Source organism: Dipodomys spectabilis, unplaced genomic scaffold (assembly GCF_019054845.1).
Source record: "Dipodomys spectabilis isolate Male_0828 unplaced genomic scaffold, ASM1905484v1 ptg000783l, whole genome shotgun sequence".
NCBI lineage: Eukaryota > Metazoa > Chordata > Mammalia > Rodentia > Heteromyidae > Dipodomys > Dipodomys spectabilis.
This window is the reverse complement of record NW_024871460.1, coordinates 5,262,602-5,509,615: the sequence shown is the minus strand read 5'-3', so window position 1 is coordinate 5,509,615 and position 247,014 is coordinate 5,262,602. Positions and strand designations below refer to the sequence as shown.

Sequence of the window (247,014 nt, the reverse complement as noted above, 5' to 3'; positions counted from 1 at the left end):
TGAAGGTAGGACAGTAGTGCCACTGACTGAGTACAGATTCTCAGGTACAGATCTTGTTCCATGGCAGAAAAATCCAGAAGATGCAGGAAGTGTAACAAGGGCAGTCGATTAAATGCTCTTGTCCTTTATCTGGTGGTCAAAAGTCTATGAAAATGGGCTGGGAATGTGGCTTAGTGCTGGAGTCCTTACCTAGCATGCATGAAGTCCTGAGTTCAGTTCCTCAGAACTACATAAACAGAAAAAGCCAGAAGTGGTGCTGTGGCTTAAGTGAAGAGTGTTAATGTTGAGCAAAAAGCTCAGGGACAGTACCTATGCCTCAAGTTCAAGCCCCAGGACTGGCAAAAAAAAAAAAAAAAAAAAGTCTATGAAAACACTGAGGAGGAGAGGAGTTTTTGAGAATAACCAATGTCTGTTGTTAGAGCCACACAGGTTATGTGGTAGCATTGGAAACTGTGGGAGAAGGTATTTGAATGAAAGGCCAAGGAGGGAGTCAGGACATCAGTCTGACTGAAAAAGCAATCACTGTGCCTTAGGAACAGAAGCGACAGGAGCTAGGAGAGCTTATGCTTCCCTTGTCCCTGTGTGTTTCTTATAATCTCAGGCTAAGATGCTCCTGGAATGAGAGCATGGAGTGAAACTAGCACTAGTCCTTCTGGAAGAATACATGTTGACTCTTTTGTGAGTATGGCTATAGTTCTTCATGCGGAGGGTGAGTTGGGAATTTGCTTATTGCCTGTCTCAGATGTTGTTTTAGGGTATGATGTCCTAGTCTACAGGAGTGTCTTGTGGGTCCTATGACCATTGGAGAGAGGTGAGGTCAAGGCTTTGTCTCTGCCCAGTGCCCTCTGCCAGGGCCATGCCTAAGAAGGAGAAGGTCCGGATGCAGTGTATTCTGTTTCTGTTTCTCAGATGTACTTATTTCCCATTCTTTAGTCACAACTCCCTTTCTTTCCCTTACTTGATTTCAAAGAGTTTCTGGGTAGTCTGAAACTCAAAAACATATTTGAAGACAAGAGCCAGACCCAAAGAAACACTGACTGAATGGCTTCCCTCATTTGTAGTAACTAGAACATGCCTATAACTCTACAGGTAAACCCAATGGATAGTAAAAAACAAATAACTACACCCGGACATGACTCACAGCAGTCTAAACATTCAAACAGTGAGAACAAAGGAGGATATTCTTAGAAGAGGATTGTAAGGGCTCAATATCTATGTGCATAGGATCATATAAAATGATGCTTATCAAAATGAACTCCAAGAAATGGAAGAGGTTTTTTTTATATTGTTTGTGGCTCTGGGGTTTTTTTTTTCTTCTTTACTTTTTTCTTCGGTTTATTGGTTTATTTCCTTCTGTCACTGTTTTTGATATCTGCACCCTTTGTCTTGTTTGTAAGTTTATTTGATTAGGGGAGGGGAAGAGGAAACACAAAAAGGGTGGGACAAAGGGAGAACCAATTCAGCAGTGAAACCCAACAGACACTGTTGGAAATGAACTATACAACTTTGAGGGGGAAGAGATGTCAGGAGGGGAAAACTGGGAGAGACTGAGGGAGGGCATGACACTGTTCAAGGGAAATGTACTCATTACCTGACTCTAAACTGTAACCCCTATGTGCCTCACCTTTATAATAAAATTTTTAAAATATTTGAAGAAGGAAAAACAAAAACCAGCAACAACAAAAAAACCAGCTGGACCATACCTCTAGTCCTAGCTACTTGGCTTCTTAGGCGGCAGAGAATGGCTCTGGCTTGAGGCCAGCCCAGGCAAAAGAAGTTGGTAAACCTAAATTTCAAACAATGTGCCAGGAGTGAGGCTCGTATCTCGTTCTCCAGTTATACAGGAAGTATAAATAAGAGGATCACAGTCCAACAAAGCCTGAAAAGGCAAGACTAAAATAACAAAAGCAGAAAAGACTGAATGTATGGCTTAAGTGGTAGAATACCTTCCTAGCAAGGCCAAGGCTCTGAGTTTAAACCTCAGTACAACAGAAAAAAAAAAGACAAAAAATTCCATCCAATAAAATCCATTCAAACTAAGTGGGGAGTGGAGGAGTGGGGTAGAAAGGAAGGAGAGAGGGAGAGAGACATGATGGCCAACTAAGTTCTAAGTTCAGTATGATATTTCACTGGATAATACATGTAATAGGCTACTTTTAAACACAAAATTGTATATAAAGATCACATTCAAAAAGGAAATCAACCCTTTTCTCACCTGCTTTATTTATGAAAAAGGGCAAACAATTGAGCCTCCTTCATCAACTCCTTCATCAGCACAAGGTAATTGTGAACAGTCCCCACTTAATCATAACATTTTCAGGACTAAATAGATAAATGCTATAGTGTCCGTTTAGAGCTTCCAGAAAGTAGATGCCAGGAAATCAATAGGGACCCTCCACACAGCAGAATGAATGGGCAGAGGATAGAGTGGAAATGCGTCAGCATCTAGAACAGCTGTGTCTAGGTTTGCTACCCAACTGGGGCCCTATTGAGAAATTCCTGGACATGAGTGTGTTTTACTTTATCCTTGGTAAATCATTGTGTTCATTCTGAATGTGCCCTGTTGGAGGAAGTAGGTTCCTGGGCTGTGCATTCAAAGTCTATACATTGTTCTCTCTCCCTTCCTGTCTCTGCTAGCTGGCTGCTGTAGTGAGCAGCTCTGCTCTGCCATAGCCTTCTACCAGGATGTTCCTGCTTTTCCACAGACTTAGCCATCCCTGGACTGAAACCTCTGAAACTAAACCAACACAAATCCTTGATTGGCTGGAGTATTTTGTCACAGAGATGACAAAACTAACTAAACAAGCTGGGAGTATATTTTGTTTTTTCATGTAGAGCATGGGTAATTGGTGCCCTCAGGAGAGTCCTGCATTGCTACAAAAGGACCAGCCTTTGCTAGTACGTTGGGTTCAAGAACTGCCTTTTTGGGGGCTGAATTTCACTTACTTCTGAGCTATAAAATTTACAGAGGACATAGTACCTCCCTCCAATAAGAACTATAAAGCAGAAAAAGTTGCAACTAATGAGGCATTATTAAAGATCTTTCTTGGATATTGGTGTTCATGGGAGGAAGTCAGTTTGTATTCTTCCAAATAACTATAAATAAAAGTTGCTGAAAATATAAATGGCTTTGTGTTTTGAGAGGAGCAAAGTTTTATTGTTATATTTATTCCCAGGCCTTGGCCCAGCCACAGTATGAACATCATAGTCTTTAGGCTAAGCCTGTTGGTTTTTGTCTCCATAGCGTTTCCTTATTTCCCACCACCACCCACTGCTGTGACCCTGGCTGAGCAATGCCATCCTGTGGAGCTTCTTATCTCTTTTAAAGGTCTTATTCATGACCAATGAGAAAAATGAACAGAATAAAAAGCCAACAAAATTTCCTCCAGCTTTTCTGACTATTCAGATGTCTTTCTGCACAAGGTTTAATCATTTTAATGAGGTATTAGATGTGCCGCCCCTACTGAAGTCAAATGTAATTTAAGGACCATGGATGGCATTGATTTCTAGTCACATCTTCTAATAGTTCTGTTACTCAACATTTTACATCAACAGATTAAATTAATTATTTTTCATGAAAAAGAATTTTTTAAAGGAGAGTTTTCAAACACATAATAAAGAAGTTCATGAAATATAGAAGGTTTTCAGGTCATATCCATCATCCCTGGACCCATTTCTCTGCAGTGATTGGTAATAGAAGCTTTTCCAGGTATTTTAAATGTATCCTTCCAGATACTTCAGATGTATGTGCTCATTATTTCTCCACTGATCTGACCCAAACACTCTTAGAAGAAATATGCTGAACACCCTTTGCCGTCATGAATAGTGATCTCGGTGCAAGAACACAAAACCTGAGGCAAGGATTAAGTACTGATGGTTTATTTAGGAGGCCCAACCAATCTCAGGCCACTGAGAGTGATGATAAAGGAAGAGGAAAAGACAAGGCAAGGTGATACAAGATCACAGGAAAGAGGAAGAGTAGAAGGGCGGGAGTGGGGGGGGGGGTGGGGAGGAGGAAGATCAGGGAGATGAGAGAGAAGGAGGAGGAGGGGAGGAAAAGGGATGAGGAGAAGGAAGAGGAGGGAGAAAGGAGGGAAGAATGAGGGGAGGCAGAAGAGGAAAAGGAAGTGGGGGAAGGGGAAGAAAAGGAGGGGAAGCAGAAGAGGGAAAGGAGGGGGGAGGGGAGGAAGATTACCTAACTGCTCAGTTTCTATTAACTATTTGGCCCCCCACAAAGATTTAAATCCCCTGCAGTTATGCATTGCTTAGGTTGTTACCTTTAACAGCTGGGCCCTATGGCTTTTATCTGCTTGGAATTGATGACAGAACCCAGAAATTTAAGTACATATCTTTCGCTGCTGGACAGCAGACTGGCTGCAGGAAGGAAGGCAGCATTTACAAGCTGTCAGCTGGTTTGATCTAAGTACCAGAAATACTTGCTTGGATCAAGTAGAACCAGCTATGGAGGTGCCCAAGCTTGAACAGTAGCTGGGAATTTAGGAGATGAGATGATACTAAAGGAATGTAAGGACTGTATATGTATATGCATATATACATCTACTGCCTACCTATATTGTATGTGTACAATGTGTCCAGTGCAGGGATACAACCTGCATATGGTAAAGAAGGTTTTCAAAGGAAAAGTAATGATAATAAAATAATATGCACTTCAGTATGGAAATGGCCATGGTACTCCTTATCCTAGAAGCTAAAAATAAATCCAGCATTTGACTTTTATCTAGGTTCCTCACGAATGAGGCATCAGTAAGTCAGACTGATTGTAACAATAAGTCCAGTATTGTATACAGACTTGCTTCTGGGAACTTGTCAGCCATGTTGAGCAATTTCCTGAGCAATCCTTTGTACACAAATCTTTCTTCCATATGTGTGATAGTTCCCATCTAGAAAATACAGAAGACATAGAATCAAAATATTTTCCCATAAAAATGAAGCCAAAGTCTAGATTCAGATCGTGTTTACAAGAATTTCACTTACATGACTTTAGAAGATATGAAACAAAATGTATAAGGACTGCTCTCGCTTGATAGACAATTGCCATCAGTATGTTATCTTACCACCCTAGCTTTTACTTATTGAAAACTCAACAGCAGGCTCCCTCCCTCCAGGCCCTGTGATACCAAACAACTCGTGGACAGGAGTCCAAAGAGGCCCTATTAGGAAGGGACAACACTTTGAGTCTTCTCAAAAACCATTTTAGAAGAAAACACAAAGGTGCTGGGCATCAGTGGCTCACGCCTGTAACCCTAGCTACTCAGGAAGCTGAGATTTGAGAATCATGGTTAGAAGCCAGCAGAGGCAGGAAAGTGTGTGAGACTCTTATCTTCAATTAATCACCCAAAAGCCAGAAGTGTAGCTGTAGCTCAAGTGGCAGAGCACTAGCCTTCAGCTGACAAGCTCAGGAATAGCTTCCAGGCCCTGAGTTCAAGCCCCCAAAGCAGTACATAAAAACAAACAAAACAAAAACAAGAATCTTACAGAACTGAGGCTAAGAGGTTTCCTCTATACTAGAACTTACACTCACAAACTATTCACCCATATTTGTGTACTGGGTTCTATATAGGTTATTTGACTTTTTAAGATTGTCATAAATGATGCTACAAAGATAATCCTTGTTGGGCTGGGAAGGTGGCTCAGTGGTAGAGCGCTTGCCTTGCATGCCTGAGGCCCTGGGTTCGATTCCTCAGCACCACATAAGCAAAAAGAAAAAAAGCTGGAAGTGGCGCTGTGCTCAAGTGGTAAAGTGCTAGCCTTGAGCTGAAGAGCTGAGAGACAGCGCCCAGGCCCAGAGTTCAGGCCCCATGACCGGACACCCCCCCTCCCCTAAAAAAAAAGATAATCCTTGTTAATTGTTTTGCACTTGTGTAACCATATTTCTGGAATCAATTCCCACGAGTCTAAAAGTACATATATGTCAATATTTGTATGGATGTCAAAAACTGCTCTCCAAATTATTCCCAAATATATACCTACTGGTGGCCTTATAAATGTTATTTTACCTCCCAGCATATTAGGTATTATGAAAGGTTTTCATCTTGGTTAACCGTTTTTCTTTTTAAACAAATGCAAATAAGGAATGTTAAATGTCCCATGTAAAGCCATTTTCTGTGCACTTTCCCTCTCATTGTTGCTCTCAGCCTTGACTTGCCTTTGTAGATAGGACATTCGAGTGGAAGAGAAATTGGACTTGCAGTGTTTTCTCAGGTAGACCCAGGGTCACGCTGAAGGTTAGACAGATGGGCGGTAAGAATGCAAGACCTTTCCAACAACTCCAGCCATCCAGCAATGGAGCGGGCCTGCCTGCTGAGATAAGGAATTCACTTCTGATAGCTGGAAATTTTTAATTTCAGGCTGGATGAACAACTTCAAAGATGTTCAGGAAGAAATGCCAGAGTTTCGTGGCATAGTATTCAAGGTCAATGTTTCCTAAAACGTGGCAGCTGGACCATAGTGGACACTTGGGAAGACTTTGGGTGGTACAAACTTTAAACACTTAAAAAATGTCAATGCATGGTTGTATATTCTTTTTTTCTACATACTGCATTGCTATAGCAAATCAGATGCCTTAATATATGCGACTGTAGTTCTGCTTAACATATAAGCAGACTTTGGGCATAAATGTGCTCAATGACGTCGAAGCACATTTCAAAATGCAATACAGCTGAAGTAGCAGTAAAAATACTTCTAGATCCCAGCCTGTTACAATTATTACAAGTAATTAAAAAATAAAAATTGTGGTATGCTAGAGAATTTGAGTATTTGGACTTTGGTAAACAGGTAAAATTAAAAAATAAGAGCTGGAGGTCCTAGGTGAAAAAAAAAAAAAACCCATCCTAAAACTATATTTGGGAATGTAGGAGAAAACCTATCCTGAAACTAATTTGTAAACAATATGAATATTTTATATGGAGTCAGTCAGGGTTTGCTGGAATACCATAAAAATTGTATAATGATTTCAGAGAAAAAAGAGAGAATACATACACACACACACACACACACACACACACACACACACACAATTACTAGTGGCAGCCCTTTTACCCATGAGCATTTCCATGGCCAATCTTGGTGGAAGAGAACAGCAGGATTTGTTTTTGTACTTCCATGATCCTGTCTGCCTATCATGAAACCCATATGCAATTCACCATATTTGGAGCTAACATAAGCTCTGCACTAGAAATTAGGTGTGAATATTCATGTAATACGTGTGTGTGTGTGTGTGTGTGTGTGTGTGTGTGTGTTTAAGTTGTACAAGGATGGTAAAGGTGTTTTAAGTACATTAAACCAAAACACCTCAAGGTACATCCAAAAACGTCTCTGACTCCCTCAATATGGAATATTTAATATTTGCAAAATAGGCTAGAAAGACCCTGCATATGAATTATGAGAGTCATTCTAACCCTGAAGGGCCTTTCTTCCTGACTTGAACCAAGCAGGATCAACAAGCTTTTGGATGAAGAAAATGTGTTTTCAGGATATTAATTCTATCAACTAATAGAATTAATTAAATACCTCTGCCTGGGTATTTTATAATAAGCTTACAGTTTTATTTCTATTTAGTTTAAATCAGTAAAAAGTGGTATATTCCTATTGGCCTTTAAAAAATACCTGTAAGATGGCTTGCAGAGATTTGTCACATCAGAAAAGTCACCTTTTTATACTGACAAATGAATGAATGTCCAAAAAATATAGATTAAAAATAGTACATCTGTGTTGGTTTTTATTTAGGGATAAGCATGTGATTTTAATAATAAACAGAACTGAGTATGGAACAATGTTGGATAAAACAATTTCCCCAAATGGCCAGGCGTAGTACAGACTTATGAGTTTGTGTTATACATACTAACACACATCAAGACAAGATGAAAGTATATAAAGTTACTGTAACTTTTTAAAAACTTCAAACTGAGACATCTTGGTCTGGAGATGTACTTTCTCAAGAGGTAGAGTGCCTGCCCATCAAGGGCTATACCCTATATTCAGTCCCCAGTATTACACACACACACACACACACACACACACACACACTCTTCAACATGAAAAAAATTGAACATTTGAAATTAATTCATCATAGCCATTCTGATATGGTACACTTTAATTGGGAAGAAAAAAAATGATTCATAAACACAATTTTCTTAGTAAAAGTTTCTATTTCTTGCTAATAACACATTTTAGTTTACTTCAGAAAATGCATCAGTTTTATTCAAATATATTTTCCCTAAAATATAAATATTTTAAATTAAAATTTTATAAATGTAGAGGATATAATTTCTGTTGACCCTTGCACACATATGAATCAGTCCAAAACATAAGTGGTGAAGAAATAATATTTGTAATTATGGTCATTTTAATCTGTCTATAAATATATAATAGGCTCTTTGCAACTTAATTATGAGTATTTAACTCATACTTCATGTAGTACCGAGCACCTTGGATTACATATTGTTGAATTAAACTATTGGCATTAATATATGCATCTTAATATGTTATTTACAATACACAAGTATAATTCTCTTGTATAACAACATTCCAGTGATTTTTTGAAAATATATAGTGAAAGAGTGCAATATAATTTACATCAATACTTTCCTACATTATTTAAGCTATGACTTTACTCTTCAGCATTTGAAAATCAGAAACAGATAGAAAGTTAACAGTCTAAAGCTGTGTTTTCTAAAGCACTGTTGCAGAAAACACAGCTTCACAAGATGCTCTTTTAGAAAGGAGTTCCATAGGTAAATGTGAGGAATGGCCACACCTCACCCCTTCTTGAACAATGACGATGCACATAGAGCTTTCAAGGAAGCTAGCAATGGTGGCCTCTGTGTAGCCTTTCCAGAACTCCGTATTCAGCAACGTTTTTCTTATCAAAAGTCCTATTCCACTCCCAAGCTAAAACACCACTCAATCAACGCACCTTGAAGCTACTAGCATATGATGCATATTTTGGGGAAAATAAAAGTGCAACTCAATAGATATAAATGGAGCAAACTCACACTTCTGTCAAGAGTTTCACTTGTGAAAGCTCTTTGCATAGGTATTTACTAACACAGGACTCATGAAACACACAGATCTAATGCAGACCACAGGTCTAGGTAAGCCTCAGGGAAGAAATAAACACAAGTTCTAATTCTGATTGAGCTTTGAGGAAAATGACTCCAAAATCATGGGTGAATTAATCTTCAAACATAAAAGCCAAAGTGTTAAGTCAGTAGTGTGCTCTATACTGTGTCAATGTATTCTTGTAGAAAAATATCAGATGGTTGTCTTATTTTTCTGGAATTCTAGTAGAGCTGCAGATGGTAGCAGTAGATCTGATTACAGTGCAGGGTTCATATGTAAAACCCAGCATCATCTAGAATTAAATGAGCAGCTTCTCCATTACATGTTTGAAAATGCATGCCCACATACATGTGTTGTGGTAAAACAGGATTAAAAAATATGAGGCTCTTACCACACATAGCAGCATGTAACACTTCAGTTTTCTAGACTTAGCATTGAAATGACTGATTGGATGTTTAACTGTAAAGAAGTGAGTTAAATCCATTGAAGGGAATTTATTTTTATGAAGGATGAATGGAGTAAGATTCCCAAGCTCATTAAAAATATTAGTGGCAAGAAAAAGAAAAGAATGAAAGAAAACGCGTGTGTAGGAAATGAATTGGTAGGAAAACAGGTCATCAGCTGCTCCGAACTTTCACTATCACGAAATGGAAACAACTAGTTCACTTCAACCATGGAAATTTACATGCCCCAGAGGCATGATTTGTTTGTTTGTTTGTTTAGCCCATAAAGATTTTAGTCTTGGGTTTAAGAGACCATATTTTGGTGTGTGTACGTTATCCTACAGTGAATTATCGGTTTTGTAGACTATTCTTCCACAAAGCTTCACAATGCAAGCACTCTGTCTCAGCTCTGATTCTACCAACTTACAGCTCGGATCTGGATCTGACACTTTGTGTAATTTCTGCACCATGTAAGTGGATGACAGCACTTTGGAATCATTCTACACCACCAACAGATACTTGGTTAAGAAAATAAATGCAACAGCTGCTTCATACTCCAATAAGAAGTAGGTTTTCATTGGAAGTATTTATCTTCCCCTACCAGTGAAAGTCATCTCAACTAGAATGAAGAAATCACGATAAAACGGGGGGATAACCGTTCCTGGGGCTAGGTGGTGGGGATGGGGGGAGTAGATGAAAATATCCATATCTCATCTATTCGGCCTTGGCTTACTTGGGTGAACCAGTTGCTTAGAGACTGGTATGATTAAGATCTGCGCATGCTATTCTTAATGGCCATGTCCTTGCTTGTCATTATTTAGAAGCCAGGCTATGTGTATTCCACTGGTTTTCACTGCTTTAACCTTGCTCTGTGCTAAGAAGATTTATTTCTGATATCCCTCATGGTAATTTCTTAGGGTTCCCCTGGTGTTGCTGCACCTGACAGAGGAGCCTGAGACAAAACTCGCACTCCTGAACCCTACAGCTGACTGTGGAGGGCTACATCCACTGCCCTGCTCACTATGGGTGGTGTCTGATGTCGCCCCCTTGTGGCCTCACGCTTCTCCTTTCCCAAGGCAAGTCGCCCCTCTCCGTTCAGGCCACCAAGCCCAGTCTTGTAATCTTAGCCGACAGGAAGGAATGAATGATGAAAACAATTGGCTTGGGGCAGGAATGAAGATCCAGTTGCTGAAATTTAAAAAAAGAAGAGGCCGTGAGAGGTTTTTTAAATTAATGCTTGATACCAAACAGTGATTTACACATCAAACGAATCTATACGCACTTCCAGCCTTTCAGTGTTAACTGGAGCAATTATGTTTTAAAATCATGGCCCCCCAATGAGATGAAGGAATCACTCTTTGAACTGGTTCCTTACATCTCACATAGGTTTTTTTTTTTTTATTTCCTGAAATAGCTTCCGTGAAATTTATCTATAGCAACTCCATAAATATGGATGCTCCCCTTCTTGACCGTCTAAACAATTTATTTTGGATTCCACAATAGTGATATTTATGTTGGGTTTATTATAGCATGAAGCAGTACTAAATCTCCCATCTGAAGATGGTGAGTCTGGGTTCTGACACCTTGTAGATGTGGAATCTTGGCCAAGTCACTTAGCAGTTTTCAGTTCTAGTAAGGGACAGGTCTAAGGTGCAGGTAAGTATTAACTAAGTTATACCACATAAAAATCCCTTGTCAACGATGACCCCAGAGCCCACATCCAACAGCTGTGTCCCCATTGTCCTCTGTTCTTATCCTTGTCAGCATGTATGTCCTATGTCTACGGAGGTGACCCCTAAAGCTCTGTCTTCTTGGTAGGGCTCCTGCAGAACCTAGCATATGTAGGCAGGGTCAAAGTGTGAAGGTCTTTTAGAAGCTGAGTTTTACCAGGTGATCGAATTTATGAAAACTGGGGGAGCTATTGTCTTCTCTTCTGCTGCCCCCAGTTTTGTGATGATAATGATGACACTATTGGGAAAGAAGAATCACAACCCAAGCACACACAAACATCTACCAAAGCAGAGGCTGTATTGATTAGTGTTCAGATACTATCCTACCCAGGATCTTGTTAGATTTTTCTCCCACAAAATGTCTATGAAGCAGCACCTTGTTCCTATCTTCATCTTTACGTAATAAAGCTCAGACTGAGACAAGTTGTAAAGCTTTCTGGAATCACAGCTCTTGCAGTCAACGGCAGGTGTGAACGCACACACACAAGTCTCTCTGGTAGACCATGACATTCAATGTCACTAACACAGGAGCAACGTTTCCAAAGGAACATTCTCACCTGCCCACTTCTCTCTCTTGTAGTTTATGAATGGGGAGACTCACACCCAGAGAAATAAAACAACTTGGCCAAGACAACGGGTGAGTTGTTTTCAATTTCAGAAAGAAAATTCTGGGAAAAAAAACCCTGATTCTCAGCCTCTTACGTTTGCTACAGCTCATCCCTGCCCTCCTCTCACCCGCTGAAGGGTTCAAGGCCTCCCTGCTGCTCTTGTGTACCGTGCACTGGGACCTGAGCTCATCAACCTAACGTACCTGCAGTTTAAAAGAAAGCTTTCTTTAAAATTTCCCAGTCAGGTTGTAATTACAGTCAGAAAGGCTGAAATTTAGACATAAGTGATTTTCCTCATGGGTAAAGACAGCCTTGAATTTTTAAGCTACAGCTAACATAGGGGATTGATTGGTGTTCTTTTCCACGTTGCTAGTGTGTTGTTTACCTTTAGGAAAAAGTATGGAGTTGGATGATTGGTAGAGTAGCAAAGTATTCTTAGGAAAATGGACTTTGTCTCAAATCACTATTTCCAAACAGATCCTTCAGTCTATACTTAAAATATTGAATCTCTCTCTCTCTCTCTTCCCCTCTCCTCTCTCTCCCTCTCCCCCTCTCTCTCTCCTCTCTCTCTCTCTCTCTCTCTCTCTCTTTCTCTTTCTCTCTCTCTCTCTCTCTCTCTCACACGCACACACACACACACACACACACACACACACACACACACACACACACACACATTCCAGTGGTGTTTTGTGGATTTGTTGTAAAAGTTAGAAAGGTGGTTGGTTGGGAAAAGTTCTCCAAAAGTGAATGAATACTGTTAGGTAATGGTCTGGCATAGTGGGCAGCCTTGTCTAGGTTAGTAGTGCCACCATGTAGAACAGTGGTGTAAAATTTGGAATTAAATGTCCCTTATACTCTGTGCCTTTTCCTCCAGTTAGCCCCTGGTAGAAAATTCCTGATGGTTTCCAGAAAGTTATCAAGAAATTCACACAAGAAGTACTACTGAAGAGATGTGAGTAGGGGAACCAGAAGGCCCATAGAAATAACTAGATTTTATAAATGGAAGTTTATTTCTGTTTTAGAAGTTCCCCATCCCTCTTATCAATGGGAAATCAATGAATGCTTGTTGTTGACTAACCTGGTCACCAGGGAAAATCTGAACCAAGAGAAGTTACTGCAAAATTAAGGGCTTAAATGAGAAGCTATGTCTTTTTGAGAAATGCCAAGAACTATACTTGCTGGCGAGAGGAAATGTGTTTGGTTCTCATCTTCTATGGAGCTGAAGTCAGATACTTTTTCATTAGGCTGCAGTGATCATGGGAGAATTATTTAAATATCTGGGCTGTTCATATAAGGAATAGAAATGCTATCTTAACTGATCAAGCTAATTTTGTTAGATGTTATTTGATATTAGCCCCAAACTTCTGTACTCTGCTCTGGTCTTTTTCTACTGAAGTAAAGTTGACTGGGTTTTTTTCCTTTTTTCCCCACCTTTCTACTTTGCTTCTTATTAAGTGTATCCTGCTTCTTCTTGTCCTCTCTACTCTTTTTTTTTTTTTTTTTGGTCGGTTCTGGGGCTTGAACTCTAGGCCTGGGCATTGTCCTTTAGCTCTTCAGCTCAAGGCTAGCACTGTACCACTTGAGCCACAGGGACACTTCTGGTAGTTTGGTGGTTAATTGGAGATAAGAGTCTCATAGACTTTCCTGCCTGGGTTGGCTTTGAACCAGTATCCTCAGATCTCAGCCTCCTGACTAGTCAGGATTACAGGCATGAGCCACCAGCGCCTGGCCTGTCCTTTCTGCTCTTTAGAGACCTCCTTAATGGGTAAAGATTGCTTGGCTTATTTCACTGCCTCACTAACATCCAGGATAATGCTTGATATATTTAAAAAGCAACTGTAATTTTTTTTAAGATGCTGAGACCCCATTTGATAAGAATTTAATGCTAACCTTATAAAGGATTCTTCCCTTTGATTCAACTATTTATGATTTCTTCTAATAAAAAAGAGACCAAAGAAAAGACCTTTGAAAGAATTGAAAACCATTTGATATAAATGAATCCAATCTTTGTATTTCAAGGATCAAATAAAACATAGGCCTATAGGTACTGTGTTAACAGTCAAATGCTTAATGGAATTGAAGCAGCATTAGGGTGTCCAAGTCATTTTAGCTATGTTGAAGAATGGATATATGAAATCACATTGTCAAAAGAAAGCACACTTACAATCTCTCCTTCTTTGCCTCCGAAGTCTAAGTAGAGCATCCTGATTCCGTCATCGGAAGACATTTTGAGCTTCTCGTAAGGGGATTGGATGATTGTCTTAGGAAAGGCACCCTCCTGTGGTTCAGTAGAAATAGAAAATCCATTCTCATAGTGTATGGTCAAACGGCACTCCTGGTTTCTGTAGGTGCAAGCTGGGGTATTGGAGGGAGAAAGAGAAAAATATAAATGGTGGAAATCATTCATCAATCCATTTACCCAGACACTTAATACTTCTAGTCTGAAGGACTAGGCACAGGACTGGGCACAGATTTCTTACTAAAGTTAAAAGCAACAAAACAGTCAGTGTTCACAAAATATTGTCCTTGGATTGATTTTTTTAAATGCCATTCCTAGGGCTTGAACACAAGGTCTGAGTGCTGTCCCTGAGCTTTCTTGCTCAAGGCTAGCACTCTATTACTTGAGCCACAGGTTCACTTTGGCTTTTCTTTGGTGGGGGGAGGGAGGTAATTTATTGGCAATAAGAATCTCACAGACTTTTCTGCCTGGGCTGGCTTTGAACCCAGATCTTCAGAACTCAGCTTCCTGAGTAGCTAGGATTACAGGCGTGAGCCACCAGTGCCAGGCTTTGGATTGATTTTGATATTGTAGTTTAACTAGCCTCATAGAACTGAGGGCTATAAAGGGAGAGAATTCCTTTTATGAATATTTTCTGGACTTAATCCTTACAAATAGATTATACTTTCTAATGATTAGATATACCTTGCCTCGGCTTAAGCCAGAAACAATAGAGAGTAAATCTGAATAAAGCAAATCACCTCTGAATCGTCATTATCATCACCATCATCATCATCTTCATTACCATCACCATCATCATCATACACTCTTACACACAGTGTTATAACGGCAGTAGGAAAAGAGTGAAATTCCCTTACTATGTGTAACACACTTATGAATATAACATACTTGAGAGGTCAAGAGGGAGTAGTTTAAAAATAATCTAAATTTTAATTTTAAAAGAAAGTTGCACAAAAGTCCTTTTAGAAATGTAAGATGAGATCTTTTAATTTCCCAGATGACCTTGAGCCCAGGAAATGCTGTTGCAGACACCTCTCCTACTTGGCACCTTTGGTGAAGAATGTTATTTCCTGCCCTGGCCTATGGGCCACCAGGAGCCTGGAGGGTGGAGCTATCCACGGGGTCTCCTCCAAATCAAAGGAACCAAAGGAAAGCCTTCAGCGCAGGCCAGATGCCAGTTTTCATCTGAGAGTCTTACTGGGTTTAGGAAAAGAGTCCAGGTCTTTTAAAAGTCTGCGAGCTAGACAGAGAGGGGAAAAGCCACCAGCATCCTATTTCCTATTTAGGAAGAACTGTGAATATATCATTTAAAATCCTTCCTCAAAGAGTTCTGAGAAAGATTAGAAAGCATCCAATTGGGCATTTATTTTTCCCTCAGGAAACACTACATTTCATAGACTCAGGAAGGTCAATTGGCTCAGGCTTTGATCTACATCTAACTGAGTTGCTTTTTAAAGGAAAAAAGCCAAACAGGACATTTTCTTCGCTAGTAAAACACAATTGATTGAAGCTTACTCTATGCCATCATTAGCTTTGCTCAGCTTTCTACAAACATGCTGAGCTGAACATTACCACAAGCTTTTGAAGCAGGAATGTTACTCCAATACTGTGAGTTTCAAAAGAAAACAAACAACAAACCTAAAGCCTGAAGAGGTCAATCCCATAAGTTTGGCTTTCCAAACTTAAGCTCTCTTGACTCTGTGGCCATACCCTGGCGCCTGACAGATGGAGGGATATGGGGTAGGGCCTTGATAAGATCTCTCAGCTTTTCTCCTCCATTCAGAGAGAGGAGATCTTCAGAGTTGGGAGGATGAAATAGGACTTCTATGGCTTGCAGAATGCAGTAGCTTTCACTTGGCACTATGATGAAAACATGGATAGTCTCCCCAGATGGTGTGGCATTTCTCAACTTGTACTTAGGGCAAATCTCTTCCACGGGTGTGCTCTTTAACAGGCCTGAGTCTTTCTGGGCTGAAACCATGAGCTCTATCCTCAGTCACTCCTCCAGTTCAAGGAAAGACAGTGACATAGATTTAGTGATGGCTACCCATGTTAACTCACTTTTGCTTTTATTATTATTATTATTAAATAATAAACCCTACTTGGTCACACCTCAAAGTCCCCTCCCTTTAAGAAAATACTCCGGGTTACAGGTAGGAGAATGATGATTGACTATCCAAGCTCCCAATTTTTCTTGAATGAAGATGATATAATAAAAACCCTCGATGCTATTTTAGTTGGGAAGAATTTAGGTGTATCTCCGACATCTCAAGTGCCTCAAAAGGTAATGGAAACTGCCTTGGGACCAGCATAGAGGAAGTGTCCTTTCTGTTCGTGATATTGGTAGCTTGTATCCTGTAGTACTCACCGGTGGTAACTTCAGTGATGAGCTCCGCTGAGTTGTGACACCCCTGTACTATGCTCCTGGTCCAATGGGAGAGGTCTCTGCTGATCTCTGCCCTGAAGAGATGCGTTTCAATTCCTTGCTTGGTACCAGTTCGTGTTGCAAATGACAGATCCATACCAGCCTGAGGTGATCCCTTCCCTGGACCTGAGTGGACCAGCCTGGAAAGAGAAAGAGAGAGAGAGAGAAAGAGAGAAAGAGAGAGAGAGAGAGAGAGAGAGAGAGAGAGAGAGACAGAGAGAGAGAGAGAGAGAGACAGAGACAGAGACAGAGACAGAGAGACAGAGAGACAGAGACAGAGAGACAGAGACAGAGAGACAGAGAGAGATAGAGAGACAGGGACAGAGACAGAGAGAGACAGAGACAGAGACAGACAGACAGACAGAGGGAGACAGACATAGAGACAGACACAGAGAGATAGACATAGAGACATACACAGAGAGACAGACCCAGAGAGCAAAAGAGAGAGAGGGAGGCAGGTAGAGAGAGAGAATCATCAAGATGGGTTTTATTTTATCTGTGGTCTGTCTAGTAAAAGCTTCAAATGGTGATCTCATTTCTTTAGTCACAAACCAAGGGGTCCACTGTGCTTAATGTTTCCTTTCTGCCATCTTCTCTCCAATAGCAGAATGAGACTAAGAAGCATCCAACGATGGTGCATTTGATTAAGTATGCAGGAGGGGTTGAACAATAATGAGATATTAACTTGTGTAAATACAACACTACTCAGCTAATGAAGAAGAAAAAGAAACAGAGAGAAAAGCATTTACATTTTGTCTGAGCTTGTCTCCACTTGTCCATTCTTGAGCATGAAACTATGCCAGCTTGAGCATGAGAGACAACTGGATCTATTCCATGGACCCAGTGGGAGACTTGAGTTTCCCCTGTCTCTTGTGGTTCAGAGGATGTGACTATATTGAGTGTACTTTTGGGCATACATTTGTGGTATGCAATTTAGACTTGAAACGAATGCAAACAAATAACTTGGGGCACAAGTAAAACAATAACGATCCATTCACTCTGTTTAAAAGCCAAAACACAATTGGTAGTGCTAGTCTTCTTGAGAGATGATAGAAAACGACACTTTTTGTTGAGATTTTCGCATTGACTTTAGAAATCACCCTCCCTCCCCCAGTATTAATTATGGTTTGCGTGGTCCATAATTTTCTGAAAGGTCAGACTTACAGCCTGAAAGACCGAAGTGCTGAACACACCACCTTCTGAGCAGGTGCTGGCTGGCATGTCACCTTGAAGTACTCATGTTCTCTCCTGCTTGATATCTCAACCTACTTCTAGGAGAGACTTTCATATCTATCATTTTCAGGGCTGCCTAAGTATAATTTGTAAATGCGACTTCTCTCCAGGGAACTTGCATTTTCATCCTTATCTTTTAATACAGAAAAGCAGCACTTCACCATTTGCTATAGAAATGCCAGGTGTCTATCGACGTGGTGGATGGGAGAGCTATTTCCTTGGCAAAGAGCTTGTTACCTCTAGATTGAAAATTACCCAGAAGAAATTCAAAAGCTTATTTTTCTCCTGTAAGCCTAAATAATGTAGAACAAAACTATCGATGGAATGAAGCACATTACAGACTGCTGAGTTTCTAGTAACAAGCTTGTTGTGTAATTCTGAAGAGCTTTCTCTCACATCCCAAATTGGGATTTGGTGGAGAGAGATAGTTTGCCTTGCCAATTCAAATAGAAAAGACTATTTGAGTAGCCTGTTAGCGTTAAGGTTTATTAAAGAGATGAGAAGGGAGATGGCTGCAACTTTGAGTATCTACAGATAGGAACTTGGTGTGTACACAGGCTGAGAGCAATCAGCTCAGAAGGGAGAAGGGTACTTTAGAATGGAAAGGAAGAAAGAGTTACTTAGAAGCTGCTAGCAGACATATAGTGAACACAGTATATGTCTCTAAAGCCTATTTTAGGTGGAAGGAATTGAGAACTGGGTAAATTTTATCAGGAATAAGTATCTGCACATACCTTCCTGCAGGAACTAAGAAAGGAATTGCGATCACTTGTTATTCATGAGTGTTTTTCGCTCAAAGGTGTTTTAATCTTTGTTTTTAAATTTCTTTTTCGTTGGACTGGGGTTTGAGATCAGGAACTCACACTTACTTGGCTGGTACTCTAACACTTGAATATCCCGAGTAGTGAGGATTATACGCATCAGTCACCAGCATCCAGATAAATTTTATTTGTTTAAGAAACCATTTTCACCTTTCCCTTTGAAAATCTTCACGTCTCTATTATAAGCTGGGCATAGGTATTGGGCTGCATGTTAAAATGAATAGCGACAATGGAAAACTCCATTTGAACTCCATTCATTCTACCTGCCATGTGTTAAATTTTTAAAAAGTATTACCTCAGAAGGTGGTGCTGTGAAGGTTAAATTAAATGATCCATGTGCTTTAAGTAGCACAGAAACCAGCATGAGGCTTAAACTCAATTAATATTTCTATACCTTACACCTTCTTTCAGCCTTCTTGTTTTACAAAGATAATTCCTAACCCATAGGTTAGGCTTTTACGTGTAATAAAATATAGGAAGCACTGAATTATCATAGTCCACACTCAACAAAAATTAGTTTTCTTATAATTGTTTTTTCATGTTCTCTTAAATTTCCATCCAGATGAACTCAACTCTGTCACAAACCAGGGACAGCATATATTGCACAGGCAGGAACAAAGTTAGACAAAATGTACACAGATACCATAGACATTGAGTGTGAAGGTTGGTGCACCCACAACATGTAGGAAGTTTCCACCGATATTTATTTTTCTCAAGACAACTATGAAACTATTACTGGAAATGTAAGTTGTTAGAAAATTCAATTTCATATTTTGGAGGAGGGGAAATTGAGTCACTTACAGAATATAATCATGTATGAGAGAAAGTCCTGAATCTAGTTGAGCCAATTGATGGAGAAGATGCCCATTTTGGTGCAGAGAGAAATAATAACAGAAGACCTTGGATAATGGGGTTATTGACTGATGGAATGCATGAACCATTAGTGATTGATTAACCCTAAATGGATGACTGGGGTTCTTTGTTCATCTCATCACTAAATTCTCATTAATTGAAATGACAAAAGAAGAGGAAAAATAGATTTGACAACTTATCAATTATGAATTAATTAATGTTTATATTATTTGGTTTGTCATCTAAGGAATAACAGACATGCTGAATTCTGGGTTCTTTTGAATATACCAATATTGTTACTGAACTATACATAATGTCTGAGAGAAAAGTGAATTGTTGTTTCTGCTACCTATGTGTATATTGGTAACAACAAGATACTTAATCCAGATTGAAATTAAGTGACTTGTAGACATGTAGATTTATAATTTAAAAAATTTTTTGTATTGCCTTGTGCCTGTAACTCATATCTGTCATCCTAGCTACCCAGGAGATGAAAATCTGAGGATAACAGTTTGAAGCCAGCCCAGCAGAAAAGTCTATGTGAGATTCTTGTGTCCAATTAGCCAACAAAAAGCCAGAAGTAAAGCGTGGCTCAAGCGGTAGAGCAGCAACTTTGAGAAGAAAAAGGTTGAGGGACAATGCTTAGTTAAAGCCCCAGTATGGTGCAAAATATTATTTCATAACTTACTATGTGAAGAATGAATACGAATCTAGAGTAGACTTCTGAATAGGTAACTTAACTATGTAAAAGAAGAGCTTGGGAACAAAACCATTAAAATGTTGAGCAATTTCATAGATGATTTAATTTTTTTCACTTTTCAATTAAACTTTTGTTGAAGAAACATGTATTACAAAACTTAAATGTTACCTTTAAACTGAAAGAAAGAGAGAGAGAGAGAGAGAGAGAGAGAGAAAGAGAGAGAGAGAGAGAGAGAGAGAGAGAGAGAGAGAGAGAGAGAACTGACTGAAATAGCACTAAACCCAAACCTTTCCATTTTTAAAATCAGGTCTTCTGGGCTGGGAATGTGGCATAGTGGTAGATTGTTGCCTAGCATGCATGAAGCCCTGGGTTCAATTCCTCAGTACAGAAAGCCGGAAGTGGCACTGTGGCTCAAGTGGTAGAGTGCTAGCCTTAAGCAAAAACAAAACAAAACAAAACAAAAAACAACTTAGGGACAGTGCCCAGGCCCTGAGTTCAAGCCTTGGGACTGGCAAAAACAAAACAAAACAAAACAGGACTTCCACTGCACTGAAATCATGCATGTTGTGACCCAACACATCCTGAGTGTTTCATCTGTTGTTTGTTTTAATCTGAACGGGGATTCATATTGGAGTAGCAAGCTGTTCTTCTATACTTTCCTGCATTTATTCGTGTCTGGGTTGTTCTAAACTGTCCATGTCCAGGGAAGGACACAGCAGCGGTAGTCTGTGGCAATGGAGCAGCCCAGCTCCAAGTGAACTGATCCATACAAAACGAAACCCACACCAGTGCCCCCATTAATCCTTTGTACTAACCTTCTATTCTCCAGTACGGAAGACATGAGAGGCACTGTGACCTGTGGGATACAGTGGTAGGATCCTGTTGGATATGGGAGTGTTCTGAAGAGCCACAGAGGAGCTCCCTGCCCTGTTTGAGCCCCTCTCCCTCCCTTCCAGGTGAACACTCCCGAGTGACAGACTCACTTATTCCACCAGTCAATAAAGAAATGCGCCACCCACCAGCTGATATTTCTCACCAATATTTTGGAACTTAATAAAGGCTATGGATGGAACAATATCCCTCTCCAATGCATATATTGGAAGCTATTTTTACCCAATAACAATATGTTTGGAAATAAGGCCTACCAGAAAGTAGAAATCGTTTCTCTCTCTCTCTGACTACTCACAACTAACATGGATCTTGAGCTAACAGTGAGACTTACTTGAATTTGAGTAACGTACAAGGAAGTCCAGAAGAAAGTGACATTTCTAGATGAGCCCTGGGCTGCTTCAAACGAATTAAGCCCTTACCTAGAAGGACTTACATATTGTACAAGGATACTCAGTGGGCTTCAGGGAAACCAGGGAGATTAAGAGAGGTCAGAAGATTAGAAAAGTGGACTTTATATTCAAATTTTTAAAACACTGAATAAAATAGATTTCCTAACCTATTTCATAGCCAAGAATCTGCAATGAATTTCTTTTTAAATGTTCATTTTTGGTTTTGGAAAAGAAGAAATAGTAATTCACGGAAGGCTGTATGGTTTACTCGTTTTAAATGACTTCAGTCAGAAACAAGATTACTAGAAAATCTTGATCATTCAGAAAGAATATATTGAACAACATTTCCTTCAATATCCATATTGGACTTCTAAAAAAGGAAGTATTGGTGCAAAGTTTACTTTGCTAAATGACTACAGACTTCATAGTTTAATTTATTTAAGGATAGGGGCAGATTGATGTCCCCATGCCTGTCCTGCTAAACATTTTAGTGACTTTTAAGAAGTTATCGAGGACATAGACATCTAATCTGTAGTTGTCCCACAGTGAGAAGAATATGCAAGGTAGTTAAGCACTGCAGCTAACAAACAACAATAAAATAATAATAAGGGAGATATGGTAGAAAAGCACCACTGGAAATTTAGTCAATGGCTAACTCAACCCCAAGGTGCCAACAACTCTAATGTAAATACAGGTACATTACTACAATTAAGCAGGTGGTCATCCTGTGTTCACTGCACCGATCAGATCGCACCTGAAATACAACATCTGATCCCTGGTACCACACTTTAAGCAAGGGCTTTTTAATTATTTTGGGCCCCTCTGACTAATGTTTTCCAATGCATTAAGCCTTTACAAAGGCAAATGCTGAGATTGGGAATACAGTTCTGCACAAAAGCAATGTGAGATGACAATGGCCAAAACAGCAAAGTACTCAAAATTACTTCAGGAGGAGCATCCTTTGGAGATATTTTGTCTGGAAAGGAAAAGAATCTGTGTGAGGAATGGAGGTACCTGTGGAAGTGCTGAAGCAGAGGCTGGATGAGGTAGGAACACCTCTAGCACAGTTGAAAGTGCCCCAGCCGTGGCCGGCAGGTGTAGAACACTCACTTTGTAAGGGGCGTTGACCATGAGCCCAAGATGGCAGCTGCTGGATGAGAAAACTGGGGGGAAAATAATCTTGTTGACCAGAATCTGAGCTCACATAGAGTTGAGAAACTAACCATATCACCATCTTAGGTTTAAGATCCTCCTTTGGGTCCCCAAGTGTCTTTATTAATCTCTTTATCCACTGTTTCATAATGACTCCTGCTTTAGATCACTCTCTCCTTCAAGGTACACCTTGATCATCTCTATGACAGATTCCCTCTTCTCTAGCACTCTACCTGACACCTGGTAGGTGTTCCATAAATGTTGGTGGTAGAACTGTACAGGTGCAGGCTTTTTCCAAATTCTTTTACATTTTCAAGCTTGATTTTTACTAAGGAAATTACACATAGACCACAATGGTGTTATGTTGCATTGCTTCAAAATTTTGGAGCAATGGAAGGGCTTCCTAATGAGCTCTGCATTTGTAGATCACATTTGGGAACAAGGCAGCCCAGTGTATGTCAGTGGACATTAAGATCTTGCAAATCATCACGGTGGACATTTAAAAAAGGTAGAGCTAAAATCTCTGCCTGGGATATTTCCCTCCCTCCCCCATTCTATCAGAAACAGCCTTTTTACATTCCTCCGGAGATTCTTCCCAAAGATATGTACTGAGTTGTGGTCTCAGGGGGATTCTGAAATAGCTATTATTTATCTTTCGATTATTTTTACATTTTAAGCTATTTGTGTATCCATTAAAATATGACCATCTGTCTCTTATGTGTCACAGGAGCTAAACCACAGCAACTAAGAAAATACTGTCTCCCAAAGGAAGACAACTTCTTTACTGAGCCATGGAAAAAATATTGGCACCCTGGGACACACTTTCAAGCCACCATTTATACCCAGTTTCCAAGTTCTATCTGAAACTGCTGAAGAAACCCAACGACATGCTTTGTTCCTTGGTTACTAAATGCAAAATGCAGTTGTACATTCTCATGGTTGCAAGCAAAGCCAAAAGCACTAGCAACATTTGACATTTCCTAATGGCTAAGAGTGTGAATAAGTGAAAAACATGAATGGGGTCACATCATGGTTGAGAGTGGGCCAAGAGTGTGGAGCCACTGGTATAAAGAGGTAGAGAAGACAGTGTGACACCTGGATTCAAATCCCAGCTCCGCTTCTCACTAACTTGGTGACTTTGGCATGTTTCTAAAACACCCCATAGCTCAGTTTCCTTAACTCCAAACAGAGGATAATAATAATCTGCCTACCTCGTGACACTGTGAGAATTAAATAAAGTAATACTAGAACATTGCACAGAATAGTGGTGAACACAGGATAGATTACAATATAACCATTTGCACACAGTGGCACTCAGCAAACAGTTGTTACATGAATGGGCAAATGAGGAGCTAGAATACAAAGAGGAGGACTGTATAAGAAGCTTGTGATTAGTGATTGATTACTCCTCTCTCTCCCTCAGCCCCTCAACCACACAAAGCATAGAAGCTGATAGCAATGTAAAGACTTGGCGTTTATAGCCAATGACTACTAATTTCCAGATTAGTCCAAAAAAAAGTAATTTTGTTTTCTTCAGAACTCAGAGACTCATGCAAGCAAGCATTCTAACTCTGGATCCATGTCTCCAGCCATTTTAAAAAAGGTGACCTTAAAAGGTAACCAGACATGGTGCTGGTATCTCATGCCTGTAATCCTAGCTACTTAGAAGGCCAAGATCATGGCTCAAAGACAGTCCAGGCAGGAGAGTCCATGAGACTCTAACCTCTAATTCACTACCAGAAAACCAGAAGTGGCGCTGTGGCTCAAGTGGTAGAGCACTAGCCTTGAGTGAAAGAGCTCAGGGACAGTGCCCAGACCCTGAATTCAAGCCCCATGACTGAGAAAAAGCAAAAACAAAAATTGGTAACTAGGATAAACCAAGTACCACTGGTTTACGCCTACAATTCTAGCTGCACAGGAGGCTGAGATTTGAGGATTGAGGCAAAAAAGTCCATGAGACTCTTATCCCAAATTAACTAGCAAAATCCTAGAAGTGAAGGTGTAGCTCAAGTGATAGAGTGCCAGCCTGGGGCAGAAAAAGTCAAGCCAGTGCACAAAGGAGTTCAAGCCTCAGTGCCAGTACAAAAAAGAAAAGTAGCTAGGGTGAAAATATTTCATGGGAACAGCCCAACCACCATTTGCTGCTTCTTCCTGTAAATATACAGGTTTGTAGTACTAACTCACTGCTTAAACTTTTTGTGGGGGAGGGGACAGATGTTGACTTTTCTGAGAAAAGTGGAAGTCATTACAATTTCACTTTCAATGGGTGGATTCAGAGATGCATAGAAATGGGTTTCTATGTAGATAAAAAGGAAGGATAAAATGTCTTAAAGTTACTTCAATGCCCCCAGTGGTGAAGTCCATGAAGCTCATACTGTTTGCAAGGCTATTTCAAGTTCCAGACTTAGATTAACTTGTAATAGAGACATATTCTTACAGTAAGCCAAGACAATTGTTTCTCTCTCTACCCAACAACTGACATACTGAACTGGATGTTTCTGGGGGTCTCAGATATGGATTCTAGCTAACCTGATTGCTTTTTGGAAAAACAAACAAACCAAAAAAAATCTTGCCTCACAAGGGATTCTTATGTACTAATTTAATTCTAGATAGGTGTTAAGAGAATATTGCATAAAATGTTGCATACAAAACATTATTATTAATATCCTTAATTAAAGCAACAACAGTTGCAGTACACAGATCCAGCCAAATTAGGAAAATCACATATTAGGTAACTGGGTTGCTAAGCAATATTACATCCTCATTTTACTTAATTGCTGTAATTAGCATCTCTCAGCAGATGCTACAGTAGAAACACAGAAAGAAAGGAAAAAGAAAGGGGAGGAGGGAGGTGAGGGAGAGAAAAGAAAGGAAATAGGAAAAGAAAAGAGAGGAGAGAGGAAAAGCACTAGTTGCATGCTTTAAATGGTCTGATGATCTCAAATGCTTTTATCTACTTGCTACTCAATAGAGCCCAGCAGTAAGTAGACACTCCAGGAAAGAATGGAAGGACAAAGAATCAATAAAAGTACCAAACAGTGAGATGGAAGGACCTGTTTAAGGACTGCTCTTCCCAATAGCTGATCAATTGTCTCATGTCTAGCTTTTAAATGTCTTTCCCTGAATAGAGAGGTGAGAGTCAAGTAAAGCCCCATCCTTCAGAAAGTTGTCATTCTTGAAGGATATTGACTATAACAAAGACCAAGTTCATACAAAAAAGTAAGCAGCCCGAAGACATAGACCTGTGTGTGTGTGTGTGCACGCGCGCGCACACATGCTTGTAAAGGGGTTTCACCTCAAGACCAGGGCACTGCCCTTTAGCTTTATTACTCAAGACTAGTTCTCTATCACTTGAGACACAGCTCCACTTCTAGAGTTTTGGTGATTAATTGCAAGTAAGAGTTTAAAACTTCCCTGCCCAGGCTGGTTTTGAACTGTGATCCTCAGATCACAGCTTCTTAAGTATATAGAATTACAGACGCAAGCCACCAGAGCCCAGCTTTAGAGCTCATTCTTGACAAGTGGATGGTGAATACAAGTGACTGTCCTTTACTCCTTTACCCATAATCTCATGACCATCCACAGCCAGCTGCCAGCAGTAGGGCAATAAGAGGAAGAGGGTGGTTGTTCTCCTAGTGAAAGCTGCATACACGTATTCTCCTGGTCTCGGTGACTGGAAATAGTATTCAGAGCTCCACTGAAAAATGAATCCATGGTTTAATGTAGTATACTAGCTGCCCAGCATAGCACAAAGTTCAGAATTTGAGCCCAGATTAATATACCTGCAGAGTCCAAAGTTCCTCTATCACACTAGATGGGGGTCACACTCCAGGTCATTGGGTAGAGAGGGATAAGATAAGGGACAGGAAAAGTAAAGTGTTGACTGTGGGTCAGTCATAGGATTCTTTATCTGCTCTTCTTTCCTCTTCTCCAGAGCTAAATGAGATGAGAAATCTAATGGATATTTTCATCTCATGATAATTCAAAGTCTTGGGAAATTTTATCTTTCAAGTTAACTATTTTTTATGCTCTATAGCACTGCTATAATTATACAATTATTTTGCATGGGAGTTGGGACTGGGATTTGAACTCAAGGCCTTGTGATCATTTGGCATTTTCACTCAAGGTTGTTGCTCTACGACTTGTGCTACACCTCCATCCTCTTTCAGGGGTTTCTGCTGGTTAATTGGAGATAAGGGCCTCAATGACTTTTCTGCGTAGACTGGCTTTGATCCACTGTCTTTAGATCTCAGCCTCCCCAGTAGCTAGCATGAACCACAGGTGCCTGGCTAAGAGCTGTAAATCTAAAATACATTCTGTGGAACTTCTGATTATCTTCCACACATCCTCTTGTCCCATGTATGCTTTAATTTGGTGCCATGGAGTGTACAGAACACATAGTACAGCAACCTTTGTCAACATCTCCATGGAAGGTAGTAATTATTAAAGCAAAGTCTGCTTTACTGTTATGAATGATGTAAGTGCTTGACATGGGCACCTGAGAGGATGAAACATGAGTGAGTAACCTGAACAACGAATTCTTCCACTAAGCTGGTTTTCTGTCTCTCCTACCTTTTGCTTTCTAAAAGAATTCTCCGCCACTGGAACACAATTTCTGTCCACAACACTGTTGGGGTTAATGGCAGACTCTCAATGTCTCTCTTGTATGGTCTTCCCCCTATGGTATATCCCCTGCTGTCACTGTACTTGATTTTGGTACCCTGCCTCTTGTATATACATTTATTTAATTTGGGGGCCTGGGGAAGGGGAATAACAAAACACTGAAACAAGGACACAGGATGACCCATTGCAACAACGATACATTATGTTGGAAATGCACTTCACATTTTTGGGGGGGGGGAGTGAAAGGGTTGGGGGAGAGAAAGAATAGTGGGAGAACAACAAAGTAGGGGTAACCATGCTCGACAAGAAATGTACTCATTGCCTTACTCATGTAACTGTAACCCCATTGTATGGCATTTCTACAATAAAATAAAAGTTAAGAATTCTATCTTAAATGGAACTAAGCATGCTTGCCTGAAGGAAGAAGCCACTCACAGGCCACCTATCTGCTGTGCAAGTGACATTAGTGTTAGTTTTGTTCTGCTAATGAAGGTATCTGTCTCCCTGACTACATTCCCCTCTCCTTCCACACTGCCCAACAACTCTCCTTCGGTTATTTTACCTCAGAGACCTTGAAACATCAGACCTCTTGGAGGAAATGAAGTGTTTCCTCTAGAGTCAACTATGTCACATTATCAGTCATTCATATTTTGACTTCAATTATTTCCTCTGATCTGAAAATGGATAACATCTACCAATCACTTAATTTAGTATGACTCATTCTTATGCTTAACATTCTTCTATTGTTTCAACCAATGCTATCAATGATAAGAAACTATACGAAGTAGAACCTACCAAAAATTGTCTCATCATTCAAGTGCAGAGACTTGGATTATGAGAGAATGAAATTTTGCCCAAGATCATGTTGTACATAGAGCTCTCAAATTCAATGCCTGGTTTACCAGAATTTCAAAGTCCATGGATCTCCCCATTTGGATTATTTCTTATGTATAATCAGAGAGTTTACAGAAGTAGAGGAGGATAGATGTGATACCCAATCAGCACACTAGGTACAAATGGCACAATGTATAAATGGGTTGGCTGAGAGAGGAGACTGCAACTGCTATTAGCATTATAAACAGGTTAGTGCCTTAGGCACTAAAGATTATCTAGAGGCTGGGAAGGTGGCTCAGTGGTAGAGTGCTTGCCTTGCATGCCTGAGGCCCTGGGTTCGATTCCTCAGCACCCCATAAGCAAAAAGAAAAAAGCTGGAAGTGGTGCTGTGGCTCAAGTGGTAGAGCGCTAGCCTTGGGCTGAAGAGCGGAGGGACAGCGCCCAGGCCCACAGCTCAGGCCCCAGGACCCGACCCCCCCCCCCCCAAAAAAAAGATTATCTAACCTATTCGGTAGCAAATCGATGTCCTTGGCTCCCAGGTGGAAGGAAAATAAAGAAGTGCATATTCATTAGTTTTCTTTTCAGTTACAGGCACCCTTTGACTCCCCATTTTTTGGAGGCCAGAAAACCAGGAGAAGCTTCATTCTCTTTGCAAGCTCTGAATTCTGGAAGTTTTGGCCAAATACCAGGGCCAGAGACAAATAGGACTGAGCATTTAGAATTTATGAGTTCAACCCTCTCTAGAATTCCACAAATATTATGACCTTAATCCTCACTCTCTGTAGGCCCATTGAAAGTCCCAGTTATGACAGTAATGACAAAGAAAATCCCAATACCCTTTCTCCAAATGGGCAAGTGAACCTTTTGTTGTTGTTATTGCTTAAAAGATGTTCAGTAATACCAAATAAACTTTGGCTAAGCAAAATATGTTTTCCCAAGGACTCATAAAAAGCTGAGACTATCTAAAATACCAGCATATTTGCAAACTTCTTGAGTGTGCTGTTAGGAATTGTAGTACCAATGAACAGAGGCACCCTTGAAGTGTATCAGCAGGAGAGATGACTGGTTGCAAACTTATCCGCATGGCGTTCAGTGCCAAGAACATGTTGTAAGTGTTTCTGGTACCACTGCTATGAAACCCAATCAAATTTTCATCTTCCAGAAAAACAGAAATTAGAGGTTCCTGGGCCTTGAATAAAAACCTAAACAAACAATTCAACCACAAACTGCCTATGGAAATAATTCAAGTTAGAAGAAACCTGTTTCCTACTGGCTTTAGTCCCAGCCAATCTCTCTTGTGTGAAGGAAGAGATTGACTTTGACATTCCAAACTAAGCTTCTCAGCAATGCTAAGGGAAGGAAAAAGTCTGGCTGTAGCCCTGTCCTGTGATGTGTCAGGCGTTATGCTAAAGAAAGCTGTATATATATCATTACTATGAGCAAGGCAAAATTGGGCTGAATGGGTTGTATCCCTATCCCAAATTCACATGTTGAAGACTTCACCCCAGTGTGACTATATTTGGAGACAGGGCTTCTAAGGATTTAGTGAAGGTAAACGTGGTCCTTAGAATGGGCCTCTAATTTCATAGGTTTAGTGCCCTCATATGAAGAGGTACCAGAGAACTTGTACTCTTTCCAGGAATGCACAAAAAGAAGCCAAGTGAAAGACACTGAAAGATGGAGGTGGTATACAACCAAGAGGGTTCCCATCAGCAACTGACCATATTGGCACCTTACCCTTTCAGACTTTACAATTAAACTTCTGTTGTCTAAGTCTGTAGTACAGATTCAGCATCCCTAATACCAACATCTAAAATCTGAAATGCTTCAAAATTCCAAATTCTTTGAGAACCTATATGACCACAAGTGAAAAAGAAACCTACATCATAAGGTTGTGTTGCTTGTACATCTTGGTCACTTTTCCCCTCTGCAAATGTATGTGTGTATGTGTGTGTATATATATATATATTTATATATATATTTTACATAGATAGATATGTACACATAAAAAGTCCACAATCTGAAAATTTTCTAGTCTTAAGCATTTTGGATAAGAGATATTCAGCCTCTGCTTTGTTTTGACTGACTGATACCGTGTTCATATTTTAATTTTCATTATTACCCTACCATAAGTGTTGAGTCAATTTTTTTTTTCAGGAGAGGAAAAGGAGATCAGGCAGTATGGACATATCATGGTCAGAAAGACTAGAAACCAGGCCTTGACTGAACAAAACATGAATGTACTTTTCTCCTTCCTCTCAGTAGATACGATGGTTTTCTATTATCCTGATTTTGCTAAGTGCTGGTTATCAAAAGATTTGTTAAAAGGCATGCTAATGACCATGTTTGGATTTTAGTTGATCCCAAGTTTAACACAGATGTTTAAAAAATACAGCAAATGTACTTACAAATTTCCAAATAGAGAAAAGGTTAAAAAGTAAGATTAATAGCAACTAAATTTATTTGGCCTTTATCATACGTCAATCACTACCCTAAGGACTAAACATAGTGTGATACTAATATCACGATCCAATCAGGAATTATCTGTATATTACATATGTGTGATCTGAGACAAAAAAAAATAAGCAAAATAAAAAAATGAGGCAAATAAAATTTGCCCCAGGTTCCAAAGCTGGTAAGAAGCAGAGGTGAAATTTAGAGCCAGGTGGTAAGTTTCTAGAACTTCTATCCTGGAAAGGGCATTGAGGCCATGAAATCCTATATAGCCATTACCATGAAACCATGGAAGAGTGCAAAATACCAAAAGATCATGTTAAATGAAAAGGAAGGGCAGGAAGATGCCACGTTCTAGAAGCTGCTGCTGATACTGAGGACCTAGAACCAAGTCATGCCCTCAGTATTTTGAGTTGAACCATCAGGGCCATCCCAGCTTGAGGTAAAACAGCACTCAAGAGCCTCAAGAAAAAAAGCAGAATGTCACCACAGGAATCCCCACATAGCCAAGGGTCCTGGGAGCAGGGAGACAGCAGGGCACAGGCTTCCAATCCAGCGGTTTCTGAACTACAGCCTGCTTCTGAAATATCTACAGGGCTTATTAAGTCATAGTGAGACTGGGCCTCGTTCCAAGAGTTCCTGGTTCTATTGGCTTGCTGTTAGGCTAGACATATATGCAATTAACAAATACCCATATTGAAAAGTTGAAGACCACACTTTGAGTGGTTACTCATTGAAGCCATGGGTAGGCACTTCCACTGCTGACACCAAACTCCCTCTGTCTCACCTCGTGGTGACACCTGGGGTAGCTGTGTTTTTTGACTGTTAAATGACAGGTGTGAGCAAAATTGCATGACTGAGTTCTAGTAAGAAGAGATTTATGATACATTTGCAAAATTCTTAAGAGTTATTTAAACTCTAAGAAGAAAGGACAGGTTCTTGAGGCTGCAAAGAATAGCAAAAGAGAAAACAGAAGTTGTAATCAGAATTTCCTAGCTGTCATTAGTATTATACAACTTGGTCTAAATGACTTAACTTCTTAGTTCCTCAGTTTACTTATTTGTGAAGCAGGAATAGAACCTCACATTCATCATGTAACTGTGAGTACATTAGTCTGATGCTTGTTGAAAACACTTCTGTCTCCTGAGTCTAGTCTACTTATCCAAAACAAGGCCAGGGCCTGAGAGCATGAATCTTAATAAACATTTGGTTGTTCTGAAACTGGGAACATTTTTATAACCCTCTAATAGAATCGACTTGACTTTGATCTAGGCCCCATAGGAGCTAGCCACTGGTTTATTGCCATCTTAGTCTTATTTTGCAAATGGTATTATCATGGCTTTCTTGATAATGTCACCCAGGATGGTTAATTAGTAGATAACCTATAATAAAACTTGAAACACATAGTTCCATATTTGTTAATAAAAATTAAGACATAGACAAGATTAGTACATATTATGATTTTTTAAATAACTTTTTAAACAAACAAAGCTTCACTTCTTTAGTAGTAAACAACAATTAAAAAAACCCTGAGTGGACAGCTTATATGTCCAAAGACACCTGTAAAAGAATATGACTGTATGGAGCACAGAGGAAGTAAATGTACTTGGATAAGAGATAGGGGAAACGGTTGAGGAAAGTGCTGGGGTAACCTCTGCTTTACTTCAGTTTCCCTTCTACCACTTCCAGAGTTAATCCTTTGATGGAAAGCAAGAGCCTCAGCCAGCCTTCTACCCCAGAGAGCCAGCTTTTCAAGAAAAGACCAAAGAGCTTCAATGTCAATTTGGGGGAGGGGACCTACTTTCCACAACTCATTTGGAAGCCCAGCTTGAAGTTGCTAATAGGAGCCATCTCATTGTAGCAGTGTTACATAGGAAGGAAGGAATCTTTTTTTTTTTTTTTCCTGGGTGGTACATCTTGAAAGAGCTGACCATGACCAATGAACCATAACACCCAACCTGAAAGGTCTATTAAAAACCTATTTCACCAAAGCACATTTTCTGTGGGCTTGGTAGACAACTAAGTGCACTTAACAGATGATGGCCCAGAAGGAGGGAGGGAGAGAGATTAGCCTGGGGTTAAGCATCATTCTAGTGAGAGAAAGAGTAGGGTGCGATCTCCTACCTCTAATGTTTCCAGGCTGCTGCTCAGGGAACAGGGAGCAAGTTACCTGCTAGCTGGAAGGGATGAAGTAAGAATGAATAGGTGACATCGGAACACTTTGTACATCCTCTGCTTCACAGCCTGCCAGCAAGGGTTCACAGTAATAACTATGGGCATAATTTTATCATTGGTTGTGGGGCTGGTATACATACATATACGACAAGTTCCATTTTGCAGTTCAGTGGCTAAGCTGGGTATTTTGAGAAGAAGGCAATGAGTTGAGGAAAGAGCTATTACAACTGGCTGTGATTTAGCTTTTGTGCCACATTGGTCTCTATGCTGAGTCTTCCATTTTGATGGACCACAGTTATGCCTTAAAGGGGTTTCCCTTTTCCATAGCCACATCAGATACAGGTATATAGTGCTGCACTATTTGTGTGCTTTGTTTGCAGTTCTAACCTGGCATATCTGTTGCCTCTGAGCCTGTAACAGATATTTTGAGTGCCTCATTCAAAGTTCTGAAGTAAGGGCCCATGTGTTGTTTCTGGAAATCCACCCTTCTCTCTTTCTGGAGACTTTGCTTTTAATGGCTGTGACTTGTTACTTTCTTTTATGTATGTATTTATTTATTTTTTGTGCCAGTACTGGGGTGTGAACTCAAGGCTTCACATTCTCATTTTTTTTCACTCAAGGATGGTGTTCTACCACTCTACTTCTGGTTTGCGCTGGTTAATTGGAGAGAAGAGTCTCATGGACTTTTCGGTCCAGGCTGGCTTTGATCCTTGATCTCAAGATGTCAACCTCGTAAGTATTTTGGATTATCAGCATGAACTATCAGTACCTGGCACTTAGTATTTTCTTTAGCTCTGTCCTTGAGCCACTGGAGCTGCTAAGCCTATTTGTGCAGACAACCTGACAGACTTCATGTTGACATTCATCTGGTGCCTTTAACATATGGAAGACTGCTATGCCCCGTAAAAACTCACTAACCTGCCTGAGTGGGGACAAATTCCAAAGTAGTCATTTATAAACCTACTCAGCTGAATGATTGAATTTTGTCTTGGATTTTGAAAATCCTTAAGGCTAGAAGTGCATTGAGTTTCCCTAACTTCTCAAATATCATAACTTAGCACACTGGACATCACAAGTAAGTCAAATTCTCCTGGCTGAATAGGAGCTACAGCTCACTGTCCAGAGGTCATCATGCCTACAGGAACAGTCCCAACTGGACATGTGTATATCACTCTTTATTATTTTAATGTGGATATCGGGGAACTAGCTATTTTTACCAGTTCCATCCAGGATCTGAGCTGTCCAAAATGGCAGCCACTAGGTATATACAACTAACAAACACTTGAAATGGAGTGAGTGGGGTGGAAAAACTGAATTGTTAATCTTACATATATTTTGTTCACTTAAGTATGGCTCTGATGTTAGGGAGCCCAGGTCTAGGAGGAACAATCTACTTAGTCCCTTGTTTTCATCCTTGCCCAGCCTTTCCCTCCAGCCTTTCAAGTTTGTGCTGGGAGCAAGAACTCCTGTCCATCCGAGTCCTCATGTCCTCTTTCATCTCTGCAGAACCCATGCCCTAGGTCTTTCTCAGGGTTCAAAGTCACACTGCTGAGATTTATGATACTATAGAATAACTGAGAAAAATGTAACTCCTAAGTGGCTCAAGTGGCTCACGCTTGTAATCTTAGCTACTCAAGAGGCTAAATTAGAGGATCACAGTTTGAAATTTTCCCAGGCACATAAATGGAGAGATTCATTTCTCCAATTAACTAGTAAGAAGCCAGGAGTGAAAGCATAGCTCAGTGGTAGAGTGTCAGCCATGACTAGCAAAAGTTGAAAAAGCTGAGTGAGATCATAAGGTTCTGAGTTCAAGCCTCAGTAGTGGTAATAAATATATAAATAAGGCACTCCTTCAGAACAACTGTTCCCTCCTGTATTTGAGTTCTTTGGGCAGTCACAGAAATCTGGCTTTATTCTTACCTGTTTTCTTTCTGACCATAAAATAATGATCATTCTCTGGACTCAGCCTGTGAGATTTTTGTTATTTTACTCCAAAGATAAATCATGTTCATGACTCTTAGCAACTCCCAAATCTCCTAATGTTCCTGCCTAGTTTAGCTTGTAAGGAGATAAAAGAGCATAATAGCAGAAAGCTTTCTCTCCATTCCTCATGCCACAGCAAAGCCCAGCTATGCAAGTCACCCCAGACTCAGAGCGACCAGCTATGCGACATGGGTCCATTTCTTAACTCTTCTAAACTTCAGGTTATGATTCTCTAAGGTCCCATACTAACATAGGCCTTGCAGAATAGATAAAAGAATTGTAGGAGGTAACTGTGTCAAGTGTGAAGTGTTTGGCTAACAACCAATCTATCTGACTTCAGCCTTTATGGCCGGATCTAGTGTTCTAACTGGGTGATACAGCATCACCTGAAGCAGGAGCTCTGTGTAGTTGTTTATCCTCTTCCTGCAAAGTTCATATTCCTCTCGAGGGGTAGAAGATGACAGCTAGGACCAGCGCCAACACTGTCAACAGGCTCACTGAGATGAATGAGGGAGGTAAGACGACTCAGGAATACATATGCAGAGATAGGGAGCCAATCACAAGATTCCCTTAGCACATGCTCACCCCTCAATCAATTGGAGTTGGGCACACTGTAAAGGAGAAGAGTAAAGGGACCTTATATAGAGCAGCCTTTAGGAAAGAGACCAAGGACACCCAGCTCCAGAACCCCTCCTATATTTTATTGTTTCTTCTACATTCTTTGCTTTCAAATAAACCTGTCTGACTTCTTTCTATGTCACATCCCTGTTACTCTAGTGTATTCCAACTGAGGCTTCAAACATTACTCCCACTGCAAGAAGACTCCTTAGCCCCTCTCAAAATGGAAGTTGCTAGTTTTTGTTGTCTTTGTTCCCATTGGTTCCTGGGATATCCTGCACAACAATACAATTTCTTCCAGAACAGTTTAACGTTGTAATGCTCAAGTTTGGAATTTTAATGCCTCTTTATCTCTTATCCAAGTTATACCTCCTGGTGCATCATATATGAGTTAGAAATGTTGAACAAAGAATTCATAAATGGGAAAGCAGTCTCTTTTGGTCTGCCTGTTCAGAAACTGGGAGGAGAAAGCTTTGGATGAACAGAGTTCATTTGATTTTCATGTTGACTAAGTACTACTTAGAAACATGACTTTATTTCAATTTTTATTCCTGAAAATTATTCCAGGAGGCATGAGTCCAATTGCCTTAGTTCTTAAAATATAGTGACTATGGGCTCATCTTTCTTTGGTTTTATTTGAGGGAAGTTTTTGGAATCTGGATATTAGTGATTATGGAGGAGAGCTGTGCATGAAACTTGCAGAAAGTCATACATGGGCTGAATTTGAATGAGCCCCAAAGCATAGCCTGATTCATGTGAATGTTTTCAGATGTTTAGATTCTGGCCATTGAGGGTTGGTTATAGTAATCATTGGGCTTAGTAAGTATTTTGAAGCTTGCTTAAAAGGCTCAAAAATTAAACTATTTTTAAAAAGCAATCTAGATCTGGCTCCTATACATTGTAAACCTATTTCATTCATCTTTAAGGCTAATAATTTTCCTCTTCAAGCCAACTTTGCTCAACTCCATCATCAATCATGACTTGTAGGGCAAAAGGATATTAAGGAATTTCAACTCTATTCACTGTTGCCATTTTAATTTCTGTTATCTCTTGTTCTTTTAGGTCTCATTCTTTTCACTGCAACTGCACCATTATTTTATGTCCTTGTAGGATGAGAACACTGTGTAGTTTGGGTATACTTCTTATTCAAGCAAATGCCCCAAACCTAAGTATACTCTGCTGTAAACACAGGGTAAATAAACACATAGTTTATTCCATGTTGTTCAGTGATTTCTTCAACAGATATCTAATGGCAATCTTGTTAGACACTATGCAAGAAGGACACAAATATTATGCTATCCTGTCTAGGATCTAAGTAAAGTCACAGTGACATACATGGAGTGAAGACAGTTACTGTCTTAAAGCACACAAAGAAAGAGCTGCTAAGAGAATCCAGGTCTTTAGCTGTCAGCAATTTGAAAGTAAGACTCAGTTTGATTCCATTTTTGTTTGATTCATTTTGTTTTCAGGCTTTCAATGAAGGGAACAAGAATCCAAGTCTTTATGACCACGTTACCTAACTTGGCTACTCTGAATAACACAGCAGTGATTATGAAAGTATAGATATATGTCTTTGGGAGTCTAATTGGACACCTTTGGATACAAGCCTAGAAGTGAGATTGCTAGCTCAGATAATAGTACTATTTTTCATTTTTTGGACAAATTTTCACACTGTTTTCCACAATAGTTGCACCATCTTACTTTCTCTACAGTAGTGTACAAGAGTTCTCTTTTCCTACACAATTTTTGCCAATGATTGTTATCTTTAATTTTTTTTTTTTGGTGCTGGTCCTGAGGCTTGAATTCAGTTCCTCAGCACTGTCACTGAGCTTTTGTGCTCAATGCTGTTGAAGTTGAGGTCTGTCTCAACTTCTGGCTTTCTGGTGATTAACTGGAGATAAGAGTCTCCTGGGCTTAACTGTTGGGTGTCGTGGCTGGCTTTGGACCATGATCCTTAGATCTCAGTCTCCTTAGAAGATTACAGGTGAGACCCTCGATGGCCCAGCTTTTGATAAAAGATAAAAGACAGTAACCAGATGATGGTGTTTATAGGGATCTGTTCCTGTAGTAGCATTACTTATCTATGTCGTTGTTCTGATATTCTGAAATTATGACAGTTGTTAACATCACAGCATCTCAACAGAACTAACCACTAACCTAATACTTAGTGGTCTGAAGAATACCTGATCCCAGATAAGCAAATGGTAACAGAATCTCAAAATGCTGGCTGGCTAATCAATCAAGAACCAGAACCTATTAGGGAGAATCTACTAGGAAGAATGCAGTCCCCTCCAAAAAAATTAATACTAAAAGGTTTTCCAAATGGGCAAAACAAACCATAGAATTACAAGATCAGTGGCAAGTCAAGGAAGCTTACTTCTCACAGAAGTAAGGCAATAGAGGAGATAATGTAGGATCTAGAAGATGCCTTAAAAACACTGCTGATAAATATGATTAATGAGAAAATAGAAAGCCCACCCAAGGCAGTTTGTGAGCATAGTGAGACTCATCAAAGACTCACAGAAGAATTCATGGAGTCTACAAACAGAAAGCTAAATGAATTCCAAGAGAAGAAAAGGGAGTTGAATGAAAAACTATGTGCCCAGCTAAAAGATTTGAGAGAAGAAACAGATAAACAGATCAAGAAAGTAAAGAGGTCCACACAAGACCTAAAAGAAAAATATCAATAAAAAGAAATAATTTTAAAAAGACCAATTAAAAGGCAGAGAAATATAAAACAAAGTAGAGGGTCTTGACAGAAGAATAGATGACTTAGAAGACAGATTACATATAATAAAGAGGAGATAATTATCTAGAACAATTTCAAGAAACAAGACATGAGCTTACAAAACTTCAGGACTTAAAAAGAAGACCTAATTTAAGACTGATAGTTCTTAAAGTACTACTGAAGGGCAACTAAAGGAAAAGGAACCACTTAACAAAATTCTAGCAGAGAACTTCCCAAATATCCAAAAAGATAGACCCATTGAGATATAAGAGACCTTTAGAATACCAAACAGACTAAACCAGAAAAGAATATCTCATCACCACACTGTAATCCACACAGGATCAATAGAGACTAAGGAAAGGCTCCTTAAAGCTGTCATAGAGAAAAGATTGATTACTTATAAAGGAAAACCAGTCAGAACAACTATAGATTTCTCAGCCAAGACCATGAAAGCAAGTGGAGCCTGAATTGGTGTATGCCACACCTTAAAGGAAAACAACTACCAACCAAGAATAATGTACCCAGAAAAGCTCTCCTCCACAACCAAAGGACAAATGAAAACTTTCCATAACACAAAAAAATTGAAACAGTTTCTCTCCACCAAACCAGCACTACAGAAAATACTTAAAGACAAACAAGATATTGTCATAGAAAATACCCCTCACCAAAGAACCTGGTAAATATAGTAAGAAAAGATGAAACTCAGCCTCTAAGCAGGTAGATAACATGGCAGGAGTTACCAAACACTTCTCAGTCATAACTCTCAGTATCAATGGACTTAATGCTCCAATTAAATAACATACATTTACTAGCTGGATCCAAAAGCAAGATGTATTCATCTCCTATCTAGAAGAGACACATCTCGCCAACAAAAACAAACACATTCTCAAAGTGAAAGGCTGGAATAAAATCTTTCAAGCAAATGGCTCTCATAAACAAGCCAGAGTAGCAATATTAATATTAGATAAAAAGACTTCAAATTAAAATTAGGGACATTACATAAATAATCAAGAGATCTCTATTACAGGAGGATATAACAATTCTAAATATGTATGCACCAAATGCTGGAGAACCCAACATAATAAAACAAATACCACTTAACCTAAAAGCAGACATATATCCAAACACATTGATTGTTAGTGACTCCTTTTTTTAGTGTTGGTAGTGGGGTTTGAACACAGAACCTTGTGGGTGTAGGCAAATATGCTGGTCCTTAGCCCTTTCTTGCTTTAGTTATTTTTCAGATAGAACTTCATACTTTTCCCCTGGGGTTAGCTTCCCATGTACCTGGCATTATAGGCTGTCCTACAACATTAGGTATATTTGTTGTTATTCGACCTATCTAACTTTTTATCTAGTTTGGCCTTAAGTCACAGTCCTCTAACTCTCTGACTCTGGGAGTTGGGATTACGAGTGTGAGCCACTACATCATGTCCATTTTTAAGTCAATCTGCTATTATTGATTTGCAAGGCATCATATGTTTTGGATATTAAACTTTATCAGATAGATGCAGATAGGTGTTTTGAAAATCTTATCTTATCTCCCCCTCCTCACCCCAGCCTGGGCTGTATTTTCATTTTGTCAATAGTTTCTTTCATGCAGAAGCTTTGATGCTATTTCAGTTATCTATTTTTACTTTTTTTTAATTGTAAAAATGTTCAGAGGGGTTATAGTTGCATGAGTAGGGTAATGAGCACATTTCATAGCGAGCATTGTTACCTCCTCCTTTATTTTGAAAATCTATTTTTACTTTTATTGTGTGCTTTTGTATATTTTTCAAGAGACTATTGCCAAGGCCAAAGTCAAATGCTTTGTCCCTGTGTTTTCTTCTAACAATTTTATGGTTTCAAGTTTTGTGTTTACACATGCCTTTAATCTATTTTGAGTTGACTTTTGTGTGTGGTTTAAGAGAAAAGTCTAATTTCATTCTTTTGCATACAGATATCTAATTTACCCAGCAACACTTAATGAAAGACCTATCCTTTCCCCATCTGTCTTCTGTTCTTGGCATCCTTGCTGTGTGTGTGTGTTGCTGTGTGTGTGTTGCTGTGTGTGTGTGTGTGTGTGTGTGTGTGAGAGAGAGAGAGAGAGAGAGAGAGAGAGAGGAAGAGAAGGAAGGTGAGGGGGGGTAAATGGGGGAGGGAGAGAGAGATGTTTTCCTACTTGGCCTGGCTTTGAAGCAGTATTCTCAGATCTCAGCCTACTGAACAACTAGAATAACAAGAATAAGCCAGTAAATGACTGGCTCTGTTTATTTTGTGATTGAGAGATTTGAAATCAGGACCTGGGCACTGTCTCTGATCTCTTGTCCTCAAGGGTAGTGTTCTATCACTTTGAGTCACATGTCCATGTTCAGTTTTTGAGTAGTTAATTGAAGATAAGAGTCTCATGGGAATGTTTCTGCCTGGGCTAGCTTCGAACCACAGTCCTCAGATCTCAGCCTCCTAAGTAGCTAGGATTACAGGGATGAGCCACCAGCTCCTGGCTGGCTCTGTTCTTAAGGAGCTTTTAGTTCCTGCTCTAATAGTAGGCCATAATACATAATATGTGGAAATGATTACAACGGATTCAAATAGTTTCCATGTGTAAACAAGGCATTCCCAAACACAAGGATATGGCTACCTGGTGGCAAGAAGAGGGTATGAGTGAACTGGACTGAACCAGGTTTCTTTTCTCCTCGGCATGCTGTCATAGATTAAGAGGTCTTTCTCAGTCAGAACAACCAGGGCTGGTTTCCATTGTTTCTCACTTTCGCCTGGCACCTGAAAACAGAAAGCAGAGAACAGTCAAACACCAGTCAGAGAACAGAGAGGTTTGAGAAGAGCAGTTGGCATCCCTCCACCAGAGGACCCCCATTATGAATATCTTTTGGACCAGGTTGCACTATCATCAAAATAGAAAGGGAAAAAGTCCAATTCTGATCAGTACAGTCAGTACAGCCAAGAAGCAGCCCAGCTGCCGCACATCTGTCTCTGGTTCTCACCTGCCAGTCAGCACTGAATTTCACCGTGGGAGGCAAATGCTTGGGGGAATCAAAACTCTCAGCTCATTCGCTAGTAGAGTACATTTTTAAATTATGAACATTTCTGAATAAATAACCAAAGGCACTTAAAAAATCTGCGGTGGAGACAAATGTCTCCATAGGTGTGAGACAATCACAGCCTCTTCATTCTTCTGCTTTTTAGTTGTCCCGGTGATACAGTCACCATCTCAGCATCTCTTGTTAGTATAAAAACAAAATTCTTCAGCTGAAATCCCCAAATGAACAAGCAGTCATGAGAAAAGCTGAGCAGTTGGATGATCAGACCTGATACACATTGACATGCCTTCCCATCTTGAGAATTGTGGAAATAAGCTTTTATCTTATGCTTCATCTTATTTCTCTAGTGTTGATCTTCCCGAGCTCCACAAATACTATTTCATCTAAGAAGGTCCCTGGCTTCCAGTTTGAACCCTGGGCATCCAGATTAATACTGAAGATTGGCTTGGAAAACCCAATGCTCTAACCCGGCTTCTCAGAAAATGGACAGAACACGGACCGTGTTCTAGTTTCATCAGTGTTATCTAGGGGACTGCTAGAAATGCAGCTTCTCAGGCCCATCCAGACCTGGTCCATTGGAATGTGCATTTTATCAGGATCTTTGGCTGATGCATGTGCTCATTAAAGATGAAGCATTGCTCTAGATGAAGTGAAGATAGTCTTTTCTGATGTGGGTACTTCATTCAATGAAAACAATCCTTCAATAACTAGCCACAACTCAATATCCATTCTGAATTAAACTAAATAGCAAGCTAAACACATAATGTAGGCAATTAAATCCTGTTTCTATTCTAATTCTCACATTGTAAGGGCAACAGTGGAATTTGTATTGAGGTAGAAGCATGTGTGTAATACAGCTTTTGTATAAAAAGCCATTACTATTATTTCCTGGTATGCCAATAAGTGGTTATGTGCTGGGTGCTTGGTAGCTCACAACTCTTATCCTAGCTGCTGAGGAGGCTAAGAATGAGAAGATCATAGTCTCAGGCCAGCTCAAATAGAAAAAGTTGTAAGATACTATCTCAAAAATAACCAGCAAAAATCCCCTCAAGGGTAGCAATGTGGTTCAAGGGGTAAGTGCTTAGTAAGAAAGAGGCCCTGAATTCAACCCCCAATACCTTCAAAATAATAATAATAATAATGATAAAATGAATGATCAAAGTAGAGATGTGCAGCCTAGTGCAGCCAAGGGAGGGTTTTGTAAGCTCTGCTTGAGTCTGAGAACCAGTCCTGCTGTTTCAGGTCTGGGTGAACTTGTTTTTCTCTGAGTTTGCATTTCCTCACTGGCAGCAGAGGTTGTGCTAGCTCTCTCTGGAACTCGAGTGCTTGAGCAGAAATCTCTGCTCCACACTTTCCTTTCTAGATTTTAGCAATAAGCTAAAATCCTTTGTATCTCAGTTTCTGTATCTGTAAAATGGGAAATGATAAGACTCATAGCAGCGGTGCTGCTGTGAAGATGAACTCAGTGAAAATCTGATAGAGGCTAGCCTAGTTTGGTACAAAATCCATGAGCACCTGCCCCCAAGCTCTATGGCAGGAGCTAAGTGTGACAGCATGTGTGAAGGACGTAGTAGCTCGTAGATGGGATTCTTTAGTAAAATGAGATGGGACCGTGAGGCAGAACTGCAAGATGTCCTTTGGAAATGTGTCAACATGACCAAGTACTGAGGAAAATTCTAAGGTTGAAGCTGACAATTACAGCATCTTCTCCACTTTTCCTTTCCCAAGTTCTCCCAGGAAGAACCCATTGCCTCATGATGATGTTTATTTTATAATGGCTCATTTTAAACAATTCTAAACATATGTGAGCACTTCCATACTGCCCAACTTATAGATTCATAGGCACATTATATCTGCCACAGCACATTGGTTTCTCTGGATCTGGCTTACTTCACTTAATACAACTTTTTCCAAGTCTAAGATGTTCTTTCTAATAGATCAGCAAAATTCTATTGCATTTACATATGTGTGCGTGTATGTGTGTGTGTGTGTGTGTGTGTGTGTGTGTATATCCACATCTAAGAGGGGATGGGAGGGCCAAGGAGAGAGGGGTAGATGGATGAAGTGGGGAAGGAGGGGAGAATGTAGTGAAGACTTCATTGTATACACCACACAATTAGGAGAAGTAAGGGAAGTAGTTGTTTGAAGGAGGGGGAGTGAAAATGTTCAAGGGGCGACACTGATCAAGGTGCATTGTATTCATAAACTGTTTTGTTCTGTATCACCTCCTTTTTACAACTATTTAAAAGTAATAAAAAATAAAATAGCAAATATAGAAAGAACAATATAATTATAAAAAAAAATCTTGAGGGCTGGGAAGGTGGCTCAGTGGTAGAGCACTTGCCTTGCATGAATGAGGCCCTGGGTTTGATTCCTCAGCACCACATAAGCAAAAAGAAAAAAGCCAGAAGTGGCACAGTGGCTTAAGTGGTAGAGCGCTAGCCTTGAGCTGAAGAGCTGAGGGACAGCAACCAGGCCCAGAGTTCAGGCCCCATGACTGGACCCCCCCCAAAAAAATTCTTGACACAGAATCCCTTTCTAAAGAAAGCATCCCCTGGCCTTCTATCCACCTTGCCAGCTGTGAAGTTGCTTATACTAGAATGTGCATGACTACTTAGATTACTTTTCCCTTAATGAGTTTTATGCATATCTTTTAAATCTAGCTTAAGCTTATTGTTTTTGTTAGAAATTTTTTTTTTCTGAAAAGAACAAGAACATTTCAGGAGATCAACATGGATTATTCAAGAAGGCAATGTGCCAGACCTTACAAGGTGAATAAGCTTTGGTCTCAAGGCATAAAATGTTTTTGGGGGGGTTTGAAATAATTTTTTTCCAGCTTCTACATTAAACTCAGTAAATTACTTTTCCAGCTCATTAAATAAGACTGGAGAAGCTTCAAATGATCCTCCCAAAGTGACTATCTTACTTACCTAGTCAGATCTGATCCATTAACTTTGACCGGAATCAGTCATTTAAATGTGAACATGACAAAGCTCTCTTCTGCAGAAATAGCAGTAAGTCTCCACAGTAAACACCAAGACTGAAAGACAGGCCTCTGGGGGGAGAGGGGCTGAGGGAGGAATCAAAACCTTAACCTTCCCCTCCTATCAAGTGGTATATGTAGCTGAATGATTTTCTACAGCCCTAAACATTCTGTGTTTTATTAAAGAGCCCGGTGTGCCTTTGTTGTACTCTGTTTGAGAATACTCCAGGGGGCATTTTGCACCAACCCTGTGTGGAAGCTGTCATTTAATGCTATGTAAATGACTGAAGAGAGAAGGTTGCTCCTGAGAACAACTGACTTTGTAAAAAAAAAAAATCAGGCTGAAGAACAGGGTTTCTAAAACCATGCCTTGTGCTATATAAGCCCCACACTTAAGCCCTGGAAGTACAATGTTGTTGAGCTCAAGAATGCATGCTCTTGTTTTAGTGAGGGCGTCCATTATAAATCCAGTTGTCCTGGCACCCAAAGATAATCCAGTGTGAATGCAACAGCTCTGCAGCTGTGTCAGCATTTCATGAAAAGGAGATGTAAGATACTTCCACTTCCATCCCCGCATCCTGCTCTGGAAGTTGCAGTTGTCATTCTCAAGAACGGATTGTGGTTCTAAGGAAAGAGGCAAAGGAAAGGAAATGGGAAGACATCAAGCGCTGAACAAAACCTCAGCAGCACAGCTGAGTCCTAGCTGAGTCCTGGGCACATGCTTGCTTCTGCTGCACCTGAGAGGGAAGACCTACAAAACAGCCCAAAGAATGTAGGGAGGACTGTAAGAAGCGAGTGGTAAGAAATGTGGGAAAGATTTTTGCTGTTCTAACTGGAGTGAGGTGATATCTCAATGTTGTTTTGATTTGCATTTCTTTTATGGCTAGGGATGTTGAACATTTCTTCATGTGTCTATTGGCCATCCTTCTTTCTTCTTCAGAGAAGCTTCTCTTTAAGTCTTTCGCCCACTTACTTATTGGGCAGTTGTTTCTTTGAGGATTTGTTGTTGGGTGGTTTAATTTTTTGAGTTCCAAGTATATTTTAGATATGAGACCCTTGTCCGTTGTATGGCTAGTAAAGATCTTCTCCCAGTCCGTGGGCTTTCTATTGATCTTGCTAGCTATGTCATTTGCCCTGCAGAAGCTCTGCAACCTTATACAATAGAACTCTAACAACAACAGATGCTGGAGGGGATGTGGACAGAAAGGAACCTTACTTCATTGTTGGTGGGAATGTAAACTTGTTCAACCACTTTGGAAAGCAGTATGGAGGTTCCTCAAAAGACTCCACATAGAGCTCCCCAATGACCCAGCAATCCCACTTTTGGGCATTTACCCAAATGATCACAAACAAGGCCACACTAAAGCTACCAGCACAACTATGTTTATTGCAGCATTATTTACCATAGCTAAGACATGGAACCAACCCAGATGCCCCTCAGTAGATGAATGGATCAAGAAGATGTGGTATATATACACAATGGAATTCTATGCCTCCATCAGAAAGAATGACATTGCCCCATTTGTTAGGAAATGGAAAGGCTTGGAAAAAATTATATTAAGTGAAGTAAGCCAGGCCCAAAGAAACATAGGTCCCATGGTTTCCCTTATTTGCAATATCTAGTATAGGTATGAGTCAAGCGGAAAAAGTCAGATAATGTGATGTTAGGAAAACGAAACCTCAAATATGTATTTTAATGTTTTTGTTTCTTTCATGCATGTGTTTCTAACGCATTTATAATATTATTTCTTTGTTGCTTTGTATGTCCCTCCCCCACAGTGTAACCCCCACTTTCACTATATTTGATGTCAGTATAACATGTGGAGGAGATGGGGACAAACAAGTCGTTTAAGGATTCAGGTGGACCTGTTGCAACAATGAGAAGTACAAAATGTCATGTCAAAACCAGCTTTACAATGTCGGGGGGGGGGGGAGGGGGGTATGATTGGGTGGGAGGGAGGGGGGAGGCTGGGAAGGGAGGTGAAGGGTAAACAAAGGAGGAGGCTGCAATGCTTGGTAAGAAATGTATGCATTATCCTGCCCATGTAATTGTAACCCCTCTGTACAGTATGTTCTCAAATAAAATAAAATTAAATTAAAAAAAAAAAAAAAAAGAAATGTGGGAAAGAGAGACCTGGGGTCTCCCATTTGAGGCAAGTCTCTGTTGTCTAATTAAATGGCTTCCAAACTCCTTAAATTCGATGAGTCCTCATCTGTTCTGATGAAATCACAAGTCAAAAACATTTGATAAAACCACTGGGAGTCAGTATGAGCTGTGTGTCCTGTTGGGGAATCTTGGCTCCTTGTGTGTCCTGTTGGGGAATCTTGGCTCCTTAGTGACTTTTCAGTCCATCTCACCACAGCCCATAGCTCTGAGAGGTTTGCTAGCCATCCACATATAACATCTTACAATTGTTTATTTCCCCTCCCTTAAAATGCATAAATTGGGCAAATTATATACAAAGGGGAAACAAAAACCCTTCAGTGTCATTTTTGGGGCAGTTATTACCTAAGAAAAGAATGATACTGTTGACTCTGTCAGAGTTGTAAGGATTAAATGAATTGGTATACTTAGAAGGCTTAGAAAACTGTCTTGCATTTGGTAAGTTAGAGCAATCAAACTTTAGTAAACACTATACATATATATTTTTTAATAAGAAAGGATAGTGAAAACCCAATTAAAGATGTGGAAAATTTGAGCAAGAATGATTTTCCTTTCCAGGGTCTAAATTATTTCAGCTGCTAAATGAGAAGGTAGGACTCAATGATTATTCTCCAACTTTAAAATCCAATTGTTCTGGGTTTTAAGTTTAAGGTTTGGACTCTCAGCTACTAGACTCAGAATGCTTCAGCCACTAATATTATTGGTAGCTATATTCTTTTTTAGAGGTCTCACTTTCTCCCTCATCCCAATGAATTCTTCCCAAAATACATTATTTCTACCTTCTACTTGAGCAGAGGTGGTCCAATGAGTTCATAAATATCCTGACAACTTTTTAACTTGTCTGGCTCACTTCTGCCTGAGATACTGAGAATAAAAGGTTAACATACCAGTATCGTAGTAATAATTAGCATTTATCAATTCCCAAATGATCTACAAACAGTACATGATGAATAACCAACTCTTAGGGATGTAGAACAGATCAGCTCCCTTAAGCAAATGTAGAGAAAGATTTTAAAAGCAGCCACAAGAATACAGCAGATGTGGTAAGCAAGGCTACTCACATCTCTCTCATCTAGTTTAGGCCAAATAAAACCCAAGACCCAGCAATCAGGAATCAGAAAACATCTACAGCGGAATGTAAAGGAGAATATAAAGGAAGAGAAGGTAAAATAAAAAAAAAAAAGAAGAAAAAAAACTAGAATAAGGTCCATAAAAGTGCTATCTGGAAGTCTTAGCTTTCTGGAGCAAATTCTTTTGCTTTCACCCAATTCTCAAGTTATTTGGTGTCTTGATCACCCACTGAATTCAAACATGGCAAAAAGATAGCTGATAGAGTGGTTCGCTTGTGTTCGATGTAAATTGCATGCTGTTGGATAACCATAATTCCGGCACTCAGGAGACGGAGACTGGAAGCACCAGCCTAGCAAGCAAGCCAAGGAAGTTCAAGAGCTCTGGTTAAAACAAACCAATGAAAAGCAAAGCCCTCTGACATCCAAATTTCACTGAAGAGCAACAACAACAAACACATTTTTATTTTCTCCCTAGTCCTGGAGCTTGAACTCAGGACCTGGATATTGTCCCTGAGCTTCTTTTCTCTGAAAGCTAGCACTCTACCACTGGAGTCGTAGCTCTACTTCCAGCTTTTTGGCCTTTAATTGAAGATAAGAGTCTTAAGGATTTTCTTCCTGCAGGCTGGCTTCAAACCACAATCCACAGACCTCAGCATCCTGAGTTGCTAGGATAACAGGCATGAGCCACCAGCACCTGGCAATAACTTTTAACAAACAAGAACACAATGAATTTTTATTTTTAGCTTTTGCTGGCTAATTGGAGAGAAGGTTCTTAGGGACTTAACTTTGCTTAATATAATTTTTTCCAAGTTCTTCCAGTTTCTTACAAATGGTTTTCAGCCCGGGCAGAAAACATTTTGTGCCTCCCATGTAGGAAATGTCAGTTAAAGACTCCTACTTATTTGACTTTTAACATGTTGTAATTAAAATGTGTTAAAGCAACACAGCTCCTCCTAAGGTAAGTGAGAAGAAAGATAACGATGAGAAGGGTCTGGTGTCTTACTGTTTAAACAATGTCACTATTAGGTCTGCTGGGGAGAAATGGCCCCTTCCCTTGGCTCTCCCCCCTGCACCCCAGAAGTCCTCCCCAGAACCTGTAACGCAGGCAACTGGCATGTCTGGGCACAAGGGGGGGGCTCCCCTCAAAATTCCTATGTGGTTCCTGAGAATTTTATCCTCACAACTTCCCAGTGAGAGGGTAGAAACGGGAAACAAATCATAATAAAATGGCCAGAACCTATGACATTTGCCATTAGTTTTCCAGTTTTCTTCATTTGTTCTGAAGGCTTACAGACACGAAGTGGATATTTTTGCAAATGATCTTCTTGGCTGCGTATGCAGAAGGTCAGAGGCTAATCTACTGAAGAGAGGCCTTTGATGACTCCATTGACAGTAATGTCTCGTTCTCCAGGAGTCCATAATGAAACCAATGTAGGGCAGCACGCACATCCATGACTTAAGTGCAACCTTGGTTTTAAATCTCTGTTCATGGCTGGGCATTACACACAGGGAGAGTGGTTTTGCAGTTGTTTGGTCTCATTTGCTTACTCCTATTGAGACAGCCCTCTGAAATGCCAGCACTCTCCAAACACATTCTAGTAAGTGACGCTCACATCTCTTCTTTGCTTTCAACAAAGGAGTTAGAAACAGGCATATACCTATAAGTTCAGCAACTTGGAAGGCAGAGGTAGAAAAGATTGTGAGCTGGAAGCCAGCCTAAGCAAAGTTACTAAGATGCTAGCTAATTGATTAATTAATCCATTAAAACAAAAACGGCTAGCGATGTGGCTCAAGAAGTACAATACTTGTATAATAGGGATCCAGGCTCTAAGTTCAAGTCCCAGTACTGGAAAAAAAAAAGAGAGGGGATGGATTCTTTCTCTCTATTTTACTGTGAAGTCAGGTTAAACATAATCAAGTTGAACAAATCAATTGGAAGACACACATGCCTGACACAGTGCCTCCTAAATGGAGGTTAAGTGTAGGATGATTGCTTATTTTATGTTCGTCCTTGCACTTTGAAAAGCAGAATGACACCCTTACTGAATATGTCCTACATGGAAGAAGGATGCTTCTACGTTCTTTCTGGCCTGCCATCTTCCTTAGTCTAACTTCTCTCCATGGAAAGAGATGTTATTAATCTTATTACTTAGATTTAAGAACTGTCTTTCTGTATTTTTTTGTCCTTTGATACTATTAGGCTTTGAACTCAGGGCTTTGTACTTGCTCTGCGAGCTAGCACTCTACCTACCACTTAAGCCAGGCCTCTAACCCAACATTTTCCTGGTTATTTTGGAGAAGGAGTCCTAGGGACTTTTTTTTGTCTGTCTGGCTTTGAACCACAATCTTCCAGATCTTGGCCTTTTGAGTAGCTAGAACTACAAGCATGAGCCAACAGTGTTCAGATCACCAGATTTCTTTGAGTGGCAGGTTTTGTCTTGTTCCTTTGTGGTAAGGTCCATGGTCACTACTGGTCACTTCAAATCACTAGGCTGATCCTAGTGCTAGCCTGGCAATTAACTCATCTTGTAGACCCCAACAAGAGTTGAGTGCACAAAAGGCTGAGCACATAGCTTAGGCCACATTACACCTAACCTTGCATCAAACAAGGTTTGGCATTAGTGTTCACCAATCAGGACTTGTTCTGGTATTAACAAGTACATCTCTTTTGCCATCCCCTCTGGAACCACCTCAAAGAGAGAGGGTAAATCATTACATTATCCAGATTCTACTGTGAAACCCAACCTTGGCATTCGGAGTGAAATCCTGGCCATAAATTAGAATGGCACACTGGATTCTGCCACATGTCTACCTTGCTACTCACACTTAAATCATTTTGTGCTCTTTTTTCCTGCCTACATGTTTTCAGATTGTTCTCTCCCATCTTTCCTCCTTCCAGAGAAGCCCTGGCCACATGACTAATTCGCTTCATCTCCCATACCCAGGTCCTTCATTGGACCCACCTGCCCTTCCAGGTCCTTCATCTCCTTCCTGATATCTCATTGCTGATGGCCTTCTTAGAGCCCATCTCACCAATCAAATAGGTACTTGTTATCCTCTCCCAGTACCTCGGCCCGACTGAGGACATCCTGAGTGTCCCATGGGACATGCCACTTCCTGTGAGCAGCTCAAGCACCAGCTGTGTGCAATGAACAACTGTGGAGCGTATCGGAATACATTCCTCCTAGTGCTTAATGATGTCTTTTTCTTAAATTTATAAACACTCTCGCTTTTAATCTTGTTTGCTTATTTGCTCAGCCCATCCTTTTCGAGAGTTCAAAAATAAATTTCATGTCCATGCCTTACTTGAATTATACAGTACTATATCAGAGTAAGAACAGAATTATTTGGAATGTGTTAAACCTTTGTGTCTCCTAAAAACTGTAGAAAATTAGAAGGACAAACTAGGAGAAAAGGTTTTGAGAGAGCTTGCCATATTCAATTGAGTTATTGAGTTCCCAAGATGAAATATTCCTCATGGCAGGCAAAGAATTCCAGTTAGCAAGGGAGAATAAGGCTGATGGAGTAAATATTCAAAAAAAAATCTGCTCCTGATGGGCCCTGGAATGGGATGGAATTGTGTTCTCTAGAACAAAAGTCCTCACTCAGATACTTCAGAATGTGACTTTATTTGAAAACAGGGCCATTGCAGATGTGGTTCTGTAAGTTAGGAGGCATTCATGCTGGAATCGGTTGGGCTCCTAATCCAATGTGCATAGTATACTCACAAAAGGGGAAATGAGCTGGGCACCAGTGGCTTATGCCTGGACTCCTAACTACTCAGGAGGCAGAGCTCTGAGGATTGTGGTTCAAAGCCAGCCCAGGCAGGAAAATCTGTGAGACTCGCATCTCAAATTAACCACCAGAAAATTGGAAGTGGCTCAAATGGTAGCGCTTGAGCTGAAGAGTTCAGGGACAGCGCCCAAGCCCCCATGACTGACAAAAAAAAATGGGGGGAGGGGAAGAACACAGAAACAAACACACACAGGAAAGAAGCCAGGTGGACGTTAAGTCCGAGACCAGGGTGATATCCTCTGCCAGCCAAGGAAAGTTGTCTATCTCTTGGGGATTGAAGCTAGTGGAGAGACAGGGAGCCTCTCCTAGCTCTCAGATAGAACCAACTCAGTCAGCATTTTGACCTCGGAATTGTTGCTTCCCTAACTGGAAGACAATAGCCTTGTGTCAGTAAACTACCTGGGTTGGTAAACCACCTGGATTATGGTACTATGTTACCGAAGGTCTGGCAAGCTAACACTAGGAACACCCCTTACCATTTGAGGAATATATTATTATCCTCATTTTACAGAAGAAGAAACTGTGGTTCTGAATGGTTATGTAGCAGCCAAGGCAATATGGATGGAATTACAACTTCAGTGATATATCTTTTGTTTTCCTTGCACTACTGAGGTTTGAACTTAAAACCCTATGCTTGTGAATCAGGTGCTCTACTTCTGAACTAGGCCTCTAGTCCCTTTTGGTGTTGGTTATTTTTCAGATGGGGTCTGTTTTCCTGGCCCAGTATTCTCCTGGATTCTGATCCTCCTATTCATAGACTCTGCTGTAGCTGGCATGACAGAAACACACGGCCACTCCCAATACTTTCCACTGAGATGGAGCAATTTTGTACATTTTTATGCCTTTCACCTATGTGAACATGATGGACATCCAATCTATTGAGGGCCCATATATTTTGGTTCAGAGAATTGAATCTTTGAGTCCCTCACATGCAAAGCATATGATCTACCAGTGATCAGCCCTCAGCCCACCTTTCCCATCTCTTTTCATGTTGTTTTTGTTTGCAAAGAAGATCTCAGTATGTATCCAAGGCTGGTTCTGATCTGATGTTCCTGCCTCGGCCTCCCCAGTGCTGGGATAACTGGCATGTGTCTTCTGGCCTGGCCTCTCTCAATTCTTGAGCAAGGACGCCCTTCTTCCCTCCGAGGTGGGCTCTAGGATTTGCACCAGCAGCTCCCTGGATCACAGGTCTTCTGAAGTCAGAGGAGCCTCACCAGCTTCCTGGTTGTCCAGCTTACAGACAGCAGCTTAGGACTTCATGGACTCAACAATTGTACCAGCCCATGTCCACAATTGATTTCCAGTTTGGTATCAGCATGAAGCCTTTGGCTCTGTTTCTCTGATGAACCCTGACCAACACAAGCACAATGCTAGTCAAATATTTAATAGGCAGGGTTCCAGTGAATTCCTAGTCTTCCTCAAAGGCCCCAGCACATGTGAAGGGTTAGTGTGGCCGGAGCTAGGAGGGCAGTGGCTGGCTGTTGCAGGAGACTGCAAATCAGTATTGCAGGGTCTTTCCTCATAGTGATGGAGCTAGTGTCTATCTTAAAGAACTCTCTTTGTCTTTGGATGGAAAATGGATACTAAACAGACAAAAAGGGATTTCTAACACTTGTAGGCAAGTAGAGATATTCAAGGAGATGTATACTGCTGATCTTTAAAAACTGACATTTTACAGGAGGAAAATTTTACATGGTGGCTTCCAGAGTGCAGGACCTCTTCATATACAGTTCTCATCAATGACAAAGGTCCTATAAAAATTCACTGGCTTTTATGGCTCTTCATGCCTGACCACTTTACCAATTGCTCCCAGCTTGTTCAAGGTCAATCCCAGTGAAAACACTGATATGAAAAATACTAGTAGCTGATGAATCTTATGCTCTTGATACTAGATGGCCCCTTGCTACCAGGAAAATAGTATTCCCAGTTGGGGAAGTTGTTGTGCAAGAGTTTAAACGAAAGCAAGATAACCAGAGGTCGAGATTTGTTACTTGGTCCTTTGCCATACAGTTTGGAAATTTCTGTAAAGTTAATTTTTGTTTTTGTTTATTTTCTCATAGAGCACCAATAAAGCCAAATGAAAAGGCAGTAAATAGTACAATGGTGTCAGCATTAGTGAACAGCCCTGGGGACAGGCCAGGGCTCTAGGCAAAGCTGGCACATTAAAAAAAATTATTGTAAAGATGATATACAGAGAAGTTACAGTTACCTAAGTCAGGCATTGAGTACATTTCTTTTTGAACAGAATCACCCCCTCCTTCCTTTTCTCCCAAGTTTTTCCCTCCCAACTCTCCTATCCCCAAGTTGTATAGTTCATTTCAAAGCCAATGCATTGTTAAGGTCAAATAATCCTACATTTTTAACATTTTCTTCTTTGAAAGAACTCTTGGTTTTTCTCTCTTGAAAAATGAATATAATGAGGAAGCAGACAAGAAAGTCTATAACAAACCTAGCCTTTCATCCTCGGAAAACAAAACAGGATATTGAAGCATACACTTTTTTTTTTCTTGAGGAGCCTGCTGCTTTTGGGCTTCGTGATAAAGACATGTCTTTCCAAAGATACCTTCTTAAAAAAAATTATGAATGTTTGGTGCACAGCATCCTTTTAAAGGGCATGTTTCCTGGGTGCTAAGGAAGCAAAGGCTGTAAGTCAAAGATAACTTGTTTACCCAACAGAGACTGTAATTGAAATGGCCCTTTGGAGTTAATGAAAGTATAAAATAGATTTCCCCACCAGACGGAAAAGAGTCTAATTTAATTATCCATGAGTGTCACAGATTAGAAGCAGCCTTTCATCCATTTCTGATAGCCAGTATAGATGGTTCACACCTAGCAAAGGAGAGAAGGGTTTGGAGCCTTAGGTAGATGCAGAATGTCCAATGAAAAACACACAGAATGCAGGCTTGTAAGGGCTTCACACTCTGCTGCTTGAAGACAGTGCACATAGTTACTGGAGGCCTAGGTATGACTTCAGCTATTTAGCATTTGACCAGAATCTGTGAGACACCATCTTATAGATGATATTTGGGCTACAGATGGTGTATCTGTATCCCACATATCATGCATGGATATTTAGTTGGGATTTTTATAAGAGGTCCTCCCATCTAACCCCTGAGTCTAGGGATTGCCAGCACTGAAAGCGCCTGGCCGTGAGTCCTATCTAGGAAGAGCCAGGTGATTGGTAACCTATCATAACCAGAGATTCAATTGTTCATCTCTATTTGCTCTCTGGTCCATTTATAACCTTTTACACCCTAAAAGTGTGATGATTGCTTCTCTGTGTCAGCTTAAAGAGAATGTTGACCGATTCAATTAAATATTTATTGAAGCATTACTGTGACAATATTTTGTCAATGAGGCAAACGCTTTCATCTGTTGGTATTAAGTAAGATTATCCTTATTAATCTGGGAAGTCCTTATCAAATCACTTGAAAGGCCTGAATGAGCTACTTTTCCTGGGTAAGAAGAAATTCCACGTGAGCAATCTAGCTTCAGTTCCTGCATGAGTTTCTAGCCTGTCCTTACCCAGTGAGATCCAGACTTGCCAGTTCCCACCATCATGTATGCCAATTCCTTGAACTAAATCCGTCCCTCTGCTTCTCTCTCCAGGAACAGAAGTGAATGCCTGCTTTTCCTGACTTTAAAGTCATCTGAAAAATAGCCTGTACATGGATATACACATCAGTGTGCTCTATATATCACTTGAGCTATATATCACTCTGTGTATCAACCAAGGACACATAGCCTTGCCTGGTAATTCGGAAAGGATAAAATATAAGAAAGAGTTATGGAGGATTTCAAAAGCAGAAATGGATGTAAACAGTCGAGTCAGAGAATATCAAGGGATTGAGCTCCTTACTAGTGGACAGATGAAGAGATTAAGGTTGTAGGAGATGTTATCAGAACCCATGAGCTCTAGTTCCCATCTAGTGGGAACTAGCACTATGCAGAAACCTGAAGAAAGAGATTAAACCAAGCAGGAAGGGAAAATCAAGTAAGAGATGGAATGAATTGAGGCAGAGCTATTCCTATAGATGTCCAAGGAAGAAGTTCCTTGGTTTCTCTTTGCTTCTGTCCTCCATTTTTCTGTCAGTATCCCACGCTGGTCTACAGTACCTATTTCATAGGATTAAGTGAGGTCACATACACAAAGTGGGAAGAAGCTGGTGTGCTGATGCATACCTATAATGTCATCTACATTTGAGACAAAGGTAGAAAGATTGCAAGTTCAGGGCCAGCTGGAACAAACGAAAGGGCTGGGGTTGTAGCTCAAGTGGTAGAGTGTAGAGTCAATAGATTTGACCCCTAGTACCAAACTGGCAAGTATGGTAAACATTACACAGAACCTGCAACATCCCCATGTTGTAAGAGAATACAATTATGAATAACTGTTCCTAGATCCCTCACACTCTTTGCTAGTCTTGAAAGGCCCATCACATAAGAAAGGATGCTGCCTTCACAGCATGTCCAGAATTGAATCATTGTCAATCACAAGTGTCAAACTTTCTCTACAGTGCTGTTTCCTGTTTCCAAGCAGGCATTAACTTTTTATATCAAGCACTTATAGAAGTAAGAAATGCACAAGAGGGCTGAGAAGGTGGCCCAGTGGTAGAGTGCTTGCCTTGCATGCATGAGGCCCTCGGTTCGATTCCTCAGTACCACATAAGCAGAAAAAGCCAGAAGTGGAGCGCTAGCCTTGAGCTGAAGAGCTGAGGGACAGCACCCAGGCCCAGAGGTCAGGCCCCACAACTGGCAAAATAAATAAATAAATAAAAAGAAATGCACAAGACACAGGCCATAACCAACCCAGGGAAACCAACCACACCAAAGTCTTCAAGAACAGGCCTCTTGTCTCTTTACCTTCTAACAACTTCCTTTACAGTATCTTCCTATGTGCTCTTCATTTACCAAACACAAATAGATTTCATGCACTTCATCTCTGTTTCTGTCCTACAAGACAAAGTGACCTTTCTCATCACAACCACTTCTTCCTTCTAGCCATGTTGAGAACTGAGGTTCAAAGGCTGAAGTACTCTTTTAGATAGACTTATCAGAGATACATAACAACCCTGGGTTCTCTTGCTTTCTGCTAGGACAGTGTCTAAGAATGACTCTGATTTTCTACTTCCTGATGGGAGGAGTATAAGGTTTGGGGCAGAAAATACAATATCTATGACAATATGATGGGTTGTAGCTGTACTGCAGCTGGTATCCATAATGTGCTATTTTCAGGACACTGCCAAGGTGTCATTTGCATCACTTCTAACATCTCTTCCTTCACCCTCATCCTAATCTCACCCTGATGAATTTTGAGGTCCTTCATAGCTCTTCTCTCCTGAGCATCCTATCCCATAAAAACGCAGTTTTTCTCTCCTCTTCCCAGTGTGCAAAGGATGATGTGATTTAGTATTAAAAAAGGCAATTTCCTTGATATTTAAACATTTTCATTTCAGTGGCTACAAAGATCCATTCTCATTAAATTAAATTGCAAAAGAGAGGGTTCAGTGGAAGATGGTAATATAACAAGTAAAAAGTAAACAGACTACTTCAGTTTAATTTTACTACTTTTGCAGAAAGGGATTAGAACAGCCAATCTCTTTCTAGTATTTCTATTACAATAGTCACTAATTATCTACAGTTGATCCTATTCTTGAGACGAGGTAAACCATCTATGGACATAGAATTTTTCAAAGAGTATGGAAAAGGACTGAAAGCTTTGATCGACAGCTGCTAGAACAACAACAAAAAATAAAATAGCAGTACAATTTCAAATGACTAAGCAGAAGAAAATTTAAAATCATTTATACAGTTAGAACAGCCCATTCCAATTAAACAAGAACATGACTTCCTCAGCCTGGTGCCAGTGGTTCATGCCTTTAATCCTAGCTACTCAAGAGGCTCAGATCTGAATATTGTGGTTCAAAGCCAGCCTGGGGAAACAAAACTGAGACTCTTTATCTGAAAGTGGAGGGTTGATTCAAGTAGTAGAGAGCCAGCCAAGCAAGAGTATATGGTCTTGAATTAAGTTCTAGTACTGGCATGTGTGTGGCATGCACACACGCATATTCCTTCATGCCACAAATACTCTTTTTGAGCACATACTATACATCACGTAGTGTGCTAAGCTGTGAGCATGGTGTGACAAGCGAAATCAGATAAGCACTTCCCAGATGGAATTTCCAGACTAGCAAAGAGGACAGGCTTTGCATTGGCCATCAATAAATAGCCTACGGTCACTGTTTTCATTCTTAAGGCTTACAGAGGAGCTCTATTGAGTCAAGTCCATTTTCTCGTACCCTGGAGACCTTGTTGCTCATATTTCTGAGATTCTGTTTGGCTACTGGAGCACGTGGTAACATGGTCATTGAGTTTGATACACACACCTGGAATAACAGGTGTTAATAATAACAGGCCTCTATAAATATTTCTGCAAACAGTACATTCCTTTGTATGTGATTTTTTTCCCTGCACACCCTGTTCCCATGGTCTATTTGCTCAAATGTTTATACAGCTGTTAAAAAGAAAATGGGGGAAGTAAAAAAAAAATCAATATTTAGGACTCAACATAAAAACAAAAGCAAAACCAGACACTCCTCCTTTGAGTTGATCTCCTACCTTCTCTTACTTAAACAAAACAAAACAAAACAACAAACAAATTAGGGAGTTTAGATTCACAGAGTAGAATATGGAGAGAACTGTGGAGTCAGAAAAGTTTAGTTGTGTCACCTGGGGATGTTCCAAGTATTTAACAAGTAGTAGCATAGACATGGGCTGATGCAATTGCCATGAGGAGACATATTCATCCCCGATGCAGGGCATAGCCACGGAAGAACCCCGCTGGAGGGTAGCCTCACTCCCTACCCCACATGTCTGCCTCCACCATGTCAGAGTGCCCATGGTCTCCTGTCACCCTCCCTTATTTCAGTGTCTTGCATCCAAGTGAATACTTTATGTAAGTATGTGCTGTCATCCATGCCAGAAATAGCTAACGGATAGAATAGAGGTGGACTCTGTCCTTATGGAATTGAAGTGGTAACAGAGGTTACAAAAAGTAAACAAATGATAAAGTGTGATAAACAATGAAAGAGTTGATAAGCTCAGGGAATCATACAATTTATTTAAATTGTATTTCAATAAACATATTCTTACAGGATTCTTAGGGCTTAAAGAATTGGTCTTTCAAGAGGTGTTTTTCTCTTAAGAAGTGAGAAACCATGAGGGCAAAGAAATGAACTGCTAATGATGGGGATTTTAGCCATAAAATGGTATAATGAGAATGTTATTTAGTAGACCTGGCACAACAAGTAGGGGTTTTCCTAATCCCATAAATCACCTTGTCTAGAAGCTGTTTGGGGATTCTATTTTTAGAGCTGGCCCCAACTCATAAATAGAAATTCCTTGGCTAAAAGAGGACATATAAACTGTTCTGAGTTTCCTTCTTAGATGGTATCGGGCAGGAGAGAAGAAGGACTTTTGTTGCCCATTTTACTACTTAATTCAGTATTGCTTGTGCCCATAATATTTTCTACAGATTGAACAAGGGAGGGCTGTCTCTGATAAAGAGTTTGTGTTAAACCTCAGCTGGGCACTGGTGGCTCACGCTTAGCTACTCAGAAGGCTGAGATCTCAGGATCACAGTTCAAAGCCGGCCAAGGCAGGAAAGTCTGTGAGACTCATCTCCAATAAACCACCAGAAAACCAGAAATAATGCAGTGGCTCAAATGGTAGAGTGCTAGCCTTGAGCTGAAGAACTGAGGGACAGTGCCCAGGCCCAGAGTTCACGCCCCACAACTGACAAAAAGAAATGGTGTAAACTTCAATTGATCTTGTTATTTCTAATATTTTTCCTTGATTTATTGAGACAGGGTTTTGCTATGCAGCCCCAACTGATCCTTCTGCCTTAGTTTTCTAAGTGCCAGGATTATGGGTGCACAGCAGCAAATCCAGCTCTGAACTTCTTTTCAAAACTTGAAGTTCCTATGTTCTTCTAATATTTCAACGGGATATGTCTACCTTCTTCTTCTTCTTTTTTTTCTTTGGTCAGTCGTGGGGCTTGATCTCTGGGCTTGGGCGCTATCCCTCAGCATTTCAGCTCAAGGCAGGTGCTCTACCATTTGAGCCATGGCACCATTTCTGGTTTTCTGGTGGTTTATTGGAGATAAGAGTCTCACGGACTTTCCTGCCCAGGCTGGCTTTGAAAGCGATCCTCAGATCTCAGCCTCCTGAGTAGCTAGGATTACAGACATGAGCCATCAGTGTCCGGCATGTCTACTTTCTTTATATGGGAGTTATTGTTTTGATAGTTATGGAGTTTAAGTTGGAGAAACCATGTGAGCATGGTGGTGTGACTGCAGCATAATGTGAAAGTACTTCATTTTATAGAGTTATCTTAATAATGAAGAAGATAAATTTCATCTTCACACAACAATTTTAAAAGTGGAGACAAGAGTTAAATAGAAGGTTCAGAGCCTGACAGAAGTAGGTCTTGACCTTAGATTTAACTGTCTTTGCTCCTTTCTTCAGTCTGATGGTTCAGGTACCTGAGTACATAAAAGGGCTTTGTTTTTGTTGTTGTTTGTTTAAAGGGAACTCACCTCCCATTCAAGATGTTAAGTTTTTTCTTTTCTACATGTATCTGCCATTTTCATATCCTAAATTGACGCTGCTGGGTTAAATGTACACTATCTGAAGTTTTCCCTTTCTCCCAAAGCTCTACAGATGGAATCCTTTCCTTTGTTGTTTTTTCTTTCTAGTTCCTAGACACATTCTTTTTTTTTGGGGGGGGGGGTCCAGTAGTGGGGCCTGAACTCTGGGCCTGGGCGCTGTCCCTCAGCTCTTCAGCTCAAGGCTAGCACTCTACCACTTGAGCCACGGCACCACTTCTGGCTTTTTTCTTTTTGCTTATGTGGTGCTGAGGAATCTAACCCAGGGCCTCAGGCATGCAAGGCAAGCACTCTACCACTGAGTCACTTTCCCAGCCCCCTAGAGATACATTCTTTACAGTCTTTCATCTTTAAAGTCAAAGGAATAGTGTCCTAACTCTGATTTCCATCCAATACTGCTTTCTCTTCTGTGTGAAGTGTCCTTCTGCCTCCCTCTTACTAAAATACCTATGGGCTCAAGAGGTATCTCCATGTTGTGAATATTTGTGTAACATGCAAATGGCCTTGGGTTCTATCCCAGAATCTCTCTTCCCCTTACAATAAAAATATTTGTCATTATCTTTAGAGCCTATTAAGAAAATTTAGGATTATCTCCTCTTCATCATAAGCTCTGTTATTTAATTGAATATATAAAGACTCATTTTCAATATAAGATATGATTCATACATTTTACGACTTACTAAATGTCTCTGTAGACTACCACTGGCACTAAGTAAAAGGCAGACTAGATGGAGGGAAAGAGTGAGGCCTCTATTTCAGGTGGCTAAGAACAATGTTATGGGGGAACTTTAAATCAAAATTTAAAGAGTGAGAATAAACCTTGGTCCTCTATTCTTCATCCATAACCATTTCAAAATACAAAATCGTACTAACAGCTATTCATACTAAAAGGTGCAAAATCCAATGTAAATAATTTATACTAATAGCTACACTACTGTGTGATATCTCTCTCTTAAAATACTGACACAGACGAAAACGAACTTTACAACTTTGGTGCGGGGGGGGGGGGTGGGGGGGGGAGAGGATTGAGTCGGGGGAGGGCGAGGGGAGGCTGGGAAGGGATGTGAAGGGTAAACAACGGAGGAGGCTGCAATGCTTGATAAGAAATGTACTCATTATCTTGCCCATGTAATTGTAACCCCTCTGTACAGTATGTTCACAAAAATAAAAAAAAAAATTAAAAATACTGAAACAGACAAAAATGACACTGTATCTCCATGCAGATTTTATGTGTGTTTCTAAAGCTATTGGCAGCTTGATGCTTTTGCTATAAGCACAGATTTTGTATTTATTTATGTCCTGCTTCAAAACAAATGTTCAGAATTGAATACTGCCTTGACAGTCATAAAAACTTTGGTAAAGATTTCAAAAATCCACCAATTCACCAAACACGTAGACTAGCCGTTTAGATGTTGAGAAAACACACTTCTATTTGTCAGGGATTATTGGTTATTAGCCAATTGAGACTTGAAATACGTAAAGAGTAAAGGTTTGCAGTTAATTGTTGTGTGTCAAAAATGTGTTTCAGTTATAAAAGATAGAAGAGTCATTTGGCTTGCTGTTCCTTTTTTAATGGCAGATATTTCTCTTTAAATATTAAATACTTTTCTCTTTGCACAAGGAATAGCTGGTGAAGATCTCCAGGGTGTAGCTAATGCTCTTTTTTTCTGGATGCTATGAACTGCTGGTTAAAAATCCATCAAGCTTCACTAGAGTATATGTATACTTAAGTTAAAAACTACATTTTTCAAAGTGACAGAAAAAGAGCCATTTATTGTTAGCAGCATCAGAAAACATAGGAAAATGACCAGAAGCACATAAAGATCTCCAATACCCATCTCTTCAAAATGTAGTTCAGCTTTTGCCATTCACCTATTTTTTTTCTGTTTATCTTTCTATGGTAGATTAAGATGGCCACAAATCTATCAAGAGGTAGAGCCCGCCTGGGCTGGTCTTGTGATATATGTTAACCAAGAGGAGGCAGCAGAATGGATGCTGTGTAGTTCTGAAGCAGGCTTTGATGGTATCGGGCAGCTTCTGTTTCTATGCACATGGGATTCTCCCAACTATGATCCAGCCACCATGATGAGAGAAAGAATCCCTCCAGCCATCTTGGATGCTGTAGCTCAGCTAAGCATCCAGATGATGACTGCCCTGGCTGATAACAGGTGGAACAGAAGATCTTTCCAGTGAACCTTAACCTACAGACTCATCGAGTTAAAAACATGGCTGTGGTTTTTTAAAACACCATCCACAATTTAAAAGCATTTGATGGAGACATTTAACAGCAGGAATTCCCTACGTACCAATATTGCTATCATTGTCATTTGATTTACCTATAATATGCGTTGGTCAATGAAGGGGGGACTTATTACAGATGCAAGGTAGTAAACTCAGATATCAGGCCATCTGAAAAATGTTGCAAAATAAGCCATCTTATAGCTACTTGGACTACATACCTGAGCCTGATCCCATTTTTTAATCCAGATGACAGTTTACATCATGTCCCTTGTGCTAAAACTCTGAAGATCCATAATCTCCAAGTACTTTACCAAACTAGACATTGTAAAGTGACGTGTATCATGGGCAGCTTCATGTACTTCTGTCTCCCTCTGTCTCCAATGGTCACTGGGTGCTAAGCTTTGGGATGGAGCAGGAGATCAGGACTGTTAGCTCTGCATGCAGCTGCGTAAGGAACCACAGTACTCTTATGTTTTGAAACAGCCACATCAACACAGTCTCCTCACAACGAACTGCTTGGTCGACTGCTAATGAAACAGAGAGGCTTGCTTAGGCTTAATCACCCTGATCTGTCTGCTAGATGTGTCTGCCAGCTTCCATGTGATCTCTACTTGGTTCAGTCATCCCAGGCTTGGCATTACAAGCCCGCAGACAGTCCCAAGCATATGGATGTCTGTAATAATAAAGGTGAATGCCAGACAGGGATCATGAAGCCTGGAACGTCTTTCTACTGGCTCTTTAAGTTGGCAAAGAAAAAATAATAGAGATTTAACTGGCTTCTATTTAGTGCCTGTTCAACTAAAATAATTAAAGCAGGGTTTCTGTTTCTTTTCTTTTTTTGTTTTATCCAAGAGTCATGTAATGAAAACATTTGAAACCAAGAGGCAGCTCCTGTAAAAGTACGACAGTGTGTATGCATGTGTGTAAATGGAAATGAAATTTCACAAACTGGTACGTTTACAAAGTGATGTTGAAGTTGATGTGTCAATCTGGCTAGCTTATGCTGCCTTACTGTTTAGTCCAACATCTATCTTGGTGTTGCTGTAAGTGTGTATTTTTACACGTGATTAATATTTAAGTCAGGAGACTTTGAGAAAAGATTATAATGTGAATGGTCCCCATCCAATCACTTGAAGGTCTTCAGAGAAAAGATAGAGGTCCTTCAACGAAGAAGGAATTCCACTTCTACTATCTTTGGACTCAAAATCCCAGCTTCAACTTTTACCTGAATTTCCAGCCTCCATTGTTCGTGAACCAATTTCTCTCTCTCTTTCTCTCTCTCTCTCTCTCTCTTCCATTTTCCCTTCCTTCCTTCCTTCCTTCCTTCTTTCCTTCCTTCCTTCCTTCCTTTCCTCCTTCCTTCCTCCCTCCCTCCCTCCTTCTCTCCCTCCCTCCCTCCTTCCTTCCCTCCTTCCTTCCTTCCTTCCCTCCCACCCTCCCTCCCTCCCTCCTTTCCTCTCTCTCTCTCCCTTCCTTTCTCTCTCCTTCTTGTCCTTCTTCTCTCCATTCATCTATGTCCTACTGCTTCTGTTTCTGTGGGGACTAATATACTATGCAAAACAATTCTGTTATTTTCTTCTATTCTATATAATTTAATTAAAAGACTAATATTGTTCTGCCTGATAATTTAATTTCCAGGACCCACTAATAAGTTATGACTATTAAAAAAGCTTTATTATAATTATCTAATTTATACAGCATGTTTTCCCACATAAAGCATACACTTTGGCAACTCTTATTTATATTTTTATAGTTTACGGAGCTATCACCATAATCTAATTTTAGAATCTTCCCATCATCCCCTGAAAGAAATCCTGTAGTCATTCTTGACTTTTCTCAATGTGTGATTTAGAACTACTATTATTGTTAAGGAAATGACCAAATGTAAAGTTTTGCATTCTGCAGATTCAGAATCAGAAATGCTTATAGTTTCCAGAAGTCTGAGATTAAATAAGTCTACCCTGCAAGCCTGATATATATAAAAGTTTCAGAGCCATGATCTACAGAGAACAGTGTGAAGCTCTCTGTGTCCATGTGAAGCCCGGATAAGAAGAGACATCCACTAAACAGTCTACGGAAATGAAGTTTCATTCGCAAATCATCTCAAAATATTCAGGCCTAAAAATTCACTTCGGTGACCAGTTAACTAGGAACAAAGCTCTTTCTAACAGAATTAGTTAAATGTTCCATTTTCATTCCCCTCATGATAGATTTTTGGCCAAAGATGAAAAAATGGCTAAAGTGGTGAGACAAGTTCAGGCTATGGCAGAGCTGTCCTGCTCCTGCAGGGTTCCATTGTACTCAGTGTCTGTGAGGGGATGGTTGTTTTGGTCCACATTCCCTGTGACCAACGTGGAAGAAAATGACCCCTAAAGAACCAAGTGAAGAGAGAAGTGTAAGGTGAGAAGGCAAAGAGGCCATGGAACCCACAGAGGAGGAGAGAAACAGGCAGGTTCCTAAGGGTTGGAATTCCATCAGCAGCAGAAACAGTAACTCGCTTATGTATCCTCTGCTTCTCCATATATACGATCATAGTCTCTGCACGTGAGTGTCCTCTGCTTTAGTCTCCATTCCTGTGGTCTTCCCAAGAACTAATTTTCTCTTCTTATGAGGTCACATCACAGGCCACTGATTAGCCTACCACAAGCAGGAGAATGATAACTTCAGCATCTTAAATTCATACATCTAATGATTCCTCATATGGAAGCATCAATTGCAAAGGCTGGACTGTACTGCAGAAACCATTTCTGGTAAGAAAAAATGTAATTGCAGATTCAAATCTGGACAATTGTCTCTGGTTAGAAGGGCTTAGGTTGAAGTCATAGCTGTACCAGTGACTAGGGGTACATACAGTATGCTTATCATTTATTGTCACTTCATGAACCAAAGGGGTTGAAATCTCACCAGGGGCAGCATCTTGAATTCCCATTTCTTTTTTTTTTAATTGTGAAAACACTGTACAGAGGAGTTACAATTACATGGGCAAGATAACGAGTACATTTCTTATTGAGCATTGTAGCCTCCTCCTTTGTTTCCCCTTCCCATCCCTTCCCATCTTCCCTCCGCCCCCCAATCAATCTTCGCCCCCACCACCAAAGTTGCAAAGTTCATTTTAGACATAATGTCTTGTACATCTCATTGTTGCAATGGGTCCACCTGTATCCCTATTTAAACAATTTGTTTTTCCCTTCCCCTCCACAAATTATACCAACACCAAATACAATGAAAGCAGGGGTTAAACCGTGGGGGAGGGGCATACAACGCAACAAAGAAATAATTTGAATTCCCATTTCTATTGTGTGTTTTAGTCTCTTCTTTTGCCAACAAACATGGTGTTGCATTGGCCATAACATATTCCCACACTTCCTGTGTAAAGAGTACAGATGTACAAAATTGAATAGATGAAGAAAATTCCTTCCATCTCTATATTCAATGGATTCAGAGAGCTGACCTAGAAGTTCCTTTCTTTGAAGCTTGAAGGAGGCAAGAGGAGCAAGAGAGACCGGTGAAGTCCTTTCCTTTGTTCTGATTCAGGAATCTATGTGTTCTCGGTGCCCCTCTCCCTTTCACAACTTGCTCTGAAGGGATTTTCACTTCCTCTAGGACCACAGAGACGACTACATGCCCAGAAGTAAGCTGGTTTCCCGTAGCTCTTCTTCACATTGCTCCATTCTACTTTATCAGAAATACAATGCTCGACAAGAAATGAACTCATTACCTTACTCATGTAACTGTAGCCCCTTGTACAGAATCTTTACAATAAAATAAATTAATAAAAAGAAATATGTGCACTTACAAGCCAATCCATGACAATTCTTGGCTAGAGTTGAAGTATCCATGCTAAATTATGCTTCTGTCCCTTTTTCTATCTTGTGCCATATTGGCAATCTCTGCTTGCAAAATGCTCAGTAGATGTTTGTTGCTGACAGTGATGAAAATGATAAATATCTCCAAATCAAGAGAAGTTCTGAAAAGACTCTGATACACACACACACACACACACACACACACACACACACACATACACACACACACAAAGCTGAGCTGAGGTAAAACCCCAGTATTGTACTAGTGTAGGACTGCTCTATAATCTCCATGTGCTTTAGGTGAGTAAACTTAGTCTATGGCGTGTGGTATAAGCCTTGTCAAGTTTTTAAGTGAATTACCAAAAAGACTCCCTCTGGGGAGACACATCCCTGAAAGTGTAACATATAAATTGTAAGCTTTGGGTAAAAGAAAAAGATCCCCCTTTTCTGCTGTGATCAGCCCTTGTCAGGTGCAAAGACTGGAAAAAAAATGGTCATTAAATTGCAACTGGGTATATTTTATGAATTGCACAAATCCCACAACCTTACACAATGGCCCTAAGTGTGTGCTAGTAACTGTGTAAATACAAACAGATCCAAACAGGACTTTGCAGTGCTTTATCCAAGCAACTTAAAACAACAGTGATTACTCCAAACATTTCCATCTGAGTCATTATACCACATTGTTGTTTTTCTCCCTTGCATTTTCATTAAAGGGAAGACAAGATTGGGAGTTTTAGTCAGAAACAAACATTATAAACAGATAGATATCATCATTTCATCTTGTATCCAAAGTGGATAAAACTTTCATGTGCAAGAACGATTGAAGGTCATTAGCCACTGTGGTAAAAATTTCATTAAGGTGGACATTTTCTGTCTCTCAAAATAAGATGATGCTGAGAATTGAGCATGATAATACCTGATGAAGTAGTTTAGATTTCTAAAAACCTGCATAAATATTCTTTTAATTTTTATTTATTGTTTTGGATTCTTTTCTGAACTTCAAATGGCTGTACAAAGGAGTTATTTTAACCTGCCCATTTATGTGTCCGTTACTTCTTTTTTTTATTGTGAAAATACTGTACAGAGGGGTTACACTTACATGGGCAAGATAATGAGTACATTTCTTATCAAGCATTGTAGCCTCCTCCTTTGTTTCCCCTTCCCATCCCTTCCCATCCTCCCCCTGCCCCCCCACCCAATCATCCCCGCTCTCCCCCTCCCCCTCCCCCCAAAGTTGTAAAGTTCATTTTCAACATAATGACTTGTACATATCATAGTTGCAATGGGTCCACCTGTATCCTATTTAAATGATTTGTTTTTCCCCTTCCCCTCCACAAATTATACCAACATCTAATACAGTGAAAGCAGGGGCTATACTGTGGGGGAGGGACATACAAAGCAACAAAGAAATAATCTTATAAATGTGTTAGAAACAATCGCATGAAAGAAAAAAAAACATTTGAATACATATCTTAGGGTGCTTCTTGATCAGAGTCTCCCACCATCCTCCCCCATCCCATCTCCCCCTTTGACTGGGACTCATTTCGCATTCCAACTTCCTTTATCACATATGCACATTGAGTACTCTGAGTGTAGTTGTCCCCTTTCCAATTTTACTTAGCAACCCCCTCCCCATCAAACTTGTTTCAAGTTTGATTCATTTTGTGAAACTGGTAGTTGTTCACAAGGTTTACTCCTTGGAGTTTCATCCCTGCATATACTATGCTTACGTCACCTTGCTTGTGCATGCATCCATATGCCTCTGTGTGTTTACCTGAAAGGCTGTATTTTGGGTCTCAGATACACACATGAGAGAAAACATGTGCCCTTTGTCTTTCGGGGCCTGCCTGACTTCCCTCAGGTACGATATTTTCCAGATCTATCCATTTCCCTGCAAATGATGTAATTTCATTTTTTCTCATAGCTGCAAAAATTCCATTGTATATAAATATAAATATATATGCTATTAAAAAAGTCCACTCATTCATTGCAGGGCATCTGAAATTTCTCCATGTTTTGGCTATTGTGATCTGTGTTGTAATGAACATGGCAGGGGGGTACAGGTGCTTTGTCATATCCTGTCCTGCAATATTTTTTGGATAAATGCCCAGCTGTGGTATAGCTGGATCATAAGGTAACTTTATGTCCCATTTTTGCTTTTGTTCTTTTTTGTGTGTGTAGAATCTCCATATTGACTTCACTAATTTACATTTCCACCAACAATGTATGAGGACAATGCTTATTCTTTTAATCTGCAAGTTAGGCTGTGTAACGCTTAACAAGAAATCAGGAGAAACATTCCTGTTTAAGTTAGGGAAATATTAGAATGCTCTCTATACACACTATTATATAATGTTGTTAAGGAAGAAGTTCCAATATACTAGGATAACTAAAATAGTGGTATAAAAATTGAAAGCTAGATGTGAAAGTATGGAATAATGGGGTATAGAAGCTTGTATACCTGAAAAACTAAAGAAACACAATTGAAAAATTGTCATAAACAACAAAAAGATTCCAAACTGGCTAGGCACAAAATTAACATATAGAAATCATGCCCTTTATACAGTTAACCTTTAAACAACAGCGAATAAAAGTTAAAATGTAAAAGATTCCAAGTATAATAGATAAAAGGAAATAAAAAGCAAAAGCTATAAATCCGTATACATTTTTTAACATCTAATGGAGGTTCCCCCTCAAAATCTAAACAAATTCCCAGTTTTGGAGAGAGCACGCTCATGTTGCTTAGTTCTAAATTTACCTATAAATTTAATGTTATCCCAGCAAATTCACCATTTAACATTTTATTCCAACAATGGAGGGTAAGCTAGCTAAAAAATGCCATGTGTTATAAATACCCCCAAAATATTGAATAAAATCCATTTTGTGTCTTTAAAGTAATTCCTAAAAACCACTGGAACTATAAAAGAAAGAGTGAATTAGAATGAAGTATTAAGTTAGTTCTATGTTGAGCTTGTGGTAGAAAGGCTGAAGGAGAATGAAGGAAAGGGTACTGGTATCTATAACTGAGGACAGGTTTTAGCATTACTTGGGAATAGTCAAGGGCTATGCAGTTCCATAGATGGCCATGTCTTTTGTGTAGAAAGTTCTAATTGATGTTCATATGTAATCAAGACACTTGAAGGGATATACAATTAACGACAGCATAAGTGACCTTTTTTCCCCCAACACCCTATGATTTGGATGGAATAAAAGGTCTCCTCTGATAATTTATAACCACAAGCTTATGTCTCACAAGGGTCTAGAGTTAGCATTTATACTGCCAACTGGAACTAGGATCCTCCACGCTGGGTAATTACTATGAACACTGCCCTGGTTCATGGAAACTCTGGCAGCCACCTGACAGAGCCTTCAGGATAAACCGCTCTGCTCTGTAGGCACACACGGCTTTGGCTGAATTCCTACAATTAAACACCTGGTGGAGATGAGCTCACAGTCCAAAATTTCAAAAGAGCTGAGATAAAAATTCACCTTTAGGATATGTTGGTAGGTATCTATCACATTAGACTAAATTTATGCTATGGGATGAATCCCCTCCCCCTAATTTATCTGTTTTCACCTTGAAGTGGTTTTTATGCACAGTGCCTTTAAAGAGATATTTAAGTTAAAATAAAGTTTTAAGGTTGGGCCTTAATCAAGTGTGACATCTTATCATTTCTACTTATAACTTCTTATAAGTATCCTTATAAGAAGAGAAACTTAGGACACAGATATTTTGGAAGGGGGAATATGTGCATGTGTGAGGAGGAGACAGTTATGGAGAGTCAAACTGTGAGAAAGCAAATTTATGTTGTTGTAATCCCCCTATTCTGAGCTATTTTGTTGTGATTGGCAACTGCTTAGCACCACTTACTGATACTTCAGTAAAGTACACGGAAAGAAGACCTGAAAGAAGATGCTGAACAGAAAACAGGAACTCTACTGGAAGTCTGTCCAAAATCAGTTCCTTCCTTCCTTCCCTCTTTCTCTTCTCTTTCTCCTCTCTCTCTTACTTTTCTTTTCCCGCTCTCTATCCTATGGCCTGAAATTAGGGCTTTGTTTTTGTTTTGTTTTCTTCAAGGCTCCACCACTTGAGAGCCACAGCTCCACATCTGACTTTTTAGTAGTTTATTGGAGATAAGAGTCTCATGGACCTTCTTTTCCTAGATGGCTTTGTACCAAGAGCCTAAGATCTCAGCCTCCTGAGTAGATAGTAGTGTAGGGATGAGCCACTGGTGCCTAACCAGAGTATTTCTTTTTAAAAAGTAGAGATGACATCTTGGATTAAATTTTTCTTATTTTATATAAAAAAGTAGGAACAGTAACACTAAATGAAGTATTTCAAGAAGAAGGAAGAGGAAGAGGAGGAGGAGGAGGAGAAGGAGGAGGAGGAGAAGGAAAGAAAAGAAGAAGAAAGAGGAGGAGGAGGAGCAGGAGCAGGAGGAGAAGCAGGAGGAGGAGCAGGAGGAGGAGGAGGAGGAGGAGAAGAGGAGGAGGAGGAGGAGGAAGTAGAGGAGGAAGTGGAGGAGGAGGAGGATGAGGAGCAGGAGGAGGAGAAAGAAAGTTTGGATTTCATGCAAATCATGGTTACTCTGGATAACTGCTAAAATCTAACAGCAGCTCTGGACAGTGTGCACGGGAGGGAAGTGATCAGATTTTATTGACTTCCCCCCTTTACACAGCAGTCCTCACCATAACAATACCAGTGGCTGTTACCGTGAATGGGAGGCAATTATATCCCATGTACTGATAAGCATGTTGCATATGTTGCATCCTTCAATCTTCATGAAAAAAAATCTGCCAAGTATAACCATTTCACGGATAAGAAAATGGGACCTTAGAAGTATCATAACAGCTTCCACACAACACCCAGTTAGCAAGTGATAAAACCAGGGGACTAAATGTAGTCCAGGTCTTTCTTCACTGTCGCCATCAGTGGTAATTTTTAAATTTCCATGTGCTTCAGAAGCTCATGGAACTGACTGCAAATCAGGGTTCCAGATTCTGGCGGTCATTGGGATTCAGGAAGGTTGGGGCAGGGCCTGTTGTCTGATGAGCATACTAACTAGCATATTGGCTGCCAAATCAACGATGATAAATGGGTAAATGCAAAGTAAGCATACGACATTCTTTGTTGCTCTCTCTAAAAGGATTTAGATGAAGAATTACAATAATGAGCATGACAGGCATCACTATGTCAAACACAAATATTTTCATTTTTCTGTTAGGGATCCTTAGAACCTTCACAGTGGTTTGCATAAAGCAAACTATAGCATGGTTTCCTGAAGTTATTTGATTCCAATGTTATTTGTCTTCATTCTTTTTCTCACGCAGATCCTACTTTAAATGGTAGTGACTGAGTTTGGAAAGTGCTGTCTTGGAAAATTAATAGCAATAGCTTACATTTTTTATGGGGCACTAAAGTTCATAGAGTGCACTCACGTGCGTTATTATGATCACTTATTTATAGAGGAAGGGTGTGGCTGTTCAGAGAAAAGTGTCAGTGGTTTGTCCTGGAAGCAACAGCTTAAAAGAGCAGAGAGTGTGGATGAGAATGGAGTCTTTCACATTTCCTGTCCACTGTTTAGCATGTGGTTACCCTTTGTCCCATAGGAGAAATAGTGCAGCACAGTGAAAAGTCACTCATAGTTTCTGAGTCTGGCTTTTCTCCACTGTAGTATGAGGTGGGTGGAACATATTTAAAAGATACTTAGTCCAAAGTCAAATCACTATATTATCCTTCATAGCATGACTGAGTTTACAAATACTTTTCTCAACTCCTTTAGCAGGTCAACTTGAATTAGGAGCCAAGAAGGGTGCACTGTCAAATTAGACACATTTCTTTCTCTGCCATATAAATCTCCCAGAATGTGCTGATAAAAATTTTGTCCTCAAGTACCTTTTGAAGAATTGCTGCAAAGGCCAAAGTAGCATGCCCTTTTGTGCCTTGGCTCTGCAGCATGCTCTTGAAGAAAAAAAAAACAACAGACAGCACAGCATGGCCTCGAAATGTCACCAATGTCCTTGTGGTCAGTGCCACATGGCTATGTCTGGAGGCTTTAAATCTACTGTTATTCAATAGCAGGGCTGGATGTCAGCTTCCTTTTGGTAATAAAAGCCATTACCTGACTCTAAACATTTCAACTTTTCCTCCCTATTTCACAGTTCATGAAGCACATCTCTGATGTGGAGAGATATTTTATTTAGAGAAAGTTATAAGACAGTGTGACTCCCCCCTCTTGATTGCTTATGACTTTTAAGAAGCTATGAAATAGCCATTCTGGATCCTAGCTCTTCTAAGTGCTCATGTCTATTAAGATGCCTGTGCACTGGGCATTCTGTGGCCCTGCCCCCATTTCCAACTCACTGCAAATGGCATCAGCAGTACCAGAGCCAGGGTTAGTACATCCACCATGCAGGTCATTAGCCACACATTAGTATAACAGCCAAGAGTGGACATGATGGATCGGATAATATGCGTGAGCTTGAATCAGAGTCTTAGCCGAGGGCTCGCAGAATGCAAAGGTCAGCAGCGTGGCCACAGCTCTTCAGCACACACTGGGCACATCGTGTCCTAAGTAGTCATGGGGGAAGATGAAGAATATGAGGTCTCATTAAAGACTTGGGGGAAAGAAGATCCCAGCACAGGACCTCGGGTTCTGACAGGTTATCCATTTGCCCTTTGGCTCACATGAAGAATTTATGAGGTTTAGTGCCAAAATAAGAGAGAGTTGAATATCCCAAATGGCATTATCCTGTTTCCAGGAACAAAATATCATTCATTAAGGATCTAAGTAAGTAGCCTCAGGGACAGGTTGAAAGTTTTAAAAACAAGTCTGTTTGGGTCCGAATGTTATTTTTGTCTTCTGAAGTCAACTTCTTTAAAGCTAATGGTGATAACATGATTAAGTATGTACCTCCCTCTTCCCCCTCCCTTCCCCTTCCCTCCCTTCCTTTCCTTTCCTCTCCTCCCCTCTCCTTCTTTCCCCTCCCTTCCCCTACTCTCCTCTCCCTTTCTCTGTCTATCCTCTCTTTCGTCTCCTTTCCTCTCCCTTCCCCTTTATGTCCCCTCTTTCTCTTCCCCTCCCCTCCACTCCCCTTCTGTCCCCTCCTTTTTCTGCTTCCTTATCTGGACATAATAACAAATAGGTCACACAGGCTTACAAGCTATCTGATCTTCTTTAAGTGGAGTCTCAAATCATCCTCTCTTAAGTCATCATTTGGCAAAAAAAAAAAAATAATGTTAACATTCCTACTATCACCATTTTTTTCAAATAACAAACTCCAGTAGGAGGGGAAATCTAGTAAGAGAAGAAAGATTTCCACATTTGAAGGTCTGTCATGATTCAAGGTAATTATTTAACAGTACATGAAGTGAAGACTATCAAATCACCTCTTCCTTTAAGAGTGAAATGAGGAGATATATACATCTAGCAGTTTGTGATTTTAGAGATGATTACCTAGGCCAACTCCAGAGTTTATCATTAGCTTGACTTTTGAGTCTTGGTTTGAAGAAGAAAAATGAACACGCAAACAGAAAAAGCACATGCTTAAAATGACAGAATTTGCACTGCTCAGTTTCACAAAATCACTTAGCAAAGGTCACATGAATTGCTTTACCACTGATGGTTAAGTTTTTGTCAACACAATTCAGAGGAGGGGTTTTTGTTTGGATGTTTGTTTTTTTGTGCCAGTGCTTGGGCATGGATTCTGGGCTTGGGTACGGTCCCTGAGTTTTTTGTTTTGTTTTGTTTTTGCTCAAGGCTGGTGTTCTACCAATTGAGCCACAGCTTTATTTCTAGCTACTCACAAAGAGGGTTACAGTTCAAAGCTAGTCTGGGCAGGAGAGTCTGTGAGATTTTTTCCTCCAATTAACCACCAAAAGCCAGAAGTAGAGATATGGCTGAAGTGGTAGAGCACTAGCTTTGAGCAAAATAGCTAAGGGCTGGTGTATAGGCCCCAACTTCAAGCCCTAGTATGGTCACAAAGGATTACTGGCCTGAGCCACCAGCCTTTGGTCAAATAGGAGTTTATATTCTCAGCAGTTTTGGGCAGTACCTCAATAATCTCTTCATACCATGACAGCCATGAGACACATAAAACATCTGTGATAATGTGTGCATTCCTCTTGAAGGAACTGTGAGTCCTGCAGAGGTGGGCAGCACAGACACAAGCTCACTTCCCGAGTGATCAGTGCTCTGGTAGTTAGCAGGTACAGAGTCAGCGAGATCCTAAAAGTGTTAAAGTAAGAGACTCACATGAAATCAGCCTACAGAGCACCAAGAAAACATCTAATTCAGCTGGGCACCAGTGGCTCACACCTGTAATTTCAGTTACTCAGGAGACTGAGATCTGAGGATTGTGGTTCAAAACCAGCCTGGGCAGGAACTTTTCTGAGACTGTAATCTCCAATGAATCAGTAAAAAGCCAGAAGTAGAAATATGGCTTACGTGGCAGAGCATTAACCTTGAGCAAAGTAATTAAGAAACAGAGGTTAGAGGCAAGGTTCAGGAGTGCCAGCCAAATGAGCAATGCATCAGATACCTAGTTTGACTCTCAGTATCAGAAAAAAAAGTCCTCAGGGAGAGGGTCCAGGACCTGAGTTCAAGGCCTAGTACAGGTACACATGAGCAGACACACACACACACACACACACACACACACACACGTGCGCACCACACACCCCCACTGAAATACTTAATTCTGTTTTTATAACATGTACAGTTTTTTTTGTTTTTATGACATGTAAGTTTTTTTGTGTTTTTTTTTTTTAACAATTAGACAGCCAGCAGAGTATTTCTGTAAAGTGAGATAATGGAATGCTCATTTCCAAATCTATTTTGGTGCTATCCATAAAGCCTTAGACTGTATGTCATAAGAAGTAATATGCTGCAGCTTTCTAACACAGAAGAACAGACTTAGTCTCCACATTCAGACACACTGGGCAGCGGCTGAGGCTAGCACTGTTCAGGAGAAGTAGTGGTCAAATAGTGCATCTTGATCTTTCCTACCAGTAGAGCCTCAGAAATACTGTGCAATGATTTTCGGCCGAGGAATTTAGTGGCATTCAGCGTCGGCATGCATTTAGGATGAAGTACTTTGCAGTCAGTCAGTCTTGGTTGGCACAGCATTGTGCTCAAACTCATTCCTATTCAAAAATGTCGTTTCACCTCCAGGTCCTTAACTCTGTAAATTTAGAGCTATTTTCTTAAAGGAGTGAGGATACTGGGGGCAGGGGCGGGGAGGGGGGGGAGAAAGGGGGAGAGAGAGAGGGAGGGATGGAGAGAGAGAAAGAGAGAATACTTTTGGAATAAAGGATGTCCATGTGACTCTAATATAGATTTTCCTACTCTGCTGAAGAACTGTCTTTGAAGATAAAAATGCAATACAACAGCAAACAAATGAAGGTGCAATTGCCTAAGGGGACTGCTAAGAAAGGCAGAATCAACTGTGTGTGCATGTACATGTGTGTATATATACATATATGTATATACGTACATAAATATATATATATATATTTGTTGCTCCAGCCACACAAGATTAATGTCTATTCTTAAATGAGGCCATGCATTTAGTCCTTAAGCTTTTGCATATGCTGTTCCTGCACTCAAGAATGTTTTTCCCCACCTGAGCTCTAAGATTCAGCTTAAAACCTATCTTACCCTTCCAGTCAAGTTAGGTGATTCTTCCTTTGAGCCCTCATGGATTTAATACAGACATTCATTATAGCATGCACCATTCTATATTTGAAGTTCCTAGCTTCTGTGTTTGTCCTTATTTGTGCACACATTCCTTGAGAAAGACTCATGACTTTATAACTTGCCATGACCATAGTAAACAGTTACCCAAATAATCAATTCCCTCCTTCCTCACCTTCACTTCATACCATTTTGCTGTCTTGTTTTCTTATAAGTGATCCACTTACCTGCTAGTGTGAAAGTTCTAATATTATAGCACACAAGCGTCTATACCCATCATTAGACTCCCAGTAGACTCCCTGGTACTGGGTCCCAGCCCAGTATCAATTACTGTATTCACTATTAGAATTGCTTGGTTTCAATCCCAATACTGAAGTTACTGTGTTCACCATTCCAAACACTGTTACTTGGTTCCAGTCCTAGTACAGAAGTTACTGTATTCACTATCCACATTGGAGTACTTAAAATTGCTTGGCATATTACATGTACTACCAATTTCCACTGAACAAATAAATTACAGTTGCATAATGTTTAGCAAAAGGATAGGTAAATAAATAACCATATATTTTTTGTTTTTAAAGATCTTGGTTATTATTTACAATCCAAAAGTTGTTTAGCCCCTAAAAGATGATAGATTAAAAGAAAAGATTATTAGAGTTCCAATTGGATCACATGGCTATTGAGCTCCAGATAAAAGTACCTTTTAACATAGTTATTATTAATAGGGCCTTGAAGCTCCAGTGCAGGACACAATGTAAAAACAGCAGATGGTAGAAAAAAATATCCTACAAAAGTTGCTTTCTCCATTTCTGATGTCTGCTTTCCAAGGCAACCTGGAAGCTTCCAGAACACTATGTTTCAAAAGTAGCAGAATAACTAGTAATTGTTTTTAAAGTTTTTATTTTTTAACAACAACAACAAAAACCATCTTCCAATAGAAAAATAAAACACAACAAAATACATACCCATGAATAATTTCTACAAAAGCCACCCAAAGCCCCATGTTCCTTGGATTCTTGTTCTTTCTGCTTTTGAACCCTTCCAGTGGAGAAAAAAAGCTAGGAATGATGAAGACATTGTTTCATGCCTTCCTTTAGAATTCATTGTTAGCTTTGGCATGGTGCCACATGCCTGCAATCCTAGCACTCAAGGGCTGATGCGGGAGGATTACGAGTTCAAGACCAGCATGGGCTATACAGTAAAACCATAAGACCATATCTTAAAAAAAAGCCAGGTACAAGTGGACTGTAATCCTTGCTACTCAGATGGCTGAGATCTAAGGATCACAGTTCGAAGCCAGCACGAGCAGAATCCATGAGATTCTTTACGTTTAATAAACTACCCAAAACCTAGAAGTGGAGCTGTGATTCAAATTGCAGCCTTGAGCAAAAGAAGTTCAGGGACAGCACCCAGACACTGAGTTCAAGTCCCAAGATGGACATGTACATGTGTAGACACACACACACACATACACACACACACACACACCCACACACAAATCATGTGGATACATTCAGTTATAATTGCCTTATTTAATCAACCTTTCATTTGTTGTTGTTTTGTGTATTTTGGTTTGGTTTATTTTCATGTAAGTGATTGAACTCTCCTCTGCTTTACTGTGCACTTCAGAAGCCACACTGGAACCACAGCTCTAGTCAGGAATTTTTCTGGTTATTTTGAAAGTGGAGTCTGGTGGTCATTTCTGCCTAAGGTGGATTTGAACCATGATCTCCAGATCTCAAGTCTCCTGAGTAGCTCGATTACAGACCCAGTACCCATGACTTACTCAAGTTTATATAAACCTCAGAAAGGACACTTTTATAATTTAGAGTTGATTAAATGGAGCCACTTCTCTAAGATTATTAACAAGTCTTGGTTTACAATTATATCTATGCCCATAGGAATTAAGCATCCTATTTGCAGGAAATTGGTACTTATTCACATAACTTTGACCTCTGATCTCTTTTCCATGCATGAAATGATCTGCAATTTGTTTAAGGCCTTTTGTGAACCTCATAGGACCAATTAAGCCTTTTCACACCTTTCCCCTTTTTGAAGATGAGCTCAAGTTTGAAAGGCTGTCCTTTGACCTTTCCCTGAAAGCCTGGGTCACATGATTCATTTTTCCTTTCTCATTTGGCAGCTCTATTGTTGCAGGATCTACTTGACATTTTGATTCCTTATTAAGTTCAGTTTTTACTCTACCATTTACAGGAGATCTTCTGCCTTTGTTGATTTAATACTGTTTTTATTATATGTGACTGTGAACAGAAATGACCTGTAGTAATTTAGAATTCTGCTAAGTGCTGCTTCTGAGAGACACTGGCTCTCAGGGCAGTGTGGCTGAGGACCGTGTATGGATACCACCCTAGGTCCCCAGTGCCCCTGTAGAAAGTAATTAAAGATACTCCACATGCACATGTACGATTGCTTCCTTTTCACAAAACAGTCCAAAGGTGCTAACTGCAGCTAGCTGTAATCCTAGCTACATGGGAGGTAGATAGGGGGATTGTAGTTTGAGCCAGCCCTAACAAAAAGAAGTTCTCAAGATTTCATCCCAACCAACAACTGGGTACAGTGGCATATGCCTGTCATCCTTACTGACACAAGTAACACAAGTAGCAGAATTGTAGCTGAGGCTTCTCTGGGCATAGAGTGAGAGTTCCCTCAAGAATAGCAAATAGAAAAAGTAGCCGGAAGTGTGGCTGAAATACACCTGCCTATGCAAGCAAAGGGCCTCTGAGTTCAACCCCTAGAACCAAAAGGAGAAAAAAGTCCTGAAACTATAAATATAAATGGTAGTATAGATGATGGAAGGCCTAGGCAAGTCATTTGTGCCAGAAAATAGAAGTTAGATTGGAATATTGAACTGGTAGCCACATGCTAAGTCTATATATTAATGAGCAAACTAGTATAAATCCTTTCTGTTTTACTTAATATAGATATTTAGTAGTATTTACATATGTGGGAGATTTTTTAGACAAATCCCACTACAAGAATATTCCTTTTGGGAGAGAGTAAGAAAAGGAGTTATACACATTGCCCCGAAAGAAATGTACTGGCTTATGTAACTGTAACTGCTCTGTATATCACCTTTATAATAACAACGAAAAAATAATATTTCTTATAAGTGTTACTTTTCACTTCATCTGCTGTGAAACATATATTAACTGCTATGTGGTAGCCCTGTGTCACACAGTGCATGTACATCATGTTTGTGCTACTTTGAGGGTTATTGTTTCCTTATCTTGAAACAGACACAAAAGCTGAAGATGGGCGACTTGAAGAGAAACCTGTTTGAAGTTACCTTAACAGTCACAAGGTGAGGATTATGACCTAGGTAGGTTTCCATTAGAAGCTCATACTCCTTATTATTGTATGCTATATTTAAAACTCCTATTGCATATCCAATCTCATATGCATGCATTCTTGCTGAATTTATGTAGTTCCAATGTTAATTTCTATGTGTCCCAAATTTATCTAAGCCCAAATGCTTGGTGCTTGAAATCAGCTGCTAAGCCATGGGTAGGTTAAATGTACAGCAAGTACACAAGCCCACTCACCCCCTCACCAGGAATATTCTGCCTCACTAGGAATATCTTTGTGCATTGTACATCAGCATTATTGACCTCAGACTATTTTAGTGTGTGTTGGGACATCTGGGCCTATAAAAGTGAATGGTGACCTGAAGACTTTGTGAAATATGGTGATAACTTCACAAATTATCATTACTGACACAATGCCTCCCCTCATACCTCTTCCCCCATCACTTCTGACAAAAATGCCATTGGGTGAATCAGTATTTCCTCTTGTTCACACCTATTAGTATAGGTACTACAAGTTAATAAAGCTACTGATGGATAACTAGCAAAGGAAAAGTGTATGTGGTAAAGACTCCAGACACACATCTTGGTTTGTTTGCAGTAGACCAAATATCACAAGAAATGGGGATTGAGGGCGGGGAGGTGGGACCAGAGAGTTACATGAAACCGTACATGAACCATACAGCCACATGAACCACACAGCAACATGCGTAGTGAGCTAAATAGAATAGTCTGGCAAACAAGCACATTAGTGCATGTTGCCAAGTGCTATTTTTCAAAGATTCATAGAATGCAAGTGTCAAAATTACTTAGGGGTAGAGAGAGAATTTGGTAAATGAGTCATTTTAACCAGAGACCAACATCTTCTTCCTCTCCCTGATGCTCCTCAAAGTTCTTCTTTCATTCTCTATTTCTTGTTGGCTCTTCTACTTTTTGACTCTTGCTTTTTAAAAGGTATCCTAATCTGAGTCTCTACCTTTAATCTCATAAAGTCCCAGGCCCCTCCCCCACTACCCAGATGTTTTTTCTCTCCAATGATAATACAGCAATGGTAAGATCATCACGAGTCCACATAATTCTGAAGAGTTCTGATAATGCTTTGTTTATTTATTTATTGATTTTTTTAAACTGTGAAAATACCATACAGAGGGTATTACATGAGCAAGGTAATGAGTACATTTCTTATCAAGCATCGTTGCCTCCTCCTTTGTTTCCCCTTACCATCCTTTCCCATCTCCCCCCCCTCCCCCCACCCTGTGCACGCCAAAGTTGTAAAGTTCATTTTTCGACATAACGTCTTGTATATCTCATTGTTGCAATGGGTCAACCTATATCCCTATTTAAACAATTTGTTTTTTCCCTTCCCCTCCACAAATTATAACAACATCAAATACAGTGAAAACAGGGGTTATACCGTGGGGGAGGGACATACAAAGAAACAAAGAAATCATCTTATAAATATGTTAGAAACAATAGCAAGAAAGAAAATCATTTGAATCCTTATCTTGGGGTTCATTTCACCTAACATCAACTTATCTGACCTTTTCTGCTTGTCTCAGACATATACTAGTTATTGCAAATAAGGGAAACTATGGGACCTATGTTTCTTTGGGCCTGGCTTACTTCACTTAATATAATTTTTTCCAAGTATTTCCATTTCCTAACACATGGGGCAATGTCCTTTCTGATGGAGGCATAGAATTCCATTGTGTATATATTCCATTGCATATATATATATATATATATATATATATATGCACATATATTCTTGATCCATTCATCTACTGAGGGGCATCTGGGTTGGCTCCATATCTTAGCTATGGTAAATACTGCTGCAATAAACATAGTCGTGCTGGTAGCTTCAGTGTGGTCTTGTTTGTGATCATTTGGGGAAATGCCCAAAAGTGTGATTGCTGGGTCATAGGGGAGCTCTATGTACAGTCTTTTGAGGAACCTCCATACTACTTTCCAAAATGGTTGAACAAGTTTACACTCCCACCAACAATGCAGTAAGGTTCCCTTCTGGCCACATCCCCTCCAGCATCTGTTGTTTAAGTTCTTGATTATAGCCATTCTGACTGGGGTGAGGTGGTATCTCAATGTTGTTTTGATTTGCATTTCTTTTATGGCCAGGGAGGTTGAGCATTTTTTCATGTGTCTATTGGCCATCCTTCTTTCCTCTTCAGAGAAGTTTCTCTGTAAGTCTTTAGCCCACTTATTTATTGGGCAGTTGTTTCTTTGAGGATTTGTTGTTGGGGGATTTAAACTTTTGAGTTCCAGGTATATTTTAGTTAAGAGACCCTTGTCCGTTGTATGGCTAGTGAAGATCTTTTCCCAATCTGTGGGCTTTCTATTGATCTTGCTAGCTATGTCCTTTGCCATACAGAAGCGCTGCAATTTCATGCAATCCCATTTGTCCAAACTTTCTTTGATTTGTTGTATTTCTGGGTTTATGCCAAGGAGACCTAAGGTATCTCCTATTCTGTCCTGTAATGTTTTCAGAGTGTCTGCTTTGAGTTCAAGGTCTTTGATCCATTTGGAGTTGATTCTGGTGCAGGGTGATATAAAGGATCTAGCTTTAGTTTTCTACAAGTGATTAACCAATTTTGCCAGCACGATTTACTGAAAAGGCTGTCTTTCTTCTGCTCTATTTTTTTAGCTCCCTTATTGAAGATTAGATGGCTATAGGTCTGTGGGTTCATTTCTGGGTTTTCAATTCTATTACATTGGTCCTGAGGTCTGTTTTTGTGCCAGTACCAAGCTGTTTTGATTACTATGGCTTAGTAGTAGAGCTTGAAATTTGGTATTGATATTCCTCCAGCACTGTTCTTTCTGTTAAGGATCATTTTTGCTATTCGGGGTCTTTTATTGTTCCCTATGAATTTTTGGATTGCCTCTTCTATTTCCTTGAAGAATGAGGTTGGAATATTGATAGGTATTGCATTGAATTTGTAGATAGCCTTGTGAAGTATTGCCATTTTCACGATGTTGATCCTTGATCCTTCCAATCCAGGAGCATGGGAGATTTTTTTCACTTTCTAAGTTCTGCTTTGATTTCCTTTTCTGGGTTTTTAAAGTTTTCATCATAGAGGTCCTTCACTTCTTTGGTTAAGTTAATTCCTAGGTATTTTATTTTTGTGGGGCTAGTACGAATGGAGTTGCTTTCCTGATTTCAGCCACGCTCTGATAATGCTTTATATGCACAGTGAAATAAAGAACAGCTATTCAAAATCATCATACCAGCATTGCACTCAAAGTGGAGAAACTCGACAGTGCAAGTAAAGGAAGCACCTAACAGTTTTTATATAAAGTTCCATGATTTGAGCATTTTCCTATGAAAGGACGATTGTTTAGAACAAAGAAATGAAGGTGTGTGTGTCAGGTGGTGGTGGTGGGGGGGGGGGGGAAGAAGTCCTATTCCTCTTCCTGCTAATCCCCAGCAAAGCCACTTTTCAAGATACAATGTAACTTGTATTTTATTTCTAGAGTAAAGTGTGCAACAGCATGTGCTGGTAACAGGAACTATGCTCCGGTTAGAACCCCTGGCTCACCGCCCACATTCCTCTGACAAGTAAGGGTCGACAATTCCCCCAGACACTCTCTAGGCACTGGAACTACAAACCTATATAGGGAAGAGCTGCTTTTTTTTCTGCAAGGTTGTAACCTGGGGGGTGAAAACAGATCAAGGAATATTTTAGGGACTCTCTGTGAGTCCTGATGACAGTCATGTGAGTGAGGCAATTCTGTCAATCCAGCCTGACCCCCAGTGAGCAGTCTAGCAGGCTTTACTTCCATGATGGGTACCGCCAAAAGCATTCAAGCAAGCCGATCATACCCTCTACAGGTGCCAGGGGCACCGCAAAGCCTGTTGCCATGGGTACTACTATTTCATAAGCTCCTATTGCAGGGTCCCCATGGCCCTGCTTGGTAGGTCCTCCTCCCTCTGTGACTAAGATACTGCTGTAAACGTCGGCTGTCCAGAGTGGAGTACTGGGTTCCCGGAAGCCTCCCTGTGTTTCCCCAGCAGGGTGAATCAGAGGTGATCAGAAAAATCAGAGAATGGAAACCAGTCAGAAACAGGGAGTAGCTCCGTAGTAGAGGGCGTGGTTAGTACATGCAAGACTCTGGGTTTCACTTTACTTAGTTACACAAAGTAAAAATAAGAAACATAATTCTTAAGAATGTTATGGCATCACTTGCAAAGTGATAGAAGGACCTGGATAAAAAAAGAAAACATGTTAAGTAAAGTAAGCCAAGCCAGGAAAGACAAAGGATGCGTATCTTCTCTCATATGTGGGAACTAAAATTAATCTAGAAATATCAAGGTATGCACTTTGCTGTGTATCCTTGGATACACAAGGCTGTTATCCCAAGTATGGTAGATACAGGGAGAACTCAAACAGCGTAATTCCTTAGAAAGGCTAACTCACAGTCCAACAAAATGAATATCAGGAATCTAGTACTCAGCGGTGATGGAATGGAATCAAGAGGAGGGAGGCAGATGAAGGAAGAAAGGAAAAGGAAAGAATGCAGCATAAAATGCATATTCTACAAAATTAAAAAAATCGAGGGATTGGCTGGGAAGGTGACTCAGTGGTAGAGTACTTATCTTGCACGAGTTCGATCCTTCAACATCACATACGCAGAAAAAGCTGGAAGTGGCAATGTGGCTCAAGTGGAAGAGTGTTAACCTTGAGTCAATGAGCTGAGGGACAGCGCCCAGACCCAGAGTTCAAACCCCATGACAGACATAAAAAAATTGAGGGTTGTGGGGATTGGGAGGGATGGAAAAGAATGACAAAATAGATGAGCCATTGATCAAGATTTATTGTATTTATGTATTACTTTATTGAATAGCAACTCCTTGGTACACAGCTTAAAGATAAAAAATAAAATTAAAAAAATCAGCTCTTTCTTCACTGTAGGGAGACAGCTTTCTGGAAACATCTATTTTATGAAGGAAGGATGATCTATGATGTCCAACAAGGTAAAATGAAGTTAAACAGGATCTTATAGCTAGATATCCAGGCACAAGGAGCTTCCTATCTTGAGTTCTGCCATCTTCTCTGAAGAGATTGAAGCAGGCCCAAATGTTGTGTGACTCAAGGAGTGGAGCATGCTCGAACTCATCTCTTTTTTTTTTTTTTTGGGTCCGGTCGTGGGGCCTGAACTCTGGGCCTGGGCGCTGTCCCTCAGCTCTTCAGCTCAAGGCTAGCGCTCTTGAGCCACAGGGCCACTTCCGGCTTTTTTTTCTTTTTGCTTATGTGGTGCTGAGGAATCGAACCCAGGGCCTCATGCATGCAAGGCAAGCGCTCTACCGCTGAGCCACCTTCCCAGCCCTTGAACTCATCTCTTATACCAGCAACTCTGAAGTTTCCACTGGGGCAGAAAGACTAACATCACCAAATCACACTGTGAAGTCATGTAGAAAAGTGGCCATATTTTTATATTTCCATGTGGCTGCCTCCCACCCACTCACCCATCCATCACCATGTTAAATTTCTGATGTTTTACTTGAGAGAATGGGAGGCGGGGACAAGTCAACTTAAATCCATATGGGCACATTTAGTTTAAACATGTATAGTCAATGTCTACTAGCAAGATACCCAAGTGGCTGGTAGGTTTTCCTGTCTTGTTCCCTCTCAGAAGTGATTCATTCAGGAACTCAAAGACTGCTTTTCAAATGAATACAACAGAGCTATTAGCCCTTAATTGCATTCCCAGTCTTGTTTCCTAGCATATCCAACAGTCTTGATTTAGGGCTGATGCAAGCTTTGGATAGCCAGAACAGGCATTTTTTTCTATCTCCCTCAGGTCAGGAACTAGTCTCTCCCTGGAAGAAGTGGTGGGAAATTCCGACTTAGGTGATTTTTTTTTTTAAGGCAGATGGTAAGGCTGATATATTTAGCAGCTCCAGAAATATCATTCCATTAATTACACTGTCAAGATCTTGATTACCAGCAGCCTGTTTTACTCAGGCGGAGAGTATTTTACATTTACACTTGAGATTCTTTTAATATAGCTAAGCAATGTAGCTGGGAAAATGAAATTACTTGGTTGATTGTAGTATTTGGGATTTGGGGGTGGAAGATAAGAAAACAAACATAGATGTATACATGTGTGATTACAGAGAGGGATGAATGGGAGTAATGGAATGGTAAGAAAGATTAGATAGATGACACATTAAAATGGACAGTAGATTGTAAGTAGACAGATAAACACACATACACAGAGACTGGAAAGAAGACAAGAAAGAAAGGAGGAGGTAGAAGAAGAGAGTGAACGCTTGAGAGGCAGTCTATTCTTGGCACAGTAATGTTGGTCTCAATAATCAGTTGGAAAAATTGTTCCATAACCTTTAAAATTTTAATAAAAAACATTACAAACTACTTTCCTGTCAGTTATAGACCTATAGGGCAACTGGAAATATAGTAAAATTAATGTTTGTTTGGCAAAAGCTGTCACTTAAGCATTAGAAAGATTAACAATTAAAGTGTTAGATTTTTTGTATAAAATTGTGTCAACTTGTACTTTGAACAGAGTTTGTTGCCTTCTTTGTCTTTAGATAACGTATGAAACAAGGCAAGTATCATTCCCATCCTTTGGCTAACTGTCATCCTCTAAGTTTGGATCAGACAGCAACATTGTATCTTTTGTACTTCCAATGATGTGCCATATCTCATGAGTTTCTCCAATAGGAAGTTTCTACAACAGTCATTTCTGGGGGAACTTTTATCCATTGATCACAACTTATCTTCATCTGTACTTTTAAATTTACCTTTGCCAAGTTCTGGCTGCACACCACCACGGGGTCCACATTGACAATCTCATGTTATTTCTTCTGTAATTGCCTTGATGTTTGATTTAAATTTCATTTCCATCATTATTTTATGTCTTTTTCTCCTCTCCTTTTATTCTTTTCTCTTCCTCCTCCCTATTCTTTATTATCATCATCATCATCATTAAACTTTTTAATCTTTATGGATAGCTTCCTCTTTTGATAATCCGTTCTTGTAAAATGTCATATAGATTTATAACTGGGGGACAAGGAAGGAGCATAAGAAATTTGTGGGCTAATAGCTGTGTGGTGACCAATCACTCACAGGCTTTTAAAAGAAGAAAGGTAATTGGTCACTGGTCAGGATGTACAACTGTTATCTACATAGTGATTTGCAAACAGTGCAGTTTGTTTTATATGAAGTGATTCACTTTAGACATGCATTGTGTGCATACACAGATTGTTCTATAACTTGTTCCATGAAAAGTGATTTCAGACTAAGATGGTTGTTTGCATTTCTGCAATGCAAAAATTAGGAAGAAAAGGAGACAGAAGAAGAATTATGATGTGGAAAACTAAAGACGGGGCCTGACTAGAGAGGTATAACTCATTGACATTGTCAAGAATGGGAAAGAAGGCAGAAAAGAGAGAAGCTCTTCTGGAATCTCTTTATAGAGTCAGAGAGAAATGAAATCAGCTGAACACATGGAGTGGTAAGGAAATGGAGAAGAGGAGGGTAGGCACTGGTGGCTCATGTCTGCAGCCCTAGCTATTCAGGATGATGAGCTCTGAGGATGACAGTTTAAAGCCAGCCTGGGCAGAAAAATCTGTGATTAACCAGCAAAATGCCAGCAGTCGAGCTGTGGCTCAAGAGGTAGAATGCCAGCCTTTAGGGTAGGGGAAAAACAAAGGAGGAGGCAACAATGCTTGATAAGAAATGTATTCATTACTTTGATCATGTAATTGTAACCCCTCTGTATGGTATTTTCACAATAAAAGACTTATTTAAAAAATGAAAAAGTAGGAGCTGGGAAGGTGGCTCAGTGGTAGAGCGCTTGCCTTGCATGCATGAGGCCCTGGGTTCTATTCCTCAGTACCACATAAACAAAAAGAAAAAGGCCAGAAGTGGCACTGTGGCTTAAGTGGTAGAGTGCTAGCCTTGAGCTGAAGAGCTGAGGGACAGCACCCAGGCCCAGAGCCCCACGACTGGACCAAAACAACAACAACAACAACAACAAAAGACAGGTGAAATGTGAAGTGATGACTTCAAGCCCCAGTACTGTCACATAATAGCTAAACAGAGGATCGGAACTATCTTGCTATGTCTCTTAATTTTGAAATGCTGCTTCTGATCTATGACAATGAGTTGAGAGTGAACACTAGGGAAGCCTTACTCAAATGGACAGGTGTTTCCTGTGCCCCAATATAAATAAATTGAGCTTAGTGGAATGTCTGGGCTCTGGTGCTGATGGAAACTCACATTCTAGCTGTGCCAGGTACTAGAGGGAACACTGCAGACTCTTTACCTCATAGTATTGTGATTATTATGCACATTGTCTGAGAAAGACTAAGCACATAATAAATATTAATTACTAATGCCCTTAATGCTAATAGCCACAGGGGAAGAGCAGCCATTTAAGTGTTTCCATTTGAAAGAAACTGAAATGAGAGCAAGTAAACCTGAGAGATGAACTTGTTATTCAGAGCTCCCAACTAGGTTTTTTGTTTTGCTGTGTGGTGTTTTTGCATTTTTAATCTGACAAGACATTGTTTACAAATGGAAACACTAAGGTAAAAACAAAGACAATCAATCACAAACTTGCACAATTCTGCCATGATCTTCTTTTTTTTTTTTTTTAATTGTATTTCTATGCAGCTTAGACAATCAGAACTTAGTTTGTTTTTCAAGTGCCTGAAATCAAACCATTGAAAACACCTCAATGCATAGATAATTAACTGAAAAAGACGTTTAAAAAATGATTCAAACAGATCTTTAGGGACTAGACTGTTCTACAATTCAAGGTAGGAATTGTGTTTATGCACTCTCCCAAGCTAGACAGATACTTGTAAGAGTTAAAAGATCTGAAGACCACTGAGTTCTGATGGCTTACAACTGTAATTCTAGCTACTTAGGAGGCTAAGATCTGAGGATCATGGTTCAAAGCAAGTCAAGGCAGGAAAGTCCATGAGACTCTTATTTCCAGTTAACTCCTCCCCCCAAACCCAGACAAACAAATAAGCAAAAAAGAAAACAAAAACAAAAACAAAAACAAAACCCTGAAGTAGAGCTGTGGCCCAAGTGGTAAAGTGATAGCCTTAAACAAATAAGCTCAGTTGACAGTGCCCAGACCCTGAGTTCAAGTCTCAGGATGGTACAGAAAAAAAAATCTCAGAATAACATTGATTTGCCTGCCCTAGTCAGGGGTTAAAGTACTCACGGAGGAGACCAAGGAAAAAAGGAAAAAGAGGCAACTCCAGGCTTGCAATGACCTTGGTATTGTATAGCCTAGAGAAAAGCTACTAGAGTTGAAGGATGGAACAAAGTAAATGCACTGAGCAGATTGTAATCTTTCAACCACTAAGTAAAAGAAATGATGATATCAGGAATACTTATTTCCATATCTTAATTTTGAATGACTTCAGATGAGACACCTTCCGTTTTCTGGGGCCCAGATTCTGTAGGAAGAAGAGGTTGGTTTAGATCATCTCTAAGCTCCCTGCTCTCTGAGTCTCTATATGAAGAAGCCTGCGTACTACCCATCAGATCACATTAAAGCATTGTGTCTGTCTTTCAAGACCTTTCATAACTGTGTCCCAGCCAAGGTACCGGATGTGCTCCTCCAGGAAGAACTCTCAATGTGGACTCATTTATGGCCTGCCCTCTGCTTAGCCATGAACAATAGGACCTGCTCTTTGTTCCTTTCTGCAAAAGCAGTAGGTAGGGTCTCCTCACTCACTGGAAGTGTGTTCATTTCTAAGGAGCCATTCTCAAAGAATAAAATGATGCTAATATTTTTTTTTTATTGTGCAGTGTCAAGAAAGTATTAGGATTTGCACCAAATAAGATTTTCAAAGGAAAGTTGATATTGTTTTACTTTGTTTGGGTTCCTATCAACAACATGTAAAAACTGGAAATTAAATGTAAGCTTGTATAAGCTTGTCACTGAGCTGCTGGTATTTATTACAAATCAAAGCTTAACAGTATAGAGAAAGACAAAGGACATCAATTTAAGGTAAATTACAGCTGAGTATATATAGGATCACATTTTATATCTTTACAAATACCAAGCACATTTGCTGATATTTGTGATAATACAAGGAAGGCCTAGTATGAAAGATTTGGCATTCATTGTAATATTTGGCTAAAAACGATTCATATTCTGCACACTAGGATTGGAGCTATCAAAAAAAGGCCCAGCTCCCATGGAGCTCCTTTGATAAGTTTTTTGGTATGTTTAAGAATAAAAGCAATATTACATTACAAAGTTACATTACTGCTCTTATAACCACATGGAATAATACACTTAAAAAGAAATCTGGCAGTTGTATCATAAGGATCAATATCAAAGCAGAAAGAGCTTTTTCTATGTCTTTATGATGTTTCACAAGAATGCTTACTAATGATACTACTGTTATTTACTTATTCTAGAAGTTAGAATAAGCAAAAAGCATAATAAAGAGTATAAGTGAAAACATGGAATTTTGGGAAATACTGTTAATGTCACTAAAAATGATATAATAGCAGTTCTCAACTATTCAAATGTCAATGTTAATTATTTTTTTCTTTTGGTGCTAGTCCTAGGGCTTGAACTCAGGGTCTGCCTGCTGCCTCTGAACTTGTTTTGTTCAAGGATAGTGCTGCATCCACTGGAGCCACAGAACCAGGTGTTTTCTGTGTCATTTATTGGAGATAAGAATCTCTAGCAGGGTGCTGGTGGCTCATGCCTGTAATCCTAGCTACTCAGGAGGCTGAGATCTGAGGATCACGGTTCAAAGCTGCCTGACCGGGCGGTCAGGAAAGTCCGTGAGAGTCTTATCTCCAATAAACCACTAGAAAACTGGAAGTGGCCCTGTGGCTCAAGCAGTAGGGTGCTCACCTTGAGGGATAGCGCCCAGGCCCAGAGTTCAAGCCTCACGTCCAAGAAAAAAAAAAGAAAAAAAAGAAAAAATAATCTCATGGATTTGTCTGCTGTTTTTGAACCAAGATCCTCAGATCTCGGTCTTCTAAGTAGCTAGGATTATAGGCATGAACCACCGGTGCCAGCCGGCAATGGTTTTAAATGTAATTTTTAAGGGGATGAGAGCAAGAGCTGAGATCACGTTGTATGTGGAAGGTTTAAGGCTGTGTGTGCAGCCAGGCCTCTGTGCCCCAGATCCAATCTCTACCCTTTCATTACCTGCTCTGTGCCCTGGAATGTCCCCTCACCTTAACAAAGTCATCCATCAGTGGGCTCCTTTGCCTTTGGCTTCCAGTTAGCCTCAGTCATTGGGAAATACCAACAGGAGATCAGTAGCCATTTTCTCCAAAAAACACAGTTGGGAGGGGGTAGCCCCTTCTACCACCGTGACATTTGCTAATTTTAGGCAACTTCTCTTTACCCCCACTTCTTAGGTCAAGTTGTGCCAGTGGCCTCCCAGGGGGAATTCGACATGGGTTACTTTTCTCATTTGTTTCCCTCACCATGGCGATGCCTTATAACTATCCCTACATCAAAAACATTGCTAGTCATCACTTAGGAATTTTCTAGACATCTCCTGCCAGGACCCTGAAGATGAGGAGCACCTCTAGCCAAAGGACTATGTAAGTCCATTCAGGACCTTACCCAGTGAGGACTTCTATCATCACAATCAACTTCTACCCTTGTGCTTCTATAAATGAATGCCTATTGCATTCACCCCTCTACAATCCATTCTCCCTTCTCAACACAAAATCTGAGAGGGGCTAATTGCAGCATTCAGTGAGATCTACCGATGACCCGGGTCACCGCTGGTCAATACTTGTGCTGAAAGGAGTAGGGCAAAGAGGCCTTTACTCATGAAGACACCCAGGTATAAGAGGAAAAAACACCTTGGAGCTGACAGGTAACAGAGAGCTTTCTTGAGAATAAACTGGGAAAGGAGGCATAGGAATAAACAGATGGAGAGACCACCAAGTAACTTTTGAATTCCTGGATCCCACCATGCATGGAGCTTGTTTTTACACATTGTAGTTACAGAAGCTCCTTTTTACTAAAGGGAAGTGGAGTCACTTCCCGTTCCTTAAAAAAAAATCACAAGCTCTCTAAGTAATCAATGTTCTCCTAATTAAAAAAAATGGAATTTGGAAAGACTAAAGAGTAGAGAATGTTCAGGATCCTTATTGATTTAAAATAATAGATCACTCATTCAGAAAGGTTACCCATGGTGGTTTGTGTAAATTATGATGGTGATCCTCCCAACACTGACACTCTGTCTTTAGTTCTCTGAAATCAATGGGAAATGGGACAATACCAAAGCAAACAATCCACTTTGCCTTGAACTTGGTGGCCAAGTCCCATACACGAACTGGTACAGACAAAGAACAATGGTGGAAAACAACCGAATGCTGTGATCAAGTATTATTTTCAAATGCCATTGGATGGGGCCTTCTCAGATGACATGGGTCCTTGGCAGGAAAGCTGTTATTGCAGCCATCATCATTCCTATTTACTGACTTTTTGAGGACATGAGTCAGTGAGAGGCCAAACTGTCCCCAAAGCCCAATGATCCTTAACAACTGAGGTCAAATTCAAGGGACTGCAGTCAGGTACAAGGCCAATGGTAAAAGCTCAATCTGTTGAAATGAAGAGAACGGGTAAGACCCAAGAGATAGTCACAAAGTACGCATGACTTTTATCCACACAGCACTACCATATACCTTGGAAAAAGAAATTAGAATGATGGTGTTAATATGACACAATCTTTTCCACAGGAACTTGTCCTCCCTGAGACAGAGACTAGGTCTTTAGTTGTTTTAAACAACTCTTCCCGCTCCTACCTATATGTCTCACATAAAGCAGGTTCTCCATAGTGATTATATGAGGCCCTACTGGGAGAGATCAGAAATAAAACAGAGCATAATAGAGGAACAAGTCGGTGCGTGGTAGTTGTTCTCCCAGAAATCTGGGCAGTTACCGTCATGGTTACCATTTGTAAGGGTACGATTGGGCACTCCTGAAAGATCTGTGTCATTAGTGAGCTGGCTTGTGACAAACCCTTCTTCCCATGACAGCTTCCTTGCTTCCCAAGGCGACAGCTCTGCTGTGTGCTTTAGGTTACCATCTGTCCCCTTCTACATGGCCAGGAAAATCAACCTTTTCATCAATTCTCTCACTCACTTCTTACTACTATAAAAGCCAATTGACTACATGTTGGATTGCATGTTGGGAGAATCATGGCCGATTAAGAGAAATTCTCTATGTAACTCAGAAAGTGCAGTAGTGCAGTAAGTGGAAACGAACAAGAACTGCAACTACAATGTGAAGGAGAGACCCAACCACTATGGAATGAGAGAACTTCCGTTGTTCCAAGTCCAGGGAGAACCTGGGGGACAAGGATGGAAGGAGAAGGTTTCCTTACCTTTTCTGCAAGCCAGCCGAAGTGCCTGATCTCTCGGCTGCCAGCAATGCCCGTTTTCCCCAGCTGCTCTCTGACTTCTGCCATCACTCGAGTCTGCAGGTCACTAACGTTGGAATGGATGGCACTGAACCAGGCCTGGGCAGTGGCTGAGTCCTTGCTTCTTAGGATCACCGTATGCTTAGCATCTGGAGAATGGATTTCAAGCTGCCTGGAAACAAAGAGAAAAGGGTTAGAAGCTTCCCCAGAAAGCCCTGACTTTAAGCCCTGCCTCACAATGGTGAATTGATTCTTTACTTTTTTAAGCTGGCATTTTCTCAGGCATTCCGTGAATGGTCCTATCACTCACTTATTTATACATTCGTTCATTCATCCAGAAATACTGGTCTATGTCCTGGGAATGTGGTTATATAACCACCAAATAATCTGAACTAAGTGTATCTTATTTGCTTGTTATTCGGTTGACTGGCTTGTTAGCATTATCATATCAAGACTTCTGTACTGTAAATTGAGCTGATTCAATCCACAGAGGATTTTAAGGGTACACTTGTATATCTGATGCTGCTGGCAGGAGTAGACTGCCAAGCCTTGCCACATGCTAACTCCTGCTGGGCAGCAACTGAGAATATTTTAGGATGAGAAATGATGGGATCTGGTATTCTTTAGAAGTCTGGTCAGTGGCATTTTCAAGTACTCGTTAAACACTGGACTCCTAGTGAGAAGGAGTGAAAGGCAGAGGAAACAATATGGAAAGATCTACATAGTCTTATATTTAAAATCCAATACCAAATTCATGTTGTCTCATCTGAGACACAAAACAAGAAATCCGCTTACTTTGAGGTAACTATAGATTGATAGGAGTTTTACAAACGATACAGAAGGCTCTGGTCCACCTTGCCGTCATTTTACCCTGAGTGTACAGTTGACATACAATAGAACAATAGCAAAACTATACGATGGCATGTACTTGGGTGGTCGAAGTAAGAGGATTTTGAGTTCAAGTCCATGCTAGACTACATAACCAGATCCTACTCAAAAACAAACACCCATGAGATTGCCATTGCCATTGATATGATGTGAGGGTGCAGTTCTATGCTATTTGATAAGGATATAAATTTGTGTAAAAACTACACCTATCCATTACCTCTCCAGAACATTCCATTACCAGAAAATTTCCCTCCACCTACCTTATAATCCATGTCCCAATTCCTCAGCAGCATTGCAAATCTCCACCTCTTGACCCATTACTATAATTTTTAGACATACCTTCTTAACATGAGAGAAAAAGTCTTATTAATTTGCTCATGTATACAAATACATAAATGCCATTTATTCATTCCTATTTATATTAGGAACATATATGGATTGAGAAATTAAAAACTAAATGAAATTATACATTTTCCTAGTTTTCTTTCATCCCTCAATAATTATACTACCGTCCATAAGAATCTACTACATTCCAGGCAAAGTTTAAAACTCTTACATAATCTTCAATATATACTCTTCACCTATAATTACTTATAATGTTCTTAAGAGCCCTATGACTGATATTATGAATTATATTTAACAAAAGGAAAAAAGTGAAGAGAGAAATAATGTCTCCAAGACCACACAGCTGAAGATTTTAGATTCAAAACCTCAAACTATAATGGAAATATTTTACACATAGAAATGATATACATAATGAAACCCATTTACAAAATTGTAAGAAAGTCAAGCCAGGAAGAAAAGGGTGGGAGAGGGTGATAAGAAAGAAGTTTGGCACTGGCGGTTCATGCCTGCAATTGTAACTACTCAGGGGACTGAGATGTGGAGACTGTAGTTCAAAGCCAGCTGGAGCAGGAAAGTCCATGAGACTCTCTTCTCCAATTAACCATTAAAAATCCAGAAGTGGCTTATAGGGTAGAAATACCCTAACTTATAGGGTAGTACACTAGCCGTAAGTGAAAAAGCTAAGGGACAACACCCAGGCTGTGAGTTCAAGCCCTTAGTACCAACCAGCACACATACACATACACGAAAGAAAGGGGTGTGAGAGGGAGAGAGAAGGAGAGAGAGAAAGAGAGAGAGAGAGAGAGAGAGAGAGAGAGAAATAATAAAAGGAAGGAAGAACTAAGGAAGAAAGAAAAATAGAGAATGGATGTGATCAAATAACCTCCTATCTTCTGAGCAGCCTGAAGATGGGAATTCGTAGTGGAGAACAAGACAAGAGAGTCCCATTTCCCTCTTGAGTTACAGAAGAACAGTTTTGTAGATCCTCAGCAAGTCAAGCCTTCCAGGGCAACCTCCTTCATATTAGAAATCAACCTTTGATAGCAAACCTTTCAAATCATAAACAGTAGAAAAGGAATGACTTGGAGCGTTGGGATGTCTCTGGAGGAATTTCAGTAATGATGAGCATTCTTTGTACAAACTTTGCAAAACAGATTTCCTTCATAAAACTCTGAAGTTTTTATGTGATAAATTAAGTGCTCGGTAGGTGACATTTGTCTTCACACAGTAGAAAAAAAATACCATGCCTCTGGTTTACTTTTCAAAGAAATGGCCAGTATGTGTAAAGTGGGTTTTCCTTCCCTCCCAAAGTTCCTACTCTTAGTAAGAACACAAACAGTGATGATTGAGTATTTTTAACGACAGTTCAATTTCCTTTTCAAATTATTCAATCAATATTCTAGAAATTTAAAGTATGCAGTCTTCATCTACATAATTTTTATGAAGACCTGAGCTTGTTTTTTGTTTTTTAAATAAAAATGACAACCACCTTTTGGGTATTTTTTTCTCTCTCTCTCGTCCTTTCTCTTCTCTCCTTTCTCTCTTCCTTCTCTCTCCCTCCCTCCCTTCCCTCTCTCTAGTATACACACACACACACACACACACACACACACACACACTCAGTGCCAGCAATGAAGAAAGTAAGGGGTGGGGAAGAAGGGAAGAAATGGGAAGAAAGGATAATTTGCTTGATAGGTTTTTAGGCAGATTTGAAAATAATAAAGGTGCAGGCTAGTGATGTGTGAACCTAATTCTTCCAGATTTCACAGTCTATTGTACTAACTTTAAGTCCGCTTCTTAACAGTATAACACAGAGATAGGAAAGATTGCTTTGTTGTTCTTTTTTCTGCCACCATAGTGGCTGACTTTGGTGCAGGCAAAGTAGATGAGTTTTGTTTTGTTTTTGGCAGTGTGCAGTTTGAACTCAGGGAATCTGTCATATGTACAAGGCTGGTATTCTTCCACTTGAGCCACACCTTCAGCCTCTATTTTTGCTGGTTAATTTTGAGACAGCATCTGACTAACTTTTCTGTCTAGTCTGTCTCTGAGCCATGATTCTCCTGATCTGTGTCTCCCATGCAGGTAAGAGATTCTGTTTCTTTTCATTTGCTGTTATGAAAAGTGTAAGAGCAATCCTGGAGGCCTTCTAAGGTAACCACTTCTTAGTAGGGTTATCCATGTGTGGTCACGGACCAGCAGCATTTGATTACTTGGGAACTTCGTAGAAATGCACATCATGGGGTTCCTCCCCAGCCCTATTTTCTTAGGAATCCTGGGGGTGGGGCCTAGCAGTCACTTGACATAAAAACCTGATGTAAATTTAATTTAAGAGCTGCTCCCTGGGTTCATAAGAAAACGCACTGACTGACGTTGTCTGTTTGCCACCTTTTTCATTGGTAAAAATGGACATACTGCATGTTAAATTGAAGTCCAACCAGGAGTATTCTTTAGAAACCCTTGAATTGGTTTCTTTTCAAAATTCACTTAAATACAGATGCTTGGAACCCATCCCAGATCTATTAAGTAAAACTCACCAGTGGTTGAAGCCTGGGTGTATGCTATAAATATTTTTCACGTTATATAGAGTACACAGCACCCTCTCCAAGCCCAGCTCACATCTAAAAAGCTGTGTCGTCTTCCTGTGCTTATGATCATATGAGCAACAGAACAGACAGCTCTTGGAGAACATGCTTGTTATCAATGAATTAACCTCAAGCCGAGTATCTTAGAATGCCAAAACATTTATTATCTCATGGCTTCTGTGGATTAGGAATAGGGAATGCTTTAGTTTAGCTGGGTCAGATAGAATTATAAATCTGAAGAATGCATTCCTGGTGGGAGTCTAAACTTGTTCAACCACTTTGGAAAGCAGTATGGAGGTTCCTCAAAAGACTCACATATACAATGCTTGATAAGAAATGTACTCATTATCTTGCCATGTAATTGTAACCCCTCTGTACAGTATTTTCACAATAAAAAAGACTCCACATAGAGCTCCCCTATGACCCAGAAATCCCACTTTTGGGCATTTACCCAAATGATCACAAACAAGACCATATGAAAGCTACCAGCATAACTATGTTTATTGCAGCATTATTTACCATAGCTAAGATATGGAATCAACCCAGATGCCCCTCAGTAGATGAATGGATCAAGAAAATGTGGTATATATATATACACAATGGAATTCTATGCCTCTATCAGAAAGAATAACATTGCCCCATTTGTTAGGAAATGGAAAGACTTGGAAAAAATTATATTAAGTGAAGTAAGCCAGGTCCCATAGTTTCCCTTATTTGCAATAACTAGTATATGTCTGAGATAAGCAGAAAAGGTCAGATAAGTTGATGATAGGTGTAATGAACCCCAAGATAAGGACTCAAATGTTTTTTGCTTTCTTGTGATTGTTTCTAACACATTTATATTTCTTTGTTGCTTTGTATGTCCCTCCCCCACGGTATAACCCCTGTTTTCATTGTATTTAATGTTTGCATAATTTGTGGAGAGGAAGGGAAAAAACAAATTGTTTAAGTAGGGATACAGGTGGACCCATTGCAACAATGAGATGTACAAGACATTATGTTGAAAAACAAACTTTACAACTTTGGTGGGGGGTGGGGGAGGGAGGGAGATAGGAAGGGATGGAAAGGGGAAACAAAGGAGGAGGCAACAATGCTTGGTAAGAAATGCACTCATTACCTTGCTCATGTAATTGTAACCCCTCTGTACAGTATTTTCACAATTAAAAAAAAAGCATTATGAATGTGAATGATGGTTATCTTGGCATTAAAGAGAGGAAGCATCTGAAGCAAACAGTGATGAGCGAGATCTGGATCGGGGCGTACCCCATGCTACATATCCTTGCACTCTATGTCTCCCTTTTCCCTTTAAGTTAGTTTGAGTATTATCCAGCACAGCTAAAATCATATTCAGACTACAAATGGGTCACTTACATTTTGAGAGCCTCAAATTGCTTCATCTCATTAAAAAAAGGAACAGAGGAATGGTGATGGTTGTGATTGAAGTGCGGATGACGATGACGAAGGAGATGATAATAACAACCCTCACAGAGCCACTAGAGAATCGAATGAGTCACCGTTGTGAAATCACTTTTTGTTCTGTAAATCCTGATGGTTTAGTCATTGTTATGTACGCTTTCAGATTTTGGGACTGGGGTTTAGTGACTGGGATAAAGAATGATGTTAGTGAAGATAATGCCTTTGTATTTTTGTACATAGTAACACATAAAACACATGAATTCTCCCTTAGCTTTACTTTCAGTAAGAGATAAGGTATGCCCTTTTTTGTTTCTTTTGTATGTTCTTCCTCCTATGGTATATCCCTTATTGTCACTGTATTTGATTTTGGTACCTTGCATCTTGTATATACATTTATCTAATTTCGGGAGGGGAAGGGCAATAACAAAATGTTGAAACAAGGACACAGGATGACCCATTGCAACAATGAGACTCCTAAGACACTACGGTGGAAATGAACTTTACAAATTCTGGGGGGGGAGGGAAGAGTGGGGATGATGGGAGAGGGAAGGGATAGTAGGAGAAAAACAAAGGAAGGGTAATAATACTCGACAAGAAATATACCCATTACCTTACTGATGCAACTATATTGCCTCTGTACAGCATCTTTACAATAAAATAAAGTTCAATAAAATAAAATAAAAATTCTGTAACATCGTACAATTCAAAATGAAGTTAGAAACATGCAATGATTTTTAGAACTTTCTTCTCTCTTTCATTCTCTCTCAGTTGCTGTCTCTCTGTGTCTTTATAACTCTCTGTGTCTCCTTCTCTATCTTTCTCTCCTATCTTTGACAGTCTTCTGTTACAAAATATGTAATATATTGGGTGTTATAAAAGCAAGTGCAACTATATAACCTCTGAAACAAACTGAAGTATAACAGACTCTGTGGAGAACTCAAATAGTATAACCTATTAGAAAGACTAGATCAAAGACCAACAAAATCAACACCAGGAAATAGGTACATTCAAGAAGGGGTGGGGCAGAGGAGAAAGGGGAAGATGAATGAAGAGGGAAAGAGAGAATGGGGAATACAGCCAAGAATCTATCATATGTAAGAAAAGTAAGGAAAGAAGTGGGTTGAAGGTGGGGGAGGTTGAAGGGGGACACTGACAAAGATGTATTCATAATCTGCTTTGTTAGATGGCACCACCTTTGTACAACTACTTAAAGACTTTTAAAAAAGGAATGAGTAGCTTCTTCCCCAAATTTAGGTCCAGGTAGACCCTCATGATTTACTTGGAAATGGGAACTTTTTAGTTATAATTAAAGTAAGGCTTGAGATGTGATTCTTTTGAGAACTATTAGCAATATTTCCCAGCATTCTTTTCCATCTCTTGATTAGAAACACAAGGCCTCCTAAGACAAAATTAATCTCTTATATCATGAATCCTCCTAATGGCTTAGTATGGGTCCTAAACCTAATGACAATGTCGTTATCAAACATATAACAGAAAAAGAAACACACACAGAAAAAAAGAAGGATGAGAAAATGGAGGCAGAGATTAAAAGAATAGAGTCACAAAATAAGGTTTTCCAGCATCTGGCTACCTGAAGTTCCGAGGCAGGCAGGATGTGGCATCTTCCTTAACAACCATGCCAATACTTAGATATCAGCCTTGTAGGTAAGCTGTGATTGCACCAATGCTTCCCATCTATGGATGCTTATAGGAATGCAAAACATCAGCCACCTAGAACTGTCACATCACATGGCCATCTCTACATACGTTGGAGTTCAAAAGTCTTCTTTTTGGGAAAAATCCTTCTTCTTTCCAACATTTCAGTTCTAAATTCTAGAAAGAAAACCAAGAGCCACAAAGAAAGTCCTGGAAGCATGCGTGCCCACAGCAGGCCTCTACTCAGTCTGTGAGCAGGCTCTTGACTTTCTCCTGAGGGTAAAATGTAGGCAACAACCTTGCAAGGTGATGAGCCCTACATTTCTGGAACTAGGGAAGAGGAGGGAGGAGGGAGTAGAGGAGCAATGAAGTCAGGATGGCTGATTGGAGCTATTTTCAGCAGACCAGTCTTTTATAACTCCTGTTTTGTTCCCCAGTTGAACTGACCACTGCTTGATGAATTGTGTTTATCTGTAGTTCAGCGATAAAGTTCTCTTTTAATTCCCCACTGAATAGAAATATTTAGGGCAATGCCACAGCTGTGTTTATTCTCACACTCCACCACAGTTATGTAAATACTGCCTATGGAACTATTTCTGATAAAGGCCCCATACCAACCCCAAGGAATTGTACGCTCACTCTAGATGTCTGCCAAGATGAGCAATTTTGATCCAGCTTGGCACAGCATATGAATGATATCACAGCCTCTCAGAGATCATTTGGCAAACCTCACAATAAAAGAGTAATTTTCTTCCCTTCTTGCTTTCTCCAAGGTTTCCACTGAGCCAAATAATATTTCTCAGAGTTCTCTCCTCCTCATGTTTAGAAACACAGGCTGGCATATAAAAATTGAGGCCTCCTAAGACAAAATTAATAAATAAAACAAAAGTGTAACCTGGCAACAGAGGTCTCAAGTGACCTTTCCCCTTCAATGTGAAGCTGGAGGAGAATTCAGATGAACCTCCGTGGGGGCTGTGGCCTCCTGACCTGAAGACACGGCAGGAATCAGGGGATGCAAACCACACAGTCACTGTGGTGGCTACCCGTTCCATGAATCTATAATTCCTAAGGCTCATTAAAAAAAAAAAAAAAAACAAAACAAAGCTTCCAAACAGAAAAACATATGGCACACTGTGAGCAATGGCTATTATCAATGAAGAGTGGGAATTTGGCCTATTTTTTTCCACCTTTCTGCTCTTCTACATTTCCCAATTTGTTTTGTAATGCAACCAGAAAAGGAATATAAACAAACCTCTTCAGAAAAATGAGCATTTATGCCAGGTGCTGGTGGCTCAGGCCTGTAATCTTAGCTACTCAAGAGTCTGAGATCTGCTTGAAGTTCAAAGCCAGCACAGGGAAGGAAAGTCCATGAGACTCTTTTTTTTTTTTTTTTTTTTAGTGAAAGCAGGGGTTATACTGTGGGGGAGGGACATACAAAGCAACAAAGAGATAATCTTATAAATGTGTTAGAAACACATGCATGAAAGAAAAAAAACATTAAAATACACATCTAAGGGTTCATTTTCCTGACATCACATTATCTGACCTTTTCCGCTTGACTCATACATATACTAGATATTACAAATAAGGGAAACCATGGGACCTACGTTTCTTTGGGCCTGGCTTACTTCACTTAATATAATTTTTTCCAAGTTTTTCCATTCCATGAGACTCTTATCTCCAATTAACTATCAGAAAACTGGACATGGAGCTGTGGCTCAAAGGGGTAGAGTGCTAGCCTTGAACAAAAGAGCTCAGGAACAATGCCTAGGCCTAGAGTTCAAACCCACAACTGAAAAAAAAAGAAAAGAAAAGAAAAGAAAAACAAGTGTTTGCAAAACTGAGCAATAATTTCAAGAATGAATCAATTCACTAAGAAAAACAATCTCAGGTGAAATAGGTAATACTAGGACAAAAGATTCTGTTTAAAATTCTAAATGAGTTGAGATGAAAAGACTTGGAAATGAAAAGAAAATCAGTCCTCAGGACATTCAGAAGGAATGTATTTGGCTCTGCTATGATTTGAATACGGTACTGCCTGCAAAGATGCACGAATGAAGTCTTGGGTGGTATTGCAGAGGTGGAGTTAGGAAGTTCTTGTTAAAAGGTCCTTAGTCATTGAGTGCACCCTTTGAAGAGAATTGTGGGACCTGAAGCTCTCGTTCTGTTTCCTGTCTGGTTATATGAGCAGTTGCTCTCACAGCGCCCCCCAGTGGTCTGCTCCCTTCACCAGATGCCCAGAACAGAGAGAACCGTCTCATCTTGGACTGAATTTGGGAGACAAATACATCTTTTCACTTTATAAGCTACTTGACCCTGGAGATCTGTGTTGCAGTAGTGAAGCCAATACATGCCCCATTTAGTACACCGTTTATAAAATGTGGTGTGCTGTTTAAAATAGAATGGAACATTTGTCATGCTGTTTGCTGCTCAATATCTTCTGAACTCCCTCCTTCTGTACTTGGGAAAAAAAAATTTTTTTTTCCAAATTGTAAGATGAATTTCCCCCAGGCACCCATCAGAATTCGAGCTTCTATTCCTTTGTTGCTGCTTAGGAACAAAGCCACTCACACAACATAGCACCGCTGAGGGAGGGAATGTGAAAACATTTGAGCGTGGCACCCATCTCTTGACAGGTATGGGGATGATCCAGCTCTCAGGGGGAGAGCTTTGCCAGTGTCCCGTGTCCATGGTGTAAGCTGAGACACTGACGTGAGTTCTGAGCTTGTTCAATGTGGTGGGAACTGTGGTATTGAGTATCCCATGCGTGTGGTTTGCTATTGTGCTTCTTAGTGTAGTTCTCTGAAATCTCTGGGAAATACATTGAGAACGCTAATGTTCTTAACCTGAGTTGGTTCTGCTGCACGAAACTACAATCCTCAGCGGGGATGGCAAGTTTTGGAAGCTTGTGGCAATGGTGAAAGCTAATAAGACCATCTGAAGAATGTGTCGCGTGTGGACAGTTAATGGAACAGAAGCCAGATTTTGTACTGTTGTTCAGAAAAAAATCCCATTTCTAAAACAGCTAGTGCATGACACAACGTTCTACTAAGCTGTGACACTATCTCTTACATGGGCTGCATTTCAGGCTTCTTCAGTACCATATAAATTTATAAATTATGTGAAGAATTTTCTTTCCTCGGCATGTTGACCTTTTCTTGGAGAATGATATCCTTATCCAAGTTCTAGAAGAGGAGTTAGCTAATGTCAGAAGTAGAGAAAATGTTTCGTTTTTCCCACTACACATTTCATCGGTACCTTACAACATATTCTATGGCTTGATTTTGCTCCACTAATTAAAGAAACACAATATCTACACAGATAAGAAGCAGGTATCGAGAATCTTGAAACTTTACACTGATAAACGATCGGTACCAGAGCCTAATCCAGACCACATAATTTGGAGTCTGAACGCCTGTCCTAACTTTTCTGAATTCAGTTATGTTGGGATAAGACAGTCAAATTTCCCAAATAATAACAGAGGATGTCCAGTGCAATCTGAATTTCAGATAAACATAATTTCTTAGTGCTGGAGATAGGTCCAGTGAAATAACCAGTGGCAGAGAGTCTGTAAAAAATACATGAATAAAAAGAATGTATGGAATTCTATGCTTCCATCAGAAAGAATGACCCTGTCCCATTTGTAAGGAAATGGAAAGCCTTGGAAAAAAACATATTACATGAAATAAGCCAGACCCCAAGAAATGTAGGTCCCATGGGTTCCCTTATTTGGGATAACTAGTATACATCTAGGATAATCTTAGCAGATTAGCAGAATAGCTCAACAGCTATGTACATATGTCCATATAAGAGGACATAAGAGAATGAACTCCAAGACATGGAAACAAGACGTTTTTCTTTGTTGTTGTTTTTAATGCACTATGTGACTTTTTTTTTGTTTCTTTTGTATGTTCTTCCCACTATGGTTTATCCCCTGTTGTCACTGTGTTTGATTTTGATGCCCTGGTATTATGTATACATTTATTTGAATTAGAAAAGGGAAGGAAACAACAGAATGGTGAGACAAAAGACAAGGTGGGAACCAATGCAACAGCGACATTCACAAGACAATATGTGGGAAATGATCTGTACAACTTGGGGGTAGGGGAGGGAGGAAGGGAAGGGAGGAGAAAAATGAGGGAAGGGGTATCAAGTTTGACAAGAAAATGTATGTATGACCTTATGTAACTGTAACCCCTCTGTACATCACCTTGACAATAAATTAAAATGATGCTAACTGAAACGAATGCCAAGATATGGGGAACATTTAAAAAAAAAAAAGAAATATAAAATGCATAGGACTTCATGATGCATGAAACTGTGAGCAAGGAAGCAGGCACAGCCACGATGTTCCTGTGGCTTCTAAGTTAGGCAAGCAGAGAGTGGCAGGGCCACGAACTACAATACAAAGCTGAAAAAGGGCAGATTTGGAGACAAACATTGTGTTTAGCTAAATATCGCCATAGTCAACATGTCCTGTTCCCATCTTAAACCCGTAATGTCTACAGACGCCGGCGAATCCTCCTGAGTCTGTTTATTACACTGTGGTTTTATTTTATTTTATTTATTTATTTATTTGTGTCGGTCGTGGGGCTTGAACTCTGGGCCTGGGCACTGTCCCTCAGCTTTTCAGCTCAAGGAGACCACTCTACCACTTGAGCTACAGCGCCACTTCTGGTTTTCTGGTGGTTTATTGGAGATAGGAGTCTCACGGTCTCTCCTGCCTGGGCTGGCTTTGAACCGCGAACCTCAGATCTCAGCCTCCTGAATAGCTAGGATTACAGGCGTGAGCCACCAGCGCCTGGCTTACACTGTGGTTTTATTAATGATATCACCCACTCTCAAAAAAATCCAGTTGGATGACTCAATTGTCCTTGAAATCTCCTGTTCTCTTGCCTGGCACCTAGTCTTCAAATTTATCAGCATTGCCTTGGTCTCCAAATGTTATCAATATTATCCCACTATTTTCTAAATAGTGCTCAAGACTTTAAGTAAATTACCAAGTGTTTTCAGAGTATCAGCAACAATTGCTTGTATAGGGTAGGATACAAATTTGATTTTCTAGGTCAACTTTGATTAAATGGTAGCAGCCTGAAACACTGTCTTGAAAAGGAGGTATGATTTCTCATTGTTGGCGCAACTGGAAAAAAGTGTTGTCATCATTTATCTGTGTTTGTGTTGGGCGTGGAAATGACACATATTTAGCACTTATGACACATATTTAGCATTTCTAGAATGCATTTTGGAATAGAGCTCTTCAGTAATGGGCCACTTTTGTCTCCTAATTACCCTACCCTTAAATAGTATGAACTGCTACTCATATTTGATCCTACCACGGTGTGTACTCTCACAGAAGCCCCAAACAAATGGGGCTGTCTTACCTTGAACTTAATTTTTTTGTGAACTAAATCTCTCTCTCTCTCTCTCTCTCTCTCTCTTTCTCTCCTTTTCTCTTTCTCTCTCTCTCTGTAGTTGTGGGGCTTGAACTCAAGGCCTAGGTGCTGTCCCTGTGCTCTTCTGCTCAAAACCAGTGCTCTATCATTTGAACCACAGAGTCACTTTCAGTTTTCTGGTGGCTAATTGGAGATAAGAGTCTCAAGGCTTTTCCTGCCTGGGTTGGCTTCCAACCGTGATCTTCAGAGTAGCTAGGATTACAGGCCTGAGCCACCAGCACCCAGCTAACCTTTACTCTTTATAAGTTAATCACCACAGCCATTCTGTGTTGTAGCAGTGAAGCTGACTAATACGGCTCCATTTAGTGGGATGCTTATAAAATGTGGTGTGCTGTTTAAAATAGAATGGAATACTTTTTCAAATGTTGTTTACTGCTCAATATCTTTTAAACACCCTGCTTCTGTGCTTGGAAAGTCTTCTAAATTATACCTTGAACTTTCCCAAGGTGCATGAGAGATTTCAAGTTTATGCCTTGCTTTGTTGCTCATGAACAGAGTCACTCACACAAAACAGCAACACTGAAGGAGGCAAAGTGAGGGTGTAGATGTTCATGGAATCCATTTCTTGGAAGGTATGGAGGTGGAGGTACCCAGTGCCCCATGGCAGAGCTTGTCCAGGATTATGTCATCTGTGCAAGTTGAGGCAAAATAGAGGTTTGGCTTTCAGTCAGCTGATTATTTGCTTATATATATATTTTTTTTTTCTTGTAGTTTATCTCCCTTACTAGATTGTAAATACAGGAGGGCATTACATGTATCAGAATTATCTTGCTATTATCCTATTTGCTGATACATGTTGTGTGTGTGTGTGTGTGTGTTCATAAGTATTTGCTGGGTAGGTGGATAGAAGGCTGTTTTTGCCATTACATCCCTTGTCCCATCAATACTGGTAGTGTCACTTTTAATCAAAGTTGACACAATTCTTTCTCTTTCCTGGAAGTTAGCACTTCAGTCCTAAAGTAACTTACTTAGGGAAAAATATTTTTCTGTTTCCTGAGGAGGTTAACTTCCACAGAATACATCTAGTATTAGTCAATTCCCAAATGGAACATTATGGTTTCCTAATATCATGGTTACCACCTAAGCTTTTCTTGGTCTACAGTGACCAATGTTTGATCTTATGAGCATTTATAAGATTAGAAGTAGAAGCAGACAGCCTTGAAAATGTGCAAGTCAGGACCAAAAGGTGACACAGAAATAAAACAACTAGGATTATGAATCCAAAAGTGCTGGTGTCTAAGAGATAGCAATATCAGTAGATATCATCGAACTCATTTATGGAAGAGTGTCAGTAAAATGATAAGATTCATCTGTTTGACCCAATTATAAAATTTTGAGAAAATACCATTTTATCAATTGGATTATTAATTTTTCTAAGTGACTAGTACCCATCATACATGGCATAAGGCGTGTAAAGAAATGGAGAATTCAATACAAACATTGTCGAAATAATCACTAAATTGACAATCCATCTGTCTGGGATGAGCAGATACTTCCTTAAATTCCCAAATAACATGAGAATTTCCTGATAGTAGATTATAATTTCTATTTGTCTTAGGAGAAGCGAATTTTTTTTCATACAAATCTCAAGAAATTACGATAAGCACACGATGTTGGCAGCTCCTGCTACATGTCCTAACAATAAAAATAAAACATTCCTTTTTAAAGTTGCCTTCCTCGGGCCTCTTGTCACAGTAGTGGCAAGCAGCATGAAGGTCATAAGATGGATGGTCCACTGGAGAACTGCAGGGAGTCTACAACATGAAAAGATCCCAGGGAATTTGGATTCCAGAAGTGAAAAAGACCACGTAGGGCCTAGGCAGAGAAAAAACCCCGAAACTAGAGTTGAGCTAGTTACAAGCTGGGGGGAAAAAGAACAATCAAATTCGTATTAATGATTTGGAAGGAGGGGGGTGGAGGGAGTGGAGGATGGAAAGGGATGGGGAGGGGAAACAAAGGAGGAGGCTACAATGCTTGATAAGAAATGTACTCATTATCTTGCCCATGTAATTGTAACCCCTCTGTACGGTATTTTCACAATAAAAATAAGAATTAAAAAAAATTAAAAAATAATTTGGAAGGAATCAGAGGTTGTTTAATCCAACCACTTCTTCCATATGTGAGAAGTCTACATTTTACAGACAAGGAATAGATCAAGGTGGAAATATGGACTCTAGAGTCAAGATTTCCTAACAATCAAATTTATACAACAACGAAGGTCAGAGAATGGAAGAATAGAAAACTTACAATGTTCTAAAGGCAAATTCCACCTTTAAGATTTTCCATAGGGGTGGTCCTGAATTTGGGACTAGTAACTTTTTTTTTTTAAGCAATAACTGCAGTTCTTTGTAGAACTGTCAAGGTCTTCATGAAATGACAGCTTCATAATTATTTTTTTTCTGTGGAAGCCTTTGCTCAAAGACATTCTGACCTCTTTTGTAGATAGCAATAATCATTTTCATTACCAGAAAGATTTAAACAAGCACAAACAAATAAATCAGCTACCCATAAAATTGCTATTTTTTTTTAAAAAATCTATATCTGAGTTATCTAGACAAGTTTTAAATTGCCATATATTTCTGTGCTGGTTGCAAGGGAAGGTGAAAATCAGAATAATGCAAATGTTCATCCCAAGTTTTGAAAGGTCACACTACACAGAATTCAATCTTCTTCAATTCTTCTAGTAAATGCCAAGGTGCCAGAAAAGAACGTCAGTCTCTCTGTGAGGCAGCAAAGCTAGGGGCTTAGATTTGTTCTATTTTGATTTCATTGGCTATTTTTCCTCCCTTTAAAATATGTGTGAAATCGTAGGACAGAAAGATTGTTACAGATGAAGGAAATGAACTCAGACTTCTACAAATTCTTGACATGAAATGCATGAAGAGGAGGGGACAGTACTACTGCTCTGTCTTGGCTGCCAGTGAGCCTTGAGCTCCTGGGCTGGTCACGTGCCTGCCATATGCCTCTGCCTCAAACATGTGTTCCCTCCAGATGTGTGAGTCAAGTGATTGAACTTTGTTTCCCACACTGTACCTCAGGGACTCCAAGTAAGAGCTGCTTATCAATTAGCATGGACTGCATTAATGCAAGACTTAAACAGGCCCTTTCTAAAAACACAATTGGAAAGAAGTAAGATATTGGGTTAAGTCCAGTACTGATAACCCTAATCACATTTGAATCATTCATTTAAAAATAGTTATTGAAGATCTTCCCCTTGTTAGGCAGCCTGCTAGCTGCTAGGGACACTGAGTCAGGCAGCATGGTACGAGCTACAAGGAGTTTATTGTCCACAGTTCCAGGGTCTGGGAGTAGACGAAGAACACTGTGACCACATGTGGCATAGTGGTTGTACCTGTGTGTGTGAGTGTGCCTGGTCTGTGTACTGGATGTGTGCGATACTGGTTTGAACAATGAAATTGACTTCTATCCATGTCAGTTTTGCATCTACAGATGGAAGTGGGCAAGAATGCAACTGTGATGTCCCTGTAGCTCAGTTTAGAAGGGTCAAGTGAGCTGTGCACTGATGGCTCACACCTGTAATCCTATCTAGTCAGCAGACTAGATCTGACGGTGGAAAGTGTGAGACTCTTCTCTCCAATAACTAACAAAAAGCCAAAAGAAGAGCTGAGGCTTAAGAGTTAGTAGAACAAAAAAAAAGCTAAGGGACAGCAAACTAGCCCTGAGTTTAAGACCCAGTACTGGCTCAAAAAAAGGGGAAAGAAGGGAGAAGAGAAGTTGACTAAACCACAAAGCAGAACTGGAGCGCACAAAAGGAGCATCCCAAAGTGTATAGTAGCCTTGGCCAGGGATGTAAGTATTAAATTCCACTGTACCTGTCAGGCCCAGTGTGGGGTTTCTGGAAGTGTGGGGAAAAGGTAAGCAGGGAAATGGAGTGAAACAGATGGGAAAGCCTGAAAATGACCATTGACAGGGCTATGCTAGCTGAGTGATGTAATCATGCATGTATTGTAGGTTATGTCTGGGAAGACAGGATAGAGAGGAGAGACCTAGAGGCAGAGAACTGAAGAATCTCTCTGCACTTACAGGGCAGCGAACAGCAGGGCAAACACAAAGGAGAGAATGCTTTCAATCAAAAAAGACCAGAAATAAGAAAACTCATATTAGATATGACTGTTTGCTTTCTGATTTCATCTTGGTATCTTTGGCAACCGTGTCTTCTAAATGTTGAATCAAAAATCTGCCCATCCATGAATGGACACTGGATTTGCTAGGCATGGGAGCAGGGCACAGAGAAAAGGCTGAATGTAGTCCAAGCTATTTATAGATCAGTGAGGGGGATGATACCAAAACAAACTCTAATGCATGGCAGACATGTGTGCCATTAAAAAATCCCAGGGTATCCAAGAAAGGAAAGGGAGGAATGTGGAATGAAAGGCTCAGGAAATCCTTCAGGAAGACAGAGATATTTGAGATGAGGCTCAAGGAATAGGAGGGTTGAGACAGTTGGAAAATGGATTGTGGGCAAGCTGTTGTGGGCACACTATGACCAGGACCAGAAAAGCAGGAAAGATGAGAGTACTGGAGAACAGCAAATAGTCCAGTTATCTGGAAAGTTTTTGCTTTCACTGTATTTAATTTTCAACAACTTTTTTGAGGACTGACATACAATACCTTGTACACAGTTCAGGTGTACAAGTTTAGAGAAGCATATGTTCCCCCAATGATCCTTTCTTCTCCTTGGACTCTTAGAAATACAGAGTATGAATTCTTTCAAGTGATATAATTATTTTGAGATTCATCCATGTTTTTGCAAGTGTCAGTATGATCATCCACAGTATGAATACATGATGGTTTAGCCACTATTTGATGGACATGTGGAATATTTCTAGTTTTGGTGCATAGTTCATGCCTATAATCCATACTATTCAAGAGGCTTGGATCTGAGGATCACAGTTTGAAGTGAGCTTGGATAGGAAAGTCCTTCATCTCTAATTAATCAGCAAAAGGCCAGAAATAGAGCTGTGGATCAATTGGTAGTGCACCATCCTTACACAAAAAAGACTAAGGGACAGCACCCAGGTGATGAGTTCAAGCTCCAGTATTAGCAAACACATGCAAAAGAATACTCTCACAAACATTTTGTTTAGATGAAAGCTTTTGATTTTCCTAGGTTAACAGCTTGGTGTGGATTGCTGGTTCATTTGATAAGTGTGTTTAACATTTTAAGGAATTTCCAAACTTATCAAAGTGGCAGTAGCATATTTCATTCTCAAACAGAAGTATGTGAAGGTTTGAATTCTTGTCCATCTTTGCTAACACAGTCTTCTTCCTTTTAGATCAACATGTGTGTAGTGGCGCCTTATTGTAGTTCTAGGTTGCATGTCTGTAGTGACTAAAATATAGAACACATTTTCATGTGTGTATTTGCTTTGCACTTGTTTTCTATGATGATGTACCTGCATAAATTTTCGCCTTTAAAAATTGCATTGTTCATTACTGAATATATATAAATATTATATATATTCATATATATACATATATATCCAAGTTATATATATGTGTTATAATATAATACATAGTATAATATATGCTTGGGAAGACAGGATAGAAAGGAAAGAAACTAGAGGCAGAGAAGTTCTAGGATATCTTTGTAATTATGAGGTAATGAATCATAGGGCAAACACAAAGGAGAGAATACTTTTTAATATATTATATAATATGTTATAGGTAAATGTGTGTATATAGATTCCATACACATATATACACATGTATTATACATGTATATACACATATATATTATGTATAAATGTATATACATATATTATCTATACTATATGATATACAATATATTATATAGTATATATAATATTACATATTATATAATATATAATATATATGTCTTATATCTACAAATATACATAGCATTATATATAGTGTATATAATATTATATATATAAAGACACATATAACATTCTATATAGTGACTTTGTATATATATAGTGACTATTATATATAGTGACTTTCACTCCTAGGGTTTGGGGGGAGCACAGATAGTCTTTCAGCATGACAGTCTCAATTGAGGTCAGTTCAAAAACGTTTATTGAGGAGCCACTATATACTTGGCAATGTCTATAAGGATGAATCAACTCCTAAGGGTCTCTGCTTTCCTAATAACAGTTTGCAGGTAGAAATAATTAAAAGAACCAATTACAGGATTTGCATATCTGCCATGCTTTTAAGACTCCCAACCGTCTTCTGGTGCCTGCCAACACCATCACTAATTTTCCATCAAGGACAGCTGGTGGAAACAAAAACTCAAACCCCAACGCTTTACTAACCATAAGCAGCCTTAGTAAAAAGATTTGGGGCAGAAGTTGAAACTCTAAGGGGAAGCAGTTTATGCAGATGGGCTGTTGGGTTCTGTTTCTTGCAATGATTCTACTCTCATAACCCTAATAGAAACATCAGAGAAGAGAAAATGAAGCTTATCAGGACTCAACCCTCTGACCTTATGGATCAAACAGGCTGGAGTAACGTTTCAAGACTGAGCACATCCTGAGATTGATTTACACAGAATGTTCTTCGTAGTGGTTCCACTTTGAAATGAACATTTGGAAAACTTTTTTGAAGCAGTTTGTTGATTTAAAAAAAAATATATTGCCGGCTTGTATCTGGGCCAGGGTGGGTGCTGTTTAAAGGAGAAATCAGTTTTCCCATCTGCACCAAAAGAATTGATTCTGATCACTTATTAAAGCTTTATTTCCACAGCACTGAGTGGATTTAATTAATTTTCCCACCACACACCCCCTTCTTAGTAAATCTCTCATTCACGTGGATTCACTAAGAAATTGGATTTTCTCTCTAAAAAAAAGACCCAAAGAGGACATTCAACTAAAGGCTGGGAGATTAGTTTGGTGAAAGTCTCTGATCTAGTCAAAATGAAAATGTCTGTCAAACTCTGAAAAGGCTAATTTTCATTTTTCACACATGGAGATTCTGCATTTCTTGAAAATCCTGGGTGATGGGGTACTGGGCATTTCCCTGTTGTATACTTTGAGTAAGAAGGAGCTAGAAAACGTAAGACATTGTTCACCATGCTGTGAAATCATTGCTGGACCCTGTGGCCACTTCTAATTGGTCCTCGGTATTCTAGTATAAAATATTCTCTCAGCATCAAAAATGTATGTTCTAGAAAGTGGAGTAGAGCTTCCCTGTTGCTCATGGAATTGTACATTTTATTTATGGCTATGTGTCAAGCACCTATTTTCTGTCCGGCACTCACTAGATAATTAAGGATGGAGTAAACCAAGGCCCTGTATCAAGAAATCAATTCAGAGAGAATCAAGCAATAAAAACGTGATGTCATGTGTGCTATAAAGCTGTTTAGAGACAAATCTGAAAGAAATGTTTTATTACTGGAGAGAGGGTATCACCATACCCTCTCTCATATCACTGTGGTATAAGAATTAGAATCTTTTTAACAAATGTTTCAATGGTAATTAGAATGGGCAAGTTCAGAGAGGTTAAGTTGTAGAAATAGAAAGCAAGTCACACATCATGATTGAGACAAAGTACATTATGTCATCCTCTTTTCTCATCATTTCTCCTGGCATCTCCTATTAGAAAGATGGTGGAGGTCCTGAATTGGTTTTCCAAGCTGGTTTCTTTCTCTTTTATTTCTGTCACTTAAAAATACTTTATTTTCTGAAAGTGCTTTTAATTTTATAGTTATCTCAATATTCTTGTCTTACGAATGCCACATTGTCTGCTGATTCCTGGAGACCATCAATTAGTTATGTTAGATTTTTTTTTTATTTGTGCTCTTGGACTTTATATTTACCTTTTGACTGTTTGTTTGTTTTGCCAGTCCTGGGGCTTGAAATCAGGGCCTGGGCGTTGTCCCTAAGGTGCTTTTGCTGAAGGCTAGTGCTCTATCACTTGAGCCACAGTGTCACTTCTATTTTGGTAACTCATTAGAGATAAAAGTCTCTCAGATTTTCCTGCCTGGGCTGGTTCTGAACCAGGGTTCTCAGATCTCAGCCTCCTAAATAGCTAGGATTACAGGCATGAGCCACTGGCACCTGGCTTTTCTGTTTATTTGGTAATTATATCTTTCCTGCTAGAAATTCGCTTCAAAAATCTTGACTCTTTATTGAGATCCAGAATAAGAAGCCCAGTACAATCTGTATATCAGAATGTAGCTTGTCTATTGATGAGAATTTGTGTAGAGTTACTGCTTGGAAATATTCTCTTATTAAGAATCCCTTCCAAACATCCATGTTCAGAAGTTTTCTATTCATTTACTTCGGAAAGAGTGAATCATCAGGTGTGGATGGGGTTGAAGAGTGGGTGAATTCTTGGCTGTGAACATTCTAAATGTCCAGACTTAGCATCATTGAATTTGAATATAGCCTTAGTTTAGGTCCTGTCTGTCTGCAGTCTCTGGGCCTCTTTAGGTTGTGTAGAGCCAAGGGCCTCAAACCTGTGGGGTTTTCTGACTCCACTCTGTAACAGTTACCTGGCCTCATTGCTGTCTGTCCTTCCAGGAAGAATTCAATAATTGTCTCCACTCTTCTCTTGTGAGTTAGACTTACTTTGCTGTTTTTTTTTTAAATGATATCTTAGAAGGGAAAGATGATTAACATGAATGGCTAGAACACACTGTGTTTTGCTCAATATGAATCCTTGCATAATTGGCATCTTTGTGTACAACAGAGTGCACAAAAGGTTCGTTTTTAATGAGCTTTTAAAAAACCCCACCATTTTATAGGCTTGTTATTTTGAAGAAAATCTATTTCCTTCATAAATAAACTTTAGCATCCATACTAATTATCATACATTTTTAATCAGTGGGGCATGAATTAGTAGGGTTTCTGTAGCAACAGTGAGCTAGTTAACAATTCCCTAGTTTACTTTGAGAAAAAGTTGAGAAGTCTCACCAAGCAAGTTGCCACGATTTCATCAGTATGCAGCTCCTTGAGTTTATTTTAGGCCTTTCCTGTCTCCCTTCACACCATTCCAGGAAAATTTCAGTTTCTCCTCTAAGAGCACTTAGAGAGTTTGAACTGGACCGTCTTAGTGCTGAAGCATTTTTACTAATGTTGATTCTCGAAATACAGGTCTTGATCCTTTGCTCTTGATACATTCTTTGAACTCCATTTGGCTTGCAAATAGCTGCCTTAGGGTTTTCCAGCTGAGAGAATGGTGCCTCTGAAAATAACCTCAATGCTATCAAGCAGACATCTGCTGTTCAAATAGGTATCACCTATATTAATGAACCTACAGCGTGAAGGGGTTCCCAGAGACACCCAGACTTCTTTTGACACAGGTGCAGGCTAAGGGCTTGGGTGCAGAGCATAATAGGTATACTTAGAATATACAAGGCTTATGTCTGTTGACAGATACTCTCTTTGCTCTTAAATAATACCAGAATAAGACATAGCTGATTCATTAAATATGATTGACATAATTTTGTTATATGAGACAAGGTCTCACTAGATAGCCCAGTCTATCTGCAAATTTTCAATTCTCCTGTCTCAGCTTCCCCAATTCTGGGATGAATGGCACATTCCAATTTGTATGTGCCATTAGTAGGACTTGAACTCAGGGTCTGGTCCCTGCTCCTGCTTCTACATCTTGGGCCACAGCTATACTAGCAGGCTTTTGGTTATTATTTGGAGATAAGAGTCTCACAGACTTTCCTGCGTGGTCTGGTTTCGAACGTGATCCTCATATCTCAGCTTCCTGAGTAACCAGGATGCTTCATCTTAAATTTCAAATTTTAGATAGTTTTGATCATCTAACCTCTGTGCTTGATGTCTTGTTTTTCTTTTGTATTTACAAGTCTTAGAATTATGCGTAGGAATCACTCCCTAATTCACAAGGTTATTTGTGATGATATCAATTCCAGTTCTGGCAAGACACAAGTTTTGTCCTTGAAGGACGAAGGAGAGGACATTTAAAGCAGGGACTTTTTACAGAGGAGGAGGCTAGATTAAACAAACCAACAAGAAACAAGGAAGAACCAGGGGGTTAGCAACAGTAGAATGCTATTACCACTCTTGGGTTAGATGAAAAGGGAATATGTTAGCATGACCTTGAAAATGATAGCTCCAGAAGGTCAGGGGGACCATTGGGGAGCAGACCAATAACCCTACTTTCTTTTCTCCTGCCCTGGAATGTCTGATGATGCTTTATCTTTGAGGATAGAGCAAGGAAAAGAAAGGCTGAAAACGAATCTGGAGGCAAAAATAGATAAACACCACAAAAGCATATTACATTCTGCAACTTTGAAAATAGATTCGATGTATAAAAGACAAGTGGTAACTAGTTGGAAGAAAATGTGGAAAACCCAAGCCCTTCATTTCCTGATCTTGTCTGATAAAAAAAATCTAGGACAGCTCCAAATCAATATATAGGCTCCTGTTTAATAAAAGGGAGGGGTCCCACCTCGAGTTTAGTAAGGATTTCTTTTGGCCCCAATGATGTAAGATGTGAGAGAAAAAATAGAGTTCATTTGAGTCAAGCTGGAAGGTGCAAGGGGCCAGGATAGCAGAGTAGTCAGGGTAGTTGAGCTCTGGAGGGTCTAGGGTTAGATAGTTGACCTTCTTGGGAAAGTGGAAGAAGTGTGGAGGAATTTTATCTTCCATTGTGAGAAAGCTGTAGGCTGGGGAAGACACAAGAACCTACGATACTGTCACCATACCAAGCCATCTCTGACAATGAAATGTACATAGGAAGGCACTGTGAAGACAGAAGCAGATGATGCAGAAGAAGCAGGATTCTGGGAGCAGTTATCATTCATCAGTGGGAACCAAAACATTAATTTGCTTTCATCTAAAATGCCAAATCGTTCACCCTTTGGGTGCTCATTTTCATCTGCAGTGTGGTAGGCTATTTTTTCCCACCTCAGATGAAACCCTCTCCATCATCTCTGTTATGAAACACACAGTAAACGCCAAGTCGTGCAATTTGTTTTCATTGCCAGAATTAGTAAACACTCAAGACAATTGGACGGTGTTTCTTCTTGTTACCTGGAAACTCAACACCAGATCCAAAAGTTAAAATTCATGAGTTTTTTTCCCTCAAATACTCTGGCAGTATTTTCGATTGCATGTATTATGCAGTCCCAAAAAGGTGATTGGCTTTCAGTGAAGGCTAGCCTGTGTTTGATAACTAGCTTTTCAATTTAGTACCTGGATGACTTTGGCTAATTAATGTCCTTGTTTTTTTAATATACAAAATAAGAGTGATAGTATCTCTATATGTGTACTGTCTACAGAATGAATATATTGACATTTGTCTAGAACCTGGGATCTAATAAGCATTTAGCAGAAATCACCTTTTTCTGTTCCCCTTTTTTTTGAAAAATATTCAGACCTTTACAAAGAGTATCAAAAGATTTCCAGTATCTTGAAGATATATTAAGAAGTTTTAAGATAGTTTTATTAAGGGGAGAGCTGCATAAGATATTGAACTGAAGAATATAAAAAATAGCCAGTTCAGTGGATGAAAATCATACCATAGTTTTGTAAGTTTCCATCTGAATCTACAGTAGTTTCCATCTGAATCTAGTAGCTTCAAGAACCAGGTCAGTTTGCAAATAGCATCTTTAGATTAATTTCTCCAGGAAACAGAGACAGGCATTGAATCACTAAAAGAGTATAGAACCTTACCAAGGCCATATACAATTTTGTAGAAATACTCCAATGAGTTTTAAGGGCATGGTTTTTTAGTCTGCTGTCAGATATGAAAAGTAGAGACAGTGACACATAAAGCAAAAGTATGAGCCAGAGTAGAAATTCCAACTGTAATATCCCTACCGCGAGCAGAGTAATCCCAGGATCCTGTTGGCTTCTATTTGCCTCATTTTTCCAGGCTTCCCACATCTACTCTCACTATACCGGGTACAAATCATGCTGTTCTTGAGCAATCAACAACATGGAACATGTTTGCAATCACTGTTGTCTAGTTCTGAAGGTATTTCTCTTGTTTTCTGTCCACCTGTTCTTTCTGAGTTCTTCATAGAGTGACAAGTACCTTATTTCGAGTCAGGTGTTTGGTGCTTCTGCTGTCAATGGAAATGAAAACAAGCAACCAGTACTGAGCTCAATGTACTAATAAAAAAAAGCCTCACTGTTTGTAGAGTTTGAGAACTATTTCTCTCTTCAAGTCTAAACACTGTAGAAGAAAGAACATAAGGTTTTAGAAACAGAAGGTTTGCCTCTTAGCTGTGTAATCTTGAATACTTCTTTAACCCCTAGTTCATCAATGAAGAAGATGGGCATAATAAGCATACTTTTCAGAATTGTCACACAGTAAGTGCCCCTCAAACTGCATTAGTGAGTGATATGGGTTTTACCAGGTAATATATAAAACCACTGAATGAAAAGGTTCACCTTTCAGAAATGTCAATTTTCTTCTGAGTTCTGGGAGAACCAAATCTATTATAGATTTTATTTATATGAATTCTAAAGCTAAAAATGAAACCTAAGTTCATGCTTATATAATTATGCTTAAAATGTATACTTATGTAATTATTTTACATTAAACATAAACTTGCAGAGATGCAAGTTTATGTAATTCTACAATTAAGAGTTCTTAGACAGAAATTACTTAGAAGCAATTACACAGAGAACAGTAATAGTAAATATTATCAGTCTAATTGTAGTGAAAGACATAGACACCTGTCTCTGAAATGTAAGCAGAAAGGGGTTCTATAGGGAAGTAGTTGCTTGGGAAGAGAGAGAGGAGAATGAAGAAAAAGAGGAAGAGAAAGAGAAAAGGGAGGAAGAAGAGAAAGAAGAGGAGAAATAGAAGCACAGGAGGAGGAAAAAAAGGAGAGGGAGGAGGAGGAGGAGGAGGAAAAGAGGGAAAGGTGGTGGAGGAGGAGAGACAGGCCTAGAAAAATCATTTTAGATAGGCCCAGGGTTTTCACTAATAACATACAGGGCTCCAAACAGTGATATGATCAAGAAAGCCTACAAATACTTAAAGATAATAATTTTTTAAATAAAGAAATCTTGTAACAATTAATTTGAAAGAGCATAAATTTGCTTGGAATAACTATTCACAATCAGTCACACAAGTTAGAGTAAAAATTCACAGACACAAGAAACCAAGATTACATGATTTTTCTCAAAGTGCATATTTAGCAGTAACTTAAGTATTGTAGAATAGTTGATTGTCTGAGAACCTTAAAATGTATTGTTTCTCCTGATGATGTGTGTTAGAACTTGACTCTTGAGCTTAATGGGAACTCTGCACCTTCATCAGGATTTGGGGAATTGAGGCAAAGACAACAATCGTGCAGGAGAAGTTTTGTTGAGTTCTGGAATCGAATATGGTTAACAGAGAGAATAAAGCTCATCAAATAGTCTGTTTCTCTTCATGCCCAGGCCTCCTTTTACTTATGCTGAGTCTTGTGAGTATTTCTGGTTAATGGAACATGAGTAGAACTGCTGTGCTGCTCCTTTTGGGGGTCAGGCGATGATGAGTATGTGTATACCCAGAAGTACGGTGTCAGAATGGTAGAACTTCTTTCAGCATGACTTTTCAAGTGACCTCATGGAACAGGGTGCTACCCCAGTGAGAGGAAATTTCTGGATGCACAGCATGCTATTTTTCACACTTGGATTATGCTGGGTGACTGAGATTTCAGGATAATTTGAGATCATAGCACATACCTATCCTAATCATTATGCAAATGCAAGTTCAGTCCAAGCTGATTAATATTAACTGAGAAATGCCAGTAATTCTCATGAAGTTAGGAAATCTTTAGTTAAAGAATTTTTTTCTTTTAATCATGCTACCACAGTTTTTTTTTTTAACACAGAGTTTTAAAAGTGCCACATTGCCCCCTTCTTATTTAGAGTCCTATCAGTGTAAGAGCGTGGCCCAAAGCTACCAGATGAAGACCACTGGACCTTTCCATACTTAAAATATGTGAAAAGAATCATTTGTGGTTATAATTATAGTGGTTGCTTTTAGAAATTGCTACTGTTTACAACTGAGCTTCTTGGCCTCTAAGCCTAGAGAATTCCATTATTGAAAAGAACCCATGCTTTTGTTCAGCTCAGAGAAACCAGATATAATATAACATGACCAAATTATGTCATAGCCAAAGTACTAGAATCTTCCTGAATAATTGTGGTACTTCTCTCCTGTCTTCTTTACTTTATAATTACTTGTATTTGAAGGCAATGAATTTGAAGATCACCGATGACTAATAATATTTTTTAAAAGACTCAAAGGCCCTTCACTCTTATTCAATCTCTCCCCTTAGCTTTCTCTCAGATTTTCATCTGAATTCGCTTCTATTACAATAACTGTCGAACTCTTTTGAACCCAAAATCTTTCCATTGCAATGCTGATATGGAAATCAAATGTGATAAAAATGTGAGGCTGTTACCAGGTGGCAGGTTTACATGTGTGACTTCATTTGATTGACGTCTGTTTCTCTCACTAAATCAGTGAACATAACAGTTAGGTTTGCTTTTGCTCATCTTTCAATCCCTTGGGACCCTTGGGATCCCTCTGACTGGCTCAGAGGAAGCAATGACCCTTCCTTGGATAAGCAGACTAAGGGAATGAATGAGCGAAAGGACAGAGATGAACTTCTTAACCTTCCATTTAGCATTGTTATGGTCTGAAAGTTACCATGAACAGGGCCAAACAGATGTTGAAAATTTCCTCAGCAGTGATATTTGCAGTACCCTGGAAGTTCCCCAAGACAGTCCTGGTCTCCAGATGGAAAAATTCTTCTTTGCAATGATTGTCTCAGTCAGCATTTTGTTTGCAAATAACATGAGGCCCCAGGTGTGAAAAAAAGTCTTATCCAACCATGACCATTGTGCAGCATATTCTATTTTGTTTTCCTCGGAAACGAGGACTGTAACTTTGTTGACCATTTCCTGAGAGGTGGATAGCTTTGAAACTGTCAAGATTAGCTTCCTTACTTCCCTGTGGTAGTGTGGAATTGCTTATCCTGAAGAGCCTTAAACTCTAGACCAGAGGAGCTGGTGGGGAGGAGATCTGGGGAGGGGCAGTGTTCCTGCCATTCCAAGAAATCTTAAAGCCAACCATTTGGAGTGAAGCTAACAGGCCCTGGTTACCGGCACTTCTGGGAATCTTGACAGAGCTGTGCTGCTCTAGATTGCCCATCTGTCCCTGTATAAGCCCTGAATAGCCTAGATGATAGCTTGGAAATACAAAACCATGAAGTCTAGTCTGCCAAGGGGTCTTAGTGTTCCATCACTGTGACAAAATACCTAAGATAATTAAGTGAAAAGAAGAAGATTAATTCTGGCACTTGGTTTCTGGTGTTTCAGTTGCTTGCTGCTTGGCCCTAACCTTCTGGGACTGTGGCAAGGTAGAATATCACTCTGGAAGTAGATAGCAGAGGAAAATGACTCACCTCATCCTGGCCAGTAAGCAAAAAGAGAAATGAAGAGGTCAGATCCCAATTTCTCCCCATCGAGGGCATACACCCAATGACCTAATTTCTTCCCATGGGCCTCCACTTTCTAAAAGTTCCCTCTAAGTTCCCAGTAGGCATCTCAGTTGGGGAACCAAGCTTTCAAACACACAAGCCTTTGGCAGCCGCTTAAGATCCAAATTCTAACAAAAGGCATTTCAGTCAAGGTCCAATTATGGGAAGAGAGTGGTGTGGGCATTTTAAACAGAGGAAAATTAAATGCAAGGAAGCTGGGCCACTGGTAGAGAAGACGCTGAAAAGTGAACTGGGAATTATGAGTTCAGAGGTAAGCAATAGCAGGAAGCCCCTAGCTTTCTTAGTCTCAAGGGCCAGTGTAAGGAGGGAGTTACTACCAGCATCTGGGTTATCAGATCACGCCACAAATGCTAGTATCATACCACAGCTGGAGCCATGGAGAATGTGTGGATGTTGCTTGAGATGTCTCATTAGAAGGACAAATAGGAAGCAAAGGTATGTCCTCCAGCACCGCCCCCCCAACACCATCCCTACCACCCCACGCTCCACTCCCCACCCCCACCTCACCCTACACCTCCTGTTGGCAGATGCCATGAGGAATTACCTTTCTTGAGATACTGAGCTAGGGCAGGGGAAGGAATGAGCTTGAAGGCAAACAGCCAGCCTTGACCAATCCCAGGAAGGCACCTGGCTCTTCTCTGTATCTACACGGCTGAACCTACATCGTGCCAAATAACATATAAGCAGGATTTCAATTAAAAGAAAAATTATCTTAAAAATTATTTGTCCATTTGATGCCAATAAATACTACATGTATATGGTTTGATATTCAACAGGTTCCAAGGACAACTAATGATTAGTAAATCTATTTATTTTGTGTCCAAAATACCTAATCTTGCCTCCACCCAGAAGCATCCATTGTTGTTACTCCCATTTATGTGTGGATTTAAGATAATTATTTTCCTGCAATCTACAGATGTATTTTGTAGATACATTGGTTTCTTTGGGCTGCCATAAGTTATCACAAACGAGGAGCAATTTGTTCTCTCAGCGTTCCAGAAGCCAGAAATTAAATACAAAAGCAACCAGTTAGCTGGGTCATGCTTCCTCCTAAGGCTCCAATATCCTTTCCTGCTTTTGCCAGGTTCTCTTGGCGTGGGCATCCCTTGGCTAGTAGTTATATATCACTCTGGTCTGTGCCTCTGCCTTCACTGGCCTTCTCGTTATGTGTGCATGTACTTAAGTGTTTTCTCCTCTCATTATAAGGACACCAATCATTGGATTTACATCCCACTTCATCTACCATGATCTCTATCACAGTTAAAACTCATTTCACTGATACCTTGGAAAAAATTCCTTTTTCCAAGTTAGGCCACATTCTGTACTAGGTGGGTGTGAATTTGGCATGGGGGGGGGGGTCCAGTGCATACCATGATGGGAGATAAGGGTGCTTCTCGAATTTCCCCATGAATAAGAATCTTATGAAGAACTGAGGATATCTATCTATCTGTCTGTCTGTCTGTCTGTCTATCAATCTTTCTCCACGTCTGTCTATCTTTCAATCAATCAATCAATCAATCAATCTATCTATCTATCTATCTATCTATCTATCTATCTATCTATCTATCTATCTATCTATCCATCTATTCATCCCTGGCCCCATTCCAAATCTACAGACTTATAACCTCAAGAAAAGGAGGTCTGGAGTTTACAACAAGTTTACCAAGAAAAGCCCAGTGGTTGAGTACAATGGAAATGAAAGTCCTATAGTATAGAACTTGGTCTGGTTGACCTGACATCAAATATGGCTCTGCCTTTAACTAAATAAAGTCCCTAGTTGTCCATCTCTCATCTGCTGAAGAACAATGCTATGCACATTGCAGAGTTGCTGGAAATGGAAAGAACACGGTGTCTATGACCTCTAGATGCTGCAGGCCTGCTGGGAGGCAGATCTACAACTTAGACGCAGAGCTTCAGAGTCTATGTCCATGGTGTGCTTCCCACTGAAACCTGACTTCTTTTATTGTTCATTTTTACGTCTAAGAGGAAATGACAACAGATATCTTTAAAGAAAAAATAGGTTCACCTGGGGAATTGTTAATTTTCTTGTGCTCACACAGCTATAATAAGATGCTCACTTATTAGAAATATTTTTTTTAAGAAAACAGAACAATGTGCTATTTGACACTTTAGCGATGTCATTTTGGAACTATGCACTCACTTATCTATCTTTCTATCAATCCCACAGATCTGTTTCCCAAGCCCCCAGAATTCACTAGTTGGAAAATTAGAAGTAAGGTCCTGCAAAAATCAGAAATCTCAGCAAATGGGCTGGGAAGGTGGCTCAGTGGTAGAGTGCTTGCCTTGCATGCCTGAGGCCCTGGGTTTGATTCCTCAGCACCCCATAAGCAAAAAGAAAAAAGCCAGAAGTGGCACTATGGCTCAAGTGGTAGAGTGCTAGCCTTGAGCTGAAGAGCTGAGGGACAGCGCCCAGGCCCAGAGTTCAGGCCCCATGCCCAGACCCAAAAAACAAAAACAAAAACAGAAATCTCAGCAATTTTAAAATCCTCTGTGGAAAAAAAATGTCTTAGGAAATAGTCTTTACTCAATAGTTTGGAAACACGAGCTATAAATTTCTCTCTCCTGGGCACTGAATAGAGGAAAAGAGAAAAAAAACCACATAAACTCTTTCCCTTGCTTTCAGTAAAGAGGAGTCACTGAAATGTATCAATATTTACACACCATTATTATCTCTTTGTGGGAATTAGAGGATGTCAACGTTAAGCTGTGGAATCATCACGACAATCCTACATGGTCAGAATTCTTCGCTAAATTTTACATCTAATCTATCAGTCTGCTTGAGCCGTCATAAAACACCTTTGACTGCTAAAGAAAAGTTAGTCACTTTTATGCCCTTACCTATCAGAAGCCAACCCCCCTTCTTTGAAGGAGGGCTTCTAGCTTCCTAGTGTAACATACTTCTGCAGGTTTACTCAATTCTTAGTCTAAGTCCTCATCATCTTCTAAAAGTGTTCAGAATCTAGAGACTTCTGAAGTCTCTATGCTCTTGCACTGATGTCATCCTCATTAAAGATCTTGGGACAAATGTCTTGCACAGTTTGTCCCTCCTTAGAGGAAAATTCATTTGCTAAGTCATTCATAGGAAAAAAAAAACCCTCCACTTAACACACTCTGCTTCAGAGAGGTGTGATCTGGTAATCCTGAAGGATACGTGGGCATGTTCCTATAGGTGCCTTCAATGATGTCACTGTAACCACCCCCTCCACCTCTGACCTCTCACCACCTAACTTTGCTATGGTGAATAGAAGCCTTTTGACCCAATGGATCAATGTTGACTGTGTTTCATTCCATTGTTAGTATGGTATAAAGTAAACAGTGTGGCATGGAGGATACAAACTAGAACATTGCACCTAAGAAGAAATAGATCTGAAAATGCTGAAAGACAGAGGAGATGGCCAGGAAGAAGCCAGTGGCTGTGACGGCAAAGAGCTGAATATGAAAAACAAGGGGCAGGCAATGCAAGAGGTAGGACTTAAAAAAAATGTTCTGATCGCTGACAGCCAGTAGCAGTGAAATTGTCTTGTGGATTTGGCGCCTGCTGAGTGACCTTTTCCATACAAAGAGTAGCAATCTTGCCCTGCTGTTCTGTGGCTGTTTCTATTTGAGAAACCGAACATTAGAAGTTTTCATGCAAACTATAAGCAGCTGTGTATCACTGACTGAGGGAATTAGCACCTAGATCAGTGGCCTTTGTCATCAGTTCTCAGGTTTGGGCACTGTCGACTCCTGCCTTCTAGTATGGGTGAGTTGTGCTGCCTTCCAGGTATGGAGGGTGTAAGCAACAGCGGTAATGATTCAGAATCCAGGCTTGGTGTCAGCCAGGTCTGGGTTGGAATCCCAGATCCACTGTTCACTTCAACTCCCAATTCTTAGCATAGTTCACTGTCTATAAAGTGAAGGCTAGAATATGTACTATCTAAGATTGTTATTTGAATTAAATAACATTCTTGCTTAAATTCATGAATGTAGTAGAATTAGGATTCCATCATGGTTGTAACTGATGTCACAGCAGCACTCTTTCCCTGTTCTACCTAACATATACATTGTTTTCATTTGTTTTGGTTTGTTTGTGCCAGTCCTGAAGCTTGGACTCAAGGCCTTGCATTCTTTTTTTTTTGCGGGGGGGTCCGGTTGTGGGGCCTGAACTCTGGGCCTGGGCGCTGTCCCTCAGCTCTTCAGCTCAAGGCTAGCGCTCCACCACTTGAGCCACAGCACCACTTCTGGCTTTTTTCTTTTTGCTTATGTGATGCTGAGGAAGCGAACCCAGGGCCTCATGCATGCAAGGCAAGCGCTCTACCACTGAGCCACATTCCCAGCCCAAGGCCTTGCATTCTTACTAGATTTTTCTGCTCAAGGCTGGTGCTCTACCACTTGAGCCACTCCTCCACTTTTTTATTTTCTGAGGTGATATGAGTCTTGGGTTTGTCTTGGAGATAAGGGTCTTGTCTACCTTGGTAGCTTCAAACTGTGATCCTCATAACTCAGCCTTCTGAGTAGCTGGGATTATAGGCATAAGCCACCAATGCTTGGTATTATTTATTTTTAGTATATAGTTTTTATTGTAAAGATACTATACAGAGGGGTTACAGTTCCATGAGTAAGGTAATGTGTACATTTCCTATTGAGTATTGTTACCTCCTCCTTTGTTTTTCCCCTACCATCCCTTCCCACCCCACCTCCCCAACTCCTCCCTCCCTCTCCCCTATAAGTTGTAAAGGTCGTTTTCAACATAATGTCCTGTACATCTCGTTGTTACAATGGGTCAACCTGTATCCTTATTTCAGCATTTTATTATTTCCTTTCCCCTCCCCAAATTAGAGAAATGTATAAACAAGATGCAGGGGACTGGAATCAAATATAGTGAAATAAGGTGAGATACCATGGAGGAAGACCATACAAATTGGTATTATTTTTTTAAAGATATGTTACAAGTTTAATCTTCCTTTAATAACCCAAGAGTTATTTTATGGAAAGTTTTTATACATTGATGAAGAAAGGCATTCTGTGGTTTTGCATTGCTACTTTCTTTGTAATTTGTAAATTTGTTAATGTATTTCAGTGCTCCACCATATATATTGGGGTGAGTATGTATACAGACCACTGTAATTTCTTCTTGTGGATCACTCCACTTTCTTTGTCTCTTCTTAATACTTTTAATGAATATTCTGTTTTATCAGATAACAGTATGGCGAATCCTGCTTTCTGGTAGGATGCATTTGCTTGAAAAAATGTTTCAATCTTTTCACTCAGAATCTATGTTTTTCTTTGACTATGAGATGTGTTTCTTGGAGATAACAAATGGTTAGATCTTTTTTTGTGTTTTTGTTTTTTAAATCTAGTCTGTTGTTCTATGTCTTTTGACTGGGAAATGAACCTGTTGATGTTTAATATTATTATGGAGAAATATGCTCATGTTTCCTACCATTTTATTGTTTTCCTGTAGTTTGCTTCATTAAAATAATCCTCTAGTGATTTTTATTCATTTCCATTCTTTTCCTTTTCCTTTGTTTGTCTTCTTCAGATAGTATACTTCCCTTTAGTATCTTTTGTAGTGTTGGTGGTTTGTGTCTATAAATTCTATTAGCTTTTGGTTATTATGGAAGATTTTAGTTTCCCCATCAATTGTGAAAATTAGCTTTGCTGGGTATACAATTTAGGTTGGTAATTGTTGCCAACCAGAGAATGAATTATACCACTCCAGGCTCTCCTGGCATTCAAAGTTTGTGTGACAAAATCTATAGTTATTCTAGTTTTCTTTCCACCGTGATAAAGTTCTCTATTTGATTTTACTACCTTTAAATTTAATTTTTTGATTTTAAATCCGGAGTTCTCACAATGTGTCTAGGAGTGTTTTCTCTCCAATCCTGTCTACAAGGTGCTCTGTATGCCTGTCAGGTGGGTGAGATCCACTTTCTTGAGCGTAGGGAGGCTTGCTGTTATTATTTTGTTGAATAATTCAAGGTTCTCAATGACTTCAGTTTTGAATTCTTCTCCCTTGCCTGTCTCAATTATGTGTAGATTTGATCATTTGGCTGAATGTTTAAGTTCCTGAGTGTCCCTTTGGTATGTGCTGAGTGATTTTTAATTTTCTTTCCAGTTGGATTCCTCTATCATCAAAGGATAGCATTTGTATTCCTTCTAACTTTTGTAATTTATTGGGTTTTCTCTGTGACCTAACCCATGATTAATTTTGTGTTTGTTTTCTGTGGATTTGAAACTAAAATGTATTCTTTACTATTAGGCTACAAGATTTGTGATGAATCCCGATTACCATATTAACGACTTTGTCTAGGGATCCTACTGCTTTGCCTTTTCTCCCCCATGTTCCCTGAGTTAAATTGAGAGTGGTAAGTGTCACATTACGTTTCTGTGTATTTCTTCTTGAATTATCAGCAGTTTCTGCTGTAAAGGTTGAAGCTGGGTAATTTGGGATGCCCTCATAACTACTGAATGCTTTTTTAAACTCTGGCTTTCAGTATAAATCAGTCCTTTTTCAACTTATATCAAGATTTTTAGCCTGAATTCTACCTTGTCTTACATCAAGATCAAAAGCAATACTTTTTGTTAGATTTTCTTTGCCTTATATGTTTTTTTTTTTGCCCGTCTCTATATAGTTCACCTTTCAAAATTACATTGTATTGGCCGTGTCTCTAGTGTTTGTGGTTTGAAGATTTTTACCTTTTGACTGGCATGCTATATATTCTGCCTAGCACATAACTAGAATTCCATAAAAATGTTTTTTCTTTTTTTTTTTTCTTCTTTTCTTTTCCTTCACCAGGGGCAATCTCCAGAATCTCAATTTCCTTGTTACCTGTTGTCTAGGACAAGTCTAGACCTGAAGTCTCCTTCTGAGCCATCTGGCTTAGTTGGATCCTCAGTTTCGATTATGCCCTGCTTGTTCTCATACCTTTTCCCAGGTGACAGACCCCGCAGATCTGCATCAGTGGTGGGAACGTTTAAACCCCATTCTCTACCGGCTTGACACTCAGTATGAACTTTCCAACATTCCAGTATTTCCAAAAATAGTCTTCAAAATATAGTTGAAAGGCAGAAAATAGGATTTTTATGTGAATTTTCCCAAGTACTCCATAAAGAAACTAATTTGAATTCTGTCAAATACTACTTAGACCATCACAAAAAAAAATCTATGGGGTGGATGTACCCGAGGCCTGCTCTTTTGCAGTCTCTGAACTAAATGTATTAGAATAAAGATGAGCACAGGATAAGCACTCGACCTATTGTGAATTCATCACGTCTAAGACCTTGACATCAAAGTCTTGGGGGGGGGGGGGAGACTGTCTTCATTTGGTAGGTAAGAGTCTGGGGAAGAGCAAACCAAGAGTAACCAGAGTAACCAAAACACCAAATACAGACTGAGGAAATTAGCAGGAATAGGATCATGGAAGGTTTCTGCATCCTCATTCTGCCTGCACTGATTCCTGTCTCTCTACTTGCCCACCATCAAATGAACAGCCAATCCCTGTGAAGATCTAACTCACACAGGAGGGAGGGAGGGATTGGGGAGCTAGGCAGTGAGATCCTACAGCTGACTGGAGCCGACAGGAAAGCCTAGCGACTTTCTTTGAATGAATGTATGGGGATCAGAACAACAAAAAGACAGTGAGCTAGGAGCCAGGAGTCAGCTTTCTCTCTGTCCCCTGTGTCTTTGGCTTTTCCCCATCAGTTACTCTGAACCTAGCCAAGTATTTCTTACTCAAGTGGGTTGCAGCTGTCCAACACATGTTCTAAATAAGAGCCAATAGAGCTGTTTCTATTTTTAACATTTTAATATGGATGCAAAGGTCACTAAGATTCCTTGTGTGCTGGTTCAGTTCTTCACTCTCTTGACTTCCTAGCTCTTATTTTTCTCCAAATTACATACATACATATATATGTATATATAATTGGTATCTACATATATGTGTACATTATATGTATGCAGACTGTATATGTGTATATGCATAATCACATGCACATGTGTGTGTGTGTTAAGATGAAGTAAAATGAGATATTTGGGTAAAAAAGGACCCTAATCATTTATTCCCTTTGGGCTAGTCTTTAACTGCTATGGATTGGACAATCTACCCATCCTATGATATGCAGTGACCTTGGGAAACTGCACTCCAGGCTTGGACTGAAGCCATTCCATTTATCTTTTAAGCATAGAGAAAGATTTGGAATAGCAAACTGCTTTAGAATTTCTCTCCTTTAATCCATCATGTTCACATCTGAGAGCCTTGAGGCTGAGACAGGCAGACTTGCTTTTTACTGATTCCCATGAATAATAAATACTGCTGTAGTATGTCTCCATAAGAGGTTCCACATGGATGTTGTATCTGATCCTCACAACCTCATAACTGTTTCAAGTATTCCCATCAAACAGATGGTAAGACTGAGGTATGGTATTTGAGACACCTGCCTGATGTCATTGATTGCCAAGACGGACACTGAGGAACTGACTGTAATTCTTCCACTCTTGCCAGACCTGTTGTCAGTATGCATATTCTTCAATCATAAACTCTCCCTTCCCTCTTTATGCTATGCTTTCGGAACCATGTAAGTGTGCAGAATGCAAGCACAACTGGGCAATAACCACCGTTAGCCTCAGAGGTCAGGAGCCACTGAGTGATATCGAGTTCTCTTGTTTCTTACCTGTTCTCAGGGTCAGCCAAGGTCATGCTCCGAGTGACATAGCACATTTTCAGGGGGATGTTTTTCCGGTCTCTATGGAAGGAGAATGGTTGGGATGACAGAGGGTCTGATGAGCCACCGCCTAGCCGAGGGGATTCCGGTGGAGGTGTTTCCCACCCAATCTCTGATACTGGGGATCCTTTCTTCACATAGGGTGTGGCTTCTCTCATGTACTTCACTGCAAACAAGAAGCACAATGAGAGGTATTTAAAAGCTGACTTTATGGAAAGTTTGAATGTATGTTTGACATAAACTTCTATTGGACAAACTCTTATTTTTTCTCTTGAACTCAGGCAGGGCCTGGGCACCGTCCCTGAGCCTGCCTGTACTCAAGACTAGCACTCTACCACTTGAGCCACAGTGCCAACTTCTGGGTTTTTCTGTTTATGTAGTACTAAAGCTTCAGATATGGTAGGCAAGCACTTTACCACTAAGCCACATTCCCAACCCTTGGACAAACTCTTTCTATTGAACTGCCTATTTCTGACCAAGATTGAGAATTTCTGTCCCCATCCGCATCATTATCCTAATTCTTAAATTATAGGTGCAGTTGGGTCTTAGAATTTTTTGGTACAATGTTCCGCAATTGAGAATTGCTCCTACCATTTTTTTTCCAATGGGGACAATGTCTATCTTTTCTTCCTCGAAATTAAAAAAAATAGGGGCTAGGAAGGTGGCTCAGTGGTAGAGCGCTTGCCTTGCATGCTTGAGGCCCTGGGTTCGATTCCTCAGCACCACACAAGCAGAAAAAAAAAAAGCTGGAGGTGGTGCTATGGCTTAAGTGGTAGAGTGCTAGCCTTGAGCCCAGGCCCAGAGTTCAGGCCCCATGACCGGACCCCCCCCAAAAAATATATATATATTTATCTTTAAGTAGTTATAGAAAGCACTTGTCATCCAATAGAGTAACATATGAATTCAGTACATCTTGATCAATATCTCCCCTTTCATCATTCTTCCCTACTGCTCACAATCCTTCCCCTTCCCTCAATTTTCTTAATTTTATAGCACATGCACTGTATTTTATGACCGCATTCCCCATCTCCTCTTGTCATTCATCTAACTCTCTCAATGTCTAGCTTTCTGATAATAAGTCACATTCTGAGAATAAAAGGCTGAACACAAAGAGGGAAAGAGTTAAAAGGCACAAATTTGGGCTATCAGTCTTATTATTTAATGTAGATGACAGGAATACGGGAGGCACATTCATGTCTGTAGTAGTGAAAAATTATAGTAGCAAAAATGTTTTTGAGGATTAACAACTAGAAAAATAGTGGGTTAAATAGTGCATAAGGCATATTTATAATCATTAAAAAGTGAGATGGATGTAGATGTGTCAGTGTAGACAGACCAGTAGGATCTGTTATTAGTAGAAATATAAAGTAGAAATCAGTATGTGACATGCCCAGGCATGTTTATCTACAATTACCTCTATGCAAACATACAAGAAAACAGACCTAAGTTGATCTATGTAGTAGAAATAAAAGCCCAGATAATAAAGAAATAGGCTTTGGTTACTTATTTGCTAGTCTAATATAGACTTTCCATATTTAGCCACATGTATCTTACTTTCATAAAATTAAAAAAAATTAACTTAAAAGACCAAGTATAACAGATTTTTGAAATGTTTGCCTTGGTATTAAGAAGTTATTTGTCCATTTTGAATCTGAGCATTTAGTACTTTGCGTTGGAATTAAAGAGGAGATTGATTCTTGCAACATGCAATATGAATTTAAAAGTCTTTGTCCACATCACACCCTGTTCCCTACCCCACTAGTTTGTATGTGAGGAACAAAGTCCTTCAGAAATCCATTACTATAAATGGCAGTGGGCTGGAATGAGAGCAAACTAGGGGGGCATTTCTTCCAGGTCTTCAATGAGTCAGTTCACAGCCTCTCCACTGTGTAAAACCTGGAATCAGGTAAAGGGAGACTATAGAGATGAACAATATTTAGTTTCCATATGCGGAACTTACAACACCAAGGATGATTGTAGTAGATGCTGCTGGTGTCTCTTCTGGATCCCCTGTCTTTTATATCCCAGCTGCTCTGTATTGACTGAGAATGGCCCATTTCTGCTCCCCTACCCTGTGGAGCTGATCTTGGCCCAACAGAGGCTACCAAACTTTGGAGGCTGCAGAATTGCTACCTGACCCTGCAGCAGAATCGCTGCTTCTAAGATATCCACATATGACGGAACGTAGGACTAGACCACAAACTATGGCAAAAAAAAGTAGAATGAGCTAAGTTTTATGGTAGGAATAGAGTACTTTGAAAGAACTCATGATAAATATAGGTCCAGGAGCATAAGTAGACAGATTAGTTCACAGTACATAATGAACAAGTCAGGTATGATCAGAGGCATATGATATCTATGTATATTATATTGGGCAACCCAATTACATAATATCAAAATCAGCCATATTGCTACAAGGCACAGAGAAGTTATTTAGCACTGACAGATACTTTCAAAGAGAATGTTAGATTCTAAGAGAATATAAGCACAATTAGGAGGATTGTATAGCTTTATTGTTGCCCCAAACCTGATAGCAAAGGTTACAGTTATATAAGGAGGAAGATGATTCACCATCTGTGAATCTTAAGGAAGGTTGTTATTTCTAGTTATGTAAAGAGTAGTATAGACAGACTTGAGAACAATGAAGAGAATTCAGTGGGACAGAATTAAGCTGTACAAAGACGAAATCAATAGGCCCCTTTTGAAGGGATTGATTTTTTTAAAAAAAATCTTCAAAACTGTGTCAGTAGAAACTAGAATACTGCTTAGCTTTGTATATTGTATTTACTGATGCATAGGAAATTTAAGCATCATCTGAGATTCATTTTTAGATTTTCCCTAAATTGCATTATTTATAACTCTGTGGCTGGAGTATGAGAGGCGTGTTTCAGGAGTGAGAATTAGGGACAATTCATGGCATAAGTGATCATAAAAATTTGGCTTTAAAGGGTAAATAGGACTTTACAAAGTAGGAATAAAAATGACAGGGCTGGGAAGGTGGCTCAGTGGTAGAGTGCTTGCCTTGTATGCATGAGGCCCTGGGTTCGAATCCTCAGTACCACATATAAGCAGAAAAAGCCAGAAGTGGTGCTGTGGCTCAAGTGGTAGAGTGCTAGCTTTTAGCCGAAGAGCTGAGGGACAGTGCTCAGACCCTGAGTTCAGACCCCCATGACCAACAACAGCAAAAAAGTAACAGCCTCTCTTTTATATATAGTTGTATTCTGATTACTAATTTTTTTTACTTTTATCTGCTATATTGTTGTATTAGTTTATTCATACACACATACAAAATACAGATATAACCATGTGTAGTATAAAGACCCAGTCAGTCTGCAAGAAAATATTTTAATAGGAATTCTGATTACTAATTTTGTTTGCAATTCCAAAGGAAAGAAAAAAACAGATGTCAAACTAGCAAGGAGATAAAGATATACTTCAAACATGTGCTAACTTAATTTTGAACCAAGGTCTTTAAATATGTCTTCACATATTTAAACTTCATAATTTTCACTGAAGGCCTTGCATTATATTGCATAAGAAAATTAAGGTCTAGAGAAGAAACTCCAACATAATTATCATTTCTTGTCTATATTCCCATAAATAAAAATAAGACTATGTTGTTACCCTTTTCAGAAAGGCCTTGTAAGGGCTGTTGTACTTTGGCCCAACACTATGGACTTTATAAAGTTGTTCCTTGGAGTTAGTATTATTGTACGCATGGTGCTAGCAAGTTTATCTTCTTTTTAATTGTGAAAATACTGTACAGAGGGGTTACAATTACATGAGCAAGGTGCACATTTATCTTACATGTACTTTCATGGATAGTTTGATCTGCCAGCAAAAGCTTGAGAGGATTTTCTATAGACTATTTTTTAAGAAGTGACCTAACATCTTGGCAAAACAAATAAACAAAAATCAGAGGATCTAGCAATAAAAACACAAGCAGAATTGAAATGTCGATAACATTTGATTCTATAGAAGAGATTAGTAAATTATAGGTTAGAAATGTATTACAACAATTCAAGATGATGGCAATTATGGAGTAGAGACAGAAAGATATGAATGATGCAAAGAGAAGGGTTTATATATGTTTATCTATAGACCTAGAAGAGTAGAGAGAATGGGAAACGCCTCAACATTCTCCTCAAGCAAACATACCAAGGAACTTTGGTTTTGCTGAACAATGCCTCTGAATTTCATCATCAAGACAAATAGAAATGTGTATTTTCTTATTTGTACTTTGAATAAGTTATAGAGTATATAGAACTTACGTTTCTTCTGAGATCTTTAACTATCACTATGGTTTTCAGTAGTGTTGTGGGGAAATCTCAGCAAAATCCCTAAATGAGTCTTGAGATTTCTTGCAGAGAAACAAGTTTTCCATTTCAAAGAAACAAAAAAGGCAAGGAGATGATCACTACAGTGCTTAAGAAAGACAGCCAGGGTCCTGGGACTTCTTTCCTATGTCTGTCTGGAGTAAGGATAAGTAACAACACAGCCCTGCTTAAGGCCCCTTTGTTCACGACTCTGCTTCCTTCTGATTGGTGGAGAAAATGGAGAAACTTGTTCTTGTGTATAACAAAGAGAAAGAAAATCACCATCAGATTTCTCTAAGGGTGTGTGATTTCTGGTCCTGAGGAAGTAATGAGATTATGACTGGCACATCCTGCTGGAAGAAACTCCACATAATTTCTGCAAGGCTTGGCTATCAGGTATAAGTGTAAGTCTGTGATCCAGCACTCTCAAGTCCTCTCTGACTCCTGATTAAAGCCAGAGGCTGAGTACCTTCAGTCAGAGAGCAAGGCTGAGTACCTTCAGTCAGAGAGCGAGATTGAGGCAGCCATGAATTGGAGTTGTAAAGCAGTGGCTTTTTTCTATTTTTTTCTTTTTTTAAAATTGTGGCTCATGGGGCTGGGAAGGTGGCTCAGTGGTAGAGCGCTTGCCTTGCATGCCTGAGGCCCTGAGTTCGATTCCTCAGCACCACATAAGCAAAAAGAAAAAGTCCGAAGTGGCACTATGGCTCAAGTGGTAGAGCGCTAGCCTTGAGCTGAAGAGCTGAGGGACAGCACCCAGACCCAGAGTTCAGGCCCCATGACTGGACCCAAAAAAAAAATTGTGGCTCATGAGGCCTGAACCCAGGGCCTGGGTGCTGTCCCTGAGTTTTTTTCACTCAAGGCTAGTGCTCTACCACTGTGAGCCACAGCCCCACTTCTGATTTTCTGGTGGTTAATTGGAGGTTAGAGTCTTACAGACTCTTATCTCTGGGCTGGTTTTGAACCATGATCTTTAGATCTCAACTTCCTGAGTAGCTAGGATCACAGGCATGAGCCACAGGCATGAGCCCTGCCTAGCCTTTCTTTTTTAAAAAATGATTTTTAATAATATTTATTCATTTATATGAAATAGTTGTACAAAGGTGTTTCAGTTCTGGCATTCAGGCTGTAAGTACAATGCATCTTGATCAATGTCTTTTCTACTCCTACCTTTCTTTCAGGCTACCATTTTTCAGAAATTGACACATTATTTCTGCTTACATTCCATTCATTGACCAGAACTTCATGGCCTATGTCCTTAGTCCCTTTTTTGGTGAGGAACTGGGGATTGAACTCAGGGTCTCTAGCTCTGTCACCTGAGTCATATACTACAGTTCTTTTGCTTTTAGTTTGTTTTTCAGATAAAGTATTGTGCTCTATTGCTAGGCAGGAATGGCCTTAGATTTAAATTCTCTTCCCTCTGTCTCCCAAGTAGCAGGATTATATACATGTACCATAATACCTCTCTAACTTTTGCCTAAACTGATCTTGAACTGTGATTCCCAAGTAGTTGGGATTACAAGCATGCATCACCATATTTGGTTCATATCCCTAATTCCTTCAGAGTTCCACTAGATTTTGTAATACATGACTACGAATGCATGTGTTTGAGCAACCAGTAAAGAAAAATTATGTTCTATTTATTTTGCTTAGTGTTTCTTATGCCTTAACTTATTTGAACCTCAACAGCCAATAGTACAAGTATTATGATAATCCATACCTTACCAAAAACATGGCAATGGGGAACTGATATGTTCCAAGTGTAGTTCTAGAAGTACAAGCAAAGACTTGAAGGAAACACAGATTGCTTCTAGAGTCCTTACTTGTAGCTGAAGTTACATGATTTCTTTCTCTTTTTTTTTTTTTTGGTCCAGTCATGGGGGCTGAACTCTGGGCCTGGGCGCTGTCCCTCAGCTCCTGAGCTCAAGGCTAGCGCTCTACCACTTGAGCCACAGCGCCATTTCTGGCTTTTTTCTTTTTGCTTATGTGGTGCTGAGGAATCGAACTCAGGGCCTCAGGCATGCAAGGCAAGCGCTCTACCATTGAACCACCTTCCCAGCCCCTATACGATTTCTTATACTTCTTTTTTCTTAAATTAATCATGTGCCTGTGTGTATGTGTGTGTGTTTGTATGTTTAGTCTTTTTCTGTATTGAGAGAAAACATCCAATTAAGAGGCAATTGCTTGAAACAGAAGAGCATGATTTTGTAAGCTGAACTATTAAACTATGGCATTTCAATAAACACCCTTTAAGACACCATAATATGCATTCATAACAGAGGGTTTAACCTGGCAGAGCTGAACAGCCGGTGTCTGCATAATTACACCTCCATGTGCTTACTGACAGTAATTTCAGAGAAAGAGTTGTTGAAACCAATCGAGAGGCTGCCAGGCCCAGTTCAGGGCACCTAGTAATCAGAACTAATTAATAAACCCTGGCCCTTTCTGAACATCACAAATTAAAAACTGGAATTGAGCAATTAAAATTCCGATCCACAGTTGCAACAAAAGAAAGAGGAAGGAGGGCTTGTAAGAAGCGGTCATCTCATCCCCAACGCTCAAGTCACTTTCGGTGCGTTCATAGTGTTTGTCTCTGAAGGACAGGCTGTTAGCTGTGAGACCTTCAAAAGAACATTGAGTAAAGCTCAAGTTTGCTGAGGCCTCTAGTTGCCACAATTAAATCTTTGTTGGGGCAGCCAGATGACATTTGAAAGGAAAAGCATACACAGGCTACTAATGAGGAAGTGCTCCAGGCAAACCCAATCAACTTTCCTACCAGGCTAGTTTCTGAAGAGCTAGAAAAATCCATCTGATAGGTTCATTTTCTTAAAAATAACAACAACAGAAAAGGGATTCAGGTTACAAGAAGGAGAGGAGGAATATTCCATTACTCTCAAGGTCATGAGCACAAGATGTGAACTTTGCAACATGATTAAGGAGAAGGAGAAGAAGCTGGTGGCTAGAAACATAGATGGTTACCCATTGGTGCATCACATAAACGGAGGGTGGGTTGTTCATAGTAGGGTTTGCTGACAAAAAAAAAAAAAAAAAAGAGCATCAGACCTTTCCTCAATGGTGGTTTTCTTAGGTTGCCTTAGAAAGGAAAGATGTGCAGGCAAGGGAGTCATTTTTATTTTCAACAAAGACCAAGAAATTAATGAGAGAAGTAATATGACTTTCCAAGAAACCACAGCTAATCTCTCAGATGGCTGATGGTGTGCTAGAAAGTGAATTGGCCCTGGGAATCGGGGACCTGGATTACAATTCCAACTCTGCCACAACTACCTCTTCAGCTCTGGGCAAGTTGCTGCACCTCCCCATCCCATTTCTATCACCTGTCAAGGGAAAGAAATTGGTCCCTACCTTTCAAACATGTTGTGACTCCTTAGGAAGCCGCTTTCATCAATAACACTTTTTAAAAAAAGTAAAGTACATAGCTTACTTCATCTTGTTATTTTGTCATCACCAACAAATAACCCTGTTACAATGTGTGCCAATTTCTAGACAAAGGGCTAGGACAGTTATCACTTCTGACCTGAAGAAATCCTACAGCCACATGGCACACAGGAAAAATAAGTCTCTGTGGAGATTGCATACTCAAGTTTCTTTTTCTTTGGTTTGGCAGCCTTGTGCAGGAGATTTACTGTTTTCATTCATGGACCAACATTTATTTCACTCCATTTTGTCAGGTGGATTTTTTAAAGGCGTTTGGATGACAGCAAAGAGGCTTCCCAAAGATCACGAGGTCAAGAAAGAATGAGGTTGAATTTTAGTGCAGGAAGTCAGGAGACAAGTAAAGAGAGTATGCCTTTGTTGAGTAATAATGTGGCTTCACACATACACGGATATCTCATAATTATCCTATTTGAGCAGTCACATATCCAATGCATAGCCTACAAAATTAAGAAGAGTGAGGGAAGGGGGGTTTGGGAGGGAGGGGTAAAACATTTAAAGGGATGAAATTTGACCAAAACCATGTTGCATTTATAAACTGCTTTGTTGAGGGGCAATTCCTTTGCATAACAGTTTGAAGACTCCTCTCTCTCTCTCTCTCTCTCTCTCTCTCTCTCTCTCTCTCTCTCTCTCTCTCTCTTTCTCTCTCTTTATCCCCCCCTACAAACACACACACACACACACATATTTAATTACCCTACTTGAGATAATTCATCCATCCAATGGGACCCACCTTGATTCTTCAACAAAGCAGGTCTATTGCTTCAGAGTAAGCCCATAGATGTAGGGAAACCATCCCTTTCTGTGGCTGGTCCTGCCACCACCCAGACTGTACTGATGAGTTCACTTATCAATTCACCAAACACATCCTGAGGTCTTGCTGTGGGTAGGTTCTGAGTTCAGGGAGGAAGACATAGACGAGTGGACTTGAAAATGAATGTGCCATTCCTCTGAAAGTGACACACCTCGAAAACTTAGAGCCGTCCCAGTCCACACACAGCTATCTGTCATCTCAGTCCACACACAGCTATCTGTCATCTGGCCACCACCTCCTTCTTGACTTGGTCCCCGCAATTTACACACAAACCATAGAGAAGTACTGTGTAATCCTCTTGACCTGTCAAAGTTTGCTTCTGTCTCTGTCCTTAATGCCTGCAGTTTCCTCTTTCTGGAAAACCTCATATATTCTCTAAGTCTCAGTTTAGAAACAACCACTTTTTGTGTGTGTACTGGTGCTGAGGCTTGGCCTCAGAACTTAGGGCCTGGCAAAGAAACATAGGTCCCATGGTTTTCCTTATTTGCAATAATTAGTATATATCTGAGACAAGCAGAAAAGGTCAGATAAGATGATGTTAAGCGAAATGAACCCCAAGATAAGGTGGTTTTTTCTTTCTTGCTATTGTTTCTAACGTATTTATAAGGGACCATGTGATTTTTTTTGTTGTTTTGTATGTCCCTCCCCCACGGTATAACCCTTGTTTTCACTGTATTTGATGTTGGTATAATTTGGGGAGTGAAAGGGAAAAAACAAATTGTTTAAATAGGGATACAGGTGGACCATTGCAACAATGAGAAGTACACGACGCTATGTCAAAAATGAACTTTACAATTTAGGCAGGGGGGGGTAGAGGGAGGGAGGGAGTGTGGTGGAGATGGGGGGAAGGGATGGTAGGGGAAAAACAAAGGAGGAGGCAACAATGCTTGATAAGAAATGTACTCATGACCTTGCTCATGTGATTGTAGCCCCTCTGTACAGTATTTTCACAATAAAAAACATTAAAAAAAAAAAAAAAAGAACTCAGGGCCTGGGCACGGTCTCTTAACTTTTCTGCTTAAGTCGGCTGCTCTACCCCTCACTTGAGCCACAGTTCCACTTCTGGCTTTTTGGTGGTTAATTGGAGATAAGAGTTTCATGGATTTTTTTTGCCTGGGTTGGATTCAGGCAAGTGTTTCAAATCTTAGCCTTTTGAGTAGCTAGGAGTACAGGAATACATTTCACATCACTATAACCACTTTTTTTTTGAAGTATAACCAACTCCTGCAGACTTAACTACTTTTAAACCAAATCGCGCTCTGTAGCAAACCCTATGGATATCCTCAGCATCAGCACCAGGACTCCCATGATATGACTTATTCGTTGCCAGGCACTATGATGATCAACTTACAAATATTTTTAAAGCTTGCAATTCTATGTGGTTACTTATTTGCACACACATCTCTCTAGTGGAACCAGAAGGTTCACAGTTGGGTGACTGAAACAGAAACAAAAACTCTAGACTCTGAATTCAGATGACACATATCCCAGCTCTGCCATCTGTCAACTGTGTGAACTTGGGGGAAATTTCCTTATTGTTTCAAACCCTCCATTTCTCCATCTGTAAAATGAGTGTACACAGTAGTGCCTACTTCCCAGCATTGTTACAAGGATTAAATGAGTTAACACACATGCAAAGGGCTCCAATAATGTGTTTGGGACACAGTAAGTAATCATTAGCGTTAGAAAAAAATAAAAACTCAGGCTTGCTTATTCACATCGATATGGCAGCAATTAGCACAGAAGTTATAACACATAGAATTATGGAGGAAATGAATGACAAATACGGTCTCCAAGATAGAATTTTTCACATAAGTTGTTCTTCAGGAGGAAGAGACAGAACTGGTCTTTTCTTCCAAATGAAGTAGCAGGGGTCAGATAGTGTCAATTACTCTTCCAAGGTCACAAGATCAAGGAATAACAAAGACCAGGATCTGATTTTATCCTATAGAATGGCGGGCTGGTGAGGTTTTTCTGAAAAGAACCACACAGAAATTTGTCTAGACTAGATGAGCCTTTCAGTTTTGGCCATAACCTCTCTCTACCCTGCCACTACAGAACAAAAGAGACCATATAGGACATGGAGATACAGGAGTGTGGCTGCATTCCAAGAAACACTTCATTGACAAACACAGGCACCATGCCAGATTGCTGTACTTTGCTATCTCTGGCTGATGCACAAAAACAATAGTGAGTGAGCAATGTATTGATTACTTTCCGTGTATTGGGCCATGCTCTAAACATGGTAAGGATACTAGTTCAAGAAGGGAAATCTCATAAGGTAAGAATGTTATTCTGCCCATGTCACAATCACAGAAAGTGTGGCAAAGAGAATAGAGTCACTTGAACACTGCCAACATGAACTCCTGGTGGTGCTGGGGTTTGAACTGATACGATCTAACACCACGGCTCCATTCCTCCTCATTCCATGTGTACTTGTCACCAAATAATTTTAGGATCCATGCTTTAAAAAAGATTTAGTCTCTTGGGGCTGGGAAGGTGGCTCAATGGTAGAGCGCTTGCCTTGCATGCATAAGGCCCTGGGTTCGATTCCTCAGCACCACATAAGCAGAAAAAAAAAAGCCCTAAGTGGCACTGTGGCTCAAGTGGTAGAGTGCTAGCCTTGAGCTGAAGAGCTGAGGGACAGCGCCCAAGCCCAGAGTTCAGGCCCCACGACCGGACCCAAAAAAACCCCCCCAAAAACAAAAAAGATTTAGTCTCCAATGTCTTTTCATCTTCTTAAATATGTATATATTCTATGTGTAATATGTTGTACTTATAATATATGTTATACTTATATATGTAATATATTACTAATTATATATTCTATAATATATAACTATGTATATAATTATATTATACATTACTTATTATATATTATAGATACTATATAATTATATGATGTATAAGTATATATTATTTCATATATAAATAATCTTTGCCTTTTACCTAAAGAAACAAATAAGCCAGGCTAAATGGAGGCTGTTGCTACTGGAATTGTGGTTAAAAGACTTCTGTTCTACCTCACTGCTGTGAGCTGCTAACTTCCCTAATGCTAGTGATGCTCAAGTAGAAACCAGACACCCTATCTCCCAGTCCTGATGCAGAAAAGAATTCTACTCTGTGGAAGAGTAGATTATTTCTCAAATCCTTTAAGCTGTCTGGGGCCATGCTGTAATTCCTTCTGGAATGTGGTTAATTAAGATTTCTAATCTGAAGACTCTGATAGTGTGAGGCCAGGTCAGTGCACAGTTGTAATGCTATCTACATTTATGCTAAATATTTCTTCATTATCATATGCTTACTAGGCTACATATTAGTTGCGTGACATCTGCGTTCATTTTAAGCTATTTGAGTCATGGCATCCTCATCTTTGTCTTAAACTTTGTCTTCCTTAGAAAGGCAATACAATGTAGTCTAACATATGAGCTCCAGAATCAGAGGATCTGGGTTGGAATGCCAAATCCGGGTTGGAATGCCGTTTACAAGCTGGATTTCTTGGATCAAGATATAGAAAATTAGGAATCCACGGAACATTCCTGAATACAATAAAGGCTGTATATAACGAACCTACAGCCAGCATAATACTCAATGGTGAAAAACTAAAGCCATTTCCTCTAAACTCAGGAACGACACAAGGATGTCCACTCTCCACTGCTCTTCAATCTAGTATTAGAATGCCTAGCTACAGCAATAAGACAAGATGCAAACATAAAGGGGATCCAATTAGGGAAAGAAGTAAAACTCTCCCTCTTTGCAGATGACATGATCTTGTATTTAAAGAATCCCACAGACTCCACTGCCAAATTACTCGAGGTGATTTAAAACTTTGGCAAAGTAGCAGGGTATAAAATTAACCCTCAAAAATCAATGGCTTTTCTGTATGCCAACAATGAGAAAAGTGTGGCTGAGATTAGGAAAGTAACTCCATTCGTAATAGCCCCACAAAAAATAAAATACCTAGGAATTAACTTATCCAAAGAAGTGAAGGATCTCTATGATGGAAACTTTTAAAACCTGAAAAAGGAAATCAAAACAGAACTTAGAAAGTGGCAAAAACTCCTATGCTCCTGGATTGGAAAGATCAACATCGTGAAAATGGCAATACTTCCCAAGGCTATCTACAAATTCAGTGCGATACCTATCAATATTCCAACCTCATTTCTTCAAAGAAATAGAAGAGCCAATCCAAAAATTCATATGGAACAATACAAGACCCCAAATAGCAAAAACGATCCTTAACAGAAAGAACAGTGCTGGAGGAATATCAATACCAAATTTGAAACTCTACTACAAAGCCATAGTAATCAAAACAGTGTGGTACTGGCAAAAGAACAGACCTCAGGACCAATGGAAAAGAATTGAAAGCCCAGAAACGAACCCACAGACCTATAGCCATCTAATCTTCGATAAGGGAGCTAACAAAATAGAATGGAAGAAAGACAGCCTCTTCAGTAAATAGTGCTGGCAAAATTGGTTAACTACTTGTAGAAAACTAAAACTATATCTTTATATGTCACCTTGCACCAGAATAACTCCAAATGGATCAAAGACCTCGGCGTCAAAGCAGACACGCTGAAAACATTACAGAATGGAATAGGAGAAACCCTAGGTCTGTTTGGCACAGGCAAAATTATCTTAATAGACACTCAGAAACACAACAAATCAAAGAAAGTTTGGACAAATGGGATTGCATGAAATTGCAGAGCTTCTGCATGGCAAAGGACATAGCTAGCAAGATCAATAGAAAGCCTACAGACTGGGAGAAGACCTTCACTAGCTATACCATGGACAAGGGTCTCATTTCTAAAATACACCTGGAACTCAAAAATTTAAATCCCCCAACACCAAATCCTCAAAGAAACAACTGCCAATAAATAAGTGGGCTAAAGACTTACAGAGAAACTTCTCTGAAGAGGAAATAAGAATGGCCAATAGACACATGAAGAAATGCTCAACCTCTCTAGCCATAAAAGGAATGCAAATCAAAACAACATTGTGATACTACCTCACCCCAGTTAGAATGGCAAAAATCAAGAACTCTAATAACAACAGATGCTGGAGGGGATGTGGACAGAAGGGAACCTTACTACATTGTTGGTGGGAGTGTAAACTTGTTCAACCACTTTGGAAAACAGTATGGAAGTTCCTCAAAAGACTCCACATAGAACTCCCCTATGACCCAGCAATCTCACTTTTGGGCATTTACCCAAATGATCACAAACAAGACCATACGAAAACTACCAGCACAACTATGTTTATTGCAGCATTATTTACTATAGCTAAGATATGGAACCAACCCAGATGCCCCTCAGTAGATGAATGGATCAAGAAAATGTGGTATATATACACAATGGAATGCTATGCCTCCATCAGAAAGAATGACATTGCCCCACTTGTTAGGAAATGGAAAGACTTAGAAAAAATTCTATTAAGTAAAGTAAGCCAGGCCCAAAGAAACAGAGGTCCCATGGTTTCCCTTATTTGCAATAACTAATATATGTCTGAGTCAGATAATTTGATGTTAGGGGAATGAACCCCAAGATAAGTATTCAAATGTTTTATTTTTCATTCATGCAATTGTTTCTAACATATTTATAAAATGATTTCTATGTTGCTTTGTATGTTCCTCCCCCACGGTATAACCCCTGCGTTCACTGTATTTGATGTTGGTATAATTTGTGGAGGGGAAGGGCAAAAACAAATTGTTTAACTAGGGATACAGGTGGACCCATTGCAACAATGAGATGTACAAGTCGTTATGTCGAAAAACGAACTTTATAACTTTGGTGTGTGTGGAGGGGGAGGATCGAGTGGGGGGAGGTGGGGGGAGTATGGGAAGGGATGAGAAGGGGAAACAAAGAGGAGGCAACAATGCTTCATAAGAAATGTACTCGTTATCTTGCCCACATACTTGTAACTCCTCTGTACGGTATTCTCACAATAAAACAAAAAAGACATCAAAGAATTCAATGTATATTTTACAAAAAAAAAGATATGGGTCTCTCTATCTCAGTTTCCTCATTTGATCGTAGCAGTGGATCTACTATCTTGCAGTGTCTTCATAGGATTAAACAAATTTTAAAATGTATACCAAACCCCCAGAACATACATAACAATGAAATATAAATATTATGATGTTAGTGTCATGATTGTTATGAGATTCTAGTGAGAAGCACACCAATTACAAAGATATTACCATCGCATTACAAAGACGCCAATCTTTCTTCTCCTGTGCTTGAAAACAATGCTCACTCATTCATTTGCCACACATAAATTAAGCTCCCGCCTTGTGCATTGTGTAGAATAGGCATGGCGGGGGAGTAACTCGGTTGGACATGCAAGTTCTTGCTTTGGAGTACTTTACAATCATCCAGAGAGAAAGCCATACAAATCTAAAATCTGAGAATGACTGCAGAATATTATTCAATCAAATAAAGTTTATTTCAGACATCAGTAAACACTGAGAACAGGCATTTTGACAACAGCTACAGACTTGATTCAGAATAATTTGCCAGTGGGCTGTCTACCATGACAAAAATTCATATATTTTCCTTGGGAAAATATAGGAACTATTTAAACAGCCATATCCTAATAATTGAAGAAAGAAAGTGGGTACCAGAGTGACAGGTAGTGAGTATGCAACTTCTATGTTTTTCACTCTTTGCTATATAGAGGATCACTTGTGAGTGGGACCGGAAGTGCCGCTCTCAACTGCCCTTTAAGGGTTTCTTTAGAAGATTAAACTGCTAGTCCAGGGCTGGGAAGGTGGCTCAGTGGTATGTGCTTGCCTCACATTCATGAGGCCCTGGGTTTGATTCCTCAGCACCACATAAGCAGAAAAAAGCAGGAAGTGGCGCTGTGATTGAAGTGGTAGGGTATTAGCCTTGAGCTGAAGAGCTAAGGGACAGGGCCTAGGCCCAGAGTTCAGCCCTCACAACCGATAGAAAAAGACTCAAACGACAACAACAATAACAAAAACAACACACACACACACACACACACACACACGCACAAACCTGCTATTCCAGGTGTAGTTGATAATAACATCCTGCAATTCACACACAAGACTCAATAAACTTATAGTTATTCTTCAATGGCAGAAGCCCAGAAACAAAGCTTTTCCAGAGAAAACCTCATAAGCAATCAAAGTATCATAACTTAAAAGAAACTTGAGCAAGGTCTAAGATTATTTTTTCTTCACCATAGCCTGGGATGTCGTTCAAAGTAATTGTGGAAGTGTCTGACTGTAAGGTGGATGGGTGAGGGCTTTGTTCAACAAAGTGATGAACACTAGCTACTTTTTAAAATACATTACACTACTCCATGTACAAAGTTCAATTGTATATTTTTATTATCCCCATCTGAAGCATGTAAGTTCAAAAGCTTTTTAGAATTTATGCACCTATTGCTTGAGACTATCATGATCTAGCAAATAAATTCTACCCAGTAAGTTCTATCTCTCCCCAAATCATGCATTACACACAATCACAGCTTGCTCTGCAAGCTCATGCATGCACGACTCACCAGAACTGACCTCCCATTGGGAATCTGCTCTCAGTTTTCTGTTAAAGGTTAAATTTGGCTGGGTCTTTCCTAATATTCTCTCAAGAGAGCAATCTTCAAGAATTAGATGAGGATGACCTAGAAGAGGCCCAAGCAACTTTCTTGGATTAGATGGAGAAACAGTGAAGAATAAGGTCACAGGAGCTTTATACTTCCAGAAACTTCACTACTTGATCCTGAACAGACAAGACTGAAGGGACCATTTCCCACTTAATTAGGGTAAGAAAGGGATAGTGGTGAGCGTCAGTGAATGGTTATGACCTCTTTAGAACTCATGTGAAAACTGGCAATTAAAAAGGTAAGCAAATTCAGGGGCTGGGAATGTGGCTTAGTGGTAGCATGCTTGCCTAGCATGCATGGAGCCCTGGGTTCGATTCCTTAGTACCACATAAACAGAAAAAGCTCAAGTGCACAAGAAAAAGCCTTGAGCACAGAGTGGCTTAGGGATAGAGCCCAGGACCCGAGTTCAAGCCCCAGGACCAGAAAACAAAAAGAAAGATAAGCAAATTTAAATAGCTTACCTTAAATAAGTAAACACCAGACAAAAAATTCAATCCCTCATCTTCTAAATCTAGTTTCAGAGTCCCCGTCACCATGACAAATACATGCAAAATTATTGTGACTAATAGTAATAAGTAACTGCTCAGATTGGGAAAAATCTATGGATAGTGGAGGGGATTTAATTAAAAAAACTTATCTTTTACTAATTAGATTAGAATCACCAACATATTCCATAGTTGTCAGAAAGGAAAAATATAAAGGTTATATTAGCAAAAGACTAAAAAGTAAATAGATATCTGTTACATTTAGTGGGATAAAATGGAAAATCAACTTTGTAAATGAAAGGAAAAATAACATCAGACATGATAGAGTATAAAAGAAAAAGTGATCTCTAAAAAGATGGAACATTTCTGACACAACATTCTGAAGGCACAATCTTTTAGGAAAAAAATAAATTAGCAAAACTGCTGTAAGTAGAAGTAGATAATACAGTTAACCATAAAATTTTCTTAATTTTTTAATTTAAACTTTCTTGTAAAGGTAACATACTGAGGGGTTACAGTTATATAAGTCAGATAAAGAATAGATTTCTTTTTGCACAGTGTTAGCCCCTCCTCATTTCTCCCGCTTTTCCCTCTCCCAGCTCCCTTCCCCTCCAAGTTGTAAAGTTCATTTCCAACCTAATGTCAAGTGAGTAACACTGTTGAATTGGTCTACCCTTTGTCTTGTCATTTATGTGATTCCCCTGCCTCTCCCCAAATCAGATTCTTACTTTTTTTTTTGAGGTAAGGTCTTTCCATGTAGCTCACGTGGCCTTGAACTCACAATCTGGATCCTCCTATCTCAGTTTTCTAAGTAGCCTCCTGTGTGCCCATCACCCTCAACAATTCTACAATTATTAAAGAGACTGGAATGCTGGTAAAAATTCTTCTTACGAAGAAAATATCAAAACTGGATTTATTAGAAAAATTTACCTTAGTTTCAAAGAATAATTTACTCAATCATAAATTGTTTCAGAGAACAAAGAAGGAAGCTTTCAATTTTATGTGTAAAATTAGTATTTGTATTTTTAAAACGTGGACAAGGAATATTTCAGAAAGGATGATTACTAATTCATTTCATTAGTAATTATAAATGCAGAAGCACTAAATAAAATATCAACACTTCAAATCTATATCTAATATAGCAGATTTGGAATATGTCAATAATGCAAGATGAGTTAAATATTAGAAAAATGTATAATTATGATTCAACATAAAAAGAAAATGTATGATTACTTAAAATGAGAAAAAAATTGACTTTATAAGCTCCATTTGGCGGTTATGATGAAATAAAAAAATAATTCTATAACCCCAAATAGAAGGTGTTTTTTTTGTAAATTTGATAAAGGTCCATTAAGGAAAATAAAAATCTGACAACAAACATTGAAAAGGGGCAATCCTACAAGCATCTCCTGAACAACAAGACTGAAGTGAAGACACCTTCCACACCTGTTCTCAGACACAGGTCAGGCTAAGAGACAAGAAGACGCACTTCAAGGTACGTACAAAGGATGACAGAAAGGTTTAAAGGAAACTAAGACATTGAATATATAGGTGAACAAGACAAAAAGAGAAAGGAAAAGATGGGGAAAAGTAATGAATAGGATAAAGCACCTATAAACTCATTATGCCTGAAGTTTAATCATGGCTGGGGTCCTAATTTTGGATGTATTCTTTAACAAATCACTTAACCCTCTAATGTGCTTAAGCTTCCTTACCTATAAAAGCAGACCTTTTTTTTTTTTTTTTTTTAGCTACCTTGGTTAATTCCATAGACAGTGATGCTACTCAAAGAAAACGGAAAATATAGGGGAAAGTACAAGATTGGCTGTGAGAATACACTGCCTCAACTTGAGAGTCAGAAGGTTTGAGATATGGACAGCACAGAATTATGAAAGGAGCTTTGTGAAGTGATCAGTTTCAGTGGAAAGAGCTGAAACAGAATAATCACAATGGTAAACACTAAGTACTCACTAAATCTGGGTTTTAGATAGAGGATGTCTTTTAATTCTAGGTCTCCTGTTATACATAGTTTACAGATGACAGAGCCAGAACCTTGCATAAGACTCCATCACCTCAAAGTCATGGTGCTTTACTGAAGCCTCAATGTGATTTCAAAGCCCTTCCTCTTCCCCGCTTGCTGCATGAATCTGCCTTTTAGAAGCAGCTCTGACTTAGCATCTCTGCTCTAAAGAGCTATGGAATGTTAAGCAAGTCGCAAAAGCTGTCTAAGCCTTAGACTGCTTCTATTTGAAAAGAAGAAAATAACATGAATGCCATGGGCTTGTATATATTAAACCACAGAAAGTGTCTGGCATATTGGAAAAGGGAAAGGCCATAAATTGTAATTCAATTTCTCTACCTAAGGCATACCCCCTAGAAACACAGAACACAGACAGAGAGCTGGCTGGTGTGTAACACCCTAGAGCCAGTTAAAGCATTGCAATTTTAGTGATGTTTTCTTATTTTCCAAATTATCTATTCCCACAACACACCCCCAATCTTCTCCAAAGACAACCCAGAGTCAACCAGATGGGCAAATCAAAGCTGGAAAGGGAAATGGGTGTTGAACTGAGTATATGTCTTAAACTTTTCCTCCTTTCCTAAAACAATATCTACGTTCTCTGATCTAATCTTGGAACAGCAACAAAGAAGGAGGTGGTCATGTGGGTGCTGAGAAAGGGAAAGCTCAAACTGAACAACAGGAAGCTTATTGGGTTACTCAAGAACCAGAAGTCTTGGTAAAACATTGCAGACACTGAAGCAGACCAAGATGGCTTATGCTCCTGGTAATATATTTTACTACTTTAAATTTTAAATAAATGTATTCCAAATAATATTTTGCTGTAAATATTACATTAGATAACAGCATAGATTTAGGAATGCCCTGAAAAGGTAGCTTTCCTTTGATGCTGATATGCATCAATATCATCAGAACGTGTTTTAGGATATGTCTGCCTGCGCTTGGAAGAATCCAAAATTAAAGTCTTGGCTTTTGCAAGGCTCATGCCAGTGCCTACAGTAGAATAGTGGAACCAAGATTTAATGGCACTGAACAAAACCAGAGTTTTGACAACCCCAGGCAAGCAGCCTGAATTGTCCTGGTTTTCAGATTCCGATGGTTGCTTATATACAAGTGCTAACATGGAGATTTGGTTCATTGATTCTATGAATAAAACATAGTTGAGAGAGGACTTGAAATTTCTAAGTGCATATAACCCTTTTAAATATTATATAACTTCAAAATCATTTGTTTTTCCTTTTTTTGGCCATTCCTGGGGCTTGAACTCAGAACCTGGACACTGTCCTTGGGCTTCTTTTGCTCAAGGCTAGTACTCTACCACTTTAGCCACAGCACCACTTGCAGCTTTTTCTGTTTATGTGGTACTGAGGCATCAAACCTAGGGCTTCATGCGTGAGAGGCAAGCACTCTACCACTGAGCTACCTTCCCAGCCCCAAAACCATTTCTAAGGATCTTCTACATGCTAAATATTATTGTCTTCCAGCAAAACACACCCAATACCAGGAAGACTCACACTGCCCTCAAATTGGGGATTAAAGGTTGCTAAATGGACAGTCTGCTTGTGAATTAGAGACTGGACACTCCTATCATCCACTGTCTTGGACCTTAACATTCTTTCTATGCAACCTGTCATGTGACCTGTCACACAACCTGTCATGTGCACTGTCATGTGACTAGTAGTTGTGGCTGTAGTTATCTCATGTGAACTCTTTTAGACAAAAGTTTAAAGTCTTTCTGCCTGGAAAATGTAAGTGCTTTCCTTTTAGCAGGTAAGGGGCCAGACTTTTCATTCTTTCTTATGTATTGTTCACCAGAAAATGCTTCTGTAAATAAATATATTGCCTAGCTAGATAAACTTACAAGTCATGTAGGATTTGTGACCTGAGCTGGCTCAAAAGGCTTCTGATAATCAGGTATTTATATTGTAATATGCCATCTATAATAATAGAGTTAAAACAAAACAACCTCACTTTTATCATCAAAACTATTTATCCTACCTTCACATATAAAAACAGATTATTCCCCTCTTTCTTTGTCTTCCTTAAATCATTGAATAATTCTTGCACAGTGTTTAAGCAGAATCTCTGCTTTGAGAAAACCCACCCACATTATACAATATAATATTTTAATTACTTCCAAGAAATGGTTCCTTCCAGATCTGTAATCATTTCCAAACAGTGAGATATACTTCAGTGAATCATTCTTGGAGTTCATGGAATTGTAACTTTCTAAGTGAATTACACTTGGAATAATTTTCTACTAGAACTTAGAATACATGACATTATTCATAGTGAATAAGGTACATGCAATCCTGAAATTGTCAACAATTCCTGATGTCAAGCAGGTCAAGGAGAGAGAAGAACTAGGGCTACTGAATCATCTATATACATTTCTTGAATCAGAAGATATTAATTACATAGTGATATAGAAAAGTACAACAGTAAAACAAAAAAAGATTTCACACTGTAAGACATCATAGTAACATAATACATGTGTTAAAACCACAGGACTTATTCTGCCTTTAATAAAAAAAAAACTGTGAAGAATGGTAACAGTAAACATCCAAAAAAAGCTCACAGGTGTGTTGACTGGTGATGAATGGTCTCATTATGCCTAACTATAATTTATTTTGCATTGAAGGAGCTGGTCACCTGCCAGACAGGGTAAGTATACAAGTTGTAGAGTGGGATGCTTACCCAGGGCTTTATGATGCATCATAATTAACTATTAACTTTACAATTACTGTGGACCCTCATCTTCTCCTATTCCTCTGCCCAGCATTCACTTAGGCAGTTTTAGAAACCCATCTCTATACTAGGAATTAAAGCAACTGTGAATGCATATCCCGCCCAGTATAGTAATAGAAATTATATTTGTATATAGAAATCCTGTATTCCTGTGTTAGTAATCTGATTGCTTGTTCTTCTCTTTTAACAGAAAGTAGATGGACAACTCAATCTTTCAAAAGATTAAATGTTTCCTTGTCTGTATATGCTCCCAGAAGGATAGTTTACATTTGGTGAATTACTGGAATGCTCACATTGCAAGGGTATCTTCTAGTCAGGTTAGAGGAATACATGTTAGGACATGGAAGATTTCTATCAGCAGAACCAATCAGTCCCAAAGACATTTCTCTCATCCTTCTTTCCTGTCGCCCCAACAGCCAAGACAGGCTTTCTGCTTTTTCTAGAATTTGGATTTGGAAAATTCCTCAACATATTCTTCTCTTGTATACATCTGGTTTCTTCTACTCAGTGTGTATTTTCAGGATTTACTCTAATATATTGTATAATAATAGTTAATTCTCAACAACAGCAACTTTATGAACACTTAAAGAGATAATGTAATTATTACACTTAAAGAGATAATGTAATTATTACCTTTATAAAGGGTTCTATAAAATTGCTATTATAATTAGTCAAAAAGAAGCAACCCAGAAACGGGACCATGCTAGAGCCAAGAGGGGGGAATATACAAATCTGTCACAGGATGGAGTAAATTTGGAGAAAGGAGTTTATTATTAGTGTCTCTCATATCACATTCTCATACCAGAATCAAGAAGGTTTAGCATTGTTGATATTGTTATTAAACTGAGTCGAATTTAGCCAGCAGACAAAATACTACTTGTGATGGCATTTGCATGGATGAGATATTACGGTGAAAACCCTTTGACCAATTAACACGCGCCTCAACAAAATTGAATATTAGGAAGTTGAAACATGTCAGGCGTGTAGATACAAGAGGAAGGGGTCTATGGATAAAGAGAACAAAGGAGGGCACATATAGTCAATATACTTTATGTGAATATGTGAAAATGGAACAAGGAAACTCTTGTTTGGGAAAGAGGACGGGGAAGGATAGATAATGATGACTAACCAAGATACATTGCATCCATAAATGGACACATTAAAAGGAAACTTCAGTGTTCAACTAACTACTTGATACTAATGCAATTAATAACTGAAACTAAAAATAAACGAGTTGAGTTCACATCAAAGAAACAACCATAGATGTAAATGGCATTTATTATTATAGCTAATAATTAAGATTGAGCAAATGGTGAGAATTCTTATTTAAATCGAATATAGAGATACATATCAAAGACACAACTGGAATTAAGTATTGTGCTAAAAACTGCTTTTGGCCACAATTGGGATATGAGAGAACAGAAACTTGTCACCTATGTCTGAGAAATGTACAGTAACCCTTTCAAAATTCTGACCTCTCCATGCATGCTATCTGATGATAGACCTTTATTATAAATGTCACAAGGCACTATGGAAGAGCCCCGACAAAGTGTTTTGATGTGATCTTTTCATATTTATCTCCGTTATTACTCAATGAAATCACATGCAAATACTCAAAACAAAAATCAAGGTTCTTAAACCTGTTTAGGAAGCAGTCGATATCCTCCCCCTCCCTGGGCAAATATCCTAATATTTAGTCTTAGCGAGTGACATAAATTCCATGTACTCAAGAATAAAGTACAAAAGCTTCTGAGAGTTAAACTCATAGGTGAGCTTCTGAAATGATTTCTTTTGTCCACATGGTAAGGATGATTCTCTTTTAAAAATACCATGAGCTATAAAGCTTATTATCATACCAAGGTGGGAATTTTCAAGTCTTATTAATGGCAAGGTATAGCAGGAAATCTCATGAAAGTTACTGTGAGACTGTGGGCCTACGTTTCCTTCCTGCTTCCTGCCAAAGCAACAGCTGTTCTTACATTCAGACCATATCAGACCTCTGATATTTATTGCAGTTGCTGAATGCTGAAAGGATCTGAAATGCTAAACCTCTTGATCTGTCAGCACTCCTGGATTTCTGTGAAAAGATGAGCCACATTATAGCACAAATTGGAGAAATTCCATGTATTTAAAAGACATAAATCCCCATGACAATTGAATTCTTTTTCAATACACAGCCATAGAAGTTATAAAATATATGCCCAAACTTTAACTTCCTTTTTAGTTCTTTTCACTTTTCCTCTGTGCCCATAGCTCTATTTCCTTCATGCCTATTGCTCTATTTCAAGGTCATTCAATCTCAGGTTTAACCCGTTCGCTTCTCCAAAATAAAATTAGCCTAAATGCCCAAAAGGTAACACAGGTGCATATTCAGTCTCATGGAGCTTAGAAAATACTTGTGGGAGAAGCAAAGACTTTGGTTCATTATCATGTTAATGAAGGACACTTTTTTAAAAAAAAAAGGTTAAGTGATATTTGCTTTTTATTTTTCATCAAATGTTCAAGTTTCTGGGTTTTCATCAAAAATTGAGACTGGTTCTTATAATAGCATCAAAAAACGAACAGAGAAACAAAGTTATCCTCACATGAAATGTGTATGAACACACAGAAATGTGGCTAAAAAGGAGACATACAGACAGGTTTCACAATTTGATGGTGTCTCTTTCATAGGAGTTAAAAAGAAAAGATAGAGTCAGGCACCGATTGCTTACACCTGTAATCCTATTTACTCAAGAGGCTGAGATCTGAGGATCACAGTTTAAAGACTCAAAGACTTACCTCCAATTAATCATCAAAAAAGCCAGAAGTGGTTGTGTGGCTCAAGTGACAGAGTGACAGCACCCAGGTTCTGGTTCAAGGCCCAGAACACCTAAAAAAAGATGGTGGCTATAAAATACATTACTCAAATTAGATGGATAAAACTCAATTAAATATCTATGGAAGATTTTATGTGGTGTCAGATCCTGGGGCAGAGTCCCTTGGAACACAGTAGAGAAGCTAACCACAAGAGGCTGAAATCACAGGTAAAAGAGGTGGCATTGTTCTCCTTTCTCCCTTCTTTGACTTATATATCTATTAAGTACTCCTTTTATGCATGGTATTGCCCTGTTTTACAGCAGCGGAGGAAATGTCTTGAGAAAGGAGCCATGAATCTGGGCTAGCAAAAAAGCCAAACCTACAACTCACCAAGCACCTGTAGAGTGAGGAGGAAGGAATAAGAGCTAGTGATCTGTGATAGTCCCCTGTACCTTGGGAAATTCCTTCTGATTTAATCCAAGTGCAAATACTCAGAGTCTGTTGCACTTAGGTTATCTTTCTCAGTGATTTTCTCTAAGAAATGGTTTACATCATCATCTTTCCCATTACTCTCTGAGCTCCTTCTTGAGCAAAGAAAGCCAGGCTTTTCATCTGGGGCTGAGTTCACAGTAGATACTAATAAATACTTGATGAATGTACAAATGTACAAGCACATCTGTCATAGACTGATTGCCTAGGGATAAAGAATATATAAGGTGCCGATTCTATTATTGTCTTGATTATTGACAATTTTCACTTAAAATATACCTCAAAGTGTTTTCACACGTTGGTAACTTTGACATTATATCTCTATTTAACTGAGCCACGTAATAAAATGTTATTTTCTCAGCACATTCACCTAGGAGCTAAACTCATTCCTTAGCCAAGATTCCAAACAAAAACTCTGCTTTGTGAAGGTCAGTGCTCAAAGTTTATCATTGGCTCTGGTAGCAATTGTACAGATGGGCATCCTCCAATTCTTGGAGAGAATTGTACTGGTTAAGTTACACATCTCAGGGTCCAGATAGATAATAATCAGGATTTTGATAAGTAATAAGAACTTGACATGCTCGGAAATGTTCAGAGTTATCAGCATTGAGTTCCCTCTTGTTGGAGGTTGCCTGTGGAGGCTAGAAACTACTGGCAGTACCTTACAGAGGAACTCAGCATGCCTTTGACTTTCTCTAGCACCTGAAATTCAAAGATATTACAATTTACTACAAGAAATAGAAGATTTTTTAAAGTACTATTAAATGGTCTAGGGACTGCTAAACAATTCATACAAGGATAAAGAGAAGAGGGCCAGAGACTGGCTATTTCTGAACAGTAACTTCCTTGCAGGTTTTCCAGGGTTTTAATATTTCAGCTATGTTAGTCAGCATTCTATCATTATAACAAAATACCACAGATAGCTAACTAAATAGTAAAACAGGTTTATTTTCACACACACACAGCTATAGAGTGACAGACCACAAATTAATTTGAACCATAGTGTGATGCCTATAACGAGGCAGTACATCACGGTGAGACCATGGGGCTGAGCCACACTGCTCTCTTCAGGGCCAGAAAGCAAAGAGGAAGTGACCAAGGTCCCCCAGTCCTGTTCGGGAGAATGCCTGCAAAATCTACAGACCTCTCACCAGTGCAACCATGAGGACCAAGGCCTTAACACACAAACCTTTGAGAGACAAGTCATCCACACCATTGTTCCAGCCAACAAAGCCAGTCTGTTCAGTGGAAATCTTTAGATTCCTTAGTGTTCATAATGTAGGCCCTTTACTAGACCATTGGACTTCTTTCTGGCTTATCACTCTTCAGGTTATGCTTATAGATCTCTGTTTCCCCTAAGTAGAGTAGATCAGGCTTCCTTTGCAAGCTAATCAGAGGCCTGTAGGAGGCTCCCCAGAAAAACATTAGGCAGACTGATTAGCATGCTATCACTCTGATCCTCAGGCCACGAAGGACCTCAGTGATAATGGAAAAGCAGTTTAATGTTCCTTCCAGTTCTGCTAGATGATATGAAATATCACCTGCTATCTGAGAGCCTGGGATGCAGCCCATTGAACCCCAGTCAAATGGGATGTTCTATATTAAGATGGTTCTACTGCACACGTTGAGAGCTCAAACATGGAGCCCTGGTAAAGAAGTGGCTCAACAGCAGGGAACTGAAGGGAACTCCTTATATGTTGCTTTTCTGGGGTCCAATTCAGACACAACATATCCTTTGCTTTCCATTTTACTGAGAGTCTTGGCTAGCAAATAATGCTAAGTCTCCAGAGCATGGAGTTGGCCTTCCTTCATCATAAGAAAGTGTCTGGCCTTGTGGCAGAAGCCAGCAGGAGAATGAAAAGCTGATTGGGATTGCTAGATAAGCCCTACCCCCAGCACAGATGATTAATGGCTAAGAATGTAGTGCACTGTGGATGGCAGCTAAGTTCTGATGGAATTTCCATCTTGGTGATCCAGACATAGACACAGGGTCAGAGTCTATTTTATCTATTCTATTCCCACACATTTAAAAGGAGGATTTGCAGAGATTTTCTTGACAAACAAAAAAATAACCTGGAAAACAAGCTTTCTTTTGCGAAGTGGCTTAAAGAGCATTTCAGCAGTGTCAAGGACAGGTTGAAAGTAGAAGGAGAGAGGAGCTGGATGCATCTTGTCCATAAGCCCTGATCAGGGACTGCCCTTGAACCAGGCAGGAGGGGCCTTACCCCCACTGCGTCCCTCCTCATGGTATAAATCATCTAGGTGAAGGGAATATGTTCAATTAGAGTGCATGTCTCTCTTCAGGACCCTATAGTTGCCTGCGCAATAGGCCCCAAGCCTATGTCCAAATTACGTGCATTTCTTTACTTCCTGCTTACTGTAGTAATGGTTATTGAGCCACAGGATGCCAATTTCTTGGCTCCAAGGGGCAAAGGAACAAGTTTATGAGGGCAGAATATTGTGGTTTGTGTGGGCTCAAGGGAAAACCTACGTGGAAACAAGGGGTGTTCTTCAGCCCGTGATAGGGAGTGAAGAGAGAAGAAGACACCACCCTAGGACTACTTCTCCTCATGGTTGCTCATGAGTGTTCCTTTCATCTGGCTCCAAAGAATGGAACAGAACCTCGAGGCACCTGACTATTCCTAATATGACTTTGCAAAGGAAGTTGATCCGTATGTTTTGTTCACATATTTGTAAGTGTGATTGATAAAGTTAACATCATTAGGCCTCAAGTACATGGATTTCCCAAACTGATATCCTCGGAATAGACCTAGATCTGATTACATTCCTTCCTAGTAACTGCTTCTGAAGGAGAAAAGGGGAGTAGTGCATACTTCTCCACTCACATTGGACAGTGGGAAATGAGGATCTCGTGGGCAAGGACAGAAACATTCTGCAGTTACCAGAATGATGAAAAAAATAAAAGGAATTAATCCATCAGGAAGAAACCAAATAGAGCGCTCTTCTCACTCCACCAATGAACCCCAAATGTTACACGCACAAGGCCAAAAGAATGCTAGTTCAATACCATAGAGGAAGGAAGGGAGAATATTCTCCTCTACCTTGACCACGTGACTCTAGTATAACTTTAATGCTGGGACCAGGAAAATACAATGAAAGTCAGATGAGAATCTTTGTTAAACCTCAACTCTCTCACCATCACAGAAGGAAACAGAAGGGTCAAAGAAGGGTTCATCCAGCCATAGAAAGATTGAACAGAGAAGCAGCTCAATAGCTTGGTAGCAAAAAGGTTTCCATGGCCAGGTTCTAGTCTATTTGTCCCAGCCCTCCTTTCCTACATGTTGCACAAGTGCTCTGCTCTAGCAGCTTGGATACATGGAAAACTGGCTCATTGAATTTCCTCTAATGTTTTTCTGGGATTCCGGCCTTATATCACCATACCATTCTCCTCCAACCTGTGACACACTCAGTTGAAGATGGTGTTCTCATTGTTGAGTTCACAATCTTACTTTGACTTCACCCAAAGCAGAGTCAAAGATAGGTAGTTGCATCTGGGTGGCTTACTTAAGGTGATACCAGGAAGCAAAAGCCAGGATGGAGGAATGAGAGAAACAAAAGGAAGAGAAACCCACATGGAGTTTTAGCATCTGTCGTATTCTCACTCACTAAGATTCTACCTTTGTTCCTGTCATTCTTCAAGCTGTGGGATGTACCCCTGACCCTTTTCTCTCTCTCCTGCAAAAATCTAACTACACAGGTTATGGGCAAGGCTCAGAAAACCAAAAGCTCTTGCCTTTTTATTTGTAAAAACAACTTCAAACTGTCTACATGTCTTCCTATTTTAATGGAAAGGTCATACTTACTTCGAGAATTAGAACATGGTTTCCAAATTCTTAGATGTCTGGGTTATCATAAAGCCTTCAGGCAATAGGTGAGGATATAAATAAGATGAACAAAGGCAGAAGGGGAAGAAGCAAAACAACAAAGACCACACCCTAAATTATATCACCCCGTGGTCTGTCATGTCAGCGCAGCCCCCACTAAGTTACAACTACAGGCAAATTCCCATACGCAACTTCCCGGCACAAAACGTAACAGACTTTTCCTGGGATTCAATCTCTGGATCTCTCTTCTCTTATCTCCAGTCCTTACTTGGCCCCAGAATCCTTCATGGTCCTTATGGTTTTCCTACATGGGCCAGAAGAGATACTTGAGATAGTCACGGCCAAGTTCTTTAACATTCTCACCTTGTGACCCATTTTTTTTTTTGTCAGTCATGGGGCTTGAATTCAGGGCTGAGGCACTGTCCCCTGAGCTCTTTTGTTCAAGGCTAGTGCTCTATCACTAATGTGGTAGTGTTAATTGGAGATGAGAGTTTCACAGACTTCCCTGCAAGGGATGGCTTTGAACCACAGTCCTCAGATCTCAGCTTCCTGAGTAGCTAGGATTACATCTGCAATCCTACACATTTTAATGGGAAGGTTATACTTATTACTAAAAATGAGAACATAGCTTCTAAATTCTTATAATGAGGTCTTTGCCTTATTCCTTAGATCTTCTATCCTCTCCTGCTTTTATCTGCTACAAATGAATCCAACTCTACAAACAACTACTGGATAGCCAATTACTGGCTCAGGCGGGCAGGTCAAATTACTGGCTTTTCCGTTCTGCTTGATCCACTCCAATCAACTCCATTCTTTTTATTTATTGTGAAAATACCATATAGAGGGGTTACAATTACATGGGCAAGATAATGAGTACATTTCTCATCAAGCATTGTTGCCTCCTCCTTTGTTTCCCCTTCCCACCCCTTCCCATCTCCCACCCCCTCATCCTCTGGCTAAAGTTGTAAAGTTTGTTTTTTGCCATAATGACTTGTACATCTCATTGTTGCAATGGGTCCACCTGTATCCCTATTTAAACCATTTGTTTTTTCTCTTCCCCTCCCCAAATTATACCAACATCAAATACAGTGAAAGCAGGGGTAATACCGTGGGGGAGGGATATACAAAGAAACCAAGAAACCATCCTGTGTTAGAAACAATCGCATGAAAGAAAAACATTTGAATCCTTATCTTGGGGTTCATTTCACCTAACATCAAATTATCTGAACTTTTCTGCTTGTTTCAGACATATACTAGTTATTGCAAATAAGGGAAACCATGGGACCTATGCTTCTTTGGGCCTGGCTTACTTCACTTAATAGAATTTTTTCTAAGTCTTTCCATTTCCTAACAAATGGGGCAATGTCATTCTTTCTGATGGAGTCACAGAATTCCATTGTGTATATATGCCACATTTTCTTGATCCATTCATCTACTGAGGAGCATCTCGGTTGGTTTCATATCTTAGCTATGGTAAATAATGCTGCAATAAACATAGTTGTGCTGGTAGCTTTACAATGGTCTTGTTTGTGATCATTTGGGTAAATGCCCAAAAGTGGGATTGCCGTGTCATAGGAGAGCTCTATGTTGAGTCTTTTGAGGAACCTCCATACTACTTTCCAAAGTGGTTGAACAAGTTTACACTCCCACCAACAATTTTATTTTTTAGTATCTTTTATTGTGAAATTACTGTACAGAGGGGTTACAGTTACATGAGTAAGGTAAGGAGTACATTTCTTTTCAAGTATTGTTGCCTTCTCCTTTTTTTTCTCCTACCATCTCTTCCCTCCCACCTCCACAACCATCCCCCTCTCCCCCCCCTGCCTAAACTCCATTCTATCCTCACTTATAAGAGGACATTACAAATCCACATATGTGCTATGGAAGAACATTACCTAATATCTTTCATAAACTGAAATTCTGGAAATACTTCATGCTAGAGGTTTTCTATGCATAGACTTAAAGAAGTCTTTGGGCTCACTGGAAAATGCCATTGCCTAAGTGTGATCACCACTCAGGGTGGGTGGAAGAATGTAGCATATTTATTTGGTGAGAATGGAGGGTGCCCAATTATCTTGCCTCAATTTTTCAGTCATCAAGGATTTTCCAAAAGCCTTCTACAGACTATGTTGAGCTCAGGCAAGGGCTTTAAAAGGCTTAAGTCAGACATGAGGAAGAATTTCTGACCTTAATTAGGGAATTTAATACTGAGGTGGTTTTCCTGAAACAGCCTTTGACAGTCTCCCTGTTTTGCAACCCTTAGAAATGTGTTAAGACTGTTTAGGAAAGCTAAGTCGCTAGTTTCTAGTGAATGCCAGAAAACCCTAGAGCATCATGGCATCTTAGATATTTTGTAAAAGGTGCTTGAAGGATTATACAAGTACTAAAGACTCTAGTTTTTAATGAAAATTTACTTTTGAACATTAAAAAAAAGGCAGTCAGAAGTGGTGCCCATGGATTTAAATGTGTCTCATGTGTTGACGCATTGGAACACCAAGGTTTTGGCTGTTCGCAGCAAGGTTGTTCATTCATTTTCATATTGCTCTTGAAATTAAGCTTTTTCCATGGCACACTGTTAGCTAATTGTTGTGATGTCTGTTGAATAATAAGGACTACTTACAAATAACTACCTGTGTGAACCAGGCTCTTACTATTTCTAGACTCTCCAAACAAGATGCTGAGACTCATGTAAAGCCTCAACTCTCATCCGTGATGTCCAATTAAAACTTGTGGTCTAACTGAAATAACCTTATTACTTTAATTGGCTGGCTTTTAAATAAGTGTGGCAAAGCTCTACTTATGAAATAAATTCATACAAAAACAGACCTAATGTTATTCTTGGTTAAGCTATTCACAGATGTTTAATATACATTTCTTTACTTCAAAAAGTGTTAAAAATATCTGTTATTTTTTTTAAAGTAAAAAATAACTTTGAGACCACTAGTTTAGATAAAGGTGGATGGTGATATCTAAACTCTCTTATATAACAACTCCTGTAGTAACAACATTTATTCTAACTGTATCATAAAAGTCATATTTCTGCATGGAACATATTCATGGTGTTATGTCATTATTAAATCAATAAAATAGGTTCATATGAAACACATACTATGAAGAATTAGTTCTAAAACCTATGTCTGTGGATGTCTAAGTCCCTTATGTAAAATAATATAGTATATGCAGAGAAGTTGTTTACATGTTCCTACGTTATTTAAGTCATCTCTACATTACTTATAATACCTAACACAACGTAAGTGCTATGTGAACATGTGTTATTGTGTTATATAGTGAATAATAACAGGAAAAATACTGCATATGCTCAGTACAGAAATAATTAAAAAATACTTTGACTCAATAATTAGTTGAATCCATGGGTTGTGAACCAAGGAGGTAGAAGATATGAAATAGCTACCCACTAACATATAAGAATATCCATGAATATGTGTAGGTAAACATGTATACATATATGTATCATATATATTACACACTATATACACACATATATGTGATGAAATAATGCAGTACATATTTACACACATATATACACATATCCATGGTGGTTCAAGCTTATAATCCAAGCTACAGGGAAAAGTACAGGTAGGAGAATCATGGTCCAAAACAGGTCCTAGGGAAAAACATATAACATAATCTGAATAAAACAAAAGAGCTGTGGTTGTGGTTTGACTGGTCAAATGCTTGCCTACCAAGCATGGGGCCCTGCTTTTAAAACCCAGTACTAAAAAGAAAAAGTATATGTCAATGTTACAAACTTGCGATAAAGATCAAAATTACTTTGAGAATGCAAAGAAAATAAGCATGATATTTCTTCAGTGTACAAGGATGGATATAAGTGGAATTATTTCCAAACACACAGTATTAATAAAATGTGTAACATGAGCCTACTTAATCCACTGTGTCTGTGCCTTTGTTCACTCTTAATTGGTTGCTTGGCCAAGAGACACAGGTACATAAACAGTGACCTGGCCATACAGCTTGCCTGTTCTGGGCACCGGCAACTAGGTCCAAGTTCCAATTCTGTCCCTCAGAGCAGTAGTTCCCTGGTTAGAATCGACTTCCCTTTTCAACCTCAAATTTTGTCAGCTACAAAACAAAGATTGCGATAGCTACTCAAGATGATCATGAATAAAATAAGTTGCAGCCTGCTGTAGTTTACATCTTGAATGTTTCATTATAAGCCTGCTCCTCAGTGTGGTGCTTCTCAGAGGTAGCAGACCTTTGGACAGAGCGGGAGGTATTTAGGTTATTGTGGGCATTATGAGGTCCTTGAAGGACATTCCTTTTCCTTCAAGGAGATCATAGAACCCTAATCCCCTATTTGTTTTCTTTATTTGAATCATGACCGTAGAGAAGGTGGTTTTGCTCTATATGCATGTGCTCCAGCTGTGATGTGCTGCCTCCTTACTGGCCCCAAACAATGGAGCCAAACACACATGGACTGGATCTTCCAGTCCATGACCCATGAGCACAGTGGGTCTATGAGCACAAGAAACCTTTTCTCTATAAGTTGATGAACTAAGGTGTTTTGTTACAGTAACAGGAATGTGACTATGACAGAGGACTAGTGACATGCCTAGGACATACTAAATATCTATATCTATCTATCTATCTATCTATCTATCTATCTATCTATCTATCTATCTATCTATCTATCTATCTACTATCATCTATATTTGGAAATGGCCCTTGCCACAGTTTACTCAAGTCCAGTAAGAAAAATGGCAGACATATGAACAGATAACTTTGTATTATAACTCACCAGTCACTGCTACAGAAACAAAGGCAAACTGAAAGAATATACGCTTACTCTAGTTAGAGCTAGGGAGTCTGGAATGCGTGTCCTTTTACCACCAAGGAGAGGGATTACCTGAAGCTCTGCCAAGATATTTTAGGTACTGTAAGATAAAAAGGAAACCCATACAATACAGTGGAGAGCAAAAGGCTTTGAATATTCATCAACATTTTGGCTGTGACTTCAGCCAGGGCACCCTGAAAAAAAAAAACAAAAAAACCCTGTTTCAGGGGACCCCATGCATGTCAGAGATGTGGCCAGTTAGAGCTCTTTTTTACTGACAAGGGTCATGGTATGAGATGAGTGATAGCCAGAGCCCAGGCCTGCCTGTTTAACTTGCTTTCTTCCATGACTCCACTGCTACAGGACAGAGTCCCACCCTCCTACATCACCTGATAGGCAAGGGTATGCATTTCCTGAAACTCTCAGAAGAAAGCTTTATTCACACCATGCATAATGCGCTAAGCTTCTCAACTCACACCACATTCCAGCATTCAAACTCTAGAAACTCTTTTTAGGTGAGTTCCTTTTAAAGGAACTAGGGGTGAGGAAGAGGTCTGTGTGATGTAATGGAAGGGAGGTGGCAGATTTTAAAGAGAAGCCTGTTAGTTACCAGTCTATAATTGATTATGAGCTGTGGAAAGCATCTCTGGTGGTGTGGCTGCTGTTTGGATGAAATGGAAAGCACGCTAGGAAGATAAGGTCCTCAGAGAAGAATGAGGTTATATGGAGAGGGGGAACAGTGGGATGGCAGAAGTGCTCAGTGGATTAGGAATATAGCAGGGAGGTGGAGGTGGGGGTGAGGAAAGCGGGGAGTCAACAAGGGACCTCTGCTGGCTGGGGATGGATGGGGATGCACATACACATAGAATGAGAGTAGCCTGCCGAGTAGATTCAGAAGCAGAAGAGGTCGTGAATAAAGTATCTTTTTAGCTGCTAATGGGCCTCCATCCATAATACTTCTATTCCTTGTGATTTGAACCACATCTGACTCTAATTTTTGGTAGATAATTTCTTCCACTTTTGAGCTCCCCATCTTTAGGTGCCTCTGCAACTCTCACTCAGCCAAGGGTGGAGGAGACTGACTGTGAAGAGGAAGAGAAGGTGGAGGGGTGAGGCACAGAGTGATCAGCAGAAACTCCAGCTTCGAAACCTGTTGTGGAAGCTGGGCACTGGTGGTTCACGCCTGTAATCCTAACTACTCAGGAGGCTAAGGCTGAGAAAAGTCCATGAGATTCTTATCTCCTGTTTGCCAGCAAAAGAGATGGAAGTAGAGCTGTGGCTCACATGGTAGAGAGTTGGCATTGAACAAAAAGGCCAAGGCAGACTGCAGGGCTCTAAAGTTAAGCCCCGTTACTGACACAAAGGAAAACACCCTAGTGGGGGTTGGTGTGGGAGTGGGGATAATTACTCAAGATGCGTTATTATCAGTTCTTCCAAGGGTCTCAATGAGATTCAGTCCACATTGCTCAAAGTAGCAACCAACTCCACCTCACACTCCTCATGCATGTGCCAGTCTCCTCGTCTTCCTCTGCCCTCATTCAGTGTGATGAACTCTCTTCCCAGATAAACTACCTTCACGGAGGCTCTCGTCTCAGAGTTTGCTAGTCATAGAAAATTCCAGCAGAGCATAGGAGGAGACAAGGTGCAGACAGTAAAAAAGAAAGAGATGGAAAACAATGATATATGTAGATTCTGCACCTATGAGATGACATGTGACAATTGTCTTTCCAAGTCTGGTTTATTTTAACATCATGATCATCACACGCATTCATTTTCCTGCAAACGGCATATTTCATTCTTTTCTTTTGTCTCTTTCCTTTCTTTCTTTCTTTTTTTTTTTTTTTATTGGTTGTGAGGCTTGCACTCAGGGCCTGGACTTTGCCCCTGGACTTTTCTGCTCAAGGCTAGCACTCTACACTTTGAGCCACAGCTCTGCTCCCAGTTTTCTGGTGGTTTATTAGACATAAGAGTCTCACAGACTTACCTTCCTGGCTAGCTTTGAACCTCGATCATCAGATCTCAGATGCCTGAGTAGCTAGGATTACAGTGTGAGCCACAGGTGTCTGGTATGTATTCTTTATGGATTCAGCGTGTATGTGTGTGTATGTGTCCCCCATTCTTATTCTCCATTCATTTGTTGGTATAAGCTATTCTACATCTTGACTACCATGAATACCATAGTCGCTGGTCATTCTGAAATGTGGCTCCAAGAAAAGTCCTAAATATTTTAAATCTGTGAAATAAATAAACAACATTGATAATAAACTGGACTAAAAGCATAAAGAAGTGATCTCTGTTGACTAGTTATAAACTAATCTGCTCAATCTTATAGGTGAACTTCTAAGCTATAAGCCTTAGAGTTCAGTGCTCAGAATATTGAGACCGCCTTCCTCACTGCCTACGCTGATAAGGGCTTCTATTTGCATTATGTATTTAATAGGAATTAATGTTTTCTCTGCTTACTGGGCAATAGAAGTAAAATTGTTTTGCATGTTTTTATTTAAAGATTTGGTATTTATTCAGTGTGGAAAGTCTATTTTTAACACTTACATTTTAGAGAAATTATGAACTATCGTTCAAAACCCAAATGTTAGCTTAGCAGTCAGATTATCTTCTCATCTTGAATTTCCTAGATATCCTTTGATTGTTGAGCATAGGGTTTAAATATTTTTTTTGTACAAGTGTTTTATCTGTCACTCTAGTAAAAAGACAAGAACTATCTATGCTGGAAATCACTTTTTCTTGATTGAACCACTATCTGTGGATTAAATTTATCCTTCCATAACCACATCAAATAAGTAGTCCTTACAATTATTCCAATAGGAAGAGAAATGTGTGAATGGATTTGATAACATGGAAGGTTAACATGACATTTTGAAAGAGACTGCTGTTTAATCATTACAAGGGAAATCACTCTCCAGCACAAAGAAAACGATGTTCCCAGATTTTTTTGTGAACAGATACATGAGTCTGCAAAGGGAAAATCAGAGGTATTATCTGGATTATTCCTGCCAGTGTTGCAGAAGGGAAGAAAGCCATTACAGATTACGTGTAGCAGGTTGTCATCGACCCTGATCTTCTAGTGGAGTTTCGGAGAGGCAGATCCTGGAAATGTGGAATAGAGCTTGTAATTAAGCAGCCATAAAAATCTGAAACTGGCATGCTGACAAGCGAGCATCCTGGCATTACTAGCACTAATGGTCTAATAGTCAATCTGCATTGCTCCTCTTCAGCTTAAATAACATTTGCCAGACTTCTCAGTCAACAATTTTCTGCCTTTATTTTGCATTACACTGCAGGCATTACAGGGAGCCTGCTGTGAGCCAGAGATTGAAGGACATGAATGGTGGCCAGGATAGTGGGCAAAGAGACAGGAGTAGATGTCAGAAAATGTACCCCAGTAAGAACTTTCACCTATCACCAGTACCATGAGGAATAGCTTTGTTTGTAATTATAATAAGCTAAAATTAAAAACTTGAAATTCCAACACAAAACTTGGGAGATGTGTGCTAGAACTGGGCTGATGCGGTAATAAGTTCATTTCTCTCCGTGGTGTCTGTCCAACGGCCATCTCTAGAAAGTAAAATCATGTGATCTCTAACAGGCAGGCAAGGAATGCTAGAAGCCAGTATATTAATGATAGCCAGGCAGACTGGATCTCTTTACTGGAGCTGTGGCTGGAAGCAAGTTATTTTACTTTTCTACTAAGTTTCCAGTCTTAAAGATAATGGTAATAATAACAACTGTCTTGTAAGATTATTGTGAATGTTACATGTGATCACATGCACAAAGTGCTCTGCACAGTGTCTGACAAGAGTAATACTTAGGAAATGTAGGCCAGTGCTTTTCATAGTCAGAATATTGTAATAAGACTCAGGTTGAAGTAGATCCAAAAGACTGTAGAGAAGATTTACAACAGCATTCCTGCATAACATTTGCCAAGTGCTCAGCACTGGGGTGAGGAGTTTCCCATGGGAATTCTCAGTTTGCTGATTTCTAGAGCTGGGTAAATGGCTGACAAATTCTGTGTGTGTTGGATTCCAAATCCTAGGATCTTTCAGCTATACCATGTAGCTTCCTTCTGTAGTACAGGGAATCAGCAGAGATCAGAGCCTTTGTTTGCAGGACAAATACTTCTGACCTTTACTTTTGGATTGTGTTATTGTACAGATATACTTTTTTTCCTGCCATTGTTTCCTTTTACCAATTATCATTGTGAATTAACACCTTTTAACTCACAAGTGTTGGACGAGGAAGTGGCGCTGTGGCTCAAGTGGTAGAGTGCTAGCCTTGACCTGAAGAGCTGAGGGACAGTGCCCAGGCCTATAGTTCAAGCCCCGCAACCACACACACAAACACACACACACACACAAAGAATTTCTTATTTTTTATACCATACACGTTACAGAATCATTTAAAATATGTTAGCCTTTGTAAGAAGATATCTAAAATAACTCTGGAATATTCTGGAAGATACTGGCAATTATAGTTGGCTCTGAGTGAATGGTTGGGGAATGAGGGATAGGACTGTGATGGTAAATATTTGAATTTGTGCTCCAGACACACAATTCTCTCTCTCCCTTTCCTCTCTCTCCTTCCTTTCCTCCCACCCTCCTCCATACTAGGGTCTGAACTCAGGAGTTCATGCTTACTAGGTAGGTGATCTTCCACCTAAGAAAGTCCCCCAGTCCCTTTTTACATTGCTTATCTTCCAGGTAGGGTCTCCTTTCATGCCCAGTCTGGCCGAGGCTCCTAGTTGAGCCTCCCCCATCACTGGGGATGGTAAGTGTGTACTACAGTGCCCAGCCACTGGTTGACATGGAGTCTCCCAAATTCTTTTTGCCCAGGCGTCTTCAAACAGCAATGTCTCAATCTCCCATCCCTTAACTAGTGAGGATTACAGGCTTGAGCCGCTTTATCTAGCATCAGGGATATATCAATTTACAAAAAGCAGTTTTTGATGACTTCCCTATGCATGTATAATTGTAATCAATATCAATTAAGTCTATGCATGCCTGTCAAAGATTCCTCCAAATGCAGTCGGAATGCGTTCAGAGCAGACTGGAAGAGCAGCATAGTCCATGTCCCTTCTCACCACCAGCCTCACCAGAGATGCGACCGAAAAACATGTCTAAAGTTAAAGTTTCATCTATTAGATCCAGTCTCTCCACTAACACATTTGTGTGTGTGTGTGTGTGTGTGCATGTGCATGCGCATGCACGTGTGTGTGTTCCAGTAATGGAGCTTCAACTCTGGTCCTAGGTGGTGTCTCTAAGTTTTTTCTCTCAAGGCTGGAGCTCTACCACTTGAGCCCTACTCTCCCACTTCTGACTTTTTCTAAGTAGTTTATTGGACATAAGCCTGGGCTGGCTTTGCACTGTGATCCTTAGATCTCAGCTTGCTGAGTAGCTAGGATCACAGGTGTGAGCCATAGGTGCCCAGCTTAAGCGGGTTTATTAACTACCCTGGCACTTTGATTTCATCTTACGTGAGTCAGGAATAATACACCTATCGTTCATGCTGGTTTAAAGACTATTAATAGTAAATAGATTGATAGAGCTTAGTACAGTCTCTGCCATAGGTGGCATAACAAATCATAACAAAAAAGCAAACAAAGGAAAAGTACAGGTATTCTCAGCTAAGTGAGTATATTGCAGTTTTATAACTCCAAGTTAAATTATACCCTGCTTATTTTAGCTTGTTCAAGAGGAAATGCTAAACGATTGCTTAGCTCTCCCCCCCCTCCTCTTTTTCCTTTGGAAGTTAAAGGAAGTATGCAACCACAGTCATGTGTCCCATAAAAAAGAAGCAATGAAGTCCTTATTCTCAGCCCCAGAGAGAATGAAAGAGGGGGGACATAGAGAAAGGGCCCACAGGAATGATACTTTCTCTGCAGGGTGGATTATGAAAGCCTGTGCAGACAGGGCTTAGGAGAGTTAAGTTCTAAGATGCGTAAGCCTGATTACTCAACATTTAATTTGCTGTTCCAAGTCACAGAACGTTAGTGCAGGAAAGGCCGTCATGGTCAAGCTGATGGACGGCTCACTGCAGAGAGCAGGGACAGGAAATGGGCCCAGAGAAAACAGCCTGAGACAAGCAAGAACCAGACCCAGGAGCAGAAGTCAAACCTGTGGATAGTGGGGGGTGGGGAGGGCTGAGCTCTTTTCTCTCTGTGTTCTCCAGCACCCCAGCTCCACTAGATACCACGGTCTTGCTTCTGGGTTATGATTATGACATATTGAGTTTTTAATTTCCTCCAAAATGAGCTTCAACTGAGAAACACTCACGGTTTTTCGAGGCTGTATAATTTCTGCGAAGGGGATCACTATGATGATTTGATTTCATGGGAAAGGGGGGAACTATATAAACAGTGTGTCTTGTTTCAAAACTACAGCTTCCTCTGACAGCCCTAGGAAGCAATTTGGCTCTTTTCAAGATGCTTATCTCTCCGTGAGGACATGAAAATTAAAAGTTAGAAAGCTTGCAACCTTTGTAGAGTGTTTTACTACTGATATATTTTTTTTAATAAGACACTGTAGCTGTGTTCTTTTCTTCAAAATGTTCATATGACTAGTGGGGAAATCAACTCCTTTTTACAATTCTCCCTTGATTATCAGATGCTTTCCTATAGCTTGGAGGTTAACGCTTTTCATTCCTGCAACCTTGAACTACAGAGAGGAAGACAGTATTACAGTTTATGATTTGTAAAAAAGACTTTATGAAGGTATCCAAAACGAAGTTAGCTGACATAAACAACTCATTCTTGAAAGTCAATTTGTCTGGTTACTACTTGAATTTAGACTAAAAGCAGAAGCCTGCCCCTAGGGCGGAGGGCTGAGAGGTCCTGACGATGTAAGATTGTCTTAATGTAAGATTGTCTTCTGTTCTTCAGCTCATGATACCACTGTCTTCTTTTCATTCAGAGTTGGGCATTTTTGGTTTGAACAGAAGAATAGTCTGAGCAGAGATAACACACAAAACATGTCTTGGAGATACCTGAAGACCACCCCATAGAAAGAGCACCTCAAACAACATGACAGGCATCAACCAATTCTCTGCCTGTACCTTAAAAAAGTTTTTACATTGAGTGAAAAGATATCTGTTGCAAGGAGCAATGCAGCATTACAGGGCTTGTTCATTACAACTACAGTGATGGGACAGTAGCCAGAATGCTAGTCCATGTGACAAACATCACAGGGAAATGACTGAGGGGACTCACTTTGTACAATAGGCCCTGACTGTGAATGAGAGGACATGTCTGCAAAGTATGAAGTGGATAAATGTTTCTCTCTGAGAAGCATTCACAAAATGACTACATACATACAATAATGCACTTCTGAATCACTATGTGCCCTGTTCCTTGCTTCTTCCTCAAGTGTGCCACCAACACCCAAGGAATCACTTTGTGCAGGTAAGAATGTTTATCCGCGTTAAAGACACAACTGATTGCTCACTGAGGGCTCTGAAAGGCACGCTTGGCTTGTGGGGTGCTGATATACGGGATTGCTGTCTATTCGTAAAACATGGGGTTTGACTTTGGAAAGCAGGATGGAGGTTCCTCAAAAGACTCCACATAGAGCTCCCCTATGACCCAGCAATCCCACTTTTGGGCATTTACCCAAATGATCACAAACAAGACCACACTAAAGCTACCAGCACAACTATGTTTATTGCAGCATTATTTACCATAGCTAAGATATGGAACCAACCCAGATGCCCCTCAGTAGATGAATGGATCAAGAAAATATGGTACATATACACAATGGAATTCTATGCCTCCATCAGAAAGAATGACATTGCCCCATTTGTTAGGAAATGGAAAAACTTGGAAAAAATTATATTAAGTGAAGTAAGCCAGACCCAAAGAAACAGAGGTCCCATGGTTTCCCTTATTTGCAATAACTAATATATGTCTGGGACAAGCAGAAATGGTCAGATAAGTTGATGTTAGATGAAATGAACCCCAAGATAAGATTCAAATGTTTTTCTTTCATGCGCCTGTTTCTAACACATTTATAAGATGATTTCTTTGTTGCTTTTTATGTCCCTCCACCACAGTATAATCTGTTTGCACTGTATTTGATGTTGGGATACTTTGTAGAGGGTAAGGGCAAAAACAAATTGTTTAAATAGGGATACAGGTGGACCCATTGCAACAATGAGATGTATAAGACATTATGTGAAAAATGAACTTTACAACTTTGGCAGGGGGGAGGGAGGGGGGGGAGAAAAGGGGGGGAGGAAAGTGGTGCGGGGGGGGGGGGGAGATGGGAAGGGATGGGAAGGGGAAACAAAGGAGGAGACAACAATGCTTGATAAGAAATGTACTCATTACCTTACCCATGTAACTGTAACCCCTCTGTATGGTATTTTCACAATAAAAAATAAAAAAGAACACACCACTTAGGAAGTAGCTCTAGAAAATAAAAACAAAAACAAACAAACAAAAAAACCACGGGGTTTGGTGTGAGCATAGTTCAGTGTGGAATTGTGGGGACCAGGCTCAGTGATCCTTAATCTTCAAGTAATAGATTTCCCAACCCCCCAAATTCCCGTTTAGCCAACATAGTAATATTTCTCTTTCTCCAACTGCTTTACATAAAGATGTGGGCTGGCATTTCCAAACTATTTGGTTCTTTCTGGAAAAAAGAATAGAGCATAGATCTTGCTTGCCAGGTAATTACAAAGAATTAGTTCAAATCTAACAATTAAATACAACTATGCAGGCAGACGCCAGTGGCTCATTCTTATAATCATAGTTATGGAAATCTGAAAACTGTGGTTCAAAGCCAGCCCTGGGCAAACAAACCTATGTGAGTCTTTTTTCCAATTAGAAAGCGAAAAGCTAAAATGGAGGAATGGCTGAAGTGGTAGAGTGTCAACAGTGCAAAAATTCTGAGGGTGTGAGGTTCTGAATTCAAGCCCAAGAAACAATCCCAAACAACTTTCTAACCTTTCAGAATTCTCACTTGTAAGATTCCAAAGGGCTCCAAGGGGTTGGTAATATAATGTTATGGCATGCAGCATGTAGCAATAGTAAAACGAACACTACTTAACTTCTGGAACCAAAGATATCACTATGGAGTAGTGGGCATTGCCTTCAGGAAGATTAGGCTGGTGTAGTTGCTTTGGTGTAATTACTAGTTTATCATCTGATTTCTCCATTGCACTGTAAGTATTGGCAGGAGGGTACAGTATCTGTCTTGTTTAAGACTATATCCCTAAGACTGTCAAGTTTTCTTAGTGCTAATACCAAATACCAACCTCGAGACTTCCTATGAGGAATTAAATCAGATCAATGAATGTAAAGCCCTTAGCACAAAGCTGAGAATGTAATAGATAGTCAATAAATATCTTGTTGGATGAAAATAATAGAAGACTGTAAAAGAGGAGAGAAGCTGTTAACCTGCAAAGGCTGATGTGGCAGGACTAAAACAGAGAAGCCTTGGGTGCTAGAAGCTGGAGCAAAATTAAATGCACCTGATTCTCATCAGCCCTGTTGGTTATCTGGTCATATCTAAGCCATAAGCCCGTGAAATTTTTACATGGGAAAGGTACTTATCGCTCTCTCCTGTGCCCTAACTCATCAATATTTAATTTTCTGCTCTCTCTCCTCTTCTCTTTCTCTTTCTTTCTCTCTCTCGCATACACATACACACAATTTTTCTCCCCCTCTTTTTCGGCAGTTTGTAACACCATGTGGTTTGTCTTTATGTTTTTTTTTTTTGGTTGGTTGTGGGGCTTAAACTCCGGGCTTGGGTGCTGTGCCTGCACTCTTCAGCTCAAGGCCAGTGCTCTACCGCTTGAGTCACAGAGCCACTTCTGGTTTCCTAGTGGTTTATTGGAGATAAGAGTCTCATGGACTTTCCTGTCCGGGCTGGATTTGGATCGCAATCCTCAGATCTCAGCCTCCTGAGTAGCTAGGATTACAGGCGTGAGCCACCAGTGCCAGGCTTGTGGTTTGACTTTTAACATGTTAGCATGGTATACTGATAGTTTGAGTGATGAACACAACAATGATTTTTTCTATGACCTTGCATATCATATATTATGACCTTGAATATCCTATATTCTCTGAATTGCTTTATTTATACAAGGTTAGTATTTGAAATGAATGAAAATTACCTGTTACAGAGCTGTGCAAAGTTCTTCACAAAGATTGCATCACTGAATCCTCTTTCTCTTGTGAAATAGGTATTATTGCCTTTATTCCCTCTAAATATTGTGGACGCCTACTTCACAGAGCCAGTGCTCTACGTTAAGTATACAGCATCTGAGAAAACCCACTTTGTCAGCTATGAAGCCCCAAAGAACTGACTGATAGCTGTACATTAGTTTGTAGTTTAAACAAATCTCAGGACTCGTGTAATACATGTTCCTTCTGAGAAAGGAAGGAAAAGCAATCTATGTTCAAACCTGACCTTATATCCTACACAAACTAGCCAGTTTTGACGGGAGAAATGAAAACCAAATACAAACTCAGACAGACCTAACTGTAAGGCATGTCCAGATACTTGGGGGAAATTAAAGTTCAGAAGGGGAGCAGAGCCATGGTTGTCTTGTATGCTGAGGGCGGATGCATACCAAAGGTGGCCTTTGTGAAGAGGGAGCTTCAGTCTGTTTTCTACCTTGCCTTGTAATGCAGTTGCATTTCTTTCTTGTTTTGCCTTGATTCGGAGCTTTTCTCAGCCTTTCTCATTTCTCATGATGTAAAATCCCACTTGTCATTCTTACTAGGTTTCCCAAGATACCACACGTGTGGCTAACACACCTGACTTGATGTGCTAATAAACTACAGGCCAGTGCATTGAACATGGTCCACTGCTGTGTTCTTCATGTTTGTGTATCACCAAAATTGACAGGCTGATAGCCCAACTTGGTAGGGGATAGCCCCACATGAGTGGGCTTACGGTCTTCCCAGATGCCTGAGATAGACCATTTACCTCATCCACTGTGAGGAGACAGCATAAAACAACTGCTTAGGAGCCAGTGATTTTTCCTGAGACCTGGCCTTGAACTTTGCAGCCTCCACTCCTGATGTACACAAGCCAGCTCGCTTATGCTATCTTGCTATACCAGCCTGAATGGACACAAATATCAACTTCTAATGAATACTAATAACAAGCAATAATAGCTATTAGGACTTCCAGTGTTCTTTGATGAAGCAGCACTTATACAGAGTCTACCCTAGGAGCTCTAATAGATTGTGAAACAGATGGCAGGAGAATGATTATTATCTTCATTATTTAGATAAGGAAAGCAAGTCATTTTTCAATGCAGATGTGGAAAGAAGTCTTTCAGGTTTGGTGACTGACTTCCATCCTCCTGTCTCTTTGTTAGGCTGTTCCTTCTAAATGTCATAGACATGCTCTTCCCTGTATCTCACAATCAATCAAGCTACCCTTGAAAGTAATCACAGGGCCTTTCCAAATCAAGCTTTAAAACCAGCACCGTAAAGTTGAGAAGATAATATATAAAAGTCTTACGCAAATGGCAGCGTTCAACACAAAGATAAACTCGTTTTAGATAAGTACATGAAACTTTTTTTTAAAAGCAAAGAAGGGCTGATTTATTTTCACTGAACCCACAATAGCCTCAAGAATTTCAAAATCTATTCTTTGTTCTGTTCCAATAAAAAGTCACTAAGATGCTTTTAGCATCAAAATAAAACTGTAAAGCAATAACTTTCTAAGAACGGGTCTTTTGTTTGGCAGTGAGGTGTATGTGACAAAGGCCACACCATAAGCAATGGGCGCTAATGCTTTGCCTAGGGGAGATCACAACTCCCTCCATGAAGCAGTGCTCAGACCAGTGCTTATTGAAAAGCTCTTGCAATGGGAAGAGAAAAAGAGAACTAATCTAGAGACAGCCTCATGCCTTATTTTTTAAAATAATCTTATTTTCACCTATTTTGTATTGCTCACAGTAGCAGGTATGCATCCATTGAGTTATGAAGCTGAAAGGAAGTTACTTGATTTTAACGGGTGGAAATAAGCTAGCTTAAGAAGAACAGCGAACTTTGTTCTGGGACAATGGCTTTCAGCACATCCAGTTGTAACACAGGGATCTTTTTGTCTAAAAGTGGGAATTTCCCAGGAAGCCTAAGGTTTCCTGTAGAAGCATTTAGGAACACAAGGTAGATAGTGACATGTTGGCAATCTTCATAAACTAAAATCGTTGAATTAGAATAGTCTGTTATTTCACATTGGATGGGAAATATTTGAACATAGTAGAATAAGGAAAATAAAGAAAGGAGAACAGTTCACAAAAGTTCAGAGTCCCCAGTGTTTGGATTGCAGAATTAAACACATCTAAGAAGCTATAATAACAGAAAGACTAATGCTGGGTTCTACACCCTCCTGACATTTACCTCAACTACTCTGTATTAAATATTTACAAAGCACTTGGCCTTGCAGAGTGCTTTCTAAAACTTAAAAAAAAAGTGTCCTCGGCATGGTTCTTATCCCTATTTCATTGGTTAAGGAAGTGTAGAGTCATATATGTCACGAGACATACAAATTGCAAAATAAATAGGCATATTGGAACTGATAAGAGTAACAGTAAGAGCTATTAGATATCACAGGAAGAGGAGGAAGAGGAAGAAGAGGAGGAGGAAGAGGAGGAGGAGGAAAGAGTGGAGGAATAGGAGGAGAAAGGAGAGAAGAAAGGGGAGGAGAAGGGGGAGTAGAAAGGAGACAAGAAAGAGGAGAAGAATATATCTAGAGTAACCCATGTGGTATTAGAAGGAAACCAATGTCCCCCAACGAAGTTCCACAGGAACGCAGTTTTCTGTTTCCTTCCTATGGTCTCCACACAGGTAGTACACTCTACACTTTCTAATTTCAGTGGTGTAAGGAAAGCTATGTATGGTTGAAGGCAAGATGCTGTCCACACCACCTCTGCCCTGCTTATGTCTTGTGCCTCTGAGTCATGAAGCTGCCATGGCTGAGAACTCAGTACATGTTATATTTTAGATAAAGTATCCCCCTTCCCTCCCTCAATTCCATAGCTTCTATAGTGCCATTTCTCATCTGTTTTCTTGGTGAAAAATCATCATGATGATGATCATGAATAGTTATAGAGCATTTCCCCTGTGCCATCTCCATTTTTAATACTTGAGATCAGTTTATTTATTAATCTTCACAGCAGCAGTATGAAATGGATTCCAACCATTACAAATGTGGAAACCATGCCAGAGAGCTGGGCCTTAGTCACACCACAGCTAGAGCTAGTCAGTGATGGAACAAGGATTTGATCCCACTGCTGATGTCATCAATCATCATACCACCTCCATTTCTCCTAACTTCTTTCCTTTTTCATGAGGCATTATCCTTGAATAATCATAGTCCAGCTGCATGTCCAAACCTATGAAGTCTTGCTGGAAACTAGCTATCGGTTTCCCTCTATTCAAAATCTCTAAGTATCTTTGACTCATGTTGTGTGTTCAGCTACCCATGTAAAAACCTGCTAGATGCATGGTATTATATTCCCTCCTAATTTAAAAACAAAAATTGAATCTGAGGGCTATGGAGTATAGCTCAGTGGTAGACTAGAGCCCATAGAGATCACTAGGAACTCAGCATAAACCAAATCCCTTTTCACGTTTTCAAAATTGACTGTGATAACTCATAACCCATTACTATCATTATCATCATCATCATCATCATCATCATCATCATTATCATCACCACCATCATCCTTATTTAAATGCATAATCCACAAATAAGTAAAAGCATGCAAATTTTGGCATTTTGAGTTTGATTTATCTTGATCAATACAATGACCTCCATTTTCATCTTTCTTACAAATAATATAATTTCACAGCTGAGAAATATTCTGTCTCTCTCTCTCTCTCTCTCTCTCTCTCTCTCTCTCTGTCTCTCTTTCACACACACACACACACACACACACACACACACACACACACACACACTCAAATCCATCATTGGGCATCTTGATTCATTCCATATTTGGCTATTGTGAACAGAGTTACAATAAATATAGGCATGCAGTTATCTGCCATGCCTATAGATTTACAGTCCTTTAAATATACCCAAAACAAATATGGTAGGGTCATAAGGTAGGTTTCTTTTACAGTTGTTTTTCTAAGAGCATCTATACTGATTCCATGGTGCTTGTAGTAGTTTACATTCCCACCAACAGCATATGAGGGTTCCCTTTTGTTCCCAATCCTGGCGATCATTTGCTGTCATTTTATTTTCTGTCTAGAAGGGGATATATACATATATATGGATTTCATTATACACGTATACACACATATACATACACACTCAGATAGACAGAGGGAGAGAGAGAGGTGAAAACAACCATGGTTGGAAAATAGGAAAGAGAAGAAGATAATGGGACTATGGTGCATTGTGTTCATGAGTGAAATAAAGAAATATCACAATGACCCCCCTCAATTGCAGTTATATGCTAATTTAAAAATATTTTAAAAAAATAGCTGGGGGCTGGGAAGGTGGCTCAGTGGTAGAGCGCTTGCCTTGAATGCATGAGGCCCTGGGTTCGATTCCCCAGCACCACATAAGCAAAAAGAAAAAAGCCGGATGTGGAGCTGTGGCTCAAGTGGTAGAGCGCTAGCCTTGAGCTGAAGAGCTGAGGGACAGTGCCCAGGCCCAGAGTTCAGGCCCCACGACTGGACCCAAAAAAAAAAAAAAAATAGCTGGGCACCGATGTCTCACACCTGTAATCCTAGCTATTCAGGAGGCTGAGATCTGAAGATCGCAGTTCAAAGCAAGTCTAGGCAGCAAAGTCCATGAGACTCTTATCTCCAAATAACCACCAGAAAACCATGAAGTGGCACTGTGGCTCATATGATAGAGTGCTAGTCTTGAGCTAAAGAGCACAGGGATAACGCCCTAGCCCAGAGTTCAAGTCTCACGCCCAACAAAAAAACCAAAACAAACAAAAAAATTAGAAAACAATAAAAATGATTGGGAAAAGTCCAGATTTCCAAGTGTGTGAAAGATATTGAAAGCTACATGAAGAGACGTGGGGATGAACTACAGGAAGCTCTCCTGGGGCCCTGCAGGAGTCACTAAGGGAGCTGCACTGTCCTGAGAGCAAAAGCAAGCAACGTATGTGGGGAAAGGCAATGGCTGCAGAGACGGAATGCTGAACCCTCCTTTGATGCCAAAGGAGGGAAGCAACAGAGCTGTGTCCGAAACACACTGCTTAAGCTGGCACACATGAAGCACAACGGATAATCTAGTTCATTATTTTTTGTTAACTCTCATCAATATATACATGTTTAAACCACATGCGCATACATGCATACTCACACATGCACACACAGACAAACTCTGAAACTAAAGTGGCATGACATGAATACAACACTTTGATTTGAAGTGTCATCGATAGTTATTTATCAATGAATTTAAAGGCCCATCATTTTGTGCACCATCAAGTTACAGAAATCATCTTGTCCAACAAGGATAAAGGCTCCACAAATCAACGTGTTGGAGTTTGACATTTGGTTCCAAAATACAAAGTAAAAATCCTGAAGGGGCAATATTATTGCTGAGAAATTTCTCAAAGCATTTTAGTATGGCTTTGGGTGCACAAACTACTAAATTTTTATGCATCTCTAAGTCCTGAGAACAGATGAACTCCCAAAGGAAAGGGGAAAACAATTCTACAAGCAAACATTTGTCTTCCTTTAAGTAAAACTATCAATGCCCCATCTGTACTTGCAGGAATGGTGAAATCTGTAATGTTTCTATTTGTCTGCTGGCTTTCTGACCATTTCATGAACACAATCCTAATAACAATTGATAGAGTTATTTCTCTATTATGAGTAACAAAAATGTTAAGAAGTTGGGAACTTCTGATATTCTTGGGGTTCTAAGTTGGAGGCTGTATTGCAGAAACAGAAATTCTTTATAAGTTTCCATGCACAATCATTTCATAAGGACAGCTCAGATTTGTAGGCACAAAGTATGTGGGAGCAATCTCAACGATGTTTAGTTGTTAAAAGACACAGAGCTTATAGACCAGCTGACTGGGTCATTATCGTTTGGGCTTTGGTAATTGCATGGAACACAGAAGCGATTACAAAAAACAACATCAACACATTTTCCATGACTTCTTGATTGGCATACTTGATGCCTGCCCAGCACCATCCTTGTTAGCTGATAACTGCACTGCAGACAGGAGAAATCGACCACATTAATGGGAAGTCGAGTGAGGGGTCAGGAAAAGGCCTGTGTTTAAAGGATTGTGTCTCAGCAATTAGATTCATCCAAATAGTAATTTTCTATCTCCTGATAAGGCAGACCCCTCTAAATCTATGAATAAAACATCAAACAAATGGCAAATAGTCTATGGACCCAGGTGATTGAGAGGAGTGAGGCTTTTGTGTCATCTTTATTCTGTCAGCAATCAGAAATGACCCTAATCTAATCCAAAATATGTTTGTTTCAGACTAAAGCATACAGTATACTACCAGTATAACCTAGGGCACAGTAAATACACTGAAGGTCATGTCTTTTTTTTTTTTTTTAAAGGGAGTGAATCCTGCTTTCATTAGGAAGAGAATATGATTAAATCAAGCCTTAAAGATGGTGCACGTCTATCTCAAAGATTAAAAATCAACTTGTACCTCTCAAGGTCCCAGAACAGTTAGAGAAGATTGCCACTCGCAGTGTAATTCTCTGTGATGGAAAGAATGCAACAAGAATCCTTGAGCTACATGAGAACACAATTGTAAGCTCTGCCTTGTCTCTCCTACTCTATCAGCCCTGGAAGTCAGCTCATCTGCAGAAAGAAGATCATTCTTACGCCTACAGAATGCTGATAGAAGCTCCTCAGTTACTGTTCATATGTTTGATATGGCATGCATTCAACTCTGATTTTGCCAACATATGTGATGGGTTACTTTAAACTCTGAGGAACTTCCTGAGCATAATTTTCTCTTCCATCTTAATATTTTGTTACTGCCATTTGGTGTTGGTAGTTTCCCCTGGAAAGTAGAAACTTACACTGATATCCATGGAGATTAATTATGCAAGCATATCAGACTCCCAAAACCAAACCAAACCAAACAGCAAGTGAAAATCATATTTTTTTTTGTCGGTTATAGGGCTTGAACTCTGGGCCTTGGTGCTGTCCCTCAGCTCTTCAGCTCAAGGCTAGCGCTCTACCACTTGAGCTACAGCACCACTTCTGGTTTTCTGGTGGTTTATTGGAGATAAGAGTTTCACAGACTTTCCTGCCCCAGTTGACTTTGAACCGTGATCCTCAGACTTCAGCCTCCTGAGTAGCCAGGATTACAGGCATGAGTCACTGTAGCCCGGCGAAAATCACATTTCTAATGCACCCTCCTTCTTCGTCCAAAGCACCTAGTATTATTGTTTTTTGAAAATGTGTAGAATGACAACACAGCACCATTTGCATGAAGTAATTTAGTAGATTGTTTTTAAACACGGATATTCCCAACTCACCAGCGTTCTGATGATATCCTTTCCCTTACTTCCCGAGTGTAATGGATGGCTAGTCTCCATGACAACTCTATATTCCCAGACTGACTCTTCTCTACTTGATGGTTTGGAAGACTGAACTTTGGTCCAGGCATTGGGATAGCAGGCAGAACAAAGGTGGGAAAATAATAAAAGAAGTGGGACTGCTATTTTAACAGTAACAAAGGTAGGGGAAAAAAAGAAGAGAAACTGTTACTTCAACAGTTAATCAAGTTTCAGTTTGGGCTACACAAGGTAGGGGGCCACTCTTCCATGACTCCAGCTTTCATCTGCCCCTAGTGACACAGAAGGCTGGCTTACAACTTTGGTCTCCATGGACCAGTTGCCTGTGGCTCTCAACAGTCACTGGGCCTCCCAATCAGTTCTCTTATCCCAACCCACATCTCTGTTCCAGCACCCCATCTACTACATGCCAGAACCCTACCTGATACACTGCCTGATATCTAGCATTCCTCTAGAATTTCTGAAAATTTTGGGAAAGAAATGAGATTTCGCTCAAAAAAAATCAAGCATACATACACACACATATGTACACCAACAAAATAATCTAGAACAACATGCTCATTTTTAAAACACAATTGTCTTTGGATGGAGTGGTAAAAATGATTATTTTCCCTCTTCCTTCCTCTATTCTTATTCTGTATAAAATGCATTTTGTACATTACTACTTTATATTTGCAGAGCTCTTGAGAAGTCGAGTTTTAACTCAAGCCGTTTAACTGAAGAATAAGTGTAGGCTTCTCTCTAGAACACAAAATTTTCATTCTCTTCCCCTGGGCAATCACATCGTTCCCAGATAAATGACTATCCAAACAAGTTCTGTTGTAGCAAGAGCTGACATCCTGTCCATTCTATTGATGGGGGAGACTTCTGTATCCTCCCTATTAGATCAGGAAGTTGTTCGTTGCCTCCTTTGTAACCTGCTCTAAAAATATATCTAGCCACATAAATAGAGATGATGGAATAAAAACAAAACAAAACAACAAAAAGGTCCAGGTCCTTCCGTGTCTGAGAATTGTGGTCTGGAAATTTAATACAAAGGATCTGTTTTTCTGAAGCATCTGGCACATTAAGGAATTGTAAAAAAAAGATTCTAGAGAAGTGATCTGCTGCCTGGAGAGGTCAGATTCATGAACCTTTGGACCTGCCTTTTGAACCTTTGGACCACTTTGGAACTGCCCTCAGACAGGGAAATGTGTTAGCTCTTCAATTTACCAGTGACCTAACATCAGAGAATAACAAAGCAAAAATGAAAAATGAGAATTTCTTTCAAGAGCAGCTTGCTCAGCAAAAGACTAGAATGGCATTAATGACTGACCCTTCTTTCACTGTATAATGTAGTATTCTGGTTTTGTTAAGCATGGACTAGTGGAAATAGCTCTGGCTTTAGAACCACATACCTAATCATTTATATCCCCAGTTGTGTAGCTTCAAAACTGCACAACTTCAGTTAGTGGTTTGCAGTTTTCTGAGACAAAATGTCTATTTCTGTAAGTAAGTGAAATAATACTACCAAACTTAATGTGATTTTGTTTTGTTATTGTTAGTAATAATCTATGTAAGAAGTACTATGGTGCCTGGCACTCAATATGAAAATAATGAAGGACAGCTACTAGTGATATTAAGATAAAGTAAATATATTAACACAAATCACAAGCAATGTAAATGATTATAATTTCTATAATTGGTTATAATAGTAGACTTTTGTGTACTTTTTTAAAGCACTGAATCAGAGAAATGTCTCCCCCCAAATTAGAGGACAGTCTTCAAAGTATTAATCAGGAGGTCTGGACTGTATCCTGCTTCTAGTTACTCCTTGCTTTTTAAAGTAACTGCTTGGAAAAACCATCAACAGTCCACCAATTGCAGGAGGTAATAAAGAAAAAGGAAAAAAAAACATTCTCTCTTCTGTACCTTGCAGAATCTAGTTATAACAGAGGTTATATCTTGAATTATTATATCCATTATACACTTAGTCTTGACCAAATTTCTTTCTGAGAAGTCAACTCATTTTCAAGAAGTCTACTTAAATATATTGATCTTTCTATGTGTACGAATTAAATCAATACATTCTACATAAGCCATTACAGGTCTTTCAGTGTATCCATCTACTGCCCTTTATTCTGTTTTTCTGGTAGTAGTTTGTGGCTGTTTATATGCTGGGAAAAGGCTCTCTTTTGTGGTTGCCTGTTGTGTTTTTGGTTATTATGAATGTTTTGTGAGTAAAATGTTGATAAAGGTTTGAAAAGAAACTGAAACAGTCTTGGGGGAAATGAAGTTCTTGTATTTCTACTTCCTCTGAGAGTTGAGATGTGGCATAGAAACTGTACTATTTGGGTTGGTCTCATTATCAGATGGAAAGATCTGTACCAGTTTTGGAACTCCTGTCTGTTCATTTGAGAGCTGACCTAACTCTTCATGCATTTGGATTTTGTTTCTTGTTTGGGTAACAAAACTATTCCAGTCGTTGAATCAAAGCCATTGCATGGTTCTTTCTAAGTATTTTAGTTTTTATTTAATAAACTTCTAGAAAGCTTGGGGCAGGAAGATAATTTCCACTTTCAATGTTTCAGTCATATAGTAAAATCATTGAAGTATCTTTTGTTTTTTTTTTTTTTTTCTTGGACGTGGGGTTTGAACTCTGGGGCTGGGCACTGTCCCTGAGCTCTTCAGCTCAAGGCTAGCACTCTACCACTTGAGCCACAGCACCACTTCCAAGAAGTATTTTTTTTAAAGCTAGCCTTCTCTACCAAAACTATTTATTCCATCATTAAAGTTCATAATCTTTCCTTCCTTCCTTCCTTCCTTCCTTCCTTCCTTCCTTCCTTCCTTCCTTCCTTCCTTCCTTCCTTCCTTGCCTCCCTTTCATCCCTTACTTTTTAAAAAAAATCTTTTTCAGCTTTCTCATTTATTCATTTAACAATGTATACTCCATCAAGGCAAAGACTAGTTCCTAAAGCAATCCTTGAATTGCCAATCCATATTATTTGAATAGAATGAATAATTACACATCAGAAGTAATATGACAGGGATTACTAGACAATATTAGTAATATATAAAGCACTGGGGGGGGGGTGATAAGTAAATTGGCTTTACGTGTATTAGCCCATACTAACACAGGGACGTGCTGTGTGATACCTAATTAGGGATGGATGATGCAGTGGGAAAGACAGATACAAATGGTACTGGATTGAAGTTTCTGCTGAAGGATAATGAAAGCCATTGAACAGAAAATTATTATACAAGGAATTTAGTATACATTCTACACATGAAAAGCATGAGAATGTTATGAGAACGAAAACATACCTGGAGATACTTAACTTAGTTTAATTAGAAATAGGCAGTGGGGCCAAGACAAGCAAGGCCAGGTATCCTGAGTTAGAGGGTCAGAGTTTTCCATAGGAAATGAAGGGAAGGGGAGGGAGAGAGCAGTCCAGAAACCCTGAGATGAGAAAGCACCACATGTATAAGGACTATGAGGCCGGGCGCCGGTGGCTCACTCTTATAATCCCAGCTACTCAGGAGACTGAGATCTGAGGATCATGGTGTAAAGCCAGCCCAGGCAGGAAAGTCCATGAGACTCTTATCTCCACTTAACCACCAGAAAACAAGAAGTGGTGCTGTAGCTCGTGGTAGAGCACTAGCCTTGAACTGAAGAGCCGAGGGACAGCTCCCAGGCCCAGAGTTCAAGCCCCACAACTGACAAAACCAAAAAACCAAGAACTCTGAGAAGGCATGGACAGAATTCAGATGAGGTTAGAGAAGACAAAGAGAAAATGAGAAGATGAAGAAAGACAAAAGTAGAAATCAAGGAATACGTATGAGTTGGTAGTACTTGGTATAAACAGGAAAGTCAAAGATGGGGTCAGGATTCTGTTGCTAGTAATTAAGTGGCATTATCTTCTACTCATCATTAGAATTTTAATTTATTAGATTAGTGTCTTTGGGGAGAGTGCTGTAAAGAGAGAGTGGATGTATTATATAAATCCCTTACCTTCTAACCAAGATCTCCTATGATCTGGCCTGTCTCTGTGTCTTCCATTTCTTCCCTAATATTGTACTGCATGCCAAGAATTCACAGTCTCCGCACAGTTAATGCATTTGCCTACCTTTCCTTTACTAATTTCTTTGCACAGAACAACCATCCACCACGTTCTCACCTAATTAACATGTCAACACGTAACAGTACTTGAATCACTTCCTTTCTGACACCTCTCAGAACACAGAACTGCCATCCTTCTTTTATTACCCATTGCACTCTTCCACAGCATGTTCCAACTGAAATGCCAAGGTGGAATGTGAAAAAGTCAATTTGTGGTGAAGTGGACATGTCTGTGTTGTGCATGTGGTACAAGCTGTGTCTAACTGGAAACTGAGTTACTCAGCTTCAGTCAATGGTTCCAGTGGGAATTACCAGATTTGAGTTCTTCAAAAGAATCTCAAAAATCTAATGGGTATGTGTGTGTGCATGAGTGTATACATGTTCACGTTTGTGTGTGTGTGTGTTTATTATAAGTAAACTTACATTTTTTGGTTGTTGTTGGTGACAGTACTGTGGTTTGAACTCTGGGCCTACTCAGGAAATTGAGATCTGAGAATCACAGCTCAAGACCAGCCCAGGCAGGAAACACTGTGAGACTCATATTGTTAATTAATCACCAAAAAGCAGGAACTGGCTATGTGACACAAGTGGTAGCCTTGAGCAAAAAGGCTTAGGGAAAGTGCCTAGGTCCTGAGTTAAGCTCCAGGACCAGCACAAAAAGAATTACTTTGATCTTGGCAACTTATTAAATGCTTAACAACAATTTACTGGGTTCATTTCTCCAATATCAAATTCCTTCCTTAGTGATTTATTTGTTTATCCACATCCTCCTACATTCACCTCACTTGGATCACACACAAAATTCTTATCATTCATTCATTAAGATCCAATATGTCTTTTCATACTTGCAGTCTCTAAAATTGCTGTCCTTAGAGGCAGGTCACCGTGTTCTGACTTGTAATAATCTTGTCAACAGAGTTTGTAAAATGCTCTCTGACTCAGAAGAAAGATGCCATAGCAAAGAGAATTGGTTATAAAATAATTGAATACACCAAGGTGCATCTGGCCTTCTATTAGAAGGGGACTGACTAAAAGGTCATGAATGCTCATTTGTTCTGAAAAAGGTGCTGAGAGACGAGGAAGGGACATTTCCATCTGCCAGGAGGTGTCAGGTGGAAATGGGAGACAGGCGTCCATGTTCCATATAGAATCAGACTTATGCCTCAGCAAAGGGAATTCTGATTTAAGTGCAAAGAAAGCATCGTGGTGAATCAAAAAAAAAAAAAATCCCCTCCTGAACTCCTCTTCCTCCTTCAACTAACTACTCAAATTGCTTAAATATTATAGCATAGCTTTCTAAGAAGAAGAACAATCATTACCTATGACTAAATAATTCCATTGAATAACTACCTTATTATTGCCCACTATCAGCTTTAAAGAATAAGGTGGAAAGAACAGAGTCACAGAATGGAGAAGTTCTGAGGAGGGTGAGATAAGGAAGTTAGATGAGGTGAAGTCCTCACAGTATGCTATGTCAGCAGAGGAAGTGCATGTGGGGTGGGGTGGGGGCAGGGCGTGGTGAGTGTGAAAAAAACAGTCTCTGAATATCAGTGAATTCTGGTAGGTGATGAATGTGTTGTGCGCATCAAGAGGGCAGTTAGAAAAACTATGTAAGGACATTAACATCAAGGAAGGGATTTCCGATGTGACAACCAGGTAGAGAAGATCAAAGAGGAAAGTCTCTAAAGTCTCCTGTGTGTGTGTTTCTACTTCTTTTCATTCCAGCACATCCTGATATCCTTAGAAACAAAGTCTCTAGAGACATAGCCCATGTTCAAGAACTCTGTCTCTGTGATCAGGTCAGTACCTGCCATGGTGACAATATTGTTACTGGCATTGGAAGAAAAGATCTGCTGTTACAGCTGCTTCCTTTTCTCTAACTTCTCTTTATACTTACACGTTCAGTTCACGGCTAAAGCATTCTCTTCCAATGAATTTAAACATTTTAAAAAAATATCCAGGGAGCAGACACATCAGTTACTTGCCACCTAGTCAACGTGTAAAGCTTCCAACATTTTTTTCATAAAATACCAATAATGAAAGCTTAGGATGAAAAGACAAAAATCATATAAAGACTGATTGCATGGTTGACACTAGATGGGTACCAATAAATATGACACGTATGATCAGTAGCCTTCCCAAGCCATCCTCATTCATTTCCCTCATTGAAGCTTAAAGCCCTTTATCACAAATGAGGCTATTCGGCACCCAGCTCAGCCCGTCATTCAAGATGTTGTAGGTATTTTGAGGAACCTCCACACTGCTTTCCAGAGTGGTTGAACAAGTTTACACTCCCACCAACAGTGCAGTAGGACTCGCTTTTGGCCACGCCCCCTCTTGCATCTGTTGTTATTAGATTTCTTGATTACAGCCATTCTAATTGGAGTGAGGTGGAATCTCAGTGTTGTTTTGATTTGCATTTCTTTTTTTAATAATTTTATTGTAAAAATACTGTATAGAGGGGTTACAGTTACATGAGCAAGGTAATGAGTACATTTCCTATCAAGTATTGCTGCCTTCTCCTTTATTTTGCCCCTACCATCCCTTCCCTCCCACCTCCACAACTACACTCCCCTCCCCCTCCCAGCCTAAATTGTAAAGTTCATTTTCAACATAGTGTCTGTACATCTCATTGTTACAATGGGTCAACCTGTATCCCCATTCAAGCATTTTGTTTTTTCCCTTCCCCTCCCCAAATTAGAGAAGTGTATATACAAGATGCAGGGCACTGACATCAAATACAGTGAGAACAGGGGTTATTCCGTGGAGAAGGAACATACAAAGAAACAAAAAAAATCACATGGTATATTATAAATATGCTAGAAATAGTAGCAAGCAAGAAAAAACCACTTGGGTCCCTATCTTGGGGTTCATTTTGCTTAACATCATCTTATCTTGTCTTATGCACATAGCTTTATGGCTAGAGAAGTAAAGCATTTCGTCATGTGTCTATGGGCCATTCTTATTTCTTCTTCAGAGAAGTCTCTCTTTAAGTATTTAGCCCATTTATTAATCGGGCGGTTGTTTCTTTGAGGATTAGTTGTTGGGGGATTTAATTTTCTGAATTCTAAGTAGATTTTAGATATGAGGCCCTTATCTAATGCATAGCTAATAAAGACCTTCTCCCATTCTGTGGGCTATTTGTCTTGCTAACTATGTCCTTTTCCATGTAGAAACCCTTCAGTTTGATACAATCCCATTTATCTAGTCTTTCTTTGATTTGTCCTGATTCTGGATCAAGGCCACACTGTAGTGACCAGCACAACCATGTCCATTGTAGCATTGTTTACCACTGTCAGGATACGAAATCAACCCAGATGTCCCTCAGTGGATGAATGGATCAAGAATATATGACATCTGTACACAACAGAATTCTATGCTTCCATCAAAAAGAATGATACTGTACCATTTGTAAGGATATAGAAAGACCTCGAAAAATTATATTAAGTAATTATATTAAGCCCAAGAAACATACTTTGCTTGGTTTCCTTCATTTGTTTTAGCTATGCAGTACCTATAAATCTACAAATAAGCAAAAAAAGACAAAAATACACTTGGACATAATAAATTGTACAGGAGTCTAGATGCACACAGTGAGATCAAAGGAGGATATTCTTAGAAGAGGATCACAAGGCTCAGTAGCTATTGATGTATGATTATAGAAAATAATATTTATCCAAATGAACTCCAAGGGATGGAAACAAGAGATTTTATATTATTTTGCTTCTTGTTTTTTTCCTCTCCTTTGTCACTGTTTTTGATTTCTGAATCTTTTGTCTTATATGTACATTTATCTGTAAGGGAGAGTACAGAAATGGTGGAACAAATGGTAAATAAATGCAGCGGTGATACTCACTAGACACTGTTGAAGATGAACTGTACAACCTATGGGAGGAAAAACTGGGAGAAAATGAGGGAAGAGGTGACACTGTTCCTAAAGAAATACACTCAGTACTTGACTTGTGTAGCTGTAACCCCTCTGTACATCATCCTTACAATAACAAAAAAAGTTGTAGGCAGCCTTCACATTGTTACCTGATCTCAGTTGTCTCCTTCTTCTTGTTCTTCTTTTCCATAATCCTCTCCCAAACACTAATTTGTCTCATTAAAAATGGCATGCACAGTGAAAAAAGAACATCAAATTGAAAGAGATAATTAGTAGAAGCCAAGCCCAATGGGGAAAGGAGAATAATAATAATTGTTCCCAATTCATAAAGTGATTGTGAAGATCACCGACATTATGCATGTATAGCATATATGCAAAGTACACATGAAGACAAAGTGAATGCTTATGGAGAACAATGGAAGCAAGCTAGTTTGAGAGTCTGTTCTTAAATATATTACCTGTGGCTGGAGCAAAGACAAGTAACCTCCTAAACACAGGATACAGAAAGATACACAAGTGTGAGGAGGCCAGTACTTCTTCCTGTCCTATTATTAGGCAAGAAATTGACATCATCTAATTCTTTAGGAACTGTAAATGAGGGGAAACATACGATGAGCAGTATCATGAGTTTGCAGGAACATTTTTATTTATTTGTCAATTTTTTTTTTTGGGTCCGGTTGTGGGGCCTGAACTCTGGGCCTGGGTGCTATCCCTCAGCTCTTCAGCTCAAGGCTAGTGCTCTACCACTTGAGCCACAGCACCACTTCCTGCTTTTTTCTTTTTTTGTTTATGTGGTGCTGAGGAATCGAACCCAGGACCTCATGCATGCAATGCAAGTGGTCTACCACTGAGCCACCTTCCCAGTGGTAAAGCAAAGAATTTAATAGAGAAAAAGAAAGTTCCCCTTAAAGAAAATAGTGGGTCTGAGCTAGGTGGCTCAAGAGCAAACATGTAATTAGGAATGTAAGCTTCTCAGAATTTGGAATTCATGGTAATGATTGCAGACTGATCTTAGGGAAATGGGGCACCAGGACCTGGCAGTTTTGGGAGGAATCTGCATATAGACAGGGCTGTATAACTGCACATATACCATCCTATGGTTTTAAGTACACATGTGAGAGCCAAAACATATGCAGGAAGTTTGTCATCCAAAGAAAGGACTAACACAGTTCCACTGTGGTTTTGATAGAACTATTCCAGAGTTTTTCTTTTTCATTTTTTTCCTCTCTTTCTCTCCCCCCCCCCTTCTCTCTGTTGGTTGTGGGGCCTGAACTCTGGGCCTGGGCACTGTCCCTCAGCTCTTCAGCTCAAGACTAGCACTCTACCACTTGAGCCACAGCACCATTTCCGGCTTTTTCTGCTTATGTGGTGCTAAGGACCTCATGCATGCAAGGCAAGCACTCTACCACTAAGCCACCTTCCCAGCCCTTCCAGAGTTTTTCTGCCACCAGGGATGAGACCTAAGCACAACTGACCACTAATTACCCGCCACGAAGAGGAGCTACGGGAGGTATTAAGGAGAAAATTAAACTCATGGGTTTCTCCTGGGGTATGATTAGCAGTGAGGGATGACTTTTGCATTCTTTCCCCAAACTTCTTTTTGTGGGGCACCAAGGGGCAGAGCTCTCTTTTTCTGTGGCTGAGTCCTTGCTGACATGGCTATGTAGTCCAGGATCTCATCTTGCTCTATTACTGGCAGAAAGTGGTCAGTTGCCAGATGTCTGAGTTGTTGTTCTGCAGGAATATTTTTTAAAGATACATTTTTTTCACTTGTGTGTGGGAGAAACTAGTCTAATAAAAGATGTGAAAACACAAGCCGCATTTAGATCTGAAGAAGTGAGGTTGTTTCCTGTTTCACCCAGTCTCGCCTTGAACATACTCAACCCAGTAATGTCATATGGACAACAAATGGTGAGTGTGTGTGTGTGTGTGTGTGTGTGTGTGTGTGTGTGTGTTGGGTGAGAGAGTGAAGGTGGGGGGGAATCAATCCAGACAGTAATTTTTAAAGTGGTAGGACACTATTTTTGCCCTAAGGCACCTAAGTTTGACTTCATAATAAGGCAATAGTAACCAAATAGCACATGGTGAGTGTGCACAAGTGGTTTTAACAGAACGGCTTGCAGAGTTTAAAGGAGGAGCATGTGTCATAGGCTGTCACGGTCGAGAAAAGTCAACCCTGTTCTAAACCCTCAGCTCTGGAAGGTATGATTTAGAAGTCAGAACTGAGGTCTAGTTGAATGATTATACAAAGTGTGCTTGAGTTTAATAGGAAACAAGGTGTTTTCACTGAAGAAATTGTCAAAAAGGTAAACTTGCTTCCTTACAATACAATGAACTTCCCATATTAAAGGTTTTCTGTCATTAGATAATCGTAAAATAATAAAATAATGGTAAAAAAATAGTAAAAAGTAATAGTAAAGCTGGGTGCGAGTGGCTTGTGCCTATAATCTTAGCAACTCAGGAGGCTGAGATCTGAAGACTGCGCTTCGAAGCTAACCTGGGTAGGAAAGTCCAAGAGACTCTTATCTCTAATTTACCACTAGAAAACTGGAAGTGGTATTGTGGCTCAAATAGTACAGTGCTAGCCTTGAGCAAAAGAAGCTCAGGAACAGTGCCCAGGTCCACAGTTCCAGCCCTAGGGCCAGCAATAAAAACACAAATAAATAAATAAATGACAGTAGTAGCGGAGGTAATGGTGATACCAGACATCATGCCAGATATTGTTTATTTATTCTTCGTGATATCCCAGTGTAACAACAGGTAACACATGTTGATCATTTACTGTCTCAGATTCTATTGTAAAATCTTTTATTAATGTTTTATATTGTAAAAATAGTGTACAGAGGATTTACAGTTACATGATTAAGGTAATGAGAACATTTCTTATTGAGCAGTGTTACCCCTTCCCCCAACATCCCTTTCCTCCCTACCTCTCCAACTTCCCCTTTTCCCTGCCCCAAGTTGTAAAGTTTATTTTCAACATAGGGTCTTGTATATCTCATTGTTACAATGGGTCAACCTATATCCTTATTTCAGCATTTTGTTATTTCCTCTCCCTTCCCCAAATTAGAAAAATGTGTATACAAGATGCAGGACACCGACATTAAATACAATGAAAACAGGGGTTATACCGTGGGGAAAGAACATACAAAAGAAACAAAAAAATCACATAGTACATTTTAAATATGTTAAAAACAATAGCAAGAAAGAAAAAAACCACTTGTGTTCCTATCTTGGGATTCATTTCACTTAGTATCCTCTTATATGGTCATATCTTTACATATATGACTTTACTTAATTTTCACAACCTATAAATAGTTCTTTTTGTTGATGTTATTGTTCCTGTCCTGGGACTTGAATTCAGGGCCTAGACACTGTCCCTGACTTTTTATTTTTTGTGAAAGCTAAGGCTCTACTACTTGAGCCACAGCTCTACTTCCTGGTTTTGGGTCATTGTCTTTTCTGCCCTTGGCTTTGATCCTCAAATCTCAACCTCCTGTGTAGCTAGGATTACAGACATAGGCAACTGATACCCAGCAAAGTAGTTCTATTTTTACTCTCATAGTAGAGATGAGGAACATTCAGTCTCTGAATTAATGAGTAACTCAGCCATAGTACACAGATAGTAAGTGGTTAGCCCACACTCTTACGAGTACTATTGTGTTACATCTGATTGTTACCTTTCACAATTTGGTCAAAGAGATATCTATACTAGGGGCTTTCTGGACAAGATGATCTTCCATGAACTACAAGGAATATGTTTAACACAGTCAAGTTCTATCCTTCCTACTCCTAATGGAATTTTCATTTCCTTCCTTGGCCCTAACTTTCTATACAACACATTAGTATTAAAGGATTTATTTGTATTTACGGTCTGTATTTTATACTAGCATGTAAATTCCATGAGGTTAGAATCTTGGTCTTTTTTTTTAACCACTATATCCCCAAAGTCTAAAACAGCAGCTTTGTTGAATGGATGGGTAGATAGATGTCTACGATGGTAAGTAAAGGAAGGTAGAATTTAGTTTTGGTGCAAGACACTCACAAGGGTGATGATAGGAGAAAGTTCAGAGGTCCTATTTACACAGAGGCAACACTGAATGGCTCTCAATTAGATGGAGGTGAACATAAGAAATAAAGCTGGTTAATATGGAAAAATAGGCTGGAGCCATTATGTGGTCAACTCAAATGCAAAAACACTTAAGTAGACCAATAATAAGAAAGCTATGTGTATCTGTCTGCAGGTGATTGAATGGGTTGAGCCGGCATCCACAGTAGGATCATCTCTACCTTTAGGGCCTTTAATCGTTGCTCTGAATGGAATTCACATGCTTCTCAGTTCTCTGGCATGGGATAATGGGGCTTTTATTTCCTTCTAGACAACTGGCTTAAATTCTGAAGTGAAAAACAAGTGAAAAGGAACCCCTACATTCCCTATGGCCTAACGACTGAGATTAAAATCTAAAGCTTGAAGGAGGTCAGGGCAGGCACTGGGAATGAAGCCTCAGGGCCTAGTTTTTACCTAACATGGTCAAGCTACTTTTTCAAGTTATCTTTCTTATTATAAGAGGAATCGAATCTATTTTTTCCCATAGGCACAGAGTGGAGAATAAGATCTTTTTTGAGAAGCTTCTAGTGCTTCTATTTTCCATTAAGAAGAGGCATCAACTGGAAAGAATGATAGTTACCAAGAAAATCAGAGATGGAAAGACACAAAAAGAGAGGGAGGGAACAGAGAAAGAGATGAACAGATTGATTTCTAATATTAAAACCTTCTTTCCACTCATCTTTGAAGTCTGCATTGCCATGTGTAGGCAAGAGAGTCAATAAATATTGTATTTTGCTTAAGTGAGTTTGAGTTGGATTCTGTCACTTGAACTCCAAGATCAATGGCTAATACAGTGATGTTAATAAACCCCCATGTCCACAGACTGAGGTAAAGGCATGTTTCCTACCCCTGGAAAAATATTCAGGAAGGGGTGGAAGATGCTAATAACACACATGTTGTGTTAAAGTGATCTTGACATGAAACCGGAGGTCCTCATCTAATCTGAATTCCACGAGAGCAGCAGGAGAGTCAAGAACATGTTCATTACTGTTGCTTCAGTTACTTCTGCATGGGTCATTAACTTCATTATTTCCTTAATTCCATTAACTTGCAATGTAATCTGTTGATGCCCAACTCACAAGACCTCCTGGGTAGATTTTATAATCACTTTGATTAAGAATATAAAGAAACAGCAAAAGAACATATACCTTCATATCCAAGGTGAACCGTACATAGTACACAATCAAGGTTACAGATCAGGCCATTACAAGGAAGACTCAAAACAACTTCTCTGTCATAAACAAAGCTATCCTAAATACCATAGCCTCCAAAGAAGGTCCAAGAGTGTCACCTCACATTTCTAAGGAGGCTGTGGCTCAAGGAAGTCTTCATGAATGAATAAGACAATCTAGATTGACTGGATCCTTGTTGTCTGTTTCTGCCTATTACATAGTCTCAGCATAGATTCTCTTCTCAGCCTCAACTCACTTTATAAATTTATAAATATTTAGGAAATTCTCCATAGTCGTTACTTCCCAGGTTTGAATTCATGGAGCTCTTTGAATCCTTTTTATGATTTTTTTTTAAAAGCCCACTAATTCCTCAAATTAGAACACTTCTTGGTTAACTAAGAAATGAAAAATCACAAATCTGGGCATAATAGTAGATGCCTGCAATCCCAGCACTTGAGAGTTGAAGAAAGATTATGAGTTCTAGGCTTACCCACATATTTAGATACCATCTAGGAAGGAAGGAAGGAAAGAAGGAAGGAAGAGGAAAGGAAAGAGGGAGGGAAGGAAAGGGAGGAAGAAAAAGAGGGATGGAGGGAGGGAATAATTAAAAATCACAATGAAGGGGCTGGGAAGGTGGCTCAGTGGTAGAGTACTTGCCTTGCACGCATGAAGCCCTGGGTTTGATTCCTCAGCATCACATAAGCAGAAAAAACTGGAAGTGGTGCTGTGCTTCAAGGGGTAAAGTGCTAGCCTTGAGCTGAAGAGCTGAGGGACAGTGCCCAGGCCCAGAGTTCAGGCCCTACGACCAACAACAACAACAAAAATCACAATGAATACAGTATGCATATTTGGAATTGGCACTGCAATACTGAGGTAGGCCTCAACACTCTCTGGTGTCCATCATGGTTGGAAAAATTACTTGGGACAGCACACCACCAACATCTTTCAGTCTTTGGCCCTCCTAAGAAGGAGGGCCAACCCTTTGTTTTATCATCAAGTTCTTGCTCTACAGATAGGCTGAACAGCAAGAAGTCTGGTCCAATACTAACTCTAAAGTCTTTCATTCTGCATTCCTCTACTGTGAAGATTAAACAACAACGAAACAAAATAGTAACAAAAACAATACGATTCCAGCACTGGGAAAGAGAAAGTCCAGTTAATCACACTCAAACTTTTTCGTTCTTCTTCACGAGGCTTACCCTCAAAAGAAACTATTTTGCCAGTGCCCAACCTACCAGCATTTTATTAGAACTTAACTGAGCGGCACAGAAATACCCAATTAAGTCCCCTCTATCCTTCCTGTCTCATCTAGAGGGTTTAAAACATTCTGCAAACACTTGGGAAGATTTATATTTCAAATTTATTACTATTTGAGATTTTCTTGCATAAAAATACCATAACAGAGTCAAAAGATTCATGGGAAATACATATGCAAATGATAGGAAGGTAATTTCCTTAAACCATAAAGAACATCCACAAAAGTTAGTCAACCCAACAGAAAAATGAGCAAAGAACATAAACAGGAAAGAAACTTAAAAGGCTCCTGAATCTAATGACAGAGAGAGTCTGAAGACTGTGAGCTCAGCATAGGATTGCTGCTGAATACGTCTCCATCTTCATCTCCTATGGATGTGGTACCTCCTGCCAGCTCCACTGAGATACCACATCCATAGGATTCCAGGACAATCATATCACAGCTAAAAAGAACTACATGGTTTTTACTTATGAAGAAGTCTTAAGAACACAGTGAAGAGGCTAACATTGAGAAATGTTAGAAATCTACCAACTTTGGTAAACAATAAACAACCTAACTCAGGTAGATAAATTAAAAAAATGAAGTACCAGATTAGAATTAGCTCATAGACCAGAGATAACTAACTTTACTAATCTCTAAGGTCTAGTTTTAACTCCTGTCATTCCTTATCAGTTTTTATCATAGCCAATGGGAAGCTCTGGTTCATTGTCAGATAGACTTAACCCTTGCCCAAAGGAAAGAAAGCTTGATGGTCAGTAGATACTTTTAACCACAGTTTTTAATTTTTTTATTCACTGTAGAACATAAAATTGAAAAGAAAACAAAAACTTTGGACACTTCAGTATATATATATATATATATATATATATATATATATATGTATGTATATATATATATATATATATATATATATATATATAGTTGGTCATAGGGCCTGAACTCTGAGCCTGTATGCTGTCCCTCAGCTCTTCTCCTCAAGGATAGTACTCTACCACTTGAGCCACAGAGCTACTTCCGGCTTTTTCTGCTTATGTGGTGCTGAGGAATCGAACCCAGGGCCTCATGCATGCAAGGCAAGCACTCTACCACTGAGCTACCTTCCCAGCCTCATATCAGTATTTTTAACTGGTGAAATATCTTCCAGTCACACACACTCTCTCTCCCTCTATGTATACGTATAGGTGTATATATATATATATATATATATATATATGTACACACACATATGTATATATATATGCATAAGAGAGATGTCAGCTAGAATTGTTTTTTTTTAACGTATCTTCTCCCACTGTTGTACAGTTCTTTAGAAAAAATTATTTTAGCTAGGCATTGGTGGTTCACGCCTGTAATCTTATCTATTAACAAGGCTGAGATCTGAGGATTATGGTACAAAGTCAGCTCAGGCAGAAAAGACTCATCTCCAATTAACCACCAAAACGCTGTAATGGAGCTGTGGCTCAAATGGGTAAAAGACTAGAAATGAGGAAAACAGCACAGGGATAGTGCCCAGACCCTGATTCAAGCGCTAGGATGGGCACAAAAAATTATATTTTTATTATCTTTAAATAGGTGGACAAGGAAGTTAGCATTCAATAGATCGCTTTAGGAATACAACGCATCTTGATGCATGTCACCGTTTTCATCATTCTCCCATCCCTCCCAACCCAATTTCTCCCCTCCATGCATCTCCCAGTTCCTCTCCTCATTCATCTACAGTCTTTATGACGATAATTTTTAATAGGTGTAGGATGCTTAATGGAAGCATCCAGATACTTTCAATAGAATTTTTCTTCCAAGAACCACAATAGAGGACAGGTGGAGATGGCAAAACAGATGACAGAAAACAAGTGTAAGAAGCAATTTGCAGCCCTAGCACCCTAGAGTAAGGGAGGAAAAGCTGAATCCTCCAGGACAAGATAAGCCTGCTGGCTCCCATGACAGATGAGCAGTCCTATGGATGGGACAAAGTCACACCTTGTGCAAGCCTCACAGTCCAGTATGGGAGGATCTGACAGCACTATGACTTTCACATGTGGTGGGCCAGCATTAGAGGAGACAAACTTTTCAATCTAGTATCAATTTATAGATATCTAAACAAACGCTTTGGGGGTGGTATGCAAGTGCACACAAATGCACTAACTGAAATATGGTAGATTCAGAGGAGAGCTCAACCCATGTAATTCTTTAGAAAGGCAAAATCGCCAGGTGTTGGTGGCTCACGCCTGTAATCCTAGCTACTCAGGAGGCTGAGACCTGAGGATCACAGTTCAAAGCCAGCCCAGGCAGGGAAGTCGGTGAGATTCTTATTTCCAATTAACCACTCAAAAATGGGAAGTGGAGTTGTGGAATTCTAGCCTTGAGCAAAGAAGCTCAGGGATAGCACCCAGACTTTGAGCTCAAGACCCACAACCAACAAAAAGAAAGAAAGAAAGAAAAAATAAATCAATAAAAAAAAAGGCAAAATCAAGGACCAAGAATATAAACCCCAGGAAATAGGTACTTAATAAGGGGCTGAGGTACAGGTAGACAAATGAAGAGAGGCAGTGGGAAGAATACAGTCATTAGGGTTGGGAGGGATGGGGAGAAGGATGAAAGGTATGACACTGATAAACTTGCATTCTGTTCATAAACTGCTGTTTTCAGTGGCAACTCCTTAGTATAGATTATTTTTTAAAATAGAGATAGAGATTATTGAAAATGAGCACAGATAGTACCAGCCACCCTGCGCATGAGACACTAACAGTTTCATAAATTTCTCTCCTGTCACTGCAGCTCTGTTCATTGACAAAGCCCTGCTGTTCCCAGCGTACTGCAGGTCCAGCAGATTGCACTCAACTAGAGTAGCGGTTCTGCAGAGCAGGCAAAATGTGTATAACATGAGGCAGCCAGGCAACCCATTTGCCTTTATCCTCTCATGAGGATAAAGAAAGAGGGACTGCGGCCCGGAAAGACTGTGCATTAGGCCCTGATCCCTGCATTGTCATCTCTGATTACCAACATGAAGGAAAGGGGTTGTTTGGGTTTGAGAACTGGGAAGAGCGTCTTGATTTTCCAATCCAGCTACTCCTCATTTCATAGGCTTTTTGTCTTCTTAATATACTTTGTCACAGGTTCTATTTATTCTCTGGTCCCAAGAACCAAAGTACACTGTTTTGGGCCCTCTTGATCTGTCAGTGATTTTAGTAACTAACGTTGTGGTTTTCAGAAATAGGTATCTTGTTTCATCTTCTTTGTTTACATCCCAGAATCCAGTATAGAGTTTAGTATTCAATGGGAACTCATACTGGATGGGAAACAAACACCAAAATGCCAGATAAAATTGCAAAGCCATCATATGTTGATAGAATATAAAATTGTTCACATTTATTCTTTAGTCCTTAAAAAGCTATACAGCACATTTAAACATCCCTAGCATGACTACCAACAATCTTACCTAATAAGTAGTATTAATATCATCACTGAGAAAACTAAGGTTCAAAGGTCCATATGCAGGCACACAGCTGAGACAGAACTAGTGTCTCTGCCTTTGAAGCCCAGTCTCTAACCACCACATGGAACTACTATAGCAACTTCTTTCTCTAGCACACATTATGTGATTCTACGTAATTTCATTTGAACATTTAGAAATTAAGAGTCTGACATATCTTTTTTTTGTTGTGTATGTGAAGCGATTTTTAAATTTTTTTATTGTAAAGATGATGTACAGATGGGTTACAATTACATAAGGCAATGAGTACATTTCTTGTTGAACAGTGTTATCTCCCTTCCTCATTTTCTCCTGCCTTCCCTTCCCCTCCAGACTCCCCTCCCTGCTAAGTTGTAAAGTTCATTTCCAACATCTCCTGAGTATCACTGCTGTATTGGTTGACCCTTTGTCCTTTGTCTCACCATTTCTGTGATTTTCCTTCTCATTCCCAAACCAGATAAACTTATATACAATACAAAGAGTACAGAAATCAAGAACAGTGATAACAGAGGGTAAATCAAGGCAGGGGGAAGAAAAAAGAAATAACTGCATAGAACCATACAGTATGCACGCGCATGCGCGCGCACACACACACACACACACACACACACACACACACACACACACACACACACACACACACACACACACACACACACACACACACACACACACCCCTCTAGGCTTATTTCTCAAGCCCAAGAACTTCTTGGTTCTTTCAAATGATAACCAATTTTTAAAAGTTCTTTAAAAAGCAGAAAAAGTACTACAGAAATAAAGAATACTCAGAGAAAATGATGGGCTCACAAGGCCATGAAGCAAACTACAATAAGGGGTTCAACTCTATGTAGAGCTCTAGTTCTTTGAATGTTCTTTTTCCTGGAGGAATTGCAGCTGGCTTTCTTGTAACTCCTAGCTATGCTGGTCTTTGTCTTTCCTTTTTCAGGAGTAGCACTTACTCACTTCTTTTTGGCAAAAGTCTTGTTGATATCTAGAAGTATTAATAGTGGGTTTTGGGGGGGGGTAAGCCATTTTTTAAAAGATACCTTAAACAACAAAGTGAATAAATAAGTTACAGGTAAATCACGATGTAAGCAAGTAGTAGAACCATAAGGTATTAGAAGGAACGTGACCTATTTCAACAATGTGAGGGTGAAGTGGGCCTTTTGACATGACATAAAACCTGAATGTTGTTTTGAAAAGACTAATAACTCTGACTGTGTAAAAATTTAATGAATGCTTCTGTGTGGAAAAAAATAGCCTAACAGTTAACTGAAGAGAAAAGTGAGCGAAGAATATAAACAGGGGAAGTTATTGAAAAGCCCTTAAATCTACACTATGATTCTCAACCTTTCTCAAAATAAATTGAAATGCAAATCAAAGTTACCACTTATGATTGTTCTCACCAATTATGTGAGCAGAGATGAAAAGGTTTTATAACACAATCTAGTGAGCCAGGATATGAGGGGAAAAAATAGATGTTCAAATTAGTAACACCATACTTACAGCAAGGATGTATCTGGCAATGTTCCCATAATTACAATAATACACACCCTCTGACTCAGAAAAAAAATCTTATTGTATACACATATGTAAAATGACATTTTCCCCAGTATATTTACTACTGTCTTGTTTATAACACCAAACTCATCAAGAGAATAAAATAATGGTACAAACATGCAGTGATATATAGCTAAGAAATAATGTTTAGTGAAATAATAAATATGTAGTGGAGTGTCTGGAAGGATCTCGTTTATTTTTAAAGAAGTAGAATAGAATATCCAACTCTACATGTATAAATATGCAGAAATCCAGAAGTCTATACAAAGCTCTAATAGTGGCTAGTAACAGTGGCTATACCCAAAGGGACTGAATGACCGAGGAACAAGGTAGAGGGGAAATTACTTTGCATTTGCCCTTCTTTTGTGCCTGTTGAATTTTTAAGTATATGTTTCACCCAGTCAAATAAATTAATAAATACCCATTAATAATCATTTTATTTACTTTGACCTCAATCCCTCAGAGAATATATATAAGGTTCAACAACATAGGAAAATTTCGCAAGTAAATTCAGAACCTCACCCAGGCCTGTCCAATAGGATCAAACTACTTGGAGACAAACCAAAGGATAATGAAGTATAGCGAGTCATAGGTAATACTAAATCCAGCTGGCCTGAACCACAATTCTATTTGTGACTATTGCCTAGCTAGAATGTCAGCTATTGACCACTGTGTCCAATTTTTGAGTCTTGCTATCTTTTTGCTTGTACTGGCCTTAAGCCATGCTTGATCCTCTCTATCTCTGCCACCCAAGTATCTGGGATTGTAGGAGAAATCCACTGTAACTGCCCATGATATTTTCAAAACAATTAAATCATTAATACAGGGCTGAGGGCCAAGCTATATCAACCACACAGTGGATATACAAGAGAATAAGATATAAAGTCTATCTTCAAGATATATCAGAAAGGTCTAGTTAATAAAATGTGATAACTGGCTAAGATTATTTTTACTCAATAATGAATGCAAATCCCTGCATATTTTCAAATCTACTTTGAAATACTTGAGTTCCTAGAAGAATTTAAAGTTTAAGTTTGCCTTGCCTCTTGAAACTCGTTGTTGCTTCCTTGCCGTATGTTTTCTACTATTTTATTTTCCTGTGTAGGTTATGTTTTATATTCCACACCCATTTAGAAGACATCTTGTTTTTAAGTAAGCAATCATCAGCCATCTTATTTTTAGCAATAGGAATGGATATCATAAAGCTTTTTCATAAACACCGGAATCTTATTTATCTAATCAAAGCAAATGAACAAACCAAAAAGTATTGGACTGTTTTGTAGATGACAGGAATTTTAATGGCTAACTTTCCCTCCCTTGACGCTCCTCATTTCATTATGCAACTTTTATTAATTTGTTTGGGCTCCCAAGCCTAGTCACTACTCTGTCTGCACTGTTTATGTTTCTTTTCGAAATTTAAGAGCCTATTTTGGCTCTTGTATTCTAGTTTGTTTCCATAGTTACACTATTAGCTTCAGCTTTTATGCTGGTCTTGCTATTTTTATTCACCTGACCTTAAAGTAATACAAAGGTGCATGTTGGGTGCATTACTTGACTTGCTTATATACATGTCAGACATTCAAAATAGTAACAATACCCGCCTCCCTCTAAAAAGAAGAGGGGAGGAGGAGCCACAATGTGAGAGATAACTCAAGCTTAAAGAGTGTAGTCACAGTGGATTTGGAGGTGGAGTTGAATGGAATCAACAGCCCCGGGTCCCCAGAAGTAGAAACTACTCTGCCCTAGGGTAGGTGAACAAGGTTTGGGGAAAAAGAAACAGACTCAGTCAATAATTAGAATCTTAGAATCCAGAAAATGAGATATGGAACCCAAGGAAATTCTTGGAGGGTTGGGAAGAGGATATATTCTTAGTCTCTTTTATTTTTGTCCATTTGAAGAGTGGAGAAAACAATATTTTCTTTAGGATTCTTTTCTGGTGTTGGACCAAAATAAAGAGAAGAATAGATTTAGAGAAATGCAGAAATATTGTTGCTTTCTTACATTACAAATAATCACATGTTTACATTTTTTTGGCCAAAAACATAAACAAATGAAGTTAAGGTTGTGTAGAGGAAAGCAGAAACTGCTTATACTTCTTTCTATTAATCAATTAGTTTGGACACAGGAGCCGATATTGGTTTCTATATTCTTTAAACTCTAGGCTCTGGCTCAAAAGTAATGGAAACCATACTTACACTAAAACAAAATCAGGCCTATTTTCACTGACACTTAACCCTGAATATAGATCTTTAGTTAAATCAGCTTTCTGAGAACCTTTATAATAGACTTCATCTCTACTAACTTAAATATTCTGTCTTAGTTCTGTTGGATTAATAATGTTTCAACACATATTTTACCTTTGTCCTATATCTGTTCTGTCTAGAACGCTTGGAAAAGTCTCTCAGTTACAGGTTAGAAATGTGTGTGTGCACTCTCATACATGTAGACATTACAACAAAGAAGGTAGATAAATATTTCCTGGTATCTAATTCCACTGGGGTCAACCAAGATGTGATAAGAATAGAGATTAGCCTGAACTGTATGCATCCATCACAGAAAGGAAGGTCTATGGAAGATCTTAAATAGTCCTTGTGGTTTATGGCAGGAATGCAAGTTCTCAGAAATGAAAAGATTAACCACACTCATTGAAAGATGGAGATTTTGTAAGGCTAGAAGAATGGAAAGAAGAGAGAGGAATAGGTCAGGGAAAAAAAAACAGTACTACCAGAGGCAGCCAGACCAAGCAATGCCATCCGTTCAAAGTGCTCACATCAGGTGTGTTTCTACTGGTGGTACCAAGACCACTCTCAAGCTACGAGAAGGATACAATCTCTGCTACTTATATTTCTACAATACCATCAAGACAACTTGTATAAAATGACTTGAAAAGAAACAATAAAACAACAGGTGAGAACTGACTAGACTTGAGATAGTACAGGGAAAATGTCCCGAGATGAGCCTAGAGTGTTTGTCCTGGTCATAAGAGTAGGGCAATATCCTAGAAGCCAAGACTGTACTGTTAACGATAGTCTAACCCCAAACTCCAGAGGGACTGCTCCAGGCTTTCTCTACTCGAAGAAACCGCTTTGGAATGCCTGCACAGCATTCCATGGTAGTAGCAGAGGAAGGATGGATGCCTGAGGAAAGCGCTGTCATTACTTTAGTCTTCTTCTAGATCAAAAGGAAAGAACCATAAAAGAAAACTATTAGGATAGAGTAGGACAGATGTGGGCAGCCAACATCCATTCTGTAATCACTGTGTACCAAGCACCATGACTTTATCACTATCTTATCTAATATTCTCAAGCTCCCTGTGAAATGGAAAGGAAAGTAGCAAATGTCATTGCTTGAGGACACCCCAACTAGCAAGGCGGGGCAGGGACTCAAAGTCCCATCCTCTAGATTCAGAGCCATGTTCTTCTGGCCATGGAGTAATTCGCTGTGGATGATTTGTGCATAGGAAAGGAAATCATATCAGAAACGCAATGTTACTTCATTAAATCACTTCAACAATTTTGTAAGTTGGCATTGTATAGATGAAGCAACTGAGACCTGGAGTGAAACGGTTTCTTCAGGTATGTTTAGTTTACACTGAAGCCTATATTCCCTCAAGTAAATCATATCCAAGAGAAAAGATGGAGCAAGCAATTACTTGGGAGGTCTCAGAAGACAAATAGACAATGTGCAGAGAATTGAGCTGAATCTAAACGAAAGTAAAGTATGACTGCATGTAGAAGAAAAAGAAGAGTACTGCAGATGCGTGACTCGGTGGAGCAGAGATACAGACGCATGCATGCACAGGATTCAGGAAGGCATGGGCAGATGTGGTGAAGAGGCCTTGTGGGTTTTAACAAAGTCTTCCCTGAAAAGCTGCAGTTAGGATGTGAAAGAGCAATGTAGATGTTCCACCATTAGGAGTGTGGATGTGATCTTTGATTCTGGCGGATGCGTTAGTCATTTTAAGAGGAAGAATGACCCAATCTAATTTGCACGAAAGATGAATCTCCCTGCCAACAGTGTGCCATATGGATTGCTTTAGATGGCAGAATTGACACAACACTGGGAATGAGAGGAAGGACTATGGGATGACTCCTAGGTTTCTAGCTTAGGAGCCTGGTGGTGGATTATGAAAAACTCAAGAGACAGAACTGTTTTCTGAAGAAAATAGTAAGTTTGGCCTTATTATTTGTTGAGTTTCACAAACCTTTGGTACATTGAGAGAGAATATCCATAAAGTAACAGAGATAATTAAGGACCTCCAAGAAAAATATGGAGTTAAATTTTCATCACATTGTTCTTTTTTCGAATTCAACATAATAAAAACAAGACAAAAATAGTCCATTTGGCCTACTTGATCATTGCGAAGGAAGTCAATTGTTTTGTGTGAGTTTTTTTTAAATAAAAAGAGTCTCCTTATTTCTCAAGGGTCTGTGATTTACTGAGAATAAAACTGGGTGCAGGCCCTTAATCGAAGACACCCTGATTCTGAACCAGGTGAACTACATCCTGGCAATCACAACACTGGGGAAAACAGAAGGCTTTCTGTTCACTGTTGCTTGAGGCCTTACTCTGGCCCCAGGTCCTTGAAGTCAAGATCAAAGCTCACAGTGCAAATATTATTCTGATTAAAACCAAACCTGCTTTTGTTGGAAGGGAAAATGAAGAAATATGGAAAAAAGACACTGGCAGTAAATATAAATCAAGATGTACTTAAGATGGAAAGGAGGGGACAGAGAGAGAGAGAGAGAGAGAGACAGACAGACAGACAGGCAGACAGACAGACAGAGACAGAGAGAGACAGAGACACAGAGACAGAAACAAAGGCAGAGAGAGAGATCGAAGAGAGGGAGAGAGGGGGTATACATTGAGGCCTGGTTGGATATAAAGAACAAAAGAATCTAAGAAGGAAGAAGGAAGGAAGAGTAAACAAGGAAGGTGGCAGGAAGGAAGTAGGGAGGAACAGAAAGAAGAAAGGAAGAGAAAACAAGGAAGGAAGGAAGGAAGGAAGGAAGGAAGGAAGGGGAAATTAACAGCTATGTCACAAGGATACAAGGCACTACAAATTAAGGTAAAACACATTATGTGTCATTCTTTTGTTAAGGGCCCCGTGTCATAGAAGTAGACTCAGGGCACATGGAAATAGAAATCCTTCTTCTAGCCTCATCATGCCATTGACTGCATTCAGGATGTCCTCTAAGGTCTACTCCCTTAAGTGACATATCGTAAGCCCTGCACATCCTCTGCAATCCCTTGTAGATGATTATATTTCCATTTCATGGCTGCTTCTAGGACATGATCTCTTACCCTGGCATATCTATCTTTCCTGGGGAGAAGGCTGCTTCATCTCTTTTAGGGTAATGAGACACAGGTAGGGTGTTAGAGCCATTTCTCTAAAGTGTCCCAAGTAGGTAAGAGGCCCAAGCCACTTCCTCTGTTAAATGGCCCAAGAGAGTGTGAAATTAAGACATGTCAGTATAGAATTACCAAATCCCTTATACCTTTAAATTTTGATATTTCATAAATTACCCTTATTTACAATGGGAATATAATTCATTTAGGAACAATGCCAAGTGTCTTGGCTAGGGACTTCTTATGAAGATGACACTGAGTGCTCAATGGGCCACCTGCTCCTCCCTCATAAGCCTGGCTCTTTCAGTACCCCCAGGAGTTCAGCACCTCAATGACATATGGGAGGTAAGGAAACAGCACTTATTAACTGGATAAATACACACACGGATGAATAAACAGTCCTCATGTCCTTGGGCTCTATATACTTCATTTGGAAAAACCATAAGGGTGCAATACATTCTCTGTGAAATGTGCAGATTAAAGTCAGCCCCTCTGGCTGGAGACATCCCCAAAATCAATACACCCTCTGGATACATCCCCTAATCAATAGATCTAAGGGACAGAAATATAACTCTTAACTAGACAGAAAAAGAACATCCCCATGTCAACCACAAGCAGCCAGAACCATTTTCAACTAGAATTCATTTCTACCGTTCAGAGTTAGAATGAAGAAAGACTGAACTTCCCAGAGATCAGAGACAGTGTCTTGTGACAGAGCACCTACCATCATTTTACCTGCTGCTCTTATTTAATTCATAACTGTTTTTGAGGGGTTTAGGGAGAAATAGTCGGTTAATAAAACTCTTTGCCTACAGACAAATAGGAAACTCACAAGGGTGACAAATTAAGAACAAGCAATGATTTCCCATTCAACTGAGCAAGCCTCTAATGCCATCTGCTAGATTTACCCAGTGAGGATTCTGATTGACAGCTATAGGGAAGGGAGCCTCCTTGGAGTTATAGCAAAAAAGAAAAGGAAATAGATTTTAAAAAAATCAACCGCTAAATATTGGCCTCAGACATTTCAAAATGATAAGGTCTCTTCTCTGAATTTGCCACCAATGTAACCCAAATTCAGAATCCTTAAAAGGAGAGGAACACCCTTGCTACCTACCATCCTTCCTTAAAAGGATTAAGAGAGGATTAATGAGTTAATAAGCACTAAGTGCTTTGCAAGCCACAGGTGACTGGCAAACACTATTAGGACTACATTCTTTCTTTCTACCAAAGTGGTTTAAGCATAGAACAGAAGGTTAAATCCCAGGAGAACTCTCTATTTCTAATACAGGAAACTAGCTGTCTATCCTCAGAATTCCTGTTCAAATGTCCTACATGGTCTAATCACTGATGGATGATAGGGACAGATTTAGACAACATGAAGATAATGGTACCACCCCGCTCTCCACGGCCACAAACCACAACTGAAACTAACGGACATAATAAATGAGTTTTAATTATCAGTGGCATTTGCAGCAGCAGCAGTAGCAGTAGAAAATTTTTGGCTAGAATGATGTTTCTCCGAAAGTTCTCTCAAGTTTAAAATTTACTCAGCTGTGTGACAACCTACAGCTAGGTAAATATCCCTTTATTAATTTGACCATAGCCAGGCACTCTAGTACAGAAACATGACCCAGTCAAATTGAAATAATTGTATTCGTTTGAAAGAACGTAGGTGGGTTCTAAGACTGCAGTTAGGGCGAATACAGATTTACTAAATTTCCTTTAGGTTTAGTTATGGCCTCTTGCTGTTTCCAGAAATATTTCTTCCTGACTCTGTATTTATTCTTACAGTACAAGTGACTTGAAGCAGTTACACAGCTAATAATTTATTATGTGACCTCTCCTACTATTTTGCAGTCTAGATACCTAAATGACCAGCATCACCAAAACTGAGTCAAATTAGAATGAATGCCATATCCTAGATTTACTTGTTTGTTTGCTTGCTTATTTTGAGACAGAACTCTGCTGTGTAGCCTAGGTCCTGAAATCTTTCTCCCCCTGTCTCTTAAGTGCTGGGATTACAGGCATACACCACCATGCCTGATTACTTCACATGCTTTTAAGAAGACAATGATCCCGCTGAATCAGGGTTCTAATCCTTTATTTTTAATTTTTTTATTTTTAATTGTAAAAATACCATACAGAGAGGTTACAATTACAGGGGCAAGGTAATGAGTACATTTCTTATCAAACATTGTTGCCTCCTCCTTTGTTTCCCCTTACCATCCCTTCCCATCCTGGCTGCAACCCCCCCAATCCCCCCACCCTCTCACCCCCTCCCACCAACCCCCCCTATTCCCACACCAAAGTTGTAAAGTTCATTTTTTGACATAACATCTTGTACATCTCATTGTTGCAATGGGTCCACCTGCATCCCTATTTAAACAAATTGTTTTTCCCTTCCCCTCCCCAAATTATACCAGCATCAAATACAGTGAAAACAGGGGTTATACTGTGGAGGAGGGATATACAAAGCAACAAAGAAATCATCTTATAAATATGTTAGAAACAAGAGCAAGAAAGAAAAACCATTTGAGTTCTTATCTTGGGGTTCATTTCGTCTAACATCAACGTATCTGACCGTTTCTGATCCTTAATTTCATCCAGGTCCTAGTATTTGCACAAACTTTTCATTTTCAGAACAAAAGAATTCATCAATGAAAAGTAGCCATGAAAAGTAGCTCTCAGGATGGGAGAAAGGAGGAGGGGAACTGCTCATGCACCTCTTACAGAACTTAAGAAAAACTATAACAAATCTTAGGATGAAATCAGAGGCAGAGGATTGATTTCTGCCAAGTGTACTGATTTGCCTGTGTGTCCCAGGCTTCATGTTAGGAGGTGAATCTTTATTACAATCAAGGGTCCCAGACTCTATGAACACTCAAGACACACATAAATAACCATGCCATCTATCAACTGATTACAACTTCTATTGGCATACAATAATTCTGCCCCCAAATAAAATTTTAAATGAAGGATTTAAAAAAGTGATGATGGGGAGTCAACCCTGAAGACATTGCTATGGTGTATAGACAGAATGAGAAACCTAAGACAGTGGGTGTGGAGAGAGGCAGAAGGACTGGAACGCTGTGGGTCTGGGTGGAAAGAACTCAGAGCTGGTAAAAAGCAGAGCCAGCTGGCTTGAGAAGTGGAGAGAACAAGCGTGTGTTACCTAGTGGGGAGGCATTACAAGGAAGAGATTTGACAAGAGAGCTAAATGACGATTTTAATTGGGAGCATAGCAAGTTTGAGAATGTCTGGGTCAACCATGCAGGAACATCAAGAGGGCCCACCCGAAGTTCAAGGGAGAAGTTCAAGCTAGATAAGGATTATGCAGAATCGTCTAGGGACTAATAGAATCTAAAATTGTGGAAGTGGAAATGAAGTAGATTACTGAATAACATGATGAAAGATGTTTGAGTAAGCAAGATCTGTTACAGAGCAGGAGAACCAGCAAAGAGAACAATCAAAGAACCCAACCAGCAAAGACAGCTTCCAAAAAGAGGACTACTGAGCAGGAAAATGTGCTGAACCAGTACCCTCTAGATCACCAAATGTGCCTGGGCCATTTGTAGACACATCCTTTAATAGCTCTTGTTAAGCAAGATCTTTAATATTTATCTGTGGCTATTGCATATAGAACAGTGAAATTCTATGACCATTGGAGGTTTTCTGTTTCCACTTTGTGGACATTTCCTTCAAAATGCACAACAGGTATGTATGTGTCAGACTGAACCTGAAGTGGTCTACATGTAAACTTTTGTGTTTTAAATATACGTTTACTGCCATTATGGCTGGTAAAACGTTTTCTCCAAATGAGAAGTCAAAGTCATTTACATAAAAGCATTTCCAGAACAATCAGAATAGTCCAGTACTTTGTTTCTAAAGAACAGTAATGGTTTTATCACTTGTTTTCTTTCATGTTTTACTCTTTGCGAGGTAAAAATCTGCAAAACCAAATCAGTGCCCACAAACGATCATCAGGGACATCTTCACTGAAATTTGGCTAGTGGTGAAAATCAAACAGGAAAGCATTTTCCTTGGTGAGCATTTAATAAGTAGAATTTTTAAGTGATAAGCTCTCATCGATGTTTGCCCTTTTACCAAAGAAAATAAATATTTATAAATACGTTAAGACTAGCTTTTGTTTCACTTCAAAATAAATACAATCAGACAAAAAAATAGAAAGGTTAAGGACATAACAACTCAGGTCCAATTTGAGAATGAGCAATTAAACCAAATTTCTTCCTGACCCATTATGCCCCATAGAAACCCTCTAACTTGTGATTTCCCTTTGACTGGAGCCAAAGCTCCTTGCTCAAATTAGACCTAGACTGTGAATGAGGCCCTTGACTGCAGATTATCAGGAATGTTTGCTGAATCAGTGATTCTCCACTTTAAAAGTAGTAAATGGTAGAGAGCGAAGAGATAATATCCAGGGTTGATCATCAAGGAAATGTAGCAAAAGCCCATTATTAAAGTTAGGGTGGTGACCACTGAAAGAGCTAACTATGGAAACTATGAAAAGTGGTTTTCTCTGTAAGTAAGCTCCCATGGAAGAAGGTAGAGATGACCCAAATTGGAGTCTGCTTTGCATTATTAAAAGAGAGCCTGTGTTTTACAACTACTTTTTTTCAACAGGGCATTTTATCAGATGATATATATAGCAACACACACACACACACACAAACACTACCAAAAGCTGTTATTGTACACTTGTCTTCTGTCATAAAGATTTTTGAATTTAGCATTTTTGATTCTATGTTGGAAATTAACTGTACGACATTGGGGGGAAGGAAGTTGAGAGAGGAAAACTTGGGAGAGGATGAGGGAAAGGGTGACACTGTTCAAAAGGAGATGTACTCATTACCTGATTCATGTAACTGTTACCCCTCTGGACATCACCTTTACAATAAAAATTTTTAAAGAATTTTTTCTTTCTAAATTCACAAACAGATGTTTATCTCAGATTTTCCAAACAAATAGATTGACAAACAAGTTAAATGAATTATTCTAGGCCATGGAACACAGAATGGAAGGAAGAGAGCTGCTCTCCATGAGGTCTGTGTTTTGCCCATATACCCTCAATGGCCACGTAAGTTTTGTAAAAGAGAGACTGGCTCTATTCTTGTTCACGAATTTTTTGTCAGTTCTATAGCCCTTCCTCAAAAATTGTTTCACAGCTCTGCCTCACTAGACATTCTAAATGTCTAAGGAGAAAGGGAAGAAGATGGGATGTTTCATGAGTTGGGCTGAACCTAGAATTTCCAAAGCAGGACTGAGGGTGGGTGTCCTAGCATCTTGCACGGCTGTGCCACGGACTCCATTCTGTAGCCAGATCCATCAGTTTGCTAGGATTGTCATATCAAAGTATCACTAACGAGTTGACTCAAACACAAATTTGTTTATCTCCTTGTTCTGGAGACCAGAAGACATGGTCAGATTGGCCTCCCTTCCAGCAGCTGTGAAGGCAGGATGTACTCACGGCCTCGCCATGACTTACTTGGAAGAGAACATCTTCTCTCTTTGTGCCTTCACATAGCCTTCCTCCTATGCAGGTCTTCATGTCCAAATTCCCCTTCTCATAGGGCCCAGTGATGCTTCACGAGGGGCTCAGCCCACTCTAGAATAACATAACCTTAACTAATGATAGCTGCAAGAATCCTGCTCCTAAATACAGTCATCTTTTGATACATTACACACTATACACAGTCCCCTCACTATACACTGTATTTCAATAGATGATCAGAGGAGGAGGACACAATTCAACTCACCATTCCAGGGAGTAACCAAATTCTTGAAACTCTTTCCCCAAACATTAAGTGTCTATTAGAAATTTTTTGTTTAAGGGGATACATCCCAACAGAAATTTTAAACGATTGGAAAATATGATTTATTAGTTAGAAATTCATTTGATAATTACATAGTTTAAAATCCTCTGTTCAATGAATTGCACTCATCTTCTCTAAATGAGTACATACTCCTAGATAATTTAGTATCAAGAAAGTAACAAAAATTGAATTATAAATCTATATGTATGTGCCATGTACATATCTATAATACTATGGGATATATATATATATATATATATATATATAAAATATATAACAAATACAAAATCTACACAACATATATGGATATGTTATAAAACTAGTTATATTAAAATAGTTTAAAACAGTTTAACCAAATAAAAAGTTTATAAATTAGTTTTTAAAAACAAATTAATTTAAAAAAAGTTATATAACCAAGTCCCCATCTACTAATGTAAAAGCATTCATCTAATAAATACACTAAACACTCGAGTTCTCGTGTGGATTACCACATTTTCAGGGGTCTTAGCAATTATAACTGTGTCAAGTGGGAAATCACACATAAAAATTTTAAACCTAGTTTACTCTTTCATTCAACTATGATATTTACCTTTTCCTTTTCACTTAGAAAGATAAACAAATGTAACAGGTTTTTCTTTTTATTTCTAGGCAATAATTCCTGTCTAGGTCTTTCCATCAAGGGACCCTTTCTACACAGGAAGAGTCCTCTTATCAAACCTATCTAATGGATCGTTTGATATTAGGTTAAATTCAAAAGGTTTTGCAAATACGTTTTCCTGACTGAGCTCTGACTGCAAACTGATAGAGAATAGTAACTATTTATACTATTTCTCATGTAGACAAATTATACAAGTTATATAAAACTGGTAGTTTTCTAGGCATGGTTTCCATTCTTCATGTATCTTGTTTCTCTCTGTTTTGTTATACCATCTAAGCACTGAATCCAGGGCCTTGAGTATGCTAACTCTTGAATCATGAGCCCAGGCCTTTTGCTTTTTGTCTGTTTTTCATGCAAGGTCTCAAACCAACTTTGTTCATGCTGGCTTTCAGCCACAATCTTTCTTTCTCCTGGGTAGCTTGGATCACAGGCAAACACCCCAGGCCCAGCTTTCTCTTTGTTTCAATAACTCATTTAACTCACTCACTTTTCAGTAAATCAATCAACAAGCATGGGCAAGTTCCAGCCTCATAATGACCTGATTTCCTTAAATTCATAATGTTGCTGCTTGGAAATAGAGATACATTCTTTTAAATAAAATCAATGCTACATATGGAGACTTACTAGGTGCATATTTAATCATATGAACTAATGTGAAAAAATAAGGTCCATATCTATTACCAAGCCATAAAAGAATTGTTTTTATGAAAAATTCTTTCCCCTTATCTTTCATCATACTTTTCAGATATGTGTTCCTCCTGCTTGCCCTAACAAAGGCCTGACTTTACTCTGAAGGTAACATTTCATGACCATTTGGAACTGCTTCCAATTCTGGCTACTGCTTCTGCAATCTCTTACCAATTTCAAGGGCAAAGAAGAAGAAAAGTTCTTGACTGCCCCATCCAGAGACTTTATTCCTTGCTCTCTCTCAAGTGAACTTGTGTTCTGTAAGTCCTTCCAATGATTGTCAGGTCATGTCCGCAAACTCCTTCTCAGAAGGTGCTGGGGATGATGGCTGCGTGAACAACTGGCCACAGGCTGCCATTTCCTAAACACAATTGTCTGCATGATCTCAGTCCCTGCACCAAGCAGTTCTCCTCTCTCCCTCCAGAATTTGGAACCGGAATGAAAATGGTGCTAAGATAGCACTGAAAGAAGAAATACATGCATTTGTACTAGTTCACTCATGAGCTCATTCTTCTCCAAAGAAAAACTAATTACACATGGTTGGCTCAGTACTGAGCCAAGTACTACACTGTACACAGGGTTTTCAGAAGGGAAGTAGAGTAAGTTAGCTGAAATGAAGTATCCACATGGAAAAAAGGAAAAAATAGATGGAAGCTAAAATTGTAGCCAGTTCTGATGGCAGACCAAAGATTTGAACTTTATCTTATAGTTAAAATGAAAAGGTACTCTGTGTGTGTGTGTGTGTGTGTGTGTGTGTGTGTGTGTGTGTGTGAGTGTGTGTGTGTGTGTGTGTGTGGTGTTGTTCCTGGGGCTTGAACTCAAGGCCTGAGCACTATCCCTGAGTGTTTGTGCTCAAAGCTAATGCTTTACCACTTGAACCATAGCTGCAGTTCCAGTTTTTTTGGTGATTAGTTGAGGTAAGAGTCTCACAGACTCTCCTTCCCTGGGTTAGTTTCAAACCATGATCTTCAGATCTCAGCCTCCTGAATAGCTAAGGATTACAGGTGTGAGCCACCAGTATTTGGTGTGGTAGTTGTCCTAATAGAACATTTCTTGAATGACTTACATTAAGAAGATCTCTGCTTTTGCATCACTGGCCTTTCAAGACTCACACTATGAATGTAACCATTCTGCACAGCAACACGATTCCAAGTGTTAGAAGTGGTCCTTTTATTATACCATCGACTTTCTTAACTCTAATATGATGGTAAACTAAGGGAAGAGAAAAGAATGTTGACATATGTGCACTTCAATTTCATTGGGTAGGCTGTAAGCGCTTCCAGGACTGGTGCTTCGATAATGTTAATGTGATTCCAGAACCTCTTGTAGCATAGGACATGCTTGGTCAATATAGACAGACCAGAAGATAAATGGAAGAAATGGGTACAGAAGAAACATGCATTGTGAGCTTAGAGAGGCAACTGGAGTGGAATGTGTTAAAAAGAAAAGGGAAAAAATAACAAAAACCCACTCAGTATATCTGAAGGAATGCCTTGCTAGATGTAGAGAGTACTTCTGGGAAATGTGTCTTCTATGGCATAGGAAGGGTGGGAGGAAAAGAGGTGGAAAGAGAGCCAAGTACTTTCAAAGAATAATATTATGTCCTAAGGAAAGAACGATTTCATGATATGCAACACACCTGTGCTTGCCCAACGGCGCGGCGATTAAGAAATACTGTTATCACCTTCAAAAGCAAGTTTGTTAAAACATTAAATATGGTAACCTCCTGCTGGATTTTTCCATAGCAATCACAGTAACCACTTCTAATCATGCAGCTCAAATGATAAGGCCAGTGGAGGGCTAAGAAAGAGGACGCAGGCTGCTCACAAAGGAATGACTTTCTCGAAGGTAATCCATCAGGATACAGTCTATTAAGTGCTCTGTTCAAGGGGGCCACTCCAGTTCAAAACCTGTTTCCTTTCCGGTGCCCTTGACTTCTGAAAAACCCTACATTGCTTCCACTAGTCAAGTGCAGGGTTTCCTAAGGTTATATATATATATATATATATATATATATATATATATATATATATATATCACAAGATTTGAGAAGGTATTACCAACCAAAGTATGAATCTCATTTTAATTCTGCTAATCTCCTCAAAAAGTAATCATTTTTATTTTTTTCTGTGTTGTTAGAACCACACGAAAAATATGTACATTATGACCAGCTCACAATGGTAACTGGATTTTTTATTTGTTTTTGTATTTGTTGAAGTGTTGGGGAATCTAACCCAGGGCCTTGCACATGCTAGGCAAACTGTGCTACTGAATCACATCCTCTATCCAGGTTTGAACTTACTTTTAATATAAGTCAAGCATGATGAATTTTTCTTTAACGTTGTGGAAGGAAAAAAAAATATCCCACAATTGGTACCATTATGACAGTAATAGGTAAAGCCCAAGCAACGAATGCCTTCTACACATGCATCAAACTGCAAGAACAAGCCAGGAGCCAGTGACTACTTCAGCATTAAGAAGCTGAATTTTGTGAGCAGTCAGCAGAAAACTGGAGACTTTGTAAAGCGCTTTACAAACCACACACCATCCTGAAGCATGACATGAGTCAATAACAGGATGCAATGCGGAAAGATTTCCAAGTAATGACCATTCTGTCTTTTAAGGGTCCTCAACGGGATGTCTGACCAGACAGCCTGTCAAAGAAAAAAAAAGCAGACTTTTCTCAGACCTTCACATTGAAGCTAGAGTATAGAACCCTTGGAGGGTAAGCCCTTTCTTTCATAGAAACAAAAAGATGTGGGTTACTTAAAGATCATTCCTCTACTCACCCAACAAGCATTTACTGAGGACATGCTGATTTCCAGGTAGTCAGGTCTGGGAATATATCTGTGAACAGGGGTGGAGAGGAGATTGCCAAGAAACTAACGAACAACACACAGAATATGCAGTATACAAAAATGTGAACTATGAGATTCTAGAAAGTAAGATAAAGAAATTTAAAGGGCAGTTAATGATATTATTATTCATTTTACACCTCTATCATCAAAATGCCAATTTGTGAATCTTCAGCTGCTAACTTTTCTGAGCTGCATAGAAGGTATTTTTTTTTGTTATCAGTAATTCAGTGAAGGATGGATTCTAGGTTTACTGTCATCTTGTTTATTCATAAAGTCTGGCTCATTTCTTAGCTGTTGTTTCCATCTCTGGTCTTTCTAAGAGCAGATTCTTTCATTTACCTTTTGTTTTACAAAACCATTTTCAAGCTATCCACTTTCTGATAATTCAATCTCTAGGAATTCCTGGTTTGTCACATTGACTAGTTGCCAAACTACTATTTTGAAAGCCATCTAGATAATCACTAGAATTCACAAATAAAAAATGCAATTAAAATGCAAATAAAAAATGCTGTGGGTTAGCTCTATGGAAAAGCACTTGCTTGGAAAGTACAAGGCCCTGAGTTCCGTCTGCAGCTCTATGAAAAGAAAATAAAAGCGGCTTCAGCAGCCTGAGAACTGGCATTCAATAGTTTAAATAGTAGCATCGTTCTGCATATGGTGGTCTCTTGCTGGGAACAGCTAGTTCACACCTAGAATCCTAGCTACTCAGGAGACTAAGATCTAAGGATCACGGTTCAAAGCCAGTCTTCACAGGAAAATCTGTGAGACTTATCTCCAATTAAACACCAAGTAAGCTGGAAGTGGAGCCGTAATACAAGTGATAGAGCAATAGCCTTGAGCCAAAGAAGTGCAGAGACAGTGCTCAGACCCTGAGTTCAAGACCCAGGATTGGTGGGTATGCAGGCACACACACACACACACACACACACACACACACACACACACACACACACACACACAATTAAATTCAACTTTCAGATAAATACTTTTAGCCTTAGCATGCTTCATGCAATATTGGGTAGATACTTAAACTTCAAATAACTCTATTTTTTAGGGGGGGGGTAGTCATGGGGCTTGAACTCTGGGCTTGGGTGCTGTCCTGTGCTCTTCAGCTCAAGGCGAGCACTCTACCGCTTGAGCCACAGCACCATTCCAGTTTTTTAGTGGTTTTATTGGAGATAAGAGTCTCACGGACTTTCCTGCTAGGCTGGCTTTGAACCGCGGTTCTCAAATCTCAGCCTCCTGAGTAGCTAGGATTACAGGAGTGAGCCACCGGCGCCTGGCTCAAATAACTCTATTTATCCAGTAAAACTCTACCTGTAAAGATTTGGGAAATGACGCTTTCACTATATTTGATGTCAGTATAACATGTGGAGGAGACGGGGACAAACAAGTCGTTTAAGGATTCAGGTGGACCTGTTGCAACAATGAGAAGTACAAAATGTCATGTCAAAACCAGCTTTACAATGTCGGTGGGGGGGGGGGAGGGGGGGTATGATTGGGTGGGGGGGAGGGGGGAGGCTGGGAAGGGAGGTGAAGGGTAAACAAAGGAGGAGGCTGCAATGCTTGGTAAGAAATGTATGCATTATCCTGCCCATGTAATTGTAACCCCTCTGTACAGTATGTTCTCAAATAAAATAAAATTAAAAAAAAAAAAAAGATTTGGGAAATGAGTTTTAGCTGAGTGGATTTGAGGTGTTGACTCATCCAGGAACTTGGATAAGTTGCTTTCCGGAAGCAGTACTCAGAGCAAGACTAGCGTGCACAAGCATGTAAGTAACCATGCTATTAGCCCAGCAGTAGAGACCTGGTCCCCATCTATTTCCTGAACATAAATCAACCTGAACAACCTGGGCTGGTGCCCTGCTCTGCCTGCACTTACCATGCAACTAAAGGTCACTGGGAATTTATTTGAACACTTGGCGAAGAGAAGTGGTATCATTAAACATTTAACAAACAGACAAACTGCATGAGAACCTAATTACTTTTCACTCCATGTGCTCCATGTCAAATTCTTATGGAATTAAATCTAACCTTTCATAGTGGGGATTACTTTCCTTGAGCTGCTATAACAACTCCTACACACGCTATAGCAAAACAAGTTCTACAGATTCTACAACAAATGGGAGTGGTATATGCAAGAGGAATTCATTGTCTCACAGTTCTTCAGGCTTGAAGTCCTAGATCTAAGTGTCATTTGAGTTGACTCCTCAAAGTTGGAAAGTTGTTAAAAAGAACACCCTCCATGACTGTCCCGGTTTCTGGTGTTTGCTAGTGATTATTGCTGGCATTCCTGGGCTTATGGATGCATCATCTAATCTCTGCCTTCCTATTCACATGATCTTCTGAACCTTTGTCCAAGTCTCCTCTTTTTACAAGGTCAAGGGTTATCCTGGACTAGGGGCCTACCTACATCAGTATGACCTCGTGTTCGCTAACTAGATCTACTTCCAAATAACGTCAAATTCTGAAGTACTGGGGGTTAAGGATTCACCCTGTGAATATTGGAGGCTATATTCAATCTGTAATAGATAGGAGTAAAATATGTACAAGTAGAAAGAGTAGAGAAGAGTGCCGACAATCTGTAAAACAAGTCTAGACATGGAAAGGGAGAAAAGTACATCTGAAGCTGGAGGGGACTTTCACCCACACAGCTTTGAGGGAAAGCATGCTGTTTGAGGAAAGTCAGTCAATCTGCATCCACTTTGGGGCCTGGCTCTGCAAGAAAGCATCCTTTACTCTCCTGACTTTCAGGCACTGCCTATATGTACAGGACGTACACCACTCACCAAATCCAATATCGTGTCATATTTTTCTCTCTCTCTCTCTTTTTCTCTCTCTCTCCTTTCTTTCACACACACACACACACACACACACACACACACACACACACACACACACACACACACACAAACTCTATTGCTATACTAAAAATTTTCCATTTTTTCAATGTATATTTTGGGTGCATGTTACACATGGTATGTATACAAACACATCAAGAGGTACACAGAAAGGAAGGAAGGAAGGAAGAAAGGAAGGAAGGAAGAAAGAAAGAAAGAAAGAAAGAAAGAAGGAAGGAAGAAAAGGAAGAAAGGAAGGAAGGAAGGAAGGAAGGAAGAAAGAAGGAAGGAAGAAGGAAGGAAGGAAGGAAGGACAAAGAGAGAGAAAAAGAGAAAGAAAGAGGAAGAAAGAAAGAAAGAGGAAGGAAGAAGGAAGGAGAAAAGGAGGGAGAGAGGAAGAGAAGGAGGGAAAAAGAAAGGAAGGAAGAAGGAAGAGAAAGGGAAGGAGGGAGAAAGGAAGGGAAAGGTGAAATGTTACATACTGTTTCTTGAGACTTCTTTTAAAAGTGTTTTCCTTCCTATAGTTCTTCTAGGCCATATGGTCATTTTCAGAGGAGATTCTACTTAATGCAGTGATTGCAACAGCTATATGAAGTTCCGTCCATTTCCCTTGACAAACATGAATGGATAAACATACCACATAAGGAGCAGTCACCTGTCATTTCATATCTTAAGCGAAGATAAATCTTTGGAGAGTTAACTTCCCAGCAAAATGAGAAGTACTGATTCTGTGACACCATTGTAACTGGAAATGAAGTGTATCGACAGACACATTTTTAATTGTTAGAAATACTTGAAAGCCAGGAAATCTACGTCAAACATTATATTTTTCTGGTTTAGAAACACCAGCATGTGTTATTTCAGACCTTTTTCAACCAGGGGTGATACCATGAAGGCCTTTGGTTTCACAACACTCTTGGTAGTTGTTGACCCAAAGCTATGTATATAACTTTATAGTTGGTATATTTCCCAAACTAACATTTGTTTCTTACTTTAGCCCAAATCCCACCATCATTAATGATGAAAAGACAATTACCAATGGGTCTATTCCATTGACCACTGAAGTTTTAGACCTTTTTTCTAAAGAACAGACAGTCCAATGGAAGAAGACTAATAGATTGTTTTAACAGCCAACACACCTAGAACTCTACATGTTAGATGCTGTGCTAGGTTCAGTATCAATACTTTTAATTCGCTGTTCCCAAGGCATCAATATAAAAGCAGAGATCTGGACAGTTGGTCAGCTGTGCCATGTTACAAAGCTGGTTTGTTCACTCCATTCCAAATCTAGCTTTTGATGAGCATTCTGTCACTGAGTAGTTCCCTTGGAATGGTACTAGCAAAGCAGAGGTGCATATAAAGTAATGTCTTGGTGTGCTTCAAATACAAATAAAATGAAGTTAACCCACAGAAGCCAGAGACTTTAAGAATATGAGAAAGATGATCTTGCCCATATGACAACAGATAGCTTAAAATAGCTACCATCATCCATCAGATCTCTTGTACATGGACTCCTTTATTGTTTGATAGCTAATAAGCAGATAGTTTGGGCTAGTAGTTTTCAGTACTCACTGCACTGGGGAACTTTTAAACGTTCCAATGCCAGGATAAACCCCAGACTAATTAAAATCTAAATCTCTTAGGGACAGATCCAGTCATGAAGGTTTAGTGTCTCTCAATTTGGGTTCCCTTGCTCTTCAGAAAACATTTGGCAATGCCTGGACACTTTTGTATTATTATAACTAGGGAAAGGATGACACTGTTAGTTAGAAGCCAGGATGCTACTAAGTGTCCAGTGGTACAAAGCAACAGCCAACCAACCAACGGTGAGGTGGTCCAAAATGCCACTAGTGCTGCAGAGAAGTGATGAACACAGTATTCTCAACTCTGTTAACCCACCTTCTTTATAACCGATTCATAGGAGCTGCAACCAACTGGACTTGAAAGATTCTCTACTGGCCACATGTCCAAAGAAATTCAAAAGCTTAATGGAAAAGCCAGTGGCATGTGCATGTAATCCTAACTACTCAGGGGGCTGAGATCCAAGGATTGTGGTTCGAAGCTAGCCTAGTCTGTGAGACTCTTTTCTTGAATTAACCAGCAAAGAAGCCAGGAGTGGAGCTGTGGCTCAAGTCTAGAGTGCTAGACTTGGGCACAAAACTCAGAGTCGGTGCCCAGGCCCAAAGTTCAAGTCCCAGAACTGGCACTAAAAACAAAAAGTGTTGGAACTGGTGGCCTTACCAGGCAATATTTTAGCCACCTGTACCTACACGCATCTAAACATATGTACAAGAATAATACAAATACACTAACTATACCTTTCCCTAAAAGGAGCTTGTTATAAAACTTTGGGAATAAAAATGTGTTTAGAGCAGTGTGCAATAAATTCATCCTTTCCCATACTTTCCTCTGAACTCTTAGATTAGGAAAGGTGATTTTGATGAAGGCTAAAGCAAATACAGGATGCTTGTTTGATAGCTAATAGTCCATGTACAAGAGATCTGATGGATGATGGTAGCTATTTTAAGCTATCTGTTGTCATATGGGCAAGATCATCTTTCTCATAGCCTCTTCTGTATTCAGTTCTACATGCACCAGGCTGCAGGTTGGGAATGCCTGCAGTTCTCTGCCTGAAGGCATCTCTGTGTTGTGAGAACACACGACCCTCAGAGATGCTAGCCTAAAGGAGAGAGAGAGAGAGGGAGAGAGAGAGAGAGAGAGAAAGAGAAAGAGAGAGAGAGCTAGCTAATGGCTCAAAAGCATCCCTCAGGGGAAAGAAAGATAGGGAGTTGGCAAAGAAGCTTTCCCTCACCTCCTCAGCATGCCCTTCAGCACAGATGGGCTGAGCTCCAGAGCATTGAGACACTCTCCGTGGGCCATCTGTGATTCATTCCTTTCATGGTCTCAGCTCCCCAAGTGCAGTGTTACTGTTTCCTGGGACTATATCTCAAATAAACTTTTGCACTTATATCCTCATCTTGGATTCTCACACTGGGGACACACAAAGATGGAAGCAATCTCAGAGCAGAAATCATCCGACAGGCAACATGCACTCAAAACGAAGACAAGAGAAAAGTACTTAGAGACAAATAAATGAGTGCAGAGAATAGTCTTCCAAAAACAATCACCGACATGCTCAGAGAGACAAGCAGCGATATTGCATCAACAAAACAACAAGTGGGTAGTATATTAAAAGGGAGCAATCATGAGCAAGAAAATAGTTTTGGAACTGAGAGATATAGATGACCGATGAGATGAAAAATAAAAATCAATACCAGAAATACAGTAATTCTCCAGGAACATAAAAAGAACAACACTAAAAAAAAAACAGCTGGAAAAAAATAACCAATAAGAATAGGATAACAACCAAAGTTAATTTAACTGTGAGTCAATACAAAGGGCCCAACATCCAATGAAAAATATTTCCACACACACGGGACAAATGAAAGAGAGAAACGGTAACAGAAATAACAGAGAAAGTTCTCCAGAACTGAGTGTAGGACTCTTCAGAGCAATGATTCCAGCTTTCTTGGTAAACAGTACCCCTAGTGCCTGAGTTACTTTTTTACAATACCCTAAAACCCACCCACTCTACAAAAGAAAGTGAGTAGCTAGTTGCAAACTTTTTCTAAAAGCAGCATCTGTCGAGCACAAGGTTTAAGCACCAATCTTGAAATTATATTGACCTTACCAACCACATTTCCTGTTCACTATTAATTTTCACATGATTTTTTAAAATCATATGGTTTTTAAAAATCATGATTTTTTGAAAAATCATAGCTACCACTGAAAGCCCAATTTTGTCAAGATATCATATCACGGAATGGATATAGCAAACGAATGTTGGAAACTCAAGTTAGTGGCCTGATTTCTGTCTGACAGAAACGGCTCTGCTTTCCTCAGATGTTTAAAATACCCCTTGCTGCACCTGCAAGTTCACTGAGACGGCCTGTGCACTCTTGAGCATTTCCCTGTGTGTGGCTTTAGATACCTGCAACCCAGCAAATACTTAGCAAGTTGATTAGCACAGGCCAGCATCAGAGTAAATCACTATATACAACTTAGAATATCAAGGGTGAAAAGTGAGTTAATCTTTCCAGAAATCAAACAAGTGGTCATCCGTTAAAAGCAACTGATTAATTGATTGCTAGCAACTTTGGAAACTGCTGGAGGAAAACAATGGCTACTTCAGAATACCATACCCTAATTATCAATCCAGTCAGAGAGTCGATTAAAGGAATTTTCTGACATGTACCTCCCAAATATCTTTCTCAGGAAACTACTGTTGAATATATGTGGACAAATAAAGGAGTAGAGTGAAATTGACAGTATACCTAGAACAAGAGAAAGCCAGGGAAAGCCTGGGGAAAATGCTTATACACAGGGTGAGAGAAATAATATTGTATGATTGTAATTTGGAAAACATAGGCTGACAATGCCAACAAAACCTAAGACTGATACATAGCGTAGGTTTGTTTTTCTTCTGCAGTACTAATTGAACTCACGGCCTCGCACTCATTGCTATCTTCTGAGTCATTCCACCAGTTCTTTTGCCCTTAGTTTATTTTTCAGATAGGCTCTCACACTAACTTTTCCTGGGCTGAATTCCAACAGAGATCTTCCTATCTCCACCTCCCAGGCAGCTGGAATTATAGGCATGAACCAGTATGCCCAACTTGTTTTCAAATAGAAACTCTCTGACGTTTGTTCATGCTGATAATATATGACATATTACCCTCCTCAAATTACTATTCTTATATATTTCTAGTCTAAGTCTTTCATTCAGAGAAATGTTGGAAAGCTCCTAATATTCTGGCAGAAGAGGGTGTGGAAAAGGGAAGAAAATGGATGGCATTTAAGTTGATATTCTTTTTTTTTTTTTTTTGCTTGGGTTATTCTTTTAAATTTCTTATTGTTATTGTTAAGGTGATATGCAGAAGGGTGACCATTGCCTAAGGCAGGTAATGAGTACATTTCTTTTGGGGGCAAAGTCATTCCTTCCTTCCATCTCTCCCGGTTTTCTTCTCCCATCTCTGCCCACAAGTTATATAGTCCATTTTTAACATAGTGTCTACTGAGGTACCACTGCTGAATTACTTCAATTTAGAAAAATTCTGAAAATAGAGAAAAGAGGGAAATACAAAAAAAAATACTGCAACAGAAAAGAAAAATCATTAACCTTGATTTTCACTGTAGATGAAAGAATGTTTCAGATGAAAGTAGTTGAAATGCAAGGCTCCAAATAGCCAAATAATTACAGATATTTTATATCACATTTTAATTATGGAACTCTGGGATATGAAGTCACCTCTTTCATGAGAAACATTCTTTTAAGTCTCAGATATCTCAGATACCTTCTTTCCCCATATGTTCTATGATAGCATTTCTATTATTTTATAAAATCTTTTTGTAATTTATACAAATAAACTTATTACTCTATGTCTGTCATCCTTCTAAATTATTCTATTTTTTTGGCAGTGGAATTTTAACTCAGCTTGATTGCTTAGCTGGAGCTCTACTACTTGAGCCATGTTGCCAGCCCAGAATTTTACTGGCTAATTAGAGATAGAGTCTCACAGACTTGTTCTATCCTGGGCTGGCTTCATATCACAATCCTCATCCTTCGGTGTAGCCATGATTGCAGGCATGAGCCACAAGTGCACAGATGAGCTGTTTAATTTCTAAAGGACATGAATTCCATTTTATCCCCATATTGGTTTTGGTTCACCTTAGAAATCTATACAGAGCTAGGTGCTGGTGACTCATGCCTGTAATCCTAGCTGCTAGGAGGGGGAGGATGGTGGTTCAAAGGCTACCCAGGCAAGAAAGTCTGTGAGACTCTTATATCCAATTAATCACAGAAAAAGCAGGAAGTAGAGCTGTGCCTCAAAGTAGTAGAGTGCTAGCCTTGAGCAAAAGAGCACAGAGACAGTGACCAGACCCCCTGAATTCAAGCCCCAAAATCACACACACACACACACACACACACACACACACACACACACACACACACACACACATCTTTACAGAAACTGTCTTCATTTTAGTGTTACCTATTTACACAATGTTCAATCAATTTGAGCAACAACTTCCCCCCACCCCATCCTCATCCCCATCCTCCTTTCCCTCCCCACCTTCCCTCCTCCTCCTCCTCCTCCTCCTCCTCCTCCTCCTCCTCCTCCTCTTCTTCCTTTTTACATCTTTTTGTCTCTCTTTCTGAGGATGTGTCTTACAATTCTGGTGTGTGGCAGTCACAGGTAGCTTGTGGGAGCTGACCACTCTCCTTCCCATCCATCCCAGGCTCTCTCAACATGAGACCATTTTAATTATCTGCCTGCACACATGTTGCAACACATTTACATTTACAATCACACTGTAAATTCCAACTTAAATATTGATAGAACTGATTAGCCATTTATAGGCTGGATGGACATACATAGCATTTCTTCCTTCATCCACACTCGAGCCTCACAAGTGATGTGTTCTACTCCTCACTGATAAGTTTATTTTTTTAAAGTTTTTTTGGTACAGAAGCAAAAGTCTTTTTGTGTCCTGATTCTAAGCAGCTTTTCTGTATGATTCCTCCAGGTAGACCAATTTTACTTCCTTCCAAATAATAACATGACATGTCTTCAATAGGATGGGCCTCTTAAATTCCATTAAACAAAACACCAAGTAATAGAATAAAATCTAAAGCATAATGCTGGCTTAGTAGTAGTAATGTAAATATATTTAAATACATTTACAGAAAAACAGTTATGTGAAATTACATTTTTAGTAAAACATTTTGATTTCTAAAAAGATCTTCCAATTTCTCTAATTTTCTTTGAAGAAGTTTGGGTTTTGCTGTGCAAGTTCTATCTTCGCTTATCTTTTCCTTTCAAAACAATTTTTTGCATGTTCCTACATAATCAGCATTTTAATACAGGTTTCACATTTGCCCACCCCAAACCACAGCAGCCTGAACTGCAGTCTAGTTAATGAAAAACATCAGATGTTATTAAAAGTCATGTAAAAATTACATGGTATGAGATAGTAGCCCAGACCCCTTCCAAGTCAGTGAAATGTCCTTGGGAATCTGTTACACTGTCTTAACATGGCCAGCCCCAAATTGTCTCTTGGGCCTATAAGAGATTTTTATCCAACATGAAATTAAACCCTTTAACTTATATGATTGAACCTCCTACTTGAAAATAGTACTTGGATAAGAATGTGATATAATGTGACACATTACATAGTTAGCAATGATTTAGTTTGTACCAAGTCCCACACAAAGTGCTAACTGCTTTTCAGACATTATTATTTTATTCCTCATGACAAATCCCAGAAGAGAAAAGTTAGTTTACTGATTGAGGGATGGAGACCTGTAGTTAAGTAATGTATGCAGAATTACCCATGTAGAGAGACTGGAATTAATATTTATACCCAGACATTGAAAATCCAAGGCCCATCCACTAAACCACTGGATTGTAGAGAAACATTGAGGATAGAAAGAAACCATGTCAGTTTGAATATCAGTGCCAAGGAACCTGGATTGGTCAAACTCAGCAATGACTTAAAACAAATCTTTGCACACTTCTCAATGTGCTAAGCACATTGATAATGTGCTAACCGCAGAATAAGCAAGCCTTGTAAAGCAATACTGAGCTTCAGCCTGTGACTTCATTGGAATTTCCATGCTACCACTCTGAATCATAAAGTTTTCCATCTTTACTAACCCACTTTGAGACGGCGTCTCATTTGCATGGGTCTGCTAGGACTTTGATTTCATGGTGGGTGATATATATTTCCTCTTAAGTTGCACTCTGCAGGCCAGAGCTAAAGGCAAGCATTATTATAGATCAAGGCCAGTGAAGTGGGTAATGAGGTTTGGGATATAAAACACTTGGTATCAGTGCAGGAGAAACTTCTGGCTTTTCTTTAACGTTAACTGCTTTGAAATGCATCATTTGAAATAGAATGCTTAGTAGGCCAGTAGCTGCTGGAGAATAATTTTCTTCACCAAGCAGACCAGACCACTGGTGGCTTCAGAGAGATGTCTTTCACAAATAGGGAGCTGTGTGCAGTGAATTATTTTTAATATCTACTCCATGGGGCGACCGCTAAAATGCACTGCTGAACATGAAGAGCATTAACCACCACCACAGAACTCAGGATTGGAAGGCCCATTCCCCCTCAGCTTCTTGGAATGAATATGGTCTGACTCCTCATGCTGGTACAGAAGCTTAAAAAAGAAACAATTAAAATCTCCAGGCAGACAGTCTTCATCTCCTTCAGGTAGAATGCATTCTTACATATTCAGACTTGTAGGCCTCTGCACCACGGGGCGGGGGGGGTGAGAGGGAGGGAAGGAGTTATAAATATAACATAAAAGGGATAATTGCATTTTTTCCCCTATAACTTTTAAAATCATGTCTGGCTCTGCTCTTCAACTGTCGTTCAAAATTGGTCTGTGTTAAGTAAGTGCTTTGCAGGCCTATAAAGTCACATCTTAATTCTACTTCTACAGAGCACAGAACTATTCCCATTACCTGATGCCAAGCATCTCCAGCCCTGAGAGCTTGAGTGGCCACTGGAGTGATAAAAAAGGAAACGAATCACAAGATTCTTCCCCTCCTGCCCTTTTCCTTCCTTCTTTTCTTCTTCCCTTTCTCCATTCATCCTTCTGCCTTTTCATTATTTAAGGTTCTGTTTTAATTGCCTTCAGGTAGTTGTACAAAGGAGTTTCCATTCAATATAGCAATCATTGTGCATAACATACATCTTGATCCATGCCACTCTTTCCATCATTTCCTTTCTGACCTATTTGAATAGCCTGTGCATGCCTGGTGCTTTTCCATAGGTTAGTATTCACACTTTTCATTTTCTAACTGCTAATCGTATTCATTTATTATCACTCATTTCAAACATGCTAGTCAGCCTCCAATGCCCTACCTTCTCCATTGCTTTAAGATCCCTGAAATCAAAGTTTACACCCATTGTCTCTTCAATTTTCTTTTGTCCACTGGAGTTTTCCTTTGGTCCACTGTACAATGTCTAGAGTTTGCATAGTACACAGCAGGCTGTGGAGAAGTTAGCTCTCATCTGATTACAAACTCCATTGTACACAAAGTAACTTCAGCGAAGTCACCTACTGGCTGGCACTTCAATTCCCTGCCATAAACTAAAGGGGATGATAACACCAGTTCAACCCCCCCAAAGTTGGTTGGCTTGCTGACAAAATCATGTCAGCTGCTTTAGAAACCTGGGCCTTGCTTGGGAAATAATGCAGGGTGAACAGCTGTGCACCAGGGCTAGTGAGGGACGGAGGGATCTGGGTCACCGCGTTCACAACGCCTTGCCAATCTCATGTTAGGAACGAGACTCTACAGTTCTGCTCCAGTGCAACAAGAGGCGCGGCACTGACCTTCAGTATGGAGGCTAAGGCTGTAACAAGCCACACAAGACTTGGTCCCTGGAAGGTTCTCTTTCTTTATTTTTTTCTTTCACTTTTCGACATCAGTAAGGTCTGGAGGTCACATCCTGCCCTCTTAGCGACCCTGAGCTGATGTCCAAGTTCTTTATTGTGGGGCTCCCCTGAGGCCTTTGCTGTTCATATCCCTGTCTAGGAACAGCCTCGTCCAGGCCTTCTTGAAGGAGCACACAACATCTCATGAGGAGATCACCTCCTTCCTCTGCCTGTAGGTAGTCTACTCCATGCTCATCTGGAGAGCTTCTTCTTGAGGGACCAGTCCTAGTGGTGTAGGGTCCACCAATGCCACCCAACAAACCTCTCTTTAGGTGAGTAAGCATGTAAGTGAGTAAGAAACTCTCCCCCAACACAAGAAAGTAATTGTTTACAGAGGTACAGTACATTCTCAAAAGCCCCTCACTTGGGGACTTCACTGCTACAACTTCAGCAAACTAAATGTGGTGGGTGGGATACTGTCTCAGCCCCAAAATGCCCACATCCTAATGTCCATGTCCTATAAATAAGTTACCTTACATGCAAAGGGGAACTAAAGCTGAAGATGGAATTAAGGTGGCTAATCAGTTGACCTTAAAATAAGGACATTATCCTGGATTACCTGCAGATGATCAGAATAATCACAAGAGTCCCTGAAATGGAAGAAGATGCCAGAGAGAGAGAGAGAGAGAGAGAGAGACAGACAGACAGACAGACAGACAGACAGACAGACAGAGACAGAGAGACAGAGAGACAGAGAGGCAGGCAGACAGACAGACAGAGACAGAGAGACAGAGAGAGAGAGAGGGAGAGGGAGAGGGAGAGGGAGAAGAAGAGGGAGAAGGAGAGAGAGAGATAGAGAGGGAGAGAGGAGTGACTTGATGAGATGAAGATTTAATTTGCCACTGGGAACTAGCTGGTATGGGGAGTCTCTATAAGATACTACAAAAGCAGAGACAGATTCTTCCCCAGGACCTATCTCTAGAAGGAAGGTAGCATATTTGCTGTTAGCTCAGTGAGATCTAGGTCAGACTTCTGACTTAAAAACTGTAATATAGGGGCTGAGAAAGTGGCTCAGTGGTAGAGTGCTTGCTTGCATGAGACCCTGGGTTTGATTCCACAAGCAGAAAAAGCCAGAAGTGGTGCTGTGGCTCAAGTGGTAGAGTGCTAGCCTTGAGCTGAAGAGCTGAGAGACAGTGCCCAGGCCCAGAGTTCAGGCCCCATAACCAACCAACAAACAAACAAACTGTAAGATAATACACATTATTTTTAAATTAGTATTTGTGGTAACTAGTTACAGTAGCATTAGGAAACGAATACTGGCCAAGAAAATAGAAGACCATGGGACTGACTGCAGGTGTGACTCACGTGATGAGCTTGGGGTCCTGAGTTCAATCACCTGTACTTTCAAAAGAAGAACGTAGTAAGACTTAACTAGGGGAAATCCTTACATCTTTTGGAACCTCACTTTCTAGATCAGTAAACAAGAAGTACAGCATCCCTAATCTCCTCATCTCTCGAGGCTGTTCATGAAGATGGAAAGCTATAAGGTCTGTGCTCGAATCTAAAACTCAGCACTTATTTTCTGTGCATCTTTTGCAAGATAGCGAGCCATAAACCTAACATATTAGTAGTATTGGGTTTCCATGAGGACCCCAGTTAATCTATGTGAAATGTGTAGAACACTGCATGCCATAACATATTATGAAAGTGTTAGACCTTGCTGCCTACATAGCGTTTCAGCAAGGCTAGGAACTGTGCAAGTGGCCAAGTGGAATTAGCAACATTACAGGGCTCCAGTTCTCAAAATGGAAGGCCAAAAATACCCTTTCCAGTGGCAGTTCAAAGATTTGTGGAGGCATTTGGGGATCAAGTAGGGGACAGGAGGTGTCCTTCTATTGCCATTCAGTGTTGGGAGCCAGGGACTTGAAGTATCCTGTAGCAGTCTTTCATAGTGGGGGGGGGGGGGCTTTTCTCTATCTCAGATGATACCATCCAATTTCCCCATTTCAGCTGTTCATTGGTGGCAATTTTCAAATAAAGATTCTGGCACACAGAGCCAAACTTATGACCCATAGCCTAGATTGACCTACTGAGAACCGTTTTGTTTAATCCTCTTGATACTAATATTGGGGGACTCTACTGATTTTTAAATTTAAATCAGAGACTATCTTATTTATGAAGTTCACTTCATAATAACAAAGGGGATATTAATTGTTTTTGGAGTTTAGAGATGGCTTAGTCTAGCTCTAGCTTTGACATGGAAAACAAAAACAAAGAAACAAAACCCTAGGATCCAAAGAAATACAGTATGTCATAAAACTCTTAGAAGATAAGAGATCAAGTTTTAAGATTCATTCTAGGCTTTGTAAGAATCTGTAACTCGTAAAGAAAAAGAAAGATCTCTAAACTTTGAATGCTCCTTTTGTGCTTCTGCCCTGTCTTCCTTCTCTACCATTCTGACATTCACCACCAGAGAAAAATGACTGTAAAAAATAAAGGTCCAGCTGACCTTGGCACCCCAACATTCCCGGGCACAGAACCAACAAAGGAGCCCAATAGACCAGTCTCATGTTAAGAACTGACCTTTACTTTCCCCTTTGAGTGTCCACTTTTTCTACTGCAGTTCCTTAAGAGAACCTTTTGACAAAGGATACTTTCATTTATCTCCACCTCCCCACTTTAACATGAATCTTCCAGAACATTCTAAACTCCTTGATCTCCACAAAATTATGGAGGAATTAATTTTACTATTGGTACAGCTACAAAAAAAAAGATTTGCTGCATCATGTCAAATTTTTTTAACTAAGAAACGCAAAATAATAAAATAAAATAATAAATTCTCTCCCTCTCCCAGTGCTGTCTACTGCTCAACTCTGGAACATTCTGTCACATTATATTCTGTGAGTACAATGTTCCCTGGAACTATAAAGCCCAATATCTGCAGGGCAGAATGTGAGTCCATGCTCCTTCTCCCTATCTTAAAACAAAAAAAAATGAGGTCATAGTGTGAATTTTCTGATCTTAATTTTAGTAATTATCTGGTTAAGACTTAACTGGTACAGTGTGTTACTATTTAAATTTAAAATTCAGTTTAGTCTCTTTGCTAGCCACATGCTCAACTCTGGGACATCACCTAGCAGCTTCCTTTTTGATAGTCAGATGTTTGGTACATTAAGTTCTGAAGATTCCAGTCCTCCTTCCTGTGCTGTTCTTCTACCACCTTACTTTTTAAATAAACCACACAATTACTGTTTCCTGTTCAGGACTGTGTCAGACATCTCAGCATATTTAAAATATAGGGAACAAGGCCCTATGCACGCAAAATTAATTAAGAAATATAACCCACAGTAAAGGAAAGGGAAACAATCTACCTCGTAGAAAGGGCAATTTCATCTTTGTTTAATTTAAATTGTAGGAATACTAGCAGCTAGTATTTGACACATCTCTTTTATTCCCAGAGTGTGCCTCAGTAGAACAGTAAAGCGAGAGGGTTGACACTATCTTCCATCTTGGAGAATGACATTGTAACTCAGGAAGGCAATTCTGAGACAGAATGGGGACTAGAATGTAGTTACTGAAATTGTTGATGTCCAGAGTTTCACCTTATAGGATGTTGTGCCTTGAGTAGAAGTAGTAGAGTCACCACTAGAGGGCACATGTCTAGAAAGCCCCCCCCCCCCCCCCCCCCCGCCCCCCAAATATTAAACAAGTGAGTAAAAATTGTATGTCCCATAAAAATACATCTTTAAAACTACTCTTTAGTCCTCTAGTCCAATCCGATCACATTTCTGAAGTCTCTCTTTTGCACAAATTCTGGGATCAGCAATGTATTTCAGGACGACCTGGGGAAATATGTGTACTTTTCTTTAGAGTCTTCGAGGTGGTTGCCACATGCCCCTTCAGCTGGGAATCAGGGCAGTAGGCCAAGCTCAAAAAAAGACAGCTGTGATGTTTGACTGTGTGCATGACCAGTGCCATCCATATAAGGCCCCCAAAACACTGGAGCTCAGAACAAGAGGCTGTTCTGAGCAGGGCCTGCACTTGCATCTGGGGGAATAGACTGTGGTTAAGGTGATTCCCCTCTTCAGTTCTCCTTTCCTCTCCAGGACATCACACCATGCTCTGCGAATGCCTGGTTAAAGGTGTTTATAAAACTCACATTTCACTTGCATTCAAGAAAGTCTCCTAACTTTGAGCTTTGTGTCTTTGTTTTTTTTCCTAGAGCTATTTTTTTTAACCCCAAGGAATCATCTTTTCTTCCTCATTTTTGAGGTGAAAGAATTTCTTTTACCCCTTTGTCAAATTATTACTCATTAAATCAAAACTAAGAAAAGGAAGAAAAGCGGTGTCTTAATAAGCCAGATACTGGTGGCTCATGTCTGTAATCCTAGCTAGTCACTAGGAGACTGAGATCTGAGGATCTCAGTTTGAAGCCAGCCTGAGCACTAAGAAAGTCCATGAGTTTCTTAATCTCCAGTTAACCACTAAACAGCAAGACGCGGAGCCTTGGCTCAAGTGGTAGAGTGCCAGCCTTGAACAAAGAGGCTAATGGATAGCATTCAGGCCCAGTACCAGACAATGTCTAAATATTTTAAGTGACTTGTTTTGTCCTCCTCCCCTGAGAATTTCAGTAAGCATTACAAGCCCAGCAGGTGTCCTGCTGTGGATAGTCCAAACTACACCTGCTCCACATTCAACCTGCCCCTACCATGCAAACCAACATACTGATCAAGAAAACTTTTTTTTTTCCCAGTTTACTTCTGTTAATCATCAAACTAAAGCAAATAGCCTTCTATTTTCTGAACCCAGTTGGGGCAATTAGATATGAAGACATTGCAAATCCTCTAGACAAATAACAAAACAAAACAAAACAAAAAAGCTCCTTTGTATTCCCAGCTCGGCCAGGAGGCAGTCTTCAAGTCCCAGCAGGTTGCATCAGCTGTCCCACACGCGGGTTTCCCAACTCCACTTCCTCAGTGTCACACCACCCTGCACCACAATTCAGTGAGCAGGAAATTGGCTCAAGTTCTTACTTCAGGCCTTACATCAGTCACCATATTTGAAGGTCTCAGTTGAAACACTGTTTTAAGAGCTTTGGGTGTATTCATGCATTCATGCAGGTCATTGGGTAGTTAAGCACTAGCAGGTCCCCAGCTGAATAGCCGTCCCCTCCCCCAAAGCTCAATCTGTAGTCATGGTGAAATTATTTTCTGACATTAGAGGCAACCAAGGTGTATGCAGACGGCTAAAGAGGAGAACGGTAGATAAGGAGTGAGAAACCCAATCTTAGGGGAGAAGAAAAAGTATTATTTTATTTTATTATTATTCTTTCTGTTGGTCCTGGGGCTTGAACTCAAGGCCTGGGTGCTGTCCCTGAGCCTTTTCACTGAAGGCTAGCGCTCTACCACAGCACCACTTCCGGTTTTCTGGAGGTTAATTGGAGATGTGAGTCTTAGGGATTTTCCTGCCTGGGGATGGCTTCGAACTGGGATCCTCAGATCTCAAGTTCCTGAGTAGCTAGGATTATAGGCGTGAGCCACCAGCGCCTGGCAGAAAATATTATTAATTACCCTGCTTGACGTGTTCCAGAACAGGTTCTAAAGGATGTTCCCTATCTATTTATACATATATATATATATATATATATATATATATATATATATATTTTAAATACAGGAGGCTGGGGAAGGTCGGGGTGGCAAGTGGTAGTTTGTAAGGTTCCTTTCTCCCTTGCCGGGAAACTGTTGACAGATGCAAAGTTGATTCCATTCCACTGTGTGTGTAAGAGGTTGGGGAGGGCGGGGTGTAGAGGTAGAGGCTCTGGAGAACACCAGCAGAAAACCACTTCCCCAGCTCTCTCCCCAGGGGAAGCTGGAATCCAGACTGACCGGCCAAACTCTCCGGAGAGCCAGCCTAAAGTACTGCCTGCAACCCATCTCCCAGGGGCGCAACTCTACTCTCTCTCTCTCCAAACTGCGCGGGGAAGCGGAGAGGGGGTGGTTGGAGTGCAGCATTCAAACGCTGCCACCTCTCTCTTTTCTCTCTCTGGCTGGACCACGATTGAGAAAAAAACACACAAAACAAAACAAAACAAAACCCGTGCGCCCGGGTTTGCCCAGGCTTCTGAAGCGGGGGAGACATTTCACCCCAGCGGAACGCGATCCGCCTGGTTGCGATCAGGCCCCCGCGTTAACAACGGGCAGGGTGGATGCGTGGACGCCACGCATCTCCTCTGCCACTCCCCGCCCCGCGCCGGATCGGGTCCAGAGAACACGTCTCTGGTCTTTTTTCTCCTACCCCCATGAGCCAAAGCTGGTAATAAATAAATAGATAAACAACTAAAAGGTTCTCAAGTGGGCACAAAGTTGCTTCCAGGTTGAGTTAAAAGTTGTCCAACTCCACCCCCGGGCTGCCTTCTGGGGCCCTGGACCCCCAGCAGGTGGCTGGGGGTGAGGGAGGGTGGCGGGAGGGCGGGCCTGGGAGGAGCAGGGGTCGGACCCCCCCCCCGCGCCCCCTCCCCGTGCGGCCCGATCCCCTCACCTACCTTCCAGCAGCACCTCCTTGCCCGCGCGCTTCAGCGCCTGCACCGCCTCGTCGTGGGTGGCGTCGCGCAGGTCGGCTCCGTTCACGGACAGGATGGCATCGCCCACGTACAGGGCTTGGGTCTGGTCGGCCGCCAGCCCCTTGAAGATCTTGCTGATGAGGATGGGCATCTTGTTCTCTTTGCCCCCCTTGATGCTGATCCCCAGCCCGCCCAGCTCCTGCTTGAGCACCTTCACGCCGCGCTTCTGGTTGGAGATGGATTCGGGCACCTGCTCGGGCAGATCGGTGAAGGCGGTGCGCACCGTCCCGGAGGGCGAATCCGGGGCTGGGAGATTCCCCGCGGCGGGGGTCGGGTGCCCGGCTCCGCCGGCGCCTCTGCAGAAGAACGATCCAATGGTGGCGGCGGTGCCGATCCCGTTGTACGCCGCAGCGCCCTCTTCGCAGCTCAGCACCAGGGCGTCCTCGCTCAAGTTCACCAGAACTTTATGCCAACGATCCCGCACCAGAACTTCCAGCAGCCCGCTCCGCTGCGCCCGGCCGCCGCCGCCGCCGCCGCCGCCCGCCGGCCCCGCCGCCGCCGCCGCCGCCGCCGCTACCGCCATCTTCCTGGCATTCTTAAAATACCATGTGATTGCAAAAGCGGGGGGAAAAGTGGAGTAAGGGTGGCGGGGGAGGGCGTGGATGCAGCGGTGGGGTGGGGCGCAGAGGTGCGGGACCCGGGCGGGAGAGGACGCGGGGGTCCGGGGACTCCACGCGCCCCGCTGGCCGCCGCGCGCTGGCCGGGCGCGCCGAGTTGGCAGCCGCAGCGCGAGCCCTTTCCCTCCCCTTCCCCTGATCCGGGGCGGGGTGGAGCTACCTAAAAGAAGGAGAGAAGAAGGGGAGCGCTCCCGACCCGGGAGGGGAGGGGACAGGGGGTGCAGGGGGGCGGGCGGGAACCAAAACCCAGCCAGCTGCCAGTTGCATAAACCCCAAACCGACCCGGAGCCGCGGACCAGTCCAGCGCCCCGAGAGAAGCCGGGTAGGTAGGCGGAGGCTCCCCGGCCGGGAAGGGCGGGACAGCCGGCCGGTGCGACCGCTCACCTGGTTAATCTCACACCACCGGGACCCAAGGTTTAGTGCCTCCGACCCCCGGGGATGCAGCTGGACGTCGGGGATGGGGGACGAACTCCTGGCTCCTTTGGACTGGGCGCTCCTTCCTCTCCACTCTCCGGTGGGTCCCTTCTCTTTCTCAGTTCTCTGGGTGGATGCTCACACCTCACCTGTGCCAGGTGGTGGTGTGTGTGCGTGTGCGTGTGCAGCCGTGCGTGTGTCCTGTCTCAGTGCCCTCGCGGGAGGGGGGGTCTTCTGGAGTCCCTTTCCTGTGCACACCCCACCCCCAGCCCCTTCCTAACCCTCAGTTGGGTGCAGATTCAGCTCTTCCACTGGCCAAGGATTCTTGGCTGCTCTGGTTTCTCCTGTCCGCGAGGACCCTGGGGAAGATGAAGAAGGAGACCGGAGGCCCGGGTCAAGAAGGCAGATGTCCTAAGAAACCAGAAAGAAGTGTCAGCAAAAATCCCCAAGCGCTCCAAACCTCCTCTCTTTTAAGCACAAGACATCTGCTGAGCCGGAGCTCATGGCTTATGCTTGTGATCCTAGCTATTCAGGAGGCTGACATTTGAGGGTTATGGTTCGAAACCAGCCTGGGCAGAAAAGTCCCTTAGACTCACCTCTCCCTTAACCATCAGAAAACCGGAGGTGGCGCTGTGGCTCAAAGTGGGAGAGTTCTACTTGAGCTGAAAAAGCTTAGGAACAGTGCTGCTGAGGCCCTCAGTCCAAGCCCCACAACAGACCCTCCCTCGCCCCCCCCCCCCCCCCAAAAAAAACAAGTAAAAGCTATCTTTTCTGTGCAGCTATAGAGAGGTTTCCTTGCTGGCCCAGGGGCTTTCAACAGGATGCTATCTGCCTTGGAGCCTAGGGACAGAAGTTCTTCCAGCTCTAACCCAATCTATCCCCCACTGCTGCACCCAACACTTCCTGACATCTTTCTCTTTCTCCCCCTGCCCCAACTCCCCAGTTCGGAATTCAGCATGGTTTGCTGAGTGTTTTGACAAGTCACTTTTTGAATGTCAAGCCACCTTTTCCCAAGATAACAATATTACAATTTTTTTTTGGCATCTTCCCAGGCCATCCTAAACCCAACACACACATCTTGTTTTTGGCTCCCCAGCTAGAGTTCTCTTCTCATCCCAAGATCTCATCAGGCACTCAAAAGATGTCCAGAACTTCTTTTACCTTCCCCTCTCACCAATAATCCCAAAGTGAACAGAAGTCGAATATAGCTGCTAAATCCTGAGAGAGAACCTCCACCCAGCAGTGTGTCAGGAGGAAGGGCATCTTAGGGGTTTCCTGATGGATATCAACCATCCACCTTACCCTTCCCTACATTTACACTTAAATGGAGGATGCTTAAAAACTCACATGAGCTCCTGGAAGGGGCATCACTGAAGGACACAGAAAGATCTGGAGGTTTTCTTGGGGAGTCTCTGCGGGTCCAGGAACGCTTCCTAGTTGTTGCTTATGCACTCTGCTCCCTTCTCCTCAGTAGTTTTTAACCTGCCAGTTTTCTAAAGCTCTTGGGTGAAATCAGAGCCCGTGAGTCTGCATTCTGACCCTCACACGAAGGTTGAGATGGATGCCAGATTGCAAATGACTGAGATATCAAAAACCAATCTACTCCTGGACAAGAAGTTCTCCATCAACCGCATACCTGCCTCTTGCCTTCTTGGCACACCCAGAAGCAATTCATCTATTGATTAGCCAGAAGAAATTACAAGCTCTGGGATGGGACTTTCTCTCCATCTCTGTGAGAAGCACCTCTCCCCACACTTTTTTTCCTGTAGGAGTAAACTTATGTGGGAGGAAGTATATTGTGTGTTGAAAGCTGCACTGGACTGAGAGGAGATATATTGAAGATCATTAGGCATGAGGCACACATGCTAACCAGAAATAGCTTTGTTCATGGGGTTACAATTCTAGCCCCAGTTCTAAACACTGAATACATATTAAACCCATCCACCTGGCAGTTCTTGGGGGACACTCACATTTATTACCACTCCCATTTCACAGGTGAGGAAGGGGAGGCTCACCCGGGTTGTCTAATGAATAAACAAGAAGGATTTAAACCATTGTCCTACAGTCTCCTGAATATACGCTCAGCCTATCAGGCCCTGTGCCCCTCTGTGTACCAGAGTCAGTCTATCCACCGAGAAAGAAGAAGTGAGGGAGAGACCCTTCCTTTATACCATTCTATAAGACTAGAACCTGCAGTCTGCTTTTGAACTTCCCTTTTCCCCCAGATTAGGGAAAATACCCTTTTTCTTCTCATGGACACATTTTTTGTTTTGCTCTCTTTGGACATGTTAATATGTTGAAATGGATGGCTATTTGTGGTCATGCTAACTGAAACGTCTTATCCTTGAGACAAGTCTACATATCTCGACTTAGAAAATACCCAAGAATCAATTCATAAAAAGAAAGTGGTTACTCTGCATCATTTTTTAAAGGGTTCCCGTCCATGAGAGAGTCTGACCCTGTTGTTTTGGATCTATGTCATGGTAGAAGCATGTGTTAGGGCAATACTGTTTAACTCATGACAAGAGATCAAAGGATAGAAAGTAAAAGGGACTGGGTCTATTAAGGGCATGGTCCAATGACCTAGAGATCTCTACTTCAGAAAGGTTTTATAACCTTCCAATAGCACCAAGATTTTAATATTTGGGTCTTTTGGAGGAGCATATGCTGAATTGAAACTATGCCAACCCCTTTTGGCCTCTCCCTTTAAAGAATAGTATTTAAAGCTCAAGGCTGCATTTGGACTTCAAGGCCAAATCTCAAGGCTTTATTAGATGCTGCACAATTTGTGGTATGGCATCTACTAATTCCCTTCAGTATTCCAGAAATGATACCAAATGCTACTCTTTCACCAGATTCCATTCATTTAGTTCTTTTCCCTATTTGGTTTCCATGTTTTGTTCCAAAATTTGACTTTCATATCCCTCCCAGCTAAAATTAGGATCTTTCTGTTCCTCTCTCCCATAGAATATGTGGCTTCCTATAGATATTTAGTCACACAATGGTCTCCTCCAAAGAGCCAAGGAGAGCTACCAAAGGAGCTTCATGTGGGCACAGGAATGGTGCTCATCTGTTTATTCCACAAGGTTTTGTTTTATACCTCGTGTGTCTCTGGCACTGTTGCACATGCTGGATAGATGATCAGGCAGACTGGCAAAGACCTGCCCTAGGGAGTTTGCCTTGGAATCCATGACCAGATACACATGAAGACAAACTCTAAACACAATTTGCACATGCAAATAAATGATGGGGAGCAAGTTAAACAAAGCCACAGTATCGAGTGACTGGGCAAAGGGGCTGCTGGAGGAGGAGGCAGGGAAAGCTTTTTATGAGCAGGTGATACATGCACACAGACATGAATAAGGAAGAAGGTAGAGGGCCAGACCAGAAGGCAGGGCCAGTGCAAAAGACCTGAGACAGAGTTGAGCCTATCTAGTTCAAGGAGCCAAAAAGAGGTCAATATGTGGCTGGAAGGACAAGAAGGGGAGGAGAGGAATCAGAGGGAAGTGGGATAGGAAGACCAGATGGAAAAGTGGACCCTTGGGGGGTAACAACAGGAAGCATCTTCCAAGTCTTCTCTGAGCCTTGTCAACCAAACAGGAAGCATCTTCCATGTTTTCTCTGAGCCTTGTCAACCATGTGTTTTGGATTTTAAGAAACAGTCCTGGTTTCAAATCATACTGCCTATGGAGTAAATGTCTATTTGTTAGAACTCATGTTTCAATATTTGAGCCTAGAAAATATGATCATTCTCTATTTGACACCATTTCTTAAGAAATAAGTTTGGACATCTTTAGAAGGATTTTTCCAATGTACAGAAGATATAATAGATCTTACTATTTACTTCTACATGAAAATTGTGCTTACAGTTTGTCTCCACTTCCATCTAGCCACCTGCTACAACACAGACTTCCCAGGGCAGGTCTTGGCCAGTTTGTTTATATACCCCGTGCCGTGGAGGCCCAGGCACTGTTATAAATAGTGTAACCCACTATTTATAAGTAAGTGAAGACTTATTTATTTGTAAGTGAAGACTAAGTGAAGAAGAAATGGAAAGCTCTTTAATATCTAGGGGTGTATTAGAAAGCAGGATGGCAGAGGAATGAGAGAGGGTCTCAAAGCTCAAACATGCTAAGGTGCGGCCTGTCTGTATACCTACTCCTCTAAAGAATTTGGTAAGTGCTGGAGGTCAGCACAGGCAGGAGTACACAGCTGACTGAGAGAAGACATATCTGAGCAGCACACAAAGAGAACTGTGAAGAGAACAAGCTAGTGCCAAGTGTGAATAAGTCTAAAAGCAGTCAGATCCCAAGGCATAATGCTGGGCTATTGATTCTTTTTTGTTTTCATTTAAGAGTAAACAGAGACCACAAGAAGACAGGGTGGGGACTGGCACATGAATGGAAAGCAGGTCTGAGAAGTTTTAAAAGTTTTCCTGCCAGTTGGGTAACAGGTTCATCACCATTTTAAAAGTATTGGGGAGACACCCTTTATTGCATCTATCTGCATGTACCTGGACAGGTTCTTGGTTAACTTGATACTACACCACCCAGACCCTCAGTCAACCTATCAATTGGGGGAAAGTTATTTGCTCACCATGTGAAAATTTCCAGGCTAGCTTATGCAAATTATGAAGAAGTTAATTGTTTATTTCCTGTCTTATCAAGTCCTCCTTTTACCTTCCTTCTCTAATAACCTTTACACTTTATGCTGGCTGGAACACATGTTTCAATATGTAGGCTTTATACTTTATTCTAACATCTATAATAAAATATTTAAGTTACCTTTCCTAAATGTTTCATTTGTACCCCTCTTTAAAATAGTATGACATGAAATTGAAAGGAGCTATTTTAGGCCTTATTGAACTATTTCAACTATTGTTAAAGGCCTTCTTCAACTGCCATTTAATGACTCTTGGTTATGAAATTACTACGTGAGCCTTTTCCCTTGTGGGAGGGGTGGTCTATAAGTGAGAGAACTTCTGTCTAGTTCCTTTCTCCACCACTTCCACTTCCTTTATGGAGATATTTCTGTGTACCCCTCCCTTGATCTAGACAAAACAGCAAATTTCCTTCCTTCCTCCATCTCACAGCCTGATAGCCCAGTTCTGTTTATAACTCACTCAAACCAAGTCTTCCTGCTCCCGCAGTTTCCTCTCTGACATTCTCCCTGTTAACTCTGTATGAACTTTGGGTCCATCCTTGGGGCAGTGGGGAAATTCTCTTCCATCCTAGGTGAATCTACCCTTTCTTCCTTCTACAGTAAGCTCTCCTCAACCTACAAGTCTGCTTTCTGTGGTTTCAGTTACCCGCAGCCAACCACAATCTAAAAATGTTTGTGGAAAAGTTCAGAAACAAGCCATTTCTTAATTCTGAGTAGTGGGCTGAGATTTGTTCACCGCCCTACACTGTGCTACATGGGACATGAGCCATCTCTTGGTCTAGTAGCCATCCTGTATGTGTGATCAAGAGATAGAGACCGCACTCATAACTGTCATTATTTTATTCTATTTTATTTTATTCTATTTTATTATTAGGTTCTAATTTATAAATTAAACTTTATAATAAGTGTGAGTATAAAAGAGTATTATAGGGTTGTAGCATTTTCAGTTTTGGACATCCATTGTGGGACTGGAAACACATTTCTTGTAGATAAATGGGAGTGCTAAATCTCCTAAAATATAATAGTCCTACAAATGTTTTCATCTTCTATTTCTGTGAAAGTAACTTGAAGGTTATACAAAACTTTTTAGTCTAGTAATATTTCCAGATCATGAATGATCATAGTCCTTTATTTTTCAGCACTTAACAAAGTAGTATTTTGTTCAACTTACTTTATATCTCTTTTTCTATACTTCTAAAATCATCAGCTGTTTTGATCACCTAAGCTCCTGGATCATGTTTTTTTCTAGCAATGTATTCTTCATTGTTTTCAACTAAACTTACATGTCTTTAAAGAACATTTGATATTTTCTGCCTTGGAACTGGATTTTAGACTGGAAAAGTCATTTAAATTCTAGTCCTTAGTTTAAAATGCTAAGAATTGTTAAGATGTTTCATCGGACCCCTAATTTTTATTCTAATACACTAGGAAGGGAAGATATAATAATTAGTGGTCTAATCAGTAAAGCATATGAGATGATCTCGGGCTTTACAGTCTAAAATTTAAATACTTAGGTTTAGAAGTGTTCCATGTACTTTTGGCAGACATACTTAGCTCCACGGAAGAGTTAGGTTCTGATGTTGGTGCTAAAAAATGACACAGGCTGCAGAGCTTGTGATTCCTAGCAAAAAGCCCATCTTGGCCTAGGACAAGAAGAAAAGGATTTGAACATCATTTTCATTGATGCTGACATACAACTTGACATGGGTTTTAGAAAAAAAAAAGATGGATCTGGTGAAAAGATAATAGTTATTAGTCAGAATGTTTGATCCAAATCATGATTACCAAATGTGCAAAATCACAAGTGGGAAATACTTCAGTTTACACAGACAAACTTCTAAAAGAACAAAGGGGAAAGCAGGCCTCATGTATACCTCCAATTTGGTACTAGTACACTTCATTCCTCAGCCTGTTTAAGGCCAAAGAATGGCTCCTGACAGTTAACGATGTTCACAGTGCCCAGGTTGGTTTTCAGAAAGGAAGAGATTCTTTTCTCCTCATCTCAATTGGGAAATAAAAATCCACTGGAAGAGAAAATTTGGGTGACTTAACATGGGACACGTGTCTGTCTATTCTAATGTCTGCAAATAGATACCATGTTTGAAAGTCCCACCAAAGCCCCACGCTCATCAGGGGAAAAAATGGAGAAAAAAGGCTGTCATAAACCAAATGATGACCCTTTTCTACAGACAGATTCAGACTTTGTTATAGAATTTGTAGTGAAAGTGCTAGAAAAAAAACCAAGGGAGTAGGTGATGGACACAACCTCCTAGAGCCGGTGAGAACCAATGCGGCTCTAATGTGCTTCCATCTCTTCTTCTATGTGAGGCCATAAGAGTCACTCCTTATGGAGGCCATAAGAACCGACTCCGTCTTCAAAGTAAAAGCTAGACCTTTATGAGAACCAAAGTTGCCAGTGTCTTAATTTTAGACTTTCAGTCTTTACAACCGTAGAAAACACACTTTTTTCTTTATAACTTATCTATTCTTACATATCTTGTTATAACACCACAAATGGACGATGACAGAGTCACCATTTGTTTGGACTAGAGTCTTACATGATCAAGTAGAAACTCTACAGAGAAAACACTAGTAACTCTTGAGTAATAATGAAAAGAAAATGAAAAGTCAAGAAACTCTTGAAAATATTCTACACAAAATTGAAAGGATCTGACAATCTAATTGGATACATCAAACAAAGGAAAGAGTTGGCTAAGAGGAGAGAAATTTATAATTACATCCTGACTTTTGAGTTGTTCCTGTAAGGAATCACTAAATTGTACAAAAGTAGCTCCAAGTAAGTATAAACCACACATGCCTACATGCAGAAGACATATTTAAAGACCAAGGGCAGCTGTTATATCACTTATAAAGCAAAAACAAAGACACAAACCAAAACCCAAGGCTTCAGAAAAGCTTTGTTTACAATATGTTGCTAGGATTAAATTTCCAGAGGCAATCAGATACCTGGAAGTTCTAGTCTGCCTAGTAAAGGGAGAAAGAAAACCAGAGCAAAGGGAAGTCATTGCCTAGAGACAATGTGAGACAGACATCTCCTTTCCCATCTCTAGTGGTAGGTGTACACATTTTTCACTACAGGGTCTAGGGTAGAAACAGAGGAGAAAGAAACCTTCTAGGAATATTCTAGAATATATCTAGAATGGGATGGCAAGTTTTGGGAGCATCTAGAATGGCTGGTACAGAGAACAGCAAGGAAAACTATTTTCAGAAGCATTTTAATGGACAAAGCAAATTCTTGTGGTCTAACTAGCATCTCTATCTTTTGTGTAGTTACATTATTAATTTCTTCAGAGATGGAGCTAAGTTTAACATTTTTTATTAACTATTATAGTGGTAAAAAACTACAAGGTACACCTGACAGTTGTGACCAAACAATAGAGAAAATTAGAGAACATGTATCAGTACAGATTTGAAAGGACAGATGCTACTGTAAGGAAGATATTTCTTCATTTTTATTATCTTTAAGTAGTTGTATAGAAGAGTTACCGTTTAACAAAGCAGTTTATGAATACAATGCATAGTGATCAGTGTCACCTCTTTCAGCATTCTCTACCTCCTCTATCAACATTCTATCCCCCTCTACCCATCTTGTCCCTTACTTTTCTTAATTTTGTAGAAATTAAAAATACATTGAATTCTTGACTCCATTCCCCGTCCCCTTCTTCTCTTCATTTATTTATCCCTCTCCCCTTCACCCTACCCCACCCTTTTCAGTACCTGTTTCCTAGTGCTTATTTTGTTAGGATTTGAATTTGCCTTTCTAAGGAATTACAGTAATTGAGGTCTTCCTTGAATCCATCATATTTTAGTTAATACATTTGTCAACACTTGCATACCACCCAACGTGTTCACTTATAGGTTTATAGGCTAATTTCAACTTCTACATATAAGGGAAAACATGCAACCTTTGTCTCTTATGGGCCTTTCTTACTTCACTTTAATAAATGGGCTGATGAGCTGAAGAGGAACTTCTCAGATGAAGGAGAAACGTTGGCCAACAGACATATGAAAAAAAATGCTCAGCATCTCTGGCCATAAAGGAAATGCAAATCAAAATAATGCTGAGATTCTCCCTCATCCCAGTTATATTGGTCATTATCAAGAAAACAGACAATAACAGATGCGGGTGAAGATGTGGCCCAAAGGAAATTCTAACACACTCTAATTCACAATGGCAAGAATATAAATGTGTTCAACCACTCTAGAAAGCGGTATAGAGGTTATTCAAAGAACTAAATATATAATTACCCAGCAATTTCACTCCAGGGCATTTACCCGAAAGATCACAGACCAGTTACAGTAAAGATACAAGCACAATCATGTTCATTGCAGTATTATTCAGGATATAGAGTCAGCCCAGAGTCCCCATCAATGGACATATGCATCAAGAAAATCTACACAATGGAAAAAATATATATACACCCCACCCCCACACGATGGAATTTTACTAATCCAATAGTAGTCCAAGCTATATTTAAACTTATTTAAGCTTACCATTATTCAAATAAGCAGTAGGTTTAAAATGATAAACCTTCAAGTTTTCACTTTTATTTTTTTGTAAAGATGAGGTACAGAGGGGTTATGGTTGCATAAGTCAGCTAATGAGTATATTTCTTTTTGAACAGTGTCACTCCTTCCCTCATTTTCTCCCAGATTTTCCCCTCCCAACCTCCCTCCTCACCAAACTGTAAAGTTCATTTCCAACATAGTGTCTAGGGAGTAACACTGCTGAATTAGTTTACCCTTTGTCCCACCATTTCTGTGATTCTCTTTCCCCTCCCCAAATCAGATAAACTTATATACAAGACAAAGGACACAGTAATCAGTGGGTTCTGAAAGATTTTCAAGGTCAAAGATTTTGTGATTTTTGGAGAGGGGGAGATGGGGAAAATTGTGATAGAAAAATTATGATTATGCTGGTGGTAATTATGTAGCTTCTAATAGATATAAGGATTAAGCATACTGTATATACATAGATAATATATGTGATTGTAAAAAATGTTTATTCTTTATTTACAAGTGAAACTATATCCTATGCTAATGTTTACCTATCTGGTACATGTGTTAGTATTGCTTCCCATAACTGCTTGTACAGACATTGAGAAATTATCTTTAGCCATAGAAACTTTACCTCTGGTGCAGATTTATAGTTTAGGGAGCAAGCATGTCTGGTTCTGAGCAACCTTGGGAAAAACCACCAGACCCTCAGTTATCTCTTATTTATCCTATGGAGGGAAACATTGTGTACCATTTCAAGGCTAACCATGCTCTGAGATTGGGCAGTTTCCAGGAAAAATGGCTTGCCATTTTTGCCTTTCTTAGTTAATTACAAGAAGTCTAATTACAAGAAGTTAGATGTTAGTTAGCCCATAGCCAACCTTTCTCCAGTCTTTCATTTTTTTTTTTTTAGTTGTGTTACTGTTTGAAGATGTTTTCATTTCAAACAATAATATAATGAGCATGAACCATGGATCCCAAAACAATCTGGAAAGGTGGGTCAGATGTCAGAAACATGGTTTATTGTCAGGGAAATAAAATTTAGCAAAGCTGTGGGACTTGCCATGGTTTCTATAGTACAGTTTCAGGGTTGAACTGGAATAACTGCTTTGTGCAATCCTGTTGTCAATTCTGTAGGGACCATGAACTTTTGAACTCAGCTCACATGTCCTTCTTACCTTGAGCTCAGTTTTACGCAAACATTCCAATAATTTCAATCTGTAAACAGTCCGTGCAAAACATTTTTTGTGGTATTAAAAACAATCTCACCCTAGTAGAACTCAGTTGCTGATTTTAAAGGATGGACAATTTGGATTTTAAAAGAAAAGAATTATGTAGCACTACTAGAAAACAGAGGGACAACTAAGAAGTCTCAGAGCACATGTCCAACCTAGAACTAAATACTTATCTGACTTAATCTTTATAGCAGCTCGCCAAGGCAATGTGATTATTCACCTGATAGTGGAGAAAATTATTGAATAACTTGCCCAAGGTCATAGCTGACTAATGACAGAGCTGGAATTCTACCCTACCGCTGTCATGTGTCAAAGTCCTGGAGAGCTCCATTCTGACTCATAGTTACATACAGGGGCCTATTGTGGTCCAGGCTGAACACTTACGTGCTCAGAAAATCGAGAAGTTGGGCTTGGGGAAGCAAGTAGAGGTAGGGCCAGAGAAGTGAGTTGTTGAATTGGACCTTGAAAGAACTGGTGGGCGTGGGTTGAGGTAGGTTGGCTGGTGGTGAAGAAGGGAGGGACAGGTAGAGTTAAGTATTAGTGATGGCAGATGGATTAGTTAGTTGTGAAATAAAGTTACTCTCAGAAGTCAGGTGTTTTTACCTTGCTGGAAAGCCGTAGGATAGCACAGTTTGTTCTTGGAACTTGATTTATAACTGTACCTCTTTGTTCTGAAGAAGAATTTATTACTTTTTCTAAGAGCCCTTGCTTCCTGAGTTCAAGTACTCCTTGGAATAAATGAAAAGCAAGATTTCAGAACTTCTGGAGGAGGGGAAGAAGGGGGGCTCTTGGCTGGCTTTTGTATTCCAAGAGGAGGCAAGGTGTTATGGCAGTTAAACAAACATTTCACAACCCAATGCTTTGCATTGAAACCAAAACAAAACAAACAGTTCAAATGCTGTACCAATCACAGTCATGGCTAATAGAGTTTACTTGACTTGAAAAATTTGTATTTGGAAAATTCCACCAACAAATTGGTTTTCTAGTTTCTTTTGAGAAACCAGATGTTCATCAATATGGAGTCTGCAATTTCGTCACAGTAATAACACTGACTGCGTAATTGTTCGGTGTCTGTTTTGTTCCAGGTACTGTTTTCACTATATTAACTTCCTTAGTTCTCAGGAAGAATTTCTTGAGGTGAGCATGATAGAGAGCCCCATGTTTCAGATTGTAAATTCAAGCACGGGAGGGTCAGAAAAATAGCACAGAAGTAGTAGTATTGGAATTTGAATCCACACAGACTTAAAGCTCACAGTTTACTGAGAATTATGTTGCTTCTTGTAAGAGTTTGCTTAACCTGCTGTTTCATAGGTAGCTATTTAAAATCATTTTTTAATAGGTCACAAATTTGTTGTTATTCTTTCCACAGAGAGACCAAGGTCTTTGTTCCCTCCTATTCCAAATAGGGAGTTGAATGAAAAATAAATTGTTGTTCTACTATGAATGTGTGTTAAAGATGCTCCAAGGAAGGCAGAAAAAGAACCAAATTACACAATTTATTTCTTCATCTCCCATACATACATCCCATCAGTTATTCAATAAATGTCGAGCATTTGTTCAGGAAAAAGCAAGAGATTAGACCCTGGGTATTGTATAGAAGCATAAGATCCCATCTTTCTCCTCTGAAAGTGCTCCCAAAGAGGCACTCCACTAATATCCTGCCTTTGAAAACTATTGCAAAGGAGAAGGAGTGACAAATTCCTGCTACTACCACCAGATGTATCTCTATTACTACTAATACTATAGAATGGCAACAACAGTAATTGTACCTCCCCTTATCAGTTGCAATCCTGCTTATTAAATACTGTTTGGTCTGATCTCCACAATAACTCTAAGAAGTAGAAGGCACAAAAATTTTCTCAGTTTCATATGTGAAGAGATGAAAGATCAAAAGATTTAACCCAGAAGACTGACACTACTAGATGATGGAACTGGAAGTGAAGCGTGGCTTTCTCAGTTCCACTTTCTGTATCCAAGATTTGCCATTGGGGATAGGAAGTGATAATCAGGGCCTCTGAGGAATTTATCAGCCAGGGTTAGTCTTACCAACTGTGGATCGTCCAAGTGGAAGAACTTACAACTTGGAGGACCTGGCCCTTCTCAGCTACTC

At 39.9% G+C, this 247,014-nt stretch overlaps 1 protein-coding gene across 1 annotated transcript; it reads right to left on the bottom strand.

Moving 5' to 3' along the window:
- Positions 1 to 8,078: 8,078 nt before the first annotated feature.
- Positions 8,079 to 233,981, bottom strand: Sntb1 (syntrophin beta 1). The gene is made up of 7 exons (XM_042673163.1): positions 233,381 to 233,981; positions 128,663 to 128,879; positions 92,142 to 92,349; positions 40,606 to 40,745; positions 16,473 to 16,669; positions 14,030 to 14,220; positions 8,079 to 10,712 (listed from the first exon to the last, which is right to left on the bottom strand). Exons 1-7 carry the CDS (start codon positions 233,979 to 233,981, stop codon positions 10,620 to 10,622), a joined length of 1,647 nt encoding a protein of 548 aa, XP_042529097.1. The 3' UTR covers positions 8,079 to 10,619.
- Positions 233,982 to 247,014: the final 13,033 nt, after the last annotated feature.

Bases quoted from the DNA above. Each gene is read 5' to 3' on its own strand.
- Sntb1 (XM_042673163.1), bottom strand. From the start codon at position 233,981: ATGGCGGTAGCGGCGGCGGCGGCGGCGGCGGCGGGGCCGGCGGGCGGC. The intron at 92,350-128,662 runs GTAAGAAACAAG...CTTTGTTTCCAG, and splicing joins TTGGCTGACCCTGAGAACAG to GCAGCTTGAAATCCATTCTC. The intron at 16,670-40,605 runs GTAGCCATATCC...TTCTCTTTCCAG, and splicing joins TACCCTCTTCTTGCCACCAG to GCTGGTCCACTCAGGTCCAG.